Raw genomic sequence first — 283,389 nt, forward strand, 5'->3', positions numbered from 1 at the left:
CCCAAACACTGAGACCAAATGCCTGTTGACTGTGCTTTAAGAGAGACTGGCGCCATGCCTAGTCTCTCTTAAAGCACAGTCAACAGAACCCCCTCAGACTCAGAAACCACAAACGCCCAACCCTTCCTGCTACCTTAATACTTCTGGATGAACAACAAACGGACCCACATACTTAGCAGTGAACTTCTTAGCATTGGATGTAAGACTAGAACTGCTGGGTTTATGCAAATTAACAAGCTGTCCTTGGGCATATGTTGGACTCTTGGACAATCGTTGCGAGATCTTCTCATTCTGGGTTTTCTGCTGGTGTTCCTGCAACTGTAACATGAATTTAGACACACTATCAAATCGGTGTTTCAACTGTTCAATATACTCCTGTTGGGACTTGGTCAATCCCAAAAGTGGCCTGAAATTTAAACCACTAACATCTTTCGGTTCCCTGTAAAATAACAAATAATAGGGGGAATGATTCCCTAACTGGGGCGAACAAAATGTGTTATAAGAGTATTGCGTAACCGAATGATACCGCATCCAATCGTCACCATACTGATCTAAATTCACTTTTATCAAATCAGCGACTGATTTAATCTGTCTTTCTACATGTAGCGAACCGTGATTCATAACAGACACAACTTTCTGGCTGATACCAAGTGCAGTACACACAATCTCCATGACTTTACCTATCAACGACGACTGGGCATCTGTATTAGGACATCTGGGATGCCATAACAGCAAAATACGCACTGGATAAGGGCCTCACTGATAGCTGGAGCATCCAATGTCTTCATTGGAACACACACAGTATATCTCGTTATAGCACAGGTAACAACCATCAGCCAGGAATATCCCGATTTTGACGTCACCATTTTCTTGAAATCTAAAGAAATAGTCTGAAATGGTGAATAATCCAAAGGAATTCGCTCATGGAATGGCCTCAGCATTTCAGCTCTTCCTTTGAATTGCTGGCATTGAGCACAAGACTGGATATAAGATACAATGCGTTGATACATGCCATGAAGATAGAACAATTTCCTCATTGTGAGGTAAGTTCTAACACAACCTTGGTGATTGCTCAACAGAGAATCATGATACTTGGCTATCAACGGATCAATGAACTGGTCAGGGATCACAAGCTGAAAACAAAAATGATCACTATTAGACGGAAAGAATATTCTGAAAAGAATATCATTGCATAATAAATTTTGTTCTGCTCTAAGCATTATCACTCTTGCTGCTTTCTTATCATTGGGTACAATTTGGTAGGCGAGATAATCATAAATAGGTTTAAAGTTTGGAGAAGACTGTTGGGCTGCCTTGAATTGTTGTGCTTCAAAAGGTAAATTGTAATCTCTGATGACTTTCCGTTTTATGATATTCAAAACTCTGTTAAGCTCAGACTGGTTGGGGATATGACGGGCCGTCAAATCCCCGATCTTGGTGATTAGAGGCTCTGGCTTGCGAAGAAACTCCGGAAATTTCTCTATGTTTGAATCCTCTATAGCCGGTTTCTTGACAACTCGTCCACCAGTCTTGGTTCTTCTGGTATTGGCTTTCTGGGTTTCGCAGGTTTTGTCTTTGGCGGTGGGTAGAAGATGTCCCCCGGTATCATTGGTTCGAAGTCTCTCAATTCACCTGGTCGGGGTTGGTTGTCGGCCTGCAGGGGGCGTTGATCATTATTCTCGTTCTGCAAAGGCGGGTCTAAAGACGTCCTCCTGTGGATTGACATCTTGAGCATCTGGAACATCTGGAGCATCTGGAATCGGCTGGTCCTTGTTAGCCTCAACTTCAGGGACCTCAGCATCTTTGGGTACGGGTGGTCTCTCCGGAAAAAGTGGCTTGACAGGAATGTTCATCTGTCTCGCGAACGCTCGCGTCACTGGCCTTTCTACTGGGGCTGCTCTGAAAGGAAAGGCGTGATCATCTGCAGACAATGGGCAGAATTGTACTAGCTGGGCTGGAAGGGCTATTGGCATAATCCTTTCAAGGTCATCGTCGTCTTCCCTTGGTGCTCTGCTCAGGAAATCTGAAATGACCATATCGGACCCTTTACAGTAAGAAATGTCAAAAGAATACTGAGATAGTCGTTCCCATAGCTTCTGCAACCTAAGAGTAGGTGGCTGGTGTTTTGACTTGTACATCTTGACTAGAGAGGAGTGGTCAACATAGCAATGAAATGTCGTAGATTGTAAGTAATATTTCCAAGCTGTAACATTCATGAGAAGACCTGTCAATTCAAGTTCACTGACACTGTACCTTTGTGCGGCGCTGGGCAAGATTTTGCTGTAATAGCCAACAACACGCTGTTGTCCACAAATATCTTGCATTAACACTGAACCGGTGGCACACCTAGAAGTATCGCTGTACAAATGGAAATCACCAGTGCCTTGAGGGGCACATAAGATTGGAGGGGATACAAGAAGTTCTCTGATCTTCTCAAATCTGTCGTCATGTTCCTCAGTCCAAAGAAATCTCTGATTTTTCCTAGAAAGAGAATGAAGGGGTTTTAAGAGAATCTGGAGTTTCGGTAAATACATAGAAAGAAACGTGACGGCTCCAATAAAGCGTCTCAACTCTCGCTGGTTAGAGGGTTTCCTCATGTTTCTAATCGCTGCGCACTTGTCCATCATCGCTCGGACTTGAACAATTCCGTCTGGTTCTGAAATGGAAATTTCATGACCAATATAAGTACAACCTGATCGAAACAAACGGCATTTTTGGGCTGACAGCTTTAATCCATGTTCCTGAAAAACCTGCAGAATACGTTGAAGATGACCCATGTGCTCAGACTCATTACGGCTAAAAATCAAACAATCGTCATGTATAGCAACACAAAAGTCATCTTTATCTGGAATTGTAGCTAATATCTCATTAATCTGTTGTTGCCACTTGGCTGGTGACATGTTCATCCCCATTGGTAACCGTTGGTACATATACATCGGTGCGCCCGGATAGGGGCAAATCCCTGTGTATCTCTGCGATTTTTTTGAAAGGGGTAGAGTATGAAAAGCATATTTTAAATCTATAACAGAAAGAACTCGACACTCTGATTTTCCTAATCTAGAAAGGACATTCTGCAACGAGAGATAATTCTGTTGAGCTGTCACAACTTTCCGGTTGTGAAACCTAAAATCTGAAACAAATCTAAATTGATCTGAATTGGGCTTCTTGATTAACAAACACGGCGAACTGTAGGCGGAACAACCCTTCTTGAGAATCCCTAACTTCACCAACTTCCGTAGTTCTCTATCCATTATGGGTTTCTGTACATCTGGAATTGGATATGGTTTGATATAAAATGGAGTTGTGTCCTTCAATTCAATATCCACTTCAATGTTTGGACAATGTCCTATCTCACCATAAAGACTAAAAGCATCTTTGTGCTTTAAAATCATCTCCCTTACTCTTTGTTTCCTTTCTGTGTCTAAAATACAAGTGTCCGAATCAAGATCAATGGTATCCTTTAAAATCTCTTGAGGTGTCTTCCTGGAAAGGGGATCAGTACATTCAAGGTGGGGATACTTTTTCAGGTTTTTATACTGGACATCTGACTCACAAGAAGCTCTTGTCAAATGCGTCTGTAACATCTCCTGTGGAACTTGCCTGAAAGTATGAGAAAACTCACCCAAGTCAGTAAACGCTACTGGTTTATCAGAACTTAGAGAAATTGATCTTTTCCCCGTATTAGTGACTTAAACAGTACACGTGCCCTTCTTAAGCTTTACAAGTATATGAGATGGACAAAATCTGGTCAAATATTTACCAGAGTGTAGAAGGATCTCAGAATTTTTCAATACTTTTGGCAACTTACCTTTCACCAATACATGTTTTGTTTCTCCGGGTTTGATGATACTACGGTTGACAGGTGTGAACCAAACCTTCTTTTGTCTCACAGTAAAAGTACGGGTTGCAAAATCTAATGAACCATTCAAAGCGGACAACGTAGAGGCTCCTACCAACACATCTGGGCCAGTCAGGTTGTCTACTATGCAGGCATAAATTCTCAACCTACAACCCTGAATAGAAACTTCGAATGATAGTGCTTGATTAGTATGTAGATATTCTCCATTACCAATTTTGAAGCAACGTGGTGCAATATCAAATGCTGGCAAGCTACTAAGAAACTTCGATTTCTGTATACAAGAACCTGAAATAAGACTAGAAGTTGCTCCTGAATCAAACAATAAGAGAATACCCTCTTTACTATCAAGATAGCCTTTGGCATAATTATTAGCTGTTAACTGTATGGCTGTAGTGTCAGTACCTAAAAATTCAGATGGGTCTGCAGCTTTTCTAACAGTTTCTCGGGGTAACTCAGTTGGTCCTTCTGAACCACCCTCTACTGAAAATTCTGATCTCTATTGGGTTGTCTGGGTCGCCATGACTGTCCTGACCTACCTGAGCCTGGGTCTTGCCCGAAAGGAAGACTGGTTCATCATGTGATCGGCTTGCGTCTGGAACATAGGGTGCTGACCTTGTTGGGCTGGAAATGGAGAGGGTTGTCCCTGTTGAGCTTGAAATGGAGAGGACTGTCCCTGTTGACCTTGTAATGGAGAGGACTGTCCCTGTTGACCTTGTGCCATCTTGAGGTAACTCCAACACTTTCTCCATCCATGACCAAACATCCCACAGAAATGACACTGGAACGGACGGTATCCCTTGTTTTGCGGGCGATCAGTTGACCTTCTAGGACTGGGTTCTCGTTGTTGATCCTGGGTGGGAGTACGAGGACGAGAGGGGCTATTAGATCAATGACGATACCCGTGTCCGAACTCATTCCTCATTCTCTGTCTTCTGGGACTCCGACTATTGGGCCTATGATCATCATGACGACGACTTCCTGCTGCATTGCTGGCAAACTGCACCTGTAGGTCTTTGATGCTTGCTTATAGTTCTTGAATGTCACTCTTGATGTCCCTTACATCTTGGGAGGGAGCTGCTACATGCACCTGATCTGTAAAGGATACACTTTTCGGCATGATATCTAAGTACTTTTGGGCTAAATTGGCAAGAACTTGGGCATTGGCTCCAACTGGAGCGGCCATGACAACTGCTCTCTGGCATTCTTCTGGCAGAGAGTGTAAAAACTTTGTTCGGATCTGTTGATCATTGTAGTTTATCCTCTGCCCTGCAATTCTTATCTTCTGCAAGAACTGCTCTGCAGATTCACCTGTTTTGTAAACAATGTTGTCAAAGTATTTGACATTGGCAAACTCGCTATGGTGTTGGCTAAACCGCTGGATGAATGAGTCTCTCATATCATTCAGGTCTGTAAACATGCGACCATGTGCCCACAATCTTGCATTTCCTGCTAGAGACAATCTAAACCTAACCGTTACTGCTGGCATTGCTGCAGCATTGGGGTTATCTAATCCATGGACCTGCAAATAGTATGTAAAGAGATACCAATGACTGATCGCTTTCTCATTAGATACATCTTCACCAGTAAACTTAGGGTCTGGAAGAAAATCTGCTGGTCTAAGTGCTGGTTGAGCTGGAGCTGCACCTGGAGCTGGGGCTGGAGCTGGTGCTGGAGCTGGGGCTGGAGCTGCGGCTGGAGCTGGAGCTGCGGCTGGGGCTGGGGCTGCACCTGGAGCTGGGTCTGCCATCTGTACTTGTTCAGAATTCATTAAGTAATATTTAAATTTCCTTTCCTCCAAATTTCTAGGCCTAGATTCTGTGTCAACCTTGGCCTCTATTGATCTCCTGATTATTAAGTCCGTGGCCACGGTATGAAGTTCTTGATCAATGGGGACTAGGGTTGACACGGTTGTTACATCATTTTCTGGGCCGACTATAAATTCGGCAACGCCTCCCCGCCATGTTAGTTGGCATTTTTGGTCTTTCACTCCGGGTGTTCCCACGTTGCACTGGTGCGGGCAAATTCGGTAGGTAATTTTCGTATCTTTAAATTTGTCATTTATTGCCCAATTTGTCATTTATTGCCGTTTTAACCGTAGGTATTTTATACTCCCTGATGCAAAGCTTATGTATGTTTCTTTGTATATTTTAGTTCACTTGTTGCGTTGTCCTTGTTGACCCCGTCGTCGCGGAATAAACGTTAATGTATCGTAAACTTCCGACTCTCTCAATCCTTAACAACGTGAACGAATCCGCAGAAACCCAGACCGGCTCCACGCAGACCAGAGTTCCCGTGAATGCTGCTCACGTAAACATATTAGTCCTACGCTTCGTAACCTGTGTACCCGTCGTCGCCATGAGTGGACCGAACGGACTAGCTAAATGTACATCACCAAGGTAGGCAGAGTTAGCAAACCTCCGGATAGGTTTACGCCGTCCACAATGCCGCCGAGACGGCCTAAATCGGCTAGCTATCGAGAGAAAGTTGTTGATGAACTTGAAACGGCTGAGCACGAGTTATCTCGCGTCGAAAATGAAATAAAACACTTGGAAAACAGTATTAATCGAAGTAAGGTTAAGGTCCTCGAAGGCGAGCTAGAAAAAACTGTTCAGGAATTAGATAACCTGAAAACTCAATTCGAAACATTAGCGGAACACAAAGGTGTTTCAGGTCCAGTCGAAAATGCAGCTAATCGAACGTGGATTGACAATCTTCCTGAAGACCGTCGTTGTCCGTTGGCTACATCAACTCCATTAACTCCAATTCCAGTCAATGCATACAATGCTGTAGGTTTTTCGCCCATTGGGTTCCAGGGTCTTCCCAAATTTCAAGTGGACATATTTCATGGTGATCCGGCGCAATGGCCGGAATGGTCTTTGAACTACCGAAATCTCATTGAAGAAAATTCATGCTTGTCTCCGTCACAGAAACTTGGGTACCTGAAAACCTTTTTGGGAGATGGACCTAAAAGCCAAATTTATGGCTTATTGTTAGATGGTGCTAATTACGCCAAGGCTATGAAAGAATTACAAACTAGGTATGGTAGCCCTGCATTGGTTGTAGAGTCTTTCCTAAGGAAAATTAGGGAATGGCCGCAAGTTAAACAACTCTCCGAGATTGGTAATTTCGCCACGAAGGTTGCACAGATGGTCCAAATTTTCACAACTATGGGTTATTCAGCTGATTTGCATGCAATGGGTCTGTTATCAGATCTTGTGGCCAAATTGCCGATCTATATGAGAGAATCCTGGGGCGCCTACATTGTAAAAAATGGTGGTAACCCAACGGTTCAATTATTCAATTCCTGGTTGTCCAAGAAAGAGCAAGCCCTGAGATTTGGTGGGTTGAAATTTGACACGGGCTCCCAAAGTAAGCAAAATAATAAATCTAGGCCTTATACACCAGTCAAACAGTCAACTTTGTCAACAACGAGTGCTACCACTCCAAAAGAGTGTTACTTTTGTTCTGGCCCACATTTCTTGTCATCCTGTAGTGTATTCAAAGAAAAAACCCCTGCACAAAGGGTAGAATGGGTAAAATCCCAGGGCAGATGTTTTCTGTGTTGCCGGAAACGTTGTAAGGCCTCTGAATGTAATTGAGGTGTACAGTCAATAACTGTGGCCGTCGTCATTCTTCACTATTACACCCAGAAGTATTAAGGTAGCAGGAAGGGTTGGGCGTTTGTGGTTTCTGAGTCTGAGGGGGTTGGTGTCTGTTGACTGTGCTTTAAGAGAGACTAGGCATGGCGCCAGTCTCTCTTAAAGCACAGTCAACAGGCATTTGGTCTCAGTATTTGGGTTTTGATTGCCATGACTGTACCCCTGTAAAAGTCAGAGGAGGAGAAGTTTGGAATGATGAAAGCATTGAAGAAGAAGAAATGTTATTATTGAGGAAAGCAAAATTTATTATGAGACTAGAAGGCAGTGTCCTGACTTGATTATTTTGAAAATGGCGGTCTGAACACATTAAAAGGTGGAACATGGCATTTTATCGACTTTGAAGTGTTCCGCAGTTAAAGGGAGACTATAGGCAGCAGCTAGGTAGGCAAGATAAAGTCATACAAATTTGCCAATAGGGGTCAGTCATATCTCTAGGCATGGCGCCAGTCTCTCTTAAAGCACAGTCAACAGGCATTTGGTCTTAGTATTTGGGTAAGTACAGAATCAAGGCAGCTCAGAGAGCAATGATTGAACGATGCTGTGGACAAGTCCAAGGATACTGCATCAGTCACGACCAACTTCTCATCAGAAAGCGTCACCACCAGCATATTCAATGTTCAGTTCCAACCTGTACCAGTCCAATGCACGCCTGTCATGGTCAGCAGTGGTCAGCTTAGCGCGATATGGAACATTCTTCCGAAACTCAAGCGAGGGAAGTCTGCTCATTAGCCTATCTCGCGCACTGCTCCTTCTTGTCAAACATCGTAGTGAAATCGTGGTAAAGTGGGGCGTCCTCGAGGATTGCAGCTGGTCGGACAGACGTGAGGTGGAATGTGGGCGGCTGCACTTCTTCGTTGATGTGCGATGGCAGATAGCACAGTTGTTGCGTTGCATGACAGCTGAAAGTGAATGTGATATCATAGAACTGAGGCGTTTGCAATGAGACCATAGGTGAAGTAGAAGCAAGGAGTGAAATGGGCCATCTTCCAGTGACTAATATACAGAGTAAGGGCACTGGGTGTTGTTAGATTCAGCATTGAATGTATTCCTCATACAAGCGTGAATAGTGTGGACATACAGTGAGAGGTGAGAGACCCCTTCTTGTAACTTTATCTTGGATATTATATTAGTATTGAACTTCTAGCCATGGAATATGAAGAAATTGAAGTTGTAGGCATGGAATATGAAAAGTTATTCAACGGTGAAAGACATTATTCCATGAGGCTTTGCCGTGATCGCAAAGGACGCGACGTGATTGGTTCACATGCTAATGAGGTATGATAATGATAATTACCTCTATAATGCTACTTGGATAGCGACTGTGTCGTTGACTGGAACAGTGGTCAATGTCAATGTGTGCCTGTAATGTCAATGAAGTATGATGAGGTGATGACGATAGTGCAATTATTAAATATTGGCAAGAGATCATACTGCAACATAGGTCTTGTTTTTGACAGATGACTGTGCGACATTCCCATTGGGTCTTGTTAGAGTCAGCGCTGCATGTATTCCTTGTACAAGCTTGAATAGTTGTGACGGACTTTGAGGGGTGAGAGACCCCTATCGGCTACTTCGTCTAACTTTATCTTGCCTACCTAGCTGCTAGCAATAGTGCCCCTTTATCAAGACTGAAACCCACTGTGCGGGGCTAAGAAATTACCTTTATAATCCTAGTTGGATAACCACTGTGTAGATGATTTGAAGAGTGCTCTGTGGATGTGTGCCTGTAATGTCAATGAAAGTATGATGAGGTGATGACGATAGTGGAATGACGAAATATTGGAAAGAGATCTATTCCTAGAAGAACATATGTCCTGTTTTGACTAGGTGGCGCATTTTAGAATCAGCAGTGAGCACTGTGTGTAACATGGTGGAGGCAGCGGAGATAATAACTGTGTCGAAAGTATTGTTATATGGCCTTCCCTAGGCCCATGGGGTTAAATTTACAATCCACGATTGAAAAGACGTAGTTTGATCGCATTCAACTATAAATCCATTGAACAGTTGTGTTCCTTTAGTCAACCGATGACCTTTTGTTGGGCCATGATCGGGGATTGTAAACTGTAAATGTATTATGGACTGGGAGACGGGGGGAAACACAAGTGAAACTGAAATAGACCAAAACAAGTGATTTTGGGGCTTTGGTTTAGACGCATGCCCCATGCGCCATGCGGGATTATACGGTTCATGTGAACTTGTTGACATCCATATGATCTGGTGCTGTTATTGGTCATGGACATGGTACATGGTAGGTATAATCATCATGCCTATATGTTTCAGGAAAAGCTCGGAGTAAAATGAACTGCCGATGAATAATGATGTTGTTCATGTTTGTTTACCATGTTTACTAGTACATAGCCATAGGGTATGCACTGGCCAGTGCACTTTCTGCACGTCGTCATGGTCATGTACGTGATACCTTGCATATTTTGTTTTTTGAATGCGCATGCTTTTTGGGCAAAATCACTTGTACCAACACTAATGAATAATGTCTTCTTATCCCTATGACTCCATACACAGTGAGGGCATTGTCCCATTCCCATCAAATGGTAACTTATTGTACCGTATTAGGGTGGAAGTTGGGGAGCAGATACCTACCGTTGCACGCCTGTCATAATCAGTAGTGATGAGCTTAGCGCGATATGGAACATTCTTCAGAAACTCAAGCGAGGGAAGTCTGCTCATTAGCATATCTCGCGCACTGCTCCTTCTTGTCAAACATCGTAGTGAAATCGTAATGGAAAACGTCTGGCTTTGCGCCAGACGTTGAGACTAATAAGTGAAGAACTAATAGGTAAAGAACTTCTACTTGCGCGAGACTGCTCTGATAAAATTATCATTGCCGAGACTACGGTGACGTACACATATATTTTTTACAATCAAAAATGCCCTCAAAAGACGACATGGAATGATTATTTTATTGATATTTCCTACTATATACCTTCCAATTATCACTTTATACAAATAGATCGGCGTTAGGTCGCATGCTTTTCTTTCCTGGTGACACTATAAAGCAAAATAGTTGCAACCCCGTAAATGCGCTATAAGTCCAATAATAAGTGACGGTGACCCGTTATAAATGTTTCGCCAGCTTCGCTTTTTTGCCGCTACGCGGCGCGTTGGGCCCTTGCGTCAAGTTAGCATGTTGTGGGCACAATCTCCAGTTGAATTGGTGAACAATAGAACTATGGTTGAAAGTAGGTTTGAGTCTTTGTGCAAAAAGTTGAATAAAAATCCTGACATGAGAAGTAGATATGAAACTGAAATGAATGGCTACATTGCGAAGGGGCATGCACGTCGTTTGTCACCTGAGGAAGCTGAATTGAAATCTGATCAGACGTATTACCTACCGCACCATGGGGTTGTAAATCCAAGAAAACCCGAAAAACTACGTGTAGTGTTTGATGCTGCCGCTAAGTACAGTGGACATAGTCTGAATTCTAAGTTGATATCGGGGCCAGATTTGACTAACAATTTAGCGGGAGTTTTGATGCGTTTTCGTCAGGGTGTAATAGCCATGGCCGCCGATATCGAAGGCATGTTTCATAATGTGCGTGTGCCTACATCTGATCAGGATTCTCTTCGCTTCCTCTGGAAAGACCATTTAGAATCGTCAGACCCTCCTTCTGAATACCAAATGTGCGTCCATATATTTGGAGCAAAGTGCTCTCCATGTTGTGCTAGTTATGCTCTGAAACGTGTAGCTATTGACAACTTAGAGTACAGTCGTTTAGCTAGGGAAACAATTCTCAGACAATACTACGTTGATGATATGCTTAGAGGGTTTGATGGTACCCCTCTGGAAGCTACATCACTAGCGTTGGAATTGATCGACTTGAATAGCAGGGGTGGCTTCAAACTTACCAAATGGGCCTCCAATTGCCCAGAGTTGTTAGAGGCTGTAGCAAGTGTAGATGGTATCAAAACCCATTTGAAATTAGATTTAGATGGTAGTGTGATTACTCGAACTCTAGGAATCGCCTGTGATTTGACGCATGATATTTTCATATTTGACACTGTGAGCTTACCAACTGTGGAAACCCTGACTAAGCGTATCCTACTGAGTATAGTCAGTACAGTATTTGACCCATTAGGTTTTCTAGCCCCTTTCATTGTGAGAGCAAAGATTCTTTTACAGAGTCTATGGGAGAAGGGTCTCAATTGGGATGATCCCATTCCCCTCGATGAGTATTTGAAGTGGGAAACATGGTTGTCAGAGCTTGAAGATTTGCGTCTTTTCAGTTTGAGGCGATGTTTTTGGCCAAATGGTTTGATACCAATGATATTCAATCTTCATGTGTTCTGTGATGCCTCTGAACAAGCCTTTGGTGCTGTTGCGTATCTGCAGGTTATTTCATCCCAGGGATTGGTTCACTGTACTATTATTATGGCTAAGACACGTGTCGCCCCTGTGCGGAAGAATAGGTTAACTTTACCTCGCCTGGAGTTGCAGGCTGCTGTACTTGCGGTACGCTTGTTTCGTACAATTCGTGAAGAGATAGATGTTCAGCTGACTGCTGTTTATCTCTGGTCCGATTCCAGTATTGTTCTACATTGTATCAGAAATGACTCAAAAAGGTTCAAAACATTTGTGGCAAACCGCATAGCTGAAATCAGACAAGAAACAAATCCATTTCAGTGGCGACACGTGCCTAGTCAATTGAACCCTGCAGATGATTGTTCACGCGGATTGTTGGCCAATGAAATTCGACCTGGTCACCGTTGGCTTGAAGGGCCAGAAGTCTTCCCAGAGTTTAAAATTAAAAATGAAATGACCGTAAGTATAGCATGCCAATGGTTAGGAGTAATGCATGAAGTTCCCTTGCACTACCACGCCTCAAAATGAAAAGCTGACCATGTCGGACAAATGAAAAGTTAACTTGGTAATAAGTAGGCCTATTCCTCCTAGTAAATCAATTTAAGATAGGACTAAGTATAGCTACCGGACAAGGAAAACTGGCAAAGTTGGAAATCAAGAACGTTATAGCGAGCAAAAGGTTGACACAAACATTACAATATTGACACAAACATATGCAATAATGCGACTAAAAGATACCACATATCTGTAACTTGACGCAAGGGCCCAACGCGCCGCGTAGCGGCAAAAAAGCGAAGCTGGCGAAACATTTATAACGGGTCACCGTCACTTATTATTGGACTTATAGCGCATTTACGGGGTTGCAACTATTTTGCTTTATAGTGTCACCAGGAAAAAAAAGCATGCGACCTAACGCCGATCTATTTGTATAAAGTGATAATTGGAAGGTATATAGTAGGAAATATCAATAAAATAATCATTCCATTTCGTCTTTTGAGGGCATTTTTGATTGTAAAAAATATATGTGTACGTCACCGTAGTCTCGGCAATGATAATTTTATCAGAGCAGTCTCGCGCAAGTAGAAGTTCTTTACCTATTAGTTCTTCACTTATTGGTCTCAACGTCTGGCGCAAAGCCAGACGTTTTCCATTACGATTTCACTACGATGTTTGACAAGAAGGAGCAGTGCGCGAGATATGCTAATGAGCAGACTTCCCTCGCTTGAGTTTCTGAAGAATGTTCCATATCGCGCTAAGCTCATCACTACTGATTATGACAGGCGTGCAACGGTAGGTATCTGCTCCCCAACTTCCACCCTAATACGGTACAATAAGTTACCATTTGATGGGAATGGGACAATGCCCTCACTGTGTATGGAGTCATAGGGATAAGAAGACATTATTCATTAGTGTTAATCAACGACACAGTCGCTATCCAAGTAGCATTATAGAGGTAATTATCATTATCATTCATACCTCATTAGCATGTGAACCAATCGCGTCGCGTCATTTGCGATCACGGCAAAGCCTCATGGAATAATGTCTTTCACCGTTGAATAATTTTTCATATTCCATGCCTTCAACTTCAATTTCTTCATATTCCATGGCTAGAAGTTCAATACTTATATAATATCCAAGATAAATTTACAAGAAGTAGTCAATAGGGGTCTCTCACCTCTCACTGTATGTCCACACTATTCACGCTTGTATGAGGAATACATTCAATGCTGAATCTAACAACACCCAGTGCCCTTACTCTGTATATTAGTCACTGGAAGATGGCCCATTTCACTCCTTGCTTCTACTTCACCTATAGTCTCATTGCAAACGCCTCAGTTCTATGATATCACATTCACTTTCAGCTGTCATGCAACGCAACAACTGTGCTATCTGCCATCGCACATCAACGAAGAAGTGCAGCCGCCCACATTCCACCTCACGTCTGTCCGACCAGCTGCAATCCTCGAGGACGCCCCACTGTACCACGATTTCACTACGATGTTTGACAAGAAGGAGCAGTGCGCGAGATAGGCTAATGAGCAGACTTCCCTCGCTTGAGTTTCGGAAGAATGTTCCATATCGCGCTAAGCTGACCACCGCTGACCATGACAGGCGTGCATTGGACTGGTACAGGTTGGAACTGAACTTTGAATATGCTGGTGGTGACGCTTTCTGATGAGAAGTTGGTCGTGACTGATGCAGTATCCTTGGACTTGTCCACAGCATCGTTCAATCATTGCTCTCTGAGCTGCCTTGATTCTTTACTTACCCAAATACTAAGACCAAAGCCTGTTGACTGTGCTTTAAGAGAGACTGGCTCCATGCCTAGAAATATGACTGACCCCTATTGGCAAATTTGTATGACTTTATCTTGCCTACCTAGCTGCTGCCTATAGTCTCCCTTTAACTGCGGAACACTTCAAAGTCGATAAAATGTCATGTTCCACCTTTTAATGTGTTCAGACCGCCATTTTCAAAATAATCAAGTCAGGACACTGCCTTCTAGTCTCATAATAAATTTTGCTTTCCTCAATAATAACATTTCTTCTACTTCAATGCTTTCATCATTCCAAACTTCTCCTCCTCTGACTTTTACAGGGGTACAGTCATGACAATCAAAACCCAAATACTGAGACCAAATGCCTGTTGACTGTGCTTTAAGAGAGACTGGCGCCATGCCTAGTCTCTCTTAAAGCACAGTCAACAGACACCAACCCCCTCAGACTCAGAAACCACAAACGCCCAACCCTTCCTGCTACCTTAATACTTCTGGATACCGATTGTCTATGAAGACGGAATATTATACAAACAACAATAATGATCTAGAAACAGTAGAAGTAAACTAGTCTCTCATACACAAAAACAGTGTGCATTATTCGAAGACATCTAAGGATCACTCCTGAAGATAACTGCATAGCGGGTAACAATGTCCATCACTGTTTGACGAGGGGTTGATCACGTTGAAACCTCCGACAATCCTTGTAGGTAGTACTGCAGTAGATAACCATCACCTGGTTACTGGCTATCACAACACCGTCACTGATGACGTCGACACTCACATACACTGGCAACATGAACTTCGTAAACCGCAGATTGACTATCACGAGACGATAAGACATAGACCAGTACGAGTTTCACTATAGATCGTGCACAGTTCGAGTTGACAAATACCATTCCTGGTGGTTTGAGTCTGGTGAGACCAGATGTAGCGTAGGTATAGACAGTTTGAAGGAGTTTACACTTACTTCCTATCTCATGAAACATATCACTATCAGTGTTCCAACATTGCACTCATCACTCCCTATCAGTAAAGCATCATCAGTATCTGAGTATGTGCTGCAACGTAACGTATAAGGTACACCATGTACACGGATGGTTTCAGTCACCTCTCTCCGATCCGATGAAGAAAATGATAACAAAATTTTATCGTCAACAACCAGGTCACGATTGAGTGCACCAGCCACCACCACGTGCCACATGTACACAACACAGTAGTCAGTACACACTCTACATTTGAGTGTCCCCGATCGAGCACGCCATCGGCAAACTTGAAACGTTCGGATGAAAACGAAAACTACCGTCAAATTAACTCACTATTGCCCGGTGTTCAGCACCATGTTATGTTCTCCTGGTTCCATTTCATTCAATAGAGGCAAGTCCTGGTTTATCGTAGAATATCACTTTATTATTCGAAATGACAATCTCCATCACATGAACAAGCTGAGCGCGTCGCTCCTTCTCGGAAGATCCCCGGATGCACAGGGTCTACACAACCCGTGCCCTAATTAAAGGAGTCTGGGCCTGCTCTAAATATTGTGCTATTGATACATCACACTAGGCATGGCGCCAGTCTCTCTTAAAGCACAGTCAACAGGCATTTGGTCTCGGTATTTGGGTAAGTACAGAATCAAGCCAGCTCAGAGAGCAATGATTGAACGATGCTGTGGACAAGCCCAAGGATACTGCATCAGTCACGACCAACTTCTCATCAGAAAGCGTCACCACCAGCATATTCAAAGTTCAGTTCCAACCTGTACCAGTCCAATGCACGCCTGTCATGGTCAGCAGTGGTCAGCTTAGCGCGATATGGAACATTCTTTCGAAACTCAAGCGAGGGAAGTCTGCTCATGAGCATATCTCGCGCACTGCTCCTTCTGGTCAAACATCGTAGTGAAATCGTAATGGAAAACGTCTGGCTTTACGCCAGACTAATAAGTGAAGAACTAATAGGTAAAGAACTTCTACTTGCGCGAGACTGCTGTGATAAAATGATCATTGCTGAGACTCCGGTGACGTACACATATATTTTTTACAATCAAAAATGCCCTCAAAAGACAACATGGAATGATTATTTTATTGATATTTCCGACTATATACCTTCCAATTATCACTTTATACAAATAGATCGGCGTTAGGTCGCATGCTTTTCTTTCCTGGTGACACTATGAAGCAAAATAGTTGCAACCCCGTAAATGCGCTATAAGTCCAATAATAAGTGACGGTGACCCGTTCTAAATGTTTCGCCAGCTTCGCTTTTTTGCCGCTGCGGGCCCTTGCGTCCAGAATATGGGCATTACCCACCACTAATTCCAAAAAAAGTCCGTCTGAAGTATTCTGCTCAGAAAATACCCAGGAATAACATATTAAAAGTTTTCATGCAGCCAAGGTGTGGAAGACTGCTAATTATGCTAATTATGTTAATTTATGCTAATCACCTCCTGCCATCAGGCGGAACACGATAAACTGATACAAAACTTGCAATTCTCTCAAATATAATCCCTTTATTGCAACTAAATATCCTCAGTTATGTTATTAGAAGTCACAGAAACACATATCTAACCAATGATTATGATATTCATTGATTACGTAATGGTAATTATGCTAATTAGCTGCCGCCATTACCGAAAAACCTTATTTTTGACATAACTGTATGAGTAGTTGACCAAATTTCTCACAACTGGTGGCAAACCATATGTTTTCATGGTCAAGGAATCCAATAAAAGGTCATGGAATTTCTGTTACTCTAAGGTCCTTCAGGAGCCATCAGGAACTTGCACCATCACGACTGCTAATGTATTAGAAGCCAGCAGTTCAATCCGTGTTGGTTTGACTCTGATATGCACACATTGAAATAACTAGCAGGAAACAAACCAGAAAGATATTTCAGTTTCTTCTCAGGCCTACTGCTCTCATTTCCACACCTTGGCTGTGTGAAAACTTTTGATATGTTATTCCTGGGTATTTTCTGAGCAGGATACCGCAAACAGACATTCTTTTGGAATTAGTGGTGGGTCATGGCATTATAATGACTGGCCTATAAAACTTTATTACAGGGACGTGGCTTGCAACGGTCATTTTTATCACAGTAGTCACGCGCAGCCAGACCTTCTTCACTTCTTAATCTGGCGCAAGCCAGGCGTTCTTTGTACTAGACCTTTTCCACCACAGTGTATCTGGGCCGAAGAAACCATGCGCAAGATTACCTCGAGCTGGAGCTAAGAATAGATTATGCTAATGAGCATACTTCCTCATTGAGTTTTCCCAGGAAGGTGCATATTGCGCGAAGCTACTTAGCCTAGCACCATTCGGACCCGCGTGGTGGCACTGGGGCGGCCGCTGTAATCAAGAGAGTGGTTGAGTCACTCTAGAAGCTACTTGGTCATAACAAATGACGGACCTTACCAAGGTTGCTTACATTTTCGAATTGCTACAATGAAAGACCTAATACTGAAATCACATGTCTATTGACTGTGCTTTACAGACACCACTATACCCCCTCACACTCAGAAATCACAAACGCCCACCCCTTCCTGCTACCTTAATACTTCTGTTAAAAATAATCATTCCTTATCGTCTTTTGAGAGCATTTTTAATTGTAAAAAGTATATGCCAACGTCACAAGAGTCTCTGCAGGTCACGCACCTGTAACTAAAGGTCCGGTCGAGGTAGTCCCTTTAAAAAAAGTGATTCCCTTAGTATGAAGTGGATAAGAGTTTTATCAATTTTAAATGTTTTTGAAAATATTATTAGAATTTAGTATGATATTCGGGGCTAAACTTTTTGACATTTTTAGATTACTACGCATTCACAAAGGTTCTCCAAAAAGTAGGTCAACGGTGAAAATGATTGAAAAAAAGCGCCCCCAATGTTCAGACCCCCCCCCCCAAACATTAAATTTATCATGCATAACGTACAACGAAAATTGCATGGTTTGACAGGCTAGGATAGGTCTATTTGCCTGTGAAAGCGTTCCTCCCAGATTGGGTCTGAAAAAAAGATATTGCCTATTTAACTAGAAAACGGCTTAAAACTTAATTACACTTACAGGTACGTGACCTGCAACGATCATTTTTATCACAGTAGTCTCTCGCAGCCAGACCTTCTTCATTTATTAGTCTGGCGCAAGCCAAGCGTTAATCGTACTAGACCTAGACGTTTTCCAACACAATGTATCTGGGCCGAAGAACACTGCGCAAGAGTACTTCGAGCTGGAGCTAAAAATTGATTATGCTAATGAGCATACTTCCACATTGAGTTTTCCCAGAATTTTGCTTACGTGCAAAGCTACTTAGCCTAATACCATTAGGCCCCGCGTAGTGGCGCTGAGGCGGCCGCTGTAAACAAGAGAGTGGTTGAGTCCCTATGTAATGACGGACAACCAAGTCAACAGACACCACAATACCCCTCACACTCAGAAACCACAAACGCCCACCCCTTCCTGCTACCTTGATACTTCTGGATGGATCAGTGTGTGGCCGATAAAACTGTGGCAGAAGGCCTATGTGAGAATTTCAGCGGGTGCATGTAGAATTCGACAGACTCGACGGACCGAAGGCCGGGAGGTTATTCCGAGTGTTAATCGGAATTCCGATAACTGCTGCACGTGCCGATGCCGTTGAGTCCGACGGAACTGGACGGACACCTCGATTATTTATTGCCTGATTGAGTTTGCCGATTATGGTCATACAGCCCATACCCTATTGACCGAATTACTCCTATATTGGTTTGCGGAAGGAAATATTTTGTGGTGGCAGAAACTTCATATTCAGATTCAAACTCAAATCTTTTATTACACTAAAACGCCCGCTAGGGGCTAATGGCAACATACAATAATTAAAAAATATACACTATAGAATTACAAAGCATGTAATACAAGGTGTTGTGAAATATACAATGTTAAAAACTCCCAGTGTAAAATTACAGAGTTAGTTAGATTACAGATAGTTAAAATCAGCACTAGGGCTTACTTGTTTATCAATAATAAAAAAAAAAATAAATCATGATCATATGGAGCTGCGTAGTTAAAAAAAATCATTGATAATTTCAGCAGAGCGTGGTGAAGGTTGTTTAAGAATTTTTGTGGACAGATGCCCCTCCTTTGAGTTTATGTTACCCTGCCCTTCCCACCTTGTCTCCACTGGCTAATGAGACCATAGCTTTAGCTCGACAGCGCTGCGTGAGAATGTAGCCACATATCAACATGGAAGACGATGTGATAAGCCAGCTTGAAGATGATGGTTATTATTGCATATTTTACGCTTTTCTCCTTTTTGAATTTGTTATGTTTTCACCATTTAGAAACATTAACCATGGAACATCAGTAAAACGCTAAATTTGGCGTGAAAAATACTTCCTTTTATTTAAATGCCAGAGGCAGAGGTCTCTGACTCGGCTCGCTCTCTCAGTCTCGGACTCGGTCTCAGTCAGTCTCGGTCTCACTCCACGCCTACAGTCACTGACAGTCTGTGTCAGTGGATTAGTTTAATCTTAGAGTAACCAGACTAAAGGGAGCAAGTTTGCAGCCAATGTCAAATGTTCTTTCATACAATCCGCCACAGCGATGATCTTCCGCTGCACTCGGCCTCTTAAAACCCCTCTTAACTTGAGCGTCTTGTGTTACAACTTGTTACGGAACATTGCCTTATCGGAAGTTATATACCCTTGGTAATTCCTAGGCCTACATTGGGATCTCTCGGTATCACTCAGTACTGCCCGAACACCTGGTATCATGTGTAAGCCTGCTGCGGCAAACATTATTTTTAGTAGGCCTAGGCCTATAACAAAATAATGCCAAGCTATTTTCTTGCGTAGGCCTAGCCTATGTCAAAAAAAATCTGAGAGATGATGAGGAAGATAAAGAAATATGCTTCGCCTCGTTCAAATTAAAGAATTGATGACATCTATACTGTATTACTGGTAGCTCTTTCAGTCTTTGAATGATTGAGATTTTATCCTTCTCGCAATTGACATTTCACTCGTGTTTAGTCAGGCCTAATTATTAAGGTTGGCCTTTTTGGTACCCGCACCAGTATTAATTGGCATAAATCTCAACCCTTTGACATTTAATGGCAGTTTAATAGCGGATGGGGTGTGGGGATATTCACATCGTGGAATTGAAATGAAAAAACTCCCTGTTCATACCCTTCATGACAATGAACTTTTATACCCCTTTTGCTCAGTCTGGACGCAAATCATCTTCATTTGACTAATTCCTCTATATGTCATGCTCCACTCCAAAATATCATTCATCACCCATGAGAAACATAATTCACCGAGGTTCCTGGGGCAAGAAACATGGTAATATTGTCATGCATGTGTATGTGGCCAGTGCAGACGGTTGCATCAACACAAAGAAAGCTTGTTCACTGATTGGCTAATGGCCGCCACCAAATCGGAGCCTGGCTGGTTGCTAGGAAAGTCTCTCCCCACGTGGCTAATATCGGCGCGGCATCAGACGTTATCATATCAAAAGGAACTCTTCACTAATCTTTATTTGATCATGCGGAAGCTGTGAGAAAGTGACTTTGATGATCATTTTCCAAATGCCTCCCGCTGAGCACCAGATGGCCTTGGGGTTTATCGGGGCTTATCAGTGGCAGTAGATTTGAACTCGTCTGGGCTTCTATCTAGTGGGTTATGCAGTGTGATCTATTGGAAATTATGAGCAGATAATCTCGTATTTGCTCCCTTTAGTCTGGTTACTCTAAGGTCTAATATCCTACAATACATTTAGGTGTAACACCTACCTCTAGAGGTAGGTGTTTGGGAGTGAAACCCAACAAAAACGCACAAACTACTTAATTGCTGTTCATAATTATTCTAGATGATTTGTTGTACGTACAGACGAAACAACGAAATTCAGAGAAAAATCCAAACATGGAAGCTGTTCATGTTGAGGATTCCGATCCGGCCGCCTTTTTAAAAGAATTTACGAGTTCACAAAAACACCTCAAACGTCCCAAGCAAGCGATGTCATTCAAAACTGTTCACTTCGTCACAATCCTCGGGTAATGTTTTATCAAGGGAACGAGATAAGAAACAAGGATTTCTGACATAAACTTTACTATGGATGCAGTTTTTCCGACAAACAAGTGCCCTTGCCCAGCGGTTGTTTTTTTGGCTGTTACGCATTCAACTAGGCTGACGTGACTGACAGATTCTGCCTTGACCGCGCCGTGACACAATGGCTGTCTTTACAAAAATACCTTCCACACAACTCGCTCTGCGCTTGAAAATAATCACCAACAAGGGTTTAATTGTGTGTTTTTTGGTTGAAGCGAGAAAACAAGATGGCCTGGACGCAAACACCTATAGTCAACTCCCGGGTTACACTTGTTTTACACCGGTGTTGCACTTTACACCGTGACCTTACACCAGGGCCCGGTTGTTAAAAAGCATGTTAGCTCATAACATCATGCTGACATGTTGTTACATGCATTGATGTACATAAAACAACATGTCAACATGATGTTATAAGCTAACATGGTTTCTGACAACCGAGCCCTGGTGTCACCCTGGTGTTGTCGAAGTGTTACCCCGGTGTCCAACCATAGCTCGCTGTAGGGAGTTGGGGTAGGCCTCCTACACCTTCATCAACACTACACTAACAGTAACACCAACACCTAACACTTCTTCAACCCAAAGACTTTTGTAAATGAATAATTATTATCATTTCAGAGGTATTTGAAAAGTTCCTACAAGATGACTTCGATGCCAAAGCATATGCTACCAAAGCTATCCAGGGTCTGGCCATCACTCGGCAGTTAGCAAAGTTGGCAGAGGGAATTAATCTCTTGGATAAAGACTTACACTCTCAGGTGCGAATAGCTCATTGCTTTGTGAATAAAAGGACCACACCATGCCTGCTCATTCAGTTTTGAACGAAAGATCCAAGCAAGGATGTATTGGGTTATCTTTAACATCACCTTATTCTCCAATTTCAAGCAAATAAGTCAAGAAAAGAATCCTTTGACTCCTTGAATCAGCCAAAACCACATAACTCAACCTGTACAGGGCAGGCATGGTGACTTAAAGGGTAACTCGTGTCAAATTTCACCGTATAATATTTTAGCTGTTTTTGACAAATGTCTACGTCACTTTCTCATAAATCGGTAAGGTTTTTGAATCGAAATGCACATTTTCTAGAAATTGATGGTTTGATCCCGCCCGGACGGCTCGCTTCGATGCCGTTGAAATTGTGCTACGTCGACGACTTTTTCGTTGATGACGTCACAACATGAACATTTTCGCGGTCGCGGTGGTTTACATTCAGCGATTTTATAATAAATTCAAACAAAAATTGAAAATTTGAGCTTTACATTTGTGATGAACAATTAAAAATGGATGTATTTCCGCAAAGTTGTAAATCACATCATTGTATCACTTTAAGGAATGACACCTTGCAGGTGAATGTAGGGCAAAGCCGAGTTGCTTGCCAAGGCAATCCGATGACTTGGCATCCGCCGTCGTCGTCGTCCGTTGCCGCTTGAGGTCTGAACTTGGTACACATGTACCCTTGGGCCCTGGCAATGACTGGGGCGATTCACAGCAAACTTCGTTCCAAAATTATTCTTGGTTCAACGACCAGGGATCGTAATGCACAAGCATGAAACATGTAATTTAGGGCCCGTGATTTTGGTAGGATTTTCATGAAATTCATTTGGTAGGTTTTCCTAGCAAGGATACATAACTTATGATTTGAACTATTTTTCAAGGTCACAGAGAGGTCTTAAGTTCGCTAAATCACCCATAGGTGGCACGTTTCGTTTCTATTTGAGCTAGAAGGTTCTAAACTGGTGTGTATCTAGGGACCCTCTATTCCACCAAAACAATTTGGCCCGCACGGAGTTCAAATATGGCTGCCAGGTGGCCATCTTGAAAATTAAACAACGTCCTATTACTCTGAAACTAATGAACCAAATTTTATGTGATTATATAACCGAATGTGCCTATCATTACGAGTTCTCTATCATTACAAACAGACTTTGAACTGCCAGTCCGTGATGGAAACACCATGTTTTTACTTGAAAATTGCTGTGCATCTGACCTGGATAACACTCAAGCCCTCTGCTGCCGCCCATTACGTAATGTTACGATATTTTGTTCACAGAAAGTAATTTTGTGAACCTCAATTACTTTTACGGCTTCCCGACGATCGGATTGTATCGAATGTATCATTTATGTAACAAGCCTTCTGATTGGTCAATATCAGATATTAACAGATTTTCAGCCAATCAGTGAAATTCGTAATAATAGAGGTCTTGCTAACAAAACATTGTCTTCCAATTTCAAGGCTATGTCGGGCGATAAAAAACACGATATCTAAATAAATTATAAGTGAAAATGTAAAATAATGAAATCGTGATTGCTTAATCATCAGCGTAGACTTACAAAACAAGCTGTGAAAAGTAGTGAAATCTGTCATTGAATCGGCACAATTACACCCTCTTTGTAATGATGTGACCCTTTAATGTACTCTCTACAACATCCCTGATTTTCAGTCAAACCCGATAACCAATGTGGCCATCTTGAAATTAAACTAATTCCTATTATTAGTGTTACTCTGGAACTAATGATCAGATTGCAACCAGATTTCAGGTGATTATGTACCGGGGTATCTATGTTCTCTTTACCATCCCAAATTTCCCAAATTTTCAGTCTGATTTGATGACAAATATATATGACTGCCAGGCCGCCATCTTGAAAATTCAACGATGTCCTATTACTCCTAAACTGTTGAACAGATGTCAACCAATTTCCATGTACACTCTACAATAACCCTGAATCTCATGAACACTATGGTCGCCAGGTGGCCATCTTGAAAAAACAATAAAATCTTATTATGCCTTCGGTCTCATTAGGGACTTTTTTTTGTATTCATGCGCGATGGTCGTTCCAGTCTTTCCTTTTGAGAAAAGCTGTGTTGTCGGTTATCAGGAGACTTGTAGGAGGCTGACGTTTTGTCAATTGTTAAAAAAAGGCTGTCCGGGTAATGTCAACCTTACCTTAAAAGGTCTCATTAGGGACTTTATTTTGTATTCATGCGCGGCCAACCCCTTACCGTAGTTCTAAAATCATTGATTTCTCAGTCCTCACAGTATGTCAGTGTTGATTCAGCAGTTGTTTTGGCAAAGACATGTTTTTTGGAGTTTCTGAATCCTAGAGCGCTACTCAATAGGCGGCTAACAAGAAACTACGCATTTATTGTTGTTGCCGACGTATGTGTACACTGAACTTGGAATGTGCGTCGGCCACGTGTTGAAACGCCGTCCAGTGCCAGTTGGTGCGTTTTTCGCTGATTTGTGCAAAATTCAACATATCTCAAAAGTTCAATGGTTGACCCTCGTTTTTACATCCTGCAGAATCAGGGGAATCGGATTTTTCCAGTGATATACGACAAAAATGGGTTGTCCTCATGCATTCACTTTGGAAACGCATTTTAAAATAGATGTTATGTCCTGTTAATGGGGCACGTCATCATCACGTACATTTGGGAAAAACTCCCTAACGGGACCTTTTAAGACGTAATGACGACATTTTCATGAGCTCAGAAACTATTAATTTCAACTTAACCACGTAGCTATGAATAATTTGAATAATTTCCAACAGAAATCTATATAAAATATGTGTGCGCAGGAGCACAGAGTTGAGCTGATGGCGAACGAGAAGACAAGGGTTTGATCTATATCCTATGAAGGTTTATTCTCAACTAACTCACATGCATGGTAAATGATACAACAGATAGAAAATAAAGCTGATTGGCTAAGTAGCGCGGGAGGCGTGGCTAATGCAATGGTAATTAGGCCAATGGTAACTAGGCTAATGCGGAGGTGCCGCAACACTCCCGGCGGCGGCAGTGATAAAGGGACCGCACAACAGTAATCCAAATCCGGACGTTAGACAATCTACCAGTCAAAACAAACCGATTATAAAGGATTATAGTTAATGTAAGATAATTACTGAACACTAGTATATAGAAATGCACGTTGTACATAATGTATCCGTAATGTAATTATGGCGTCCAGCCTGATTAGAGTTTGTTTACATGACATTTAAACGCCCCTATAAATATAAAAGGGCATGATCATATAGTGGATTATAGAACAAGTTATATTACGTTGTGTTCGTTGCGTTTGAGAGTCACGTGCATTTGATGAGCAAACTTCAACGGCAAATGCATAAGCGATATAATGCTCAGACGCAATACCATTATCATCAATTGTCACTAGTGATCCATTGTTTTATTTTAACATCGGCGCGCTGAGCGGCGAGTCTCTTTGGGCGCTTGATCTGGCTATCCTTGCCATGATCAGGCCTATTCTTGACAGTGGTAATCGTCGGTTGTTTGATTTGACTATCCTTGTCATGATCAGAACAATCAGTGTTCATGTTTGGAGATTCATTACATCCAGTTGATACCTCGATCGGATATAATTTCGCGATTGGTAGATTTTTGTGTCCAGATTTTGTTTTGATGTTGGCAGCACGTGCCAAGCCATCATTGCCATAGATGAGAGATTCGATCACTGCCATATCCCAGTTCACCCGTTTCTTTTGATCAGAATGTACGAGTACAACATCACCAGGTTTGACACGATTATAAATATCGCCAAGTTTTGTCTGCAGTTAATGACGTTCTCTTAATGCAGTGAGGTATTCACTGCTCCATCGATTCCAGAATCGTTCTAGAATGGATGCTAGGTTGTCACGTCGTTTGATGAGATCATCTCTGTTGTATGTCGGATCTGAGTATTCATCTGCATCATAACTGGCATGTGGTAGATGGGTTAACAATCTTCCATATAGTAAATGCCCTGGAGTTAACGGTGTTGGCTCGTTTTCACTGTAGACGTACGTTATGGGACGATTATTGAGCACTGATTCGATTTCGCAAAGCATGGTGGTCACTTCGTCGCGAGTGACGTAAGCGCGCCCAAGCACTTTCTTTAACGGGAGTTTGTTAAGTCCGATAATGCGTTCGTAGAATCCTCCCCACCAAGGGGTGCGCTTGGGAATGAATGTCCAATCGACGTGTTTGTTTGCCATTTCGATTTTGACCTCTTTGGCGGCGGATAGGAAAGTTGTTGCATTGTCACTAATTACGCGTTTTGGGAGAGATCGCCTGGCGGAAAAGCGGCGGAACGCACGTAAGAACGTTTGTGAAGATAAATCTCCGACGAGTTCTAGGTGGACTGCGCGTGTGTTTGCACATGTAAACAAGCATACATAGCATTTATGTTCACCGAAATGAGATTTGACGTAAAGTTCGCCTGTGTAGTCAACTCCTGTTATTGTTAACGGTGGGGCTTGGTGTACGCGGAATTCCGGTAATGGAGCTCTGAGTGGTTTCGCGTAAGGTAATCTAGCTACCTTCTTACAAATGACGCATGACAAAAGGATGGACTTAACCGTTACACGTATTTTTGTAATCCAGTATACCTGACGTAGGAATGTTACAGCGGCTTGAACACCTGAATGTAGGGTTCGTTCATGTGCATCAACGATGCGAAGCTTAGTGAACGGATGCTGCGGTGGTAGGAGTATTGGGAATTTCGCGCCTCAGTGATTGGGGCATTATGTAAGCGGCCTCCACAACGTAGGATCTGCTGGTCGTCCAGGAACAATCGAAGTTGTCTTGAGAGGGCGCGCGTACGGTCTGATGTGCATGATCTCAGGTTGTCAATGTCCTTTTGATAGTGTGCTGCCTGTATGAACTTTATCCAAACATTATTTGCCCGAAACATGTCAGCGGCATCCAAGAGTCCAACATTGCGTAGTTGAGCCAGTTTCTTTAGATTGTCAATGAATCGAAATACCAGGGCAGTGACACGTTTGAGTTTAACGATAGAACTGAATCGATCAATGTCTAGGATCTTTCCGATTCCTAGTGATGGTGTGCTTTCCGCAACGTTGATGTGTTCCTTGGTCACTGCACTGCTCGTCTGACATGAATCCATAACAACTTCATGGTTGTGTTGGGACACTGTCGAGGATGGCCACACAGCATCTATAATCCATTTTGGACCCTTCCACCACAGATCAGAGGTTTTCAGGGTTTCTGTAGGAATACCCCTGGTCAAGAAGTCGGCAGGATTTTCGTTGGTTGGGCAATACCTGTACTCCTTAAATCAAATGATTTGACCTCAGCGACACGGTTGTTGACAAAGGTTGGTAACTGTTTGTTACTTTTAAGCCAAGCCAACACGATTTGACTGTCTGAAAACAGAGTTTTGTCAGTGATGACAATCTGGGCCCGTAACAGTTCGCATTCAACAAATCTAGTCAACCTCGTGCCTAGAACGGCTGCCATAAGTTCAAGTCGTGGTAATGTAAGTTCCTTGACGGGTGCTACTCTTGACTTAGCCATGACAAGGCTAACATCATTGTTGTGCCGTAAGTAAACAGTCGCTCCATTTGCTTTGATGCTACTATCTACAAAACAGATGATCTGAGTTTGTGCGGGAATGGCGGATGTGGATAACATGGTCGAGTACAGTCTTGGTATTTCAATGTTTGTTGAGGCTCTTAGGTCTTGTTCAATTTCAAACCATGTACTGCGATAATCCGGAGGCAAATTGTCATCCAAGCCAATGTTTGCTTTCCACAGTGACTGTACAAATACCTTGGCCTTAACATGAACTGGGGCAAGTAATCCGAGGGGGTCAAACAGGCCGGATACACGCTTGACAACTTCGCGTTTGGTGAGTGTGTCAGATTGATCGTAGGCATAGGGTTTGTATCCAATAACATCAGTCACTGTGTTCCACTTGAGTCCTAAAAAGGATGGGGTGTTATCTGCGTGTAGTACCTCATCCATCTTGGCCATTTCTCTTGAGTCGGGGGCTATTGGTTGACCATGATCGGAGTTTGAATCCACCTGTCTCGACCAATGTGTTGGCTTCTTTGTAGTCGACGATGGCTTCATCTTCATTTTGAGTACCACTGACAACATTATCAACATAGATGTTGTCCTTGAGGTCGACTGAGGTGTCTGAGCTATTGGCATCTAGATGGGTGCGAATGACTGCATTTAGAATAGCAGGACTGGAAATCGATCCAAAAAGAACAGATGAAAATCTATAGACAACAAAGTCACTTTCGGGATCCCTTGGGTCCGTCAACCATAGAAACTTCGTGAAATATCTGGATTGTTCGTGAAGGCCAACACAGAGAAAGGCTTTTTCGATGTCACTGATGAGAGCTATCGGATTCAATCGAAATCTGAGTAAGATGCCTACCATATCATTGAGTAATGGCGGTCCCTTTTCGAGGCGGTCATTCAGGCTTGGCGAATTCTTCATATTAGAGCTGCAGTCGTAGACCACACGAATTGGTGTAGTGGGAGAGTCTTTCTTTACGCAATGATGGGGTAGATAATGTCCCGTGATGATGTCATCATCATTAAAGGTCATATATCAAGGTTTTTTGCCATTTTCTGCTGTAAGACGATTTCAAAAGTGTACCTAACACTCTATACAATACAGAAAACCAAATGCAATTATGTGTTTGACAACTTGATTACCTGATCAGGCTAGCAACTGGCTTGTTAGAGCCAGGCGGCGGGTTCAGCAAAAGTTGTGATGTAGATCAGGTCATCTGTACATGTCATGCAATCATAAAAGCAGGAGGGCCTTAATTAATTATGCACACCTGGAAGTAATGTGTTTCATTCACTATGGTGTATTGTGTGGCTCCGAATTGTGTCAAGGCTAGCACAAAGAACAATCGAATGACGGATGGGACCCATTTTCATGAATTTCCAAAGCCAGTTGAACGAGATAGGAGGAAGCTGTGGATTCGGAAGTGCAAACGTTTGGAGTGTTGGAAGCCTGGGCCTTCGGCCAAACTTTGCAGTGATCACTTTATCGATACGGATTATCACATGAAGCCGGATATCTGCATCCAACTGAATATTAAATGCCACTTGTTAAAAACAGCTGTTCCATCTGTATTCGATTTGACCAACCCCACTTACATGCGACAGCCTCCAAAGGAACGTTCGTTAGCCAAAAAACGTAAACATCAAGAAGTGAGTTGAACACTATTTCATGATTTATACACTGCTGATGCACACAACACTCATACTACCCAAATGGCACATGTCATCCACTGTACAGTGGCTACACAACCATGTCAATTGCATTTAATGCCCGAGGCTGCTGAGGTCGGTTGTTATACATAATGTGTAGGCCCTATTGGGGCCTGTGATACCGCATAGTGTCTTCTTGTGTTCCAGCCATAGCAAGGTGACAGCGAGGTGACAGCGACACAGGTCAGTGTCAGTGACAGCCACTGTCAATGACAGATTATTGTCATCTGACATCTAGGCCTATCTAACGTTGCACGGCATTATATCGTCACGTCAAGATGATTGTGCATAATACCGTCACTTTTCAATAGTAGTTCAGCGTCATGACATAACTGGCGATACAACACAGACGAGGTGAAACAATATTGTGCAACATTAGTCTGTTCAAAAATCATACAATACATGTTATGCATCTGCAACCATCTATCAATGTCTTCTTTGCTATATCGGCAGGTCTGCCATGCAAATTGATTAACCACAAATTCTAATTTATCAATATATCAATATCAATGGCTCGAACATGTATGGCTCAACGTTTAAATATCCTTCTGTATCGACCAAAACATCCTCAAATTCACTGCTCTCACTCTCTGAACTGTATGCGGAAGCCATCTTGCTTTGTTCTGACTGACCTGACCTACGTAATCAAAAAATCCCTAGCGGCCACATGTGGAACTAATCTAAAGTTGTGTGTGGTGGGAAATTCAAATAGGTTCAAATTGAAAATTGAAATAACTAAATAATGACTTTATTATTAGAATTTTTTTAATGTCTGGGATCTTGTTTTTTTAACCCTCAACATATTTCATGAGTATCAAGCATGTTTTCAAACCTTGATATATGACCTTTAACTCTCTCGACAAATCCCCTTGTCTCTTGCTCTTTGATGATTCTGTCATAAACGGATAACAGTTCTGGAGAAAGTTTCCATACCATATTCCTTGTGCGATTGTTAGTTATCCTGTAGTTGGGCGGCAACGGTGAATGTTCATCTTTCCAAGGGATTTTTGCGACATATTGCGACTCTCGTTTCTCAATGTACTTGTTGCTGAATGATTGCAAGTCCTTGCTTACCGATACTTCGTTTTGAACACCATTGCAAGGTTCACGGATTCCGATTGCTTCCAAAACTTGGTCAGGGGGTCGGACTCTGGTATGTCAGTAGTTACTGCCACGTGGAAGGAGGCGAGGAGGATTGGTGGGAAGGAAAGGCCAGGTGGAGCAATGTATGGTGTCTGCTGTTACACTTGCGGCATGTCCCGTTTGATGTGCAATAGCTGGCGCCATGTTTGCTGCTCAAACAATTAAAGCATAATCCGTTGCGTCTAGCAATTTGGTAGCGTTTCTGATGGTCCTTGATAACTGAACATGCATTTGAGCTATGATCTTATCCATTACAGAATGCACAGTTTCTAGTGAATTGCGCGGCGTTGGTATGAAAGGCTTGGGTGGATGCCGTATTTTGCGGGCGAAAATCGGGACCATGCGATAGAAACGAATCGGTACTATAATCAGTAGAAACATCTCCCGCCTCCATTGCATCGATCTCCTTCTGAAGCGCAATTCGTAAATCCTTTAAGAGCCATCGTTCGATCCATGATCCCGGGCGATTATCCTTCGTATGTCACCCGGAATCTTTTCCACGACAATGGGAACGAGAAGAGCACCAAACAATTCATCACTGTTTCCCAGTGCATCCAATCCACGAATATAACTTTCTAGGTTGTCAAAAAACACTTTCAATGACGTTAGTTCGTTAATTGGGCGTGGAAGTTCCCAGAGAGCTTTCATGTAAGCTCCACGAATTTTATGCTCCTGGCCGTCTCGTTTCTTTAGTAGCTCCATGGCATGTTTGTAATTCGCGTTTGTCAGTGATAGTCCTTCTATCGTTTTTGCAGCTTCCCCCGTCAACTGAGCCCTCAGGTACTGAAATTTCTGAATATCATCTAAGGAATCGTCCTTATCGACAGCGGCTTCAAATGAGTCACGAAAGCTCTGCCATTGCAATATGTCCCCATTGAAGTGGGAAAGTTGTAGCTTAGGCAAGTTCACTTTCTTTTGGCGACCTACCGAGCTTGTCGCTGAGATGGATGTATCGAGGCCGGGATCGGGATCTAGGGCCACAGCAGCCATTTTGCGTCTATCCAAAAAGTTCTGGAAAATCGTCAGATTTTTTTTCACGTCGACTGTATAGTCGTCGGCCTCTATGAATGCCGTTCCGTAGGCGGTGTCGTCATCGATTTTATCGAGCAGAATTTCGTCGTACCTTTTAATGAGTTCGAGTCTTGTCCTTATGTCGGCTACGGTAGCCATCAAAATATCCACGTCCTGTTGTGCTAAATCCTCGTTTTTGGCTCACCGTAAGGGGAGTCTATATGATAGCGCTGTGTCCGTCGTCGTCGTAGTCGTCGTCGTCGTCGTCGTCGTATCCTAACAGTGGCACATTTCTTAACTGCTAGGGCTATGAACTTGAAACTTTGTACACAGAATGCCCTAGGTCAGCTGACCTCTGACACTGATTTTCGGTCCGATCTGATTCTCTGTTTGGCCACCAGGGGGCCAAATGTCGATATCTAAAACGTGTGATATCTCGCTTATTAGTGACTTGTTTTCGATAAAACTTTTGTTGTAGGTACTCATAGCAAATATACATTTTATATCATACGGGTTTTTAATTTGACCTTGTTTTCAATGTCACAGAGGTCATATGGCGTAAATTGGCCATTAGAGTGTAAACTATGGCACGTTTCTTAACCACTAAAGCTATGAACTTGAAACTTGGTACTTATAACCCCCTATATCACATAGCCTCTGGTGCTGAATTTTGGTTTGATCTGATTCCTAACTTTGCCACCAAGGGGCCAAAAGTGGAAATCTAAAAAGTGTGATATCTCGCTTATTAGTGATTTGTTTTTGATGAAATTTTTATGGTAGGTTTTCCTAGCAAGGGTATATCACATATCATACGTGTTTTTGATTTGACCTACTTTTCAAGGTCACAGAGGTCAAATGGCGTAAATTTGCCGTTTGAGTGTAACTGGGGCACGTTTCTTAACCAATAAAGCTTTGAACTTGAAATTTGGTGCACCTGATTCCCTACATCATTTAACCTCTGACACCGAATTTCAGTCTAATCTGATTCTCGACCAAAAAATGTAAAAAGTGCAATATCTCGCTTAATAGTGACTTGTTTTCAATTCTATTTCATGGTAGGTACTCAGAGCAAGGATACATCACATATCCTACGGTTTTTGATTTGACCTTATTTTCAAGGTCACAGAGGTCAAATGGTGTGAATTGGCCGTTTGTGTGTAACTATGGCACGTTTCTTAACCACTAAAGCTATGAACTTTAAACCTGGTACACATGACTCCCTAGGTCAGATGACCTGTGACACTGATTTTCGGTCTGGTCTGATTCTTAACTGGGCCACCAGGGGGCCAAAACAAAAAATTTGAATAGTGCCATATCTCGCTTATTACTGATTAGTTTTTGGTAAAAATGTTATGGTAGATACTCTTAGCAAGGATACATCACATATGATGCGGGTTTTTAATTTGACGTTCTTGTCAAGGTCACAGAGGTCAAACGGCTTAAATTGGCCATTTTAGCATAACTGTGGCACGTTTGTTAACCCCTAAGGCTATGAACTTGAGACTTTGTACAAAGAACCCCCTAGGTCAGCTGACCTCTAACCCTGAATTTCAGTCCGGTTTGATTCTCGACTTGGCCACCAGGGGGCCAAAAGTGAAAACCTAGAAAGTGTGATATCTCGCTTATTAGTGATTCGTTTTCAATAACATTTTTATGGTAGGTTCTCTAAGCAGGGATACATCACATATCATATGAGATTGGTCGTTTGAGTGTAACTATGGCACATTTCTTAACCACTATAGCTATGAACTTGAAATTTGGTGCACATGACTCCCTACGTCATGTCACCTTGGACACCCAATTTTGATCTGATCTGGTACTCAACTTGGCCACCAAGAGGCCAAAACTAAAATTGGTAAAAAGTGCAATATCTCGTTTATTAGTGACTTGTTTTTGATGATATTCTTATGGTTACCATAATGGTACTTACTCCAAGCAACGATACATCACATGTCATACCGACTTTGGTTTGACCTATATACTATACATGTACAATGTTTCTTAACCTGGATGAATTCCAAAGCACCAAATATCTATACGGTGAGCACAATGGCCCTGGCCGTTTCATTTATCAAGTCCGATGCTTTCTTGGTTTGTGTTGTCATCTGCCCCTGTTGGGCAGTCCGCTGGCACAGTACCTTATCTCCTGCCATCATGTAGATCCTGGTCACTGGTCACCAAATGTGCGCATGAGCACAGAGTTGGGCGGATGGGGAACGAGAAGACAAGGGTTTGATCTATATCCTATGAAGGTTTATTCTCAACTAACTCACATGCATGGTAAATGATACAACAGATAGACAATAAAGCTGATTGGCTAAGTAGCGCGGGAGGCGTGGCTATGGCAATGGTAATTAGGCCAATGGTAACTAAGCTAATGCGGAGGGGCCGCAACAATATGCAATGTTGGTGAACAGAGCGCCGTTTGTAACAACAGTGTGTCATCGTTTTCTTCAACGCATTTCCAGTAGGCCCGACGTGAAACTCGGCCCTTTTCATCAAATTTGGTATCTCAAGACAACGGAGGTGTCCTCTTAGAGAATCCAGTCAGACTCTTTTTACATATTACAAAGAAATGCCTTGACTACCTGAAAATACAATCTGTTCGGCATTCCCAAGGTCAGTTTGCAGCGCGAATGCAAAATGACCAGTTGAGCTTAAAGGGGTACCTGTTTAAAGTGCAGTTTCCGTCAAATGTGAACACTGCGGTGGCACAAGGCATGAATTGCCTTGACCAAGGACTAAACAAATATGCTTCTATATGATATATGTTGAATATGAATAGCTAGATGCTTTCCGGATCAGAATATGCATGATTTGCAGTATGTGATTGACGCTGAACGTGATTATTTTGCACAATTGAGGCGTTCTATATATTTCGACGTATGGGATGCTAAGTATGACACAATTTGAGCAGATTGTCATAGTACATATGGTATTTTTAGATGGTCGTTCCAGCCTTTCCTTTTGAGGAAGCCTGTGTTGTCAGTTATCAGGAGACTTGTCGGAGGCTGACGTTTTATCAATTGTTAAAAAAAGGCTTTCAGGGTAATGTCAACCTTACCTTAAAAGGTTTCATTAGGGACTTTTTAGCTCAGCTGACAATGTCAGCAAAGCTAGCAATATTACTTAGGGAATGGTGTCCGTCCTTCCTTCCTTCCATCCATCCGTGTCACTTTTGGGCATTTTGTAACATAAGACCTAGGCACTTTGTTGACGCTGCTAAATTAGGAGTAGCCCAAGATGAACTCAGAAACCAAAAATCAGCGCGATCCGACCTACATTCGGCGAATGAGGTCATCGAGAAGTTTAAACTTCTTTCCTTTATACCCTACCTCGGTCCGCAGAGGAAATATTGTTTTCAAATCTGGCCGAATATTTTTTGATAATTTTTCATTTTGACTTGTAATGGAATTAGTTTAGTTTTCACCGCCAGTTGGCGCTACAGGCACATTTGACTGATTTTTTGACGATTCAAATCCCGGGTTATGACGTATAGTTGCGCAGTTGTATTCTGCGCATTGAATTGGCCAAGGAACCAGGCTATATTTCAGCATACCTGCTGTGACCAGTCTAAAGATTGAAGATTGAGTTTGCAACAAGTAACCAATTTTCTGCTAAAAAGTAGTCAAGTAGGCGATATTATCACTAGTTCCTTTCAGTGGGTAGTCATAAGGTCTTCAGGGAATATTTTCAGAAATTAGTTCTTGAAAATTTGGCCACAATTCTGTGAAAACGATATCGGAAGTGCACGCTCTGTTCGCGATGTATTTTGAAGTGGAGAATTCCCACAGTATGTGCAGTGAATCGGCATGATTCTGTTTGTATATTAGTTTTTAGTACTACGATTCTTACACGAGTAAAAAGTAGACATTCCAAGCAACACAATAATGTTACTCCCATAAAAATTGATTCAAAATTGACGGAGGTATGGCATTCTGTTCGGCAATTGGCAGCGCTGATAAAATACATTGCATGCCAAATGGCACACTTTAAAAAGCGCTCATTGGACAACGTAGGGAATCACCAGAAATGACGTCATCGTTGGTCTAAATCTTCTGTATAATAATACTGGAAGGGGGACGAATAAAGTCACACTTAGAGGCGTTGGATCGCCTTGAAATTTTGCATGAATGGTGGTGACACCTTACCCTGATGCTACGTCTTGGTTTTGTTCAAAAATTTACTTCAGCGGAGCAGTAATAAGGGATTTTTAATCGGACACTGTCAATTCTCCGTACCACTCACAGAAGCCAAGCCATTGCTGTTAAGTTATGCAGGGGCTTAATCAATTACCTGCACTCCCTGTGGGGTGAATGACATTACCTTTTGAACAGCTGGCTGTAGGGGGATGATTGGAACAGCCGGTATACCTGCTGACCTGCTGAACCCAGGTTATTGTTATTTTCAATCCACGATTGCAGGTCACCTGATTTTTTGAGATTTCGCGGGAAATGAAATTGTAAACAAACGCATGTGTGCAGTTCAAATGTAAACAAAAATGTATTTTTGGTGACTTGGGTTTTCCCGCAGTTAGGAGCTGGGGTCAAATTGGTGGTCTGTTGTTTATGGGTGCTGTTTTAGTCAGAGCTAGCCCTTGATTATGAAGGGATTTTCAAATTAAGGTGACCATGGTTTTTTTGGCTCACCGTAGGGGAGTCTATGTAATACCGCAGTGTCCGTCGTCTGTCGTCCGTCGTCCGTCGTCGTATCCTATTTCAAAAACAGTGGCACGTTTCTTAACCGCTAGGGCTATGAACTTGAAACTTTGTACACAGCACCCCCTAGGTCAGGTGACCTCTGACACTGAATTTCGGTCCGATCTGATTCTCAACTTGGCCACCAGGGGGCCAAATGTCGATATCTAAAAAGTGTGATATCTCGCTTATTAGTGACTTGTTTTCGATGAAACTTGTGTTGTAGGTACTCATAGCAAATATACATCTTATATCATACGGGTTTTTAATTTGACCTACTTTTCAAGTTCACAGAGGTCATATGGCGTAAATTGGCCGTTAGAGTGTAAACTATGGCACGTTTCTTAACCACTTAAGCTATGAACTTGAAACTTAGTACATATAACCCCCTATATCACAAAGCCTCTGGTGCTGAATTTCAGTTTGATCTGATCCTCAACTTTGCCACCAGGGGGCCAAAAGTGGAAATCTAAATTGTGTGATATCTCGCTTATAAGTGACTTGTTTTCGATAAAATTTTTATGGTAGGTACTCTTAGGAAGAATACATCACATGTCTTAGCAAATATACATCTTATATCATACAGGTTTTTAATTTGACCTACTTTTCAAGGTCACAGAGGTCATATGGCGTAAATTGGCCGTTAGAGTGTAAACTATGGCACGTTTCTTAACCACTAAAGCTATGAACTTGAAACTTGGTACATATAACCCCCTATATCACATAGCCTCTGGTGCTGAATTTCAGTTTGATCTGATTTTCAACTTTGCCACCAGGGGGTCAAAAGTGGATATCTAAAAAGTGTGATATCTCGCTTATAAGTGACTTGTTTTCGATAAAATTTTTATGGTAGGTACTCTTAGGAAGAATACATCACATGTCTTACGGGTTTTCAATTTGACCTACTTTTCAAGGTCACAGAGGTCATATGGCGTAAATTGGCCGTTAGAGTGTAAACTATGGCACGTTTCTTAACCAGTAAAGCTATGAACTTGAAACTTTGTGCATATAACCCCCTACATCAGATAATCTTTGATGCCGAATTTTGGCCTGATCTGATTCTTTATTCGGCCACCAGGGGGCCATAATGGAAAAAGGAAGAAGTGCAATATCTTGCTTATTTGAGTGAATTGTTTTCGATAAAATTTTTATGGCAGGGACTTCTAGCAAGGATACACCACATGTCCTACGATTTTTGGATTTGACCTCCTTTTCTAGGTCACAGAGGTCAAATGGCGTAAATTGGCCATTAGAGTGTAACTATGGCACGTTTCTTAACTGCTGAAGCTATGAACTTGAAAGTTGGTACATGTAACCCCCTACATCAGATAATCTCTGACACCGAATTTTGGCCTGATCTGATTCTTGATTTGGCCACCAGGGGGTCAAAACTGAAAAAAGTAGGACGTGCAATATCTCGCTTATTAATGACTTTTTTTCGATGAATTTTTTATTGCAGGGACTCTTAGCAATCACACGATATTGATCTTGTTGATGTCATAGACAATTATTGGTTGGATCATAAACTTATATATACTGCCCTGTCTTATTACTTGACATCTACACATCTAAAAAAAGTCTTCATGCCTGATTGTGTTCACCATATTCACCTCTAAACTAAGCATGATCCTGCCTACTAAAAGATGTATACGGTGGGCACAATGGCCCCTGGCCGTTTCATTATGTGCTCACCACAGCTTTCAATACTTGATGTATCTGAAGAGGCGTGCTGAACCTGACATGGCCTTATCAGGAGCTGCTCACGATGCTGAACTTCTAGCTTGCCTGTCGACTAAGTGCCTTGCCCGAAACATTGCTACATGTAGGAGAAGCACGTATTTTAAAGTTATAGTAGTGATAGTACAGTGGGTTTGAGCCATTTGGAAGCCGACATGTGAAGGCCTATCTGGGTTCTCCTTCTTCTCCGTATAAAAAGGGGCATATTGCTGACTAAGGAACGAGGCATATTGACATTGCCTCATCATCTCTATCGGACCAATCGATATACTTTTATACATACGCCATTGCAGGGTCTGAGTCTGTGGACAATTGGTTTGATTAATTTGTCTCTTCGATATTGCTCCTTTATTGCATTAGATTTTCATCGTAATTCAATCTATTCAAGATATAGCCAATTTGAACCGTCTGCGCCACGGATAGATTGGTTCCCGATTGACTCACTAGGGATACGCAGTAGAGCACAATGCTAGTAAAAAATAGATTGGTTCCCAATCGACTCACTGGGGATACGCAGTAGAACACAATGTCATGAAAAACGACCCTTTGTATTGTAAATTCCAATCACCTGCAGGACAGGTCAGTTTCTCTCAATAAAATTAATTTTGTTGACTCCTGTAATCTCTACCTTATTAAAAAAAAAGACAGTGGTGTTAGTCCCAAACTGGTCATTTCTATTTATCTTGACCTCTGTTAAATCGGGATACCTCTCAATTACAGACAGCATTTTGTATCCTTGTGCTGTACAACCCAGCCTGGACATACTACAGTTGTCCATGGAGAAGTCACATCCTCTCTGACACTTCTTGTCTGTAAAGCTACCGATACAACATACTGAACTAGGGATATCTTCCGTTGCCTCCTGTAATATTTACATACCATGGATGATTAGTTCAATCATACTTCATCCAGCTGGCAGCTCTGCATTGGAAATTTTAGTGGTATAACGTGTTCTCTTGATCTTCAAACAGTAGTATAAAGCCGACATTTACTACTTTACACCCTCAGTCCTGTGTTATTAGGTCATCCAGCTGAGCGCCAGGCCCTTGGGCCTCTTGTTTTTGTATTCATGCGCAGCCAACCCTTAACCATAATTCCTAAAATCATTGATTTCTCGGTCCTCACAGTATGTCAGTGTTGATTCAGCAGTTGTTTTGGCAAAGATAGGTTTTTTTGGAGTTTCTGAATCCTAGAGCGCTACTCAATAGGCTGCGTACAAGAAACTACGCATTTACTGTTGTTGCCGACGTATGTGTACACTGAACTTGGGATGTGCGTCGGCCCTGTGTTAAAATGCCGTCCAGTGCCAGTTGGTGCGTTTTTCGCTGATTTGTGAAAATTCAACATATCTCAAAAGTTCAATGGTTGACCCTCGATTTTTTTTGGCTACAGGAAAATTCGTCCCCGGATAATTCGTCCCCGGAAAATTCGTCCCCAGATAATTCGTCCCCAAGGTAAATTCGTCCCCGAGGATAATTCGTACCCGGAAAAGTTGTCTCCGAGGATAATTTGTCCCTGGAAAGTTCGTCCCCGAGGATAATTCGTCCCAAGAAAATTTAACACAGTTGAAAGTTTCTGACTTTGCTTTCTAAGACTCAGTCTTATCGAATGGACTGTAGTAGTAACTACTACTTTCGATTTTTCTCATTCAGTGTAACATCTCTCTTGACCACCATACTAGCTTGTTACCTACCCCACTATTTTCATAGTAGGTAGAGGTAGGCAGGCGAAATACTTTATTGAAGAATTTAGAGCTTTTCTTTCATTCTGACCAGTAAAAATACTTATTTGAAAAAAAAAATTATTTTGCCTGTTACCTCTACCTACTATGAAAAGAGTGGAGTAGGTAACTAGCTATAAATAGAGATATAACACTGAATGTGAAAAGTCGAAAGTAGTAAGTAGTAGTTATTACTAGAAAGTAATGTCAGAAACTTTCAACTTCTGTTTAATTTTCCGGGGATGAATTATCCTCGGGGACAAATTTCCCAGGGATGAATTATCCTAGGGGACATATTTTCCGGGGACAAATCCACCGGGGACGAAATTTTCCTCAGGGATAAATTTTCCAGGGACGAATTATCCTCGGGGACGAATTATCCGGGGACGAATTTTCCTAGGGGACGTGTTTTCCGGGGACGGATTTTCCGGGGACAAATTTTCCTAGAGCCGATTTTTTTTGAATTTTTGTGTAGCGTAAGCAACTGTCTTTCATGGGAGAATGGTCACTTTAAGAATTATTCAGGAAGCAATGTATAATATTTGGGGGTTTTCGTGATTGTCCGGCCCAATTGGCAATATTGCCATTTGGGATGGTGAACAGAGCTAGGAGCAAATTCGACGCTTATGATTATTTTAAAAAAAAAAAATGCCCGATTTAACATCCTGCAGAATCAGGGGAATCGGGTGTTTCCAGTGATATACGACACAAATGGGTTGTCCTCATGCATTCACTTTGGAAACGCATTTTAAAATGGATGTTACGTCCTGTTAATGGGGCACGTCATCATCGCGTACATTTGGGAAAAACTCCCTAACGAGACCTTAGAGTGACTCAACCACTCTCTTGATTACATTACAGAGAGTGGCCCGGAACTGGCCAATAGTGGTTACGTTACACACTGGCCACCTGGCGGGAGCGTAGGGACAACGTATATTACAGAAGTTGGTCGTCCATTTTCAAACATGGAATATTTAGTGAATTAAATCTGCTTGTCCATACTGTCAATCAAGTTGTGACTGTAATTTATGACTGGAGCAGACAACCTGTATGAAAAACCAACTGTAAGATATTTTTTTGTGTCGTTAAAACACAAAAACTTAATCCTTGCCAAAGATTCGTATTTTCCAAAATTCTGAATTACAAAGTAAAATCATTTAGAATACGACCCCTGGAAGCAGCCGCCTCAGCACCACCACACGGGGCCTAATGGTATTAGGTTATTTATGCCTAAACTAATGATTGGATGTCAACCAATTTGCATGTGATTAGTCTCTATGATTATACCTGAAATTCAGTCAACTTGAATGCTATACTTATATGGTACCAGTAATTTTTACCCCTCAGCCGATAAAGGCTATTGTCGAGGCGAGCGCCTTCCGTCCTTCCGTTCATGGGTCGTGCCGTCCGCCTGTCTTTAGATGTTGTTTCCGGAGCCTATCTCCGTAACCATAAATGCTAGGCATTTCATCTCTGGGTGATTGGCTCGTAGGGGAGTCTATACAATAACACAGTGTCCGTCATCCGTCGTCGTCGTCGTCTGTATCCTGTTTCAAAAACAGTGGCATGTGCCTTAAAGGGAGGCTATTGGAATGAATCCATGCTACAAAATCAATATTTTTTTTAAACAAATACATACCAAGTTACATGACAAACAAATACTCTACACCAAGGATATTATAAATATTCTTAGCTTGTGCAGAAAATTGCATTTATTTGAGCAGTTTGCGGGGATAGCCATATCTGTTCAAATCTCCCGGGCGAATGACATCATGGATGTAGCTCGCTCCTCGCAAGTGACTAATTCTTCTTCTGTATATCCCAGTTTGAACGCATAACCTCAGCCAAAACCAAGGCCAAAACCTCGAAATGATTTGTCCAAAGAACCATCCACATCGCTTGACATGATTGACGAACTGTCGGTCTCATTATCGTCCGGTATCCCAAGGGAAAAGATTAGTTTTATTTGACTTCTTTTGATTCGATTTGACTGAATTCATTTTGTTTCGTTGTCACATGGCTGCATCCATGACGTCATTGACTCTCCGTTTTGGAGGAGAGACCAGGTTAAATCAAACAAGATGGCGGCATACTTGATTCAAAAATAAGCAGTGACAAGTGGATTAAAATCATCCATTTCACTCATTAATGTTTGTTTATTTATAAAACCAAGAACCACAGTTGTTGTTAAAGAGAGACTTCAGAGCTCAGGACAACTTTGCATTTTTGAATCACTTATTATAGTCAAATTTGAGTGAACATAATTTTTTTTGTGTTTGCCCACTCCTTTCCTTACTTGTAACATTTTTTGTTTCGGTCTCATCACTGTTTTGCGTCGTCTGCTAATAATCACAGTAAAAACACGGTTCGCCTGGCCGCCATTACGATGACGTCACGAAATGGACAGCTCTCTCGGCCTCGCTTTCACCCACAGTGCCTGTGTACACATTCAACATGTCAGACTCGAGCGCAATAAGTGATTTTCAAGTTTCTGATAGTGATAATGCTAGCGTTGTAACATCCTCGAGTAATTTCACGGATAGTGGAGATGAATCAGTGGTAACTGGTGTCATTCTTGGCTACCAGTTCGAGCCCCTTGTTGAAGGCGGTTTTGAGGATATGGAAGAAGGCGAGGATGTTGATGACGAGGAAGAGGAAGATAGATTCTGGCGACTTCGTATGGAGGAGCAAAACTGGTACGTGAATTGCTGGATGCAAAAATGCATTTTTGACAATATTATCAGTTACAAATGGTACAAATCACGTAGATCTCACGGTCTCCTTATCCATGTCCTATTTGTCTGCTCTCGAAGTGCATTAGCAGCGTTTTTCGTTGGATGCTTCGATACACTTGTCCGACAATTGATTTTCGGACTTTCAATTTCGCTCATTGTACAGCTTGAGCTTGGCTTCCTTTTTGCATTATAAGTTCTTGCTTCCATGTTAGTTGACTGGATATTGCTGCAGCAGTGCCTACAAATGCCTAACTTGCTGTTTTCGTTTAGCTAATGTTATGTTATCACTTTGTTTACTAATGAACCATACTAAGCACACACATCATGCATTGGCAGCTAGCTGGACTGCACTGGATGTGGAAGACACCTTTGCCTTGTTTATAAATATAATGTGTGATATTTTCTTTTAGGTGCATATGTGGTGACAAATGTGAGGTGCAAGATGTCCCAATAGAAAATGCCTGTTGCCATGAAAAGGAACCAATTTTGAGGAAAATTGAGGCGTACAACGAGGAACATGGCGGAAACATTCGGTGCATCACCGAACATCCCGGGTTCCAGTCCAATTGCCTTGATGTGTGGGTGCTACAGACTGCCTACTCCCATTACAAGCAGCAATATCGGGCGGCAGTAGATGGAGAAACAAATGAGTACGTGATACTTGTATTTCATTCAATATTGATAATATATTTTCATTCCTAATGTTATTACAAATGATCAGAAAATATTGCACTCATAATACATAATGAAGAGTAGTCAGTCACAACATGACTAACAAAACATACGTCTAGTGATATATTGGTCATGCATATACCTTACTCCTTTACTAATGTTATGCATTATCTTTCAGGAAATATAGATACGTTGCCTATCGTCAACTCGTCAGGTGGTGCTGGGGATTCCTTGGGAAAAAGAATCGAGTGCCCCTACCAGCATGTGCTTTGGAGAAGATCCGGTTAAGATTTTATGTTCTTGGATGACTAGATTTATAGAATGTATCACAAAGCATTCACTAGTGTTTATTCATATCACCCAGTCATGCCAGTGTCATGCAAAACTTGTGCCATTGGATTGTTCATGAACATGAATCTCTATAGATTTACACGGATTCAACGAGTGGATTTTCGTGAAGGCTGGATGTAACATGATTTGGAGTATCGCTTGTGTCTTTCGTTATAGCTGTCAACAGCTTCAGCCTTATTAGGGTGATCATATGAGCTACAGAGTGCTGGTGGTATGTAGATATTGTTGTCCTCAAAGTCAAAGTCGTTCTCTCTGCACCGGCGCTGAACTTCTACCATCAACTTGTCGACATAACCTGAAGTGAAAGGAAAATTTTATCTTGTAAAGCATCTGTCAAGCACGAACCTATATTCACTCTTTGTCATGTCTCGCACTTTTTGAAAACTTATAAAAACTGTCTTTTTGTCACTGTTACCTTACATGTATTCTAGAAACAAAGGGTGATATGAATAAAGACTTGTAAATGCTTTTACTTCAGTTTTGTACAGAAAGGCCTAGTGTACTGTATGGAGTTTTCAGTAAAAGCATTTGCTAGTCTTCACCCATTGACTGGGTGTGTGATTTGTACATTTAATGATCTAAAAATACAATTATTTTATACAACTTTGCAATTTACTTCCTCTTATGTATACATGTATGACATAAGACATTTCTGAAGAATGGATTCTGGGCAGCTTGACTGCTTGATATCTGCCCAGAAAGAGTCACGTCGATTGAAAATAATGTAGTATTTTTTATGCTTACCATGACTAGAATCGTCCTTGATTGGTCTCACTGAGTAACCACCTTTCTTGGATTTGATGAAGGTTACTGACCATCTTAGTCGTTGCCTGCTCCCTGTCACCATTTTCATTATAATGTAGCGCTGACAGGAGAAGCCTAAAAAGTAAAATATAAAAAGTTCTCAGATACTTGTGCATGTATGTCATTCAAGGCTCATTGGCGGGTGAAGTTCTCAACTGATAAATTGACTTGATTGATAGATTTTGGAACATCACTCAGCTGTGCCTGGTTCTGTCTTATTTCAAGTACACGTACACACCTCACTGACAAATTTCTAAAGTTGGTAATTTCATGAAGACTTTGAGTAGATTTCACTACTCCAGGACTTCATGTACATTTGTACTGCGGCCTTCTATCAAACTTGGAATTTACCTGCATAGCATCCCTTTGAAGCTGAATGCAGTCATTTTGGGGGCAAAATGGAGGATGAGACTGTGATATGCCTCAATACTTGACGTCTGTTCGCCAGGAGACATTTTCTTCACAGCCGGTTTGAAGTAGGCATTGTCAATAATGTTGCCAGCTTTCACTGATGCTGCCGATCCTGAAATTTGAAAATGTGAATAGGTCACACAAATAATTTGATGTTCATTTTATCACTAGAAGACAGACCATTCTATCCGAGAGTTTTGTTTTGAAACATCTCTCCAAAAACTTTGTGCATGTCGTGATGCATGTCCACTCAAGTCGATACCCGAAGGTCTTCGATATCAATTCGAGAAATACTCACCTTGTTCAAGCCACTTCGTGCCCTTCTGGCTTCCTGGAATCGACAACCACTTGGCCAGCATCATATTTGGGTCCCCATCTGGAGTTGTTGCAGCGCACCTGTAAAGGTGATTGATTATAGACCTCCGCCACTCCTCTAAAATCCCACAGTTTTTCTCCTTTGAAGCCTTGCCAACCTTCTTCTTTAAACCTGGAAAAAAGGAGAACAGTCCTAATAATTCTAGCAATTATCAATTTGCTATGGACTATGACATTCATTTTTGTAAAGTGTTTCTCTTGACTCGTGCATTCACTTTTCTAACAAATCTCCACACTGGACCAGGCTGAAAAGTTCAATCTAAGAACAGTACTGTACTCTAAATAATTTCATGCCCAATATAATATGTAGACACTACGGACACTTACTCTTGGCCAAATGCCAGACGTCAAAACGATGGTCTGTATCCGGTAGATTTTCTCTGAGCCACTTGTTGATTTGGACATGCCGATCAGTCACTATTTTTGAAATAGTGACATCCTCCGTTTCCAGGTATCTAACACATCGAATCAACCCTTCCTTCTCAATGTTAACACTATGGTTGACGCCCTCTTCATTCGACTGAAAGAGATGAGGTATGGAGATTGATACTTATGTCCTAATGTGCATATCAATTTCATGGAATCAAATTAAAATCTAGTTACATGTACAATCTGGAGGAGTGTTCTACAAAGTACATTACAATAAGAACAAACTCTCCAATAAAATCCATGTTGTTTACATTTTATGTATGATTATCGTCATTTAACGGCAACAGTATGATATCAACAATGTTATCTAATGTGATCTTCTTCATGATAATCTGAAAACAAGGTTTACTGATCCATATTTACATGTACAATTTTCTTTTATATCGCCTGTGTAATTGAAAAGCAATAATTATAATTTTACTTACTTGAACTAATTGCACATCCAAAATGCGGTTGACATTCAACTCCAGGAGAGAGTAGGAGCCGTCTTTTGCACAATGCCCTGGGCTGTCTGATCTACCGTCCCCTCCAACAACAACTGGCTTCCTGGAATCTTTCACTTGCTGCAACACTTCCTGCTGGTTCTCCCGCCACACTGTCATCACTGCCGGCCACAGGTATTGCCTCTGGTGCTGGTAGAAGGTGCCCCGTTTTATCGCTTGGCATCCAAGATAACTGAAGACTTTCAGCGTTTTGGCTGCAGTCGATCCAGCGAAGAGGATGGCACTGGAGAGCAGCAAGTTTCCAGCTGGAATACGGTTGATAAATGGTTGGCTCTCCCAAAATCTGAAATGAAAGCAATGTTCAGCATGACACAAAATGTACCAAGTGAAAAGGACTCTGGAGAAAACACTATTAAACACCTAGCTATTATTTAGTCACACTAATGCTGAAAGATGTATTAATTGATTGATGTACTTGGTTAGCCAAAATTTTGGCAATCGGGGAAAAAAACATGACAACAATTTTCATACAAAAATACAGGATTTCCTTCAATCTTACCTTTCAAAAGAACATAGTTTATTGGAACAACATTGCTTAATGGATAGATATGTCCCTAGGGTCCTGATGTGTCTCTTGGCTGGGGAACAGCATACAGGACATATCTTGAAGAGTTCCATCAATTTCGAGTGGAACACGAGGTACTTCGTCTGACAGTGTGGATCATCTTTCCTACGGAAAAATCGAGAGAAAATTCACAAAGAATACACAAAAGTCAAAAGCACAGGAAAAATTCCAATCTGCATGATCTGTGTTGGTGATGACTATATAAAAGGATCAGTTTTGTGGACTGGTCAATATCACTGGTAAATTTACAAGGCTGTTTTTTAAAAATGATCGCACAAGCTGTTGCCAGTGTTGGGCCCCTTTTTATAGAAATTCCTGGAAATAACATTTAGATGCTATATTGTTTTTTATTATGTTGAGATGGCTTATATCAGATTACATGATTATGTTTTAGACAACCTTCTTCAATGCAAGGACACTGTAGTGTTACATAAATGTAGTAAAATACTCACTCATTATCATTATCAATGAAGTTGAATTCTTCATCAGAGACCTCCTCGCTGCTGATGTCGCTCTCTGCTGGTTCATAGCTCTTGTCAAGGGGATCAACCGTATCTTCAAGAGATTCATCATCAGACGATTCTGACCCAGGTCCATCCTCCATTTCATTTGAAGCTGATTTGGCTTGAGGGCAATTTCCTGTGGCTATGTTTGGAAGGTGGTCAGGGTCAGTTCCAGTTGGTGTTCCTGTAAAATTCAATATACATGTAGCATTAGAACATGCAATATCATATCGATTTTATGTTAAAACTAATCGGATAGATTCTTGACAGTGAGACAACATGCAGATGCTGTGAAAATTTCCCGTGTTCAGTTCCAACATATTATCTCGACATTGACGGAGATCTTTCACAGTTTGTCTTTTTCATTTCTCTGAAAACATCATTTCATAAAAGCTTTACCTGATGAGGAAACATTTGGCTTGACATCAATGCTGGAAATGCTGCACACCTTTTCATCTGTTTGTGTTCCTGAATATAAAAACAAAAAGTTTCTCAAACTTGTCTCAGTTCCCTAATAAATTCTATTGTGTTCAATTTGGCAAAAGCTACTTGTTTATGGAGTCGCCCTGTTTTATGACCAATATTAGTATATTATGCTTTAAAAATACTTACCTATTGAGACTGTCACCTTGGTCTTTGGTTTTTCATAATTCGTCTGCACCCTCATCGAACGATGCTTTGGTCGCCGAATTCGCCTATTCACTTGGGTGAATTGACTTTTGGTCTGACAAGGCTGAAAAGGTGGAGTAAAGAGCTCAAATAAAAACCATTGCCAAAACTTTGTTTCATGAATTCAACTTTTTGCTATGCATAGTCAAGTCTAGTTACATGGCTGCTTGTTGTAAAGTCTGTTCCGAAATATTGAGTAAAAGAGACAAAATGTTTTCTTTTACCTGGAAGGCAATGATGATGGGGGAAATTTTTACTGTTCCATCCAGAGTAATGTCAGCTTGTTAGTTTGATTCTCAACTCACCACAGATTCCTGACCACCATCTTCATCATCACTGACATCAGCTTCGATAGCAGCTTGGAAATCCATGGCTTCCTTCCAAGCACCAGCAGCCTCCACGTCCTATGTAATTGTAAAAAGAATGAAATTATTGCCAGTGATTGTCCCACATGTCAGTCTATACCCCTGATTATCTCGTCTTATATTGTCTAACTGCTCTATGCATCCGTCAGGAAGTAAGGAAATGTATGGGCCTTAAACTGTCATGACTGTTACTGTGTGATGCTTCATACATAGGCCTACAATGAGTACAATGCATAATAAGCATAACAAGAATGTAAACAAAACATGACTTACTCGTTTTCTCTCCCTTATCACGACGGCATTTCGACTTCCAGTCAATTTGGGGGTCGTAAAAATGTCTGATGAAGGACCAGGAACTGGGGTGAGAGGGCTTCGTGTAGCTTTCGGACGTTCTGTGACTGCAGGGGTCCCGTGTTTCGGCTTGCTGGGGAGAAGTGAAACAGACGGGATCGCATCGTCGGCCAGGCTCCAGTTCACTTTGATGTCCTTGGCATCTTTCTGATATGCCTTCGCCAGCATTTCTTTCTGCATTTGCCTGGACACACTGTTGGTCATATCGTCGGGAAAATGTTCACTACATATCACTGCATTTTTGGTCCAAACGAAATCTGAACGGGAGTGGGAAACGACCCTGCACCAAGCTTTAAATCTCCGAGAATCATCAGCTCTATCAGGAAACAAATGCGCTCCGATTTCACTATTTGATGTGGTGTTGCCGCATCCATAAACAACACATCGTTTTCCCCGGTCTTTCCTCAGCTTCTTCAGGGTTTTAGTCCTCTTCTCCGGCGGTTCGGCAGTATCTTCACTTGTACAATCCATCGCAATCTTTCAGTATATGCCGCTGATGAGAACATTTTACCTTTATGTAGCCTGTAGGGGCCTAAGTTCCTAGTTAATCCCATTGTTTAGCCCGATAATCCCTCTAATTAGCATTCAGGAACATGGTTCGTCTGACACCTTTGGCTTATCAGCACCGCTGTCAAAACACGATATGGGTGTCCATCTCGTGACGTCATCCAACATGGCGGCCGTTATTGGAATTTCTTTAGCAGAGACAAGACCACAATTGATTTTTTAAGCCTTTTAGCAGTTAAATTGTCAATGTTTGACCGCGACGCATCAAAGAATGCGTCAAGTAGTGAAACTGAAATTCGGATATGATATACGGGTTAGTCTTGCGAGTAACTGGTGCGATGGAAATTGGTGATTGACCACGGAAATTTTTTTATAATCGACAAATTAGATAGACTTTGATATTTCCACTGTTTTCAGCCAACTGGCAGAAAAAACTCAAAACACGCCCCGTATTACCCAATTAGCAAAATTCGAAATTAATTTTTTCATCAAATAATTTATTTATATCTGTAGACTTGCCACAGCAAATATTTTTTCAATACCTCTCCAAATATGTACTTGAGAGTAAAAAACATGCACTCGTCTAATTGATAGGCCTCGACCCTCCAACCTATGAATATTCATTAGTGGTCTTGTCTCAGCAGGCTCGTAGCAGACGATGGATTTGGAAATTTTAAAACGCTAATTAAAAAATAACTATCCGTAGGAAAATAATTATTTTCATTCAGGATTGATTAAATGACTGCCATTAACCCATTTCTAAAGTTTTATCAGTACATCAAATATCTATGAAGTCTCTCTTTAAGAATACGCAGTTTACATAGATGTTAAGGTTATGTAACTGTTGGTCGACTGGGCAATTATTCCAATAGCTTCCCTTTAACCGCTAGGTCTATGAACTTGAAACTTTGTACACATAACCCCCCCCCCCCCCCAGGTCAGGTGACCTCTGACTCTGACTTTCAGTCCAATTGGATTCTTGACCTGGCCACCAGGGGGCCAAAAGTTGTGACCTAAAAAGTGTGATATCTCGTTTATGATTGACTTATTTTCGCTTAATTTTTTATGGCAGGAACTCCTAGCTAGGATACATCACAGGGTTTTTGATTTTAGCTAATTTTCAAGGTCGCTGAGGTCAGATGGGGTAAATTGGCGGTTTAAGGGTAACTATGGCATGTTTCTTAACCACTGAAGCTATGAACTTGAAATTCGGTACACATTACCCCCTAAATCAGATGACCTCTGACACTAGATTTCGGTCTGATATGATTCTCGACTTGGCCACCAGGGGGCCAAAACTAAAAAGGGTACAAAGTGCAATATCACGCTTATTAGTGACTTGTTTTCAATGATATTTAGTTACTTGGTATCGATGATATTATTATGGTAGGTACTCCAAGAAACGATACATCACATGTCATACCGACTTTGGTTTGACCTACTAAACATGTAGCATGTTTGCCAGGATGAATTCCTTACCACCAAATATCTATACGGTGAGTACAATGGCCCGTGGCCGTTTCATTTAAAGGTGTTATGGTGCCATTGTGCCTTTTGGCACTTTTGATGATTTTCCAACTATGCTCTTGGCCCCAGGGGGCACTTCATGTCAAAAATTACTTTTGGCTATATCCCATGATTTCTGCTAGCTAAAATAAAGAAATTTTTACTTAGGACACTGCTCAAAGGACTTCATCACATAATACCCAGGTTTTTTATTCGACCTACTTTTCATGGTCACAGGGGTCAAATACCCTAAATTGATCATTATTGGTTTCTGGAGCATGTCTCCATAACTATTGAGTTATATGATGGTCTATGGTGCCATTGTGTACTTCGGCACTTTTGCTGGTCAGCCAAAAAGGTCCCTTTTTCTCACAAACTACTTTAGCTATATCTCATGAATGATGCGCGTAGTTGGAGTCCTCAGAGCAAACTTTAAGATCATGTCACCTTCAGCGTGTGTGGGCTGAAGGATTATGCTCGCTTTGTGATGCTATTTTTTTGTGCCATTGAGCTGAGAAGAATAATATTATTCATTGGAATCAAAACTGGTAAAAACAGCCAAGATATTGAAGCTTGGGCCTCGGTTGTTATATTCTTTGGTTTACGGGCACCCTGAAAGTTACCCGAGGTACGGAGGGCGAAATAAATTATGTATAACGTATCTTTTTCTTCAAATTTTACCCGATGAATAACAGGTATATTGGATGTGCAGGGTATATTTTTTCATCGAATTATGGGTCGCTCTATCATTGTTTTGCACCTCAGCTCAGTTTGTAGCTTGATTAAAATAGACTTCATCATGGCTTCCAGTGAATTGCCCAAGAGAGCTGTGGGATCAAAGGAAACTTGCCGTGACCAGACTCTTTATTTTGAAGACTCCGGGTTGCCCAACCATAATCCGCCAAAATATGGCACTATATAAATTTTGCCCGCTACGGAGGGTAACATGCCGAATGTCACCCCGCCGGGATGCAATGTCTCCCGAGACTTTGCGAGGTGGCAATATCTATTATCTTGCACCAAAAGTCATTGTTTATTTTAAGAATAGGCCTACACTTAATAGACTTATTCGGGTAATAGAAACACCAGGTGTGGCGAGCACACTAGTTTCACCATCATCTAGAACATGGCGCGTCAGTTGATATCGGCTATTTACGTGGAGATGCCAACGTCTTAGAAAACACTGGTTGCGGCACATATCAACTTATAATATGCTATCAAAACTCGACAGAAATGCTCGTGAATTCAGTGTGTATTTGGCAGTATCGTATGACTGTCAATTTTTCCACGAGAAACGATTCACTCTTCGCATATTATGTAAATATTGCCCGCCATGGAGTGTAACATGCCGAATGTCGTCACGCCGGGAGACATGGCAAAATGTCGACCGGCTGGAGCGGGCAACATTGTGTATATCACACTGTCACGTGACGTTCACGGAATCTCACTTGAGGTATGAGATATACATTATATACTGTTAACAATATTACATTACAACTTAAAGTCATTTTAGTATTCCTATCATAAACATGTAGGTATGGATAGTTAATCATTATTTAAGATACCAATCAGGTGAATCCAAAGAAATAAAGGTGCCGGCTTAATTCAAGCTGGCTGCAGTCATCTCCAGGCTGACCCTGGAGGCAAAGAAGCATACTAACGTTTTAAAAAATATTGATCTTTTTCCTGATTTAAAACCACTGTTTTAGTAGTCTTAATAATGTTGTTGGTCTTCACAAGCAACAAATTGCGGAGAATTCTTAGATAAAATTGGAGATTGTTTCCTGGGGTCTGAACACACATTTGTACATACTTGAATTATGATTTCTTTTATCAAAATATAAGTATATTTTTCATATTTGCAGGTGGTAGCGCATCATGAGGATCTTCTGTCCCAGGCCACCGGAGTTGAAACTTTGGAAGGGGTCCTGCAGATGATGCAGACAAGAATTCAGTCTCTTTTAGCTGCAGTTGAAAGGTACAAATGCATTACATAATTTGTAAAATTATTATTATTAAATTATTATGTAAGCCTGGTGGATGATCAAGATACACTGGCCATTTTTTTTCATACCATTTTTTTCTACCATTACTTAACTCTGGAGTACTTCAGCTAACACTTTTAATAGCCAGTGCTGCTGAAATTCAACGTTCCTGTCGGTCAACTTTTATATGCTTTGCTTGGGTGACACTAATTTATGAAATTTTCTTGTCTCCAATAGAGGATCCTCTCCCATAATCATCGCTGCCAAATATCTAAAGATAGCAGATAACCAGCATTGCTGACTTTTCCTTTAATGCCTGGATACACTACAGTGCATCTTGTCATCTCTTTTTAGAATCAGAAGTAAAATTACTGAGCCCTTCAACAAAATTTTGACCAGAACGGCGCAGCTGAGAAGGCTACAAGTAAGTTAAAATGATCCAGTTGTGAGTTTGTCTTCAAAAGACCAATTTGAGTTGAATGACAATGAAGAATCTCCTTCTGTGCAACCAGTTCAACAAAGTGAGGTGGGGCATTATGTTTTCAGCTGGTTTCCGCCATCAACATGGCCGCCAGGAAGCCATCTTTCCCATTCTGGACTATACCTCAAGAACAGGTGGCCGATTGATCTCTTATTTTTATGGTGTAATGGAGTGGATGGTGGGAGGTTCCCTATCGATTTTGGTCATGCTCCAGAATTCAATATGGCCACCACAAGGCCATCTTAGATTTCGCATTCTGAACTATAACTCAAGAACAGGTGGCCTGACTGATCTCTAATTTCTATGGTGTAATGGGGTGAATAGGAAAACGGTCCCTATCGATTTTGGATCCGACCCAAAATCCAAGATGGGCACCATCTTTTTTGGTATTCTGCACTATAACTCGAGATTCGAGTGTGTGACAGACCTGAAACTTATGTGGTGAAATGTCCTAGGGTAGAGGAGGTTCCCTATCAATTTTGGACTCGACCCCAAATCCAAGATGGCCGCCACGCCAACAAAGTTAGTTTTTGGCATTCCGCCCGATAACTCAAGAACCAAGTGTGTGACAGACCTGAAACTTCTGTGGTGTGTTGACCTAGTGTAGGGGAGGTTCCCTATCAATTTTGAGCTAACATGGCCGCCATCTTGGTTTTTCGCATTCTGCCCCACAACTCAAGAACCAAGTGAGTGACAGACCTGAAACATCTGTGGTGTGATGACCTAGTGTAGGGAAAGTTCTCTAACGATTTTGGACCCGATCCAAAATCGAACATGGCCACCAGGCCGCCATCTTTGTTTTTCGCATTCTCCCCCATAACTTCAGAACTGAGTGAGTGACACGCCTGAAACTTCTGTGGTGTGGTGGCCTAGTGTAGGGGAGTTTCCTATAGATGTATGACCTGACATGATATCTAATATGGCTGCCAGGCTGCAATCTTTCCTTTACACCCCATAACTTCAAAACCAGTTTAGTGACAGGCCTGTATTTTTGGTGCCCGCGGAGCCGGGGCATACATTGCAATTGCCCTCGATCACGTTATATATATAGTTATCTCCCTGCTTTCCGAAAAATGTGGGGAGATATTGTATTAATTACCGTTCACCGTCAGCCCGTCTCCTAGGCCATTCAACGTACTAACTTGAAACGTTGGTTCATAATTGATACACCTCCACTGAAGTGCACAACACCCTTAAAATTTCAATCCAACTCGGTCTCTTGCCAAGATATGAAAATTTGTGTCTTATCATACATGTTTTTGGCTCACCGTCTAGGTGAGTTTATACAATACCACAGTGTCCATCATCCATCATCGCCGTCGTCGTCTCCTTTTTCAAAAACAGTGGCACGTTTCTTAACCGCTAGGGCTATGAACTTGATACTTTGTACACAAGACCCCTTAGGTCAGGCGACCTCTGACAATGAATTTCAGTCCGATATGATTCTTAACTTGGCCACCAGGGGGCTAGAAGTGGAAACCTAAAAAGTGTGATATCTCTCTTATGAGTGACCCGTTTTTGATAAGATTTGTATGGTAGGTACTCCCAGCAAGGATACATAACATCTCTTACGGGTTTTTGATTTGACATAGTTTTCAAGGTCACAGAGGTCAAATGGTGTAAATTGGTGTAAATTGGACGTTTGAGTGTAACTATGGCACGTTTCTTAACCCCTAAACCTATGAACTGGAAATTTAGTGCACATGACTCCCTTTGTCATATAACCGCAGACACAAAATTTTTATTTGATCTGATTCTTGACTTGGCCACCATGGGGCCAAATCTAAAAAAGGTAAAAGGTCAAATATCTTGCTAATTAGTGACTTGTTTTCGATGAAATTTTTATGGTAGGTACTCCTAGCGAGAATACATCACATATCTAATGGGTTTTTGGATTTGGATGGGTGTGAATTGGCCATTTCAGTGTAACTATGGCACGTTTCTCAACCGCAAAAGCTATGAACTTGAAATTTGGTACACATGACTCTCTACATCATGTAACCTTGGACACCGAATTTCGATCTGAATCTCGACTTGGCCATCAGGGGACCAAGACTAAAAAAAGGGAAAAGTGCAATATCTCACTTATTAGTGACTTGTTTTCGATGATATTTTTATGGTAGTTACTCCAAGCAACGATACATCACATGTCGTACCGACTTTGGTTTGACCTATATAATACTATTCATGTAGCCTGTTTCTTAACCAGGGTGAATTACTAACCACCAAGTATCTACGATGTGCACAATTGCCCTTGGCTATTTCATTGATTTGACCTACTTTTGAAGGTCACAGAGGTCACTTGGCGTAAATTGGCCGTTAGGGTGTAACTATGGCATGTTTCTTTTAACCGCTAAAGCTATGATCTTGAAACTTAGTTCACATGAACCCCAAGATTAGGTAACCTCCGCCGCCGGATTTCGGTCAGATCTGCATTATGTTCATGATCCACTGAATTATGGTTCGTCTGATGGTGTGTGTACACTGGTGGCAGAATCTCCCCTTATGTTACCTTCCCCTAATGCAAGTATCAACGTGTGACTTAAACCCTCCCCCCAGAAGGGGTCGACACCTCTTCACGATCTTAAAGATTCTTAATGTGTAAGCATCCCCGCCTCTTCACGTGCATTTCTCTTCAAAACGTCAAAGCAACGACATACCAGGGCAGAAGATGGCCAACAGGGCATCACCCTGGTGTCTACTTATGTAGTATATCTTTGCTTCAAAACTGTTTGACATGCTATCGCCACATATGATTTGTATTGAATAATAATTATTCAAATGCACACTTATATCAAAACATCCTAAGCCTTTTTGAACAAAGAACTTACCTTCAAAATTGACGTATTTTAGCGTATTTATAGTGCGGAGCCTTCTTCGTCATGCATGTCATGCCTAACATAACCTGTTTACCTCCCACTTGAAAGCCTGCACCTCCACGCTGTGAACAGGTGAAAGAACGCCACATCTGTCGAAAAAAACTCACTGTTTCCTTCATTGATTTATAAAAAACCATTTATAACCTCTGTTTGCTTGAAATAAAGAACCCTTGGTCGCTATAAAATTTGTATTTTAACCTAATAGAAGTGTTATCTAAAGGTCAGAGGTCGACTTGATATTTCACCTGTATCAAGTCCCAAGAATGCACATGCTGCGCGTACTGCAACTCACATCGGCAAGATTTCACTCCTTGAAAATAAGAAAATGACAAGACATCGTGGCAAAGATTTTATTGTAATCGACAGGTTTTCACTGCTAGTTGGAATCGTTTAAGCTTCATCAGGTTGAGGACATCTTCGGCTCAAGAATCGATGCTAATTCGATGTTGATGCTTGTCGACCCTTATGGGGGGAGGGTATAAGATGCACATTGATACTTGCAGAATAAACATGTGCCAGAAACACACTGGAAATCAAACTGGTTGCAGATCAACAACTGCTGGAAAAATGCCAGCTTACTTTTTTGTGAATTACAGTTTTCAGACTTCGACCGTTCAGTAACAGAGGAGATTGCCACTCCCTGGCAAGGTCTTTGGTGGTTGGCCGTGCATTTAGTCAATGTGACTATATATCAGCTGTACCCAGCTGATACATGTAGATAGAGAGCTCCTCACAGTGGAAGAGCTTTTCTGATATCGCATTAAGTAATTTGTTTTCATTTTCCGTTTGGCCAGGAAGCATGTGATCTCTTACGAAGGATCATCAGAATATTGTATTTGAGTCGGAGATTACATAGTCAACTCCAGGGAGGCGCGAGAGAGATCACCAAAGCAGCCCAGAGTTTGAATGAACTTGATTATCTATCTGAAGGGGTGGACCTCGCCGGCATTGAAGTGCTGGAGCAAGACAGGCGGTTCATCAAGCAGGCTAGGAAGGATGTGGAGAGTCAAGCACAGAGAATGCTGGCTCTTGGTATGGAGACAGAGGTAAAGTCATTTCTGGATTTGGTTACTTTAAACCTCCTTTTTGACTCATCGTAGGGGAGTCTATATCCTGTTTCAAGAGCATGGCATCTTAACTTCACTGTTAGTGACACCAATAGTGTGAGCCCCCAGTGCTGGTAAAAAAAAAAGAAAAAACATCCAAAACCTTTTGTGAATAGCAAAGTGACAGTAGTACCTAGTGACGTCATTAGCTGGGTTTATAATAGGAGTGGTTAAAGCAAGAAATTAAAAAAACCGTCTACATTCGCGGTTGGGTATTTTATAAGGGTTAAAACACTGACTCTTGAGGTCAAGGTTGACTAATACAACTATCATTTAATAGCTTGTAACCCTAACCCCCCAAGGGTTTGACACCTCATCACCTTGATATCAATTTAAAGGGTCGAATTCAGCATCCGTTCACCACATTTAACCCTTTCAGGACTGAATATTTTTAGCATCCAAAATCGAAAGTTTTTGAAATCAAACTATCGGCTTTGTAAGAATCGCTATGAAGTTTGCATGAATAGAAAAGGTATTCATTCCCCAGGATGTCGGGAATCCCCTCCGAGCAGTTATAAATGCGGATCGACATTAGAAATGACTGGAAAACCAATGTAGTGAAAAGATTGTCGATCTCGCATTTCTGCGAGACTCGTCCACAATTTTGCGAGACTCGTCCTGAAAGGGTTAACAAAAGAATAATCAAGTTATCATGTCGATGGCAAGGCCATCACCAATCTCCTCACATCTGAAATTTGAAATTGCTGTTGTAGGTTATCGTCCATTAGAAATTCCCTATACCGAACTATCAAATAACTTCAACAAACTGTTCCAATGTCATTTTTTCAGAATCAGACTCAAGTTGCGACATCTTTGCAAGTGTTTCATAATCTTGGTACTCTGCAATTAACCGTTGAGAAAGTGGTCAATGACTGTCATCATAATCTCTACAAAAGTGTTCAAGCTGCTTTAGAGGTCAAAAGCTTCATTGGTTCTGGACAGGGCCAAGGAAAAGGCCCAGGTCGGGCATCCTTACCAGCAACTGGGAACACTGCAGCATTCCGAGCTTCACTCTGGACCAATATGGAGAAGTTGATGGACAACATCTATTCATCATGTGCCCAGGTGCAGCATCTACAGAAGGTGCTCGCCAAGAAGAGGGATCCCGTCACTCACATCTGCTTCATAGATGAACTTTCCAAGGTATCTATTACAATTTTAGCTTAGTTTTATGCTTCCTGATCTGCAAAAATATTTATTAGCAAAACTATCAACTCCAGTAATAACTGGCTTTCTCAATGATTCACTGTACCTCACCTGGTACATTGCTGTGCATTGATCTGTATATGAGACCACTGAGCTACATGTATAAACTTCTAACTTTGTACACATGATCCCTTAAGTCAGATGACCTCTGACACTGAATTTTGGTCCGAATCAATTCTTAATTTGGCCACCAGGGGGCCAAGCATAAAAAGTGTGATATCTCCCTTATTAATGATCCATTTTCGATGAAAAGTTAATAGTAGGTACTTTTAGCAAAGATACATCATGTATCTAACAGGATACGTTTTGACCTCCTCTCGAAGGTCGAATAGTTTGAATAGGCTGTAACTATGACACTTTTAAAGCAAGGCATTTTTTGAAAATAACGTGACCCACTCTGTAATACCATGATTAACTGTAATTGGGGTTGTGACATGCTCGTTGATAAGAGGGTCCAGTCGGTCGTTCATAGTAAGCAGTGAACTGAACAAGAGATTCGATTGTGGTCATAAATTCAATGATCATTCTGACCAGTTTTATCCTCTGAAATTCTTTTATGCCGAGGTATCAATTTCAATGGAGGAGGTGTGATAGTGATAGTTTCTGTAATTTTACGATGTTTATAATCGTACATGATTCCTTACTATTAACACATGTGGTCATGAATGCATCATGAGATAAATATTGTTTGTTTTCGTAGCAACTGTCCCACGTCTTATGGTGACCCTGTGATGGGTTTACTTTATGCAGTTTCCATGTATTCTTCCTTTTTGCAAGTTTTGTCTTCACTTTCAGGACGGCCCAGTTAATGTATTGAAAACCTTTTGGCTGAAAGTGACAGAGATGCTTACTAATGAGTTTTCAGCTGCTGCCAGTGGTAAGATTCTAGTTGTGTTAAAATTTCATGTTAAACAGCAGGAAATGTTTGCTATTAGTGCCAAGTAAAACAACATTTTGGCATTCATGAAAAAACATTTTTTTAATCACATACAAGATATTTACGTGATAATTCGTGCTGTGGCATTCGCACATGATACTATTGTTAAACGGGATTACAAACGTCATTACACAATTACTTGTGTAAATGATGATAAGTGATGCATTATCACGCGATACTAATGTGTAAATTTGCAGATAACTAACCTAGAATTATGCGATAAATATAGAGGTTGCTCACTGTCCTCAAATCAAACTGGGAGTCAAGGCATTGAAAAGCTGGTCGTGCTCATCCGACAAGAACTGACTTGAAAACGTGTTACACTTTTGTCGATGTAACGTCATTTGACTAAAGCACCAGCCAAACAAAGAATTCAAATTGCTGCAACCTCTGATTTAAATTGCGTACGATATTCACTCATTTATGGGGGTCATTGCTTAACATTTTTCGATTATAAGCTATGTTATGTGTGACAAACGGATCTCTCTTTTCGATAATCACTGGGTTTGATCATCATGATCATCGGGGTGCATATGCACTCTGATGTCACCTTGTATCAGTGACTGTCTTTCTTTGTGGAGCATACTATAAACGAAGATCCAGACTAATTGAAAATTCCTAGTTAAGTTTTCAAGAGCATTGTGTTGTAAACAATACAAAAATGTTGTCCAGTTCTATCCTGTATGTACCTATTTTTTTATTCAGATTCTTACATATATGGCAACATTATGTGTATTTTGTTTGTTCTTTCTCTCCTAGGTTCCACATTCTTGAAGCAAGCATTTGAAGGTGAATACCCAAAGCTTCTTCGTCTTTACAATGATCTGTGGAGGAGATTACAGCAGTTCAGTGATTACATGAATGTGACTGTTACTTCCAGTTTACCGGACGTTGACCTCACAGTAGGAATGGATCTTTTGGTGGAATCTGGCGCAGAGAAGGAAATATTTGAGTAAGTTGTCACAAAAAGCTAATTTTGCTGTCATTTGGTGATATGAATAAAGAGTAGTAAATGCTTTTATCTAAAACTCCATGTACATTTACACTTGGCCTTTCTGTACAGAATTGAAGTAAAAGCATTTGCTAGCCTTTATTCATATCACCCAATAGCTCAGCTGACGAAGTCAGCAGAGCTGATAAAATAACTATTCAGAATGGTGTCTATCCCTCCATCCATCAACGTAGGCACACATTTTGCAACCATAAGACCTAGAGATTTCAACATCACTACTATAATGGACGTAGAGCTGAAATAGTTTGTCGCACATCTCCTCCGTCAGTTCAGATCAGATAACCTCGAAACTTTTCCTGAAAGTCGTGGTTGATATGGAGAAGGTCCTCGCCGGGTTAAATGGGTAAACTTTGTAGCGGTCTCGGAGAAATAGCATTTTTTGTTCTTTCTATATATGGGCATACTCATTAGAGATGGGAACAGGAAGACAACAAGAAAATTGAGATCTTTAACTCTATCGCTCCCATGACCACATATTCACAGTCAGTTTACCGATTGCGGCTGAATCCCATGGCCGTATGTATACGGCTCCCCTTAAACTCTTTTTGAAAAAGTGCCAAAGCACCTATGTCATTCGAACACAATCGGCATTGTGTAGGCTGTAATGAAGATATATTCAACTGCAATTTCTGTTACTCTTGCTGTTTTTAGGTGTCCCTTTCATCAGAATCTTATGCACTTCCAATAGATAGCAAAAATGGCATCTGAGAAAGGCTGTTTTAAATGCATTCGTACGTCACAGCGACGTCATACACTTTTCTAAACACACCTACCAGGCCAGCTAACTTTTCAGTCTTGGGGGACAAGAGGCTTTCTCTTGATATTTTATGGCCGTAATCATGGTCAAAAACTAGCTACACCCATGCCTACTTGGATAAGAGGTGCCATATATCTATCTATAAGTAATACATTTATTATACAGGGTGGTCCAGAAAAAAACGCAATCAGATACTTCCACTACCAGGGATTGATATCAGTGGATGGGGAATCTCTCTTGGAGAGGAATGATACCAAAATCGCTCGATTTGGTTCAGTAGTTTTTGTTTTGGAGCCTATTTCGTGACACAGACGGGCTTCATTCGCACATAGGAAAAATCGAACTGTGCCGGTTAATTGAACTTAGTAAGTAGGTGGATTAAATGTTAGGTAATAATGCTGAGGTGAGATAATGTCGACAAGGTTCCCAGTGACCATTTGCAACTGAGTTAAGGTCGTGTTAGCCCTCAGCACACTAGCACACCACCGAGATGTTTGTAACCTACAACAGAAGCATTCCGTTTTTCTACACTGAACCTGGCCAAGGGACTCCAACCATGCTTCACAAGAACGTCTCTACAACAAAATCTACTGAACAGAATCAATCGGCCTTGGTATCATTCTTCTTCTAGATAGATTCCCCATGTACTGGTATCAATGGTTTTTAACCCCCCTGGTAGTGGAAGTATCTGGTTGCATTTTTTCTGGACCACACTTTATAGGCTCCAAAGCCAAAGAGAAATATTGCATGAATGTACATTCTTGAAGTATGCTGCCTGTAATTTGGGAGACTTTTGATACAATTTTCCTGGTGATCCAGATAAAAAAATTTTACCAAAAATCCTTTCGCTGCAATTTATTTGAGGTGTTTAATGGATTGATTGGACTTGGCAAGTCCAAGAATTAAAAAAGACTACGTAATTCTATTCTAAACATTCTCAGGGCCTCCATTGGGCAAGAAATCTCGGACTAAGACTATTCAATGCCATTAAAAAGTATCACTTTAATTTGATTTTAGATTTAATCCATACTTGGTGACACTGTATATTGCGTCGTGCATTTACTTGAATTGCATCGTGATGCATGAGACAGGTGTTTCAGGCTGTTGTGGCCTAATTAATGGTGCATCAAACCGAAATAATGGTCTATTGTATCAAAAATCCTAGTTTTGAGGTTGATTCTCAATGAGCATTCCAGAGGTAATGTTTGAAGTAATTCTATTCTAATGATATTGATGATCTCCTCATTTCAGTCCAGAGAAAGCTCTAAGAGACTCCCTTGGATTATTTGAGACGGCATATCTATCCCGATCTCTCTCCCGTCTGTTTGACCCAATCAACCTCGTTTTCCCTGGTGGGTCCATTAATCCACCGACAACAGAGGAGGTGGAGGGAATTGCCAAAACAATATCAAGGTATATGTACAGCTCATTTAATTATTACTTACTACCAAGAATTGATATTAATTTAAATCCCTTTTTAGTTCTTATGGTGCTTCATCCCTCATGGGACCGTAGGCCACAACATATTTTCTCCACTTTCATCTATCTTATCATTTGACCTATATACTGGCCAAACGTCACTTCATTTTCCCGTCATTGTCGATCACCATGTGGTCCTAGTGGCGGCTACAGTTGCTTCTCCTATGTGGTAGCCATTTGGGGGCAGTCCCGTGGATGCGAAAGGCATGTCCAAGTCCCTGATGCCACGTTTAGTCCTTGGTCACCGTCACGATCCGTCGTCTTTCGACATGAATGGCACATTTCAATGAAGGTACGGAACTCAAACTTGGCACGCATGTACTCCTTGGTGACCGCTTCTCAGACATGGAATTGGAACCGTTTTGCAGCCAGGGTGCAAAACATTGAAAGAGAAAAAATGCAATAACTCCTTTAATGCTGTTCCGAAACATTTTACATTTTTGGCTCACGGTAGGGGAGTCTGCAGTGTCCATCGTTGTCGTCGTCCGTCGTATCCTATTTCTAAAACAGTGGCACGTTTCTAGGGCTATGGACTCAAAACTTTGTTTGCATGACCCCCTGGTCAGATGACCTTTGACACTGAATTTCGGTCCGGTCTGATTCTTGACTTGGCCACTAGGGGGCCAAAACTGAAAACATAAATAGTGTGATATCTCACTTATTACGGATTAGTTGTTGGTAAAAATTTTATGGTAGATACTCTTAGCAAGGATACATCTCATATGGTACGGGTTTTTGATTTGACCTACTTGTCAAGGTCACAGAGGTCAAATGGCGTAAATTGGCCATTTGAGCGTAACTGTGGCACGTTTCTTTACCAATAAAGCTATGAACTTGAAATTTGGTACACATGACTCCCTACATCATATAACCTCTGACAACGAACTTCGGTCTGATCTGATTCTCGACTTGGCCACCAGGGGGCCAAAACTAAAAAAAGTAAAAAGTGCAATATCTCGCGTAATAGTGACGTGTTTTCAATTTTATTTTTATGGTAGGTACTCAGAGTAATGATACATCACATATCCTACGGGTTTTCAATTTGACCTTATTTTCAAGGTCACAGACGTCAAATGGTGTGAATTGGCCGTTTGTGTGTAACTATGGCACGTTTCTTAACCACTAAAGCTATGAACTTTAAACTTGGTACACATGACCCCCTAGGTCAGATGACCTTTGACACTGATTTTCGGTCCGGTCTGATACAAAAATTTGAATAGTGCCATATCTCGCTTATTACTGATTAGTTTTTGGTAAAAATTTTATGGTTGATACTCTAAGCAAGGATACATCACATTTGGTACGGGTTTTTGATTTGACGTACTTGTCAAGGTCACAGAGGTCAAATGGCGTAAATTGGCCATTTGAGCATAACTGTGGCACGTTTGTTAACTCCTAAGGCTATGAACTTGAGACTTTGTACAAAGAACCCCCTAGGTCAGCTGGCCTCTGACCCTGAATTTCAGTTCGGTCTGATTCTCAACTTTGCCACCAGGGGGCCAAAAGTGAAAACCTAGAAAGTGTGATATCTCGCTTATTAGTTATTCGTTTTCAATAACATTTTTATGGTAGGTTCTCCTAGCAAGGATACATCACATATCATATACGTTTTTGATTTGACTTGCTTTTCAAGGTCACAGAAGTCAAATGCGTAAATTGGTCGTTTGAGTGTAAGTATTGCACTTAACCACTAAAGCTATGAACTTGAAATTTGGTACACATGACTCCCTACGTCAATGACTCCCTACATCATGTAACCTCGGACACCGAATTTCGATCTGATCTGGTAATCAACTTGGCCACCAGGAGGCCAAAACTAAAACAGGTAAAAAGTGCAATATCTCGTTTATTAGTGACTTGTTTTTGATGATATTTTTATGGTAGGTACTCCAAGCAACGATACATCACATGTCATACCGACTTTGGTTTGACCTATACACTATACATGTTGCATGTTTCTTAACCAGGATGAATTCCTAGCCACCAAATATTTATACGGTGAGCACAATGGCCCTTGGCCGTTTCATTATGGTAGCTATTACTAGCAAGAATACATCACAGGCAGGTTTTCATTTGACCAAATTTCTGAGGTCACGGAGGTCAAATGGCGTTCATTGGCTGTTTTAGTGCAACTGTGGCATGTTTTTAGCTCACCTCTTAGCAGAGGTGAGCTTATCCCATACCGTGGCGTCCGTCGTCCGTCGTCGTCGTCGTCGTCGTCGTCGTCGTCGTCGTCGTCGTCGTCGTCGTCGTCGTCGTCCGTCGTCGTCCGTCGTCCGTTAGCAGGGCACGTTTCGTAACTGTTAGAGCTATTGAGTTGAAACTTGGTACACATGTACCCTTATGTAATGACACCTTGGAGACCAAGTTTCGGTCCGATTCGTTTCATGGTTTGGCCACCAGGGGGCCAAACGTTAAAAGTGAAAATATGCAATATCTCCCTTAATAGTAGTCGGGAAATTTTGAAAAAAATATGGTAGGTACTTCTAGCAAAGGTGCATCATATATCCTCCGGGTTTTTGATTTGACCTCCTTTTCAAGGTCACAGAGGTCAAATGGTGTAAATTGGCCGTTTGGATGTAACGATGGCACGTTTCTAAACTGCAATGACTATTGATACCAAATTTGGTACACATTTACCCCTTAGTCAGGTGATCTCAGGGACTGAAGTTTGGTCCAATATGATTCACCACTTGACCACCAGGGGGCAAAATCCAAAAACCTTAAAAATGTGATTATTCCTTAACTTCTTGCCCGATTGCCACCAATTTGATATCATGGGTACATCTAACCACCATACAGTATATGTCACACAGGTTTTTAATTTGACCTTCTTGTCAAGGTCACAGAGGTCAAATGGCGTAAATTCGCTGTCAGGCCGTAACTATGGCACGTTTCTTAACTGCAATGACTATTGATCACAAATTAAGTACACATGTACCCCTTGGTCAGGTGATCTCAGGTACCGAAGTTTGGTGCGATCTGATCTGCCGTTTGGCCTCCAGGGAGGGGGCCAAATTCTAAATACTTCAAAATGCCATTATTCCTAGTAATGACTTGCCCGATTGGCACCAATTTTATATCATAGGTACATCTAATTCTAACAACCATTCAATGTGTCACCCGGGTCTTCTTTGATTTGACCTACTTTTCAAGGTCACAGAGGTCGAATGTACTGTAAATTGGCCATTTTGGGGAAATTGTAATTGCTTGGACCTACATCAAACCTAACACTACATGACACAATACAATGCTCTTTATCCATCTTTCCTCCACATGAGGTGAGCACAATGGCCCTGGCCATTTCATTTAACCACTGTGGCTATGAACTGAAAACTTGGTACACATGGTTTTGGTACGTCAATCAATATCGACAGTGAGGTATCAATTTATAATCTAAAATATCTCAAATTAAACAACAAAAAATGTGGTTTTTTTAAGTGCTTTTTGACAGCTTCCACATTTTGCACCAACCCAGGCGGTTATGGTTAACCGCTGTCTTCAAAACGAGGCTTCGTTTGCGCATAGTGCATTTACACTGTAAATCCAGGTATTTTAGAACATTACGTTTCTAATTCTAGAGCACTTGATCCCGATTCGGATTTTATTCTATCTTCCCTCCAGATAACAATGCAGTCTGTGTCACTCTAGGTAGAGGTTAATTACCAGAATATGTACTATGCTATATATATATCATTGTTCAGTGTAGCTAGGACTACTCTAACTGGAAACATGGTTGATTTTTGAAAATAGGGACTTTGATGAACAAAAATTTTACAAAGATTGTACAAGTTATTTTGTTCTTAGGACGCTTTATATTTTGACCAATTTTGTTAGACCTTTGACAAACTGATAATTAGGTCTGTGACAACATGAATATATGAGCAGTTTTTGCAGTGAAATGTCGTATCTTACAAAAAAAGACGATTTGTAAGCTCTCTCTTTGCATTAATCTGCAAAATATAGTGTTTCAATATTGGCCGAAGTCTTGCCTAAATTGTTGAAACTCACTGCCAGATTGATGACTTTGATTGCCTAAACAAGAATATATATATGCTATTTTGCCAAGAGATCATTTATCTTCGAAGAAAAAATTGTTTTTTGAACCCCACTTTCACAAAAACTAGTGAAATGTCAGAAACTTTATTCTGAGGATGCTTTGTATTTGGGCTAATTTTGTTGAAACTTTGACTGACTAATGATTGGGTTTGTGCGAACTTGAATAATTATAGTATTGAAATGTCTCATTTTACAAAAAAAGGAGGATTTGTGAACACTCTCTTTGCATAACCTACAAATGGAGAGCTTGAAAAGTCATGGAGTCCTGACAAAATTTCTCAAACCTATTCTGCAATAAAGCGCAACCAACGGCCATTGTAAATTGGTCTACATAGCAACACATAGTTGACATGTGATTCTCTTTAAAAAATCGATGACATTTAATTTTTGGATTATGGAGCCTTCTTGGTAAATCCACTATTCCAGAGCATTTGGAATTCCATTTAAAGTATTGAACACTGTAAATTTCACAAATGATTTTAATTTCACAGTTCCAAAATATTGTGCACTATATACTGTAGATCGGAAAAACTTTGTGTGCAGAATATTTTCGCGAACTTTGCAAGTTGGTCCGGCTCGCAAAAATACTCTGCCGCAAAAATCTCTTGCTTTTAGCTTGAAATCCATGTCATTGTTGCCATGTTTTCACAAAGGCACGTACTGCATACAGCTTGGCCCAACGAAGGCCTATGTGTATACCCCGCCCAATTAGCACCTGTTATAATTACACCTAACTAAAATAACTTTTGCTTACTAATTGCTCATATTATGGTAAGTAGGGGAAATTTTACACTACAGTCCACATACGCTTAGAGCTAGAGTCAAAATAAACAGTTTAAATTTTCTTGGAAAAAAATTCTTCACTTGCGAAAATATTTTGCCGCGAATAATATGTCCAACGTGAGGCATTCGCGAAAATTACATGCCACGAATATTTTCTGTTCTTCAGTAACAGCTGCGCACCGCAACTGAATGCGTTTGAGTGATCAGTCTGGATGCGCAAAACACTGCATCTTGCCCGAGGAGGTGGTACGCTAACCGATCGGCAAAGCTGCAGCGCTTCATCAAACGATGAGAACAAGACAAAAATGAGAACACGACAAAAATGCCTTACTTTTATAGCTTTAAAATCATTATTCTTCAGTCAATTTTAAAATTTAAAAGAGCTATTTATTTGCTGGTGAACTCTCATTCCCAAAAGCGATGCTGCACTATTTCATCTTTTACATCTTTAGTGGGGAGGAAATATTCCCAAGATACACGAACTGAACAGCTAATCCCTCATAATCCCTAGGCAATATTGATAAAATTGTCCCACCGAAAGGGCTCAAACGGGGGGGGGGAGGGGGGAGTCCTCACGGAAAAATCATCAAGGGCAGGGAAATGTAATGAATATTTCTCACGTCTGTTAAAGAGGTTGAATAGCGCCTCCAGAAGCAAGCAACAGCGTCACCCGTAGCAGAAATAAGAACTGCTTAGTGACGTCATGGTTTCCATATACGGCATCTCATTTGCATATTTTTACAACCTTATTTACTACGAGTTATAAATATGCCAGTAGCACGTGGATCATGCCGGGCGGCGCTGTCAGGTGTTTCCACTATGGGTTACATAATTGGCTACAAAGAGGCCAGTGTTCTAGTAAATGAAGTTAGCAATGATAGCGAAAGAATGTTAGTGTATGTTACGCAGTCAATAGCGATAGTAGTGAGTTTGAGAGAGGAGAAAATGGAAAATGTAGAGAATACTAGGATGGATTTCGAGTCCCAAGAAGAAACTTTGCAAAGTTTTCATCAAACTGATAATCATATTCCTTCCTTCTCTGTCTCCAACAATTAAAAGTTGCTGCAGTCAACCTGATGCGTTTATCCGCGAGCGAATCGACGAGACGAGGCATTTTTCAAGCATCCGAATGGTACCTTACAGATCCGCAAGGGGCGCGTTACCGAAAATGTTGCAAAAATCAATAACGTGATCGTAAATATTGTCATATTTTTCAAGATGAGAGTATGTAAATGATACGCAAACGGTAAACCAATGAAAGGCCAGTATCTATTGAACCTTACAAGTGATTTGGGGGCCTTGAAACTCCTTATATTTATCAATGAAACCTTATTCCCGCCTAAGGTTTTGACCGGGCCGTGCAAAACTCCCCTTTTTTCCCGGGCAGTTCCCTTTAATCTATAATCACAAGTTGCTATGGTAACCACTTCATGTCCATAGTTTGTCTTTAGTGCTTTATGCACCAGCACCCGCATATATTTGTACATACTGAATCTGTCTGATATCTACCGCAATCTTCCCAGCATAATACGCCATAAAAACATGAATTCCCAGCATGAATTGTCAACTTTAGTCTTTAGTCTTTTGTTAAAATGCCCCCCTCCCTCCCTCCCTGTAGTGTAATAAGTATTTTACTTCTTTTCATTTTCAGTGAATTAAATGTAGCTAGCGTGGACACACATCTCAGTATAACTGTGGCAAAGAATGTGGCTAAAACGGTCCAACTCTACGCAGTTAAGTGTGAACAGTTGGTAAGTTTCCTCCAGCCCTTGATGTTTTGGTTCATCTCCCCTCACTTGACCTGCTACTACACTAGATAATGCATTGATGATAGATAATAAGGCCTACAAACTGAAGTGCTCTACTAGTGTACAATATATTTCACTAAAGTTCTGGTAAGTCTCCCCTCACTTGACCTGTCACTGAGTTCAATGAGTTCTGGTAAGTCTCCCCTCACTTGGCCTGTCACTGAGTTCACTGAGTTCTGGTAAGTCTCCCCTTACTTGACCTGTCTCTAATTTCACTGAGAAGTCTTCCCTCGCTTGAAATGTCACCGGTTCATTGAGTTCTTTAGTCTCCCCTCACATGACCTGTCACTGCGTTCACTGAGTTCTGGTAAGTCTCCCCTAACTTGATTTTTGAGTTGACTATGCCGTGTCTGCGTGTTGACTGTTGTGGATTGCACGTACGTGGCTCCCATTTCTGACAGTGAGCGGTATAAGATGAGTTGACTTTGCATTATGGTCCCCAGACAGTCTCTGGAGACCAAATTGATATCACTCAGGTTCTGGTATTTTCTGTTATCTGTTATTTTGTTCCACCGATATATATTTATTGAGGTAGTCTAGCAAAACGACGAAATAAACCAAAAATCAACACCCAAATACCATCAAACTATATTCGTTCCATTCAACATTGCAAAAGGATTTTCAAAGTTCTGATCATTTCGAAGCTTTTGAGGCGTTTTTTTGTTCTGATTTTCACAAGAGTGATCCGAGGCTATGGTGACGTCACGTATTCGAACTGATTGGATTTTATGTCGTTCATACTCTACCCAGGTCAGACTTTTGCATGTGTACTCCATTCGGACACACCCGAGGAAGAAATAATCTATTTATAATAGAAATCTCTTAGCTAGTTCGCTTAGCTACACCTAGGCGGCACCCCTATACAGCCTCTGCCTCGTGAGAGCCGCCATTCACCAGTACTTCTTCCTCGGCACACTGTTGCACACTGTTCCGAGTTTTTCTACGTTGTTTTCGCCAAATTTTGGTCGATCCTACGTTCGAGAAGGACACCCCGGGACACCTTCAGGAAGCTTATTATCTCTAGGAGACGGGTGAGATCGTTCTTTTACCATCCTCCCTCGATTTCTGCTTTTGGAGCGTGCTTTTTCTGCCGTCTCCCAAGAAATTTTTTCCTCCGTTTTCCTGGGCTGTTGGTCACGTGACCGTTCGTTTTTATACTTTTGTGGTTTTTCTGTTAGAAATTTTGGCGTAATGACATCGTTATTGCCGTCCTTTCTTTCTTCTTTGGGTGTTCCACCCTTTGTTTTGGACCTCCTGCCCTTCAGGGCGGGTTTCCGAGGTCCGTTTACGGGTGTATCGGGGATTCATAGTCCCCGGCCCGGTTCTTCCCCGTGTCGGGGTGCGGGTAGTTCCACCCCCATTGGGCCGGACCCTTTCCGCCCCCGGGATGCCTTCCTCTTCTCCCGGCACCGCCGGCAAGAAGATGAAGAAGGTGAGGAGAGGAGCACGGCCCTCAAAGGGAAGGGGGTCTTTGACTCCCTCTCCCTCGCCCTCCTCACGGACCCCCGCTAAGCGGCGAGGTCCACGGGGCTTTGGGGGGGTTTCGACCCCTCCCGACCCCTCCCCCCAGGCCGGGCACCCCTCTTTTGGGGGTGTGCCCCCTGGGGAGGCCTTGGGTTTGAGTGTTGGTGACCCTGATTCAGGGACACTCCCCAGGGTTAGCCCTGCCCCCTTTCCAGGGGGCAGGGCTCCGGATGGGACTCTGGACGTTTTACGTCCCGATCCCCCCGCCGACGCCCCCTCCTGTCATGGGTTGGTGAGCAGCATCGCCCCCGGTGAGCCGCCTGTTATTTCAGGTGTGCTCCCCCGTCCCCCTCCGGGGTTTGCGACGGGGTTGCGGCCGCTGCCCTTGCCGGCGGCAGCTGGCTCTGCCAGCGCCACGGTTGAGTCCACAGCCACTCCGGGGATCCGCCACCCCTTCGCTTTGGGGCGAGCTCGTCCGTCCGACCCTCACTCTGTGAGTCGGTCGTCTCTTCGGACGCCCCCTGGCGGGGCAAGACCGGTTTTCACCTTCCCGTCTTTGCCGCCGTTCACCACACCCGGAGGTGTCCTGCCCGGTGTGGGCAGGGGGTCGGTGATCGACCACTATTCACGGGCGAGGGGCCCTGGTGCCCCCCCCCCCCCGTTATGGGTGCCATCAGACCCACTATTTCCCCGGTCCGACCCCACCCTGCTCTGTCGGGGTTGACGGGTGTGGCTGCCGGTCAGGCATGCCCCCCTCCCCCCTCCCGTGTCTGCTCCACAGGAGTCCGATTTGAGCTCTGAGCCGCTGCCTCTTGCTTCCTCTCTCATGGAGGATCAACGGCAGTTGCTTAGGAGCCTGACGGACCGCATGGAGGCTTCCAACCTCCATGACAGGTCCTCGGCTCGCCCGGCCGAGAGGCTGGTGGCTTTTGATTTGAGTCATCAGCAAATGGACTGTGAGTTTAGCGACTCACAGTCTTTTTCGGCTTCTCAGGCTGACCCCCCCTCTGGGGGTGAGGACTCCGCCATTGTCGCGGGTATGCGGGACTTGCGCGCTCTTGTTCGGCAATTTGTGCCACAAGACACATGTCCTCTCCCGACGGTCAACCCCGCCCTCGGTAAGGTGCCGTTCGACTGGTTCGGCGACGCCTCCGAGCAGGAGTCGGATGCGGTCCCTGACCGGGCTTTCCGGGAATTGCCCGCGTCTCCGGCCCTGATTAGAGCCTCCACATGGTTGGATACGGCTCTCAGGGATACAGCACCTTCTTGCGGGGGTCACCAGCACGGGGGTCACCAACAGCGTATTCTCGCGATGTCCCTCCAGCAGTCCCTGCAGCATGCCAGTGATCTGACTGCTAAGGGATCACGTCCAAATTCCGCACGCGATATTCGCCGGCGAAATTCACCCTACAGTATTTCGCCTGCGAAATCTGTCCGAAAATCGACCGGCGAATGCGAGGCGAAAATATGAAATCGCCGGAATGTCAGATGCGAAATTCGCCCACAATCGCGCCAATTCTTCGATTTCGCCCCAAAAATCGCTCCAGGCGATAATGGAGCGATTTTACGAAATTGGTGGCTCTTGCATGCTTGTCCGATATTCGGAACGATTTTGCAACGACTTTCGTCTTGTTTTATTAGCGGAAAAGTGCAGTCACGTAAACAAATCTGGTCATACTAAACAGCGTCCACCAGGTTTAAACACATACATACATTAAAACCATCAAAGTAAAATCTAATGGTCTTAAACGAAATAAGCATGAAATTTTTAGGAAATGTATTTTTTATGGTGTACGTATTACGTTTTGGCCACAAAATATTATTTTGATGACTTTATACCCGACTTTAAACCTGGTGAACGCTGGTGGGCGCTGGTGGACGCTGTTTAGGATAACCGGATACTACAACGATCTTGATTGGTTGGCTGAGACGCGTATTTACACGTCCCGGTCCATCCAGAGTTTCAGCCCTTCCTTCGTTTTTTCTTCGAAGGAAAGGTTTATCAGTTTCAGGCCCTTCCTTTCGGCCTGGCTTCTGCTCCGCTGATTTTCACAACAGTCGTCAAGGCGTTTGCCGCGCCTTTTCACGCCATGGGCTTAAAGCTCCATTGCTATCTCGACGACTGGCTGCTACGGCACCAGGCTCATCGCCGTCTGGGAAAGCAGGCAAAGTTTCTGCTCGTCACAACCGGACAGGCAGGGTGGTTGTTAAATTGGGACAAATCCGAGCTGGACGCAGCTCAGGATTATGTCTTCGTGGGGGTGCGATTTCGCAAACGAGAGGGCCTGATGTCCCCCCCCTTCGGACCGAATTCACAAGATTCGGTCCTTGGTCGGGATTTTTCGCCGTCAGGACAGCGCCACAGCCCGACAGTTTCTGTCGCTGCTGGGGCTGCTCCATTCGGCAGCGGACCAGGTTCCTTTCGGCCGCCTGTATATGCGCCCACTCCAGCTCCTCCTGCTGTCGAGTTGGCGTCCATTCACGGACTCCCTCGACCAGCGGATATTTATCCCGGGGTCTCTCCTGAGGGAGGTGTGGAGTTTTTTGGGCTCGGAGACGGAGCTCCTCCGCGGAGTGCAGCTCAGCCCTCCGTCGCCCCAGATGTCCCTGTTCACTGACGCCTCCCTTTATGGTTGGGGCGCCCATTTGAACGAAGGGGACCTGACCACCAAGGGCACGTGGTCAGAAGGGGATGCGCGTCTCTCGATCAATATCCTCGAGATGCAGGCTGTCATCCTGGCCGTGAGGGCCTTCACGTCTCATCTGAGGGGTCACAGGGTTTCTCTTTTCTCCGACAATTCGACGGTGGTCGCTAAAATTCGGAGACAGGGGGGGACGAGATCCGACACATTGTGCCGTCTCACTTGGGAGCTCCTGCAGCTTTGTCGCCGCTTGGATATCCAGCTCCTCCCCGTCACATCCCCGGCAAGAGAAATATCTTGGCCGACGCCCTTTCCAGGTCGGACCGTCTGGTCCAGACAGAGTAGACCCTCCATCGTGAGGTGGGGGCCCTGTGGGATGCTCCGGTCGTGGACTTGTTTGCGACTCAGTTGAACAAGAAGTTCCCCCTGTACTATTCACCCCTCCCGGACGAGGAGGCCTTGGGAGTGGACAGCCTGTCGGCCTCCTGGGACGGCCTCAATGCTTATGCATACCCGCCAACCCCTCTGTTGCTACCGGTTCTCAACAAGGTGGCCAGTTCACGGGTCAGACTTTGTCTGATAGCACCGTGCTGGCCGAACAAGGCCTGGTTCCCGGTTCTGCTGGAGCTGCTTACGGATCACCCCCGCCGCCTGCCGGCGTGGGACCGTCTGCTTTATCACCCGATCGGCCGGGTCTATCATCAGGACCCTTCTTTCACAGGCTTCACGCCTGGAGGCTGTCGGGTATTTCCTCCGAGAGAGAGGCTTTTCGGAAGACGTTATCCGTAAAGTCGCCCAACCTCAGAGACAGTCTACCCTTGATTCATACGATAGCAAGTGGGCTGTCTTTCGAGACTGGTGTCGGGAGCACGGAGTTTCTCCGGTCGCTCCCTCTCTTCCCAACTTCCGCGACTTCTTGAATTTTCTATTCTTGGTCCGGAAGTTTTCGGTTCAGGGAGTGAAAGGTTATCGCTCCGCCGTTTCAGTCACCTTAAAGCTGACTGAATCGTGGCAACCGTCTTGGGATGACGCTGTTTCATCGTTGCTTCGCAATATGTCTTTGGAGCGTCCTCGCTCCATTCAGCTCTCCCAAGTGGGACCTCTCGGTGGTCTTAAGGGCTCTCATGAAATTTCCATTTGAACCCATGCATCAGGCAGATTTTAAACATCTGACCTTTAAGACCGTTTTCCTGGTGGCTTTGGCCACGGCACAGCGGCGGTCTGAGCTCCATGCTTTAGCCTTTGATAAATTGGCTTTCACTGAGAGGGGCGCGGTCCTAGAATTCGTCCCAGGCTTTCTGGCTAAAAACCAGGCGCCGCACACCTCCAGGCGCCCGGTTTTTATCCCCTCTTTATCCGCTACGGTCTCTAGAGACCTCCCGGACAGAACTCTCTGCCCTGTTAGGGCATTGAAGTTCTATTCTAATAAGACTAAGGAGCCTGCTGTTCGCCTAGGCAGGAAGCGCCTCTTTTTGTCTTATAGAGAGGGGTTTACTAGGGAGATAGCTGCGGCCAGGGTCTCCAGATGGTTGGTGGCCACCATCCGGATGGTCTATTCTATGAGACTCGTTTCTCCAGAGCTTCGTCGCCTAGGCGCCATTACGGCCCACGAGATTCGGGCCATTTCTACTTCGTGGGCTGAGTATAAGGGAGTGGCGCTGAACGAGGTTTAAGATGCAGCTACGTGGAGTTCTCACTCTACATTCTCCCAGTATTACATGCGCGATTGTTCCAGGTTAACAGACGGTATGCTGTCTCTTGGTCCAATTGTCGCCACTCAGCACGTGGTCTAGGTGTTTCCCTGCCTAGACCACTCGTCGATTTTCTCTCCTGCTGGCTGTCTTGTCCTCCCTCCTTTTTAAGCAGGGGGGGGGTTGTTCTATAGACTTTTGCCGGGCCTGCGCGTTCGCCTCGTCCAGCTGTCCTAGGGTTCAGCCGCCTAGGACTTTTGAGAGTTAATCAGTGAGGCCGCTCCAGGTTATTCTGGGGCGTGCTCTCCTTCTTGTAAAAAAAGAAAAAAAATTTTTTTTTCCACAATTGTGTCTCTTGACGATATGTGCTGAGCTTATACCGTGTTGAGGTGGTTTTGTCCCCGTCTAGGAGGGGATGGGTTTTCCCAGTTATGCTTCCCTTTGTTGTCAAAGGGCCTGTTGACCTCTAGCCCGGGTCTCCCCCAAGCATTCTTTCTCTGGGTCCCCTGGTCTCACCCGTTGGGTTCTGCTGCGCAGCTGGGAGACAGTTCACTTCACTACATGGTAAGTCACCGTTTACCCTCCTTCCTTTGGTTGTTGGTATTCGATGCAAAAGTCTGACCTGGGTAGAGTATGAACGACATAAAATTTCCATTTCCTGTGGAAATGTCATTTTATTAGTTCATACCTACCCAGGTCAGACTACCCGCCCTGCCTGTCCCCACAGCAACGGGACTTACTCGGTGTGCTCGAGTAATAAGTACTAGTGAATGGCGGCTCTCACGAGGCAGAGGCTGTATAGGGGCGCCGCCTAGGTGTAGCTAAGCAAACTAGCTAAGAGATTTCTATTATAAATAGATTATTTCTTCCTCGGGTGTGTCCGAATGGAGTACACATGCAAAAGTCTGACCTGGGTAGGTATGAACTAATAAAATGACATTTCCACAGGAAATGAAAAACCTGGTTGGTCTCACCCGAGTATAGCACACACGTCTTCTTTAAAACTCGGCTGGGTGACATGACGAACGTTCACTTGAGTTAGAGCATGCTCATTTTGAGCCATGTGCATTGTGCTTTGCAAGAGAGACTGGGGTACACATATGTTGAGACTCCACATGATCTGTTATTGATCAGCTGATGGGAAAGCGAAGCTAATGCATTTTTTCTTTTGTTCCAGCTTTCTACTGATGGTGAAGGTAGTCAAGTCATTGGACCACCCACACCAGGACAGACAAGAAATGCTGCTGTGGTCAACACACTGTACCAGTTCCATCAGGTTGTAACAAAGGTAAAAAGTTTATTGAACTGAGAGTTTTTTTTCATTGTGCTCTTAAAAATATACTGGGTTTGCATCATGCATTGAGATCATCAGTTACAATGAAGCAATGAATCTTACATCACCTACATCTTATATTGTCATGCAGACTCATGACACTGCTGTATTGCATGATTCCGAAAGCGGTAGTGTTAACCACCAATTATGTGCCTTTTATTTTTTTAATGCACAAAAATTTCTGAAATGTTCGCAATTTTCATTTTGGCGGCTTATGAGTTCTTTTAGTTTATCCAATCAAAAAGTAATCTTTCACAATTTTTATTTTCGGGAATCAAAGTTATTCGCAATATCTATGAAATAAATTGCCAGTGAAAATTTGAGGGTTTGCTGTGTGCATGTATTGTAACGTTTTTATACATAGTATCGCCACTTCCTGGGACCATAAAATCAACAGATATTCCTATTTCAGAGCAGAATTCTATGCCCTTATCGAATATTCCTCTCCAACAACTATATACCATCATAAAGAACAAAGCTCCTGCTTCAAAAATAAATGCTTCTTTACTCAACTGAAGGCAATGATCTGCATGGAACAGGAACTCAAATGTAATTAAACATGTTTTTTTTTTATATATATATATCTTTATTCAGACAAATAGAAAAATACAAATACATTTTTGGAAAAGGGGACATAAAAAAGCAAAACAATGCTTAAATCCTATGCCCCCTACAACTACAATTTTACAGTTTTGAATGTCGGCACAAAGAACATAGCGTAAAGAGGAAAAATTTCTGTGGAACCTTAAGAACACCTTAAGAAAAATCAAATTCGTGAAAAGCGTTTAGTTTTTACAATAAACTTCTGTACTTTTTTGAATATAAAATTATTGTCAGACAGAGACAGTGTCTCTCTACCAAAGAGGAAATCTTGAAGTGTAAATATGAAGGGGGGTGGGAATCGAAGATGGAGTTCATGAAACAATTCATATCGCTGTTGAATAAAGCGAGTACAGTCGAAGAAATAATGAAAAGAATCTTCAATCCCATTTAGCAGACAAAATTGACAACTTGGATTTTCAATCACATGATTAACATATAAATGATGGTTTAAACCACTGCAGCCGTTCCGTAAACGACTATGGAAAATACTACCCTCTCTCGTACTGCTACAATAAAACCATAAGGGTGGCTTAGTGGTAAACAAAATGTCTTGAAGTAATTTCTTAAAAACACCTACAGATTGAGCATTTCTTACATACAAAGGTAGTTCATTCCATTCTCTTGTAGTTGCAGGGAAAAATGAGTGATAATATGATTCAGTGTGACACAAGTAGGGTACAAAATCATTCTGGTTTCTGAGGTTATACCGATTATTTTCACCAACTCGCTGAGGGAGCAGATCTGACAGATACGTCGGGGTTTCCCCATGAACCATTTTATAAAACATAACATGCCTATGTAGTTTACGTCTAATTGCGAGAGGTGTATACCCTGATTCTAAATACAACTTTTGATTTGAACAGCTAACAGTGAGACCTGTAATAATTCGAAGAGCATCTATCTGAATCTTTTCTAATCTATCAACCTGATAATCAGAAATTCCATCCCAAATTACATCATCATACTCCATAATAGGGCGGATGAATGAATTATAAATAGTTTCTAAATTTTTTCTGGTGATTTTATACTTTAGATTTCTAAAAATTCCAATACGTTTCAATGTTTTTGTCATTGTACCTTCAACATGGGCATGATATGAGCCTGTGCTCGCCATCAGTAATCCTAAATGTTTGTGATTTGGTACAACTGACAAGTTTTACCCATTTAAGTGCAAGTGAATTTGGGAAGGAATATTTTTTCTACTTACAAGCATAAATTCTGTTTTTGTTGCATTATAAGTGACACACCAACGAAGAGACCAAGCAAATAATTGATTTATATCTCTTTGCATCAAATAAGAATGATTCGGGAGATCTTGAGATATTAAAAATTGCAAAGTATCATCAGCGAAAAGTCGCATATTGCCGTCGATGTTTTCAAAAATATCATTGATGAAAATAAGAAAAAGAAGTGGTCCTAAAGCGGAACCCTGAGGAACACCTGCAGAAACTAGACGCCAAGATGATACTGCACCATTCAAAACCACACGTTGCTCCCTGCCATTCAAGTAGTCAGATAGCAGATCAATAAAATTACCAGAAATTCCTAGACATCTTATCTTATACAAAATGCTTTGTGGGATACCCTATCGAATGCTTTTGATATATCGAAAAATGTGCATAAAACTTCATTTCTATCATCAAGACCCTGGATAATTTTATGACTTAATTCCAATAGTTGAGTAACTGTGGAATGTGAGGGAAGAAAACCTGACTGGTGAACAGAAATTTTGGAGCATACATGATTAAAGAGGTGTTTATATATAATCTTTTCAAAAATCTTACTACCAATACATAGTAAAGAAACTGGCCTATAGTTGCCAACCTGTTGTGGATCACCTTTCTTGTATATTGGAATAACATTACCTCTTTTCCATTTATTCGGGAACTTTCCTTTCTGAAGACACAATGTAAAGAATCTGGCAAGCAGTGGAGCAAGTAAATCTGAAGCATTGACCAAGAACAAAGGACTTATACCATCAGGCCCATACGCCTTTTTAACATTTAGTAACTTGATTTGATCCAGTACATCCTTTTCCGTTATTACAAAAGAAGACAAAATATCTACCTCTGGAGGTAAAACGGGTTCAGGCAACAATAAATTATCATCGTTCACCGTGGAAATTGATACAAAAAAGTCATTCATTACATTTGCCTTCTCCTCGTCATCAAAAATTACATCGTCATTCACATTTCTAATTACAGGTATATGTTTGGACTTTTTATGACCATTGGTCATGACAGAACCAACAACCCTCCACCAATCTTTATCACTCGCCTCTTTTTCATTAATACCCTCAATTACAGAATCATTGAAATTACGCTTTGCTGATCGAATCATATTGATTACATGATTTCTGACACGTTTAAAGTCTGATAAATCATACCTTTCTTAGCTTTCCTGAATAACTGGTCACGCACTTTCATATTATATTTTATTTCCGGGGTAATCCATCCCTTATCATGGTTTGACATTTTCACATTCTTTGATGGAATAGAACTTCTAGCAGCCTGCAATATGGTCTCGGATATACGTTCTGTTATGACATCAACCGTTAAAACATCATCAAATAATATTTCAAGACGACTGTTAACAATTTCAGCACGAAAACGTCCCCAATCAGCCCTTTGAAACAGCCAGACATTACCTTTTGACTTAAAAACTCTCATCCGGGTCTGTATAGTGGCAATGACAGGACAATGATCACTACAGAACTGTGACAAAACTTGACAACTTGATACCCGTTGATCTATGTCATTACCACAAATGAAGGGATCAAGTAAAGTTTGAGAAGTTTCTGTGATTCTTCTCGGCTCTGTGACTAATTGGACCAAACCAAAATTGAATATAATATTATTTAATTGCCTTAGATTAGGATTTAAAAGATCCTCATTCAGGTCTCCTACGAGGATTAGGTTACTTGAACCATACATTTCCACAACACTGTTTATATTATCACTTAACCTTTTCCAATACTCCACTAGATTGTCCGGATTTCTATAGATTGTCCCAAGGATACAAAACCAGTCCTTGTAACTTATTTTTACCCATAACACTTCAAGGTCGTTTGATTCAAACTGAACAAGACGCTCGCAGTGTAAAAACTCCTTATAGTACACACATACTCCTCCGCTACCAAATCTAAGATCTTTCCGTTGTGAATTGATACAATAACCCTCGATCTTCAAATCTTCTTCTGAAAACCTATCATCAAGGTGGGTTTCTGTTAATGCTAAAATATCAGGTTGGATTTCTTGAGCTTCCAATAATACAATCTTTGGCTTTAGACTTCTGACATTTACATGGTATAGAGTTAAATTTAGCAGATCATATCCGGGACCTGGGTTGATCTCAATATCACCGCTAAGTTTTAACACAATAAAACAGTAGTACAGGTTAACAATGACACGTGGAGGCATAGCCCCTGGTAAACAGGAGAGAAAGGTAAATACATATGCACATACTGTTGAGATAACAGACAAATACTCCTTTCCCAACCCCTTCAAGACACATCCGAAAATAACACATAGCATAAGAAATCTTGCAATTCTAAAATTGTTACAGACAGAAAAATAATAGTTAACTTTTAAACTCCAAAGCAAACCAAGAAATACATTCTCAGACTGACTCAAATCTGATGCCTTATGTACGCCACCACACCCTCTGTGTGCATCAATTCTACTAGTGCACACAAAAAGTAACAAAAAATAGAGTGAAAAAACTACTCTAAACACTGAAAAATGGTATCCACTACCTCTTGCACATTTAGATTTTATCTTTGCCATTAAAGATAAAAAAGGAAACAAAACATTGACCCTGACCTTGTCATGGACAAGTCATGTTGACAAAATACCTGGACAAATGCAGGACATGAAAAGTTATTGTTCAAGTGAAGTGTCTGGTGAATTGCTAACCATTACTAGTATTCTCTCAGTGAGGTCACAAAGCACAATTACATAGTACACACGTCTACCAGTACCAGTCCATGCACATTCACTTCATGTAAGAGGGCCCTTTTTCCTTGGGGACCATATAACTAGTTCTTCAGTTTGTCAATATCCATGGAACTCTTGATAAGGATCTTTTTGTTATTTTTCCATGCAAATAACCGTCCATCATTTGACCACGCATAAGAAATCACTTTCGCTTTCTTTAGTTCCAGTAGTCTTTTCAACATATCAAACCTCTTTCTAGTCAAGTCCTCGTTGATATAGACTTGTGGTTTCACAGTACGTAACTTTCGTCTGTTGGAGTACTTAGAGTACCTCGCCGTATAATTGGTGAATTTCACAATAAAACCTTTTCCGCCCGGGCCAACTGGATGGGCTCGATCAATTAAACATGTTTAATGTCACTGGTCAACCCACAGGCCAAATTGCTCATCCTAATAATAGGATTTTATGTCGTTCATACTCTACCCAGGTCAGACTTGCATGTGGTGTGGTTTGCTCTCTCCCGACCCCATCCCTCAGGCTGGGAACCCTCCTTTTGGGGGTGTGCCCCCTGAAGACGCCTTGCGGTCTAGCGCAGGTGACCCTGCTTCAGGGGCGCTCCCCAAGGCTACGTCTGCCTCTGTGGGCGGGGTCCGGCTATTTTGGAGTTGAAGCAGGCTCTTATTGACCAGCTCCTCCGACTCCCTGCAGTTGGGGCATTATCATCACCCCTGGTTCCGCTCCTGACCTTTCTATGTCAGTGAGCAGTGCCACCCCCGGCGTTGAGCCGCCACTTTTTGCAGGTGTGCTCTCCCGTCCCCCTCCAAGTCTTGCGACGGGGTTGTGTCTGCTGATGTCCTCAGTTGTTACTGGCACATCCAGCCACACCCCACTTTGTCCGCGGCTGCCCCAGGGGACCACCAGCCGTTTGGCTCATGCCGGGCGGCAAGGCCGCCTGCCTGTTTCGCCGGTGAGCCTTCACCTTGTCCTATCTGGCCGTTCGGGGTTTGCAGACAGGTCTTTCGCTCAAAAGCGTTGACCTCCCTCCCCTCCCTTGCCTGCCAAATGGGAGGCCATTCAGGACCCTCGGCCTCAGCAGTCCTCCTCTAGCCTTACATCTAGTCAGAGGAAGATGCTCCAGTGTCTGATGGACCACCTGGAATGTAAAAATCTCCTGGAACGGTCCGCGGCGCACCAGACTGAGCTGCCGGTGGCTTTAGACCTCGGTCATCAGCCCATGGATTGCTAGTTCTGGGACTCGCATTCCCTTTCCAGCCCGGCTTCTCAGGCTGATTTCCCTGATAATCAATAACAGATAATCATCTGATAACAGAAACAGATAAATGAGTGTCATCTTGTTGCAGAAATTTGGTTCAGTGAGGTTGTTACCTCCGCAATTACTCGACTCGTGGTTGGTTGGAAAATGTTGACAGTCTCACCAGTATAACCTGTTGGAATGATCCGCAAGCGTAAAAATTGTAAACCGGAGAGTCGCAAGCAGTTTTAACTCAGGGGGCAGCGCGTAAATCCTCCTAGTTTCCAATTCGGTCATCCCTCACAAGAATAATGTTTGCCGATCAAACCGATGTCGCTGATATAATTATTAATCGTTTTAGAACTCCTGTGGATGGAAGCGATCACGAAAAACCCTTTCCCTGCAAATTGCACACCTCTGTGCAATTTCATGTTGCCAAGCCAACATCAATAAACTCATCTCCGATGAGCGCCGTGCTAAAATTGAACTGAAAGAACCAGTCCACTTAGAGTTAGGACTGCCCCGGAGGTGTCTCAAATCTAAGATTCGATTTGATTTGGCAACCTGACTTAAGCATATTTATGAATATGACTTATTTTACCCCACCTAAACTTAAGATGCATTTTAGGTGCCCCACTTTGACTTAAGTAGCTTAATGAATACGGGGCCAGGTCTCCTCATCCCTGTCAGCTCCAGACAGCCAATCATTAACCCATACATAATCTGACAATTCCTTCACTGCTACAGAAGGAGGGCAAGTCACCAAATGGTGCTTAATTGTAGCATTCAGCAAGAAGGGGGAACTGCGATTGCCAAATGGTACCCGGAGCAGCTTCATGGTTCGTACAGTTCCAATGCAATCCCAGAGGAACCTGTCTACATTCTGATCTTCAGGACGGACTTCAATCTGTAAGAATGCCTTGCTGAGCAAGATCTCAACAAGATGGGGCATAGGGGAGGGCCCAGTCTGTAGGCAGTCGTTAAGAGACATTTTATTGTAGCCCTTTGCTGAAGCATCAAACACTGGCCTAACCTTTGAACTTATAGCATCCTCCCTCACCACCAGACGATGAGGCAGGTAAAATACAGGATAGACATTAGTCAGCTCCTCCTCAGGCACTTTAGAAATGAAACCAAGTTTTTCATATTCACTGAAAACAGAATTGTACTTATCTTTCAGATTGTTGTCTCTTTCCAGTCTCCGGTTCAAGATGGCCAATCCCTTTCTGGCCAGTTGTTTGTTGTTGAGGAGTACACCAGGGCAGGGCCATTTGGTATCGGCCATTTCCAAACTTCACTGTTTCTTCTAACTTCTGAATCACAGGATGAAGGGTTGGCGTTTCTTCGCTAGCAATACCAATCGACTCAAGTTCCCAGAAGCTGCACGTAATGGTCTCAGAAATGGAGTCTAAGTAGAGAAGTTGATGTACATGCAACGACAGGTTAACTTTAGTCTTACTTGCTTTCAAGGTTACTTGATTTTCAAGAAGTGCCCCCTGTGGGGCCGAAAAATGTATGAAACTAAAAACTCGAGAGATATATCATGTACCTTTGTTAGCCTAGTCTACCATAAAGATTTGGTAAAGATCTGAGAAATATTAAGCGAGTTCTAACACTTTATGTGTTTTTGGTTTTGGACCCCTCCCTGGTGGCCAAATTAAGAATGAAACTCGCGAAAGACGCGACACACCTTTGGCCCACCCTCTATCAGCACACGAAATTTCAGTCCAAAATATTTTGTCGTTCAGAAGTTACAAAGCGAAAGGGAATTTTCAGGAAGCGCCCCCTATGGGGCAGAAAAATGGATGAAACTAAAAACCCGGGTGATATATCGTGTACCTTTGTTGGCTTAGTCTACCATAAAAATTTGGTAAAGATACTTTATGTGTTTTTGGTTTTGGCCCCCTGGTGGCCAAATCAAGAATCAAACTCGGCCAATTTTTCAACGCGACATACCTTTGTTCCGCCCTCTATCAGCACACGAAATTTCAATCCAAAATATTTTGTCGTTCAGAAGTTCAGAGCGGAAGGGAATTTCAGGAAGCGCCCCCTATAGGGCAGAAAAATGGATAAAACTAAAAACCCGGGTGATATATCGTGTACCTTTGTTAGCTTAGTCTACCATAAAAATTTGGCGAAGATCAAACGAATGTTAAGCGAGTTCTAACACTTTATGTGTTTTTTGTTTTGGCCCCCTGGTGGCCAAATTGAGAATCAAACTCGGCCGATTTTTCGACGCGACACACCTTTGGCCCCCCCTCTATCAGCACACCAAATTTCAATCCAAAATATTTTGTCGTTCAGAAGTTATAGAGCGGAAGGGAAACGTGCATCCGGCGAGCGACAAGTGGCGAGCGGCGCAACATTTTGCCCCATACTGGCCAGGCCGGGAATCTGACCGGGATGATTTTTACTCCTTCCACCAAATATCGATTAAATTGCTTGAGTCATTTAAAAGCTGTAGGGTTGAAACAAGCACAAAGTTGGTGCCATGTACTAATACCATGTCCCCCTACACAAGCTCCGGGGGACGATAAGCATGTCAACTGCACCCTCCCCAGAGACAGTCGGGGAGTCAGCAAACTCAACACCTGAGAAGGGATTTAGAATGCCGGTAGGAATCTGTGGATGCTGTAAAGGAGTGCAAAATAACAGGTACTTCAATGGCTGAAATAGATTCAACATTAGGACTAGACAAATTTAGCTCAAAAACCCTATTTACATATTGATGAACATGTTTGGCAAGATGCGAGCCAAGACAACGGTAACAGAGTCTGGCTACAGGAACACGAGTGAGATCCCAGCACTTTTGTCATGTGATGAATTTTCTGACACAACCTACACGTCTGCCCTTTGGGAGTGGATGACACATTAAGAGCACCAATGGTAGGAACTGCTGCAGCGCCATCTACAACGTGCTTGTCCTCGGTTTTATTGAGATCTTTGAACAAATCAGCACTTTCTCTATGACGGATCTCCCCTTTCATGAACGACAGAAGGAAATCAAGGTCATCTTCGTGTCCTTCTTCCTCTCTCGCCCACTCCAATCGAACATCTTTGGGAAGGCAGGAAAGAATAACAGGAGTCAGAAAGACACTATACTTAGCACCAGAAATGTCCAAAGCCTCCAGGCTTCTGCCGTGTGACTGAATTTCATCGTAAAGCTTCAACAACTGAATGACTTAACCCGTAGATCTGTTGCTTATCTTCAGAAGAGCTTGAATTTGAGCGAAAGTTGTTTTCTCCTTTCTACCGTAATGGTCGATCAGCAACTCCCTAGCTGAATCATAGTGTTCTACCATAACTCTAAGTCCTGCAATCGTAGCCTTAGCCTCGCCCTCCAGTAGAGAGTCCAAATACGTAAACTTGCTTATCACCGGAATGTTAGCTGAATTGACAACTTGTCCCAGAAGGACTGCCACATTGTGACATCACCACCGAATTTGGGAAGATCGATCTTGGGAAGTCTGATTTTTTTCTCCAGATTCCCAGAAGTAGATGTAGATGGACCCTTTTCATCTTCACTATCACTGTCCTTTGAAGTTCTGACCTTAGGCTTAGACACCTTCACAGCCGGCTCACGAAGTTTGCCTAAGGCTCGTAACGTCTCAACCCTTTTACCAGCAGCTTCATCTAGATTCGAGCCGAAACTTTGTCGTCTTCATCAAAGTCTTCCTCGGGAAGTAACATCTCTACCTCCATTTGTGCCTAACGGAATGAATTCATCCGCAGGTCATGCTCATCAAGTCCCGACTTGAGTATTGCTTCGTTAGTGCCCTGATCTCCACCTCTCAACTCCCTAAGCAGTTGGTTCAGATTGACCACTGCATGTGTAAGCCAGCCCTTGGCCGAGCTTCTTCTCTTTTTTGCAGCAATCAGTTCACAGTTCTCCGGCATGATGACACCAATACGTTGGAAACAGCGACAATCAATGTCCAGGAGTAAAAGCTAGATATACAGTGGCTTTACGCCAATGCACACTGACATAGTTCAGTTTGAAGTGTCCGACACACAGTCAGTACAGCATGTATATCATACATGTACACAAACACGCAGATAGCAGAACACACGCTGCAGGTCGGCCAGTTTCTTACGATCGCACAAAGTGGTTTTTTACTTGTTTTTAAACAACATTCTAGTTTTAATGGTGTCTAGAGGGAATACACATTCCCGTAACGATTCTCCTGGGTTTTGGCATCAATTATATTGTGGACTGCCAGTATTAGGGTTTTAAACCCTCCAAATAATCGAAAACAGCTCCGATTCCTGGTTCAACTTAGCGCACTACGAAGCATGTGTGTTTATTATAAGGAATTCACAAGAAAATTTATGGTGACCATAACATACAGCGTGTCTCAAAGGAGAAAGAAACTGGTCCGCTACAGTAACGAAGGCGTGAAATCCCTAATTGCTAAACAATGTCAACACAGGCCGTATCACTGTCTGGAAAACTAAAGGTTATATCAACAACCTAACCCGTCTGCTAAAGCCTTAAAAAGGCATCATTGGAAATACAATTGTAAAATAAAATGTAAGAATCCATAATCCTTACACCTGTGAAAACCAAACGTTCCCTGGCACAAATTGCTGCTGTCGTGTTCCCACTGTTGTGGAAGCTTAACTCTTACGCTCTGAAATTTTTTCCACATATTTCTTGTCTTTCCAGGTGATCACTGGATTAACACATTTTCCTCCCAGTGCAATAGATGCCATTAAAAGAGCCTTAGAGGTAGGAAATCTCAATCCTTAGCAACCGTAGTTATTTGCTGTGGTGTCATTACATAGGGGAAGATATGTACCAAGTTTCAAGTTGATAGCTCCAGCAGTTACAAAACCTGCCATGCTAACGGACGCCAATGGATGACAACGGACGCAGCACCATAAGATAAGCTAAAAAACTACATTACCTATGGAATTTGGCTCATTGTGTGGCTGGTGGACTTGGAGGAACCCAAAGGCCTGCTGGCCGCTGTTGGAGGTCACTTCACCACTGCTTCTGTGCAATATTGTTGTTTGTTATTATTATTCAGAGCACAGGGAGGTCGGAGACCAAATTTCGGTCTGGTTCAATTCCTGATTTTGCATAGTGGCGAAAACCGAAAACATAAAAAGTGCTATATCTCACTAAGTGAGGGCTCGATCATCACCGATACATGACATATCACACAGGTTTTTGATTTCACCTACTTTTCAAGGTCACAGAGGTCAAACTCAAAATTTTATAGAAAGTGGCATGTTTTCATGGCTTGTAGGTCACATGGACTCCTGACTGATTTTGCAGTACATGAAAACGAATAGCATTGACAATGGGGTAATAATAAAAATAATACGAGTCTTATATATAGCGCAGTATCCAACCATTAACTGGCCGCTCATGTATTTATATACCACGTGGGATGAGACTTTGTGATGCAAGTGCTTCTCATTGTAGTTATGACCATGTCCTCATATAACCAATTTGGGATGAATGAAAATAACATGTTAACGTCCCAGGAACATTTCCATTTGAGAAATATTTGCATTGGGGTGAGAAATTTAAAATTTTGTGAAGGTCAAAGGGTTAATGCTGTAATTAGCAATTTTTGTGGAAAACAAGGCGGATACCCAATGTCCCTTTCCATCGTCTTTGATCCAATTTAAATGCCATCCCTAAGCGGTGCAAACCAGTTTTAACTTGGTTCAGGCATTTTGCCCATGCTCACTCATGCGTGAAAAGCAGGGTGTGAAATTTTGTACAGATATGCGTTTAACTCCTACCTACCAATATCCAAAAAAATATTTTCTAAAAATATAAAGTGCTGATTTGGGGGTAATTTATCAAACTGTATATTTTTTTTGGATACACCCTGATGTCTCTGTCGCATGGATTTCACCAAAACAATCGAGAGCATCAGCATGCTTGCATCCAGGATGTACATTTCGCTGATGCTTTCACCCAAGTGTATTTGCATGCGAGTGTTGTTGACTGTTATGTTACGCTCCTATTTTAAATAACGCAAGAATGTTGCATGGGTTGAACACTTGAAAATGCACTTGTTCTCACAATTACGGTAGTTTCCAAGGCGCAAAATGGAGCGGATTGTACAGAGTTGACACAAAATTATTTTCACCTGAATTTTCGTTTGAGTGATATACCATTGCAACACATCACTGTGCTATTGATGCTCAGATTATCATCATTGGCTCACCGTAGGGGAGTCTACACAACAGCCCAGTGTCCATCGTCCGTCATCGTAGTCTGTATCCTGTTTCAAAAACAGTGGCACGTTTCTTAACCGCTAAAGCTATGCACTTGAAATTTTGTGCACAGGACCCCCAGGTCAGGTGACCTCTGACAATGAATTTCGGTCTGATCTGATTCTTCATTTGGCCACCAGGGGGCCAGAAGCGGAAATCTAAAAAGTATGATATCTCTCTTATGAGTGACTCGTTTTCAATAAAATTTCTATGAAAGGTTCTCCTAGCAAGGATACATCACACAGGTTTTTCATTTGATCTAGTTTTCAAGGTGACAGAGGTCTAATGGCGTAAATTGTCCGTTATGGCACGTTTCTTAACCGATAAAGCTATGAACTAAAAATTTGGTACACTTGACTCCCTTCATCATAAAATATCCTACGGCTTTTCGATTTGACCAAATTTTCAAGGTCACAGAGCTGGTGTGAATTGGCTGTTTGAGTGTAACTATTGCACGTTTCTTAACCGCTAAAGCTATGAACTTGAAATTTGAAACATAAGACTCCCTATGTCATGTACCTCTGACACTGAATTTCGGTCCGATCTGATTCTTGACTTGGCCACCAGGGGCAGGAAGTGGAAATCTAAAAAGTGTGATATCTCTTTTATGAGTGACTCATTTTCGAAGAAATTTTTATGGTAGGTTCTCCTAGCAAGGATACATCACATGTCATACGGGTTTTTAATTTGACCTACTTTTCAAGGTCACAGAGGTCAAATGGCGTAAATTGGTCGTTTGAGTGTGGCACCACGTTTCTCAACCGATAAAGCTATGAACTTGAAATTTGGTACACATGACTCCCTACATCATGTAACCTCGGACACAGAATTTCGATCTGATCTGATTCTCGACTTGACCACCAGGAGACCAAAACTAAAAAAGGTAAAAAGTGCAATATCTTGCTTATTAGTGACTTCTTTTCAATGATATTGTTATGGTAGGTACTTCAAGCAACGATACATCACATGTCATACCGACTTTGGTTTGACCTATATATTATACATGTAGCATGTTTCTCAACCAGGATGAATTCCTAACCACCAAATATCTATGCGGTGAGCACAATGACCCCTGGGTCCGGTTGTTAGAAAGCATGTTAGCACATAACATCATGCTGATATGTTGTTACATGTGCATTGATGTACATGAAACAAGATGTCAACATCATGTTATAAGCTAACATGCTTTCTAACAACTGGGCCCTGGCCGTTTCATTGAATTTTAGGATTAGTGTCATTTTGTACCAAATTTGGTGCCTTTATACCATTTTGTACGATTTCGGTTTTCTTTGGTCCTTATTGCCTGGACTATTTGGCACTTTCACTTATCAGCCAAATACAATGGAGGTCAGGTTTTCACACAAACCACTTTCAGCTATATCTCATGAATGCTGCGCATTGTCCACTAAGCCCACTTCACTATTATGTCTCCGTCAATGTCCATGGGCTGGGGGTTATGCATGCTTTGCGATGCTGTTATTAAATTTGTATGTGACCTTTTTTTTTTCAGTCTGTTGTCGTGTTAATGGGTAATGCAATCAATCCTCTGCTGAGCTCAATAGCAGACGCCCTTGAAGCCATCATCTTGACTATGCACAGTGAAGATTTTTCAAGGTGAGTTTCACTCTTACATCAACTCACATCAACATTTTTACTATCAAGTTACTAAGGGATCACGTCGGCGATATTCACCCTACAGTATTTCGCCTGCGAAATCTCTTGCATGCTTGTCCAATATTCTGAACGATTTTGCAACGCCATTCGCCTCGTTTTACCGGCGGAAAAGTGCAGTCACGTGATGTAAACAAATCGGGTCATACTAAACAGCGTCCACCAGGTTTAAACACATACTTAAAGCCATCAAAGTAAAATCTAATGGTCATAAACGAAATAAGCAGGACATTTCCTGATTGTTTCGTGACATTTGTGTGCTAGATTAAATAGCGAGTTGTTGTCTAAAATGTACCAGCGTCCACCACTCAGTCGGCAGCCATGTTGGATTTGACTTGGAGGAAATGATAGGGCTTCCCAATACAACAGGAGCCCTGTGATTTTAGACAACATCTCCCTTATCTTACACCAAAAGTCATGAAATTTTCAGGAAGTGTGTTTTTTATGGTGTACTTATTACCTTTATGGCCACTAAATTTTATTTTGATGACTTTATACCCGACTTTAAACCTGGTGAACGCTGGTGGACGCTGTTTAGGATGACTGGCTACTACAACGATCTTGATGGCTGAGACTCGGAAACATAAGCCTAACTATGATTAGCTGTATGATTCGGTACATTCCGCCACAATCCTTCGGAATGCAAACCATAATACTAAGAACCTCAAACCTCTGTGCCAAATTTGTGTAGCTCCTCGTGGATAGATGTGATGTATTTGATTACTGGAGTCAGGTTGACCGGGAATTCCAGTTTGTGTTTTTGTTGGGTCTGCTATCAGCTGATGTCGGAATTCGCATACTACAACACATGTAATATTCGCTTCGTTCCGATGGTTGGTGAGAGCGAATTCGGCGCGATTATTGTTTTCGCCTGCGATTTTCATTCAGTCTGAATTTTCGCCTGATCATAATAGAATCGCCGAAGCAGGGAGCGATTTGGAGGCGAATGAGTGTGGCGATATTCGACCAGGCGAATTTTCGTCCCGATTCCCGCTGCGAATATTCGCGTGCGGATTTCGGACGTGATCCCAAACAAGTTCAGTAGTAAATAAGGTCTGCCCTTATCTGTTCATGCATCGTTGCATCCAAATGTGGGAATTTATGGCAGATGGAAAGTTGGATTGGTTTCATATTGCTGTGGAATTGGGGTGTGCGGTCTGGGTAAGTACATAGCAATTTTCACCCCTATCTGATAATCGGGTGGCCATATTAGATGTGGCATTCCAGATTGTAACTGTTGAACGAGTCATTAGGTTGCCTTGAATTTTCTTTTCCATGATGGGGTGGGTTGGGGTGGGAGCGGTGCCTGATTAATTTTGGGCCCGATCGATATTGCTCATTACTGCCAGGTGGTCAAATCTTGGATTTTGCATTTGAGACTGTAATTGTAGAAAGATTCGCCTGATTGACTTCAATGTTTTGTAGCGTGATGGGCAGGGATGGGAGAGGTTTGGTATTGATATTAGGCCCGATTTGATGACCAGTCAGTTATCTTGCATTTCACGTTGTAGTCTGTAACCTGTAGTCTGTAGTCTGTATAAAAATTTTTTAACAGCTTGCTCAAATTTGAGGCTCGCCGAGGGTAACAGGAGACGCAATTTTGATTTCTTAAGATGTAATGTGAGCTGAATTAGCTGAATTACAATTTCACAACAAAATATATCAACCTTTTTTATGTGTGCTAAGTTTTAGACATGGGCTGGGCCGCAATGCTTATTGATTGTGCCATGCAGCGAATTCAGCTCCCAGCTCCAGTTGCTGTATTTTTTCTCCCCAATTTTCAAAAAGTAGGCTGCCATGAACACCAACTATTCCCATTCTCCCATTTGTTGAATTGTTCGGATGTCCTCAAATTATATAAAAAAACCCTCGGCTTCGCCTTGGATTTTGGTCTGCATTTTCGGTCTACCAAAGTGGTCTTGATTATACAACCAAGGACCTTCAGTTCGGTATCAATTGCTTGAATGTACAGTTAAGACATTGGCCCCTGCCCGTTTCAGTTTTGTTATTATCATTATACAATAATAGCCCCTGGCCATTTCATTGTTATTAGCTCACCTCTTAGCAGAGGTGAGCTTATCCCATACCGTGGCGTCCGTCGTCCGTCGTCGTCGTCGTCGTCGTCGTCGTCGTCGTCGTCGTCGTCGTCGTCGTCGTCGTCGTCGTCGTCGTCGTCGTCGTCGTCGTCCGTCGTCCGTTAGCAGGGCACGTTTCGTAACTGTTAGAGCTATTGAGTTGAAACTTGGTACACATGTACCCTTATGTAATGACACCTGGGAGACCAAGTTTCGGTCCGATTCGTTTCATGGTTTGGCCACCAGGGGGCCAAACGTTAAAAGTGAAAATATGCAATATCTCCCTTAATAGTAGTCGGGAAATTTTGAAAAAAATATGGTAGGTACTTCTAGCAAAGGTGCATCATATATCCTCCGGGTTTTTGATTTGACCTCCTTTTCAAGGTCACAGAGGTCAAATGGTGTAAATTGGCCGTTAGGATGTAATGATGGCACGTTTCTAAACTGCAATGACTATTGATACCAAATTTGGTACACATTTACCCCTTAGTCAGGTGATCTCAGGGACCGAAGTTTGGTCCAATATGATTCACCACTTGACCACCAGGGGGCAAAATCCAAAAACCTTAAAAATGTGATTATTCCTTAACTTCTTGCCCGATTGCCACCAATTTGATATCATGGGTACATCTAACCACCATACAGTATATGTCACACAGGTTTTTAATTTGACCTTCTTGTCAAGGTCACAGAGGTCAAATGGCGTAAATTCGCCGTCGGGCCGTAACTATGGCACGTTTCTTAACTGCAATGACTATTGATCACAAATTAAGTACACATGTACCCCTTGGTCAGGTGATCTCAGGTACCGAAGTTTGGTGCGATCTGATTTGCCGTTTGGCCTCCAGGGAGGGGGCCAAATCCTAAATTCTTCAAAATGCCATTATTCCTAGTAATGACTTGCCCGATTGGCACCAATTTTATATCATAGGTACATCTAATTCTAACAACCATTCAATGTGTCACCCGGGTCTTCTTTGATTTGACCTACTTTTCAAGGTCACAGAGGTCGAATGTACTGTAAATTGGCCATTTTGGGGAAATTGTAATTGCTTGGACCTACATCAAACCTAACACTACATGACACAAGACCATGCTCTTTATCCATCTTTCCTCCACATGAGGTGAGCACAATGGCCCTGGCCATTTCATTTTTATCATTGTACAATATCATATCACTCTCAGATGCCGAATTCTCTGAACATTATTTCAACTTCACCTCATACACATTCTCAATGTCAAACACCTTCACCATCACACACACCATTACAACACATCCATTATAAAATTATCCAGCTCAACGTTCCTACATATCAAAAGAGGGGAGGTTTGCGATGGCTATCGACATTGCTCTAGTTGACTATGTTACTATGTCTCATCTGCAAGTGTTTCCACAGCTCATTTTATTCATGCACAATATTACTCACTGTTATTGGTCGTCGCGAGAGCAGACCCTTATTGTCAGGTTCTGTCATTATGTTTGTGGCAGCATGTGCCTAGCAACCATGCCTAGCAACGGGCATTTTACACTAAAAAATATCTTTAAAATCATTTATTTAAAAATTTGGTTCCGAGGAATTGTTTGCAGTACATTCAGCCTCTTTGTCACCAATTTTGAGACAAATCGGAGTAAAAGTGTAGACGCTGAATCGATTTGTTTCAGGTCCGTTTAGCTAAATGGCGAGATTGACTATGAATGAAGATAGTTTTAGCCCTAGGATGCTCGGCAGTTGTTGAATTGAAATGCAAATTGCGTTGCCAGTATTTGTCCTATTGTAATAAAACTTAAGTTTTCATTAAAGTTCGTTATCTTGTTCATTAAGTCCTTCGTCTCATGTAAAATGCGAATTGAATAAAATTATTAATTGGGAGCTCAAAATTGATGAGCGTGTATACGTAGCATGCAGGAATGTTGTGCTGGCCAACGAGCAGTATGGTGAGTTTCTTCACAAAGCTACGTGTCTTTATCGATGATGTATGAAGAAACTACGAAGACCCAATGTAAGCAGTAATCTAATCTGTAATACTCTCAAATTTCAACGAAATCAATCAAGTATTTGCCGAGAAATTAGAAATTACGCACAACTTTACAGGATCGCGTCAGCCATAATAATGACATTAATGTACATGCAAATGAGGACTGTCACTTGCTCGTCAATACCGAGCAGCTAATCACGTGGGCATAATTATGATAATAAGGTACAGCGGTGGAAAATTCAAATTCAAATTCAAATTCTTTATTACTCTAAAACGCTAAATAGTCTGGTTCTCTGACCTCGATCTCCGGGCTTTTGGTAGGGTTAAGGAACGGGTCAGGTAACAACAACCGTCTACAAATAACACGGCAGAAAAGAGGAGTGTTATTTTTAGATTCAGCCATTGTTGTAATTTCCCGAGCCAATTATCGTTTTACGGTCGAATTGAGCGCTGTATCTGTCCTAGGATTATGCCTATTATTGAGCACATCATTCTACACTGTAGAAATACCGGAATTACTCTTAAAATGCGCGATTACGGTTATTTTATGTTTCAGACAAAGGGGTTTCCCCATATAATGACGTCACTTTTAGCGATATTGTCATTTTCGCAAAAGTACGATTTGGGACGCTAAACCTTGACCGATTGCGTTGGTTTTTGCAGGATAGGTTGTTTATAATATTAAAAAAAATTAGGCATAAGAATTTTTGTGGAAATGGTGGTTTAAGCTATTGTTCTATTTATAGATTTTTGTTATTGCCTGACCTACGACAGCGAGAGTGAGGTCAGGAGCCCAGACTATAAAACGCCCACTAGGGGCCAACGGTTACATAAAATAATTACAAAATATACAATATAAAGTTACAGGGTATACAAAATAAGATCACAAATATTTAAAGACAAAAACATAATAATGGAAATCAGGACAATATAGAGTTACGCAGTTTAAAGAACTCGTTGATAATCGCAGCAGAGGGAGGTGAAGGATTTTTTTAGAAAAATTGTAGTCAGATCCGACAGAGACAGAAAATGGAGATCACTTTATTACAACTGCAATGAGTTTTGCTGTTTTGACGCATATTTAGGGCACACCGCAAGGAAGTGAAAATCATCCTCAACCTCCCCTGACTTGCAAACCTCACACTTTCTTAGACTACAGTGTCTCCCAGTTTTGATTCTTAGACAATGGGCTTCCAGCATTAATTTTGTGATACAAGCCCTGTGTTTCACTGATTTAATATCATTTAAATATGTTTGAAGTTCAAATGAAAACATAAGATTACTATACATCGAGTTTTTTATTTGTTGCGATTTCACCAAAAATTTCATGTTGACAAATATCTCTAATCGTTTACTGGGCATTAGAGTATAATATTTTCCAGTTATCCACATTAATATTCATTTGATCAAGCCATAGGTACCCCAAACCGGAGGAATTAAGAACAACATTTCCAAACTTTGGGGACGTTCTGGCATCGCGTTGATGAAAGGTGTGGTGGATAAGAAGCAGTCACCCCTTCGATCTGCCTGATTAACTACATAAGTAGTAAACACAAGCCTATAGGCGAATATGGGTCGTCGCGTTGACGACCCATATTCGCCTATAGGCTTGTGTTTACTACTTATGTAGTTAATCAGGCAGATCGAAGGGGTGACTGCTTCTTATCCACCACACCTTTCATTTGGCTGATCAACTACAACTGTTTAGCCTATGCTCTGTCGGGGGAGTCCATACATCCTTTGGCTGTTTAGTAACGAGGAATCACAAACAACTTCAGTTCTACTAAATAATCCGTGTATTAAACTTCATCAAGGAACAATATATTTGCAGTCAACGCTGATACATTCACGGAGCACGAGAGGTCAGAACACTTCAGAATTTACTTTTACACTAAACTACTTCTAACTAAGATTTCATCATTTATGCTAAGCGTGGGTGTGAGTAGGAGGGGCTCGGAGAGACCAGGCCCTGTTAGGACCACCAAGAGTTTACAATCGTACAAATATTTCTTAAGATAAAGCAGGTTACTTATTTCTGAGAACGGAAGTCATCCGCCCACGCAAGATGCGGCAATGGGTCAGTCAAAGGCATTCTTTTTGATCTGCCGCCAGGCCTAGCAACACAATAACCTTGGAATAAGCATGTCTTTCATTACTATAACAATATACAGATATCCTCTCCACCCAGGCACAATAAACTTCAGATCCTGGACCCTTCCTTAAACTGTCAGATCTAATTAGGCTCACTTTACTTGAGCGTACTCAATCGTTCTCACGGATCCCCGGAAGTGAAGACTTTCCTGTTCATTTATAAAACATAAACTTTATATACCAATATTAATCAATCTAAATTCAAACTAAATCTAAAAACAATAACATAATCATCATGAAGTCCATTTCGGCAGCCACAGCCTAATTAGTTAGGCCGAGAAATGTTGCATCCAGTTGAAAATCATTTTTGAATTAAGAGTCATCAATGGCGTCAATGTTTTCGTAAAAATTTTGCTGATTCATGAGGAAAAATTCATAATTCCTGCATTGTTTTTGCACACCAACTCTTTGACACACTCAAAAGGTGAAAAAGACAATAGTTACTCTGAGGCACTTTCCCAGTGAATTTTATTTTCACATGGGTTTGGGTTGAGGGCTTTTTCCATAATGCAAGTTTGGGCATGGGAGGAACAATGCCCTTTTGATCCGGCGTCAGCAATGTCGCATATTAGTTCTATGTTTAACAAGTGGATATGGAGGGAGCCAGCATTCCCCAGCCCATGTGAAAACACGTGAAGAGAAGATAGTGAAGAATATGTGGAATGTAGATGGTTTTTTCAATTGATTAGTTCATGGATATTTTCGTGTGTAGGAATGGGGGAGTGTTCGGAGTATTGGGAAAGAGAGAGGAAAGTATTGGGAAGGTGGAATGAGGAAATAAAATGAGTTAAAGAGATGTTGTGCATTATTGGACGCTGTGAACATATGCCTGATTTCCCCAATACCTATTATGTCACGAGAGCAATGGGAACAAGTGATGCCGCTTGTGGTGAGGTAAGAACAATAAGCTAGTGAACAAAGGAACATCAAGCCCACCCCAGTGCAACTTGTAAATGCCCAGGCAACAAAAACAGAGCCCAAAGGGACGGTGTACAAGATATACTGTTCCTGTGTTGCTTCGTACTTTGGAGAAACAAAAAGGCCACTTTAGGTCAGCATAAATGAGCACAAAACATCTGTGGAGAATTGTGACATGAAATCAGCTATATCTGAATACTTGACACACTTAAAACCCTGACCAGAAAAATCCTCTGGAACTCAGTTGAGCTGAAAGGGTGGATGTCGTCTTGGGTGCCGACAAATTGTACCCAGGTTCGAGATCGACTGGACAATAAGCACCCTGGGTGCCATTACACTAGACAAACAGCACCCAGCTTCTTCTTCTACACTTCTCTATAGCTACAACCGAGGTTGGCCCCACGCTCACGGAGGTCACGTGTCACGATAACCATCAGCTTTAGCATACCGACGCAGCCATATCGACTGATTGTCAAGAAAAATACGCAGCAAATCCATTCATTTTGTCATCACACAATTTTTCATTCTCTGAATATTTCCCTCCTACATACCTTTTCTGAATAAATCATCCGAAATGTGCTTTCAAAGACCTATAGGCCTAAACGCGTTTTTTTCTGTTTATCTGTTCTTTTTATTTCGCGCACTGCTAATGCCGCAAGTACCACGGCGCGAGATAAAACGAGATTGCAAGAAACGTCCTCATCCCTAAGATCCGTAAGCCAGGCAAAAAGAAGCTAAGTGCTGTTTGTCTAGTGTAATGGCACCCAGGGTGCTTATTGTCCAGTCGATCTCGAACCTGGGTACCATTTGTCGGCACCCAGGACGACATCCACCCTTTCAGCCTCAGTTGAAAGGATTTGTTAAAGTGTGGAGAACATTAGAGTTAGAAGAATGCATGAAGCAATTCAAATAAGGAAGATTAGACCCAAGCTCAATAGGGATCAAGGTCTGTTTCTGCCTAATGGCATACTACCGGATTATTCAATCAGACAATTAGTTTTCCTGCACATACATATCATACTAATTACACCAGAAAATGCCTTTAAGAACGCAAGACGAAACGTTGTGTGGACTGCAAAAGACACACAGAATTAAATCCATGGAACTTTTGAACTTTATCAGACACACTGAAAATATGGCACTAAAGGACCTCATATCTTCCTGAATTGTCAATGGCACCAATTTACCATACTGAACTTCCAGTGGCATTGCCTCCACTACCCCTGCCCTTACCACTGAAGAAATACGTGTCATTTTTAGCTCACATGGGCGAGCTTATGTCGTCACGTCTTGTCCGTCGTCCGTCGGTATTGTCGAGGGTTCGTCCGTCTGTCCGTCCGTCGTCTGTCAATAATAGGGGCACGTTTGCTCACTATTGAGTGTAGAAAGTTGAAACTTGGTGTGAGGATGCCTCACGACAACGTGACTAGACACAAAAAAAAATTCATTGCCATTTGACCAACTTTCTGTGCTCCAGGCGGCCATCTTCGAAAACCTTATTTTGTATATATCTCATGAACGCTGATAGCTAGAACAATGAAATTTTTACTGTCAATACTTATGATGAGACTTCATGACATAATATAGGGTTTTTTGGTTTGACCTACTTTTGAAGCTCACGGAGGTTAAACTCTTAAATTTCAGCGAAGGTAGCATGTTTCGTCATTGATTGTCCTAGACTCTTCAAATTTGATGTGTAGACACCTATTGGGCATCTGTAAATATTAACAAAAACTCAGGTCAATGTGACCTACTTTTCAGGTGTAAGTAGGTCAAGTTTTAAAACTCAATGTCAGTTATATAAAGAAACCTTCACTTTGTGATCCTCAAAGGTGCATCATTGATCAATATGATCAAAATTGACATGGAGCGTATAACATTTTGGCCTTGACCTAGTTTCCAAGGTCAGAAAGGTCAAACTAGAATTCCGCTGTAGTTGATACATGTTATTGTTACTACTATTTGTCTGAGATTCTTCAAATTTTATATATGGAGGCACCTTTTGGGCACCTGTACAAATTGACCTAATTTCGGTCAATTGTGACCTAGTTTATCAAGTTCACAGAGGTCAGACTCTAAAATTGTCCTTGACAGGGCCACATTTTGTCATATCTAAAAGTCAAGTTAACCTCCATGTGTCATTTCATCGTCAACAAAATGATTCCCATGTGAGCACAATGTCCCCAGGACATTTCATTCTTATGTCATGGACCTCACCCAAATTTGATTCTGCCGTAATGTACACTCCCTGTATACGATATATAAACCAGCATGTAGTGAACCCATTTTTCAATCACACAGACCTCACTTTCCATGGCCACTGCGCTGCTAATAAGAACTGGATATTAAAATAACTTTAAATGGTTGGCCACTGCACAAGCTAGACACTGCACAAGTTTCACCTCAAAGTAAATGTTACACTTGCCAAGATATCAGACCGCTGATTGACCATTAGCGATGGTCAGTGGTATCACGCTAACGTGTTACCACTGTGTGTACAGTGATGCCGTTTATGAGTGAGTTATAGCCGATCAACTTCGTTTGAATTAGATTGTATACAAATGCATGCTGTACTTTTTGTCAAGGGATTGACGCTCGTTGTCAATACATTGACGGTCAAGACACATTTTATGAGCTCATTGTTTTTTGTTTTAGCCAAGCGATTCCGGAAGGTGGCCAGGTTGAAGCCCCATGCTCCCTGTATATGAAGGAACTACAACAGTTCATTGCCAGAGTTCAGCAAACATACTTAGCTCAGTTCCAGTGCGGAGACTTTATAATGGACAGGTAAGCTTGACAGAATGTTTTCAATATCGGACACACACACAACTGCAGTAATACCTTCCGCTGTCTATTACTTGGAACAAACTGCTGCTGCTTCGGCAAGGTGACCAGATTGCAATAGCATTCCGCGAAGATGACGTCACTGCAGCTGCTGCCCTCTATTTCCCCATCGCTGAATTACAGGCAATGTCTGACAAACATGCGGTTTTGTAATGGATTCAGGCTTTCTAACTAGGGCAGTTAGATTCAATCTGGCACATGTCCGAGTGTTGGAAATACCACATAATTGTTCTGAATATTTCTCTCTCTGACTCTATGGTATCATTCATGCTAAAAACAATGCAGGGTCAAAGATAATTGACTTTGACATAAGCTCAAATGCGTAGAGAAGTGTCGGTGTCCGACTGTCACGTGACTAAAACGTCATCAATATCTTATGCAAATGACCTTGTGAGCTATAAATAGTAACTTCGCGGGATGCTATTGTTCTGATTTTGAGGCATTTTTGCCATCTGTGTTTCCCCACCTATCTACCTGTTAGTGTTACTCCTACACATTGCCAATGTGGTATTCAAAGCCATTATTGTACTACTGGAAACACTTATCAAGGATAAATTTCGGCATTTAAGGTGAAGAAAATATATTAACATCACTTTCTTATCCACAGTTTTATCAGTGCCGAATAATGTTTCATGAACTGTTTGCTATTTTCAAAATTTGTTTATATTCCCGACCAATTTTAAAAACAATATTTTCTCAATGAAAGGGAAAAGCTTTCTAGGCGAGAAAAACTTCTGCACCGGTTAAAAAAACCCACCTGGATAATATTGTTTTGCACATTTCCTCAGTTTATATGTGTATTACTGAACAAATATGGATCGATTTACTCTTATCTATCGGTACGTTCTACTGAGGCAATTTCTCACACATGGGTGGTCGGATTGGTTTTATGTTACTGTGGCATTGTGTGTGGGGGCTGCTTAAGTGCTTAACAATTCTTGGCGCGATCGGATGTGATGTTGTTTCCGGTAACAGGGTGGGGCCAAAATGAAGGATTGGCCACAGGATGCCGTGTGCTGGAGGTAACTAGCAGTCCCTGCGAGGTAACAGAAATGTGGTTTCGTCATGAGAGACTCTTCAGATACAAGTGGCGATAGAAAAATATGGATGGATGTACAGAGATTTCCTGAAGAGCAGATCACAAGGAGTACATTTTTCCCCTTGATTAACCTATTTTAGGTCAAGAGCGGTCTGAGCTAGTTGGCTAGTGTGGGTTTCAGTGTTAAAAATTTAAGTAGTGTCATAACCTAAGAGGTTGAAACAGCTGGACAGTCAAAAGAGTATACATGAATTCAGTTATTCTGTTTGGAGAAGCTGGAATCTATTTTTGTATGAAAAACCAACATACAGTACAACCTCTCTATTGCGGACACCCATGGGACTGGGCCCAGGTGTCCGCTATAGAGAGGTTATGCCAAGTCGTCGATAGGTGGATTTGAAGTTCCCGCTTTGCCGGTCTTGGTTTTCTGTGTCGACATCTAGCGTAGAAACTTTAAACCTGTTGGCTGATTGGTATTTGCTTGTGATGTTGCGTTGAATGACGTGAGCTACTTTGGAACTCAGAGAGTGAATAATCTCTCTAGTAAAAGGTGCCCCTTTTATTGCAAAATCTCTATGACATGTCATAATGTGTGAAAAAACACCATAATTTCTGTCCATCAGCCACCTTTGATTAATAATAAATTTTTTCTACTCCGCATATTCGCCGCAACACTGACAAAACCGTGTGGATTTATGAGTGTCCGTTGACACAACAGACCTATGTGATTAGTTAAAAAGATAAGTAAACAAATGCCGCGGCTTAATTAGGATACAAAAACACAATGCAATGGGGTAATTACGTTGATTAATTATGCAAATATCTCACCTGTCAGGCCTACTTGACTCTCCAAGTGCACACGGGAAACCATTGTTTTTGCTACTGTCCGTAATTGGGAGGGAATTGGACCAATAATTGGTCGTCGCCCTGTCCGCAATTCGGAGTAGAGAGGTGTCCGCCGTACAGAGGTTTTTGTTATTGGAAATGACTTAGAAAAAATCGAGACTGGCCGGACGTGTCCGTAATGTAGAGGTGTCGGTCTACTGTATATCATGGCCAGTTGTCCCTTTAAGGTAGAATTTTTAGCTCATCCTGGCATTCGTTCGTTAGCGTTTTGTGACCACTGGGGCTAGATCGCTGAAACTTGGCATGATGGTAGCTTTGGGCAATATGCGGATGTATTTTTAGCTCAACAGAGTCAACTGAGCTAGTCAAATACTTTTCTCCTGGATGGAGAAAAGTAAGTAGGGTAATGTGCCTTGCTCAAGGGCACGAAGACGAAACAGCGGTGACCCTTCCAAGAATTGAACCCATGACCTCCTGACTAAGAGCCTGGTGCTCTAACCACTATGCCACTAATCTTCCCAAATGGCTCAAAATCACCCAGACTCTACTCATTGGGTAAACCTCCACTGAGAATATTTGCTTTAACTTCGTTAAACATGTCATGAGTGCTGAAATCAACCATTTCTGAGATTGTTTTTCTGTGTCTCAAGTCACCGCTGTAGAAATGTACAGTAAACGCATGAAGAGATACACGCACAGTGTAGTAAATGTACACACGAATATAAACAAACCTGCTAAAATATCATCAAAGGTAGTGAATCTATATTTCTTGCAACTTATGCAAATCCCTTGTAATTACGACAAACCTTTTATTTTAAGTAATACAGACATTATTGTCCCCCGATGTGAAGACAGCAAGGGGACTTTGAAATAATTGAAAACCTTTTAGGTCTTTATCAGGGCTACAAAATGGTATTTACAAACTTTTCATGCAAGAACAAATGTTGGGGGTAAAAACGTGTTATTTCATTAGAAAACACAAAATTTTGACAACATTTCCAAAAAATAATTGATTTGTTATTTATTTGAAATAAAATCATGTGGGAATCATTTCAAGTATTTATTTTCATATTTCCCTGCCAAAATATTGGTTTTTGCCCTCAGAATTGCACTAGAAGGGTCTTTTACTCTTTATAGCTGACCCTGAAAATGGGTCAATTCTACAGTAGAACCTCCCTTAGCGGACACCTCTCCCAGGCGGACACCTCTGCATTACGGACACGTTCGGCCAGTCCCGATTTTTTTCTAAGTCATTTCCAATAACAAAAACCTCTGTACGGCGGACACCTCTCTACTCCGAATTGCAGACAGGGCGACGACCAATTATTGGTCCAATTCCCTCCCAATTACGGACAGTAGGCAAAAACAATGGTTTCCCACGTGCACTTGGAGAGTCAAGTAGGCCCGACAGGTGTGATATTTGCGTAATTAATCAACGTAATTACCCCATTGCATTGTGTTTTTGTATCCTGATTACGCCGCGGCATTTGTTTACTCATCTTTTCAACTAATCACATAGGCCTATTGTGTCAACGGACACTCATAAATCCATGCGGTTTTGTCAGTGTTGCGACGAATATGCGTTAGTAGAGAAATTAGAAAACATTAATTATTAATCAAAGGCCAGATGGACAGAAATTATGGTGTTTTTTCACACATTATGACATGTCGAGGAGATTTTGCAATAAAAGGGGCACCTTTTACTAGAGAGATTATTCACTCTCTGAGTTCCAAAGTAGCTCACGTCATTCAACGCAACATCACAAGCAAATACCGATCAGCCAACAGGTTTAAAGTTTCTACGCAAGATGTCGACACAGAGAAAACCAAGACCTGCAAGGCGGGAACTTCAAATCCACCTATCGGACAATTTGGCATAACCTCTTTATTGCGGACACCTCACTATTGCTGACACCTGGGCCCAGTCCCATGGGTGTCCACAATAGAGAGGTTGTACTGTATATCAAAACACTGACTTCGACGTGATTTTCACAGATTCCTATTGAAGCATGCTCTATGAAGGTCATTTTGAAGCGGGAGTTTACCACGATGACGATACATAGGGTTTATACTAAAACGTGGAATAGGTTGTTTTGCTGGAACGAAATTACCGAGGGGTGTCGGCGATGCACTAATGCACGATCATGGGCAATCTCAGCCATTTTTAAAATGCGCAAATCTGTGATCATGGGCAATCTCAGTCAGTCTGATCTGATTCTCCACTTGTCCACCAGGGGGCCAGAACTAAAAAAGGTAATATCTCGCTTAATAGTGACTTGTTTTTGGCTCACCGTAGGGGAGTCTATACAACACCGCAGTGTCCGTCGTGGTCGTCGTCCGTCGTATCCTATTTCTAAAACAGTGGCACGTTTCTTAACCGCTAGAGCTATGGACTCAAAACTTTGTGCAATATCTTGCTTAATAGTGACTTGTTTTCAATTTTATTTTTATGGTAGGTACTCAGAGCAAGGATACATCACATATCCTACGGGTTTTTGATTTGACCTTATTTTCAAGGTCACAGAGGTCAAATGGTGTGAAATGGCCGTTTGTGTGTAACTATGGCACGTTTCTTAACCACTAAAGCTATGAACTTTAAACTTGGTACACATGACCCCCTAGGTCAGATGACCTGTGACACTGATTGTCGGTCCGGTCTGATACTTAACTTGGCCACCAGAGGGCCAAAACAAAACAATTGAATAGTGCCATATCTTGCTTATTACTGATTAGTTTTTGGTAAAAATTTTATGGTAGATACTGTTAGCAAGGTTACATCACATATGATACGGGTTTTTGATTTGACGTACTTGTCAAGGTAACAGAGGTCAAATGGCGTAAATTGGCCATTTGAGCGTAAGTGTGGCACGTTTGTTAACCCCTAAGGCTATGAACTTGAGACTTTGTACAAAGGACCCCCTAGGTCAGCTGGCCTCTGACCCTGAATTTCAGTCCAGTCTGATTCTCAACTTGGCCACCAGGGGGCCAAAAGTGAAAATCTAGAAAGTGTGATATATCTCGCTTATTAGTGATTAGTTTTCAATAACATTTTTATGGTAGGTTCTCCTAGCAAGGATACATCACATATCATATGAGTTTTTGATTTGACCTGCTTTTCAAGGTCACAGAGGTCAAATGGCATAAATTGGTCGTTTGAGTGTAACTATTGCACGTTTCTTAACCACTAAAGCTATGAACTTGAAATTTGGTACACACGACTCCCTACGTCAATGACTCCCTACGTCATGTAACCTCGGACACTGAATTTCGATCTGATCTGGTACTCAACTTGGTCACCAGGAGGCCAAAACTAAAATAGGTAAAAAGTGCAATATCTCGTTTATTAGTGACTTGTTTTTAGCTCAGCTGTCTAAGTCAGCCGAGCTTGTCAAATAAGTTGTTCAGTGGCATCCGTCTGTCCATCCATCCATCCATCCATCCATCCGTCCGTTAAACCCATGGTGCACATTTTGTAACCGTAAGACCTAGAGACTTCAATTTTGCATTTCTGGATACTTCTGGTCAAACTCTACTTTCAAAACAAAATTTGTCGCCATTCGACCTACTTCCTGTGAGCGAGAGTGCATGAAGGAAACTGGCCTATATCGGCCTAGGAGCAGCAGAATTAGTCGAAATATGCTCTAATATTAAGATAAAATTCTTGAAAATCTATTTTATTGAGAAAAAGTTCAAAATTTTAACAGGAGAGGGCGCTACCTGCCTTTTAATTATTTCTGCCGATTCAAATTCCCGCCCGATGACGTCAGCCATCAATGAAGTCTCCTATTTGCCAGTTCTCAAAACATGGCAGCTACACAACAAAAGCAGTAGCTCCAGGAATAAATCACTGTTCACTTCAGCTTCGTAATCGATTGTACCCCCACTTTATTGTGTTTTGTGTGGTGTTCCTATTCAATCAACGATGTAAGGCCTTATTATGTTGGTTTTAATTGAGAAGGTGCATTATAAGCGGCGTACGAAATACCGAAGCGGAGACAAAATGGCGGCATGTTGTTTACGCTATGTGCAATAATCTTGGAGCTCAATGACACTCAAGTACCCAATTTTCTGCTTAAAAAGTAGTCTGGTAGGCGATATTATCACTAGTTCGTTTCAGTGGTAGTCATAAGGTCTTTAGGGACTAAATTCAGAAATTAGTTCTTGAATATTTGGCGACATTTCTGTGAAAACGATATCGGAAGTGCATGCTCTGTTCGCGATGACATTGCCGATGTATTTTGAAGTGGAGAATTCCCACAGTATGTGCAGTGAATCGGCATGATTCTGTTCGCCTATTATGTTTTAGTCCTATGATTCTTTCAAGAGTAAAAAGTAGACATTCTAAGCAATACAATAATGTCACTCCCATAAAAATTGATTGGAAATTGAGGGAGCTACGGCATTCTCTTCGGCAACTGGCAGCGCTGAAAAAATACATTGCATACTGTACAATACCAAATGGCACATTTGACAACGTAGGGAATCACCAGAAATGACGTCATCGCTGGTCTAAATAGAAAACTACGGTGGCGCAGTAGAGCACAAGAAAAGGTTTAGCATTAACTTCGTCATGCAAGCTTCAGCAACAAAACGATTTCTCATGAATGATTTATTTGATCATCATCAGCTTGTTTCCCCTGATAGATAAAAAAAATGATTTACAATTTCCATCAAAGTTTTCTATTTTGTGTATAGTCACGTGTTATTTAACTGGCAAGGAGCCAAGCAGTTTTGAATATTCGCGGGAAAATACTTCGTACTTGTAAACGAGGCTATGACAATGAGTATCCTCATTCATGGCATAAACTTCATGTTTCGGTAAATATTTTCATACGATGATTTCACCCGAATTGTGGTCAGGATTGAGGAATGAACAGTGGCATAATTATGTCAACCAAAAACATTGGTACCGTAGTGAACGCAAAAGGATATCAAATACCATGGAGCATGCCATTTTCATGCATAATGAACTAAACACCGGGAAGATATTAATGATATTAACTCAGCTGAGCGCCAGGCCCTTGGGCCTCTTGTTGATGATATTCTTATGGTACTTACTCCAAGCAACGATACATCACATGTCATACCGACTTTGGTTTGACCTATATACTATACATGTACAATGTTTCTTAAAGGCCAAGACTCCTGGTTTTATGATTGCATGACATGTACAGATCCTCAAAGAGTAGACTTAAAGCAAGTTTGATCAAAATTGAAGCACCCAGTCCAGAGATAAAGCAAGATGAACTGTTTTGTTTACATGTTATGTAACAGCCTTGGTTAGGTTTCTAAGTGAAGTCAGGCGGCAAGTTTACTGACATAGATCAGACTGATGTTTGATTTCTTACTATAATGGTATAAATTTGTCTGTATTACCTTACCTTATTATAAGGTATATCGAATGTCAATGAAAAACAGACTTCATATATCAATTTTAAGAGCATTCATTGATATTTGTCCTCCCAAGTAAGGCAATAGCCTGATCTACATCACAACTTTTGCTGAACCCGCCGCCTGGCTCTAACAAGCCAGTTGCTAGCCTGATTAGGTAATCAAGTTGTCAAACACATAAATGGCTATATCTTCAAAATGGATATTACCTTTTCTGTATTGTATAAAGTGTTAGGTACACTTTTGAAATCGTCTTACAGCAGAAAATGGCAAAATACCTGGAGTTATGGCCTTTAACCTGGATGAATTCCAAAGCACCAAATATCTATACGGTGAGTACAATGGCCCCTGGCCGTTTCATTTCGATGATATTTTTATGGTAGGTACTCCCAGTAAGGATACATCTCATATCCTACGAGTTTTTATTTGACCTAATTTACAAGGTGTGAGTAGGCCATTTGAGTGTAACTATGGCACTTTTCTTAACAGCCTAAGCTATGAACATGAAATAATCTTTACACAGGTCTCCCTATGTCAGGAAACCTCTGACTTTTTTATTTTACCTACTTTTCAAGGTTAAAGAGGTCAAATGGGTAAAATTGGCCGATTGAGAGTAACAATGGTACGTTTCTTAACAACTTGACACTTAGTACACATGACTCTCTAGGTCAAAAAACCTCTGACACCGAATTTCGGTCCAATATAATTCTTGACTTGGCTACCTGGTAGCCGAAACAGGTCCTATTACTCCAAAACTGATGATCAAATTGCAACCCAACTTCCGGTGATTATGTATCTATATACTCTTATCAATATCCCTAATTTTCACTTTAATCCCATGACAAATATGGCTGCCAGGCCACCATCTTGAAAATCCAATGAAATCCTATTACTCCTTATCTTTTGAATAGATGTCAACCAATTTCCATGTGACATGTACACTCTTCAGTAACCCTGAAATTCTGTTAATTTTATAATGCTATTATTCTATACTTAGATGGTACCGGTAATTTTCTTTTGTGCCATTGAGCCGAGAAGAAGAATATTATTCAATGGAATCAGAACTGGTGAAACTAGCCAGAAACTGTTCTCTCCATATCCACTGCAAATGACATCCATTACATTGTCAGAGGTGAGCACATGGTCCCTGGACCATTTCATTAAAGCGTAGCGGCAATGCTTTGTTTATTATATACCGTGTCAGAGATGATAGCCGCAATGGCTAATCAGGGAGAACACAGGAGATGTGATAAAAGATCCAAAATTTAACAATGTTTATTGCTAGAAGTGCATTTTGTTGCACCCCTCATTCTGAAGTTGGGCGGGGGCGCACAAATGCGTGCCTTAAAAGACAAGGCCTGCTTCAACTTGTGATCGCACTCATTATATGAAGTTATATGTACAATCAGATGGACCGAGCAAAGCTCTCAGGCCACTTCGGTTTTTTAAAAATATGGCACACCTCCATCATGGAAATCTTTCTTAGCTCAGTTTTGTGACGGAATATTTATATAAACTGTCCCAGAACAGAAAACTTAGCATCTCTACATTCAGCTGAGCGCCAGGCCCATAGGCCTCTTGTCATTTTATTTCGTTTTATTTTCATATTTGAGCTACTTCTTGGTCTCTAGGTGGCCACGTTATTTGCTATTTCGAAGCTAATGGTTTCAGCAAGAGTGAGAAAAGTTTGATGTTGGGTGTTGGAAATAAGGAAACATGACACATCTCACAGGTTTTTGATTTGACCTACTTTTCAAGATCAAAGAGAAATACAGAATGTAAGCATCAAGATTTCTATGATCTGATTGACTGCTGCAATATGCCATAGTGCTGTTACAAAATAGTTCACGTAAACTTTGCATTTTACGAAAAAAACTGCAATATGCCATAGTGCTGTAACAAAATAGTTCACGTAAACTTTGCATTTTACGAAAAAAATTGGAATCCTGAAATAATTTCAGATTACAATACTTTAAAAAAAATCAAACTAATGCTATTTTTCTGGCTTTTGAGCTGTTTTAAATACCATGACATAAATTTTCGATAGCAGACTAGGACCACCTCACAACACTCGTATCACTGCGCAGGAGTATGGTCTCCATATCTCATGAATCCAACTATACCCAGAGAGCAGTTACCGTGTTAATACAGGCTGTATAATGTATGCTTATTTGCGGCCTATCTGCCGACACAGAATTACTTAGAGTGTACCAAATGCATGGTGTCTCTCCATGTATACAGTGATGATTTGCCAGTAAGGCAAAGAGTTGAGCTCATGGTCCATGGATCATGCTGTGGTTAAGATAGTGGTTAATGCAGATTATGTTATAGATGTTGGTTCATTTAAAGCAACAATTGTTTTTGTCTCCAGTATCCATCCCATTGCGTGCTCTTGTATCGAGTTGTTTGTGAACCATGCCAGCCTGGTACGCCCTCTAGGTGATGGAGGAAAAATGAGACTAGCAGCCGACTTTGCCCAAATGGAGCTTGGGATATCACCACTTTGCCGACGCGTTTCAGATCTTGGAAAACACTACAGACTTCTTAGGGCATTCAGGTATGATGATGTATGGAAGTTAGTTGATTTCTTTGTTGAGTGTGCCCTTAAGGTTACCTGTGCTCTTTCAGATAAGTTTTGCCGACAAATTTAAACTTACAACAGTTTGTGGTAGCTGTTAGTGTATTGGATTATCAGATGTTCGCTGTTTCAGTCAGTTACGTCATATGATGAAGTATTATCTCCTATGTTCACTGATATTCGCCTGGTTTGGAATATAACTATTATGACCATCTTTTATATTTTGGATAACAAGCAGCACTTCTAAGTGATATTATGAAGATTGTATTTTCAAAACTGACTCTGGTCAAGGTAGCACGATGGTGTGTTTTGATAGACTAAATAACTGTTTGTCAGCTTTGACATGTCAGATATGTTCATCGATCGTTTTGTTATGCATGCCTGCACTGACCGCTATTTTGAATGACACATATTGACTGGTATGGGCATAGGGGGCTAATGGCTTGGCAAAATCAGTAGGCTGATCTTACTGACTTAGCCTTCAAACGCAAAGTAGATAGCATTCCAGAATGAGGAGTATGTCAGTCACACTAAAATTGATGAAGAAAAATTTGAAATATCCAGTAAGACTCGATTAAATCCGATTATTCATCCTTTCTTTCTCGCTCAAAGAATAGAACAGTGCTGTTTGACATGAAATACACACTTAGCAGAATATCTCTGGTATTTTGCTTCGGCAACTGTGTCTTGACATAACACCACCCAAATCACATGATATTCAAATCGCATGGTGCTTGCTGATTGGTTGCAGATTGATTGTAGCCTGCTCAACCGTGTCACCTTCCGCGAAATGTGTTGCGCTTTCCAAAATAGTGGAAGCAAACATTATCACAAAATTTGTCTGATATTTTTAATGGAATTTTCTATCGAGAGAAAACGTGATATTTTGGCTGGATTATTACTTTTTAGCTCAACCCTCTGAGAGGTGAGCTTTGGTGTGGCGTCCGTCACCCGTCGTCCGTTAGCAGGGCACGTTTCGTAACTACTGGAGCTATTGACTTGAAACTTGGTACACATGTTTCCACATGGAATAACATCTGGGTGATTAAATTTCAGTCCGGTCTGATTTGGCCACCAGGGGCCAAAACTGAAAACATAAAAAGTGTGATATGTCTCTTATTAATGATCCGTTTTCAATAAAAAATATATGGTAGGTACTCCTAGCAAAGATACGTCACATATCATACGGGTTTTTGATTTGACCTACTTTTCAAGGTCACAGAGGTCAAATTGTGAAAATTGGCCATTGGGATGTAACTATGGCACATTTCTAAACTGCAATGACTATTGATCCCAAATTTGGTACACATGTACCCCTTAGTCAGGTGATCTTAGGGACCTAAGTTCGGTCCAATATGATTCACCACATGACCACCAGGGGTCGAAATCCAAAAACCTTAAAAATGTGATTATTCCTTAACTTCTTGCCCGATTGCCACCAATTTGATATCATGGGTACATCTAACCACCATACAGTATGTGACACACAGGTTTTTTAATTTGACCTACTTTTCAAGGTCACAGTGGTCAAATGGCGTAAATTGGCCGTCAGGCTGTAACTATGGCACGTTTCTTAACCACAATTACTATTGATCACAAATTAAGTACACATGTACCCCTTGGTCAAGTGATTTCAGGTACCGAAGTTTGGTGCGATTTGCCATTTGGCCTCCAGGGAGGGGGCCAAATCCAAAATTCTTCAAAATGCTATTATTCCTTAATTACTTGCCCGATTGGCATCAATTTTGCATGATAGGTACATCTAATTCTAACAACCATTCAATGTGTCACCCGGGTCTTTTTTGATTTGACCTACTTTTCAAGGTCACAGAGGTCAAATGTAAGTTGTATATTGGCCATTTTGGGGAAATTGTAATTGCTTGGACCAACTTCAAACGTAACACTACATGACACAATACCATGCTCTTCATCCATCTTTCCTCCACATGAGGTGAGCACAATGGCCCAGGCCATTTCATTTGTAATGATTAAACCGTTTGGGCCAGAGCAATGAGGAGGCCGCAAACTAATACCGCACCGCGGCGCTGCAAGCGCATGACCCGGAAGCTCAACTATTCTGTCATTTTGTCGTCTGCCATGTTTAAATGCATGCATGGTTCAGCATGTCTGCACAGTATTTTATAATGAGTGTATGATGCCAGCTCTACTTTAAAAACATGTATATATGTCATACAGCAAGTACTTCTAGGAACATTTCTTATCTACATCTACCTGTCTTGTTATCACTAAGATTGGGAACCATATTCTTTTAGCTCACCTTAATATCTCTTTGAACATCTACAGCTTTAGAAACAAATCCTACCCCTATGTTTGTCAACCTGTGCAATCCAATTTCAATGTCCTCTTGTATTTGTATTTATTGTATTTTCCACCAGGGCTGAAGCCAAAGCATTATTGGCCCTTGTAAGTATGGAAAAGTCTAACTCAAGCTGGAAAAGTCTAACTCAAGCTACTGATGTTCCTCACTCAGATGGGGTCTTTTACAATTGCTTTTGCGTAGCTAGACACAATGTGCAAGGCACCACGGATGATTATTCCCATGTGGCCTGGGCTGGATTACAACCTGAGACCTGTCACTTGCTACGTGGACATCACAATCACTAGGCTATCAAGGCACTTACCTGTCTAGTCTGGGCATAAGTATGTGGTGCAAATGTATGTATTCACTGCAGTCAAATATTGTTATGGGAATAAATTTCTTACTGTTATGCACTATCTTGATTGTTTACTTGGTATGAAGCATATCCTTCATGGTTGAATTTGATTGAAGTCTCTGTGTAACACTACTGTGACGACTATCTGCCTTAGTCCTTCTTAAGTCGAGCAGTGTGGCAAATAGTGTGCACATTAGAAAGATATGTCAGAGATCCAGAGGGGAAAGTAAAGAGTGGGAACACTTATATTCGGTATGACCATGGTACGCAGGCTGTTTAATGGTACAACAGGAGTTAAAATTTCTCATAATCAACATCAGCAATAGAAAAACCGGAGCAGCAAAAATCTTAAACTAAGTCGTAACTTATTGTTTCAATTAGGTAGGCAAGAAGATGCCAAAGTTCCTCAACCTGGGTTGCACTGTCTGATGTTTCAGTCATGAGTACTAAGTCATCTAGATATGCAATAATTTCCATGATGTTGTGTACCAGTTGAATTTGTAAAGGATAAAGGTGCTTAGTTGACCAGCCATTCATGTTCAGAATATACAAATTTTAGTCTGGCCCAGAAAGAAATTCCCTTCAAATTGTGCTAAGTTTTGCTATATATTCAATGCACAGATCGCTAAGTTGGCCTTCCTGGCCATTAGCAAGAGGTCTTAGAATTATTCTAAGTCCAAGATTCATTCACTGGAAATATGAGGTGGCTACAGAGGGAAAGTGGCTATGCAGAAACACAGTGAACAGTATGTAGGTGTTGGGTGTGACCATCCAGCCTTACTGCTTGAGAGCTGAGGGTTCTACACTGTGGGTACTGTGGGTGCTGAGGTAAGCCGACTTGTGATCCAGACTGATAGAAACTGGCCAGCTCTGGCATTATATGCACCATAATCCAACCTCACAACCAGGAGTCATGTACAACCTGGTTCCTAGACGCAAGGGCCCAACGCGCCGCGTAGCGGCAAAAAAGCGAAGCTGGCGAAACATTTATAACGGGTCACCGTCACTTATTATTGGACTTATAGCGCATTTACGGGGTTGCAACTATTTTGCTTTATAGTGTCACCAGGAAAGAAAAGCATGCGACCTAACGCCGATCTATTTGTATAAAGTGATAATTTGAAGGTATATAGTAGGAAATATCAATAAAATAATCATTCCATGTCGTCTTTTGAGGGCATTTTTGATTGTAAAAAATATATGTGTTCGTCACCGTAGTCTCTGCAATGATAATTTTATCAGAGCAGTCTCGCGCAAGTAGAAGTTCTTTACCTATTAGTTCTTCACTTATTAGTCTCAACGTCTGGCGCAAAGCCAGACGTTTTCCATTACGATTTCACTACGATGTTTGACAAGAAGGAGCAGTGCGCGAGATATGCTAATGAGCAGACTTCCCTCGCTTGAGTTTCTGAAGAATGTTCCATATCGCGCTAAGCTCATCACTGCTGATTATGACAGGCGTGCAACGGTAGGTATTTGCTCCCCAACTTCCACCCTAATACGGTACAATAAGTTACCATTTGATGGGAATGGGACAATGCCCTCACTGTGTATGGAGTCATAGGGATAAGAAGACATTATTCATTAGTGTTGGTACAAGTGATTTTGCCCAAAAAGCATGTGCATTCAAAAAACAAAATATGCAAGGTATCACGTACATGACCATGACGACGTGCAGAAAGTGCACTGGCCAGTGCATACCCTATGGCTATGTACTAGTAAACATGGTAAACATGAACAACATCATTATTCATCGGCAGTTCATTTTACTCCGAGCTTTTCCTGAAACATATAGCCATGATGATTAGGCCTACCATGTACCATGACATGACCAATAACAGCACTAGATCATGTAGATGTCAACAAGTTCACATGAACCGTATAATCCCGCATGGCGCATGTGGGGCATGCGTCTAAACCAAAGCCCCAAAATCACTTGTTTTGGTCTATTTCACTTGTGTTTCCCCCGTCTCCCAGTCCATAATACATTTACAGTTTACAATCCCCGATCATGGCCCAACAAAAGGTCATCGGTTGACTAAAGGAACACAACTGTTCAATGGATTTATAGTTGAATGCGATCAAACTACGTCTTTTCAATCGTGGATTGTAAATTTAACCCCATGGGCCTAGGGAAGGCCCTATAACAATACTTTCGACACAGTTATTATCTCCGCTGCCTCCACCATGTTACACGCAGTGCTCACTGCTGATTTTAAAAAATGCACCACCTAGTCAAAACAGGACATATGTTCTTCTAGGAATAGATCTCTTTCCAATATTTCGTCATTCCACTATCGTCATCACCTCATGATACTTTCATTGACATTACAGGCACACATCCACAGAGCACTCTTCAAATCATCTACACAGTGGTTATCCAACTAGGATTATAAAGGTAATTTCTAAGCCCCGCACAGTGGGTTTCACTCTTGATAAATGGGCACTATTGCTAGCAGCTAGGTAGGCAAGATAAAGTTAGACGAAGTAGCCGATAGGGGTCTCTCACCCCTCAAAGTCCGTCACAACTATTCAAGCTTGTACAAGGAATACATGCAGCGCTGACTCTCACAAGACCCAATGGGAATGTCGCACAGTCATCTGTCAAAAACAAGACCTATGTTGTAGTATGATCTCTTGCAAATATTTAATAATTGCACTATCGTCATCACCTCATCATACTTCATTGACATTGCAGGCACACATTGACATAGACCACTGTTGCAATGAACGACACAGTTGCTATCCAAGTAGCATTATAGAGGTAATTATCATTATCATACCTCATTAGCATGTGAACCAATCGCGTCGCGTCCTTTGCGATCACGGCAAAGCCTCATGGAATAATGTCTTTCACCGTTGAATAATTTTTCATATTCCATGCCTACAACTTCAATTTCTTCATATTCCATGGCTAGAAGTTCAATACTAATATAATATCCAAGATAAAGTTACAAGAAGTAGTCAATAGGGGTCTCTCACCTCTCACTGTATGTCCACACTATTCACGCTTGTACGAGGAATACATTCAATGCTGAATCTAACAACACCCAGTGCCCTTACTCTGTATATTATAGTCACTGGAAGATGGCCCATTTCACTCCTTGCTTCTACTTCACCTATAGTCTCATTGCATACGCCTCAGTTCTATGATATCACATTCACTTTCAGCTGTCATGCAACGCAACAACTGTGCTATCTGCCATCGCACATCAACGAAGAAGTGCAGCCGCCCACATTCCACCTCACATCTGTCCGACCAGCTGCAATCCTCGAGGACGCCCCACTGTACCACGATTTCACTACGATGTTTGACAAGAAGGAGCAGTGCGCGAGATAGGCTAATGAGCAGACTTCCCTCGCTTGAGTTTCGGAAGAATGTTCCATATCGCGCTAAGCTGACCACTGCTGACCATGACAGGCGTGCATTGGACTGGTACAGGTTGGAACTGAACATTGAATATGCTGGTGGTGACGCTTTCTGATGAGAAGTTGGTCGTGACTGATGCAGTATTGTTGGACTTGTCCACAGCATCGTTCAATCATTGCTCTCTGAGCTGCCTTGATTCTGTACTTACCCAAATACTAAGACCAAATGCCTGTTGACTGTGCTTTAAGAGAGACTGGCGCCATGCCTAGAGATATGACTGACCCCTATTGGCAAATTTGTATGACTTTATCTTGCCTACCTAGCTGCTGCCTATAGTCTCCCTTTAACTGCGGAACACTTCAAAGTCGATAAAATGCCATGTTCCACCTTTTAATGTGTTCAGACCGCCATTTTCAAAATAATCAAGTCAGGACACTGCCTTCTAGTCTCATAATAAATTTTGCTTTCCTCAATAATAACATTTCTTCTTCTTCAATGCTTTCATCATTCCAAACTTCTCCTCCTCTGACTTTTACAGGGGTACAGTCATGGCAATCACAACCCAAATACTGAGACCAAATGCCTGTTGACTGTGCTTTAAGAGAGACTGGCGCCATGCCTAGTCTCTCTTAAAGCACAGTCAACAGACACCAACCCCCTCAGACTCAGAAACCACAAACGCCCAACCCTTCCTGCTACCTTAATACTTCTGGATCTATAATAAACATGAGATGCATAAGGTAGACATGTTAGCAGCTTATCAGAATCATGTAAAGATCATGCAGCCAGGGTCAAGGTGATAAAGTTGTAAGGCTCCAATATTCAAAATAAAGTAGTATAGGCTATCTACACACAGACTGGCCATTAAATTGAAAACTGCTGCTTAAGTAACCATCCTACCCCTATGTTTGTCAACATGTGCAATTCAATTTCAATGTCCTCTTGTATCAAATTGAAAACTGCTGTTTAATAAATAACCATCAAAATATCACCAAAAGGTAAAGCAATAATAAAGGAACTTACTCAAGATCCTTGCTTACACTTAAAACAATAAAACAGTATTATTCGATAAAGGTTGGACTGAAGCAGTCTTTCATCACAGTTGCACCTTTTTACATAAAAAATCGTGACCTGTGAACTATTTCAAAATCTACGCATATGTAGAAACTATACATGGTCGAAAATTACAGAGAGTGAAAATAACTTTAATGATCTGAGTAGATAGGGAAGATTCAACTGGTGACTTGGGTTCAGTTAAGATTTTGAAAGTCTTCCCTAGTCCAATCAGCCTTTCAATGTGCACGCGTTTGCTAGCAATCTTTCTATCTCTAGCCACTGTCTTAGAGGAAAGTCTGTTCTTCTTCTTGAAGAAAGTTGGAATGTTCATTTGGATTTGATAAGGAAGGAAAATGTCATCTACTTTGAACTCTTTATCAGCCATAATTTGATCACCTGGATCACACATCTTCACCATATTAGATCTTTCAATGATTTGGCGGTCACTGGTAGCCCCACCATATGCAGGGGACACATATGTAACTAAGCCCCCTGGACTGCCACCAACCACAGTCTTGACCGTATTTCGATTTTTATAGGTCGAGAAGGTTGCCTGTTGGGAAACAGCTGTGCCTGGCCTCTGTATTCGGCATTCAACGCCATCTAGAATCACACGGGTTTTGGGAAACTTTGCCTTAAAGTCAGATGGAGTGTAAAACTGCACTACTTCCCAGGCATGTTGGTGATCCTATTTTTAGCTCAGCTGACAAAGTCAGCGGAGCTAGTCAAATAGCTATTCGATTGGTGTCCGTCCTTCCTTCCATCCATCCTGCCATCCTTCCATCTAGCCATCTGTAGACAAAGTTGGGCATTTTGTAATCATACAACCGAGGCACTTCAAATCTAGTCTTGCTTATAATCACCGCAGAAAATGTTGCTTACGGAAAACAAATTGGGCGATTCGACTCAAATTCAGCTCCCCAGGGGGCAAAATGAGTAAATGAAAAAAAAATTTTTTGACGCTCTATTCCAGCAGATAAAAGCTTGAAATAAAGTTGAAAAGGTCCCCATGATACAGAAGTTTTGATATAAAATAGATTAGTGTCGATTTATATCACCAGTTGGCGGTAGTGAGCAAAACTATTGTTTGACCCCGGATGATTCCGCTTTAAATTTCCCGCCGCGAACTGACATGAAAACCTCGAACCAGGGAATACCGGACTGCTGGTATTGCCAGTGCATCCACTGTATGAACAGCTCGTCTGGGGTAAATTGACGAGGCGGCTCGACCCTCCACTGGGCGGTCGAGGTTACCTGGAGTACAGTAACTATCATCAAGAAAATGGCGGTGACCTTTTTATTTCCACCGGAGCGATGATTTTGTAAGTGACAAATCTTCTTATTTAAGCCTTTACGGAAATGTATTTTGGTACGAAACTTCACAAGTTTATAGAAAAGATCAACGAGAATGTGTTCAAATGCCCTCATAACGATGAGTTCAACGGAATTTGGTCAAAACAACCTTCGAATGGAGTCAACTTTCTTTGCGAAATTGAAGCGACAACCTCATTATTTATCGTAATTTATGCAGATCTGAGTCCAGCTGATGGGTGATGTTCTGATTTGTGTTCAAACTATTGGAAACTTCGGAAATTAGTTCTATTAGTTCTACTATTCTGCAGGAGTATATTATAGCCATTGATGTTGACAGCTAAAAGCACGAAAACTTTGTTTATTTATCAAACTGTATCGAGTGTTATCGAATCGAATGGATGTGTCGATCGTCGGGGCGGATTGATATGTGGTTGTGCGTCCAAGGCGATTAGGTCATTCAGTTAGTTTGAGAAAGATCATGATGATGAAGATGCGTGTTGTGTTATCATAACCGGAAAATAATTTAGAGTTATTAGTGGTGTTGTCATTGCCATTTTTTGCATGGAATGATAGTTCGAGAGCTCTCATCGACGTATTCAGCATTGACGGAAAGTAGGTCCGGATTTGGCAACACGCCAGCTGTCTCACATGTTCCTCCTGGAGTCACCAAGGTGCTACAGCCAACACTGTACAATCACTTTCCATTTTGACGTCTTGTAATAATCTTTGCCAAATCAGTGATTCCTTTATAATTTACTCCATGATTGCAATCAGCCTTTGTTAAATTCCAATCACCTGCAGGTCAGGTCAATCTTTTACCAATAAAGTTAATTTTCTTAAGCACCTCTTTATCTTACTTCTTCACATACAGGGCATCCCAAACACTTTGCTAAATCCACTAACCCCCCCCCCCCATTTCAGGTTGGTTTTGCACCCGACCCAAGCTCAACGGTACAATGATCATGTAAGTTTCCAAATACCTTTTCAGGACATACTAGTATGAGGACATCAATTTTGATACCAGAAGGAAAACCAATCCTGTCCGTGTGTCACTGTGACATAGATCCTGGCTCTATTGGAAATGTCGCACTCGCACTGCATTACTTCATGTGATGTCATTTACATCTTTCACAGTTGACAAATTGAAGCATCCATGGTTATTGTAACTATATAGTCCTTGCCAAATCTATCTAAAAGTATCAGTAAAACTGCTAAACTATGAATTGTATCTGCTTACTCAGCTGAGTGCCAGGCCCTTGGGCCTCTTGTCATTACTAATTCCTACTTTTTTACAATTTTTCCTAAATTCCTACTTATTCCTTATTTTTGACCAATTTCTGATGAAATTCCTAATAAATCCTTATTTTCTTGTATTTCCGATGAACTGCGCGGGCAATGGTGTCGTCGATGAAGCACTTGACATGGATTCTGCTGCTAGATCACCTCTGTTGCGCAGACTCGCTGGCATAACCATGAACGAAGTCCATCAAAGTGTAGTCTCCTAAAGTTTCAGAAATCTACATTAAGATGGTGGGTGCCTGCGAACCTCGCTCTTTGGTCACTAAATCAAGTTATGCTCAATCCATGTCAAGTTCAAGTTTGACACCCTTCACCGGCCATGTCATGAGCTTTTGATCTGACCTGAGTTAAGTTGAGTAAGTAAAATGTTTGTGAAAAATAAAAAGGTAAGAAAACTCCTAAATTCCATTGCGAGGACATTATTTAAAATACAACCACTTTAATAGAATTTCCTACTTTTCTCCTTATTTTGAAGCTGAAGTTCCTAATAAAATCCTATTTTTGAAAAATTAAATTCCTACTTTTTATCCGACTATGGCCCAGAGAGTGGCCAACATGCCTGACTTCCTTCACAGGCCAAAAATTAAGTTATTCCCATTGGCAATTCATAAAGTTAACCCATGTCACAAAACGTTTGTCACCTGCTTCTCACTAATAGAAAACATAAATGCTAACTCCTGGTGAGTGATGTGCCTCCTAAGTTTCATGAGAGTCATGAACAACTGATCCTCAATGCTCATAGAGGGTTGTACTCCACTGTAATACTGGAGGCAGTATACAGCAGGACCAAGGGAATGTAGTACAAGTTGAAATTTCGCATATGTCTCCATTCCAGTGTAATAATGAAGCATATTCTGCTGACAAGGATTTCTTGCACAGAACTTCTCTTTCATCCCAACTTGCACACCTATGTCTGCTGATTTTCTTTCATCCTGGACATCCTTTTCCTGAACAGCTGAAATATAAAAATGTTTTGATTAAAATAGCTGATGTCATGTATGTACCGTAGCGTCGTGCTTGGAAGGCTTCAAAAACAAAAACTATTGTCTATAGTCATGATAGTATAAGAATAATTATTTGGCGCCTGATATCATCGACAAATCAAATCTTAAAAATCAACTCAAGCCTGAAGCTGAAGTGAAAATTAAACCACGCAGTATACACACTGACAAAACATACCTCCACAGTTTTCACAGGGCATTTCCAAGACAATGTCGGCCTCAAATGCCCCAACATCGATACAAGCAGCCTCTCGTTCCTTTTCTAGCTCAGTCTATTCGTTTTCTTTTGTTCATGCACCTTTCAACCAGTTCAGCTCTGGAGCTATAAGTGGGATCAGTTGTTGTAGTCCAACTGAATATGCTTGGAACTGCATCATCTTTCAATAACATCTTCATTGGTTTATCACCTGAAATGTCAACAACATTTGCTATAATAAATTACTAATCAATAGTTCAAACAAACAGTCTGTGGCATCTCCCATTCACAAGGCCCTAAACAATGCATGCATCTAGTTATTAGCCCTTCACTTTCATATGGTTTGTGTGTTTGTTATTTTGGGAAACAGGACCTGCATTTCATGGTGGTATCTATGCATAGGCCTACAAAAGATTTAACTCTAGGCCTGATTATGATAATGATGATAATGACTTGAATGGAATGACACAGAACAAAATGATTGAGGATGAAACTGAGACATCATTCATGTCATTAATGTTTTGTTGCACTGTGTAGGTGCATAGCTTGTGTTCATTGCACTCTGTTTGTGTGTACATTGATTTGACTTCTCGGCACGTACGTGAGCTCCGAAATTTTTACAGAACCAGAACATGAATTCAAAGAATAACCGGATCAGAATTTCAAAAAGAATGTCATCTTCACATGGAATCAGTAGGCCTAGGCCTACAATCAATCGACTCACCGTAGTAGGTTTCTGTTTTGTAATCTGAAGCAGTGAAATGTTTGCGGCACATGCGAGCAAAGGGCTCCAGCTCCCACAACGTATACGTCCCAGGTTTCTCCCGTTTACCACACTTAATCGCAACAACCTATTTCCGTGATAGCTCTGCATCATTGGGAAACTTATGTCCACCTTCCGTCAGACATCCAGCGACTGAACAATGCGGCATTTCGGCAATTTAAATGAAATTTGGTACACACAGCATGGCTGCACGACATGCACGCTGTGTCGTCTGCCAACATGTAGAACAGCACTTCCGGGTCATGCGCTGCGCGCGCCATCTATTAACCAAGTTTGTTACGCGGCTACCTCATTATGGAAGCATTCTAAACTGTGGAATCAGAATGGTCAATGATAGCTAAGAGATTTCTTTTCCAGGCCATTGATATTCCAAACGAGCGAGCACATCTCAGAGAGTCCAGCCCTTGGTGATGTTATTCCATATAGCTGTGTCATACACTTCTTATTCACACGAGCACCTCCTGAACTCAAGTCTCCACATCAGGTAATTCCATGTCCGAACAAAACGTTCCCTTACCAAAATGCCCTAAGTGGTGTTGGTCATCTCTTTCAAAAATCTTGTAATACTCATGTGTACTGAGGTTTTCTTTAATTACGGATTAGGCTTGCTGTTTCAGCTAAAGATCGAGTTACAGAGTTACAGTTCTTTTTGTGTTCTTAGTTGCAAATTTCCCTTTACTTTCCATCAGTACTTTACAGGTCTTTTGCCAAACTTTCTACCTTTTTAGCTCACCTCTTAGCAGAGGTGAGCTTATCCCATACCGTAGCGTCCGTCGTCCGTCGTCGTCGTCGTCGTCGTCGTCATCCGTCGTCCCTTAGCAGGGCACGTTTCGTAACTGTTAGAGCTATTGAGTTGAAACTTGGTACACATGTACCCTTATGTAATGACACCTTGGAGACTAAGTTTCAATCCGATTCGTTTCATGATTTGGCCACCAGGGGGCCAAACGTTAAAAGTGAAAATATGCAATATCTCCCTTAATAGTAGTCAGGAAATTTAAAAAAAAAAAGATGGTAGGTACTTCTAGCAAAGGTGCATCATATATCCTCCGGGTTTTTGATTTGACCTCCTTTTCAAGGTCACAGAGGTCAAATGGTGTAAATTGGCCGTTAGGATGTAACGATGGCACGTTTCTAAACTGCAATGACTATTGATACCAAATTTGGTACACATTTACCCCTTAGTCAGGTGATCTAAGGGACCAAAGTTTGGTCCAATATGATTCACCACTTGACCACCAGGGGGCAAAATCTAAAAACCTTAAAAATGTGATTATTCCTTAACTTCTTGCCCGATTGCACCAATTTGATATCATGGGTACATCTAACCACCATACAGTATATGTCACACAGGTTTTTAATTTGACCTTCTTGTCAAGGTCACAGAGGTCAAATGGCATAAATTCGCCGTCAGGCCGTAACTATGGCACGTTTCTTAACTGCAATGACTATTGATCACAAATTAAGTACACATGTACCCCTTGGTCTGGTGATCTCAGGTACCGAAGTTTGGTGCGATCTGATTTGCCGTTTGGCCTCCAGGGAGGGGGCCAAATCCTAAATTCTTCAAAATGCCATTATACCTAGTAATGACTTGCCCGATTGGCACCAATTTTATATCATAGGTACATCTAATTCTAACAACTATTCAATGTGTCACCCGGGTCTTCTTTGATTTGACCTACTTTTCAAGGTCACAGAGGTCGAATGTACTGTAAATTGGCCATTTTGGGGAAATTGTAATTGCTTGGACCTACATCAAACCTAACACTACATGACACAATACCATGCTCTTTATCCATCTTTCCTCCACATGAGGTGAGCACAATGGCCCTGGCCATTTCATTTTTCTTTGAATCATGAGAAAGGGGAAAATGCATCTGTTAAAACCAACACTTTTGTAAAAATATATCTGACAAATGTGAAAGATAAAGAAAAAGAAACATTTTGGCAAAAGCAAGCATTATTTTGGATGGTAATTAGTTAGTTGATGGCAAATAGTTAATTGGAGATAATCTAAACTGATGACATTTTGGCAAGTGGATATTCTGACTCATAACCAGTTTTTCATTGGGTAAAATCCTAGCCATTGCTCTGTCTTGTGTTCTGGAGCATCTGAGGGGGGGGACTAAAAATTACTAGGCGTCCATTCACCACTCACAGCAGCCGTCAATTTTGACATTGTGGACACTCTAGACCCTTGGCCGGTGAAAATATTTCGATGAAACTTCAGGTATGTGTGTCAGTAACTTATATACTCTGTTTCCTCACGTATACTGTCTTTGGGTGCCATATTTAAGGGGCCCGAAGGGATGAATACCTCACATACCTAATACACAGGTTAGGCCTAGTGGTTCGGACTGATTGGCTCAGATCGTGGCGCAGACCTATGACCAGAGACACCCACAACTTGCAGTCCACTACCATTGGTCAATGGGATTTTAAATGGATTGAATGGGTTGTATTACCAGACAATCGTGTTTGGTCTTTATTCATGGCGTGACAATGGACAATGCCCATTCATCAACTGGGCAGAGAAAAACCGCCCCGCATGTGGTGAACCCTATTGCGTACCCCACCCAATGTGTCTACGCTGTGATCACTTGTAGTAATATAGGTTTTCCTGTTTGGCGCTCCATGGAATGCCATAGCATAACACGATCACCGGCATGCACGTACACGAAAAAGCGGCATTGAAAATGTTATCATATGAATCTATCTACTACGGCGATGATATTTCTTGTAGTTGGGAAATCCCTAACCACTATCAGTTCGGTAAAGTTCGGTAACACACATTCCAATCACGACACAATTCTATCGTTTAACTGATGTACAACCGGTACAATGTTCATCGCCACCATCGTCTTGCAGGCTGCACAATCGAGTCAGGGAAAATCTGAATTTCGGTCTGATCTGATCCTTGACTTGGCCACCTGGGGGCCAAAACTAAAAAAGGTAAAAAGTGCAATATCTCGCTTAACAGTGACTTTGTTTTCAATTTTATTTTTATGGTAGGTATTCAGAGCAAGGATACTTCAGGGTTTTTGATTTGACCCAATTTTCAAGGTCACAGAGGTCAAATGGTGTGAATTGGCCGTTTGTGTGTAACTATGGTAGTTTCTTAACCACTAAAGCTTTGAACTTTAAACATGGTACACACGACCCCCTAGGTCAGATGACCTGTGACACTGATTTTTGGTCCGGTCTGATTCTTAACTTGGCCACCAGGAGGCCAAAACCAAAAATTTGAATAGTGCCATGTCTCGCTTATTACTGATTGGTTTTTGGTAAAAGTTTTATGGTAGATACTCTCAGCAAGGATACATCACATATGATTTTGATTTGACGTACTTGTCAAGGTCACAGAAGTAAAATGGCGTAAATTGGCCATTTGAGCGAAACTGTGGCACGTTTCTTAACCCCTAAGGCTATGACTTTGAGACTTTGTACAAAAGACCCCCTAGGTCAGGTGACCTCTGAGCCTGAATTTCAGCCCGGTCTGTTTCTCGACTTGGCCATCAGAGGGCCAAAAGTGAAAACCTAGAAAGTGTGATATCTGGTTTATTAGTTATTCGTTTTCATTAAAACCTGTATGGTAGGTTCTCCTAGCAAGGATACATCACATATCACATGAGTTTTTGATTTGACCTGCTTTTCAAGGTCACAGAGGTCAAATGGCGTAAATTGTTCGTTTGAGTGTAACTATGGCACGTTTCTTAACCACTAAAGCTATGAATTTGGTACACATGACTCCCTACGTCATGTAACCTCGGACACTGAATTTCGATCTGATCTGGTACTCAACTTGGCCACCAGGAGGCCTTAACTAAAATAGGTAAAAAGTGCAATATCTCCTTTATTAGTGACTTGTTTTTGATGATATTCTTATGGTACTTACTCCAAGCAATGATACATCACATGTCATAACGTTTTCAGTTTGGCCTATATACTATACATGTACAATGTTTCTTAAAACCAGGATGAATTCCAAAGCACAAAATATCTATACAGTTAGCACAATGGCCCCTGGCCGTTTCATTTTCAATTATATTTTATGGTAGGTACTCCAAGCAAGGATATGTCACATGTCATACCAACTTTGGTTTGACCTTTGTACTATACATGTAGCACGTTTCTTAACCCTTCGAAGCCTGGGTTCTCTAGAGGTACCCACCTCCATACCCTGGGTTCCTGGGGTATTGAGAGGGTATTTGAAAATAATCTAGAATAAAAACTATAAGAGAAAAACCTTCCAAGTAAAGTTTGTGATGTTCCTTTATCTATTAAAAAAGAGTCCTGAATGAAAAAAGATGCCCCCATTTCTTTAAAACGAGGCGAAAATGCGAGTGGTGCCAATTTTTTTACATTTTTACCGAAATCGGCTCTTTCCCAGCCCTGGGCACCCTTATAAAAAGATTGTCAGCTTGACTGGCGTCAGAAACACGCTGAGTGATGGGAGAGACATCCCGTGGTAGGTGGCTGAACTAAATACTAGTTCAATAACTGATAGCAATGGACCTAACTGTTTGGTACCAAACCGGCCGCTCGGGTATTTGTGCCTCTTGTCAGCAGCACAGAAACGAGCCGCTCGGGTTCTAGGGGTTAACCAGGATAAATTCCAGCCCAATGGCTCCTGGTCATTTCGTTCGTCTCTCCCCGTCACCCCTAGACGGTGCTACGAAATTAAGTCACTGGATCATACAGTGTGTTCCTAAAAAACGATGCACAAATTTGGGCACTTTCCCTAAAAAAACTATTGGGAATTTCTTGATGAAACTTCATAGATGTGTTAAGTAGGTGAATATCTCAAATAAGATCTTTGATAGATCTCATGTCATTTCAACGTTGGACGCCAAGGGGCCATTGTTAAAGACTTAAAATATTGCATGACACTCTGCATTGCTTTCATCCTCAACGACTTGTGTGCATCTGGTGTACTTGAATATTGATCTTTTCCCCGAGTTCAATATCAAGACAAATGCAATTGAATTCCACTCTTATAACCAAGATTCAGTTATTTGTATTCAATTATTTGAGTTTGATTCCAGGCAGCTAACTGGTCAATCAGTCGCTACTCGCAATGGTTAGAAGATCACAGCTCAGAAAAGGATAGGCTGACGTTGATAAAGTAAGTTGTCATTTCATGATCAGGGCTGAATTATAGTATTTGAACAATATTTTTTGGACCATACATTTCTTTATATCAGTGAGATGCAGGGCTTGACACTAGCAGAGGCCACACAGGCAATACCTCCATGTTAGCCTCACTACCCCAAAATTTCTGAATTGGCAAAAGTGGCTTATCTGACTTACTGGGTTTCAGTGGTGCCATCTGATGTTACACTGTTAACAAGACAATTCAGATGTCTAAGTCCATTCCTTTTCATCAGTAAACATAGAATTTCACTTTCTCCAAATTCATCGGTAAACTTAGCATGTCACTCTTTTCCAATTCAGCAGTAAAGTTGGCATTTCACACGTTCGAATGTCCAGAATGCATTTCAGACAAACCGATGGCAGCATTTTGTTATGCAAGCTCTTTGCAACAAGGCTCTGTGCCCCATTTTGTGTAGGTTTTGCTGCAACCTCAGATTTCTAAATGTTGAGACCTGCTGTGATAAAGAGATTCATTGCAAAACACTATGCATCCATCCAGTTTTGATATATTGATAATAATATTGTTGAACTTTGAGATTTATTGAAATACGACAGAAGATTATGACTATGTTGGTGACACGATAAACACCATGTAGCTCTGTGATGATTGCCTTTCGCAATTCATGTCTGCATGGCAGCAGAAGTTTACCAGGGTATGGGAAGGGTGAATAAAATCATATAATGCGAGCAAATAACAGGGTTTGCAAACGTTTATCCTTATGCATTTTTGGATGAATGATAATAACCATGGACCACTGAAATGGGAGCCATGTGGCCATCTTGAATTTCGAATTGGGCTGATCTCTCCAACCCATGCCTATCATAATACAGAAAATTCGAACCCATCGGCCAACTCGTTCTGCATCTACTGTCCATAATGCAAAAGCAAAGATGGCCACCTGGCGGCCATACTCAAACTCATTGGATCAAGGCCAAAGTCCAGAGGGCACCTCTCCCAACCCCTCCCATTTTGCCACAGAAAATAGAAGTTCAACTAGAGAGCTACTCACTGTGCTGTCTAGCATACAAAATCCTAGATGGTCACCTGCTAGCAATGCTAGAAATCTGATCAAGCCCTAAATTGAAAGGGCACCTCTCCAACCCCATTCTATCAAGCCATAGACGAGACACCGGTAAAGTGAGCGAAGAACCAGATTTCAAATGTTGATCATGTGGAATTGTTCCAAAGTGACATTGGTTTGCATGTGTGTGAGTATGTGTTTGTGTGAATAGTTTGGTGTGAATTGTGATAGATGGAGGTGAAGTGTTGCGTGGTGTGTGTTTAGTTTGTATGGTTGGTTTGAGTGGCACTAGGGAGGGATCACCTGTTTGAGTGGAAAAGAGAGTACCTGTGAAGAACATGATATGTTTACATGCATATATTTTACAGATAGTTTTTTTTATCAAACATCACCCAACTGATTAGACTGTGTTATTGTGGCTGGTTTCCTCTATTTAGAATAGATGAATGCAAGCAACGTCAACTGAAATAATCCTGTTTGTCAGTTGTTTGTATACAAGATCTTGACAGGTTTTTTGGATGAATGCTAATAAAAATGGACCAGAAGGCAGCCAGGTGGCCATCTTGGATATCTGATCAGGCCCAAAATCAATAGGGTACCACTCGGACCTCTGCTGATCATAACACAGGTTATTCAAGCCTATTGGGACTCATTCTCTAGTTACACATCTTGACCCTCAATGTATTAACATTGCTCAGCTTCCAGACGATGCGTGTCAATACCTTGACGAAAAGTACAGCATGCATTTATATGCAATCTATTTCCAAATGAAGTTGATCGGCTATTACTCCATCGTGAACTGCATCGCTGTACACACAATGGTAACAAGTTAACATATTGCTTCGATCAGCAATACGATATCTCGGCAAGTGTAGCCTTTTTGTGTCTCATTCAAAAACCACAATATGCTTTGCTTTGAAACTTACGTAGTGTTTAGAGAAGATTAAAAGGGCAAAGGTTGTGAAATTGTTTTTAAATCCAGTTCATATAAGCAGTAGTGGTCATGGAAAGTGAGGTCTTTGTGATCGAAAAACGGGCTCACAATATGTGTACATAACATACAGCAGAATCATTTCAAATTTGGTAGAGGTGCACCATTGGGGTCCGATATACAGTGTGCACCGCAAAGGGGCAGCAATATACGTCCGTTGCTCCCCACTCCAAAACTAACCACAAGGTACAGCCAGGTCCACTAGTATGTATCGCATCGTACCGTATTCTAATCGGTTCCTGGTCGGTCTGTAACACTAATTTTTGAGTACGACACGACAACGAACCAACAAATCACAGACCAAAGCGTGGTCAGTGTCCTAATATTCGTCAGCTCATATTTCAGATTTTATCAGTTCTTGTATTGATTGTCTTCAGTCTGTGTATTGCCAGTTCGGTTCGGTTCGGTTCCTAATCAATACTCTTGCCGGATTCTATCGTGTCGTGACTGCGATGACCGGCATTGACCGGGGCCCGGTCCCGTCATCGTGCGACAGAATAACAGATGACGTTCGCAGGAAAACTTCTGGTAAAAAGGACGGTGGCTGATTTTAAAAAGGCCCTTTATCTGCCGGTATCTATCCAAAACACCCCATTCAAAATGATTCGGTATTCCTACCCGGTAGTCCCGGACACGCCGCCCATCCAAACAAAATGGGAGGACACAACACATTACACAAATCAATGCGTGCGTACATTTGTTTCCAGCAAAATTTGAATGATCTTTGCAAAATATTTTCAATGATGCATTCCACGGAACATACAGCAGGTACACTTCACTCCAAAGACAAACTGCCCAAAAAATGTGCAGTGTATACGCACAGAGCAACCAAACTATAGGTTGATTACTCAAAGGTACGCATCTTAATGATAAGATACAGGTGTTTATTTGCATATTGGTTAGTTGCATCGTGAAGACCAACGCAGTCTTTGCGCCTTGCAGTTTTCGCTTCTTTTTTGTCAACAGAATTATTTTATATCAAATCTTTGTTTTGAGAGAGCCCGCAAATAAAATTTGGGTGAAATGTTTACTATGTAACTACTTCTTTAAATAGATATGGGTTGGGTTATTCCTTAAAAAAAGAAGATAAGTTGAATTTTGTACGGCCTGTCGTTAATTATGCCCCCGCTAAAGTGGGGGCATTATGTACTTGGGTGGTTTCCGGCCGCGTCCGCCGCACTGAATTCCAGACTATAACTCAAGAACCCCTTGCTCGGCTGACTTGAAATTTTTAGGGGGTGTAGGCCTAGTGTGTCAAAGGGTCCCTATTGTTTTTTGGCGCGTTCCAAAATCCAATATGGCCGCCAGCCGCCATCTTAGATTTTCGCATTCCGCTCGTTTACTAGAGAACCAGAGGTTCAACAGTCTTCAAACTTTTGTGGTGTGATGGTCTATGGTAGGGGAGGTTCCCTATCGATTTTAGGCCCGACCCGAAATCAAAGATGGCCGCCAGCCAACATCTTAGATTTTCGCATTCCGCTCGTTAACTGGAGAACCGGAGGTCCAACAGTCTTCAAACTTTTGTGGCGTAATGGTCTATGGTAGGGGAGGTTCCCTATCGATTTTGGGCCCGACCCGAAATCAAAGATGGCCGCCAGCCACCATCTTAGATTTTGGCATTCCGCTCGTTAACTGGAGAACCAGAGGTCCAACAGTCTTCAAACTTTTGTGGTGTATTGGTCTATGGTAGGGGAGGTTCCCTATCGATTTTGGGCCAGACCCGAAATCAAAGATGGCCACCAGGTCCCCGACTTGGTGATTTGTATTCCGCCCCATAAATTAAGAACCGAGTGAGTGACAGACCTGAAACTTATGTGGTGTTATTACCTAGTGTAGGGGAGGTTCCCTATCCATTTTGGGCCCGATCTGAAATTCAAGATGGCTGCCAGGCCCGACTTGGTTTTTCGCATTCCGACCTGTAACTCAAGAACCAAGTGAGTGACAGACCTGAAACTTATGTGGTGTGATGAGGTTGTGTAGGGGAGGTTCCCTGTCGATTTTGGGCCTGACCCTCGAGGTGCGCTTATAGCCACAATTTCATATTTATAGGCTAAATAACGTGCGCAATGAACATATTAACACACCGAACACACCAGAGCGGGGGCATGCATTCACAATTTGCCCCAATTGCGTTATATATTTCTAGTTGACAGCTGTCTCCTTACGTCATGATCAGCAGTGAAAGCTGATTGGTCAAAGCAGCAGACTGCTCAGTTTCAGCAGCAAGTGTGAAGATATAAAGCACCGCAATTGAGAAAGTTTTGACACGGATGAATTGCGATAGATGATTTATAGCAGCGAGTCCATTGATGTGTATGCAAAATGTTGAAATTTGATACGACCGACTCCTTTACAATGAAGGCAAAAATATCCCTGTGTTCTGAATAGAATAAATTAATGTTTGCCCCACCCGCCCGGGCCTGTCATCATGTAATTGGTGAGGATTCGGCTCGTCATCTTTTTCCTGGTTCGTGTCGGTTCGTTTCATTGTCGCGTCAGGTCGTGTCGTGTCGTGTCGTGTCGTGTCGGTCAATGATCGTCGGTCAGTACTCTAAATGACCTAGGTCCGTAATGTAATTTATTTTGGTTTGTGTACTGCAAAACCAAGGTCATCTCGGCAATAGATTTGAGGTACGAACCGCGTGATACACACGGGGAGATCAGGGATCTGTTTCTGGCGCCAGTTCCATATCAGTCCGTAACTGCCAAAACCGATACATACTTCTGGACCTGGCTGTATGGCAAATCGACTGGTAATTTATGGTTGCATGGTGTAATTGTAAAGCATTTTTAACACTTGAGAATGTGGCTTGTACATTGTACATTATGACGCTGCATTGATATGACCCATAATTAATAAGGCACCGGAGATCGAGCAATATGTTAACTTGTTACCATTGTGTGTACAGCAATGCAGTTCATGAGGGAGTGATAGCCGATCAAATTCATTTGGAAATAGATTGCATATAAATGCATGCTGTAGGCTAGAATAACCTGTGTTATGAACAGCAGAAGTCCGAGTGGTACCCTATTGATTTTAAGCCTGATCAGAAATCCAAGATGGCCACCTGACTGCCTTTTGGTCCATTTTTGGCTCACCGTAAGGGGAGTCTATATGATAGCGCTGTGTCCGTCGTCGTCGTCGTTGTCGTCGTCGTCGTCGTCGTCGTCGTCGTCGTCGTATCCTAACAGTGGCACGTTTCTTAACTGCTAGGGCTATGAACTTGAAACTTTGTACACAGAATGCCCTAGGTCAGCTGACCTTTGACACTGATTTTCGGTCCGATCTGATTCTCTGTTTGGCCACCAGGGGGCCAAATGTTGATATCTAAAAAGTGTGATATCTCGCTTATTAGTGACTTGTTTTCGATAAAACTTTTGTTGTAGGTATTCATAGCAAATATACATTTTATATTTTACGGGTTTTTAATTTGACCTTGTTTTCAAGGTCACAGAGGTCATATGGCGTAAATTGGCCATTAGAGTGTAAACTATGGCACGTTTCTTAACCACTAAAGCTATGAACTTGAAACTTGGTACATATAACCCCCTATATCACATAGCCTCTGGTGCTGAATTTTGGTTCGATCTGATTCCTAACTTTGCCACCAGGGGGCCAAAAGTGGAAATCTAAAAAGTGTGATATCTCGCTTATTAGTGATTTGTTTTTGATGAAATTTTTATGGTAGGTTTTCCTAGCAAGGGTATATCACATATCGTACGTGTTTTTGATTTGACCTACTTTTCAAGGTCACAGAGGTCAAATGGCGTAAATTTGCCATTTGAGTGTAACTGGGGCACGTTTCTTAACCAATAAAGCTATGAACTTGAAATTTGGTGCACCTGATTCCCTAAATCATTTAACCTCTGACACCGAATTTCAGTCTGATCTGATTCTCGACTTGGCCACCAGGGGGCCAAAACTAAAAAAAGTAAAAAGTGCAATATCTCGCTTAATAGTGACTTGTTTTCAATTCTATTTTTATGGTAGGTACTCAGAGCAAGGATACATCACATATCCTACGGTTTTTGATTTGACCTTATTTTCAAGGTCACAGAGGTCAAATGGTGTGAATTGGCCGTTTGTGTGTAACTATGGCACGTTTCTTAACCACTAAAGCTATGAACTTTAAACCTGGTACACATGACTCCCTAGGTCAGATGACCTGTGACACTGATTTTCGGTCTGGTCTGATTCTTAACTGGGCCACCAGGGGGCCAAAACAAATAATTTGAATAGTGCCATATCTCGCTTATTACTGATTAGTTTTTGGTGAAAATGTTATGGTAGATACTCTTAGCAAGGATACATCACATATGATACGGGTTTTTGATTTGACGTTCTTGTCAAGGTCGCATAGGTCAAACGGCTTAAATTGGCCATTTTAGCGTAACTGTGGCACGTTTTTAACCCCTAAGGCTATGAACTTGAGACTTTGTACAAAGGACCCTCTAGGTCAGCTGACCTCTGACCCTGAATTTCAGCCTGGTTTGATTCTCGACTTGGCCACCAGGGGGCCAAAAGTGAAAACCTAGAAAGTGTGATAACTCGCTTATTAGTGATTCGTTTTCAATAACATTTTTATGGTAGGTTCTCCTAGCAGGGATACATCACATATCATATGAGATTGGTCGTTTGAGTGTAACTATGGCACGTTTCTTAACCACTATAGCTATGAACTTGAAATTTGGTGCACATGACTCCCTACGTCATGTCACCTTGGACACCGAATTTCGATCTGATCTGGTACTCAACTTGGCCACCAAGAGGCCAAAACTAAAATTGGTAAAAAGTGCAATATCTCGTTTATTAGTGACTTGTTTTTGATGATATTCTTATGGTTACCATAATGGTACTTACTCCAAGCAACGATACATCACATGTCATACCGACTTTGGTTTGACCTATATACTATACATGTACAATGTTTCTTAACCTGGATGAATTCCAAAGTACCAAATATCTATACGGTGAGCACAATGGCCCCTGGCCGTTTCATTATTAGCATTCATCCAAAAATCCTGTCAAGATCTTGTATACAAACAACCGACACACAGGGTTATTTCAGTTGACGTTGCTTGGATTTCTCTATTCTAAATCGAGGAACCCAGCCACAATAACACAGTCTAATCAGTTGGGTGATGTTTGATAAAAAAAACTCTCTGTAAAATATATGCATGTAAACATATCATGTTCTTCACAGGAACTTTGCTTATCACAACTGACACTACTTGCTTCCATTGCTCCTTCAACATATTATAGTATTGGGGAAATCAGGCATATGTCAAAAGAGCGCAAGCAGAGCACCTTGAGGGCAACTCTGGTGCAACGGGTGGGGTGGGGTGGGCATTCTCATGATAGCGCCCACCATACCTGGGGTAACATCCGCTTCCTCTTCTTGTATCTGTTCCACCTTATCGTCTAACACCGAATGATCGAGCAATGGTTTCGCTGCGCATGCGTCACTTGTGATGTTTGCTTATCACAACTGACACTACTTGCTTCCATTGCTCCTTCAACATATTATAGTATTGGGGAAATCAGGCATGCCAAAATCCATAAATGCACCTCTCATTGCCCTTTCCCAACACTTTCCTCATTCCCAATACTCCCAATACTTTCCCCAATACTACATATGCTTGACGAAAATATATGAACCCGAAACTAGAAATAACAACACACTCTTTTATTCGACCTGAGTTTACAAGGATATTACACCAATATCGTTTAGAAAAAAGCATTTTTACGATTACAATCGCTGTACTTCGTAAATAGAGCCTCAACATGATCTGACCTCTTCACTGACTCTGCCAAGCGCCCCGCAACTACTGCAGCATCAGTCATTGCGTTTACTCGGGTATAATACCTAGCCGATTCGGCAGTACTCCAACCAACATGTGCCATCATCTGTTCTTCCGATTGAACAGCCTCTGTCATACCCAGGAGAATTGAACAACCAGCGCGCAGGCTGTGAGGTGTTTCACCCTCATATATTCCAAGAGTTACTAAGTATTCCTTAAAACGAAGATACATTGTTTGACAAGTGACATTGTTATCTAACACTCTCCCAGATTCATCCACAATTCTGAAGAGGTATCCGCAAGAAAGATTCACCCCCCACTGTGAACACCATTTGACATATCGTTCTAAACCAAAAATTGGGCAAATATCTAGATCATCACAACGTTTTATCACAAATCGGTTTGCATTGCCTTTTACACCCCTTATGGGTTTAGTAATGGTATGACAAAAACTCATGCCTGAATCGTCTTCCAAACGCTTAGCCTCCTGTGCAGGTACAATGGACAGATCGGATGCCCGATCACCCGCAAAAAACTGGATTTTAAGGAAGGCCTGGTCCTGCATGAGAACAAACCTCTGTCTAGGAAATAAATCAGGCCTAGTGAGTTGATTATCAATGTAGTTAAAGATACTGCGGAGTTTACCGATAAACACGTTTAGCCTGTTTAGGAAGCACGTGATATTTAGCCTGCTCCAAAGCTATCTGCTTACAATAATTCTTTATTGAGAGAGCACATGCTGGGTTCCCACTATTCCGCTTAATATCCTATATGCGCCCCCTCCCTGCCTGCTCAAAAATATCTACCAATTTCTGAACTAAACCACTCACTGTAGCCGCAGCCAAACGCATTGGGCACGAACAATCTATTCTCAACTTATCTCCTAAATACGGGCAAGTAATGTGATGTACTTTAGTCTTTCCAAAAGAATCCTTCCAGACCAAGAATCTACGAAGATCTCCAGGATCACATGATGATATGGACGGTTGGTGGGTCAATTGAGACAGAAACGACTGCAAACTATTGTGAACGCTATCTTGTCGCTTTTTCTTATTCGAATTACTCCACACGCTGTCGAGATATGACATTCTTGATTCGATAGCATCCATGTTCATCCTGGGATCTCGTTGATTCTTGGTCTGCTGGAAATACAAAAATTCCTGTTGTAACATTACACAAACCATAACCTATGGGCAACTAACGGTTGGCTAAGCCCTACTCTATCAGGGACAAAACCCCTCTTTGATGGAAGCATAACAACATCTTGTTGACCACGTGACCCTAAGCAGAGAGAATGTTTTGAATACATTGACAAGGTTGGCTGCCATATCGAAGACGATTCTATCTTTGGTACTACCATAGTGCAACACTTCACTTTACTCTGAACTAGAAAAGTGAGAACCGGTAAAATCATTGAAGATGGGGGAAAAACATAAGGGTTCCCTTCCTTAGTGATATCCTGTGCAAACACATTGATACCAGACGTTTTTGGACTAGGAGCTGGAGTAAAGTGCCTACTCATCATAGTATTGCTATCAAGAGCCATCAAATCTACTGTATGTGGGCCAAATTGCTTCTCAACACTGGACCAAGAGCTCCTTGACAACATTACATCAGACATATTCAACGACCGCGATGGAGCATCCGCTGGATTTCGAGATGATGGAATATGAAACAAGTTGAGTTCAACATTTAATGAAAACACCACAGTGAAGATTGACTTGATGAGATCATTCAATGCGCTACTTTTACCCCCCTGGTTCCCCCAAACATCCACTAGAACCTTACTATCAGTCAGTATATCAACCCTAGTATCCCTGATTTGGGGCGCCATTGACTCCAAAACACGCAAAAGGGCATCGGTCTCCTTTTGATTTATCGATCTGTCATCATTTTTATCCCAAAAATCGGAGAATTGTCTACCACTGTGTTCACCTGACAAGACCACCGCACCATACTTGTACAAAGAGGCATCGGTAGCAAGGATTAGCTGTTTATGACACTCACTCCTCCAAGACATGTGCCCATCCCATTCGTTCAAGAATTCCCAGTGTTGAATCTCGGCAAACAGCTTCGGATACATCTCCACCTTCCCACTATTATTGATACAGAGAGAAATCGCCTTCGCCACTTCCCTCGTATACAATTGCGCCCCTGGTACCGCTAGCGCCATCGAAATACACTTGCCTAGAAATCGTTGGAGGGTTTTCAAATCGATTTCACGTAACTGAAGGATAGATGTTCTCAAACATTTAAACGTTTGCTTCTTATCTACCGGTAAAATATACGCGAGCCTATCAGAGTCCACAATAAAACCAAGGTGTTTGAGGGATGTGATGCCATCAAGGTTACTCTTATGCAGCGCAAAGAAATAGCCTAATCTTGTTAGAAGCTCCAGTAAAGCATAGCCAGTTACCACAATACCACACACAATCTGGCCAGTGATTTGGTTAATATTCTCAACGCCAAATCTATCATCAATATACTGCGTAGTACAAATGCCTTTCTTCCGTAGATACACTGTTGGCACCATTCCAATCGTTTGATATACATAGGGAGATGCCCGCCATCCAAAAGGGAGGGTGTTGTATTGCATTACGTAACCGCCAAATTGGATGCCAAAATAGGCCCTACACTCATTAGACAATTTCACATGGTTGTAACCAGATTTTTCATCAAGTGCTACCATCTTAGCTCCCTTACCCACGATCCTATGTATGTCTCTCAATGTTTCCATTCTGAAGGGGGTGTGTTTAGTCCATAAATTTAAGAACCTTTCATCATGACAGAGTCGTGGCTTCGTTGGCTCAACCGTCAATGGCATTATAACACGGGGCATCGCACATTCCCCTACATTGCCTAGCAAACTTATGGCACCATTTCTTATACCTTCTTCAAGCTTTCCTGCAATAAATGACTCAGAACCAATGCATGTACTAGAATTTGGGAGAAACGTTTCCGGTGGCACAGCAGAATCATACATCTTCCCCTTAAATTTACCTTTGTAGGGTTTAAAGAATTCCCTGGCATCCACCCCATCTCTTAACCAATGCCTTATTCGATCACATGGAAGACCTGAATCCTCTACTTCATTCAAAACACGGTGCCAATCCTCATAATGGTTATGGATTTCACCCGCGACAAACCTATCAGGATCACGTAATGGCAAGGATTTAACATCTAATGGCACATTACCCTCTAACACCTGCTCAAACGGTATCGCAGGGGTTGGTGATTGAAGGCTCTTTCCCGAATTCAATGTAGTCCAGTGCACTCCCTGATTTACACTCGACATTGCCGTCACCGGGTCAAATGGACACTTGAACTCCCAGTGAGGGATATCGAAACCACAAATGCTCCTTCCCTGAAACAGAGCAAATCCGGAATACAGTATTTGGAAAGAACCTTCAATCCCAACCCACGCAAGATAGAATCTCACAAGGGACTTAGTATCCCCGGGTTCGGATTGTCCAAAAACAGATATGCTCATGGCTGCCAATTATAACTTGAGTTTTACCAAACAAAGCTTATCACTTATTCATCAAACATTTACTTTAACCCTATTCCTTGCCCTTTGCCTGCTTCATTTTGTCACAATCAACAATGTAATGGGAGGGTGAGTTACAAAAATAACATCCCTGACCAGACTGGGACGCCCCCCTACCCCTACCACGTCCTCTATAATAAGGCCTTGAATACCCTCGACTATAACCCCGGCCATATCCACTGTATGGCTGATAAGGATATGGTTGAAACACCCTCTGCGGGGGGTACACACTTTCCAAGGGTGATGCACGTCTCTTTCTTGGCGGAGGACTAGAATCGGAGTCATCATCTTCAACTACAGGCTTCTTAGGCTTATATGACTTAAGGGACTTCGACAACGCCTTTCCCACAACATCCTGGTCACCACCAAGAACGCTTAAGACAAATTTTGGCAGATCTATCTTCCCCTGGTTGTAACGGGCCTGGCGCGACACTTCTTGATACATAGGAGCCTCTTTCACACCTTTCAATAACGCTAAAGTTTCAAGCTCCTGCAGAAGCAGCAACATCAACGATTTATTAGGTTCAACCTGTGTTGCTAGTGACCTGACCTTTTGCTTCATCACCTCCACGTCATCGTGCTTGAGCTTATCTGGTAGAGCAGGCCTAACTGTTGCCGCCGCTCCCTCTTCCGACCTACTTTTCTTTACCGGGGGTGCATCGCTCGTTGATGGCTCCTGTAAACAAAATAACTCATGTGATACACATAACCAACTGGCCCCACCGCGATACTTTAAGTAACATTACTAATACTAGACACGAGAAAAAACCGAGTCTACCAAAAATTCTCAAGAGAAAACTTACCACTAACTGCTGACCTCTCGGCTGTCCCTTCTCATTAGCATAAACTATTGCCAGGTGCACGAGCAATCTCCAATTGGACGTGTTCGGTTCCTTCTCCGCCAGTTCAAATATATCCTGGGGTGGGGAGTCTATGAGCCCACTTACAAACTGCTCCATCTCCATCTCCATAGACTCCTCGGTCACAGTGTCCAGATCCGGTCTTGCGAACTGCTTCACCTGCTCTACGTCTACATCCCTGAGCCTCTTTACCAAAGGCAGGAGGTTCACCCCTCTCAGGCTGTGCCTCCTTTTCAGTACAGTTGGGAGAACCATTGCCTGAAATTGTAAAAGGATATAAGTTATTCCATCAATACCAATATCCTAACCTGTTACAATTTACAAAGCCACCAATGCACCAACGAACCCTTAGTATGCCTAAGATCATTAGTGAAGACCACTGCCAATCAATATGCACATGTAGGGCCTACAGAGCAAATTCATTTCCATGAACATGATGAAAACACCCCAATACACACGATATTCAAATAACTTATACCCTTCCTAGGCTATACAAACTATTTCACAGCCAAACCCACATTACACGAAACTAGTACTCCCCATATGTACACTTTAACAAAGGCGCATATTTACTACCAGTTCGCCATTCATCATGTTTATGCCATTGTATGTAAGGCCGCCCTCGACTCGACATATTCCAAGATGGCGTCCTGCATGCCTACATAAGCCTCCGGGCTTTCCTTTTGCCATACTCGGCTTTGCCCCCAGGGCTGTTCTTTCGCCATACTCGGCTGTGCCCCCCGGGCTTTTCTTTCGCCATACTCGGCTTTGCCCCCTGGGCTTTTCTTTCACCATACTCGGCTTTGCCCCCTGGGCTTTTCTTTTGCCATACTCGGCAGCCATTCTCGGCTTTCAAATCGAGAAATTGGAGAATTGACAGAGCTCCTCGACTTACTGATCCGTTCTGGCCAAGCGACTAACACCGAATGATCGAGCAATGGTTTCGCTGCGCATGCGTCACTTGTGATGTCTCTTCTCCACTCAAACAGGTGATCCCTCCCCAGTGCCACTCAAACCAAACATACAAACTAAATACACACCACCCAACACTTCACCTCCATCTATCACAATTCACACCAAACTAGTTGCACAAACACACGTGCAAACCAATGTCACTTTGTGACAAATCCACATGATCAACATTTCTGGTTGATCTGGAAAATCTGGTTCTTCGCTCACTTAACCAGTGTCTCGTCTATGGCTTGATAGAATGGGGTTGGAGGGTTCCCTTTCAATTTAGGGCTTGATCAGATATCTACAGGGAGGCCCAGAATTATTTCCCTTTGCACAGTAGAATTCTATTTTGTATCCATTGTGTGAAGGAAAATAATTCTGGGCCACCCTGTAGCAAGGCCAGTAGGGGACCATCTAGGATTTTGCAGGCTAGCCAGCACAACCAGGTGCCCACTGGGCTTGTATTTTTCTGTCGCAAGATGGGCCGGGTTGGGAGAGGTGCCCTATTGACTTTGGCCCCAATACCATATCCAGTTTGGCCGCCAGGTGGCCGTCTTGGATTTTGCATTATTGACAGTTGCTGCAGAACGAGTTGCCCGATGGTTTTGAATTTTCTGTAGCATAATGGGCAGGAGTTGGAGAGATCAGCCCTATTCAAAATCCAAGATGGCCAAATAGTTGCCATTGCAGTGGTCCATGGTTATTATCATTCATTCAAAAATGCATACGGATCATCGTTTGAAAACGCGGCTCTTTGCTCGCATTATTCCCCCTTTCTATACCCTGGGAAACTGATCAATACTCGCAACCAAACCATAAAGTCTGTGTAAAGGTCATTGGATGCATCTTACTGTACCATTCAATCCAATCCCATTGTGTCCTCTTGTGCCTGACGTAAACGCAAGTTTGAGTAAGGATTTCTCGCTATCAGATCATGAGCGATGCACAGTCTCTTTCAACCTGACATTTATATATCTTGGCCTGTTCTCATGTCGCTTTTCAAAGTCTGATCCTCATTTTCAGGGGTACATTAGAGTCGTATGTGCAGCTAATACGAGTGCGGGAAGGCAAGGAATTCGCCCCTATCTACCCAATCATGGTCGACTTGCTACAAAGAGGAATGAGGAGATCAGGGCATTCTTAATCCTTTTGGAGACACCCACACAGCACCAGTGACCCTTAGGATTTTTAATTTGTACTCGATATTGAGAGGGAATGAGAGCCCTGCCTATTGTTGATGTCAGTGCAGTTATCCTAATGTCCATTTTTGGCTCACCTTGGGGAAATCTGTACAAAACTGCAGTGTTGTCATCTTTCGTCGTCTTTATCCAGTTTAAAAAACAGTGGCATGTTTCCTAGCCGCCATGGCTATGAACTTAAAACTTTGTACACAGGACCCCCAGATGACCTCGGACACTGAATTTGGGTGCGATCTGATTCTGGACTTGACCACCAGGGGGCCAAATCTTAAAAGATAAAAAGTGCAATTATCTCGTTTATTAGTGACCTGTTTTCACTAATAGGTACTCCAGGCAAGGATGCATCATATGTCATACAGGTGTTTTTGATTTGTCATAATTTTCAAGGTCACAGGGGTCAAATGGTGTGAATTGGCCGTCAGAGTGTTACTCATCCTGAGATACAGGTTTTTGATACTCCTACCTTGTATACAAAACCCTGAGAAAAATGTATCAGCCCGGTGTCTTCTAAATAATGCCAATGGAAGGTTGTGTCCTTCTGCCCATGGACAGAATGTGAAAATACGTTAAAGGGAACTGACACCGTCCAGCCAGTTCGTATGACCTCGTTTTCATTTCCCGCGTATCGGGTGATCAGAACGAGGCATGAATGAAACATGGCGCCTAGCTGTCAATCATTGAGTGACGTCACTACTATGAAATTTACTACGAAAACTCATGAATGAAAGATCGCATGACTCACGGCTGTTTGACAGATGTCAAAAGCACGAGGCCTTGGGCAACTTCATCATTTGTCTTCAAATTCAACTCCTTCCGTATTACTTTCCATATCGCCAGCGTCTCACGCGAAATCCATAGCCGCTGATCGGCTTTTGAGACCTTTTTTTCGTCGCCCCATTACGCAAACTTTCGACATGATTCTCAATAATAAAAAATTGAACTGCGCATACTCGGGCACTGGGGGCGGAGCTACAAATCTGAACTCGAACAGGAAGTCGAAAGTTTGACTTCCTCGGGCGGTGAAAGTCGAAAAGTTGGCTAAACTGCTGGGCGATGTCAGTTCCCTTTAATTCCACCTAAAAAATATCAATGGCAGCACTGCATTATCAATATTTTCCATTCTCAAGATCCAAGTTCAGGAACCTCACGTGGAATATCAATGACCATGGTTACCATTTCTTTCTAGCTCCTGTTCAACTAGATCATCTTGCTGTCTTGCGTTTGCTGCATTTTGCTTTTTTATTGTGGCCGCTTCTTCTCTCAGTGCAACAATTTCGGTGAGGAGCATGTCTCTGTTTGTGTGTACTCCTCAGCAAATCTAGAAACTTTAGTGTTTCAGAATTGCTAAGGCTGGATTGGGCATGTTTTCAATTGTATGTTTTTTCGTGCAAAAGATTAAAATAATATAAAACAACGAAGTGAATATTACCATGAAATATTATCAGTACTGAACTAATTGAACAAAAGTTTGGAGTTTGATCACCCAAGACTTGAAATACTATACTGTAGGGACCATGTGCCTCTGGTGCTGTTAAAATCACAACCTCTACAATAGAGCGATGAGAAGATAGATTTTTTGCTCACCTCGGGAGCCTATGGGATGAGGTGACGTCTGTTGTCGGCATATGTTAGTGCGGCACGTAGCGATGTACTCTTTACCGTATCCCAAATTTTCAGTCAAATCCGACAACCAAATATAGCCGCCAGGCGGCCATCTTGAAATTAAACAAAGTCCTATTACTCTGAAACTAAGGATCAGATGGCAACCAAATTTCATGTGATTAATTTTCCATGTACCCTCTAAAACATCCCAAATCTGATGACAATTTTGAAAATTCAACGAAGTCATGTTACTTCTAAACTGTTGAACAGATGTCAACAAATGTACACTCTACAATTACCCTGAATTTCATGAACAAAATGGCGGCCAGGTGGCCATCTTGAAAATTCCATAAAATCTTATTATGCCTGAACTAATAATTGGATGTTAACCAATTTTCATGTGACAGTGTATCTATTATACTCTACAATTATCCCTGAACTTCAGTCAACTTCATAACCAAAATGCAATACTTCGATGGTACCGGTAATTTTTTTTGGTGCCATTAAGCCGAGAAGAATAATATCATTCAATGGAATAAAAACTGCTGAAATAAGCCAAGATATTGAAGCTTAGGCCTTGGTTGTTATATTGTTTGCTTTACGGGCACCCTGAAAGTTACCTGAGGGCGAAATAAAAATTATGTTTCTGGGCAAAAACGACTGTACTTCACTTTTTATGCCCCCGCCAATGCGTAAAGCATTGCGGAGGCATTATGTTTTACCGATGTCCGTCAGGCGTCGGGTGTCAGGCGTTAGACGTCTGTTAACTTTTTGTTTACCCTCATTTTAAGGTGTACGCTTTTAGCAATAACCACAAAGCCTTTCTTGTGGTTTGACATCTCCTAAAGGAAGGTTCCTTTCGAAAACGGGCTCGTTCTGATTCACATTATGGCCTCCAGGGCGGCGTGTATGGCAAGCGGAGTGTCCAGTAATTAAAAAAACCTAGAGTTATTAAAAAAACCTGGTCTTTTACCTAATAAACTAAGTTTATTTGGAAAAAATATAGTTTTTTTTTTAAACAACCTTGTTTTTTTCCTAAAAAACCGAGTTTCTTTAATAAAACCAAGTTTTTTACCTAATAAACCTTGTTTCTATCCACAAATGTCAAGTTTAACAAATAAACTTGGTTTTATTACCTAAAATATAAGTTTTTCATCCAGTGGTAATAAACTTAGTTTTATAGAAAAGAATCTTGGTTTATTAACAATAACTGGACAAATGGCTAATAAACCTACCTTTTAACGTAAAAAACTTGGTTTTATCCAAAACAACTAAGTTTTTTGCAATAAAACCTGGTTTTATTGTAAAAATGTAGTTGTTTTGAATAACTGGACAAACGGCGTGCAAAAACCTACTTTCTATGGAGAAACTTGTATTTTCTACCTCGCCCCATGTACACAAATCTGGCATGTTATGGGGAGGAGGATGGGCAACCTCGGCACCACGTGGTACTACTGCCCTGTAGCCAGTGCGATTCTGAATCATGTAGCATATAATCCGGTATCACTATTGAACCTCGTTCCTAGTCATCATGATCACTGCATTCATACATGGGAAAGCTTTGTAATGCTGCACTGCACTGCACTCTGTAAAATAGTTAGTGAGACCCTAACCTCATCCCAGATAACTCAATGTAGGTAGGATCGTGGTTTAAAAATGTAAGTTTTCTAACCAGGTTTTTTTTTTAAAAACTAGGTTTATTAGTAATAAACTTAGTTTTTAGCTCAGCTGACAAAGTCAGCTGAGCTAGTCAAATAGCTATTCGAGTGGTGTCCGTCCATCCATCCATCCATCCATCCGTCCGTGGACAAAGTTGGGCATTTTGTAATCATACAACCGAGGCACTTCAAATCTAGTCTTGCTTATAAACACTGCAGAAAATGTTGCTTACAGAAAAAAATTTGGGCGATTCGACTCAAATTCAGCTCCCCAGGGGGAAAAATGCGTAAATGAAAAAACAATATTTTGACGCTCTATTCCAGCAGATAAAAGCTTGAAATAAAGTTGAAAAGGTCTTCATGATACAGAAGTTTTGATATAAAATAGATTAGTGTCGATTTATATCACCAGTTGGCGGTAGTGAGCAAAACTGTTGTTTGACCCCGGATGATTCCGCTTTAAATTTCCCGCCGCGAACTGACATGAAAACCTCGAACCAGGGAATACCGGACTGCTGGTATTGCCAGTGCATTCACTGTATGAACGGCTCGTCTGGGGGAAATTGACGAGGCGGCTCGACCCTCCACTGCGCGGTCGAGGTTACCTGGAGTACTATCATCAAGAAAATGGCGGTGACCTTTTTATTTCTACCAGAGCGATGATTTTGTAAGTGACAAATTTTCTTATTTAAGCCTTTACGGAAATGTATTTTGGTACGAAACTTCACAAGTTTATAGAAAAGATCAACGAGAATGTGTTCAAATGCCCTCATAACGATGAGTTCAACGGAATTTGGTCAAAACAACCTTCGAATGGAGTCAACTTTCTTTGCAAAATTGAAGCGACGACCTCATTATTTATCGTAATTTATGCAGATCTGAGTCCAGCTGATGGGTGATGTTCTGATTTGTGTCAAACTATTGGAAACTTCGGAAATTAGTTCTATTAGTTCTACTATTCTGCAGGAGTATATTATAGCCATTGATGTTGACAGCTAAAAGCACGAAAACTTTGCTTATTTATCAAACTGTATCGAGTGTTATCGAATCGAATGGATGTGTCGATCGTCGGGGCGGATTGATATGTGGTTGTGCGTCCAAGGCGATTAGGTCATTCAGTTAGTTTGAGAAAGATCATGATCATGAAGATGCGTGTTGTGTTATCATAACCGGAAAAAAATTTGAAGTTATTAGTGGTGTTGTCATTGCCATTTTTTGCATGGAATGATAGTTCGAGAGCTCTCATCGACGTATTCAGCATTGACGGAAAGTGGGTCCGGATTTGGCAACACGCCAGCTGTCTCAAATGTTCCTCCTGGAGTCACCAGGTGCTACAGCCAACACTGTACAATCACTTTCCATCTTGACATCTTGTAATAATCTTTGCCAAATCAGTGATTCTTATATAATTTACTCCATGATTGCAATCAGCCTTTGTTAAATTCCAATCACCTGCAGGTCAGGTCAATCTTTTAACAATAAAGTTAATTTTCTTAAGCACCTCTTTATCTTACTTCTTCACATACAGGGCATCCCAAACACTTTGCTAAATCCACTAACCCCCCATTTCAAGTTGGTATTGCACCAGACCCAAGCTCAACGGTACAATGATCATGTAAGTGTCCAAATACCTTTTCAGGACATACTAGTATGAGGACATCAATTTTGATACCAGAAGAAAAACCAATCCTGTCCGTGTGTCACTGTGACATAGATCCTGGCTCTATTGGAAATGTCGCACTCGCACTGCATTACTTCATGTGATTTCACTTACATCTTTCACAGTTGACAAATTGAAGCATCCATGGTTATTGTAACTATATATAGTCCTTGTAAAACTGCTAAACTATGAATTGTATCTGCTTACTCAGCTGAGCGCCAGGCCCTTGGGCCTCTTGTTTTAAATAAACTAGGTTGTTTTGGTAATAAACCTTGTTTTATTGAATAAATGGACATTTCTGTACAGAAACTTATATTTTATACGATTATTTGGTAAAAAACAGGTTTTTTAGGGGAAAAAAACAGGTTTTTTAGCATAAAATGTTAGTTTCTGTTAAAAAACCTACTTTATTAGGAAAGAAAGTAAAAAAACTTGGTTTTATTAAAGAAACTCGGTTTATTACGAAATAAACAAGGTTGTTTTAAAAAAAACCTATATTTTTTCCAAATAAACTTAGTTTATTAGGTAAAAAACCAGGTTTTTTGGAATAAATCTAGGTTTTTTTAATTACTGGACACTCCGCTTGCCATAGGCGTGCTTGAAATTGGCTTCCGTCTATTTCGAGGAGAACTGTTTGTCCTATCACATTCATTTTTGGTATGTATGTTGGGGGTGACTGGAGGAAGGTTCCTTTCGAAAACAGGCTTGTCGCGATTGTCAATATGGCCACCAGGGCGGTGTGCTTGAAATCAATTTCCGTCAATTTCGAGGAGAACCGTTCGTCCAATCAAATTTATTTTTGGTATTTGCGTTGGGGTGACTGGAAGAAGGTTCCTTTCGAAACCTGGCTAGTTCCGATTGTAAATATGGCCACCAGGGCGGTGGCTTGAAATCGGTTTCCGTCAATTGCGAGGAGAACCATTTTTCTGATCAGATTCATTTTTATGCCCCCGCCAATTCGTAAGGCATTGCGGAGGCATCATGTTTTACCGATGTCCGTTTGTCCTGTCTGTGCATCCATTAGCCGTCTGTAAACTTTTCGTTTCCGCTCATTTTAACGAGAACGCTTTGAGTAATAACAATGTAACTTTTTATGTGGGTAGAAAAAGATAACGTGTACAGCAGGCATTACAGACCAAAAACTCTTTGACGATGTCAACTAAACCCAGTCAGCTATTACACCAGCTGCCCGGGGTTGTCTGAAAAACACTTCACTTTCCTAATACACAAACTCAGTGTGCTCACGGGGGCATATGCCACGCCTTGCGTTGCTCTTGTTTTTCTTCTGAATGGCCTTAATGGCACATCGGAGGCTTCAGTACAACTTTTAAAATGTTTGTTCCCAATTTTACTTTGTTTTCGGTTTGGCATTTTCCACGTGGCATTAATGCTGACTGTACTTTTTACAAGGAATCGCATGTTTGTTCCTTTTATAGGCGTGCCCTGCATGTTTTGCTGCTTCAAGCTTTTGTTCTGCTGCCATTATATCTAAGCATTGCACTAACCTACAAATTCTGCTCTTACTTGTTAAATTTGTTCATTTGTTGGTTATGCATTGTCTTTCCCTGCCCAGGCTGATATAAACTCTCCATAAAATCTGCTTTACCACACCACTTCCTCTAAGATCACAAAATTGACATCAATGACCAAAACTGTTCTCCCCATTGCCACTACAAATGACATGCATTAGCATTACCCGAGATGAACACATTGTCCCTGTACCATTTCATTACTACCCAAGTTTATTGTTATCACTTCCACTAGCGGTCCCCATTACATACAGTTGAGGTCAGAAGTTTACCTACACCAACCAACCTCGTCCAAGCTTCAACATTTGGAAAGAGGCCTTGACGTTATCATCCAGAAGTGGAAGCCTAAAAAGTGTGATATCTCTCTTATGAGCAACTCGTTTTCCATAATTTTTATGGTAGGTTTTCCTAGCAAGGATACATCACATATCATATGGATTTTGATTTGACCTATTTTTCAAGGTCATATTATGGGGGGAATAAAGAGACTTGACTAGCGGTAGAAATAAGTTGGAGTCCAGAGTTCTATTCACTTCATATAATTGATAAAACTGGCATAGATATAATACATTCACAATCACAGATGGGAAAACCAATGTGTTCTGCTTAGTCTGGAGTCCAAAACCTGAATGACCATATACAATCTTTGATTTACCATGAAAACTATAACAACACAAAATCACCAAGGAGACATGATACAAACTTTGACAAATGAAACATGTTTCTGATTGAAAGACTTATACTAATTACACTTGCCAATCAAGCATCTCCAACTTGTCTGAACATACTTGATTAATAAAACAATGACCTTATAATGAAAGAGTTAAACCCTCATTAACCATTGTTTTCAGAATTAGCTAACTAGTTTTGTGTTTTGACATGTTCGATATGTCAAATATTCACCTTAAGCATTATGAGAAATGATAACTTGTAAATTTATACTTTTGATGAAAAGTGCACCATAAAAGTCACATAGGTCAAGTGACGTAAATTGGCCGTAACCTATCGCTTTTTTCATAACCGCAAAAGCTATTAACTTGAAATTTGGTACACATGACTCCATACATCATATAACCCATGACACTGAATTTCAGTCCGATCTGATTCTTGACTTGGCCACCAGGAGGCCAAAACTAAAAAAGGTAAAAAGTGCAATATCTCGCTTATTAGTGACTTGTTTTCGATGATATTTTTTTGGAAGACACTCCAAGCAGCGATACATTACATGTCTTATCGACTTTGGTTTGACCTATGTACTATACATGTAGCATGTTTCTTAACCAAGATGAATTCCTTGCCACTGAATATCTATATGGTGAACACAATGGCCCTTGGCCGTTTCATTGGTTGACCTAGGGTTGATCTTCACCTTGTGCACCAGTGTCTGTTCATCTCTGGGAGTCAGTATTCTCTTTCTTCCACTCCTTGGCTTTGTTAGGCCAGACATTTTGATGCCTTGTTTCTCGACCAGAACTGATAAAAAAAACTGACTTTTCATCAGTTCCAACGTGGGAGGATTCACTGCATAACCTAACCTAAGGGAAAGGGCAGAAATTTTTCTTTTTCCCTACCAAACTCATTCTAGAACGTATGCATCTTCCCATCCATTTCTTGCTGGAGTCGTTCTCGAACGAAATGGTTAGTTCTCTGTCATAGCACAGATATCATCTCGGTACTGTAGCAGGAAATGGTTGGATGTGTTAGGCTTCCATGCAGACGATCGTCTGCTCATTCTACGCTTGCACTTCATGACTTCATCAAGTGAAACTTGCAGGGAAATACATACAATAGCACATTACTGCAAAACCTGCAGAGTACCCCTCTGCAATTGTGATTGTTTCAATGACTACCATGGAAAAAAGCAGTACATCTGATATGTAGGTGAAAGAGTAAGCTGAGACAAAGAAAATAAAACAGGTTTCAATGATATACGTCTTCTTTTTTTTTAATAAAAATTAATGGAAATCTGGTAAAAATAGTGAAATCTTGGCAAACTGGCGGATATGAATTAAAAATAGCCGTGCCAGGGAAAGAGTTAAATAAAGTTTATTTTTGGCTACATCTCATATTTCTCAAGTTCTTCTTGGGTGAAACAAAAAGTCGGAGGAGAGAAAGAAAAAAAATCATTTTGAAATATGGTATGGTCTTTTTCCTATCAGTTTCATGGCTTATAACACTTGCCGATTGTTCTGCTGGTGATACCTGCAAGAGACATAGATATTGCAAGAAGACACAAGGGGCCAAATTCATAAAGGGTGTCTAGCTTAAAACAGCGTTTAACTACTGAATAGACAGATTCTGGCCCTTCATGTGAATCTTCACAGAATATGAATTGGCCCTGAAACTGATTAGAGAGAAGTTGTACATGTCTAACCCTTAAACGCCCTTTATGAATTTGGGCCAAGGTGTTTTATATGAACTAGGTTTTTATTTTAACATTATCAAAAAATATACACCAGATACCCAGTTAGTTGTAAGGTCATGGAGGTATGACTTGCCCAGAGATATGAGCTCCTCCCACCCTTTTATATATAACAGTCAGGATTACCAACAAATGAGGCATTGATAAAAACTGTACAACTGCCAGTCACCTTTTTCCGCCTCTGTAACAATGACGCAATTCATCTTATTGGGGGTCAACAAGCCATATTTCATTCCACTCTGACTTTACAATGCAAGGCTATGGTCGCCTGACTTTGTCTGTGATTGTGTTCATTTCTGTCTTGAACAATCAAAGGTCGCCAGTGACGTTGCCCATGTGACATGTAGGACTCCACTAGCTGCCTAGGTGTAGATGCCAGATGCGAATTCGCATGCGATGTAGTCAACCTTAACCCTTAGTGGGTTTCATGACTACCGCAATCAATCACACAATGAATCCACTTTGGAAAAAGCAACATTTGTACTGGTCTAGCATGTTGCAGCAACAGTTTGGTATCAGCAGTTTTGGTTACAGGTTGGAAACTAACCCTTTACCTAAACCCCTAAACCATTACCTGTAAGATAACCTGCAACCTGCATTTTTGGCTCACCGTAGGGGAGTCTATACAATACCGCAGTGTCCGGCATGCAACATCGTCGTCGTCGTATCCTATTTCAAAAACAGTAGCACATTTCTTAACCGCAAGCGCTATAAACTTGAAATTTTGTACACAGGACCCCTCAGGTCAGGGGATCAGTCTGATCTGATTCATAACTTTGCCACCAGGGGGCCAGAAGTGGAAACCTAAAAAGTGTGATATCTCTCTTATGAGTGACCTGCTTTCGATAAAGTTTTTATGGTATGTACTCCTAGGAAGAATACATCACATATCAGACGGGTTTTTGATTTGACCAAGTTTTCAAGGTGTCACAAATGGTGTAAATTGGCCGTTTGAGTGTAACTATGGCACGTTTCTTAAGCGTTAAAGCTATTAGTATTAACTTGAAATTTGATGCACATGACTCTCTTTGGCATATAACGGCAGACACTGAATTTCAGTCTGATCTTATCCTTCACTTGGCCACCAGGGGGTCAAAACTAAAAAAAAGGTAAAAAGTGCAATATCTTGCTAATTAGTGACTTGTTTTCGATGAAATTTCTATGGTAGGTACTGCTAGCAAGGGTACATCACATATCCTATGGGTTTTTGATTTGACCTAATTTTCAAGGTCACAGAGGTGAAATGGTGTAAATTCGCCGTTCGAGTGCAAAAGCTATGAACTTGAAATTTGGTTCACATGACTCCCTACGTCATGTAACCTCGGACACCGAATTTCGATCCGATCTGATTCTGATTCTGATTCTCGACTTGGCCACCAGGAGGCCGAAACTAAAAAAGGGAAAAGTGCAATATCTCGCTTATTAGTGACTTTTTTCGATGATATTACAGAACGCACAGTACGCAAAGCTACAGGGAGTCATCTTCAGTCATGAGGCGGGGCAGGGGGCAGGGGGTTCGGTAAGAGGAGGTACACAATCTCAAACATGTCCAACAATCAATAAAGTTTATTGATGTTAAAGAGGTTGAATAGCGCCTCCAGAAGCAAGCAACAGCGCCACCCGTAGCAGAAATAAGAACTGCTTAGTGACGTCATGGTTTCCATATACGGCATCTCATTTGCATATTTTTACAACCTTATTTACTACGAGTTATAAATATGCCAGTAGCACGTGGATCATGCCGGGCGGCGCTGTCAGGTGTTTCCACTATGGGTTACATAATCGGCTACAAAGAGGCCAGTGTTCTAGTAAATGAAGTTAGCAATGATAGCGAAAGAATGTTAGTGTATGTTACGCAGTCAATAGCGAGGATTTCGAGTCCCAAGAAGAAACTTTGCAAAGTTTTCATCAAACTAATAATCATATTCCTTCCTTCTCTGTCTCCAACAATTAAAAGTTGCTGCCGTCAACCTGATGCTTTTATCCGCGAGCGAATCGACGAGACGAAGCATTTTTCAAGCATCCGAATGGTACCTTACAGATCCGCAAGGGGCGCGTTACCGAAAATGTTGCAAAAATCAATAACGTGATCGTAAAGATTGTCATATTTTTCAAAATGAGAGTATGTAAATGATACGCAGACGGTAAACCAATGGAAGGCCAGTATCTATTGAACCTTACAAGTGATTTGGGGGCCTTGAAACTCCTTATATTTATCAATGAAACCTTATTCCCGCCTAAGGTTTTGACCGGGCCGTCCAAAACTCCCCATTTTTTGGCGGGCCATTCCCTTTAACAAAATGTAGGCTACAGGAACCAGATAAAACAATCAACAATCCAATCTATGAGTGTTACCAACTCGTCGAGGCTCCAGGAACCAGATAAAACCGACAACGATGATAATCCAATCTATGAAACAGTTTTACATTATGCCCTCATCAAAACCATGACCAATAATACCAATAGTTCTCAGTCATTTGAGCTTCGCCTTATTAAGAAATCGAACGCACCCTGTATTGCCCAACCTTTGTTACCTAATAGTGGCTATCATGGTCTCACTACCCCAGGTCGAGCAGCAATCCCTCTTTTGGCTTACATAATCGAAATAGCATTGCTGACAAGAATAAAACATGTTAATTGACGTATCATGTACTACATGTATTACCTACTGGAAATTATTGTGTAAGGTGGGAGGAGCTATAATACATTCAATTAATTCATAATCCTATCAACCAATGGTAGTGGACTGCAAGTGTTGTGTGTCTCTGGTCATAGGTCTGTGCCACGATCTGAGCAGTCCAATCCACTAGGCCTAACCTTTGTATTTGGTATGGGAGGTATTCATCCTTTCAGGCCTCTTAAATAAGGCGCCCAAAGACGGTATAGATGAGAAACAGGGTAATACCCCTCCCTACCTCCAAGACCTTACAACTGGGTATCTGGTGTAATCCGGGTCAGCAGAAAACTTCAATGGGACTTAGAAAATACATTTATGAAATTAAGAACTTTCAAGTACTTGCTCCGACAATTTACTATGTACAGTAGAACCTCCCTTAGCGGACACCTCTGCCAGGCGGACACCTCTACATTACGGACACGTCCGACCAGTCCCAATTTTCAATAATAGTCATTTTCAATAATAAAAACCTCTGTACGGCGGACAGGGCGATGGGCAATTTTTGGTCAAATTCCCTCCCAATTACGGACAGTAGGCAAAAACAATGGTTTCCCACGTGCGCTTGGAGAGTCGAGTAAGCCTGACAGGTGAGATACTTGCGTAATTAATCAACGTAATTACCCCATGGCAATGTGTTTTTTTATCCTAATTAAGCGCGGCATTTGTTTACTCAAATAATCACACATTGTGTGTCAACGGACACTCATAAATCCACGGGGTCCCATCAGTGTTGCGGCCAATATGCGTGAGTAGAGAAATTAGAAAAAAATTATTATTAATCAAAGGTGGCCACTCAACAGAAATTATGGGTTTTTTTTCGCACATTATGACAAGGCGTGGAGATTTTGCAATAAAAGGAGCACCTTTTACTAGAGAGATCATTCACTCTCGGAGTTCCAAAGTAGTCACGTCATTCAACGCAACAGCACAAGCAAAGACCGATCAGTTAGCAAGTTCCAAGTTTCTACGCAAGATGTCGACACTGAGCAAAACAAGACCTGCGAGGCGGGAACTTCAACTCCAAGACAAGATAAAGTTGATAAAGGCCAAGGACAGCGAGGGGAAGTCATGTCGTCAACTGGCAGAGATGTTCAACACTGGGAAGACTCAAGTTTCAACAATCTTGAAGAGAAGGGCCAAATATCTCGACGCATATGCAGACAATGCGTCATCAGAGAGAAAGAGACTGAAGAAGCAAGACCTTGATGACCTGACGTGGGAATAGTTCCAGCAAGCAAGATCCCACAGCCTCCCAGTATCCAGACCGATGATCCAAGAGAAAGCTCTGCAGTTCGCCTAGGTTTAGATAAGCAAGATTTCAAGGCACCGAATGGTTGGCTCGAAAAGTTCAATGACCGGCATAACATCAATCAAGCGAGGATTTGCGGCGAAAGTGACAGTGTCGATGAAAACAACGTTGAAGAATGGAAGAAGAAACTGCCTAAACTGGTGGCCGGCTATGATCCAAAAGACATTTTCAACATGAATGAGAGTGGCCTGTTCTACCGCGCATTGCCAACGAAGACGCTAAGAATTAGGGGAGATGAATGCAAGGGAGGCATGAAGTCTAAAGACCGCATCACAGCTTCGTTCTGCGTGAACCTCGAGGGCGACTTCGAACCAATGCTAATCATCGGGAAGTCAGGCAAACCAAGATGCTTCAGAAATCTATCCAAACAACACCTGCCGATCGAATGGGAGCACAACAAGAAAGCGTGGATGATGGGAGACATTTTTGGTCGCTGGGTGGAAACTTTCAATTCCCGAATGAGACTTCAGGGAAGACACGTGCTGTTGTTCATAGACAACGCACCATCACATCCGAAGGAGTTAGGCCTGTCAAACGTGAAAATCATCTTCCTGCCCGCCAACACAACATCAAAGCTCCAGCCCCTCGACCAAGGAATCATCGCTGCCATCAAGAAAAACTACAGACGTCGTCTCCTCCAGGCCGTTCTTCTTCGTATGGAAAAGGGGAGAACATTTCCAAACTAAGCCAGTGCATATCCGTTCTTGATGCATGCGAGTGGGTCAAAGCTGCGGTACAGGAGGTCAAGGTATCAACGGTCAAAGCGTGATTTGCCAGGTCCGCCTTCACCGACGATGTCATCGACGAGGATCCAGAGGATAACATTCCACTAGCTCAGCTCATCCAAGAAGCCCAGGTTCACTTCAGTATCGACGTCATCATGGATGTTGAGGATTACATTGCCTTCGACGAAGATACGGCAGTTACAGATGACGTAGTGGAGGGATACGAACAGCGCCTTCTTGACGAACTCCGTGATACGCAAGCCACTACCGCAGACGCATTTATAAACGATGACCTACGCACCGGCGAGGCTGCAGACGATATTGAAAACGAACCAGTAGGCGAGATCAAGTCACACGAAATGGCCCTACACTACGCTTCGCAACTCAGACTTTTCTGTTTGGATAGAAACTATGGTGATGTGTTAGAGAACATTTTGAAATCCGAGGCCGCGCTTCAAGAACGTGTTTTAGTGTCAAAACCCAATGCTAAGCAGACCGCTTTGGACAATTTCTTCAAACATTAGTGTTTATGACAATTAGAATCAATGTAAACAAAGACATTACAAACGTATGCCTTTAATATTGAATACAATTGCCTTGTTATTTATCTCAATAAAACATTAAATGTAATTAAAATTGTTTATCATTAATTAAATTTCATTTTCTCTATCAACCTCCTCCTCAATAAAGAATGCGGCATACATTGTACCTGCATATAGGATTCATGACCCCTAGTATTACTAGATATACAGGACTCCACCTATTGGAAGATTATGGCATTACCTCCCTAATAAGGACACCTCTCTATTGAGGACACCTGGGCCCAGTCCCATGGGTGTCTGCAATAGAGAGGTAGAAGGAAAAACCCAAAAGAAATATTTTTCACTGAAATCTAATATTTTTACAACAAAATACAAAGAGAAAATGTTTCAAATCAATCAATACTTCATTTGAAAAATGTTAGATTTCAGTAAAAAGAATTACACTTAAATTGACACAAATTAATAAATGAAGCAAGGTCCTTCTGGCTGTGTGTGAATGATCATTTTGAAAACAAGCCAGAAAAGTTTATCATCATTCAATTTAAAAACAAGACATTACTATTATATTATATCAAAACTTTCAAAGCCAAAGCCACTTGACTGAAAACTAAATAAACTTTTTACACTATAAAATTAACTAGAAGTCATCCATCACCACTGCACTCGTTTTGAGCAATTTGGTTATAAAAAATAATGTAATACATGCCATTTTGGCCACGGCAATCACTTGTGAAAAAGTGAGTACACTATAAGTACCCACTTTAAATTGCACACAGATGGCAAGCACTGTCATGATAGGCCTACAGTATTATCTCCTCTAATATAAAGGAATAATAATGCGAATAAGGCCTGAACCCAATGATGCATTTTTACTCCCTGCGCGTCGCGGTAAACCCGTTTTTGTTAACTTATATAGTCCAGTGTGCTGCGTCTGAACAATGGGCAAGGCGTAACGGGGTGTGAAATCTACAGTAAAACATATCAGTGGGTTCAGGCCTTCACACCAGACAATCCATGTATGGTGCACAAGTGATAAATCTCTCACTGCTATATTCGATCCAGTGAAACAGCTTTATACTGTTTGATACATAATCGAGGACGCACACCCATCCCCACAGAGAGGATATTAACAGATTCCAAATGCTAGTAGATTCTGAAAACTGGTTTATTCTCACTGCAGTCCTACTGTTCCTGCTCCTATCCTTTGGGCCGGCCCGTGTTGCTTGTCTCCTTGACTTCCTACTCTTGGTATAAAGTTTACTCCTCCAGAGCATATATATGTTGTCTACTTGACTCAATTACACAAACTGAACTGACTAACTAGCAAAGTCCACCTGTAAAACTACACTAGTCTCACCACCTGGACTCAGGTGGTACTACTAAAAATTAACTGAATATGTTCCAATAACAGATTCAATCAGAAACCTCTTCTTGGAAATCTGCAGCATGTTTGCGCTTCCTGCCTTTCTTTGCAGACCGAGTAACGGGCTTCTTTCCACTCATGTAACACGTTTTGCAGATTGGACGCACAACACCATTCTGTTGCAGTCACTTTGAGCAAGATCTGTGTTCGCACAGTAAATACAGCATGCTTCAAAGACCGCCTGGGTTCCTGAAAAAGATTTTATTGTTTCGTATCAACATCTAGCATTTTCGCTTTTTGGTCACTACTTAAGAATTTATTTAAGACGCAGGAGGACTCGTGAACTTCAACATGATACATGTATGTTTTAGTTCACATATCCTCCCCATATTAATATGTTAATAAAGTTCATAAGTCCTCCATATGGCCAGAGTCCTCTATTAAAACATGTGTACATTACGTGTACATTGTTGTGCATAAGTTTTGGTAAAAAAAGTACTCATTGGAACAATCAATCTGCACAAAATTTTATATGTGTCAAGAAGAACCCTTTGCCAATAGCATAATAAAGTTTAAAAACATTCCAATACCGATTGCCTGAGAAAAAGAGATTTCCGTACACCATATCCATCAAAACGTCACTGGCGCATTGATATGGCCCTGTCAAAGTACAATTCTAAACTGACCAGTGAGACCACATTTTCTTAAATATATTATCAAAAAGCTTTGGCTGAAAATCAGGAATAGAATAAGTTTTAAATACTAGGAATTTGATTTGAATCTCATATGAATCATAGCTTTTATACAAAACTGTCACCTCTCCTGGTAGATGTGCATAACAGTATAGTTTCCAATGCTGTCAGTCTTTTACACTTGTCATCGAAATTAAATCAATCTGCAAAAAAGATAAACTCCATTTATAAAACAGGAAGGAGGCATTTAGGTCAAAATACCATGAAACCTCTGAGGACCTACCTGAAACAAGCATGTCCTTTTGTTTCTTGTCAAGGGCAATACCCCACTGCATCTTTTCCTGCAAGCATGGGCGGTCATCATCATTAGTGTCCAGACCATAGATCATGTCTTGTATACCTTCATTGTCTTGTCGTAGACTGAATCAGGAAGGAAGTGTAGCTGCTTGAAGTCCTCTGTGGGCATCCAGGGTGGGCACATGCTGCAGTACCAACACTGGTCATCTAAAGCACACTTCTTAATCTACAAAGAATTAAGTATAAATGGACTGGCTCTGGATGGGAATAGACTGGACTTGACTCTATTCATGATTTGAATAATCTTTTTATATAAAATACATGTAAGAGGCTCATATCCGATAACTAAGTATCAGGTTCAAGGACTTGATTTTAATGCCAAACCAACTTGTCCACAGGGCAACAACCATAGTGATACATACCTAAGGAATGACAGCATATCATCTTGAGATAAAGATTTTCCATTCTGCAGCCTTTGTACTGAAGTCTCTGAAATCTTGCCTCTAACAAGTGGATGACATCTTGCATGGAATTGTTGAATGTTTCAGCACAGCCAGGTCCACAGCAGCCTCAGTGCGAATACTTTTCATCATCGACTTTGACTTCATTTTGGATTCAAATTCCAAATCCATCTTTTCCCGTGTGAGAGCAACGTTCTGAAGTCCTATATTCAAAGTTGACATAATTTGCTCAGCTGGTTTAGCCCAACTTCCATGGGGAGCAGTGTGTACCACGCAGTACAGGTCAATATCCAAGGCAACAAACACCAATGTTGCAGCTATTTTAACAGAAATATAGTTTGTTCTATGATCTGGGCCCCCATCTGAAAACACCACAAGTATTGGTGACAACAACGACACAGAGTCCTCGCTGCAGTCAGCTCTGAGCAATTTACCTCAATAACGCCATTTTATTTGCCCGACTTACCCGTTCAAAAAAAGACCCCATATTGGCGACATGCTCTTCAAATGAGTCGTTCCCAAGAATCACATCATCCTTAAATGTTATCCAACCCATGGATGACCTTGTTGATTAGTCGCCGGTTGAACTGGCGTTTTTCAAACCAAAAGCCATAACCTTGTACTGATGCAATCCCTTTGGGGTTACAAATGCAGATATCTCTTTGGCTCTCTTAGTCAGTGGTACAGCCCAATAGCCTTTCAGCATATCAAATTTGCTGATAAACTTGGACTCGGCAACTTTCTCAACACGGCCCTCAATTCTTTTATTTGGAAAATTGTCTGATTTTGTCAGCGAATTAACGTGACGAAAATTCTTGCAAGCCCTGTTCGTTCCGTCCTGTTTTGGGACAGGAACGGTGGGTGAACTCCTGGTACTATTACTGGACTCAATGAGATCATTGTTTGACATGTATTCTGTGTCTTCTGATAGGATTAGCACAATATGGCTGCTGTTTCACTGGCTGAGTGTCACCTACATCTATATCATGTTCTATCCAGTTGGTTCCAGTATTAAGATGTGTGAATTTTCGAGCTTTGGACTGGACCGATCATTGATCGTGGGTCCATCTCCCCAGACACTGAGACAACACCTTTTGACTAGAACGGTCGATAGCCACTTGACTCTCAGTTAGAACCAAACAAAGCATCACAAGAGACAAGCTTGTTCCCCTGCTTGGAGTGGAGGAAGCGTTCTTTCTAGTCCATGTCCAACACTCGGAAACTTTTTGCCCAAGCTTGTGACAATATCGACACTCATTGGGATGCAACCCCAACGCCGACACGGACCCTGATGCTAGAGTTGAACCTGAAACTGATGAAGTTTTGTTACCATTACCAGTTTGACCATCATTCTTCTGAAAAGGTTTCCGATCATTGCGCTTCGAATTACCCTACTGATGGTTTGGTTTTCTGAGAAATGATGACTTATGTGTTAATGCCTAGTCATCTGCTAGTACTGCAGCTTCCTTTAGGTCACGAACTTTAAGCTCATCCAAGAAGGTATTGACCACTTGAGGTAAGCAGTGCTGAAATTCTTCAACAAGAATCAAGTTTTTCAAATGATCATAACTCTTAGCTTCAACTGCAGTACACCATTTATGGAATAGGCCCTCCTTATATCTGGGGAACTTAACAAATGTCTTACTGTCAGACTTTCTCAAATTCTGAATTTTTGGCAATAGGCCTCAGGTACCAGCTATAAGCCTTTAGTATGGCCTCCTTGACTACCTTATAGTTGGCCGACTCGAAAAAAGTCAGAGCTGCGTATGCCTCCTGGGCCTTACCCCTTAACACACTTTGTAATAGCAGAGTCCAAACATCAGCGGGCCAACTCAAACTTGTTGCACCTTTTCGAAATGTTGAAAATACTTACCAACATCCTTCTCTTCGAAGGGAGGGGCCAACCTTACATGTCTGCAAGGATCAAACAACGTTCTTGCGGAAGTTATGGAACGAGAAGCTTTGGCAATAGACTCTTGAACATCAAGTTCGCGCATTTTCAGATTGTGATCAAGTTCCATCTGAATTTTTGTTTTAGCCAACTTTTGCTCCTGCAACTGGTGAGCCCATTCCTGTCGCTGTAAGTTCACCTACATTCGGATTTATAAGCGTTTAAGTTTTACAGCTTCAGACTCACCAGTTACTCCTTCTATCTCTCCTTCTAGCTCTCCTTCAGGTGCATGCAAAATCTCTGAGAACAAGCACTGAAGAAATAGTCTCCAAGACATCGGACTTTTTGGACTTGGTGTCAACAGTAGTTACGCCATATTTGTTTGTGAGCTGAAATAAATCTGGCTTAGGCAACCCAGTTAACAAATCTGGGGACATCTGGTGTTGTCAAGAGGAAAAGTACCTAAAAAATTAGGTCGTACATACAATCTTGGCACTGAAAGAGTTAAAATATGCCCCAAAATGCCATAATATTTGACATGCCATTATTCATTGCGTGTTGTCTTCACGAACTCTGTGTTATGCTCGCGAATTCCAAATTTGTGGAAGGGTTTAATAGTTTTGGGGTGGAGAACAGCCAGCCCTTTCAGTTCGAGTCGAATGCCCTCGACGCCCAAAATAGTTGTTTTGCATTTCGAATGTGGAAGTGTGTTTACCTGATTATGTCACACTTTCATACCTCAACATGTGGTAACTGCGAAAAGAAAATCTAAATGAAATAACTGTTACAAGCCCTCATTAAACAAATTAAATGCCAAAGTGTGTAATTTTACTTTAGCGCGCGACAACAATATTGGGCAAACATTTCCAGTTTTATTGTAACTTCACAACTGCAGAGATTAACCCTTTCGCTGTGAAAGTTTCTTTTGGCAGGCGCTGCCATGTGCTGACAGTCGATACCAATAATGAACAGTGAACTTACTTTTAGCAAACAGTTAAAACTATTCAAGATTTTTCGCCATCTGTACTATTAGGTTGAAACTAATCATCCCCAAGTGCGTTGGGAGACAAAGTGCTGGTGAATTGATATTTTGGAAGGACAAGACGTGCTATGCCTGTCACCTGACTTATATAAGACCATGGGAACAAGTGTCATGACATGCTATGCACGTCATCCACGGCAAAAGTAGAATTCAGCCCTCTTTAAAAAATAAACTTGCAACACTGCACCAAAAACAAAAAGAATCTGGAACCGAAACTTAAACTTAACGTCACAGAAAGCACAATACAACATACAGTTTTCTGTTGCACAACTCAAGTTTTAAATAAATGACTTAACTACCGCTCATGACAACAAAACTTAGAAATAATACAGGAAGCGTTACGAATATAAAGCAGTCATTTTTCAAATACATACAATTCATGAAATACACAAGCGCAACACAAAAAATACCGAGTCAGACAGCGCTTTTTTTATCAAACTAGCACCTCGAGCTTCAAAAAAATATAAAGCTCACCTCGACTACTGAATATCATGACATTTTTGGAGGTGAATTCTTTTCACGAGATTTTAGTGATGCTTAGACAAACGCTGACTTGAAGGCGCAAAACTTTCAACTATAATTCGATAATTACAAGCTTACGTTGTTTGTTTTCTTCATTGGTTATTTCCATGAAATCGCCATCTGAGAAAACTGGCCTTATTTAGCAGATTTGTGATGGTTGAAACAATACACATATCTCTTAGTATTCTCATATGACAAACTGAGGACAAACATAATTAACATGCAGCATTTGGGAAAATTGATACACCCACTAATTGCATACAGATTGATGCACATGGCATGCATTAAGACTACCTATTGGTGTCACCTGGTGTTAGAAATAGGAAACAGATGCAGTTGGACAAATAATAAATATATTTGAACAACAGAAACAACGTGATATTTAGTCTTATCACCAAGTGAAATGAGCTAATTTGCCGACTTTTTGAAGCGTTTTACTACACCAAGTGGCCCATGCCTCCTCCCCAATTGCTGCATCTCCCAAATGGCCCATGCTTCCTCCCCAATTGCTGCATCTCCCCAATGGCTGCATCTCCCAAGTGGCCCATGCCTCCTCCCCAATGGCTACGTCTCCCCAATGGCTGCATCTCCCAAGTGGCCCATGCCTCCTCCCCAATGGCTACGTCTCCCCAATGGCTGCATCTCCCAAGTGGCCAATGCCTCCACCCCAATGGCTGCATCTCCCAAGTGGCTCATGCCTCCACCCAAATGACTGCATCTCCCAAATGGTTGCATCTCCCAAGTGGCCCATGCCTCCTCCCAAATGGCTGCATCTCCCCAATGGCTGCATCTCCCAAGTGGCCCATTCCTCCTCCCTAATGGCTGCATCTCCCCAATGGCTGCATCTCCCAAGTGGCCCATGCCTCCTCCCCAATGGCTACGTCTCCCCAATGGCTGCATCTCCCAAGTGGCCAATGCCTCCTCCCCAATGGCTGCATCCTCCCAATCACTGCATCTCCCAAGTGGCCCATGCCTCCTCCCCAATGGCTGCATCCACCCAATCACTGCATCTCCCAAGTGGCCCATGCCTCCACCCCAATGGCTGCATCTCCCAAATTGTTGCATCTCCCAAATGGCTGCATCTCCCAAGTGGCCCATACCTCCACCCAAATGACTGCATCCTCCCAATCACTGCATCTCCCAAGTGGCCCATGCCTCCTCCCCAATGGCTGCATCCACCCAATCGCTGCATCTCCCAAGTGGCCCATGCCTCCACCCCAATGGCTGCATCTCCCAAATTGTTGCATCTCCCAAATGGCTGCATCTTCCAGGCGGCCCATGCCTCCACCCAAATGGCTGCATCTCCCAAATGGCTGCATCTCCCAAGTGGTCCATGCCTCCTCCCCAATGGCTGCATCTCCCAAATGGCTGCATCAGCTCCCAAGGTCATGGTGTGAAATCTCTCAGTTCATTTTTAGCTCAGCTGACAAAGTCAGCTGAGCTAGTCAAATAGCTATTCGAGTGGTGTCCGTCCATCCATCCATCCATCCATCCATCCATCCATCCATCCATCCATCCATCCATCCATCCATCCATCCATCCATCCATCCATCCATCCATCCATCCGTGGACAAAGTTGGGCATTTTGTTATCATACAACCGAGGCACTTCAAATCTAGTCTTGCTTATAAACACCGCAGAAAATGTTGCTTACAGAAAAAAATTTGGGCGATTCGACTCAAATTCAGCTCCCCAGGGGGCAAAATGCGTAAATGAAAAAACAATTTTTTGACGCTCTATTCCAGTAGATAAAAGCTTGAAATAAAGTTGTTTATCGTAATTTATGCAGATCTTGAGTCCAGCTGATGGGCGATGTTTTGATTTGTGTTCAAACTATTGGAAACTTCGGAAATTAGTTCTATTAGTTCTACTATTCTGTAGGAGTATATTATAGCCATTGATGTTGACAGCTAAAAGCACGAAAACTTTGTTCAGGTTTCTCGTCCAATCACGTGACCTCTCCAACACTCGATAATGCACTCTTTTCGTCCACGTTTTAGGCCAATCTTCGGCCTGTACATGAAATCTAATAAGCGCAGTACTTAAATCAGATGTTTCTCTCGCCTTGAAAACATTCCTGGGTAAAATCCATTGAGATTAGCCGAGTTAATCCACTTTTTCCGTGCCTAAAATCTCTGCCGCTGAATTCTATAAATAGAAACTATTAACATCGCGGCAGTGTGGTTCCCATTGTGCGCCCTCCCACTTCACACCATGTCAGGAACTTTTACGGAGAGAGAGGGCGTGCGGTAAGAAGAATGGCCAAAATGACATCACGTTTTCCTGGCAATGTCTCTTGCCAGACCAGTCAAGCATTGGGAAAGCATCTTTAATTCAGACAACGTTAGAACTAGAAAAACGAATATGTTAATTTGAAAAATTAAAAGCACATTTCACCACTAACCAGCCAAATCGGAATACGACGGCGCAAAATGTTCTCGCTTTCCTCCTGCTAAAAGACCTTGTTCCCGCACTCCTATTTTAATTTATCCCAAGGAATATGATATGATCTGTTTTCACTTTTTGGCTCACCGTAGGGGAGTCTATGCAATACTGCAATGTCCGTCGTCCGTCGTCGTCGTCCGTCGTCGTCGTCCGTCGTATCCTAGTTCAAAAACAGTGGCACGTTTTTAACCGCTAGGCCTATGAACTTAAAACTTTGTACACATGACCCCCTAGGTCAGATGACCCGTGACACTAAATTTCTGTCCGATCTGGTTCTCTACTTGGCCACCAGAGGGCCAAATGTGGATATCTAAAAAGTGTGATATCTCGCTTATTAGTGACTTGTTTTCGATAAAACTTTTGTGGTAGGTACTCATAGCAAGGATACATCATATATCTTAGGGGTTTTTAATTTGATCTACTTTTCAAGGTCGCAGAGGTCAAATGGCGTGAATTGGCCGTTTGAGTGTAACTATGGCACGTTTCTCAACCACCAAAGCTATGAGCTTGAAACTTGGTACATATAACCCCCTATATCAGATAACCTCTGGTGCTGAATTTCAGCCTGATCTGATTCTTGACTTTGCCACCAGGGGGCCAAAACAGAAAAAGTAAGAAGTGCAATAGCCTGCTTATTAGCAAATTGTTTTTGATGAAATTTTTATGGCAGGGACCCCTAGCAAGGTTACCTCAGATGTTGCACCATTTTTCGGATTTGACCTACTTTTTAAGGTCGCAGAGGTCAAATGGTGTAAATTTGCCGTTTGAGTGCAACTATAGCACGTTTCTCAACCGCAACAGTTATGAACTTGAAACTTTGAACAAATGACCCCCTAGGTCAGTTGACCTTTTACACTGAATTTTGGTTCGGTCTGATTATTGACTTGGCCACCAGGGGGCCCAAACTCAAACCTCAAAAAGTGTGATTTCTCGCTTATTACTGATTTGTTTTTGATAAAAGTTTCATGGTAGGTACTCCTAGCAAGGATACATCACATATCTTACGGGTTTTTGATTTGACCCACCTTTCAAGTTCACAGAGGTCAAAGTTGAAAACTTTACCGTTCTTGGTACGTTTTGTCGTTGTTCAATGTAAAGAGTTTTAGTTTTGTGTAATGATGCATCTAAGAAGCCACTATTTGTATGCCAAGTTTCAGCCAGATCGGAATTCAAATATGGCCGAAATTGCATGTTTTGTGGGTTTTTCCTCGTATTGTGGCAATCCAAAGGTTGTGAGTTCAAACCCCGGTCAAGGACAGCCAAAAATATTTTTATTTTTCATCTTTTCCTTTTTTCTTTTCTGAGTTCTATCTTACATTTTCTTCATTTTTTGATTTATTTGGTGCCATAGATTTAATTAGGCGGCCATCTTGGAAATCGTTTTTGCCGATTGCTGTAGTGTAACGAGTGATGAAATTGTTATGGTCGGGTGGATGTGTCTACATCACATATCACCCTGGTTTGTTATTTGACCTACCTGTCAGGGTCACTGAGGCCAAAGTTAAAAATATATTCACCATTGTCATGGAGTGGCACGTTTCTCCACTATCATTTTCACCTAGACTCTACAAGCTTGGAACCACAAGTCTCGGATTCACCACTTGGCCAGGGCCGGCTCTGAACTGGTCACAGATGCATGTATAAATTATGAGAGGCCTACATACTGTAGCACTTTCTGTAACTGTCTACTAAAAATACTTATGGTGAGCACAATGGCCCCTGGCCGTTTCATTTGTAATTAAATGGTATTCATATAATGAGATCAATAGTAGTGTCCGTGTCAGATCCCATCATGGAGGTATAAATAATTATTTATACCTCCATGATCCCATCGTTCAACTAGTCTTCTCTCCCCAGGTGCCTCACACGGACCTTCACGTCCTCATACTCAAGACCAACTCTTACAATATCGCCCTCAAAACAACCCTGGAGTCATGAATTCACAGGTGCTCCTGTGAAATCTCAGTTCTAGTTTATTTATCAAACTTTATCGAGGGTTACCCGGTTATCGAATCGAATGGATGTGTCGATCGTCGGGGCGGATTGATATGTGGTTAGGTTGTGCGTCCAAGGCGATTACTAATAGGTCATTCAGTTAGTTTGAGAAAGATCATGATCATGAAGATGCGTGTTGTGTTATCATAACTGGAAAATAAGTTGAAGTTATTATTAGTACTACGATTCTTACATGAGTAAAAAGTAGACGTTTTAAGCAACACAATAATGTTACTCCCATTTTTTCTGTAAAGCTATACTGAACTAGGGATATCTTCCGTTGCCTCCTGTAATATTTACATACCATGGCTGATTAGTTCAATCATATTTCATCCAGCTGGCAGCTCTGCATTGGAAATTTTAGTGGTATAACGTGTTCTCTTGACCTTCAAACAGTAGTATAAAGCCGATATTTACTACTTTATACCCTCAGTCCTATGTTATTAGGTCATCCAGCTGAGCGCCAGGCCCTTGGGCCTCTTGTTACATACAGAGTTTCTCTGACAGTGAATTTAAACCCTTTCTTCTAGTGGCATGAAATTTTCACAGATTAATAAATGATACATAAGTGAAATGATTGGCAAAAAAAATCCTTGCGTCATCGTAAATGAGTGGTCTTGTATTAAAATACATTGTGTTACATGTAGTTCAAGCATTGTACTAGGTCCCAGGTAGTGTACTGGAGACAGAAAAAATGTGACAAAGCCGAAAATCACCAACTGAGTGCTCACAAGATTTGTCCAACTTGTTACTTCACCTAGTGACTCTGCCTCCTCACTGCTTCAATGCCAGTGGCTCCACCGCGCAATTATTAGGACAATACTCAAAACATGCAGCATGTAGCCATCAAAAAATAACCAACGACTTAATCCAGGATTTGGCTGACAGAGCTAGCATCAGGACAAATGCCCCCCCCCCCCCCCTCAAGAATGTGTTTTCTGATATTTGGGGCCATTTGAAGAATGCTTGAGTTCTCTGAACTTCCTTCAACCTTATTGTCCTGGTTTTAAAGGCAGCGATAGAATTTCTAATGCTGTTGCGTCATTCGGATCCAAATCCAGGCGACATGGTGGTTTGCCGAGGTTTGCATTCACATTTCTTGGTGGCTCTTGGTTCAGTTCCTCCTTGTAAAGTCCACCAACAAAGGCTTTCATATGTGCTGCCACCTTGTGAGATTTAGCTGCATTAATGTTAGCCCCTTGTAGTAGGTTAACCTTGGGCATCCAGAATATTGGGATGGATCCGTGTGAGAGATAATACTCCAGCTGAGAGTACAGTATGTAGGCCATCTCGACCAGGGGGCGCTCGTGGTCAAGGAAGTCTTCCATGTTGTGCATAAAGACAGTTTTCAGAAGATAACTTGTGAGGAATTTGTCGACAAAGTGTAACATGCCATCAACTTTCACGACAACTTGACAAACTACCGGATCCCTGAGACATTTTGCCAAGATGTAGGCATTCTTTAGCTCGTCTGGTAAGGCCTTGATGTGCTCGACCTCAAGCTTAGAAAATGTGACACGGTAGAGTCTCTCACATTCAGCTTCTTTGAAAGTCTTCCCGAATGAGCTGTCCTTGTGTGGAGGCTTGATAACCAACTGGTAGTGCCGTTTCTTGAGGCCATCATATCCCATCTTCCAGGTTTTCTTAATGGCATCATCCGGCCAGCCTTTTACTTGAATCACGGGTACAACGTCTATCGACACCACCAGACTGCGCTGTTTATCCTCCTTCCATCTCAATTTGACAACTGTGCTTGCACTGCCACCGCTAGCAACAGCTGAAGGGTTTGAAACGATCATGTCATCACTTGAATCAATTTTAGCCCAAATAAGAGAATGCACCAACTTACTGCTATCAAGAGTATTCCATCCGTCGAACCTTCTGTAACCATGGGAAACATCTGTAATTTTACTTGTGGGAATATCATGCTTGTACTGGACTGTGTAGTCAAATTCATCAGGGAATCCCTCCTTGGTTGATTTGGCTGAACCTCCAGTGAGTGTCACAATCGATGAGGTATTAGCAAGTATCGCCCTAATTTTGGTATCAATGGTTACTTTCAGGTTATTCAGTTTATCCTGATTTAGGCTCTTGACCGAACCCAAACCTGGGAATTCGATCAAACTGGAAGTGGAAATTATTTTCCTCTCTTCTACTTCATACGATGAAAGGGCCATTCTGAAGATATCCCAGTTAATGTCTTCACTAAAAGCAAGGTAGTGGTGGGGATTTTGACCACTCAAATCCACTGCATGTTGGTTAAGTTTTTAAAATCCAGCAATCGAGAGATACTTGTAAATATCAATAGACCCACTTTGAGATAAGTATTGTTCAAGTTGGACATCGTTGATGGAAGACAATGTTGCACCCAATGAGTGGAGCATTTGGACGCATTCAAAATGACTACGTGCGATAGCTGTTGCTAAAGGAGACTGTCCGTTTAGACCTACATAGTCTAAACCTGGTGTTTTGTTCATTTTTTCTAGAAAAATTACAACTTCTTTCTGTCCAAATCTCGCCGCCAGCAGTAACCATTGTTCAATGGTTTTCCTAAGGTTGGCTTTATCACTGATATCTTTCAAAAAGTTTTCAATGACATTAATCTGTCCGTGTACGACACAGTTGTCCCGAGAAGAAAATCCATCCTTATCCTTACTCTCACTGTCTGCGCCATGTTCAAGTAGAATCTGGACAATTTCTGTTTGACCTACCGTTGCCGCTTGGTTTAAAGGAGATTTCCCCTTGTTATCATTACTCTCTATATCAGCTTTCTGTTGGTGCAATGTCTCCATCGAGTTTTCACAATCTATAGTTGTGTGGAGTGGGCTGTGGCTGCTCGGAACACTTGCCTCGGCCATTTCACCTCTTTCTAAAAGAAGTTTCACAACCCTGTCATGTCCACCATGTGATGCAATCCAAAGGGGAGAACGCCCATCATCTGATTTACTCTCTATCAGTGCACCTCTGTCTAGGAGGAATTTCACAACACTCTCATGTCCATTATCTGATGCAGTCCAAAAGGGAGAACGCCCATCAACTGTTTTACTCTCTATCAGTGCGCCTCTGTCTAGGAGAAGTCTCACAACACTCTTATGGCCATTACATGATGCAACCCAAAGGGGAGAACGCCTGCCATCTGATTTACTCTCTATCAGTGCACCTCTGTCTAGGTGGAGTTTCGCAACACTCTCATGTCCATTATCTGATGCAGCCCAAAGGGGAGAACACCCTTTATCTGATTTACTCTCTATCAGTGCACCTCTGTCTAGGAGGAGTTTCATACACTCTCATGTCCATTATATGATGCAGCCAAAAGGGGAGAACACCCTTTATCTGATTTACTCTCTATCAGTGTACCTCTGTCTAGGAGGAGTTTCAAAACACTCTCATGTCCATTATATATGATGCAGCCCATCATCTGATTTACTCTCTATCAATGCACCTCTGTCTAAGAGGAATTTCACAACACTCTCATGTCCATTATCTGATGCAGTCCAAAGGGGAGAAAACCCTTTACCAATTTTAATCTCAATCGGTACACTACATTTTAAGAGAAGTTTTACGAAAATGTGATATCCTTTCTTTGATGCAATATGAAGGATCAGGTACCGTTCCCGGTACAGGAACAGGAACAAGACCAAGACCAAGGCCAAGACCCCGACCACGACCAAGGTTGAGACCACGGTCCAATAATTAAGCCAGAACAATCCAGAAGCATCCATTGCATCAGTCACTTTTTTCTCCTTCACATCTATGACGACATCTCATCGGATGCCCGTAGCCCTCTTATCAAACAGGAATTAATTATCAGTGCCTTCTTTGGCTGGCAAGTTGTGTAATTCGGTGCCATGTAAATGAAATATATATATATCCTTCTGTGGTTAAAGTGGGCTTTACCAGGTCTTTCTTCACAATCTTGAACCTGAGGCCAGCTCAGCTCTGTAAATTAAATAATTACAAAACCAAATGCATTTGTTTATTAATTTTTTCAGGTATAGATTAGAGATTTAATCCATGCTTGCTTTTTTAAAAGATCAAACTGTCTTTTTCAGCATTTTTTCGGTTGCTCGTTCAACAACATTCATTGCAGGTCACTGCTACAATTATATCTTGATTGCAAAACCCTTCATCAAATGGTGTCATGGCCTAGGCCTTTGCCTTAATGCATTCTATCAAGAGATTATCAAATTAAGATAGGAAAAGGCATTGGATAAAAAAATTAAAAAGAAGACAATTTTTGATGCAACAGCAGGCTGTTGTGCAGTGCTATACAGATGTCTTCTTCTGCATTCTGATTGTTTTAGATGCACACCAAACAGTCAGTCTGTTTTTGGCAACATATTCGGCTGTCCTAGGGAGGTCTCCCTCCGAGCCCGAGAGCTTTGTGATCAGGGTTGGTGTCCTTTGGTCAGTATTTTGCTGTATTCAGCTGCCCTTTGTATGTGCTGTGTCGACGCAATTAAGCTGGTTGAGGGGTCCCTGTGCAAAAACCTATTTTAGGCCCATGTTTGACAGATCTGGCTCAACCTAATTGCGTCGACACAGTATATGTGTGTTGAAAAGAGTTTGCAAAAATGCTACAACTAGTTCCAAGCAACATTACCAAGAATGAGGGTTGTGGATTTTATGGTTCACATTATGGGTTAAAGCAAGACCGTAGCACTTGACTCTTACCTTTGTGTTCTTTAAAGCATCTAGGATTTGTTCTTCTTAAGTTTATGCTGGCATCTATGCGAATTCGCAGGGGTAAATCTTGTTGACAATCATTTGCAGCCTCTATCAAGGTCAGCTATGTGTTCCTTTGAGTACGATTGACTCACGTATTCTGCTTTTATTGATGAGTTAGAACTGTTTAAAGAATATAAAATATGGTGGTTAGCATGATGGTTTGTTGATGGATAGGTATTTCTGAGGCCGAGGTTTGTTCTTCTTCTGTTTCCTAAAGTAAACAATTTTTCAGAAGGCCGGGTATATTTTGCAAGCCTCTCTCTGAACAAGCAAATTTTTTGCCATGTTTGGAGAGCCACTTGCCGAACAGCACTGAAAATCAACCCAGTCTGGCAAGCCCAGCTTTAAATATCAATGAGTTCAGCTCTCAATTCAGGACAAAACAGCCGGCCTTGCCTAATAGTCACTTTCTTTTTCTGAAAGTGTTTGACACTTTTCTGATTTTTTTCAGCTCTGAGATAGCAGACGTGTTATTTGTTAGTTTTATCACACAGAACTTCTGGTTGGAAAAACCTGCCAAGCCTGGTGTCATTGTGTAGATTTTTGTTTCCGTCTTTGATGTTGAATTACTAACCAGTAGACGAATGTGATCACTCCATGATTGTTTTATATATATATCTTTATTCTGAAAATCTTTGATATAATAGATACATTTCAGGATAGGGGGATAAAAAGCAAAAAAATTCTTTAATCAAATTTATGTCGGCACGAAGAACAGAGTGGAAACAGGATATACCGTAGACGCATACAGTACCAAGAAGAAATCAAATCTGAGAAAAACATTTGGTGCATACAATAAATATTTGTACTATTTGTACTATTTGTACATTATCACTCCATATTTCAGACTTAATGGACACAACATTAGCATAGCTTTTTCATCATACATCTGCAAAATGCATTCTGTGTCATTAACCAAGAATTCATGAAGACTAAGAAATTTTAACTTCAGAAATTTGCATGCATAGTGGCGCTAAATCGCAAACTCACCCCAGTGCCGAAATCAACAAATTTCAGAAGTTCAGAACTGGAATTGATCAATTGCCGCCATCATGGATGTCAGCATCCTGAGATTCAGGGTTTTGACAATCCTGCATCATAAACTGTGTCGCCAGTTCCGACTGTAAATCTTATTTAGGCCGAATTAGTGCCACTTTCTCTCATAAAACGTTTTATTTTGTTAATAAATAACCAAATATAATCTTTATAGATAGCATTTGACACTTAGTAGTGGATTTTAAGATGATTGTACCGAAAACTACAAATGCAGTGTAGGGCATCGCAGGCTTTGTGGTGATGCGATAGCCTCACAGCAATACGAAAGATTCTTTCCAGATCTACAGTTTCTGGCTAGTTTCACCAGTTTTGATTCCATAGAATAATATTATTCTTCTTGGCTCAATGGCACAAAAGAAAATTACCGGTACCATCTAAGTATAGCATTTTGGTTATAAAGATGACTGAATTTCAGGGTTATTGAAGAGTGCACATGTCACATGGACATCCGTTTAACAGTTTAGGAGGAAAAGGACTTCGTTGGATTTTCAAGATGGCGGCCATATTTGTCATGGGATTTGACTGAAAATTAGGGATATTGATAAGAGTACATAGATACATAATCACATGAAGTTTGGTTGCAATCTGATCATCAGTTTCGTAGAAATAGGCCTTTGTTTAATTTTCAAGATGGCCGCCTAGTGGCCATATTGGTCAACGGATTTGACTGAAAATCAGGGATGTTGTAGAGTGTACTTTGTAGTATATAGATATGTATAAGGTATCCTTGGCAACAGCCAATAGGAACATCCTGTGCCATCCCATGCCAGGCTCTGTTACATAACAGCCAAGAGATACCAAGGGATAGATTTGTAGTGAGGGAGATTAGCCTTGGCTCTCGTGAAGGAGAGATCGATTAATAAACATCATAAAGAGATATACGTGTTGTTCAAGTGTTAGGAGTTGAAGAACCTGGAGCGCGCACCCCCATATACTACATGGCGACCTTCGGCCAGGAACTGTTATACAGGATATAACTCCGAGAACAACAACAAAAGACACGATAAACGCCGAAGTGAACGGAAAGGTTCTATACTTCATGTACATAGATCTGTAGATAACAACGAGCGTTTACTTGCGGTCATCAGGGATGACTTTGTGATAGCTGATGCACGAGAGTAGAATTCCTTGGGTACAGTCAGCAGTTCCAGCTTGGAAGAGTGTTTAGGAGGCTAACATCTCTAGAAACGTTCATAGTTGAACACTTTATTCCTGTTAATCAGACAGGGTTTTCTTCGAAGAGCACAGATCGTGTTCAATGACGGCAACCATAAACGACATCGTCTATAGTCTGCGACCGGTTTGCCAACTTATTTGTGCCAAAAAGTGATGATCTCCGGGAGAAGATACGCACACTGCCATGCTGTGTTTCTGCCGTGCTGGTGCGTGAGGAAGGAAGGACGTCCGATTCCACACAGATCGTGCTGATAACCAGAAAACAAGAACTGCACTTGTGAAATAAGAACTGCACTTGTGAGGTGAAGAGACGATGATGTTATTGTGACCATCCCTCTGTGCCTTCAATAGAAGTCCTTTTGACTGTTATGAACATTGATTTCACGTCTTGAGAACATTTCTTTGTGACCTGTTCGCAAAATCGATTCTGTGCTTTCTGTGGTTAATGGATTCAGTTGATAAACGGATTCTTGGGAAGTGGTAAGTAGAATTGAATTTCATTTTTGCATGACAGTATAAAGCAGACCACTTTGTTCATCTTCATATTCAACTCCTATATTCGTCTCTTGCATATCGATATAATTCCTCATCATGGCTTTGCGTCCGACGGTTTATCTTCCTAGTCGTTTCGAAGGCGAGGCACTGAGCCATGAAAAGTGCACAGCACATTTCTTGTCGTTTGTCGACTACCTAACGGCCCACAATCTTCAGGCCCCGGCCGATGCAGCCGCAGTTCTCGAGGTTTGTCAGCGGTTTAAGCGGACGCTCGCAGGTTCTGCCCGTTTGTGGATGGAAGGGAAGGTCTTTGCGACAGTAGAGGAGTTAAAAGCAGCGTTCCTACAGCGTTTTAGTCTGACCCATTCAGCATTTGCAAACGTTCGTTTGTTCAATGAGCTCGCACACAAACCAGGCGAATCAGCATACCAACTTTTGAGCCGCATTCGGATTGCCGCGAACCGTATAGGCTACGGTGATCAACAGGTTTTAAACAGGTTTCTTGGGGCATTGCCCGTTAAGTGTCAATCAGCAGTCATCATGGCAGCGCCAGATGATGCCAATGCCGACGCCCTGGCAGCCCGTGCACAGAGATATTTTGACATGGGTTCGCAAGTCGACGCCGCGAAGGAAGTGAGTTTCGCCACAATAGCAGATAACACCCCTGAGTCGGATAGTATATGTGAGAAATTGGCAGAACTGTCGTTACGCATAGATGCAATACACCAAGCCCAGACCCAAGAGCAAGTACGAGGACGACCACACTCGCAAACAAGAGACAACGGTAGAGACGGTTCATCACAATCGCATCCGTCCCGCCCAAGATCGAATGATCGGCAGCGACACCCTCCCCGATACGACAACAGGCAGAGATCGCAGTCCGGCGAGAGGAATTATAGACGAAGATTTGCGGGCAAGTGCCATTACTGCCAGGTTCCCGGACACAGGATCGCCAAATGTTGGAAGCGAATGGCCGACCAGCAGCAACAACCCTCGCATCGTCAACAGCAGCCTTACTACATGCAGAGGTCGCCCAACGCGCCATATGATATGTACCAACAGCAGACCGGAACTGGAGCAGCCAACTGCCATTTTCAGAACGAGCCCTACAGACATTAGCTCGACGTCGACGCGGAATATTTAGGCGATCAACCAGCAACGTTGCAACTCAATGAGAGAAATTATATAAAGGGCACATTACCAGATGGTAAATCAATCCTGACTCTTATAGATAGCGGTGCCACAAAAACATTGATAAGCCAGGCATGCATTACAAACATCTTTCAACCTTAAAGCCGGTTAGGATTGACCCCATTCGATTTCGCATAGGTAATGGTCAGTTTCTTGAGGCTAACACTGCAATCAATGTGCATATCACTTTTCAGGGTAGTAAGTTTCGGATTTACGCTATTATTGCCAATAATCTGGTAGGTCCTGATATGCTTATCGGTACATCAACTCTCAGTGAATTGGGTGGTCAGTTAGATTTTTCATCAAACAGGTTTAAAGTGAAACCAAAGAAAATTTGGTTTGGTCCGGTTGAACAAGTTTTCATCAAACCAAATGAGACGAAGTTCGTGCAGATTAGAGGGTCGAAAGTTCCTAGTTTATTGCGTAACTCAGAGGTTATCTTGGAATCTGGACATCACTTGGCTAGAATCTGCCCAGATCGCATGTGTTTCAGATTACGCAAAGGTAAAGCAACAGTCCATGTGAAAAATAACACGCCAGACACCATTCGGCTTCAAAAACATAGGCCCATTGCGTCACTCGACACAACTCACATGGTGATGGCAGCCGAAAGTTTGCAACTCTCGACAGGAGGTAACTCGCATGACTCCCCATCAGGCAGCTTATCCGACATCCAACGTGCCAATCTGCAGCATTATCCTCATCTTACATCTGATGACTCAATATCCAGGCTTACAGAAGAGGAAGTAATCAGACAGTCGATGGATTTAACTGATAGTATTTTATCTCCCACAGAGCGAGAGGAAGTGTATAATCTTGTGAAGGAAAATCGCCAAGCCTTCAGTTTATACGGTGAATTAGGTTCTTGTCCAGATATTGAGGTTGATTTTGAACTCTCTGATCCAACCCCCTTCTATATACGTCCATATCCGGCATCCGAGGGTAACAAGCGCATTATAGATGCTGAGATGTCTAAATTGGTCAAGTTAGGTGTTTTGGAAAAAGGTCACACATCGTATACTTCGCCAGTTTTTCTCATCGCCAAAAAGGGTACAACTGAACGTCGTCTTGTAGCAGATCTCAGGTATTTGAACTCCAGGATCAAGAAAATGAACCATCCATTTCCATTGTTGACAGAGAGTATATCTCGAATAGGTAGATCTGGTTGTAAAGTTCTAAGTGTGCTTGACATCAAAAGTGCATTTTATTCTTTGTCTTTGAGTGAAAAGGCACAGAAATTCGTGGGTATTAATTCATATCATCGTGGTTCTTCATATTTCTATAAAAAGGTCCCAATGGGTTGTACAGTTTCACCGAGCAAGTTTCAAGAGGCCCTCTCACAGATATAAGGTGAAATCCCTAATGCGCATGAGTTCCTTATTAATATACATGATGACATCATTTTGTTTTCACGGTCTTCGGCGGATCACAAGGTTCATCTGCGCCAGGTGCTTTTAAAATTAGTTCAGCATGGGTTACGCATTTGTCCGAGGAAGGTAAAGCTCTTCAGACGCCGTGTGGTCTACCTTGGCCATATAATCCGAGTTGATGATGATGGTTACGTAAGGATTGAAGCAATGAGTGATAAGTGCACAGCGATTCGTAAGATGAGTAAACCAACTTCTTGTCGTCAAGTACGGAGGTTCATAGGTGCAGTAAACTATCTTTCAATGTATCTTCCAAAACTGCAGGAACATCTCAAACCTCTCCATGAACTTACCAAGAAAAGCAGAGTTTTTCATTGGAAAGACGAACATCAACGTGCATTTGACAAAGTCAAGGTCATGCTTACATCGCCAGCTCTCTTGCACGCGCCAAGTCGACACGGGCGATTTGTGATTTATTCAAACACATCTAGAATCGGTACAGGTAGCCATTTGATGCAAATTGTTGATGGCAAGAAACGATTGATTGCCTATCATTCGAAGCATTTGCCCAAAGCAGCACAATCATATTCAGTCAGCGAGCTTGAATTGTTTGGTCTTTTCATTAACGTTAAAGCTTTTGATTATGTTCTTCGCTCTCATGATTTCGACGCATTTGTGGATCATTCTTCATTAGTACAAATTGTTAAGTCCAAGTCAGCACCAAGCACTCCACGGTTACAGAAACTTCTTGAACGTTTGTCAATGTATTCCTTCAAATTAGGTTACCGTAAGGGTAGTGAAATGGAACTGAGTGACTTTCTGTCTAGGAGTCCACGTGATGATGACGAAGTGTTCGATAAAATATTGCCTGTTGCATTGACTACTCAGTTAGTACCAGAGTTTGATATGGCCGACGATAGCTTGTTTCCCGCGCAGAGAAGCGAGCGCATCGTAACACGTGGATACGCCAAGCAGATGGGAATAGTCCCCGCCCCGCTCTTCAAGCCACAAGAAAGGTCAACGCCACCTGTCCAACAGCGAACCCGAACACGTGCGAAGAGCCCAGACAATCAGACCATCAGGCATCCAATCAGAGAGGAACCGGCGACAATAGTTCAGCCAGTGCCAGCAGTTCAGCCAATCAGCCTTCGACTTGCAGCGGCAGCCAACGCCCGCACCACACAGACTCCTCCTACTCAGATCACCCAGCCTGAACCACGCCTTGTTGATAAGGGAGCAATCAGATCAAATCCTGAAGTACCAACCGCGATACAGCCGCAGACGTCAGAGGATGAGCACCAGACACCATCAGCCGACCAGATACGCCCTGCCGCACCTCTTATAACAAACATCGATGCTGTTGTAGCCAAACACATTCCAAAGCAGTATGAAGTTGATCGCATATTAGATATTATCAAGGGGAAAGTAATCAGGGATTATAGCCTCCCAATTGAGGTTAATGCCCTGCGCATGGCTCAACAAGCTTCTCCGGCATTTAAAAGTGTATACGATTACATAGCGCACAATATTTTGCCAAGCGATAAGCGTGCCGCTCGGTCTATTATGCCAAGGTCAGAACAGTTCATACTGGTGAATGATGTGTTGTTTAGGTTGTTTTTCCATACGAATGATGACCATTTCAGTTTTCAGTTAGCTATTCCGGAGCAGTACATTGACACTCTTATAAGCAGATATCACGACGGACTGCTTAGTTCTCACACGGGTACGGTAAAAACCTATCTGACACTGCGTAAGAATTTCTATTTCTGCGACAACATGTTTGAGCATATAGCGAGCTACATCAAAGGTTGTTCACGATGTCAGCAGATAAAGGGTAAAACCGATCACCTGCGACCATTTCACCCACGCATACCAGATCGTTACTGTCCGTTTGAAACAATAAGTCTTGATTTCAAATCAATGCCTACTTCAGTCACTGGTTTCAAGCATGTAATGATAACTAGTTGCGCTGTGACACGTTACATAATTTGTACGCCTCTTAAGTCCTTACAGGCCGAGACAATTTGCGAAGCTTTTCTCCAAAAGGTTGTAACAATGTTCGGTGTCCCGTCTGTAGTTGTCACAGACGCCGCGACTTCGCTCACAGGGAAACTGTTCTCTCTTCTCTGCTCAGCACTCGGTATCGATCAACGTTGCATAAGTGTAGAGAATCACGGTTCAATGATGGTTGAGCGTCATATGCGTACAGTAGGGGACATGATTAAGTCCAACTTAGGTCCATATGGTAATGATTGGGTATGTTACGTCTCAGTAGCACAATTCAGCTACAATTCATTCTTCGCCCCACCTTGGCGGACATTCGCCATATTACTTGTTGTTTCTTCGTGATCCGCCAGATATCAGTGGTATTAGGTTCAAGGTCGATTTAGGTTTGTCGCATTCCTACCAAGAGTACGTAGACAGTCTGAAGGAGAGATTCAAACACATTGCCAAGACCATGCTTGAATTACAGCATCACCAACAGACAGCGCAAAACGCGAAAATCAGCGACAGGTTGGACAAGTGTCCATTGTATGCAGTTGGTCAACTAGTTTACTTACATAAACCTAGCAGTGCAAGTGCACAGGTTGCATCTCGTAAATTCAAGACAGTATGGTGTGGTCCATTCGCAATTCATCAAGTGTTAGACCGTACGCATTATGTGCTTTGCACCCTGGATGGTAAAGTATTGCAGGATGTGTTTGTGTACAATCGTCTAAAACCAGCGTTTATCCAGACAAATTCTGATCGTCTAAACATCACCAACCTGCAAAAACTTCGCCACGCACTCAATAAAGCTGACAGCCAGGATGCGCAAAATTTGTATGAACAGACAGTCCATTACACGGATGAGTGTGGTACGGAGATTTGCGAGACAAGCGAGAACTGGACAATATTCGCATCAAAATGCGACCCCATCGATTTGACCGCGCACGTAGCATCTGCCGCAGAAAACAATGGCTTCGCCGCTCCAACAGTTCTTTCAGAAAAACAGCAAAATGTTCTCCTTCAAGCACTGGAAGATGCGCCAAAACCTGACTCCACTTTAGTGTTACACAAAGGTAGATTCAAAGGAGGTAATCTGCAAGTCTTAGTTTCACTCGATGGTAAGGAGAAGAGTCCGAAGGAACGGTATTGGTGGGCAATTCATTTGTATCCAGACAAATCGAACAAATTTTAACGAAAGGTTTTATGTCATGCAAAGGATCCCCTCGCAATTTCGCGAGTAGGCTTTTCGTTTAATATGTGGCCACGATTCGTGGTCCATCGCGTTTTCAAATTTGTGCTTTAGATTTCAATTGAAACATGGCCAAATTTCAAGTTGGTTTTGTAATAGTCGCACACCAATCCAATGTGTGTCGACGCTTTGTTTGTAAATAGTTAGATGTGTTTAATTGTGTAGTCATTAGCAACCCCAGGCTATGGAGATCAGCTTATATAAGGTTACGTGATTTCGGAATGTGTTCAGACACGCTTCTTGTGAATTCTTATAATCCCTGCTACAGTTCATCATTGATAGATAGTGCGTTCCATATGGGAAATTGCATTCCAGAGCTGCTAATCTGTTTGATTAGGTCTTCACCTCAGTGTGATATCAATACGGCACGAGTTAATACTTACCAGTTTATGGTTTATGTTATGTTAAAACAACACCGTCATTGTACAGTTGTTTTTCTTCACTCAACGATGCTACTCAGCTTTGCTTCATTGATGCGTTCCAAGTCATCCATCCTTAGGTTACTGGTCTTTTCCGAATCGAACTCATGGTTATCTTGTTCTTTGTCGACGGGATCTAATCAGATTCCATGTTATTGTGGTCTCTTCGGTTATCACTGGTTTACTTGGAAGTAGCTATTAGGGAATTTTGGTCTATGGTCTGCTTTTGCTGTTGTGTATGAATGGATTTGATTCTACTTCCATTTCAGCGGTATTTTATATAATACTGTACCTACTCAGTTATACCGACAGTCCATTAAATATTCGTAGATCAGCGGACCGCCTTTTTCACCATGTGACTGTGGTAATGCTACTCACATGATACATATAAGCCCCGGCAACATTTCAATATTCATTTATCGGGGTCAGTTCAAATGCAATGGAAATGTGATCTGACAAAAGTCTGTTTAATAGCCGTGTCGGCGGGTTTCATGCCTCACGGATTGGCTTTACAAGGCGATATTCAGGTTGTTTGAAATACAGGGTGTCCCAACATTAAAGTTGCAATGCTCCTATTCATTTATCGGGGTTGGTCAAGTGCATTGGAAAAGTGATATGAATCGAATTTCTAGGTCTCGTATGGGGAGTCCAAGACCTTCTGTGAATGTTTTGATCTTGGCCGATCGCTGGTGCAACCAGTAGGTCTATAGTGACCCACGCCCATGACTTAATGTGTGCAATCATTACAAAATGGCAGGTTTACTTCGAGCGTCTTATTCTGTAAAACAGAAATTAAAGTACATTGATGCATTCCGAATGCAGGACAGATCCGCGAGCAAATTTGCAGCCGATCAGATGTTAAAGAGGACAACTTTTCTATCCTGGTTGACCAATGAGGAGCGGATTCGGGACAACTTTGCATCAAGTAAAACGAAAGGCCAAGAAAGGAAATTGAAGGATAGTGGAATTGGTACGTTAACCCTTTTAAATACATTAGCATACACCCATGTTGCATGAAGCTGCTAGGACGATATGAAACCATCGTTGAAATTTAACTCGGCCAGTACAGAGCCTCAGCAGACGACATCTTCTGGTAAGTTTTTCTCAAAATTCTGTTTTTGAGAGAAAAACTTATGAAGAAAACTTGTTCATTTGTTGCTAATGAAGAACACTTATGACACGTTTTTTTACTCAAGATGTGTTTAATTTCAAAACACAAATTATGAAAAAAACATGTGTTCTGTTTATAGTTAAACACTCAACTAAACGGCAAGCGTCTTAGTTTGTCTTGCACGTTGCCTCAGTCATCATTTTATGCCCCGGTATACCTAGGTGTATAAGACATGTATTAAGACAGTAAAAATTGATGTCTTTCAATTTTTGAAGCACATTCACTGTGTTGTAAAATAAAACACTAGGCGTTCACCAGGTTTCCTGTATTTTCAGGTGATTGGAACGCCAACTGGATGGATTAGACAGGAAGCTTTGGAGTTCTGGCTCACTGAGATTTTCTGTCCTTTTGTTGATGGAATCAAAAGAGAGGAGGTAGAGGACAATTCGCTATTGATAATGGATCGCTGTCGTGTTCATCTGCAGGAAGAATTTCAACTTCAAGCCGCTGATGTTAATGTCGTTACTCAGTACATCCCCCCTGGGTGTACCTCGATTGTGCAACCATTGGATTGTACAGTTATGCGGGCCTTCAAATCAAGAACGCGCAACGAATGGAAAAGGTGGAAAAAAAACAATACGGATGCAAATGGAAGTTGTCCAAAAATTCAATGGGAAACCGTTTTGAACATTGTTTCAAGGTCATGGGATGCAATAGTGAGGCCATCATGAGGTCGTGGGACGTGGCCGGGCTTATGCATGATGGAGCAGCAGCTGACCATGATTTGCTATTAGACAATCAGGAGATGGACGATTTTGAAGAAGATGGACTTGGATTTGATGACGAGATTGACATTAATTAGTTGATTTGTTGACTTAAGATGTCAATGTGTTGAAATTGTTATGTAAGAATGTTGTTTTTGTTTGAGAACCTGTTTGTTCAGGATTTATCAACTGTTGAATAAAAAATGAATCTTTACATTTTAATTTTAGTCTTTCATGTCTGACAAAATGAATCAAGGAAAATGAAATTGCCACCAATCGTTTTCTATTACCCTTGGCATACCGGTAACAATGCACCCTCTGTTCATAACTAAATGCCCATAAAGCTTATTGATTTTTTTGATAAAAGCAATAATCATCAGCAAGTTGTTGCTTGACCGCCAGCAGGGTTCATTGGAACGTTTATTTTGGAACACCCTGTATTACAAACAGCCTGAATATCGCCTTTTGAAGCCAATCCGTGAGGCATAAAACCCGCCGACACGTGCTATTGAACATACTTTAGTCAGACCACATTTGCAATACAGTGAACTGACCCCGATAAATGAATATTAAAATGTTGCCGGGGCTTATATGTAGCACATGAGTAGCATTACCACAGTCACATGGTGAAAAAGGCGGTCGCTGCTCTACGAATATTAATTGGACTGTCGGTATAACTGAGTAGATACAGTATTTGAATCATGATATAGTTTGTTTGCATTTTAAATAATTATGCTTGCATTTAATAAAAGCGTAGTAAGGTTACCATGAACATATTATAAGGGGATTGGTAAGACGGGTTTGCAAAACAACAACACCACCAACAAAAAGAATTGTTTAAGTGATTGCTTACATTGGGATGATTTAATATATCATCACGAAATGATTGATTAGTAAGTCAAGATTCAAAAACAAAAATATGTAATTCATTTTAAAATTTTGAGAAAATTTTCAATAAATCGGGGGGATGTAGTATATAGATATGTATAAGGTATCCTTGGCAACTGCCAATAGGAACATCCTGTGCCATCCCATGCCAGGCTCTGTTACATAACAGCCAAGAGATACCAAGGGATAGATTTGTAGTGAGGGAGATTAGCCTTGGCTCTCGTGAAGGAGAGATCGATTAATAAACATCATAAAGAGATATACGTGTTGTTCAAGTGTTAGGAATTGAAGAACCTGGAGGGCGCACCCCCATATACAACAATAGATATACAACCACATGAAATTTGGTTTCAATCTGACTTTGTTCAAGATGGCCACCTGGCGGCCATATTTGAAGTCCGAGCGGGTTAAATTTTTTGGGTAGAATAGAGTGTTCCTAGATATATGTCCACGCAAGTTTAGAACCTTCTAGGTCAAATAGAAACGAAACATGCCACCAATTGGTGATTTAGTGAACTTTGACCTCTGTGACCTTGAAAAGTAGGTCAAATGAAAAACCCGGGTGATATGTCATTTAACCTTATTAGATACACCCACCATAAAAATGTTCTCACTCTACGTACAACCATTAGCTTCAAAAAGGCAAAAACCAATTTCCAAGATGGCGCCTGGAGGCCAGAAAGTAGGTGTCCCAAACCAAGTGCTGCAGCGACTCGAACGGAAGGCTTGTTTTAGTCACTAACTGCGTTTATTGCGAAACCTAGAAAACATATATACAAACTTAAGTAAACGTTACATATCACAGAAATATCAACTAAAGGCCTGAATATAAATACGGAAACTGGTCGAAACTTACGGCTGTTCCTGTTATCTTGCATGTCCAACTATATTGGCCACGCCCGGTGGGCGTCCGAGGACAAAGGTACTGTAAGTGTGCTCAACGCAACACGGCCAAACGGGGCGAGGTCAACGAGACCAAGGCCTATACGCCAATGGTCTGAACTATTCACCAAGTAAAAGGGGTGACAGCTTGGGTGGTATGTGACACATCCCCCTCCTAAGTTTGGACTTACAAGATTTCCAAAAATGATAAATGGGCCTAAGCTAACTTAAACAAATTAGAATCTCCAATCAACGAAAACAAACGTAGTCACTCTGTGACTCACTTACTTAACGACGGACTATCACGCATATGACTGAAGTACAAAATGTTAATTAACAAATTATAAATAACTTGCATCTGTAAACCTGCGCAACATCACAACTGTAGGGTCTTTGCTAGACCAGTACTAGTCTATACGACGTATCGGAATAGTCCATGATATATAGGTGTGATATAACAAATGTCCGTAAGCGATAGCGATCCAACACTCGCACGTTAAACGATCATCTGAGATAATCCGCGATCCTATTTTCACTACCTTTAATGAGACGAATCTTAAAGTTGAAACTTTGCAACTACATTGCCCAACGCATAACCCTGGCATTGTCGATCTGTTTCTTATCAATGCATGCCAGTGGTTGATGATCAGTATACAACAAAAACTCACGACCAACTAGGTACTTCTCGAATCGTTTCACTGCAAAGATTAAAGCTAAACTTTCCCTTTCTATACAAGAGTAATTCTTCTCTCTTGGTAACAACTTCCGACTGCAATATGCTACAGGGTGTAATCTGCCATCATGCTCCTGCAACATAGCGCCTGCCACGGCTAAGCCACTCACATCGACTTGAATCACAAATGGTTTTTCGAAATCCGGTAACCTCAACAGTGGTTGTTCCGAAAGCGCGTTTCTCAACCTTTCAAAGCATCGCCTTTCCGTACCTTGCCAAACAAGGTTATTAGAACTACCTTTACGCGTCATGTCTGAAAGCGGTGAGGAGTGCTTAGAAAACTGCGGAATGAAACTACTAAACCAACCGGCCATTCCCAAGAATGACTTAAGCTGTTTCTTTGTCGCGGGCAGCGGTGCCGTTATCACACGCTCAAGTTTACCCTCGTCCATCGCAACCTTCCCATTTCCTACCAAGTGTCCCATTAAATCTACTCCCGGGTATCCTATGAAGCATTTTGACGGGCGGACAGTGAGGTTGTTCTCGCGAACCTTGGTAAAAAACGCCCGCAACATGACTGTATGCTGATTCCAAGGCACTGTGTGACCAATTATGTCATCGACGAAATTTTCAACGTTGTCAATATCAGCAAGCAGTTTGCACATGAGGCAGTTGAAAGTAGCCCCGCTGTTCTTCAATCCAAAGGGGATGCGGCGAAAGCGGAAACAGCCTTGCTCAGGGGTCGAGAATTGTGTGAAATCTCTAAATTGCTCGGGAGTGATCGTCTGCCAGTAGCCCTTGGAAAAGTCAAACTTACTAAAGTACCTGTCACCTCCAAGCTTGGCATAGATGTCATCCGTATCGGCCATGGGTTCGCAGTCAAATTTGGTCTTTAAATTCAAGCGGCGAAAATCGAGACAGAATCTGATCGAAGAATCCTTCTTCTTTATCAAAACAATCGGTGCATTATAGGCTGAGTTGGAAGGTTCAATCACACCAAGACGCAACATTTCGATGACTTCCTTCTTTACCTGGTCTCTCATCGCATATGGGACCGGGTAAGGCTTGACGTGAACAGGATCCTCATCTACCAAGTGAATTTCATGCATCACCAAATCAGTGGCTCCCGGGACATCAGTAAATATATCCTGAAATTCCTCCAGTAAGTCAAGTACCTGCCGTCTTTGCTCAGGGGTCAAGTCAGGACAAATGTGCACGTCTCGATAAGTCTCCTTACCCTGCACTGCACTAGGCCTAACGAAAGACTCAAAATCGCCTTCGTCAGCGTCAGGCTCAAAGTCAATTACCGTGACTCCAGTAGTCACGTGACTGTCACAATCAAGAAACACAGAACCAGCAACACGGTCTCGGCATACATACCTTTTCAACAAGTTGATATGATACACCTTCCTCCTGGATTCGAGATCAACCCTGTAATCATTTGAGCCTATCTTTTCAATGACCTCAAACGGACCTTTCCACTGCATAAGAAGCTTGTTCTTATCAGTGGGTAACAACACTAATGCAAAATCGCCAACCTTCATTGTACGAGGCCTTGCCTTCTTGTCGTAGTAATGTTTGGCGCGTGTCTGAGACTGACGCAAGGAATCATGGGCCAGCTTACATGTTTCTTCCATGCGATTACGTAAATCTAGCACACACTCGTACGTGTTTCTCAAATCGGGATTGGACACTTCTTCTGTCCACAAAGTTTTCAAAATCTTCATGGGTCCTCTAGAGAAGTTCAAATGGAGAAAATCCTAAGCTTTCCTGAGGGACCTCTCTGTAAGCAAACAATACTGCATCCAGATATCGATCCCACTGCCTAGGCTTATCTGTACACAGCTTCTTGAGTATCTGCTTCAATGTAAAATGAAGGTGCTCCAACAAGCCATTGATCATGGGGTGGTACGGGGTAGTCGAAATCGACTTTATGGATAGTAACCTATCAACCTCTTTCATGACGTCGGACATGAACTGCATCCCTTGATCTGTCAAGATCTCAGATGGGAAACCTAGCCTACTAAACATACTAAATAGGCCTTCGGCGACTCGTTCCGTTTCAACACTGGGGAGTGGTTTGTCCCTATTAGAGTTGTTACCTACTCAGGACAGTCCCAGTCCTGACACTGTCTGGGGGAATATGACACAATTTTCTACTATTATTATTATTATAATTGTTATAATGTAAGGCCTAGTTAGATAACACAGAACTGGGCAAGGTTCTGAATTCTGGAATACAATTGAGTCGCATGAGTGAGTTTAGGCCTAAACGGTAAGACCCTGATCTATTAGGCCTACATCAATAGCACATTATTTCCAATGCCAAGAAAGTTAATTGAAAAAAAAACATAACTGGTTGCTGTAATCTCGAGGACAGTCTGGGTTGTGGTACCGCCATTGTATTGGCCCAGACATTCTTGAATCACTGTCAGTTGGACTGTCAGCAGGCACAGTACAGATCAGAATGGCAAGAAGGCAGCGCCCAGATGCAGTAACCGATGAGGAAATCCAAGCATTTCGCGAAGCCCAACATGAATTGGGCAATGACAACGCCAGGATCGGGGCCTTCCTGGCAGGACGGGAGGAGTTGACGCCGCATGCGCACGCCATCTAAAATGGACACCTCAATGGCATCATCAATCGCCTCTGCGTTGTTCGTCGAGCAATAAGAAGACGGGAAATTGTAGATGGCCATCTGCCTGCTGATCCAAACAGGAGGGATGATCGATTTGTATTCAATTTTGATGGATTAAACAATCCAGAAGAGTTAGCTGCAAGTATGCAATGTTCGAGGACCAACCTTGTCTGACGCTTTGAAATGTTTTAGGTAATTCAATACTTTTATACTTTCCAAGAGTTGCTCTTGCAAAATCATCAATCAACCAATCAGTATTCGTGATGTTCTCGGGATATTTGCCCGCATGTGTTCGGCTACTACTGGCGTGAAAGCAGTTATATTATTGATTAGTCTGGTCAGAAAAAACTTGTGTCATACCTCTTAAACTTTATTCATCCAGGCTCAGATGAACCAAGCAGAGGCCAACGAAGCTGCCGACCCAGTGGCAAGAATGAACGATGGTGGTGAACAAGACGGTGGTCAACAAGAGCCAGTCGGACAAGAGGGAGCTGCGAATGAACTTCCAAGGTGATAGTCTTACATAAGCTGATGATACATCAATAACCTATTGCAGATGCTGGCCATGTCTAAACTGAGATACTTATCCGACTACTAGATGAAGGAAAATAGTATGTGTTCCAAACCACTCACCACTGCCCTGTCCTGCCATCTAAATACTTCCCTTGATTTAAAACAGTTTAACCTTTTTGGAACAACTGATGATAACTATTGGAACAACTGATGATAAATTTGAATTTCAGGGGTGGACTCCGACAATTGCAGCCGCAGAATCAGTTGATGATGAGAGACATGTAACACAGGATGGCGGCAAGAGAGGCCGAGGAAGATGAACTTAGGGGATACATGATCCGATTTATGAGACAGAACCTGCATCTTGATGATGAATGATCCAACAGCAAAGGCCATGTATAGATAAGAATAAACTTTATTCGTATCTTTACATTATTTTTCTTTGTTCTCTTCATTTTTCTCATACCGTCTCCGCTGGTCTAAACCAGCAATGCACTATATACAAAGAGAAATACTCTAATCTTTTTTGTAAGAGACCACGTGACTCCACCAATGTTGGGTGCTTTGAATAAGCCTGAACTGAAGTAGTTAATGGACTGAAAAATGACAGGCCACATGATAATGAAGCACCAAACACTGGCCGAGTCAGGTGGTCTCGCCGAAAAAGGAATTGAGTATAGCCTGGTCCCTGCCCATTAAAATAATTTCAGATTCGTTTAACTTTTACTTAAAACGGAGGTAGTCAGAAATTGGTGCCTCATCTATAAAGTGGGACATCTATAAAGCTCTAACCCTAAATGACTTAACCAACGAGGACATTCATTCTTCTGAAGCTGTTTCTGCGCATGTTCCTTAAACCACCTGCCAAACCAAAAATTGCGGGAATTGTTCTTCGGCGATGTCGTGACCGAACACCTGCTGCCCGAAAAATCTTTATGTCATGAAGACAGTGTTTGATTCTCACCCGTCCAGCCCTGAACTCTCTTCCACGGCCATGGGTCACCACGAGTGGGACCTCATCTGGATACCCTTGATCTGCCAGAATGTTCGTCCCGTGTGGTACCAATGGTTCTTCCATTATCCTAAAAAAAATCAGGATTGAGGAATGATCTGTCCAATTTTCACTATAAAACCAAAACCAAATGTTTCGTGTGTTTTAGTTGCCTAGTTCCTACATTCACCATCAGGGGATAGCATCGTTAACTTATGAGATAATGAATTGTTACTTTTAAAATGATCTGGTTGTTGGTAACCAATAAAAGAAATTGCATATCAGGAACTACCTGTAGCAGAGAGCATCAGTGGTTGATCCCTGGAAACCAGGACGGCATCTGATTACGTAATTCTCCGAATCAACCAGCAACTGCGCGTTCATCACGTGGGAGTGGCGGTGACCTGAGTAGAACAGTTGTTGCAGGTTTCCTCGATACGGCCTCCTGATCAGTTGTGGCGAACCATCGATAATCCCAACTCCATTGCCTGGTAATCTCCTCATCATTGCCCACTCCTGAGCATTCGGCCATCTGATATGACGTCGATATGTAGAAAAACCCATGTACGGTATCAATTTGGTCAGCAACTTGGAAATGTACACTTCGTTTACTCCAAAGGTGTGGGAGAGCATAGCATAAGAAGGATACTGACGAGCCCAGATGAGTAACAAAAGTAATTTGTTCATAGGTGTTAGCACATCGGGGCGTGTCCCGGGTACCAAGGCCTCTCTAACATTGTCAAACATATGATGAAAATCCTCAACAGTTACTCCCGTTAGAGTAAAGAAAAGACGTGGGTGCAAGACTAACCCCGTGAAGACATCCTTGCTGAGTCGAGGCCCTTGAAAATAACCAAAAAGCGTGTTGTAAATGTCCCCTATCTTGTCTTCAAAAAGAAAGGCTGCAAGCAGACCACAACGTAATCTCTGTAACTCCCGATGATTCATTTCATACACCAGAGCAAGGAGAGCAGGGTAATCCATGATTCTTGGACACACTGTAGGCCAGGAAACCATAGACCTGTGTTTATCTAAGAATAAACAGGCTTCATGATTGTGACTACATGGTAGGCATTACATCACATAGCTTTAAAGTCTTCTATGATCTGGATATTGGTTCGAAACTGACATAAACACTGGGCCCGCCTATTGAAATCAATTAAGTCATATTCCCCCAGACAGTGTCAGGACTGTGACTGTCCTGAGTAGGTAACAACTCTATTGCGAACCTGTGCTCTGGTCAACACTGCGCATGCATCAGTATCGACATCTGACAGACAACTAGCCAAACTCCCATCGCTAGCACTAATGGTGGGCCAATCCTCAACAGAAGACCTATCACCAACTGTATGCCGAACATCCACAGTTGGCCTACTCTGCAATTGCATCTCAACATTCTTGGATGCACGAAACCCACTGTCAACGATTTGACTAGGGCTCTGCCCCAACCCTAACACTAGGACTATCATTTACTTGGCCTATTTCATCTGTAACTGCCCTATTCGGCTCTTCCGAATCTAGGCCTATACATTCATCAACACCCAGGTCTGGTTCATTGGGATCCCGCGCCCCTGGAACGTTGCCAATAATCAGCTCACAAATCGGACTGTCTATACACATGGCATCACCTACAACACTAGAATAATACGGTGTATTCACAGTAATATTCGCCAGCGCACACTTCCTAACTGTACCATCGGCTTAGAAACACAAGTGAAATTTTCCGGTCAATGACTCTGGACTGACAAGGCTTCTTTTTACCACTACAACAGTACACCCTGTGTCACGCAATGTTTTGACAGTTACGTCACCGAGTTTCCCGTCCAAAACAGGCATGCCGTGACAGAGATCACTGACCGCATGCTTATCACACGCTCCAGTCACTAACTTCAACTCATTGCCGCATGCTAATTTCACAATACCGTCGGCAAAACATTCAACAGGCGGAAGGTCAGTTCCTACAGTTGTCCTACACATTCCAACGGACTGGACTTGCCCCTTTCATTGACACGATGTACACTGAACATTGCCATCACTCAAGCGATTAACACTATCGGGGCCAGACTGACACTCACTAGGCCTACTCGAAGAGTCAGAACTCTTCCGTTCGGCAGCGAAACCTAAAGTTTTCCTACCAGGATTTCCACTCTGATTAGACCTAGGTTGACTCGAGCTAGACTTCGAGGACTCATTCCTTGGATTCAACTTACAATCAGCATACTTGTGGGTAGTGCTATTGCACCCCCAATATCCATGATGCCTAGGATCGGTTTTTACACCTACAAAGCTACTCTTTGTAGTTGAATCGGTATCAGCTTTCCTTACTGAGCTACCATTCTTAAACTTCTGATACTGCCCTAAACTAATCTTATTGAAACCTATACCATTCAAGCTGTTGGCACCATGAGCTTTCATGTATTGCTCTGCCAATCTTGCCATCTCATTCACATCCTTCGGATTCCTCTCTCTAAGGAACAAAGCAAGTGATCTGTGACATGCATTGACAAACTGCTCCCTAAGCAAAAGATCGGTCAAACCTTCGTATGACTGGTCAGAATTATATAGACTAACCCACCTATCTAGGTACCTATCTAGCCTTGCCAAGAATTGGGTGGAGTTCTCACCTTTCTCAGGTCTCGCCTCCCTAAACCTATGCCTATATCCTTCTTCAGTATGTTGGTATCTTTTCAACAGTTCCGTTTTCACCTTATCACAATCGGAGGCATCAACAGTTTTCATTTGACTATAAGCGTCCAACGCCTTACCAGTTAATACAGTACTCAGGCGGAAGACCCACTCGTCTTTAGCCCATTTCTGTTGCGTCGCAAAGCGTTCATACCGCACAATATACGCATCCATGTTATCGCGTTTTTCATCAAACTTTGGAATTTCTGGAGGCCGCATTTTAAAAGCTGGGTCGGCATGGGCTGCGCCACTTGCTGCGGTGGTGGCTTTAGCGCGTTCAATTTCTAACCTACTGGGCTGCATCTCTCTTTCATGCTCACGAGTCAAGCGACATTCTTCACGGGCCTCGACGGCGGCGGCATTGGCGCGTTCGGCTTCTGCTGCGGCATCTTCAGCATATTCTTGCATGTGCTTGTCGACGAACTCGCGCAATGGCTCACCAGACAGACCCAATGAAGTGCCTACTGCTAAAAACTCTTTTAAAAGTTTGGCTGACATAGCGAATCAATGAAAGTCGAGAAACTTAAACGCAACAATCCGACCAGGTCAAACCAGGGTTCCAAATAATCGCGACTCAAGTAACGATGTGCGGCTACTAAACTATGTTGCTGAAGAAGTCATGATGGCAATTTACAAGTAAAATAGACTGATAATAAGGCTAAGGAACAACCGATTCTAAAAAAAGGGTGAAAGAAATCAATACTTCAACAATACGAATCAAACTTCAGGGCCTACAGTATTACCAACTCTAAATATACATTCAATAGCGAACAACGTTGATGGTTACGAATGTCTCTTTGTTTTCTTCCACGAAACCGTCGGCGGGTGGGAACCAGAGCTCATCTAAGAGTTGTTTTTTTTTAACACAAAACAGTTTTCTTACCCTGACCTTGTACTGCCAGGCTGAATTCACTCGCATAAGTTGTAAATACCGGTAATTTCATAGCGCTGCACGGGAATTTCTACTCCTGCGTGGCTTGCTGTTCACGAAGTGGGACGAAGTCCTGCAAATTCTTGGACGCTGAGTGGTGTGACGTGTTGTCGATGTCCTGTACGTAGTCCTGTCGTCGCGGAACACTGGAACTGGAGTCCTGCCAGATGTGGACGGTGTCGACTGTCGGACGATGCTCTATACGGACGGTGTTAGTCCTGCCGGGGTCGCCAGATGTCACAAACCAAGTGCTGCAGCGATTCGAACGGAAGGCTTGTTTTAGTCACTAACTGCGTTTATTGCGAAACCTAGAAAACATATATACAAACTTAAGTAAACGTAACATATCACAGAATATAATATCAACTAAAGGCTTGAATATAATTACGGAAACTGTCTCAAAATCAGCTTGTTCAGGCTAGCCCGGAATCGGGCATGGAAAGATGGGGAAGTACAGGTAGCAACCCTTATCTACAGTATGGGGAAAGAAGCCGACCACATCTTCGATAGTTTTGGCCTGTCAGAAACAGACCAGAAAAAGTATGACGCGGTCCTGGAGAAATTCGATGCACACTTTGTTCCTAAAAGGAACATAATACATGACCGTGCATTATTCAACCAACGTGTTCAAAAGTCCGATGAGACAGTCGAGTCATTCATACGGGCGCTGCACGAACTTGCAGAGTATTGTAATTATGGTGTGCAGAAAGATGATCTCATACGTGATCGGCTGGTAATTGGCATTAAAGATCGTGAAGTCTCCAAGGAACTCCAACTCAAAGCTGATCTGAAGTTGGAGGATGCCGTCACAACTGCTCGTCAAGCCGAAATGGTCAATAATCAGATGAGTGAACTCACGATTGGTTCCAAAACAAATGTAAACGAGGTGAAGAGTCGAGGCAACTCGCGAGGGGGAAAACCGGGACCCCAAGGATTTCGTGGAGGTCGTCGTCATGTGCGTGGTCGTGGCGGTAGGCCCAGACATAATTCGGGCTCTGATCGCTATCAGAGTACTTACGATCCCCACCAAACGTGTGGTCAGTGCGGAAAGCCACGTCATAAATATGGCGAAGGGTGCCCAGCGCGTGATTCAACCTGCAACCGGTGTCACAAAAAGGGACACTTTCAGTACTGTTGTAGATCAAAAATGGTCAAAGAAGTTGTCGTGTATGGTCAGGATGAAGAACCAGACGAATTCTTTATCGGTAGTGTGAACACAGGAACTCAGGATGAAAATCCAGTCGATGAGTGGACTGTCAAACTTAAAGTCCATAGCAAGGACATTCTTTTCAAAATTGATACTGGCGCAGATGTGTCGATTATATCCAAGCAGGTCTATGAAACGCTAAAACCAATGCCACAACTCGAAAAGCCGAAAGTTGTTCTAGACAGTCCTGGCGGTAAACTCAAAACTATTGGTACTTTTCTTGCACCCATAACTCATCGCAATGTCAGGTATAAATTCCAGGTGTACGTAGTCGAAGGAAGTTCTGGTAACTGTTTGCTGAGCAGAACAGTCGCATCAAAACTCGGATTGATTCAGCGTGTTGAGGAGATACGCGAGTGCGTGTTCGGTAGTACAGGCTTACTAAAGTGTGACCCTGTCAAAATAAAACTAAAAGAAGATGCAGAACCATACAGTTTGAACACTGCTCGACGCATACCGATACCCATGTTATCAAAAGTGAAAGATGAAATAGCTCGCATGCAAGCTGCGGACATTATTGAACCGGTGACTGAGCCCACACCTTGGTGTGCGCCGATCGTACCAGTCCCCAAAAAGGACGGTAGTGTTAGACTTTGTGCTGATCTAAAGAAATTGAATTTGGCCGTTGAGCGCGAGCGCTACGTCTTGCCAACATTAGAAGATGTCATTCATAAATTGTCTGGCGCAACGATGTTCACAACTTTGGATGCTTCCAGTGGCTATTGGGCCGTTCCCCTGCACGAGAAGAGCAGACTCCTCACTACATTCATCACACCGGCAGGTCGTTTTTGCTTCAAACGTTTGCCATTTGGCGTTAGCTGTGCGTCTGAAATTTTCCAGCGCATCATGAGTGATTTGCTAAAAGACACCGGAGCAATAGTTTGGCAGGATGATATCCTCATTTTCGGCAAAACTGAAGAGGAACACAACGAGATGCTAGAAAAGGTCATGAAAAGGATTGAGGAATCCGGATTGAAACTCAACAAAGTGAAATGCAAGTTCCGTAAACCGCGACTCCGGTATGTAGGTCATAAGTTCGATAAAGATGGCGTCAGCGCAGACGAGGAGAAAATCCAGGCAATTATGGAGTTGGATGCACCCGAAAACGTATCGGAATTGAGACGAGTGTTGGGCATGATAAGATACCTTGGGCGATATCTTCCCAACCTTGCCACTGTCGTGGAACCAATGAATGAACTCTTGCAAAAGGATCGCGAATTCTCATGGGGACCGCAACAGGATGAGGCTTTCCGTCGAACAAAAGCCCTTGTTTGCGATAGTCCAGTTCTAGGGTACTATGATGTCAACAAACCTACGGTAGTCAGTAGTGACGCGAGCAGCTATGGAATCGGCGGAATGATAATGCAAAGACACGGTGAAGAGTTAAAACCAGTCGCGTTCTGTTCTAGGACACTCAAAACTACAGAACACAATTATGCGCAGATTGAAAAAGAATGTTTGGCAGCCACTTGGACATGTGAGAAATTCCGCAGATATTTACAAGGACTAGAGTCTTTCGAGCTGCTTACAGATCATAAACCCCTGGTCCCGCTCATGAACTCTAGAGACTTAGACCAGGTACCCCTTAGATGTCAGCGGCTGCTAATGCGTCTAATGCCGTTTAATTTACGCGCGAAACATGTCCCTGGGACTACGCTTGTTGTTGCAGACGCGTTATCTAGACAGCCCCTGAGCGGTGAACAATCCAATACTGAATCAGAAGTCAAGATGTTCGTCAATTCAGTGGTTGAGACAAGACCTATGTCAGATGCTAAAATCGAGAAGATTCTCAAAGAGACAAAAGAGGACGAGGAACTTCAGGCGGTAGTCTCACTCACGACGGAGGGATGGCCAGAGCGCCGAAATCAGGTGCCAGTTACAGCATGCGAATTCTTCGATGTTCGTCATAGACTTTCCGTCGCTGGTGGATTACTTTTGTTCGGTGACCGCATCGTGATACCTCAATCGATGAGGGGTGACATTTTGAACCGCATACACGAAGGACACATGGGTGTCAACAAGTGTCGCGACAGGGCTAAAATGTCCGTATTTTGGCCACGTCTCAATGCCGAGATCGCTGAACTCGTAGGGGGATGTGACTTTTGTCAAGAACAAAGGCCGACTCAAAAACACGAGCCGTTAATTGTAACCCCTCACCCAAAGTATCCGTGGGAGAAAATCGCTACGGACTTGTGCACCGTGAAGTCCGAAAAGTATCTAGTACTCATGGACTACTATTCAAAATACATTGAAATAGCGCATATGCATTCTACAACTGCCAGCAGTGTTATCAAGAAAGTAAAGGCAATATTCGCTAGATGGGGTGTGCCCCGTGAAATCGTCTCGGACAATGGCCCGCCTTATGATTCGAAAGAATGGAAAACTTTTGCGTTGGAGTGGGGAATAACACTCACAACCGTTAGCCCCCACAATCCTCAGGCTAATGGTCAGGCAGAAAGTGGCGTAGCCATTGCAGAGAGAATTTTGAGACAACCTGATCCCATAAAAGCTCTCATGAGTTATCGCTCAACCCCAGTCAGGTCAACTGGATACAGCCCAAGTCGTCTAATGATGGGAAGAGAGATTGCGACAACCATACCAACGCTCAGACGTAATCTCCGACCACAATGGCCAGACGCGAAACGTGTATCTGAAAACGTGAAGTCAATGCAGCTGCAGTACAAACAGCAGTACGATAGTCGTCATGGAGTCGCCTCCCTGCCCGTGCTGACAACCGGAGAAAAGGTGCGAGTGAAACTGGACGGTCAGAAGAAATGGAGTGAGCCAGCTACGGTGGTGCAACACCACGCAACACCGAGATCATATATCATCAGATCCAGCGAAGGCAAGGATTATAGGCGCAATCGGCGTCACCTGCTACGAATTCCGTCGAACGTGCATACCGGTGAACCTCCAAGTGTCAGTTCTTCAACAGCCAACGTCGTTCGTCCACAATCGTCCAGGAATCGTACGAGGCCAATGTCGCCTGCCAGGAATCTTGCTGGAACGCCAGCTCCGTCATCATCAGAGCCGCCTGCGTCACCTGCTCAACCGGTAACGCCACCTATGGTTGAATCTAGGACAAGATCTGGGAGAGATATCAAACCCCCAGTGTGGTCGAAAGACTACGTTGCAAAATAGACATTGACATTCTTAGGCCTAATTTGGATGATGCATCAAGACTGTGTTGGGTCCAATAATACAGACCCGTCTTGAGTGCGACAGGGGATTGTCGTCTACCATGACCCTGTGAGTTCAGGCCTTGTTGATTTTTCTTGATTTTTGCTGTTTTGTGTATGTTTTGATAACATAATAGCATGTTTTTGTGGTGTAATTCTTTAAAACAAGCCAGATTGCTTGTGTTTGTTTTGGTTGGCGCATTGGATCGCTCTACAAGACTAGTTTAAATTTTGCCTTGTGTTTAAGAGTATTTTTTTGACTTTCTAGTTATTACAAGGATGGTTAATTCTGTGCGTTGTTTGAATGTTGGAATTGGTGTTTGCAAGACATTTAAAGCTGAACTAAATAGTGCTCATAGAACAATTAAAGCTGAACTGAATAATGTTGGACTTTGACTATCCCTCATATGGACTATTCTCTTAAAGGGGGAGATGTCTCATAATCAGCTTGTTCAGGCTAGCCCGGAATCGGGCATGGAAACAACTACAACAACGTTCAGGGCTTCTAAGATGGCTTCCTGTATTTTATGATTAATATTAAATTGATGTTGCATAAATCCGTGGTTTTAAAGAATATATTACCCCATCCTGAAACAGAAACTGGTCGAAACTTACGGCTGTTTCTGTTATCTTGCATGTCCAAATATATGGGCCACGCCCGGTGGGCGTCCAAGGACAAAGGTACTGTACATTTGCTCAACGCAACACGGCCAAACGGGGCGAGGTCAACAAGACCAAGGCCTATACGCCAATGGTCTAAACCATTCACCAAGTAAAAGGGGTGACAGCTAGGGTGGTATGTGACAGTAGGTCTTATCGCGAAAAAGAAAAATACTTTGGGCATATTGCCCAAAGCTACGATCACATCGAGTTTTAGCCATCTAGCCCTGGCATTGACGAAACGTGCTCCGCTAAGGGACGACGACGACGACGGACGCCACGGTGTCGTATAAGCTCCCCAGAGGTGAGCTAAAAATTAGTCCACATTAGTCCTCATTGTTGTTGGTCGTCTAAGCAGGTACATTTGAATGAGACCACATCGGGTTCCTTTGTACAGAGTCAAAAATCTACACAGTACAAATGCCATAGTTGAAAGGACAGATGGACATCTGATGCAACAACAACTTTACCGAAAAGAGGCTGCGTCCAGACGTTCGCGATGAGAGCATATTGAAATGGCCTTGTGTAAATGTTGAAACGTGTCAAATGAAACAGCCAAAATAAACAAACCATGCAAATGCCCCACTCATTTAAATTTTCCAATTACTTCAGATAGGTGAGCGCCAAAACATTTACAACAGAGGGGCGCACATTGATGCTGTTAGACTTGGCGCTAGGGCGGATACCTGAAAGTTTGCAACAGATGGATGGGCGTTGATGCTGTGCGGATACTTGAACATGAATACTGCAATGATTGTCCCAATGCAAAAATGGTGTCCTCTTTAAAAACCAATTCATATGAATCTTTCCTATTTACGACAGTAGAGCGGGGCGTATCCCTGAATGTGTATACAGCCCATTCATTCTTTTAAAACCCGTTCATTTTAATTTTTCCAATCTATTCTGAAATTCGAGTGCCCATAAATTTCTATCAGATGAGCAGGCGGGGATGCTGTGATGCTTGGGTGGATACCTGAATATGAATACAGTGATAATTGTATCACTGCAAAAACGGTATTCTCTCTGTAAAAAACCCATTCATTTGAATCTTTCCTATTTACGACAGTAGAGCGGGCGTATACCTGAATGCAAATACAGCCCATTCATTCTTTTAAAACTCATTCTTTTTAATTTTTCCAATCTCTTCAGAAATTCAAACGCCCATAAATTTCCATCAGATGAGCAGGTGAGGATGCTGCGATGCTGTGCGGATACTTGAACATGAATACAGCAATGATTGTCCCAATGCAAAAACGGTGTCCTCTTTAAAAACCCATTTAAAACCCATTCATTTGAATCTTTCCAATTTCTTCAGATATGCGAGCGCCAAAAAGTGCACAACAGAAGGTAGGGCCTTGATGTAGTTAGACTTCCAGCAGTTTTTGATGAAGCTTGAGAGGTCGACCGAACTGCGCCCAATCCCAGAACGCGAATATGTTGAAACCTACATCAAGGCCTACTACCTTCCCGAGGACCAGTTAGAGACCTGGGTCAAGGACCACAAGGTAATTATAGTTTGGTTCAGACGCTTTAATCAATTCAAAAATTCATTCCGAGTGCAACTGCTCCAGAAAAATGATGACTTTGTGCAGAATATGAGCCCGTATGCTAATTGCATATGTAAAACATGTCACAGACGCTATGTACTTCTGGAGCTTATGCGACGTCATTATAGGCCCCAGATCCCATCTTGGGACTATATTGATATCACTGGAATTCTCGAAACTGTTATTTTCTTCCACCAACACATTTATTGCGGTAGTCCAGCAAAACGGCTAAATAAACCAGATATCAATCACCCTTACACCACCAAACCCAATTCCATCTATGGACTATCGCAAAAGGATTTTAAAAATCATGAGTATTTCGATACTTTTGAAGCATTTTTTGCTGAGATATCGTCTGATCGTCTTCTTCCAACATGCCGAAGTCGCGATTCAGTCTTACATGCGCTGTGACATGCGCAGAGGCAAGACGCTGATACGTTAGCATAAGCTCCGCCCCGTCATAATGACGTCATTATTCTCAGGAGTTGGTCGAGCGATGGGACGATGGAGGACCTGCGGTTACAGACAGGTCGTCATCATTGTATTTACGCATGCGCGAGTAACCGCATGTAAACAAATTAAGTCACATGCATTTGATTGAAGATATTTATAGCTCTCCCACCTGATTCATACATAGTTAAATGGTAGCAGTACTCTTTTAGTTAGGTTAGTTGTCGGTGGTCAGCAAGTAACTATTGCTAACTTACATGCTCGAGTTAACTATTCTCTTATGGGCAGCGGTAACTACTGTTAGATCGTCCTTATACATGCTCAAGTTAACTATTCTCTTATGGGCAGCGGTAACTGCTGTACTCTCTCTCAGCCCAAATATCGTCAACTAATTCGTGGTGCCCAGCTTTACCCTTAGTTGTTGAGCCGTTAGTTCTTTTTCTTACTGCCAGACGCGCTGCGCCATGTCGGGGTGGCTTATTCAGAACAGTATTGTTTTCGCTATAATATTATGGTATAAATGCCATTGGCCCCGACTGAGGAAGATGGGGAGAGAAATGCAGGCCTGATTCTTTTAACATTTTAATTTTAGTCCGGCTCTACGAGTACGACATGTAGGCTACCGTAGCCTAGACAGGTCATGATTTTGTCTTGGTACGATATTTCTTTGGAATTAACTAGTAGTTTCTGTATGATCAATTTGGCCGCAAAACAATCGGGAACTTTTGATATAACAGTAACACCCTGGCTAGAGTACTCCATGGAGCCTGAGGCCTCCCGACTCTCCGCGGACCGGGCCACCTGCTTCGGCTTAAAATGAACAGTGCACACACGAATCGTATGCATAAAATCGACGGCCAACTCTTTAATATACGTTGCTATTACATATTTTTGTTTTAACAACCCCCGATAGGTGACTTGTGTGTAGCAATACGTGTATTGATTGCTACGAGGCGGCGGGTGGGGTTTACCTGTTTACAGTTTAGCGATCGCAGCTAGATATTTAATCAGCTTTTACACTGTCTATCACTAATTACAAATTTTTGTGGTAAGTTCTTTATGTATAAGCAACATAAATGGCCTGACGTAGGTGGAGCAATGAATAAACTGGATGATTGATAGTTTGTCGCCAAGACTGCTATACAACACTGCAACGTGCATGTGCAATGCATTGGCCATGTGCAATGCATTGGCCATTGCATTGCCATTGGATGCACACATCACATATCAATATGCACTATGCCATAGGCATAGGCTACATGCATGCAAATAGGCCTACATGTCATAGACCTAGCATCATGAGCATGCAGTGCCTGAGGCTTTATTTTGATTGTATAGCCAGCCATGGCCCTGCTGCTTTGTAGCGATTGCAGAATGCACTGTTGTGTTGGTCTTGATGTAGCCTTGCCCTTGGTCTTGGAAAGATGTGGGCTACGTGAAGTGCCACTTCTAGGCCTAGGGCGGGTAGGCTAGGTAGGCTTAGGCCTACCCTTGTTTGCTTCGATTTCTCGAATTCGGTGTAGCTCGCTGCAAGTCGCAAGTCGTGAGAGTTACTGTTTAACCCTGTCCCTGCTGTCCCTGTTAAGAACGCTGGTGTGGTAGGTGATGATGCACTCGTATGTACGTAGTGCTACACAGCTGGCGCTAGTACATGTACCACACGATGTTGCCTGAATTAGATTTTTTGATCATTATGAGAACCCAGGATTGTCTTTCTGGATAACCCGTGTGGCTTTCAAGGAACTAAAATTCCGGGTTACGATGCTGTCGTCATATTGATACAGACACTGAAATTGAATTCTTTTCTCTATTCCAGAAGCATGCCTCGGACACGATTGAAAACCCAGGTCATCAGTCATTCCACATACGGTGGTAAAAGGAGGAAAAAAGTCAACATTCCTGTTTCGATGATCCCCCATGATCATCCCTCCTGCAAACCTTCTATTGATATGTGACCCGTCACAGCAAAACCAGGCGCATGTCGCACAGAAGATGAGCCAAAGTGACACCAGGAGATAATGGAAGAAATTGATGTGCTCATATTTCACAAAAGGCAGACAATAGAGAATTGATCAAACAGTCCGTCTCAAGCTGCCAAGCTCAGAGCGACATGCGCCTGGTTTTGCTGTGACGGGTCACATATCGGTAGTTCATTAGCTTTTGGACAGCAAAATGAATGTTCTAATGATTTCCAGTCCTCTGATCCATCCAACAATACCCGTAAGTAAATAATGATCTTGGGAACGCATTGAGTCATTGTTATTGTAATCCATTCATATAGAAACTGATGACTATCTTGTCAACTGATAATAGACGGCTTCACACTAAGTTTGTTGTGGCTATCTACGTCATCATGTCTTTTGTTCCCCACCCATTGTTTGGGCCTATTCTGAGACCACCATGTGCGCTTGCTAGCCAAAATAAAGCCTTATATGGGCATGTGTACATGTACAACTAAAGGATATTCTTTATCATTCTGCTGTCAGATTGACAATATGTACATGTACATGATCCATCCAATTTCGCAGATTAATGTAGCCTTGTTTTCACTTCAGCCCCTAAAAGAAGTTATGCTTCAACAAAGGTGAAGCAACTGGACAATTGGAAGAAGTTGAGGTCTGTCCTTGTTGATGCCTTTTTGGAATCCCTTGCCCCAAGTTCTTGTTGTTCTGTGTGCAGAGTTGAATTTTCCGGCAGCAAGGTCTTCCATTGTGAGGATTGTCTACCACCAAAATATTTCTGCGAAAGCTGTCTTGATGATACCCACAGACAACAACCTTTTCACAGGCCCGTATTCTTGAACCCTCCTTTAACACTAAGGGAGACTTTAAGTCAACCTTTAGCTAAATTTCATTTCAAGAACCAACCTTTATTTCTGGCTAAAGGACTCCTTTATGTATCTTCCTTAAACAAAGGTTGGGCCATTTCTAGAACCTTCCTTCATTACAGGAAATGCTTTAAATTGCTGTAAGGAGGCCTTTAAACATAAGGTTGGTCTGGAGTATCCTTTAGTCTCCCTTTAGTAGCCGATGTGGAAGGATCTCTTCTGATAACTCAGCGATGGGCGATTATGTCAACCGACTAGTGCGTCTTTATGACGTCAATGTGCGTATGCCACGCATCCGGACACTGCTTCCTCAGTTTCGAGAGGATGATTTCAGTGTCGACGCCTTTTTTGATCGATTTCGGTTCACCAAGGAGGGATTTAACCAGCTGATGCACTTCATTGGCGACGACATCCCGGAACCTGAGAACAATCGTGGACACCCCATATCACCAAGGACCCAAGTGCTAGTTGCACTCCATTACTATGCGACAGGTTCGTTTCAGATCGTTCACGGAGATTTGCAAGGAGTGTCCCAGCCATCGGCTTCAAGAATTGTCAAAAGGGTTTCAGGACTGTCAGCAAGAAAACGGGCCGAAGTAATTCGTTTTCCAATTGGACAGGAAGCTGTTGAAAATAAAAGGAAATTCTATGAACAGTATGGTTTTCCTGATGTGCTAGGTTGCGTTGACGGAGTTCATGTGCCCATCGAAGCCCCAAGCTTGGACGAACGTGAAATTTATAGATGTCGCAAGGGTTTCATGTCGCTGAATGTTCAAGGCATCGCAGATACAGATCTGAAATTCATCAACATTGTTAATCGATGGCCGGGGTCAACTCATGATTCACGTATTTTCGATAACAGCCGGATTTGTTTCCAGCTTGAACAACGCCAATTCGAAGGCCTTCTGCTTGGAGATAAAGGCTACGCTTGCCTACCATTTTTAATGACGCCATTTCGGAACCCAGCTGGCCGTGCACAAAGGCGATACAACAGATCACACAAGAGTACACGATCTGCAGTTGAAAGAATGTTTGGTATATGGAAACGCAAATTTCCGTGTTTGAAACAGGGTATAAGAGTGAAGCTTGACACAGCAATGTCCGTCATCACTGCGACTGCAGTATTGCACAATATTGCCATTGATCTGAAGGAGCCAGATGTTGGTGAAGAGGCTGAGGCTGAGGATGACGATGTCCCTGTAGTCGATAGGGATGATAATGTCATGGGTGCTGCTATCAGACAAACAATTGTTCAACAACATTTTCAATAAGCACAATTTATTGACAATTATTTTGATCTGCTGTTCATGTACAATGTACCAAAGGGATTTAATTGTGCATCAAAAGTAACAAGTTTACCTATTACAACTCTGTATAAACTGGTGAAGATAGTTGGTAGTCATCAACAGCATTGTTGGCTGTGGCGCCTGGACATGTGACTGCTTGGAATCCTCGACTATTCAGCTTCGTCCAAAACGACTGCTGCAACCTGAACACCTCCATCCGTTGTTCGTGCTCGTCTTTTTCAAATTTAATTTTGTTCTCCAGATACTTCATCTGGAATTCGTGCTCTTCCCTCTGCATTGCCAAAGCTGAATCAACTGCGTTCGCGCGGTTGCCTACGGCTGATGGAGATTTACTACGGGGCCTCTCCTCACGTTTCGAGTACAGCGGGCTTCAGTAATGGGTGTGTTTGATTCGTCTAATTCTTCAATGACTTGGGGTTCATCAGATTCAGATGAGTCCTCGTAGTCGTCAGGCTTTCCGGCGCTAGCGGATGGCTTTGTTTTCTTGGCTGAAAAACCGAGGTTTTGAAGAATTCAATTTGCCATTTTGATTCAATAGGGACCTTTTTAAACCTCTTGCTTAAGCCAGAAGTAAAACATTTTTAGTTTTCCGTTTGGTCTAGATAAATGCTGAACAGTTTTGTTTTTGTGGCTTCAATTCCATAAAGCTGGAAAAGGACCCTAATTAATGCTCTTGAATTCAATGCAGTTATCATGTGTGTGATGGATACGTGGTACTTGGAGAACGGAGCCATATATTGGACTGTCAGTTTAATACGAAGAGTGAAAAGAGTTGAAAATTAATTTGAACGAATTAGTGCTACCTTTTTGTGATGAGTGTTATCAGTTATGAGCCACCACAATGTGGCAGATTATTTATTTCGATTAAAACAATGCTGTATAGTATTAAGTCAATAATTTACCTTCTGGTTTATGATACCCTGTATCATCGTCAAAGTCGTTATCCAGTGGGTGGAGTACTTCGCTACAATAGGATGCTACCATGTGGGATACATCATCAGCGACGGAATCTTTCTCCATTGATCCACCTCCTGTCAGTTGGCGACATTTCTTTTCCTGTGCAACGTCTTTCTTTGCCTTCACTTTCAAATTATCGATAACTTTCTTAAGCTGTGTAGTATCGCAAGGTGTGATACATGGCTGCGCATTGAACTTTTTCGTGATTCTGTCCCAGGCTCCATTTTTAGCAGTCAGAACCTTAGTAGTATTTTCCCGCTGGTCTATATGCTTTTCCTTAGTGACCAGTTGCATTAGTAACTGTTTTTCTATTTCACTGAACCGTCTACGCGATTTTTGTGTTTTGCCGTCATCCGGAGAACCGTTGGTTTTTCCTGTTTTCAGCATGTTGGTTGTCCGCAAAATTTGAGTACATTTACTTGTCGCTTCCACAGCCGCACTACCCAATGAACTCTCATGTATTTAGGCCTAGCTGCATAGACTTCACTTCAGATCAAGACCACGGCATAATATAACAATGGTAGTGTAATCACTATAGTTATTACACGAGACTTCAAAACTGACATCGTCCTGTTACCTCAGATCATTATAAGGATAAAGGGAGCCTTATTGAAAGTGTCCCTTATTCAAAGGGACCCTTTAGCAACTTTGAGGTAAAGGTGGACCTTAACATAAGGGAGGTTAAAGTGTGGTTCTTGAATACCATTTCTTATAGGTGCCTTTAACAAAGTAACTCCTTAGTAAAGGTGGCCTTAATAAAGGCCTACTTTAGCCCTATTTAAAGGTGGGTTCAAGAATACGGGCCACAGAGTCTATACTTGGAAGGTAAGAACACTATTACCTTTTGTGAAATCTATATTGTATGTCTTTCTTCGACAAGCTATTGTTCTCCTGATAGTGATATGGTACCAAGAGAGATCTTTGTATTTCATGTGTACCGTTTACCTCTTATTTTGGGTTTGATGGATTCTTAATCAACTTTGCTTGCTAACTTATTTAATTGTCAAAAGAGGTTTTACAAGTGTAAATCAATCTTACAGTTTGACTTGAGCAATGCATCATCATGAAGCACTTGAATCAATCGTAGGCAAGACCCTTGGCCACAATGTTTTATTCTAGCTCCTAGGTTTGGTTCTTTTTAGGTTTAACTAATTCAAACCAATTCCTTTTAGGAAAAAGCTTGGGTTCCATTTTCTGCAACTATATATCTTCGGGATGATGAATGTCATAAGGAATGTTTGGAATCCTATAACAAGCATGTGATTGTTGTCGACTCCAAAGGTGAGCTTTCTCTCATTAAATATGCCTTAATTTGAATTTGATATTCCAGCTTTCTTTGACTACACAACTAGCATAGATAGTACTTATCGCTGATGGTGCTGCATACCAAAGCTTGATAAAATGTGATTATCATTAAAAAATATCATGGACAGTTTATCCAATAAGTTAACCAGTTTGGACCCCATCTCCTGTTGACCCATTATGGAGTGTTGGACGAAATTATTCGGAATTGGAACTATCATGTATTAGTACACCCCGTTCATGTGCACCTGTGCAACTACCATCCTCCGCTAGCAATTGAAATATTTCTGTAGCCAGAGACTAATTTTTCTCCAAATTATTCCAATTTTAGGACGCCACCACACCGTTGTTGTCAAATTCTGCAAATGCGAGGAGGAGCCGACAACACTTATCCGCCTCCGTCTTTGGCCAGCTTCTCCAAAAAATCCAAAGATCTGCTTTGATTTCCATCTGATGGAAATGCTTCGAGTCCTGTATCTTCAAGTTCCAGTCCCTGTGTTTGATTTTTGTGAGTCACTGAAGTATATACATCATCCTTATGTTGAAATAAATGATCCGGTGAGTCAAGCTTGTGCATTTTAAGTGCTTCTTTTTATGCTTTTCCTAGATTAACCCTTTAACCCTGTTGGGCACGACATCAATCTTGTGAAGTGTGATCTTTAGTAATCTTCAAAAGAGCACAGTCCTCTCTCCTCCCAGGTGCACTCTTGCCTTTAATTTCTTTGTGAATTTGAAATAAGCCGAACTCATTAAGAGTGATTACATGTCATAATAACTAAATGATGATCTCAAACAAGATGACGCAAAGCCTTAAATGATTATCTGCTGATATAGTGGTACATGGTTTTTCACACTCTGGCGTAATTGTACAGTGTTAAGGTTTAAATCACTTCTTCTTACAGTTTTTGCAGGATATCTACAAGGTTCTCATTAATGAAACTTTCGAAGAATACCGTTTCTTTATTCATCAGTAAGGTTATGTCGGCTCCTGAGGATATAAAATGTCCTGCGTGTCCAGTGGTAAGCTTTATACTTTTGGCGCAGCCCAACAAGCGCAACATTTTGTTGCTGGGCCTCTTTATCATATTGTTGTTGATATACTCTGATGGAGTGACCACTGAGATTGGGCATGGCTGACTCATCGATTGTTCGATATTGTTGCGGAAACACTACCTCCTACTCAGGTTGCCTCTTGCACCGAGATATGAGACGTCCTCTAGATGAAACCAGGACTGATAAATTACATCCCTCTCTAAAGCACATTGGCCATTCTTTTTTTCAGAAGGATGAATATCAAAGAATTATATCAATGGATGTAAACTTTGGATTGGTGCGAAAGAAGACATCAGGGAGAAGTGTTGAGGAACCAAAGCACAGTGGGGTGTACTTTGTCGACCAGAATGAAGTGGACCAATTTTTGAAAGAGAATTCAAAAACCCAACCTCCAAAGACTCAGGTTAGCTTCAATTTGTACCTGAAATGCTTTGTTTCTCCTCTTTCTTTCATTTATTTATTTTTTGTTACATCTCTTGCTCCAAAAGCATGGATTATTGAAATCCCTAACTAATCTTCATAGGATTTGGCTAAAGATGAACTGACACACTACTTATTGGAAACCTCTTTCCAAAAGATGCAAGTTTTCGAAGAAGTACCAGTACCCCCTTTTTAACTTCTTATTGGTGATTTTTACCATTGTTTTTATTGAAAATGACCCTATGTTCTGAGGAAATTATGGCAGACCTTTGAGTATTTGACTAAGAGACATGTACTAGGACTTTTTTCAGAAAGAGTATTCGTTTTTACAGTGATTGGTAATAAATTTGTCTTTCCTTTTTAGGATTGCAGTGATTTCAAGGCTGGAAGCAACATTCGATCTCGAAAACGACATGAGAAACTGGATGAGACAGCAGTGTTTGGTGCTTCATGCAGGCACGACTTTCCGTTGATTATGTTCAGTCTCAAACATGGTGAAAGGTAACTATTACATCTGGTGAATCAAAGTCAAGAATACCAGTAACTTTTCACATGCCGGTACCTCAGTCACTTTATTTTCAGTGACTACATTTGACTCGTAAGCTGTTTATCTGTCAAATTAAAATTGCAGAAATTGGCCTTTATGGGCATCCTTATGTCAATGCATGTAATTTTTTCATCATTTACAATATTTATGATATAATCAATCATTTGACTTGACTGTGGTTTATGTATACTTTGAGGTTGTGCCACATATTGCATGTCAATTCTCATGCCGATAAAATTAAACTCCCTATTTATCACTTTTTTATCAATTCAGGTTGGCGTATGCAGTGTTTTTACTGAAGCAGCTTTTGGAGACTGTTGGTCCACATCAACTATTTGTCATGTATGATGTAGTTTGCATGTTGGAGACACACATCAAGGTATGAGATTCTCTGCATGGATTTTTTTATTGCTGGTCTCCCTTTCTTGCTTTTAATCAATGGCCATTGGTCATTAAAACAAGATCCTGTCACTAAAAGTTATTTGACAATAACTGAATATGAAGCAACCGATCATTTGGACTGTTTTCTTTTTTTAACAGTCAAACCATTGTAGAGGTGCTGGGGACAGTCTCCACGGCTATCATGACGTGTTGTCTTTGATTTTTAGAACCAGAGGAAACAGTGCGCAGTCTGTGGATCCATGCGGTTCCGCGGCTGGTCCGGTTGCTTTGCCCACTCGGTGATCTGGTGTGATGTGCATGAAGTCCAATAGTCTGCATGAAACTAAAGGCATGATGCACAGGCCAGTAAGCCTTCTCAAGTCTGAAGTCTTATTCTATTTAGTATCCTTGATTTTTTGTCTCTTCAGAAGCATTACCCCCTCCTGCCAATTGAAGAAATAAAACTCGCCATTCCGATCTTCCATTGTTATGGCCATAAATTTGCCTGTCAGGTGAGACTATTGCATTTTGAATTTCTGTCAATGCTGTCAAAGCACAGATGAAGTAGAATCTTATGATTGGCTCCCGACCTTTCAAGCAATTGAGTACTTAGCTCCTTTCTTGTTTTCACTGCAATGATTTTTAATTTTTCTAAACTTCAGTTACTTTTGGCCTGACAACCGTTAGCTATAAATTATAGACCTCCTATCCATCAGAGAGGTATATTTTTTTAATATCATTTTTGAAAAAGATGTCACTTAAACATCAAATGACAATTTTGCTTTTGCCTGTAGGTCAGGTATAGCCCTAGGAGAAACCCTGGATTTGCACTCTCTGATGGTGAAAGCTTGGAACGCCTGTGGTCATACCTTAGGAACTTCTCAAAGATAACGAAAGAGATGACACCGACTCACAGGATCGATACTCTCACGGACGCCCTTCGCCATTACGCACGACGGAATCTATTCAAACTTGGTATGTTTAGTTTATCGGCCTCTCTGATTGTTTCGTACACATTATAAAATCTGACTGTCAGGAGTGGCAGTAGTTGTTAATGTTAGTTTTTTTAGAAGTCCTTGAAGTTGATGTCATAACTCTGTCTGTGGCTACCCTAATAGTTTACTGTAATTATTTTTGTTGTTGATTTGATGTCACAGTTTTCACAACAACAAAAATTGGGGGGGGGGGAGAAAGTTAGAAACCTATGATACCAACATTAACAAATATTTAGGGAGATTAAACTGTATTCAAATTTCAAAACAACTTCAAATAGTTGGCCATGCTAATCTTCTCAGGGCTCTGCCAAATTTGTAGTTTTTGAGTCTTGCTGGCAGAGATAGGCATAAGTGCCGAGTCTGTAGTAGCAATTATGGGCAGCGAGGCTGTATGTTCCATGGAGTTTAGCTTGAAGAAGAACGTGCAGGCCTTCAGCTGTGACAATGATGTACGTGTAGCTTAGCCCTTGTGAGTTGAATCATTTGTGAGTCTTGAGTAGTTTACAATAAGCTTAACATTACTGTTAGAATTCATCAACCTTGCTGTTGTCTTTGTGAAGGTTTGGTGTGCCAAGTCTTATGTGAACCCTTTTTTCTAACAGGATCCTTTCTAAGTTCAAAGATGCAGAAAGCCCAAGATGTATTGAAGACTTCATCTGAAGAATTAGCTGTTCTTCTGGCGAGACTGCAAGGTACGTAGATATGTCGCATAAACCATCGCAGTCATTTGTTCTTCAGAACAATCCTGCTGTGGAAGGTTAAACTGCATTAGTCTTAGTAGAATAAGATTAGAGGAATTAAAGATGCCCCAGTTTAAGTGTCCTAATGTCAGATCAATCTCCTCAGGTTGCTGAGCTACCCCTGGAAAACATTGCTCCATTTGTGGAAATGCGTACAGTTTAGGCAACTGAATCAAAGCCATAGTGAAACAATTAAACAACAGGGGAAACAAATCGGTATGCCAATTGCTAACTCAGTTACGTGTATATTATAGAATGTGTGAGGATTGAGATTTGTGTTTGTTTTCCAGTAGTTATATCATTCACCTCACTGATCCCATGAAATTATACCTTTTTTCTATCATCATTATTGTTGCATTGCCACAGTTACAAGTGAGGAAGTGAAACAAGTGATTTCAGCAGAGATGGACAATGCCCCAAAATCAAAAACCACTGGCTTGGAAAAAGGTAAATTATATATGTACGTTTTGTCACATTCGAAGGGAACTTTGATGATTAGCAATATGCAATGCTACGCAATTGGAAATTTTCAAATTCAGTTACAATACACCACACAGTAATAGGTACTAATCCCACTAGTGCTATTCAATGCATTTACCTTTCAAGACTGACCAAGGTATGACGGTGTAGACAGAAAAGAGGTCGAAGTTACGCATGTTAGATATACTTAGTAGGGATCAGGTCAGACCACAAAATTTTCTTGGTTACTGTAGTCTGCTGCCTGTATTGAATGTATTTAGTGATTTACCATAATATTGCCTTTTTTACAATCTCAGGAATTTCTGGAAAGGAAACCCTAATGCAGGAGCTACAAAGGCATTGTACAGAGCGGAAAGTCCTTATCGAGATGATGAAGAAATATGCCAGTAAGTTAAAATCTGAGGTCTAATCTGAAGACCTGCCTTAAAGGGACAATATAGGCAGCGGCTAGGTAGGCAAGATAAAGTTACTCAATGTCGCCAGTAGGGGTCTCTCACTTCTCACAGTGCGTTGAAATGATTCACGCTTGTACGAAGAATATATTTAGTGCTGAATCGGACATGACCCAGGGCCCTCCCTGTGTATATAAGTCGCCTGAAGATGGCCAGATTAGCGCCTCTGCTCCTGCCTATAGTCCCTCTTAAAATGAGAATCTGGTTCGTTTCATTTTGGTTGTTTTTTATTGATGTTGAAGGCCATGATGGTCCATTCTTGAGAATTTACCACCGCCGAGTAATCATCTGTAATGCATTTTAGCATTACCGACCTACTGACCTAGATCTGTCTGGACCCTGGCCTTTAGAAGTGTTTTGCGAAAAAAGGAGGGCACTGATGTCATCTTACATAATGCTGTTGCCATGCATGAAGATTGCTACTTGGATTCCCAGCAACATAGAGCTTCCATAGAAATCAATAACCTCTAATTTGCTTAATGTTCTCTGTGAATTGGATAACCAATCATCTTGTGGATATCAGTACGTTGCAGGAATCAATCAAGGTTTGCAATGTTACAAGGGGTTCAGCACATCCCATTATTGATGTGTTCATATGTTTATCAGTTTAGTTTATCTTCTAACTTCATTTTCAGCTGGACAGGCCATTGCCGTCAAGCTAAGCAAGAGTATCTCCAAGACAACATCTACTGTGAAGAAACTGCTGGGGACATACAACAACAATGCCGACCTGACCACCCCTTGCTTTTGAAGATGCAGTCCAGTTCCGATTCCCAGGTGCATCAATAGAATCACTAGGACTCTACGTCAGGCTGGAACCTTACTTTCTCTTAAGGAGAGGGCAGAAGAGGAAACTGAGCTCTTACAAAAAGAAATGAAAAATGTTTCCAGATACTATTGTAGCAAACATGCTCAACTTGTCTCTGCATTGCCTATTGGAGACTGTCCTACAAACCTTGAACTCGGAGTATCTTCATTCGTAATGGCTAAGATTGTAGACATCGAGAAGCGTCTTCATGTCTTTAACACGCATTGTAAAAAATATGTCAGCTTGCAAATGCCTGAGGTTTCGTATATGAACAATTTGCAGTTTACAATCAATCTGTATTCTCTGAGGAGGAAATCTGTGAAATCACAGAAAATGTGTGCAGATTTGAGGCAGAACAGGAGATCAGTGACTATATGGAAAATTCGCCATTGCATGATGCTGAAAGTTGGTTAGCCTCTGACGTTGAAGATGGAGATGATAACACAGTTGCAGAATCTGATGATGACAATGCTGACCCAGATGTGATATAACTTTTGACTGACTTTGCTTGCTTTCCGGGTCAGTTTGGTTATTGTAGTGCCTGATTAAGTGTACTTCAAATAGGTGAAATTTTACCGCTGGCCATATTTGTTGATTTACCAAATTGTTAAAGCGGCACTATGGAATACATGTAGGTTTTAATCTCACGTCACCCGACGCCAAATGTACAGTGAAATGTACATAGCATATCCCGAGTACACAGTCTAACGAGTGCTCGCTATTACACTGACCTCGCAAAAGTATCTGTGTTTAACTTGCTCAAAAACCATCTTATCGGTAATTATATTCACTGAAACTTCGTAGACAATCATAGAACATGTATCTACGTACGTCTACTCTGTGCGTTTGAAAACAATCTGAGATCATGGGATTGTTTTATGGTAAGCAGAAGTTGGACAATATAGTAAAACCTACATGTATTTCATAGATTGCCGCTTTAAATATGTGTACGTTGAATCTCTATAGAGGTTCTTGGGATTGTTCGTTCACAGTACTCCCTCTTTTCCTTCTTCCTTTTAGTATTTAACCAGCTCCCCAATTTCATAATAAATACATGTACTCAGAAGCAGTTTGTGTAATAACAGCATAATATAGATACAGAGTATTAAACCAAAGCATTTTAAAGTCATTTTTAACCTTCAATTGAGCTTGTTAAAAATTGTTTTGCTGAATGTTACAACACAGGAACGGGTGTGTCAAGAATTGGGAACAGCTGCCCTTTGCCAATTCTATGATCTGATGGTGGCGCACTGTCAATGCTTCTTGGCATACTAGAGGATGAATTCAAGAGTTTCCGATGGTGGCCTGAACTGCATTGTCCAGGATGGCTTCTTGGCATACCAGAGGATGACTCTTCAAGATGGTGGCCTGAACTGAATGGTCCAGGACGGCTTCTTGGCGAACAAGAGTATAAGTAATCAGGAGTTTCTGATACGGCCAGAACTAGATATTGTACATGTGCAGGACGGCTTCTTAATTTTTCTGTAAAGCTGATGTTAGATGAGTACATACTGTGTGTTTATCTTATTGGAAAGTCAATGTGACTTGTAAACATTACCCATACAATGATAACTGCTGAAGCTGCATTAGCACGGAATACTGGATTTGACTGGTGAACAGGTTGTTCAGTGCCTAATGAGGAACTAAAATTACAGGCGGTGCTGAGGCACAACTCAGTTTTGACGATAGGAGGCGTCATGACATTTACCTCTAGAACAGAGCAAATGGCGACGTCATGCCTCGGCGTAGTGACGCGACGTCACAGTCATTATTTCAACCTGGCTGTGGGTCAGCGCCTCTGTATTGTAGACCAAGTTGTGCATCAGCGCCACGCCGCGGGTTAGTTTCCACGCCGGTTCCTCATTACTACATGCAAGTATGTAAATCTACTGGATGTGACCAATGGACATGACCAGTAATGATATCAGTTAAGTTGTGCAATATGCAATGCCTTATATATAAGCTGGATGTGACTAGTACACTCGTCCTATACAATCATATCATTGAAGCTGTGCAATGTTTTAAGTGAATATACCACTGGACCGGATGTGACTAGAGGATGCAGAAGTACATGTCTGCAGAAATAGTGACATAAGTTAAGTTGTCCTATGTCTTAGGTGAATCTGCAGGATGTGACTATATAAGACATGTCATATACAGTGACATTAGTTAAGTTGTTGTCTTATGTGAATCTGCTGGATGTATATAAGACATGTTCTATACAGACATCAATTAAGTTGTTCTATGTCTTATGTATTCTGCTGGATGTGACTACATAAGATGTCCTATACAGTGATCTCAGCCTTTGTTCACATGACTCAATTGCCTGCAATGGCTTTGGTAGTAGAGGTAGCAACCATTTAAATTGATGAATTACGGTTTCTAGTATGAGGGAAATGGTCTTTTTCGCTGTCGGGATTCAGGATAGACACTCATATTTTAGCGGGATTTGTGAAAATCAGGAGGGGCAGAAAAAGGACGTCCAATACAGATGTGACAATACCTTGGACTATGCCAACTATACCAAGAACAACCGATGCGAGTGGCAAATAACAGTACAATCATATACATGTACCAGTTTTGATATCAACGACCTCTGGGATTTCAAAGAAAGGAACAAGTCACCAAAATAATCCAAAATAATGTTATTCTATCCTGATTATTCAGGCAGCATATAATGTACAAGCAAAAGGCTTCATGTGAAGCACTATGAACAAGTCATACTAGGTTTTTATTTGCACAATTCAAAACAACCTAGTGCATTGAACAACATGCAATTTGTTACGAAAATAATCCTCCTAGGTGGCGCTATTTATTATATACAATGTACACGTCTGCTAAAAAGGAACTACTGGAAAGTAATATGATATGTTTCACAAGTGCAATGTACTCCAATGAAATAAGACACTTAATTCTTGTATTAAATGGCAACCCCACAAAAATGTAGCACCATGATATCAGTCGTAAATGTAAGGTAAGGGTGGTACAATAATTATAAGGACTGTGTGCATTTGCATATAGTGCCAGCTGTTTCAACACCACTAGGGCTTGAGTATCAGTTATCATGTACCTTCAAATATACAATTACGCCAAGTCCACTAACACTCATTGCAATGATACATGATAACAACGATTCAAAAGTGTGGTTACACTAACAACCTGACATCAAAATTTAAAAATAAGAACTTTTAACTTCATTTAAAACTTGATGACAAACCCTTTCTCACAAAAATATCACTGATACTTAAAGGGGGACTATAGGCAGGAGCAGGGGTGCTAATCTGACCATCTTGAGGTGACTTATATACACAGCGAGGACACTTGGTCATGTCCGATTCAGCACTAAATAATACTGTGCACAAGCGTGAACCATTTCGATGTACCGTGAGATGCGAGAGACCTATTAGCTACTTTGTGTAACTTCATCTTGCCTGCCTAGCTGCTGCCTATATTGTCCCTTTAACATGGTAGTTTTTGTTCGGTAAGCAGCTGATAACATAACATTTCACTTATCAATTAGTGATTGTGTGTTTCCTTGTCCAGTACTCCGAAATGAAATGTCCGGGTATTGCATCTGCTGCCTGCATCAAGTTGTAAGATGAAGAATACCCCAACCACTCAATTTCGTACTGGTCTTTTTCAGCATCATATGAGTGCAAACTTTTGATAACATATTCCTTGTTGTCTGAAAAAGAAATTAACACCTATTTAATGGTGGAAAAACAGTTTTTAACCTACAATGTAATATAGTTTTAATTTCAGCCTCTTCTTGCAGTTTAAAACCCTTTAAAACCCATTTTTAGCTCAGCTGACAAAGTCAGCGGAGCTAGTCAAATAGCTATTCGATTGGTGTCCGTCCTTCCATCCATCCAGCCATCTGTAGACAAAGTTGGGCATTTTGTAATCATACAACCGAGGCACTTCAAATCTAGTCTTGCTTATAAACACCGCAGAAAATGTTGCTTACGGAAAAAAATTTGGGCGATTCGACTCAAATTCAGCTCCCCAGGGGGCAAAATGCGTAAATGAAAAAACAATTTTTTGACGCTCTATTCCAGCAGATAAAAGCTTGAAATAAAGTTGAAAAGGTCTTCATGATACAGAAGTTTTGATATAAAATAGATTAGTGTCGATTTATATCACCAGTTGGCGGTAGTCAGCAAAACTGTTGTTTGACCCCGGATGACCCCGCTTTAAATTTCCCGCCGGTTACCTGGAGTACTATCATCAAGAAAATGGCGGTGACCTTTTTATTTCTACCGGAGCGATGATTTTGTAAGTGACAAATTTTCTTTTTTAAGCCTTTACGGAAACGTATTTTGGTACGAAACTTCACACGTTTATAGAAAAGGTCAACGAGAATGTGTTCAAATGCCCTCATAACGATGAGTTCAACAGAATTTGGTCAAAACAACCTTCGAATGGAGTCAACTTTCTTTGCGAAATTGAAGCGACGACCTCATTATTTATCGTAATTTATGCAGATCTGAGTGCAGCTGATGGGTGATGTTCTGATTTGTGTTCAAACTATTGGAAACTTCAGAAATTAGTTCTATTAATTCTACTATTCTGCAGGAGTATATTATAGCCATTGATGTTGACAGCTAGTAAAAGCACGAAAACTTTGTTCAGGTTTCTCGTCCAATCACGTGACCTCTCCAACACTCGATAATGCACTCTTTTCGTCCACGTTTTAGGCCAATCTTCGGCCTGAACATGAAATCTAATAAGCGCAGTACTTAAATCAGATGTTTCTCTCGCCTTGAAAACATTCCTGGGTAAAATCCATTGAGATTAGCCGAGTTAATCCACTTTTTCCGTGCCTAAAATCTCTGCCGCTGAATTCTATAAATAGAAACTATTAACATCGCGGCAGTGTTGTTCCCATTGTGCGCCCTCCCACTTCACACCATGTCAGGAACTTTTACGGAGAGAGAGGGCGTGCGGTAAGAAGAATGGCCAAAATGACGTCACGTTTTCCTGGCAATGTCGCCATTGGGAAAGCATCTTTAATTCAGACAACGTTCGTTCGTTCGTTCGTTAGTGAATTCCTCCCGCTAGAATCGAGAAACCCTTATAAAAGGTCGTTGTATTTACAGTCTCTGGCGATATATAGTCTGTGGCATATTAAGTTGCATAGCGAGTTGGCCCTGTCAGTGTTTGATTTTAATGAAATTATAGGAGTATTTCGAATACTTGACTTGCCAAACTCAGCTCGATGCCGAACTGCAGCGCCACTCGCGGACAAAGATAGAACAACTCGACATTTTTTTCACCGGTTTTCTCGCTGCGCATGCGTACCAGCGGAAATCAACAAAAGATGACGCTGGTACGCATGCGCAGCGAGAAAACCGGTGAAAAAAATGTCGAGTTGTTCTATCTTTGTCCGCGAGTGGCGCTGCAGTTCGGCGTCGCGCTGAGTTTGGCAAGTCAAGTATTGAGGTTGTGTTAATATTTTTGGTGTTGCCATTCAGTGGGTGAGGTCAAGTCTTGAGTAAAACCGGATTGAGTTAACTTTGAGTTTACATTGAGTTAACCTGAGCTCTTTACCCCAGATACAGGTAAACTCTGAGTAAACTCTTAGTATACCTTAGGGTAACTCTAAAGTAACTATAAGATAACTCCTTAGTAACCCTTGGGAATTCCCCATTTCTACACACAGATTCCTTGAATCTTTACTCTGATAAGCACATGCTTCATGTGCATGCTCTATGTCATAAGCAGTGCTACTTGTATTATTCCGAAGTACAGACACACAGAAAGAAGTATGACTGCCTCCAGTATGGACCAAGGGAAGAAAAGATTTCGTTGGAATGAACAGAAAATGATCGAGGCTCTAAGTTACCTCACTGATAATCATGAACGGTTCAAGCAGGCCAAAAGAAATCAAACAGTTAGTGAGTTTTTCAATGAGGTAGGAGATCTTTTTTCTGTGGCAGGAACTGTTGTTGAAAACATGGTCAAAAATCTGGCTAAAGAGTTCCGTACGGTCATCAAGGAGAACATGAAGTCGGGGACTGGCACTGATGAACTACGGCCAAGTCTGAAATTGAGGGACTCGGAGGAACTTTTTGATTGCTTTCAGACTTACTATGACTTGTACTTTCCAAAAGGGGGAGCAGCACGTCCAGATGTCGTCATTACACCAACATCTGGTGTAGTCAAACCAGTCCAACTTTTCAAGGCGGGAAAGAAACGGTCCATCAGCCCATGCCCATCATCAGTAGATTTGGGAGACGAAGATTTGGAGATTGACGAGGGGCCTGTTGCATGTAGTAGCCGCAGTTCTACCCCCACTGCCTCTGGATCTGCACGTGTGACAACTCAAGGTCGTGAAAAAGCTACAACAAGTTCAGGATCAAAGAAAGCAAAGCCTGATCTCCTGGATTCAGCTGTTAATGCGCAAGAGAAATACCTGGAGATACTGCAGAAACAAAATGCAATCCTTCAATCCCTTGTTGGGGAAGTTCGCTTGATCAGGGAAGCATTTGCTCACTCCACTGGAATCCAGTTTGAAACGTTGTCTTGGATAACGTTTCGGATATGGATTAAAACATTTCGATTGATCGAGAGAAACTTCTTTGAAAGAACAAGTTATTTTCTCGTTTATGATACATAACTGTGCTGAATACAGGATACTTACAGGACATTCCTACATTCCGATAAAGACGCGTCTCATTCATAAAACTGGTAAAAACACAAACTGATGGTGTGTAACATTTAGCAAGAGTATTTGCGATTGGACATTTTTCTGTTTACTGGCGTATCCATGAGTAATTATCAATATCATGATTAATTAAGAATGATTCTTGATTCTATCCACTGACTAGCACTTGCCTTAATCATATTTTGTACCGGCATATTTTAGTTGTTTCTCGTGTAGAGGTAAGAAATGAAAGCAAAAATATTTTTTGATGGAAGATAATCACCGTCTTTAGAGTACAGGTTGTGCATTTTGCTTAGAGTTTTTATTGAACAAAGTTCAGAGTTAATACAAACTATTATCTTTGTTTTCTATAACTTAGTAATTAGGTTTATCTTGGGGTTGTGACCACAGATGTTACCCCAAGAAATTGGTGTATCGATTATGTAACACACAAGTTGCAATGGTACATTTGGCAGCAAATAAGGGGCCATACTTGGCAGGATACCTATTCTCCTTCATTTGATTCATGCGCCATTTGAGTTCAGATGCCCCAATGGTACGTTCAACAATTTGACGAATTCTGGTACAGCGATTGTTGAAAGCGAACTGGTCTGGTTGAAGGTTATTTCCTATAAATGGGACCAAAACAGCAGGATGCAAATTCCGGTAAGCAGCATCACCAAGCACAACATCATCGTCCGGAAGTTGATCCAAGTATCTCATGAAGTCATCACCCCATTCTGTAGCAGTCTTGTCATGTGTTGCTCCTGGAAGCCCTGTGATGAGATGACGTACTCTGCCAAACTTGTCAACAATATACTGGGTGTTTATAGAGTCACAGCTTTTACCAGGCCGGCCACAGTAGTAAGCGTCTCCAGCATGATCTGGACGCTGAATTTTTATGATTACACCATCCAAATACATGACAACATGTTTTTCAACACCATCTATATCCCGAAGGCTAGTGCTTAACTGGTCAAGTTCTTCCCTCCGTGGAAATGCAATGTGCTCGCCAGCTATATCCATAAAGAAGTCTGAAACTTCCCTACTGTGTAATATGGCTGTTGATTTGGCTATACCCTGTGTGTATCCAATTTGTCGGTGGTAGCCACCAGAGGCCAAATACAGCAAAAATGTCTCCATTCTCTTCACAGAGAATAAATACCTCCTGTTTCCTCCTCCTTGTTGTTGTCTCCAATTATGGTATTCCGCACATATTTCATCGAATTGTCCATCTGTTAGCCGTAAATGTCTGTGCACCGGTTCTTCACTATAAGCTGACCTCCTAAAATAATTCTCATGCCTTTGTTGGGCAAGAGCATGAACATAGACTGGCATAAAAAACATGTCTGACAGGTTCTTTCTTGCCTCCAAATGGTTACCCCAAACTTGACTTCTTTCCGAGTAAACTATGAGTTAACACCCATAGTGTAAAGATTACCCTAATGCATTTTTCCTTCTACTTTTAACAAAGATGGCTGCTTTGCTCAGGTAGACTTTACCCTGGGGTATAATTTGAGTAAAACTTACCAACTTACCAGCGTTTACTCCGGGTTAACTCAAGGTAAACTTTACCCTCGGAGAGAAGTCAAGTTTTGAGTTTATTAGGGGTTACCTTTACCCTAGGGTAAAAATCTCAGGGTTATCTTTACTTTACTTAAAACTTGACCTCACCCAGTGTCGTGTGTGTAGTGTAATAGGTCAGTACCCTCACCGAAAAGCAGTGTGATATCAGTCAGGATTCAGTCAGGTTGCAGTGTTACCTCACATTTTTATGGCAGTGTTGAAATCAGTGGAAAGCAGTCATAGGGAGTGTTTTTCAGTCACGCAATACCAAAGCATACAGTTATACAGCAATCAAAAATAGAGGTTAGGGAGTCAGACATAAGCAGTGGTAAGACAGTCAAAATCAGTGGTAAGGCAGTCAAAAGTAGTGCTCATTAGACCATATCCACAACTCCGTGGATATGGTCTATTGTTTTTACTGAGCCGATCGCCAGGACCCGAGGGATGTGGTTTTCGACACGTATCTCCGAAACTGCCGCACGGAACGAACTGAAATTTAGTTAGGTTACGTTTCATAACCTGCTAACGAACAACGTGTACTTTATTTTTGCAGCCATTGCTTACTTTTTTAGTTTTCGGGTGATTTTTGATGAAAATCGCCGGTTCTGAACCGTTCCGGTAATAGCACTGCCTCCCGCGTTTTTACCGATTAGGCAAGTTGCTCAACGTTGATCTGTCCCCGACCTGAACAGGTGGGAGGATACCCGCTACATGGAAGAGCCAACAGACATTTCGTCTATGCATTCTAGACTGGGTGAGTGTGATTTTTTCGTGATTGTAATCGCCCTCAAATTTGTGTTGAAACACTGCATCAGAGAAAATTAACTCATCAGAGGTCAAGAAAAGGATCTTAAGAATATATATTCGCTGTTAGTTTGGGTGATTATTGGGAGCACGTCCATCTTTTGAGGCAAACTTGTCCACCAAACAAAATGTGAATGCAGTCCGGCAAAGAGGAACAACCAACCATTCACTTCGACTTTTAAAGGCTACATGGTTCCAAGAAAATACATTTATACTACCAAGTAAAAGGTTCATCCTACATTTTCGTTCATATGTAGTCTAGCATTTACTTGTTTTGGTAGCAAATACTGATTTCTAAAAATCCTTTGCTTTCACAAGAACTAAACTATTCCAATTTTTGAAGCATACTAAATACTTCAAAATCTGGAGTAAAAGCTTATGCTAGTTTTTATTCATATGGCCCATCAACAGGTGCATACCATAAACCATGAGAATGTTCCAACAGTGGCATAATTATGTCAACCAAAAACATTGGTACCGTAGTGAACGCAAAAGGATATCAAATACCATGGAGCATGCCATTTTCATGCATAATGAACTAAACACCGGGAAGATATTAATGATATTAACTCAGCTGAGCGCCAGGCCCTTGGGCCTCTTGTTCGTGATTGTAATCGCCCTCAAATTTGTGTTGAAACACTGCATCAGACAAAATTAACTCATCAGAGGTCAAGAAAAGGATCTTAAGAATATATATTCGCTGTTAGTTTGGGTGATTATAGGGAGCACGTCCATCTTTTGAGGCAAACTTGTCATCCGAAAGTTTCCAGATCCCCGCAATGGCGGATATACATTCATCAAAAAAATTACGAATTCGGGCAAGTTTCATCAAACTGTGCGCCTTAAACACCTAAATTGTCTCAAAATCACCCAGACTCTACACATGAGATATACCTTCACTGAAAATAATTGCTAAAACCTCGCTTAACGTGTCGCGAGTGCTGAAAGCAACAGTTTTGGAGATCGTTTTTCTGTACATCCTGCTCACTCCTGTAGAAATGTACAGTAAAGCACGTATACACGTGCAGTGTAAATGGACACACGAATGTACACACCTTCTGAAAATATTGTCAGCAAAGGTGATAAGTGTTTGTTCTGAATTATGACAATGAAATTCATAGACTATTAGCAGGTAGTCAGTGTCTGTTGGTCTGAATAATGAATGATAAAACTTCTGGTGAAGTTAAAATATTTCCTCGCTCTGTTTTACAGCCTGACGCAGTGACGGGGATGACCAGCATCTGTTCTGTTCTGCGACCGCATCAGTCACGGATATAGGAGCCTTGACCACGAGGAGCTGATGAGGCAAAGTCGTATAACCGTCTTAACCTTGACATCGGTGCAGTGCTGAATTTGCCGTCCGAAGACAAACCAGTATAATATTCCAGCCGTATTTCGTTCTTTTCACTGTAATACTTTTACTTCAAAAAGACTGAATAAATAAACCTACTGTGGCAGTTAGTTTAAAAAGATATTATTGCATTTTACGTTTTTACTCTTAGTGCTGATCGGTCATACCCCTTGGGCCTGGCCGTAACCTTGCATACTGGTTGTCTCGATGCCGTATGCTTTGACCATGTATATATCTACTGGACTGGTTTGTTGCACCATGTCGAAGGAATTTTATGTAGAGATCAAGACACTTCCCTCACATCACAATCTACACCTCAAAAGAATGGTTGTAAAAATCCTTGCCATGATTCCCGGTTGCCCCTATGTTGTGACCATGCATGCATCAATGGCCTGGGATGTTGCAACCTACACTTCAAAGGAATGCGAAGTCTAAATCACATTTATTTTTTGTCCCCAGGTTGTGACTTTCCTAACAGCAATTGCAGACCATATCCCTGGTGATAGTGTTTTGTCATCTTAAAAATGAGCACCAGGACAAAGCACCAAAAACCTGCCACTAAAAGGTCATATATCAAGGTTTTTTGCCATTTTCTGCTGTAAGACGATTTCAAAAGTGTACCTAACACTTTATACAATACAGAAAACCAAATGCAATTAGCTCCATCCATTTTGAAGATATAGCCAATTATGTGTTTGACAACTTGATTACCTGATCAGGCTAGCAACTGGCTTGTTAGAGCCAGGCGGCGGGTTCAGCAAAAGTTGTGATGTAGATCAGGTCATCTGTACATGTCATGCAATCATAAAAGCAGGAGGGCCTTAATTAATTATGCACACCTGGAAGTAATGTGTTTCATTCACTATGGTGTATTGTGTGGCTCCGAATTGTGTCAACTCAAGGCTAGCACAAAGAACAATCGAATGACGGATGGGACCCATTTTCATGAATTTCCAAAGCCAGTTGAACGAGAGAGGAGGAAGCTGTGGATTCGGAAGTGCAAACGTTTGGAGTGTTGGAAGCCTGGGCCTTCGGCCAAACTTTGCAGTGATCACTTTATCGATACGGATTATCACATGAAGCCGGATATCTGCATCCAACTGAATATTAAATGCCACTTGTTAAAAACAGCTGTTCCATCTGTATTCGATTTGACCAACCCCACCTCATCACTTTCGTCCGAATGATCACTCTCATTATGATCTAGTGATATCAATGGCTCGAACATGTATGGCTCAACGTTTAAATATCCTTCTGTATCGACCAAAACATCCTCAAATTCACTGCTCTCACTCTCTGAACTGTATGCGGAAGCCATCTTGCTTTGTTCTGACTGACCTGACCTACGTCATCAAAAAATCCCTAGCGGCCACATGTGGAACTAATCTAAAGTTGTGTGTGGTGGGAAATTCAAATAGTTTCAAATTGAAAATTGAAATAACTAAATAATGACTTTATTATTAGAATTTTTTTAATGTCTGGGATCTTGTTTTTTTAACCCTCAACATATTTCATGAGTATCAAGCATGTTTTCAAACCTTGATATATGACCTTTAAGATCAGATCAGAAGTTACCTACGTGGTGCCAGTACCCACAAGTGCATGATTGACACCTAGATCATTTGAAGAAAAAATTGGCAGCAGAACCATGTGTGCATGGAGGGAGGTATTATAATATAAATACTGTGGAGACGCAATGTATTATTGGTCGTCCCAACATTGGGAGCTTTCATCCCCACCAGCCATATCAGATGGCCAACTGGTTTCCCTCACTCGACCAGAAAACTCATCAAAAGATACGAAAGATGTTGAGATTCAGATTACATTTGCTTGTTGTCTGCTGGATTCTGACCATCCATATGCTGAGTTGTTGCAGTCCCAGAACCATCGCTAATTCTAGTATTTATGATGCACCTACTGTCACAACCCAATTCAGCTGGTTATTCAGGGTTATTTGCCTCTGATTTATCTGGTTATATCCTGGTGCAAACCTAATTTCTCAACATGACAAAATACTTTCACCAGGGATATGGTCTGCAATTTGCTGTTAGGCGAATTGCCCAATACTAGTTTTGACTGCCATTTCCAAAACCTCTTGGAGGGAGCAGTCATTTTCAGTGTTAATATGAATAATTTATTTAATGGCATGCAGGCACGGATGCCGAGAAAGGGATTGGGGGACGTGACCCCCCTGTGCTGATGACAACCAAAGAAATTGTTCGAAAAAGCAAAAACTTCTAGCGAACTGTTACTTTTGCTGTCCTATTTTAGACGATGTGTTTGCGTCCAATATGGCAGTGATGACGTCATCTGCACAAATAGAGGACATCGCCATTGTATGATGACGTGACACAGTAAAAAGATGACAAATTCACGTCCTTGACCTACGTCATTGCAAACTTTGTCATAATGACAGTGGTCAGATGGGGTTACTAGACAATTGAAACGACACATGGCACATAGCTACTGTCAGTGATGTCAGGGATTGAAGCTAGATCAAATTGACGTCCAAATAAAGTAACTGCACGCAGCCTGTAGAATAATGATCTACTGATTGATGTGTATTGAGCTCCCATGCAGATAATTTGCAGTGTATGCATACATTACAATTAACACCTATAGGGCCTACAGTAGATGCATGAAGATACATGCAGATATCTTGCAGTGTATGCATGCATTACAACACCTATAGGGCCTATACAGCCTTCTTGATTTGCTGAAAATACAACTTCAGTGTCTGTCGAGATTACCCTTTTTGCATTCATTTGGCTCCTTATGTGTTCCGATTCAAACTGACTAAAACTCCCCTCTTCTCATATTGAAATTCGGGTAAATATCGAGAAATATGAAGAGGTACCATGATTTCTTGAATGTTTGACTATCAAATTCAAACTTACTAGCTTCCTGTCTCAGGTTGCATTATGGGTGATATTTAACACTGAATTTGACTGCAATTACCACTGCTTTACACTGCCATCAAGTCTTAATCTCACCAGTCATAAGCAGTGGTTTTCAGTCATGTTGAAAATGCCACGGGTTTCGATCAGAGTTGGAGAAGTGGAAATCAGTGGTCTTTCAGTCATAGGCAGTGTTTTTGAAATACGTCGTTCATAATGATATGCAAGTGGCAGTGCTTTGCAGTGGTCTTTCAGTCAAAATCAGTGGTTTTAAAACATTAAGAAAAAATGATATGCCTAAGACAGTCATATGCAGTGGGGGTTTCAGTCAAAAGCAGTGTGATGCAGTCATTTTCAGTGCACTGCCTTTTGGTGAGGGTACATCCATCCTGTATCCCCAGCCGTTCAAAATCGCATCGCACAACTCTGTCTTCGTCTGAGGAGGGGGTAGTCCGTCTCCTTGGTATAGACTGCATAGTGCCGAGATCAGATTCCCTCGATCCTTCTCAAGAGATGGGCATGTGACTAGAAAGTGTGGGGCATCTTCCTCTTCCAAGCGACATAATGGGCATTGGGGATCAACCTCTTGCTTGTTGAAGCGTACTCTGTCCTGTCGTAGGCCAAATCTACCAACCAGGAGTCTCGCTCTTGTAGTTGCCTCTGTAACTAGATACTGCTTTCCTTTACAAGCTTGCCACAGAGGGTGGGGGCGACCTATCCATACCTGGTCGAGGATCATCCATTGGAGGGTCTTTCTGGCTTGAGCTTCAGAAACTAAGGCGTTGGTCCACGAGTCCTTAATCAACATGATGGTGTTATCCTTCCAGTGGCATTTCTTCCAGGGGTGTTGAAGTGCCTGGTGGATGTTGATGCCATACTTTTCGGCTCTTTTACATATCTTGTTAAACCAGCACTTCGAGGTATCTGATTTAAGAGACAGTTGTCTTTGCGCGACTTGCCATAGGGGATTATTTCTGTCGAGTCTTGTGATGGCTCCAAACAGGGAGAGTTGACGTGCGTGAATTGTTGCCTCGATTGGTATTGTTCCAAGCAGCAGGTAGATGGCCGACTTAGCTGTGCTTTCCGGTAGACTCTGGATTAGTCTTAGTGCCTTTCGGTGAAAGAGATCGAGTTGGGACACTTGAGCTGCCGACAAGATGGTGGCTTCCAGACCATGCAGAAGTCTTGGGATGACGAAGGTGTCATAGATTTTCATTGATGCGGAAGGGTCTAGACCATTATAGCTGTGAAAACCCACACCCATCAGGGCATATGCTGTCCGTCTTGCCAGGGTAATCCTCGGTGAAATATCAGGGGACGTCTTTCCCTTTTGCCAGTTTAGCCCAAGATGTACAAAATCCCCCGCTATAGTAGCTGGTTTGCCCCCCAGGTGCCATTCCTGAGCTTTACTTGAGCTTGCTTGCGACTGGTGGTGTGGACATACTACTGATTTCACTGGATGTAGTTCATAAAGATTGGTGTTTGAGTGGTCGTTGCTGACTGACATCATTGCTTGAAGTTCCATGGGACTTGATGTGAGAAGGAGTAGGTCATCGGCGCAGCCAGGGGATCCGATGTATGTAGGGCCTATATGCAGTCCCAGCCCTGCTTTAGTGAGGGATGATGCCAAATCGTTGGCATACAACTTGTAAAGTGTCGGAGACATGACTGCACCTTGCTTCACTCCTTGTCGGACTGCATATTCCCTGCTGTCTTCACCGCACCATCTCACAACCTCTGTACTGGAGTCATACAGATCGTCAATCAGACACCACAGAGATTTCTTCATTGGTGTACCAAACATCTTGAGTTTGAGGCGAGAGTGGGACACAACATCAAAGGCTTTGCGAGCATCAAGTGAGCAGATCAGCAGGTCCTGTTTCTTTTCCTTGGTTTCGGCGATGGCTTCAGTCACAAGAAGAGAGGCCATTGATGGTGATCTTCCGGCTGAAAAGCCATACTGAAGTCCGCTCTGCCCATCTGTTAGAACTAGAAAAACGAATATGTTAATTTGCAAAATTAAAAGCAGATTCACCACTAACCAGCCAAATCGGAATACGACGGCGCAAAATGTTCTCGCTTTCCTCCTGCTAAAAAACCTTGTTCCCGCACTCCTATTTTAATTTATGCCAAGGAATATGATATGATCTGTTTTCACTTTTTTGTAATTAAATGGTATTCATATAATGAGATCAATAGTAGTGTCCGTGTCAGATCCCATCATGGAGGTATAAACAACTAGTCTTCTCTCCCCAGGTGCCTCACCAGACCTTCACGTCCCCATACTCAAGACCAACTCTTACAATATCGCCCTCAAAACAACCCTGGAGTCATGAATTCACAGGTGCTCCTGTGAAATCTCAGTTCTAGTTTATTTATCAAACTTTATCGAGGGTTATCGAATCGAATGGATGTGTCAATCGTCGGGGCGGATTGATATGTGGTTACTAGGTTGTGCGTCCAAGGCGATTAGGTCATTCAGTTAGTTTGAGAAAGATCATGATCATGAAGATGCGTGTTGTGTTATCATAACTGGAAAATAAGTTGAAAGTTATTATTAGTACTACGATTCTTACACGAGTAAAAAGTAGACGTTTTAAGCAACACAATAATGTTACTCCCATAAAAAAACTGTCAGTTCTCCTTACCACTCACAGAAGCCAAGCCATTGCTGTTAAGTTATGCAGGGGCTTAATCAATTACTTGCACTCCCTGTGGGGTGAATAACATTACCTTTTGAACAGCTGGCTGTAGGGGGATGATTGGAACAGCCGGTATACCTGCTGACCTGCTGAACCGAGGATAATGTTATTTTCAATCCACGATTGCAGGTCACCTGATTTTCGAGATTTCGCGGGAAATGAAATTGTAAACAAACGCATGTGTGCAGCTCAAATGTAAACAAAAATGTATTTTTGGTACTTTTGGTTGCTGGACTTGGGTTTTCCCGCAGTTAGGAGCTGGATCAAATTGGTGGTCTATTGTGCTGTTTTAGTCAGAGGTAGCACTTGATTTTGAAGGGATTTTCAAATTAAGGTGACCATGGTCTTTTATGTGCTCAGCTCACCACAGCTTTTAATACTTGATGTATCTGAAGAGGTGCGCGGAACCTGACATGGCCTTACCAAGGAGCTGCTCACTTTGCCTTTTTGGCTGAGACATTGCTACATGTAGGACTAGGAGGAGCACGCATTTTAAAGTTATAGTAGTGATAGTACAGTTGGTTCAAGCCATTTGGAAGCCGACATGTGAAGGCCTATCTGGGTTCTCCTTCTTCTCCGTATAAAAAGGGGCATGTTGCTGACTAAGGAACAAGGCATATTGACATTGCCTCATCATCTCTATGGGACCAATTGATATACTTTTATATGCACGCATACATCGTGCCATTTCAGGGTCCGAGTCTGTGGACAATTGGTTTGATTAATTTGTCTCTTCGATATTGCTCCTTTATTGCATTAGATTTTCATCGCAATTCGATCTATTCAAGATATAGCCAATTTGAACCTGTCTGCGCCAAGGATAGATTGGTTCCAGATCGACTCACTATGACTAGGAATACGCAGTAGAGCACAATGTCATGAAAAACGACCCTTTGTATTGTAAATTCCAATCACCTGCAGAACAGGTCAATTTCTCTCAATAAAATTAATTTTGTTGACTCCTGTAATCTCTACCTTATTAAAAAAAAAAGAAAGTGGTGCTAGTCCCAAACTGGTAATTTCTATTTATTTTGACCTCTGTTAAATCAGGATACCTCTCAATTACACTTACAGACAGCATTTTGTATCCTTGTGCTGTACAACCCAGCCTGGACATACCACAGTTGTCCATGGAGAAGTCTCATCCTCTCTGACACTTTTTTTCTGTAAAGCTACTGATACAACATACTGAACTAGGGATATCTTCCGTTGCCTCCTGTAATATTTACATACCATGGCTGATTAGTTCAATCATATTTCATCCAGCTGGCAGCTCTGCATTGGAAATTTTAGTGGTATAACGTGTTCTCTTGACCTTCAAACAGTAGTACAAAGCCGATATTTACTACTTTATAGTATACCCTCAGTCCTATGTTATTAGGTCATCCAGCTGAGCGCCAGGCCCTTGGGCCTCTTGTTTACTTCAGCTCCTTGTCTCCAAATGATAGCTGCCCTTAATCCTACCAGTTACACTAGGATTATCACAACTTGGAGACGTCTAACTTGTCTGCTTCAAAGTCGAGGGGGCACCACAAATTAATCACAGTGCCTTCATTCAGATCTCACTGTTGAAAGTTAATGACTGATGGTTGCAATAAATCTTAAGAGGATGTCACTTTAGGCCCTACAGGCCAAAAAGAGGTAATTACTGAACACTAATTGAAACCTCGATAGCACATTATGGGTAAATCTGAAAGTGTTGGCCAGGTTCTTTCAAAAAGTAAATACTAGACAGAGTGAATGCATATTTACTTACCTGTTTTCTTCTTCTTTTCTCCACGGTTCCCTGCCTTGGCCTTTCCAGCAGAGGCTAGAAAATGTGTTAAGAATAATTTTACCAAGGAGCATGAAACACTTTCATCATTCAAAACGTTGCACCATTAGTAACACTACTACATGTAATAGTACTGACATACATGTAGTGTTTCGGTGGTGAGACATGAAGGAAATCAATTCAAATGCCTTCCGGTACATGTTGCCAAGAAAGATCTTTCCAAGACTGACTGTACAACATCCTTTCATACATTTGTATGCTTACAAGTTACAGGCAGCCAAGGAAAAGGGTATTTATTTTCAAAGCCTGTGCGGCGTCAACATCAGGGTGTGCAATGTTTGGTTTCCATTGAAAACGTTTGACTTTTGAGTGCTATTTCTACATACCAACTTTCCTTCTTTTCTTGCCTTTTCCCAACTTGGTCGTCTCATCTGTTTCAGCTACTTGTTGTTCGCTCATCCCATGGCTAGAACCAGACGCTGGAAAAATTTTTGCAGAACTTTTATGTACACACAACACAAAAGTTTAAAAGCTAGAACTCTGTCCAGTTATGGAATCAACTCTACATAATGCACATTAAAACTGCCTCTTGCCATCCAAATTTTACTACATGTACTGCAATTCACCGTACATGGATTTCAAATTGAAACTTAACAATAATGGCAAAGATTAAAACACTGCTGCAATATTCACTGATGATGAAATCTTGTGTCAAAGCCTTAGTACATGTTAAAGTATTACCTTTTAAGCAATGCCAGGCCTTTGGGCCACAATAAAAATCTATGAAGTGTCTGACAATCATTGAATTGATTTGTGCACTCACCAGCATTCCTTCTGACGCCTCTCTTCGGACAACTTTTTGCACTGGCTTTGGACTTCTCTATTCCGCTAAGTTCAAGTAGCCTCCACTCGACAGATCAGCCAAAGCAGATACATGTTGAAGAGGTGGTGAATCTGAAAAATAAGTCAAAAAACATTTTTTACTCCAAAGACAGCAAAAACCTCTTCTTCCGTGTTAAACAACCAGACCAGGGCTGGGTTGTTCAAAACCACGTTAGCTTTAACGGTGTCGTTAAGTCATTACGTGAAAATTTTAATGCGATTAACTGAAAGAGATAACGTCTTTTGGGATACTTTTAAGTTAAAACGTAACCATTAGGGATACATGTAAAGTGAATTTTGTACTTTTGAACAACCGGGCCCAGTACTCCTACTTGTTGTTGGCAGGACAGTTGAAGACCTTTCAACCGCCATTTTGAAGCATTTCATATGAGTCTTCTTCGGAAATGCCATGTCGAATGACTAGTTAAGTAAGGACTTAACAACTAGGTCCTGGGGCCAATCATGAAGATGAAAATAAATAATGAACACTAATCTTGCTAACCGTTATTATCTTGAATGGTAGCATCAGACGTGATATCCTCCCCTGTTTCCTCAAGTATGGAGCCCAAATCACCCGCTAACAAATCACTGAGGATTTCTGAAAAATTGGTAAGAGAACTTATACATTTCCTTGCAAAGATGGATTTTTTTAGTCGAAAAAGCTTTTATCCACAACTGTTACTCGAATGTCTGTCATAAACAATGAAATTGTATTTCATAATGCCAATGGTCAATATGATAATCACAGTTACTGACCAAACAGATATGGTTGAATACAGCAGCATGGATGTTAGAAATACTTGCATTATTTGGGGCACTATAATACAAAGTTGCCCAATATCCTTTCACAATGCACACTATGCCACTGAAAAGCAAAATGCATTTTATCATGCTCATAATGACTACTTACCAGAGCTGTCTTTCGCAGTTTCAAGGTAACTGGAAATAACCAAGCCATCTTGTTGAACATTGCCTGAAATATGATAGTTGAGAATTATTTTGAGGCCCAGGCTTCAGGAGGACACACAGCTAGAATAGCTAATGTGATATTTCGATACCACCAATTCCAAATGATTAGGACAGATTAAAAACAAACCAACACTAACATCTGAACAGTGGCCAAAAATAAATTGGCTTGTCATTGTAAGATGGGATATTTCTTCATGAGCATGATAACTTTCTTTCGACTTAAATGCTGTAATTTGGCATAGTTTTTTTTTATACAGATAACTGATTAATCTGACAGCAGAGAATTTCAATCAAAACAAAAATACTGATGGTTTGTACAGATTTTACAAAAACTTCTGTTCATTGATGTTCAACATGTAACAAATAGCGCCAATGAAACAAAACAGAATATTTACCTGTAGGAATATTGGCATTTACATCCACAACATCTTGCGTCCCAACTGACTAACTGCAAAAATAATTTTTAAATAAGAATCAAAAATAGCATCGCAAAGCAAGCAGAACAACCCTTCAGCCGACACACCCTACAGGTGAAATGCCAAAGTGAAGTGGGCCATCATTTACGAAATAAAGCTGAAAGTAGTTTGTGTGGAAACGAGATTTATCTTCAGCAAGCAGCATTCATTAGATACCATCAAAATTTGTTTTACTTTACATAGCAATGTAACATGTCATGTTTTCAGGCTGAATTAAGTTGACAAATATATTTCTGAAAAGCGACCACGTGAGCAGTGGCAATTGAAAATGTGATCCTTTAGTATCCCAGCCTCAGGAGTAGAAACTGGAAGAAGTTGCATTGTCAAGAAGCAGTACAAACCTTGGTACATAGAACTCCACCTGGTCGATCAAAGATTCCAGACGAAGCAGGTCATGTGTACCAGCACTCTGGACACCAGTCACCAACTTTGCCTCCAAGTCGGATGGCAGACCTCGCACCAGCAGAGTTCCTTGGGACAGCCTCTTTCTTGGGAGTTGGGCTTTTGGATTCCCACAGAAGGCACCTTGAGTAAGGGAAAAAGGAAGCTTTTATAAGCAAATAATTGATTCATAAGAAACAGTTGGTCAGACAAATGTCTCTTTAAAAATCATTCACTAAAGAAGAATGGTACTTTTGTTTGTTTGTCTTTTACATGACATATCGGCTTTTGAACACGCCACTCTTGCAGCGGGGCCATTTGTCGTTGGAAGCAAGGGCAGCTCAGCATTTTTCATTAGTTTAGCCAAATGGGTAATTTACCAGGATTTTTTCCTACTTTGATGTGTGTCTCAACAGTAAATGCATTTCAAAAATTTGAGCCAAGTTGCATAAGTTTTTAGCCAATCAGGTTTGAGTTTAGTTTTGGCGACAATGGCGAGTGGCAGCGCTAGCCTTGGAAAGGGCAGCCACAGTAGTTGTTGTGAAAATGAATGTTCTGTTTTCAAGCCCAGCCAGTGGGCAGGGATCATTTATTTGACTAATCTTATAAAGTTCCGTTGATTATCTGACGTTCATACCAACACATTGTCATTGAAAGAGACAATGAAAAGGAAACAGATGTACTAAGACAAGAATCTTCAACAAATCTTACGGTATTTATCTGTAATCGCTGCACTTATTTTCTTTTGGCGATCTGCATTCTTTGACTTTTCCTTTTTCTTTTCATCCAGGACTTCCTGACCAGTCACTAAATATGAAACAGAATAGAAATAATGTCATCACATCAATTTCAAATACTGAATAATGAACTAAATTTAATTATCAGTTAATTCAGTTAGACAACTTTTATGAAATACATGTATGTAACTTATACAGGCACCAGTTGGTCAAAGGCTACATACAAACAGATACACGCAGTCTAGATTAGTAGATATACGTACCACCTCTTAGTCGAAGCAAAACTCGGAAGTTATCAAGCTCCCTCTTGTGAGCTTCGGTGTGGGAGAATGCGTCTCCTGTTATGTTTTCCTGGTTCCATTTCATTCAATAGAGGCAAGTCCTGGTTTATCGTAGAATATCACTTTATTATTCGAAATGACAATCTCCACCACATGAACAAGCTGAGCGCGTCGCTCCTTCTCGGAAGATCCCCGGATGCACAGGGTCTACACAACCCGTGCCCTAATTAAAGGAGTCTGGGCCTGCTCTAAATATTGTGCTATTTATACATCACATCCCCCTTATTTACTAAGATTTTTGATTTTTAACTAAACAACCTACTTTACTTCTTAACCTATCCTGTTTATGAAGTTACATTGAAGTCTAACTAAGATTACATGTACCTAGATTCAAAGTACCTGGATTCAAAAATAGCTTATAACATGTATCAAAGTTACATACCAATGCAACCAGTTACATGTACTTCTGTTTTACAACAATATAGCTAGAAACTTACATAATTACTATACAATATTACTAATATTGTATTATTAGACAAGACATCACTTCTAACTGTACTTGTTCCTTCCTGCTTGAAATGTGAACTTGGCCTAATTCACCTCTCTGGATAAAGTCAACTACCAGACAGATACCTGTATTTCACACAAGATATTGCTGCATCACATAACGTCACATTAACACTTTAAAATGACTGTCGAGTTAAATTCTATACGAAACTCAATTGATGCAACTGGAACTTAGAAAACAACTTACTCATTTACTCAAAATGATCACCTTAACACCATGAGGCATCGAGCATTTGGGTACAACCACAAGATAAAAACATTACCACAAAATCATCAACAACACTCTACACTCACAAAACCTACATTATCCTTATGAAGAATGGAAAACTCAATACACAAACACAATGTGCACACAAGACTGAGACACAGTTGCCATTTCAAACCACATAGAATGTTTAGGACCAATATAAACATATACATGGTTTAGCAATTGAACTACTATACTAGTGAAATGGCTTCAATCCTACCTCTAGGAGCTGAAAACCTGGAATGTAAAATAGTAATACTATTATCCCTGTGCAATATGTACTTAATGTAGCAAAACACTGCTCTGAACACAGACAGTAGTATATTTTGTCACACAGAGAAAGGATGTTTACCAGAATTGGGTCTTTTCCATCCCCCTTGGGAAGGAAAGTTGTACTACAATCAAAATAGTCTGTAAAAGACATACCGTACAATACAAACAACAACGTCATAAGACTGAAAATTACAGAATGAACGATTAGTAACTATAAAACAAATTCTACACATATGAACTTAGATGCACTTTCTGTTAGGCTAAATGCACAGTTATCAAGTAGAATGGCTATGGTCGAACCATTCCATAAAGATGTCTGGCAAACCTTTCGGGTGAACCCGAACATCTCACTTTACTATCTTGTCCAAGGATCTTGCTAACAACCTCGGCACAGTTTCGTACACTGTGAGGATCCCACCAGAACCTGAAAATACCAGACTGCAATGGAGGAGACAACAAAATTCGCAATTGTCCTGCTCGAAACTTGGCTCTGACAACAGTATAGTCTGTGTAAGACGGAGGCGCCATCTGCAATTTCTGCACCAAGCGCACCTGTTGCTCCCTTGACATAGGAACCGGGGCGGCAAACCCATTATTCTCCTCTAGATTCTCCTTGTGCACCGACAGATCGATGGGCTGGCCCTGTGCTGAAAAGACGAAATCAGACTCATTACAAGAACAAACATTACTTATTTCTTTACCTGTCTCATCAACAAAATGATACTTAGGTGTGTCCTCGCTGTTGAGATGACACTTGTCCTCTTCAACATCAATCTTTGGTTCGTTCATAGCCAAAGCTTCTCTCAACTTTTGCAAGTTAGAGATATTACTACACTCAGTGGCCCTCATAAATGCCGGCTTAATTCGGTTTACATGAAACACATCTCTCAATATTCTACCCTTGATATCTGCAAGCAATACATGGCTAGGATCCAACACTTGATGAACAACAAACGGACCCACATACTTAGCAGTGAACTTCTTAGCATTGGATGTAAGACTAGAACTGCTGGGTTTATGCAAATAAACAAGCTGTCCTTGGGCATATGTTGGACTCTTGGACAATCGTTGCGAGATCTTCTCATTCTGGGTTTTCTGCTGGTGTTCCTGCAACTGTAACATGAATTTAGACACACTATCAAATCGGTGTTTCAACTGTTCAATATACTCCTGTTGGGACTTGGTCAATCCCAAAAGTGGCCTGAAATTTAAACCACTAACATCTTTCGGTTCCCTGTAAAATAACAAGTAATAGGGGGAATGATTCCCTAACTGGGGCGAACAAAATGTGTTATAAGAGTATTGCGCAACCGAATGATACCGTATCCAATCGTCACCATACTGATCTAATCTTCTGATCTTCTCAAATCTGTCGTCATGTTCCTCAGTCCAAAGAAATCTCTGATTTTTCCTAGAAAGAGAATGAAGGGGTTTGAAGAGAATCTGGAGTTTCGGTAAATACATAGAAAGAAACGTGACGGCTCCAATAAAGCGTCTCAACTCTCGCTGGTTAGAGGGTTTCCTCATGTTTCTAATCGCTGCGCACTTGTCCATCATCGCTCGGACTTGAACAATTCCGTCTGGTTCTGAAATGGAAATTTCATGACCAATATAAGTACAACTTGATCGAAACAAACGGCATTTTTGGGCTGACAGCTTTAATCCATGTTCCTGAAAAACCTGCAGAATACATTGAAGATGACCCATGTGCTCGGACTCATTACGGCTAAAAATCAAACAATCGTCATGTATAGCAACACAAAAGTCATCTTTACCTGGAATTGTAGCTAATATCTCATTAATCTGTTGTTGCCACTTGGCTGGTGACATGTTCATTCCCATTGGTAACCGTTGGTACATATACATCGGTGCGCCCGGATAGGGGCAAATCCCTGTGTATCTCTGCGATTTTTTAGAAAGGGGTAGAGTATGAAAAGCAGATTTTAAATCTAGAACAAAAAGAACTCGACACTCTGATTTTCTAATCTAGAAAGAACATTCTGCAACGAGAGATAATTCTGTTGAGCTGTCACAACTTTCCGGTTGAGAAACCTAAAATCTGAAACAAATCTAAATTGATCTGAATTGGGCTTCTTGATTAACAAACACGGCGAACTGTAGGCGGAACAACCCTTCTTGAGAATCCCTAACTTCACCAACTTCCGTAGTTCTCTATCCATTATGGGTTTCTGTACATTTGGAATTGGATATGGTTTGATATAAAATGGAGTTGTGTCCTTCAATTCAATATCCACTTCAATGTTTGGACAATGTCCTATCTCACCATAAAGACTAAAAGCATCTTTGTGCTTTAAAATCATCTCCCTTACTCTTTGTTTCCCTTCTGTGTCTAAAATACAAGTGTCCGAATCAAGATCAATGGTATCCTTTAAAATCTCTTGAGGTGTCTTCCTGGAAAGGGGATCAGTACATTCAAGGTGGGGATACTTTTTCAGGTTTTTATACTGGACATCTGACTCACAAGAAGCTCTTGTCAAATGCGTCTGTAACATCTCCTGTGGAACTTGCCTGAAAGTATGAGAAAACTCACCCAAGTCAGTAAACACTACTGGTTTATCAGAACTTAGAGAAATTGATCTTTTCCCGTATTAGTGACTTGAACAGTACACGTGCCCTTCTTAAGCTTTAAAAGTATATGAGATGGTCAAAATCTGGTCAAATATTTACCAGAGTGCAGGAGGATCTCAGAATTTTTCAATACTTTTGGCAACTTACCTTTCACCAATACATGTTTTGTTTCTCCGGGTTTGATGATACTGTCGACAGGTGTGAACCAAACCTTCTTTGGTCTCACAGTAAAAGTACGGGTTGCAAAATCTAATGAACCATTCAAAGCGGACAACGTAGAGGCTCCTACCAACACATCTGGGCCAGTCAGGTTGTCTACTATGCAGGCATAAATTCTCAACCTACAACCCTGAATAGAAACTTCGAATGACAGTGCTTGATTAGTCTGTAGATATTCTCCATTACCAATTTTGAAGCAACGTGGTGCAATATCAAATGCTGGCAAGCTACTAAGAAACTTCGATTTCTGTATACAAGAACCTGAAATAAGACTAGAAGTTGCTCCTGAATCAAACAATAAGAGAATACCCTCTTTACTATCAAGATAGCCTTTGGCATAATTATTAGCTGTTAACTGTATGGCTGTAGTGTCAGTACCTAAAAATTCAGATGGGTCTTCAGCTTTTCTAACAGTTTCTCGGGGTAACTCAGTTGGTCCTTCTGAACCACCCCCTACTGAAAATTCTGATCTCTATTGGGTTGTGTGGGTCGCCATGACTGTCCTGACCTACCTGAGTCTGGGTCTTGCTGAAAGGAAGACTGGTTCATCATGTGATCGGCTTGCGTCTGGAACATAGGGTGCTGACCTTGTTGGGCTGGAAATGGAGAGGGTTGTCCCTGTTGAGCTTGAAATGGACAGGAATGTCCCTGTTGACCTTGTGCCATCTTGAGGTAACTCCAACACTTTCTCCATCCATGACCAAACTTCCCACAGAAATGACACTGGAACGGACGGTATCCCTTGTTTTGCGTGCGATCAGTTGACCTTCTAGGACTGGGTTCTCGTTGTTGATCCTGGGTGGGAGTACGAGGACGAGAGGGGCTATTAGATCGATGACGATACCCGTGTCCGAACTCATTCCTCATTCTCTGTCTTCTGGGACTCTGACTATTGGGCCTATGATCATCATGACGACGACTTCCTGCTGCATTGCTGGCAAACTGCACCTGTAGGTCTTTAATGCTTGCTTCTAGTTCTTGAATGTCACTCTTGATGTCCCTTACATCTTGGGAGGGAGCTGCTACATGCACCTGATCTGTAAAGGATACACTTTTCGGCATTATATCTAAGTACTTTTGGGCTAGATTGGCAAGAACTTGGGCATTGGCTCCAACTGGAGCGGCCATGACAACTGCTCTCTGGCATTCTTCTGGCAGAGAGTGTAAAAACTTTGTTCGGATCTGTTGATCATTGTAGTTTATCATCTGCCATGCAATTCTTATCTTCTGCAAGAACTGCTCTGCAGATTCACCTGTTTTGTAAACAATGTTGTCAAAGTATTTGACATTGGCAAACTCGCTATGGTGTTGGCTAAACCGCTGGATGAATGAGTCTCTCATATCATTCAGGTCTGTAAACATGCGACCATGTGCCCACAATCTCGCATTTCCTGCTAGGGACAATCTAAACCTAACTGTTACTGCTGGCATTGCTGCAGCATTGGGGTTGTCTAATCCATGGACCTGCAAATAGTCTGTAAAGAGATACCAATGACTGATTGCTTTCTCATTAGATACATCTTCACCAGTAAACTTAGGGTCTGGAAGAAAATCTGCTGGTCTAAGTGCTGGTTGAGCTGGGGCTGCACCTGGAGCTGGAGCTGGAGCTGGGTCTGCCATCTGTAGTGCTATATAACTGAAAAACTAAGAGTTGACAAGTAGAAATCCTAGTATTTGAAATGGCAACGCATCACAAACTATAACTACACGCAGTGTCAACACATTAAGTCTTCCCAGAGTTTAAAATTAGAAATGAAATGACCGTGAGTATAGCATGCGAATGGTTAGGAGTAATGCATGAAGTTCTCTTGCACTACCAGGCCTCAAAATGAAAAGCTGACCATGTCGGACAAATGAAAAGTTAACTTGGTATTAAGTAGGCCTATTCCTCCTAGTAAATCAATTTAAGATAGGACTAAGTATAGCTACCGGACAAGGAAAACTGACAAAGCTGGAAATCAAGAACATTATAGCGAGCAAAAAGTTGACACAAACATTACAATGTTGACACAAACATATGCAATAATGCGACTAAAAGATACCACATATCTGTAACTTGATACCGATTGTCTATGAAGACGGAATATTATACAAACAACAATAATGATCTAGAAACAGTAGAAGTAAACTAGTCTCTCATACACAAAAACAGTGTGCATTATTCGAAGACATCTAAGGATCACTCCTGAAGATAACTGCATAGCGGGTAACAATGTCCATCACTGTTTGACGAGGGGTTGATCACGTTGAAACCTCCGACAATCCTTGTAGGTAGTACTGCAGTAGATAACCATCACCTGGTTACTGGCTATCAAAACACCGTCACTGATGACGTCGACACTCACATACACTGGCAACATGAACTTCGTAAACCGCAGATTGACGATCACGAGACGATAAGACATAGACCAGTACGAGTTTCACTATAGATCATGCACAGTTCGAGTTGATAAATACCATTCCTGGTGGTTGGAGTCTGGTGAGACTAGATCTAGCGTAGGTATAGACAGTTTGGAGGAGTTTACACTTACTTCCTATCTCATGAAACATATCACTATCAGCGGTCATGCTAATTCCCGACCTACCCCGACTTTTCCCGACTTGCGGAAAATGCTGCCAAAATATAGTGTATTAATCATCAGAATATTTATATTTGTACTGTTTACATACATATACAGCACGTCTGTTAATTTCAAGACTTTTGAACGATGCTAAGTTGCCCCCCCCCCCCCCGTTCTTCTTCGGCGATCTATCCCACTGCCCCCCCCCCCCTGGACAAAAAAGTTAAATACGGCCCTGGATGATGGTCGACTTCAAAAAAATTGACAGTCCAGAACCAATCTTTTAATTTACAAATGCATTAACTGACCAAGAACATAACAAAACAGAAGGAACAGGCTCGTAGTAAAGAAAATAAACCCAGCAATTCCAGTTAATCATTGCATTTTGGCATATAGGCAGTGAATATCTCAAAAAAGGGTAACTGGAGAAAAGTTTTATAGTACACTACAGTAACACCCGGGACCTAAATTTAACCTTGCAGCAAGCTAGTTTACTGCAACGTGCTGACCAGAATACATCAAGTTGCATTTGATTTACAATTTGCACTCCTTTAATTCAAAAATTAATTCATAACAAAAGTGTCACTCAAAATTAAGAAGGTTGACCTAACGTCGACGCAGCACATCACATACCTTTTACATTTTTGTCTCCCTCTTTGAGGAATAAGGTGTACCCATTGTATCCCCACTTTGGAACCTTCGAATCCTTCTGGCTTGATTGCATCCTTACTCTAGAATGGTTTTGGATATAAACCTGACGATGGAATAAAATGATTTTACAAATAAGCCAAACAAACTCATTCACCTGACCTCCATGTACATGTATGTTAAAAGCTCACGCAACCCTTTACCAGGAAATGAAATGTACACTGCCCTTGAATAAAACATACTAAATAACTAGAGCGGAAATAGATACACCAGTGTGTAAATCACTAAAATAAAATGGCACCAAGGGGAAAAGCTGATCAAAACTCAAGTGCATCTGCAACAAAACTGAATGCTGATAAGTGTCAACAAGCAAACTGAGAACTTAACCAACAAGTATCATAGGGAAGTTCAATATCAGTAGCGAGTTCCTGAATCTGTTCCTTGCAGTCTGCCCTGGCACGCACACCATCATCAATGGCTTGATTTAAACGGGTCTTATGGTTCTCCGTAAAAACCGACCGATCCCTCCTCTTTGTTGAACCATGGTGCTGAAATAGTATAAAAGAAAAATGACAATTAGGCTACCAATCAATCAATCATTTACTGGCGCCGTAACCTCTATTGAGGTTTTTTGCCAGAGGTATGGAGTCCACTACAGGCTACTGTCCACCTGTGGTATCTTTAAGGGGGACTACAGGCAGGAACTGGGGGGTTAAATTAGCCATCTCTGGGATGCCAATAACCATCTCTGGGATGCCAATATGCAAGTGATGGCACTGGGTTTTGTTTGATTCAGCACTAAATCTATTCCTCGTGCAAGAGTGAGTGATGATTTTGACATACTGTGAGAATGGAGAGACCCCTACTGGCAACTTTTTGTAACCTTATCTTGCCTACCTAGCCGCTGCCTATATATTCTCCCTTAACTTGCCCTGGCATAAAGACACTCATCAGGTAGGCCTACAAGGGACCACGGCTTTTAGTGTCATTCGACAGACTCTTGATTTTGTGTCCTTTATCATAGAGATCTTGAACCTGAAGAGCCAGGATTTTTTTAAGTTCCTTGAAAACCTCACCGGTTTAAAAATCCGGTTACCAGCTAGTTGAAAACGTCCTTGGGTTAAAACGTTCCTGGGTTGGACAAAACGTCCTCAGTGCTCATTGTAGCAAGGAAAACATCGCAAAGTTGATTTGAAAAATTGTAAATGAAATTGGAGGGTAACCCACACCTCATTTTTATCATAATTTATGCAATTGCAATTTGATGTTTCATAATCAGGGTGAACATTATATTGCTGGACAACATTCCCACCACTGGCACCAGTCCAGGACAACAAGCACCACACACACAAGACCCCCAGACTACGCCTCGGCCCAGAAGGAAATACTAAGTTTAACTAAGAAAGAAGGGCAACCAGCCATGCGCACTCCGCGCCCCATGACCCTAATGAATCAAGACGGGAACATTAGAACTAGGTTAACCTGCTGGGAACGTTTTGAAGCAAGGTCCAAGGACGTTTACGTGGTAACATTTTAACAAAATACCGTTCAGGTTGAACGAGGCCCTCCAGACATACGATCCTGCATGAGTTCTCCCCGCAACCAACAATTGCGTGGTAGACCGCAGTGTTAGGCTATATAAGCCCCTTTTACCGACTTCGAAGGCTACAATGTACAGCAGGCCAATTCAAAATCCATGCATGCATGCATGGTGTTCCGCGCAAGAGGCAATCAAACAGACCCCATACGCCGTTGTATTCGGACAGTAGCCACAGTCATCGTTCATCCCAGGAGCGAACGTGAAGATAGTGGACGAAGAAGACATCGATGAATACGTGGTGGAGAGCAAGTCCGACGAAAGAGACGAAGAAGAGCCAGTATCGCCAGAGTCCGTGCCCAAGCCGACACCAGTAGTGACCATGTCCGTGCCAGCTCCAAGAAAACATGCTGCTAGTTCCAAGCCAATTCCTACTCCGAGAAAGATCATTCCGTGCCAGCAAACTACGATTCCAACCAGTGACGACAGTGACCTTATGCCAGTGCCACGCCCAAGAAGCGAACTAGTCGACGACATACATACAAGCATCCGCGCCGAAGCAATTAAGAACTACCAAGACAACGCCGAGAAGATGAAGGAGAAGTTTCAGAAGAGGAGAAGGATTCGGGTTGCAGAATTCGAGGTCGGAGATCACGTCACCGTCGAAGTCCCCAAGTTAGACAGAGCCAGCAGCAATCCACGCCGCCTACCCGCCGTCATCACCAAGATTAAGGGAGAGTCCGATAAGCGTCATCACCTCTGCACGGAGTGCGGCAAACCGTAGCAAAATTCGTAAAATCAGATCAAGAAAAAATGTCGTTCGACCTCGCCAACGTTCAGCAGCAAGAAAACGGCAAGGACTGTAGGCCATTTGCCATCGCGTACGCAGTTTCGATCGCCTATGGGGAGGACCCAGTATCGCTAACGTATGAAGATGTCAGAAAAGATACCGCCGACGGCATAAAGAGAGGCTTCTTCAATCGATTCGTTTCGGAATGCAGTTTCCGAACGGCCACTCTCCGAACGCACGAGGAGCCGCTTCACTGCAAGTGTCGCGGTATTGACGACGGGTCAAAAATGATCGAATGCGAAAGGTGCCTAACGTGGTCGCATTACGTTTGTTACGGACTGAAGGGGAAATCGAAAACGGAAAATTGGAAGTGTGTTTGTAAAGGAGTGTGGTGAATTATGAACTTAGTCCAATGAACTACGACTGAATCCCCTACTCATCATCATCATCATCATCACTATGTTCATAATAAAATGAACTTTTAGAATCAGGTTTAAGCTCCCAACCACTGCGCATTTTAAATTTGAATCGCATAAGGCACCTGAAAATGTTATTTTCAAAAACGGTGAAATACCGGGTTCTGAGAGCCCCTAAGTTCCATGAAAATATTGTGCGACTGTAAGTGTAAATATCATATACATTGTATTGTGTAATCATATACATTTATATCAATATATAATAAGCGCGCAGCAGAAAAGCAGAAGGCTTTTCTGCGAAGCGCTACTATGGTTAACGTGCATACGACGTATCCAATGTAAACAATGTTTCTCAAGTCCATCGATTCGTTTCAAATGGCTTACATTTGACTTAAAATGGCCGCCAGAAGAGATAAACGCGCGAATGAAGCAACTCGACTATTCTGAGCTCCGAGAGAGAACCACATGAATATTCACACTGTTTGGGGGGGGGTTGGGGGCTCTCCATGTCGACAGTTGCGTGAGTTCAATAGAGCTTGCTCTTTACATTAGAATCTGCCAGAGTGCCAGACTATCTAGTCCGGACACCTTTCGGGGGGGGGGGGGACATTTTCCATTTCTTTGCCGGCTATTAATGATGATGGAGTTGAGTTACTGCTAAAGAGACGGAGAAAACTGTCTATCAAAACAAAAAAATTGGCGGAAGGAACTATAGCAGGTTCCCAACCAGGGGGTTTGGGGGGTTTCCCCCAACCTAAAGGCACTGCACGCAATCGGCAAAAAGCGCACGCTCACCCTTGCGCGATCTCGAGATTGCCGCGCAATTAAACGATCCTAAGAATGCGCAGCGCAATCTTAAGATGGCGCTAATCGGTAATTAGCGCAGAACACATGCATGCATGGGCAGCCTCAGCGCTCAGCGCCTAGGCCTAGGGCCTACGTCATGTCTGTATGTACATCATGTACATTTTGTAGGCATATTAGGTTTCAAAGATGCTTTTCTGCACTCTGTGGCAAAAGTATGCAGTCAGCACAACTATAGTACTTGAAATCTCACCTTATTTGTAGTTTTGTCAGTAATACTAACGACGGAAGGTGATCACTGGTGGTGGAATCATGACTTGAAGTTAGAAAAGTTTGCTAGAAAGTTGGATGACGACAATGCTCAAAAAGTTTCGCGGGCAGTTTACGCAACGGCACGAGGCCAGCCTCGGACCTATGTATGAAGAGATCAATTTGCAGCCGCGCGCGACTGATATAGTTCCCTTTCTTATCTCCGATGAGATATCATACGGTGGTTATCGTTTGGTCAGTGATTCCAAATTTGGTTCTAAGAGGTCAAAGTAGTTTTTTGTGTCATGTCCTAATCATAATCTTACTATATTTACAAACTTTTTAATGAGGCCTGGTTCCCGTAGCCCATCCTCGATGTGCTCCGCTCTGTACATCGAGCCTATGTGTTACACTCCCCCCCCCCCCCCCCCGCAGTGGTTATCCCGCCCCTTTTCGTATGCCGAGGATGAGGATGACGGACGCCACAATCCGAACCCGGAATCCGAAGAGACTGTGTTCAGAGTCTACTATGTGAGGGCTCCAAGAGTGAGGGAATTCCCGCACCACGCATTTTACGCTTTCTGCTATTGGAAAACCCCTCTGGTCCAAAAATAGTTTAAGACCGTCACAGACCTAGCTGACCAATCGGGTAGTTCTTTCGCAACCAATCGGTTTCGCTTATAAGTAGCTCGCAGTTCGTCCCTTTTGCTATGCTAGGGACGAATCGATTGGTCTAATGGTTCCCGTGCCCGAAATTACAACTATAGCGCAGAGAATCAGTCTGAATGAAATGAAATGGCCAGGGCCATTGTGCTCACCTCATGTGGAGGAAAGATGGATAAAGAGCATGGTCTTGTGTCATGAAGTGTTAGGTTTGATGTAGGTCCAAGCAATTACAATTTCCCAAAAATGGCCAATTTACAGTACATTCGACCTCTGTGACCTTGAAAAGTAGGTCAAATCAAAGAAGACCCGGGTGACACATTGAATGGTTGTTAGAATTAGATGAACCTATGATATAAAATTGGTGCCAATCGGGCAAGTCATTACTAGGAATAATGGCATTTTGAAGAATTTAGGATTTGGCCCCCTCCCTGGAGGCCAAACGGCAAATCAGATCGCACCAAACTTCGGTACCTGAGATCACCTGACCAAGGGGTACATGTGTACTTAATTTGTGATGCAGTTAAGAAACATGCCATAGTTACGGCCTGACGGCGAATTTACGCCATTTGACCTCTGTGACCTTGACAAGAAGGTCAAATTAAAAATCTGTGTGAAATATACTGTATGGTGGTTAGATGTACCCATGATATCAAATTGGTGGCAATCGGGCAAGAAGTTAAGGAATAATCACATTTTTAAGGTTTTTGGATTTTGCCCCCTGGTGGTCAAGTGGTGAATCATATTGGACCAAACTTTGGTCCTTGAGATCACCTGACTAAGGGGTAAATGTGTACCAAATTTGGTATCAATAGTCATTGCAGTTTAGAAACGTGCCATCGTTACATCCTAACGGCTAATTTACACCATTTGACCTCTGTGACCTTGAAAAGGAGGTCAAATCAAAAACCCGGAGGATATATGATGCACCTTTGCTAGAAGTACCTACCATATTTTTTTCAAAATTTCCCGACTACTATTAAGGGAGATATTGCATATTTTCACTTTTAACGTTTGGCCCCCTGGTGGCCAAACCATGAAACAAATCTGACCGAAACTTGGTCTCCCAAGTGTCATTACATAAGGGTACATGTGTACCAAGTTTCAACTCAATAGCTCTAACAGTTACGAAACGTGCCCTGCTAACGGACGACGGACGACGACGACGACGACGACGACGACGACGGACGACGGACGCCACGGTATGGGATAAGCTCACCTCTGCTAAGAGGTGAGCTAAAAACGGGCGAGTGTCTTTGTGTAGGGAACCTTCCTACCTTGCCGCCCAGAGCACCTCCACTCTTCTGGGTATGGAGCGGGGGGGGGGGGCGCTTTTGGCCCTTTTCCAACAAGAAGTGGCGATCTGTTAAGCATCACCCTCCTATTCGCCTTATACCACCAGGACCAAAAAGTGCACCACGGATTGCTGATTTAGGCCATGCCCCCCCCCACAAACGCACGCACCACCACCACCACCACCACCACCACCACCACCAAACACCCACGACCACACATGATTATATTGGGTCAAGACCTTCGCCCCACACCTTCTCCTTTGCCAGTAACCAGTGGTTTTCAATCGAAAACTAGGTTGACATCGATTTATATGTCACCAAGCCGGGTAGGGAGGGGCCACAGGCAGCCTCCCTAAACGGTGAAACGGTACCCGTGAAACCCGAACGTGATTATGTGGAGAGTTAATTTATTTAGTATTGGTGGTGACCAGGATAATAGTTATGATCGACTAGTTACCGCTGCGCCCATAACAGAATAGTTAACTTGAGCATGTATAAGGACGATCTAACAGTAGTTACCGCTGCCCATAAGAGAATAGTTAACTCGTGCATGTAAGTTAGCAATAGTTACTTGCTGACCACCGATAACTAACCAAACTAAAAGAGTACTGCTACCATTTAACTATGTATGAATCAGGTGCCTCTCCACGTGCTTTTATTTACAGAATGGGTATTCCATGAAATAACTGTATTTCTCCTGGCTTGTCATCATGCAATCTACAGTTATTTTATAGTTGAGCCACACTTTTTAAAATAATTTGGATTTTCCTTCCCCTATTAATTAGTAGAAAATAAAAATAAAAACAACTCCCCCATTTTATGAGCATTTATGCCTGAATTATTTTATTTCAACCTTAGAGTAAAAGGACTTTATTACTCCAAATGCTACATTCATAAAACACGTGGATTTGTTTACATCCGGTTACTCGCGCATGCGTAAATACAATGATAACGACCTGTCTGTAACCGCAAGTCGATGGAGGTATTATAAAGTAATTTATTGCGGTAGTCCAGCAAAACAGTATTAGAAACCAATTTCGATTCATGGACTATCGCAAACGATTTTTCAAAACTCAGAATATTTCGATGCTTTAGATGCGTTTTTGTGCTGCGATTTTGACGAGAGTATCGGGTCAAGGTCAAATACTACACTCGGGCTGTTAATTCGAACACGTTGGACTCGAATATTTGCACACGTTTTTCTTCGTAGTTTGACTACAGTCGAGTTTGTTACTCGGTTTCTACTCGGTTGACATGACGACTACCTGGGGACTATCAAATTTGCTACCAGCAAATTTCGGAATTCTAGTTTGTCATGACATTTCTTCAATGACACAAAAGCCCTGTTCAAAAAAGGTGTCGTAAAATATCCTATGCTGTTGTATCGGGTCTTTTTCTCGCACGGTTGTGGTCGGAATGAACTTTTGAATGTATCAAATAGCTTGGACTTGATGTAACAATCAATTTGAGGAAGGTTTAATGAATTTCGAGAGCAATTGTGAAAATGAGAGCGATTTTCAAGATTTCTGAACATCTTGAACTAATCTAAAGTCTATTCCTATCTCCCTGTTGACTCTTTCTTGTTATAAAACTGAAAGATCGACATATAGATTCATATTTCAATCTTGGAATCATGGATGACCCATGCTAGACTCTATGGTATTTCTCACAAATATAAGAATAACTCCATATAAAAAACAAACTTGGAATCATGGATGATCCATAGTAGACTCTTACAACTGTATTACTCACAAATATAAGAAAAACTATAAAAAAACAAACTTTGAAGTCACATAGTTTTGGCCCAGTCGCCCAAAACGAGCTTATGAAAGTGACTACAGGGAAATATAATGGAACCTCCCTTAATAGCGGACCCATCTCTATAAGGACAGCATTTCTAGTAAGGACACTATTCAATTCACTTTCATTCAATCAATTTCACCCCTCTAATCCGGACACCTCTCTATTCAGGACAACACTTGTCAGTTCCGAGGGGTGTCCTTAATAGAGAGGTTTTACTGTACATGTAAAGTCATTTCCTCTTTTCTCTGTTTCCAGGCATCCACCAGAAAGCAGATCATATCGCTCGCCAATTGTCTTCCGCACATCAACAAGAGAGCGCGACAACACATCAGCGGGGTCATCGAGGAATCACGCCGATAACATGTTTACATAAACAATATCTTGGCCCTAAATGTATTGATATTTCTCAGCTTTCAGACAACGTGCGCATCAATACCTTGACGGAGAATAGGCTACAGCATGCAATCCATTTCAAACTAAAATTGATCGGGGAATTTCAAAATGTTGTCATACCATTCGTGTACGTTAGAATCTTCCTCAATAGCGGCCACCTCTGTTACAAGGACACCTCTCTTATAAGGACACTGATTTTCGGTCCCAAATTTGAAATGGACAATGAGAGTGCTAGTTGGCTTTTGATGTCGAAATGTTGCCATACCATTCGTGTACAGTGGAATCTTCCTCAATAGTAGACACCCCTGTAATCAGGACACCTCTCTTTAAGGGGACAGCATTACTTAAACGGAGAATACGGGTGTCCTTAAACGGAGAATACGGGCAGGAGCCAGGAAGGACAGATAAAGATACACAAAATTGCTGATAGGTGATGCTCTGATCTCAAAGTACATCAAAACTATTTGCGCTTGTATCAGCAATATAGTGATGTTGTTGAATCGAACACAACCTGGACCCTAGATGGGAAAAAAATTCACACAGAGACGGATAGTTTTATCCCCTATCTCCTGCCTATACTCCCCCTTTAAACTGTGATTATTGTAAAGACAGAAAATTTTATCTTTAAAAATCATATTTGAACATTGGACAGTTAGTGTCTTAAAATTTATCTGTAGAAATCATCTGTTTTTAACTGCATAATATCTGTTGTACTATATTTGCAGCTGTCTATGCACACCCTGTACCCCCTTCCCTGCTAGGCGATATCATGATTTGGCAGGACTGCAGAGAGCTCTGTACTGTGTGCATGGGTTTAAGCCAGCCATGAGCTGTCTTTACCATATATACCTTTGTGAAGGGCCCTTTGTTGGCTTAAACCAGTGTACACAGTTAATAGAGGTCGGCCAGAGTATGGGACTGCTGAGAGCTCTATACTGTGTGCTAGGTTTAAGCCAGCCATGAGTTGTCTGAATGATGTAAAGACCTATGTGTAGGGGCATTTTGTTGGCTTAACCAGTGCACACTGTCGATAGAAGTCAGCCAAAGTATGGGACTGCCGAGAGCTCTATACTGTGTGCATGGGTTTAAGCCAACCATGGGCCGACTTAATTACCATATAGACCTATGTGTTTGGGGCCTTTTGTTGGCTTAAACTGGTACACGCAGTTGATAAGAAGTGAAAGCACTGGGTTTGTAAATACATGTAATTGTGCATGTGACCCATCAGATTAAATCATGTTGAAGTTTGCCTGGCCTAGTATCGGGTGATCACTGAGTATTGATACAGGATATGACATGATATGCTTCATAAACACCAAATCTAGTTAACAGTTAATTTTGCAATTATATAAAGCATTAACCCTTTATATACCAGTGTATAAATACCCCTTGCCTACACTCGGTATAGACCAGTAAAGTACCCAATTTGTGATTGTCATGTACCAGGCCTTTTTCCTGTCCCAAGATACGATACCAGAGAATAGCAGTGCTCAAATATGTACAATGTATTACAATACCCAAATTCAAATTTTGAAAGATCGACATATAGATTCATATTTCAATCTTGGAATCATGGATGACCCATGCTAGACTCTATGGTATTTCTCACAAATATAAGAATAACTCCATATAAAAAACAAACTTGGAATCATGGATGATCCATAGTAGACTCTTACAACTGTATTACTCACAAATATAAGAAAAACTATAAAAAAACAAACTTTGAAGTCACATAGTTTTGGCCCAGTCGCCCAAAACGAGCTTATGAAAGTGACTACAGGGAAATATAATGGAACCTCCCTTAATAGCGGACCCATCTCTATAAGGACAGCATTTCTAGTAAGGACACTATTCAATTCACTTTCATTCAATCAATTTCACCCCTCTAATCCGGACACCTCTCTATTCAGGACAACACTTGTCAGTTCCGAGGGGTGTCCTTAATAGAGAGGTTTTACTGTACATGTAAAGTCATTTCCTCTTCTCTGTTTCCAGGCATCCACCAGAAAGCAGATCATATCGCTCGCCAATTGTCTTCCGCACATCAACAAGAGAGCGCGACAACACATCAGCGGGGTCATCGAGGAATCACGCCGATAACATGTTTACATAAACAATATCTTGGCCCTAAATGTATTGATATTTCTCAGCTTTCAGACAACGTGCGCATCAATACCTTGACGGAGAATAGGCTACAGCATGCAATCCATTTCAAACTAAAATTGATCGGGGAATTTCAAAATGTTGTCATACCATTCGTGTACGTTAGAATCTTCCTCAATAGCGGCCACCTCTGTTACAAGGACACCTCTCTTATAAGGACACTGATTTTCGGTCCCAAATTTGAAATGGACAATGAGAGTGCTAGTTGGCTTTTGATGTCGAAATGTTGCCATACCATTCGTGTACAGTGGAATCTTCCTCAATAGTAGACACCCCTGTAATCAGGACACCTCTCTTTAAGGGGACAGCATTACTTAGTCCCAAGGGTGTCCTTAAACGGAGAATACGGGCAGGAGCCAGGAAGGACAGATAAAGATACACAAAATTGCTGATAGGTGATGCTCTGATCTCAAAGTACATCAAAACTATTTGCGCTTGTATCAGCAATATAGTGATGTTGTTGAATCGAACACAACCTGGACCCTAGATGGGAAAAAAATTCACACAGAGACGGATAGTTTTATCCCCTATCTCCTGCCTATACTCCCCCTTTAAACTGTGATTATTGTAAAGACAGAAAATTTTATCTTTAAAAATCATATTTGAACATTGGACAGTTAGTGTCTTAAAATTTATCTGTAGAAATCATCTGTTTTTAACTGCATAATATCTGTTGTACTATATTTGCAGCTGTCTATGCACACCCTGTACCCCCTTCCCTGCTAGGCGATATCATGATTTGGCAGGACTGCAGAGAGCTCTGTACTGTGTGCATGGGTTTAAGCCAGCCATGAGCTGTCTTTACCATATATACCTTTGTGAAGGGCCCTTTGTTGGCTTAAACCAGTGTACACAGTTAATAGAGGTCGGCCAGAGTATGGGACTGCTGAGAGCTCTATACTGTGTGCTAGGTTTAAGCCAGCCATGAGTTGTCTGAATGATGTAAAGACCTATGTGTAGGGGCATTTTGTTGGCTTAAACCAGTGCACACTGTCGATAGAAGTCAGCCAAAGTATGGGACTGCCGAGAGCTCTATACTGTGTGCATGGGTTTAAGCCAACCATGGGCCGACTTAATTACCATATAGACCTATGTGTTTGGGGCCTTTTGTTGGCTTAAACTGGTACACGCAGTTGATAAGAAGTGAAAGCACTGGGTTTGTAAATACATGTAATTGTGCATGTGACCCATCAGATTAAATCATGTTGAAGTTTGCCTGGCCTAGTATCGGGTGATCACTGAGTATTGATACAGGATATGACATGATATGCTTCATAAACACCAAATCTAGTTAACAGTTAATTTTGCAATTATATAAAGCATTAACCCTTTATATACCAGTGTATAAATACCCCTTGCCTACACTCGGTATAGACCAGTAAAGTACCCAATTTGTGATTGTCATGTACCAGGCCTTTTTCCTGTCCCAAGATACGATACCAGAGAATAGCAGTGCTCAAATATGTACAATGTATTACAATACCCAAATTCAAATTCAAATTCAAATTGATTAAAAGCCAAACATATTACAGAGCGACATGTATGCGGCCAGATAAGGACTGCATATTAGGTACAAACACAGGAAGTGAAATAAACTACAAAATATTTAATGAAAACTACTAAGATGGGGTCTTCTCCTTTCTCAAATTAAACATATTACATGTATTCACCAAGTTAAGAACATGAATCAAAACCACGTTATCGTGACTTCCAAGTATTTTATTAAAAAAACATCAACAGATGTACAAGGGTGATGTACAGGAAGAGCACACATTACCACTCATTTATGAAAACGGATTTTTTTGGTTTATGTGTCTGTAATTTCATGTCTTTATCGCCAGAAGAAAGGGTTAAGACTGAGGAGATGTTCTGTATGTATAAATATACCATGGAACTACATGTATTCACAGAGACTGTGTCATGCGATGTGGAAAACTGGGATACATGGCCGACCGTAGGCCAACTGGAGATCAGAGACAAGACCACTAATGAATATTCATAGGTTGGAGCGTCCAGGCCTATCAATTAGACGAGTGCATGTTTTTTACTCTCAAGTACATATTTGAAAAGGTATCGAAAAAATATTTGTTGTGGCAAGTCTACAGATATAAAGAAATTATTTGATGAAAAAATTAATTTCGAATTTTGCTAATTGGGTTTTTTGCTAATTGAGTTTTTTCTGCCAGTTGGCTGAAAAGAGTGGAAATATCTGTCTAATTTGTCGATTATCAAAAAATTTCCGTGGTCAATCGCCATTTTATTTTTCACCATTTACTTGCCCGACTGTCCGGAATAACATAATCTAAATTTCAGATTCACAACACCACGCGTTCTTTGATGCGTCGCGGTCAAACATTGACAATTTAACTGCTAAAAGGCTTAAAAAATCAATTGTGGTCTTGTCTCATCATGGGTTTTCCAAAGAATTTGACTTCCTCTTACTTGTAAGATTGTATATTGTATATTGACCTTGTATCATGTCAAAAAGTGATATATGTCATACATTGTAATTATGTACTTGTAAATATTAAGAATTACTGGTAAAGAAGTAATAAATATTGTAAAAGAAAAGTAACTTGTTTCTCAAATCAATGCAATTATTTGAATATTTGAAAAAATCCCCTGCAGTGACATGGAGATTAGAAAGAAGCCTCGGTCTTGATTTTCGGAGATCACTCATGGGACCTCGGCTATAAGGTCTAGTTTGAGGGATCCCAGGTGTGAGGTTGAGATAGGAAAAACATATAAATCTTGATATGAGGTTTTCTTAGAGTTCCTTCAGGGACCTCAGCTGTGAGGCCTAGTTAGACTTGGGTGTCCTAGGAGTGAGATTGAGATCGGAAAACACATCGCAGAAGTGATTTTGGAGTTCACTCGGGGACCTGAGCTGTGTGGTCCTGAGTGACTGAGGGATCCAAGGTGTGAGGTTGAGATAGGAAAAACATATAAATCTTGATATAGGGTTTTCTTGGAGTTCATCCAGGGACCTGACTTGGGGGTACACGAGGGACTGTGTCACTCAATACAGCATTTATTGACGGACAGTATAGAAGAGACCACCAGCCCAGATGGGGTTAATATCGCTATAAAAGTAAGATACTCTCCCAAATGATGACAATTCCAACAAAAAAAATATCCCCACGGTCAAAGCCAAACGGGCTGCAAGGTTTAATAAACAACCTTGTACCCAGGATCAAAAAATGAAAATTGCAGGTGAACTGTTTCAAGAAATTTTAAACTTCTTCCTAGGAACCAGGTTTCCATTAACCCTCTCATCCCGTTTGGCTCTGATATATTTTATTTTGCAAAACTTCTGCCTTATGAAATGAATACACCTTTCTTTTCTCTAAATCAACCCCCTGTGCGTGGAATCATTGCTTATCAATGTAAAAAGTCTGAATCTTGATGTAAGGTTTTCTTGGAGTTCATTCAGGGACCTCAGCTGTGAGGCCTAGTTTGACTTGGGTGTCCTGGGAGTGAGATTGAGATAGGAAAACACATCGCAGTTGTGATTTTTGAGTTCACCTTGGGACCTGAGCTGTGAGGTCCTGATTGACTGAGGGATCCCAGGTGTGAGGTTGAGATAGGAAAAACATATACATCTTGATATAGGGTTTTCTTGGAGTTATCATCAAGGACCTGACTTGGGTGTACCACGAGGGACTGTGTCACTCAATACAGCATTCATTGACAGACAGTATAGAAGAGACCACCAGCCCAGATGGGGTTAATATCGCCATAAAAGTCAGATACTCTCCCAAATGATGAAAATTCCTCCCAAAAAATTATCCCCACGATCAAAGCCAAACGGGCTGCAACGGTTAATGAACAACCTTGTACACAGGATCAAAACATGAAAATTGCAGGTGAACTGTTTCAAGAAATTTTTAACTTCTTCCTAGGAACCAGGTTTCCATTAACCCTCTCATCCCGTCTGGCTCTGACCGTGGGAATATTTTATTTTTGCAAAACTTCTGCCTTATGAAATCAATATTCCTTTTTTTCCTCAAAATTAACCCCCTTTGTGTGGAATCATTGCCTATCAATGTAAAAAGTCTAAATCTTGATATAAGGTTCTCTTGGAGTTCATTCAAGGACCTCAGCTGTGAGGCCTTATTTGACTTGGGTGTCCTAGGAGTGAGATTGAGATAGGAAAACACATCGCAGTAGTGATTTTGAGTTCACTCGGGGACCTGAGCTGTGAGGTCCTGATTGACTGAGGGATCCCAGGTGTGAGGTTGAGATAGGAAAAACATATACATCTTGATATAGGGTTTTCTTGGAGTTCATTCAAGGACCTGACTTGGGGGTACCACGACTCGAGGGACTGTGTCACTCAATACAGCATTTCTTGGCTGACAGTATAGAAGAGACCACCAGCCCAGATGGGGTTAATATCGCCATAAAAGTTAAATACTCTCCCAAACGATGACAATTCCAAAAAAAATATTCCCACGGTCTGAACCAAAGGAGCTGCAAGGGTTAGTAAACAACCTTGTACCCAGGATCAAAAATGAAAATTGCAGGTTAACTGTTCAAGAAATGTTTAACTTCTTCCTAGGGACTGTAGTGTAATCTGAATAAATGGGTCATAGAGTTTGAGGTGCTGCCACCTCGTGATAGATTAGGGTACTGTTCAAAATGGCTGTCATGTTCTAGAAATATACTTCAAGTGTTCAGAGTTTAAATCCGTCGTTATCTTCTTTCGGAACGCCCATCGGCAACTGAACATGGTGTCAGAAGTTAAAGAAGACTCTCATGAATTGGGAGAGACTGTTATTTTGTTGAGAGATGTCGATGTTGATGAGCTTTGAGCCAAGATTCGTGAATCTTTCCCCAGTCAGAGGAAATGTTTCTGATGACTGCATGTACATCTCGTGTGCATCATGTGTATAAAGGTGCTGTGCAGTGACTTTTCATGTGCTGAACAGTGAGTTGCGCCCATGAATGATGAATCTGAAGATAATCTAAGGAACTTTCGTGACATTTTGCCCTTCCCTGTTACTGTTATTACAACAATGGCACAATTCCAAATGCAGCCACCTGAGTCTTTTGACTTTGGTAAGCCTGAAGGGTGGAATAAGTGGATCCGGCGATTTGACAGATTTCGACAGGTGTCTGGCCTAGCTGCCAAGTCGGGAGAGGAGCAGGTCAACACGCTGGTGTACTCCATGGGAGATGAGGCAGAGGACATTCTGACCTCGTTGAGACTCACTAATGACGAGAAGAAAGATTACGAAGTAATCAAAACCAAATTACAAGGTTATTTTGAACCTAAGAGAAATGTGATCTTTGAACGGGCGAAATTTAACCAACGTTTCCAGCGAGAAGGTGAAAGTGTCGATACTTTCATAACTGACTTGCATACACTCGCGGAGAAATGTGACTTTGGAACTTTGCACGATGAATTAATTCGCGATCGAATTGTCGTTGGGTTACGGGACAGTAAACTTTCAGAACGGTTGCAACTTGACGCTGACCTCTCGTTAAAGACGGCCATGGATAAAACTCGCCAGAGTGAATCAATCAAGAAGCAACAAGGTGTTCTTCGTGCAGCAACTTCTCCGGCTGTTGTGGCCAAAGTTGGGTTCCAAAAAGGAAAAAAGTCAGGCAGTCATAAAGCAAAACAGCAGGACAAACCAAGCAGGCCAGCTGAAGGTAAACCTCAGGCCAAGCCTAAAGGAAAGGGTAAATCGTGTCAGAACTGCGGTCTCAACCATGATAAAAGGCCGTGCCCAGCTAAGGACGCGGAATGTCATTTTTGTGCAAAAGTAGGTCACTACAAGAAGTGTTGTAGAACGCGCAAACGGGTCAACGAAATCCAGATTTCGGAAGATCAGCAAACCGCATTTCTAGGATCGGTAAACGTGGAATCTGAGGACGACGACTTTAACTTATGGTCGAGTCGTGTAAAAATTTCTGGTCATGAGCTTGATTGGAAAATCGATACAGGCGCTGAAGTAACATGCCTGCCACTACGCGATCATCGTGAGAGTTTCGGAAAACTTCACAAGTCCAATAAAGTCTTAGTTGGAGCTGGCAGTAACAAGCTTGATGTTCTTGGAATGTTTCATGCTAAGCTTGCTAAAGGGCAGCACGCCACATTGGCAGAGGTGTATGTTGTGCGCGGCCTAGCAAAACCGTTGCTAGGAGATAAAGCGATTCGTAAGCTAAATCTTGTGTCAGTAGTCCGCGCCGTTTGTAAAAGTCAACTCACCAAATGGAAAAAACAGTTCCCAGAACTTTTCGCAAATCTTGGGAAAATGACTGGTGAGTACGAGATCAAGTTGGAAGACAGTGCGAATCCGTACGCAATTTCATCACCACGTAGAGTTCCCATACCGCTCTATAATAAAGTGAAAGCCGAACTGTTACGTATGGAAAAATTAGGGGTGATCTCAAGAATAACTGAGCCTACCAATTGGTGCGCGGGAATAGTCGTTGTTCCAAAATCCAATGGAACTGTTAGGATCTGTGTGGACCTAACCAAGTTAAATGAGAGTGTAAAACGTGAGAATTTCATTCTGCCATCAGTTGACTCTACACTAGCGCGGCTCAGTGGAGCCAAAGTTTTCTCTAAGCTAGATGCAAATTCTGGCTTTCGGCAAATTCCTCTTAGCAAGGAGTCGTCCCGTCTTTGCTGTTTCATAACGCCATTCGGGAGATTTGTTTTCAACCGCCTTCCTTTCGGGATTTCATCAGCTCCTGAAATCTTCCAGCGCAGGATGCAGGAGATGTTAGATGGTCTGGAAGGGGTAGTGTGCCACATGGACGATATTCTAGTGTTTGGGGCTGATCAGGCAGAACATGATGAGAGACTCAAAGCTGTTCTTCAGAGACTTAGAGATGCTGGTGTCACACTTAATGAGGCCAAGTGTGAGTTTTCAGTTGACAGGGTTAAGTATCTTGGGTACTTGATCACAGCCGAGGGAATATTTCCAGATAGTGACAAGATAAACGCTATCCAGAAAATGGCAAAACCGCAAAATGTGTCAGACATTAGGCGTTTCCTTGGCATGGTAAATCAGTTGGGAAAGTTTATTCCTAACTTAGCGGACAAAACCGAGCCGCTTAGGTCTCTTCTCAGCAAGAAGAATCAATGGTGTTGGGGGTCATCTCAGGACCATGCTTTCCAGGATTTGAAAGCATGTTTGTCTTCTACAACGGTACTCGGAATGTACGACCCAAGCCGGGACACTGTTGTTTCTGCGGATTCATCCTCTTTCGGGTTAGGTGCCGTGATAAAACAGAAGCAGGAGGACGATATGTGGAAGCCTATTGCATATGCGTCGCGATCATTATCGGACACTGAGAAAAGGTATGCGCAGGTGGAAAAGGAAGCATTGGCGTCAGCCTGGGCCTGCGACCGATTCCAAGTGTATCTTCTGGGTAAGCGCTTTACCCTAGAAACGGACCATAAACCGCTTGTTGCGCTACTAGGTTCGAAGAGTGTCGATGAACTGCCTGCGAGAGTTCAACGGTTTAAACTGCGTATGATGCGTTTCTCATATGACATCGTACATGTTCCGGGGAAAGAACTTTATACTGCAGATACGTTGTCCAGGGCACCTATATCTTCGCCATTGTCTACTGTCGAGGAGGGATTTGCGCAGGATGTAAAAGCGTATGTTGACATGGTTGTTGAACACCTACCTGCGACGGAGAAAAGGCTCGAGGAAATCCGTCAAAAACAGGAAGAAGACGAAGTTTGCCGTCAGGTTGTCAAGTATTGTCAAGATGGATGGCCGGACAGACCATTTGTTAAAGGGGCAATACTGCCATATTACCAGGTTGCCGGTGAACTGACTGTTATGGATGGACTATTGATGAAGGGAACCAGAATAGTCATTCCTACATGTATGCGCTTAGAACTGTTGGACAAAATCCATGAGGGCCACCAAGGTATCACTAAGTGCAGAAGGCGAGCCCAAGAATCAATTTGGTGGCCAGGACTCAGTTCACAAATAGAGTCACTAGTCCAGAACTGTAACATTTGTGCTCGAGAGCAGGGAAGTTAGGCATGAACCAAATATTACCACCGAATTCCCTAAGAGACCATGGCAGGTTGTTGGCACTGACTTGTTCGAGTTTAAAAAGCGCCATTATCAGTAGTGGTGGACTATTTTTCTCGCTATATCGAAATTGCTAAGCTGACCGAGCTCTCGTCGGGGGCTACTATCAATCATCTTAAATCGATCTTTGCTAGACATGGTGTGCCAGAACGGGTACGTTCTGACAATGGCCCTCAGTATTCAGCGCAGGACTTCGCAGACTTTGCCGATGTGTACACATTTCAACATGTTACAAGTTCCCCGCTTTACCCGCAAGGGAATGCAGAAGTTGAACGCGCTGTAAAAACTGTTAAAGAACTAGTGAAGAAAGGCAAGGATCCATATTTAGCTTTGCTGACTTACAGAGCTACACCACTGTACCATGGGTACAGTCCCTCCGAACTTTTGTTTGGGAGACGTCTTCGTACGAACTTACCGCAACATCCAAATATGCTGGCCCCAGCATGGCCAGATCTAAACAATCTTGTACAAACAGAACAGGATTATCGCATGAAAATGGCGAAAAACGCAGACAGGCGTCATGGTGTACAGGTGTTGTCAGATCTTTGCGAAGGAGAGAAAGTTTGGGTGTGCGATAAAAACATTCCCGCCATAATCACGGGAAATGCTGAAACACCGCGGTCGTATACTCTGGAGACTGAAACAGGATCATCTTTGAGACGAAATCGCAGGAGTCTTCGTCGGCTTGCTCCGAGACTGAATCTCAAGGACAATCCAGCTGATGAATCAGTGCAGGAGAACATTTTGCCTCCCCCAGAGACACAGAGTATTGTGTTGCCAAATGCTGGACAATCTTCTGAGAATGGCCAGAATAATGTTCAATCAGATCAAAGTGTCTCTAGCACGACTGTGAATAATTCTCCAGGACGTTCTGCTAGTTGTTCTGATCAATATGTAACCAGGTCAGGCAGGGTTTCAAAATCTGTCATCAAACTAGATCTTTAGGGTGTGAGAGTGACCGAGGGTTAATCTGAAATTTCAGTGACATTTCATAGAGAAATCTAAGTAATGATTTTCAAATAGTGCTTTTGTGGTATTCTCTCTATACTTGAGGATGTGATTTCATATTCGGATTAGTTGGAAGTTATCGAGTTAAAATGTTTATGTTTAGAGTTTCAATATCTTTCACATAAGTAGTGTTTACTCTCCAACGTATTTTGGACTTTCGTTTGTCTTAAGTATAGACAGGAGTCAGTAGTAGCCGAGTAGGATTTGAGATATATTTCCACAGCATTTTAGTTTTGACTTAGTTAAGCTAATTTTCTACGTGTTTGTATGTTTGTACACATAGTTTGCCTAGACCAGACTTTAGGTTGTGATGCATCCTGGGTTATTGGAAATTGGACTTTTCCTAGGGACTGTAGTGTAATCTGAATAAATGGGTCATAGAGTTTGAGGTGCTGCCACCTCGTGATAGATTAGGGTACTGTTCAAAATGGCTGTCATGTTCTAGAAATATACTTCAAGTGTTCAGAGTTTAAATCCGTCGTTATCTTCTTTCGGAACGCCCATCGGCAACTGAACAGGGACCAGGTTTGCATTAAGCCTCTCATCCCGTTTGGCTCTGATATTTTATTTTGCAAAACTTCTCCCATATGAAATGAATACACCTTTTTTTCTCTAAATCAACCCCCTGTGCGTGGAATCATTGCTTATCAATGTAAAAAGTCTGAATCTTGATATAAGGTTTTCTTGGAGTTCATTCAAGGACCTCAGCTGTGAGGCCTAGTTTGACTTGTGTGTCCTAGGAGTGAGATTGAGATAGGAAAACACATCGCACTAGTAATTTTGGAGTTCACTAGGGGACCTGAGCGGTGAGGTCCGGATTGACTGAGGGATCCCAGGTGTGAGGTTGAGATAGGAAAAACATATACATCTTGATATAGGGTTTTCTTGGAGTTCATTCAAGGACCTGACTTGGGGGGTACAACGAGGGACTGTGTCACTCAATACAGCATTTATTGATAGACAGTATAGAAGAGACCACCAGCCCAGATGGGGTTAATATCGCCATAAAAGTTAGATACTCTCCCAAATGATGACAATTCCTCCCAAAAAATATCCACACGATCAAAGCAAAACGGGCTGCAACGGTTAATGAACAACCTTGTACACAGGATCAAAACATGAAAATTGCAGGTGAACTGTTTCAAGAAATTTTAAACTTTTTCCAAGGAACCAGGTTTCCATTAACCCTCTTACCCCGTTTGGCTCTGACCGTGGGAATATTTTATTTTGCAAAACTTCTGCCCTATGAAATCAATATTCCTTTTTTTCCTCAAAATTAACCCCCTCTGTGTGGAATCATTGCCTATCAATGTAAAAAGTCTAAATCTTGATTATAAGGTTTTCTTGGAGTTCATTCAAGGACCTCAGCTGTGAGGCCTAATTTGACTTGGGTGTCCTAGGAGTGAGATTGAGATAGGAAAACACATCGCAGTAGTGATTTTGAGTTCACTCGGGGACCTGAGCTGTGAGGTCCTGATTGACTGAGGGATCCCAGGTGTGAGGTTGAGATAGGAAAAACATATACATCTTGATATAGGGTTTTCTTGGAGTTCATTCAAGGACCTTACTTGGGGGTACAACGAGGGACTGTGTCACTCAATACAGCATTTATTGATAGACAGTATAGAAGAGACCACCAGCCCAGATGGGGTTAATATCGCCATAAAAGTTAGATACTCTCCCAAATGATGACAATTCCTCCCAAAAAATATCCACACGATCAAAGCCAAACGGGCTGCAACGGTTAATGAACAACCTTGTACACAGGATCAAAACATGAAAATTGCAGGTGAACTGTTTCAAGAAATTTTTAACTTTTTCCTAGGAACCAGGTTTCCATTAACCCTCTTACCCCGTTTGGCTCTAACCGTGGGAATATTTTATTTTGCAAAACTTCTGCCCTGTGAAATCAATATTCCTTTTTTTCTCAAAATTAACCCCCTCTGTGTGGAATCATTGCCTATCAATGTAAAAAGTCTAAATCTTGATATAAGGCTTTCTTGGAGTTCATTCAAGGACCTCAGCTGTGAGGCCTAATTTGACTTGGGTGTCCTAGGAGTGAGATTGAGATAGGAAAACACATCGCAGTTGTGATTTTGAGTTCACTCGGGGACCTGAGCTGTGAGGTCCTGATTGACTGAGGGATCCCAGGTGTGAGGTTGAGATAGGAAAAACATATACATCTTGATATAGGGTTTTCTTGGAGTTCATTCAAGGACCTGACTTGGGGGTACCGCGAGGGACTGTGTCACTCAATACAGCATTTCTTGGCTGACAGTATAGAAGAGACCACCAGCCCAGATGGGGTTAATATCGCTATAAAAGTAAGATACTCTCCCAAATGATGACAATTCCAACAAAAAAAATATCCCCACGGTCAAAGCCAAACGGGCTGCAAGGTTTAATAAACAACCTTGTACCCAGGATCAAAAAATGAAAATTGCAGGTGAACTGTTTCAAGAAATTTTAAACTTCTTCCTAGGAACCAGGTTTCCATTAACCCTCTCATCCCGTTTGGCTCTGATATATTTTATTTTGCAAAACTTCTGCCTTATGAAATGAATACACCTTTCTTTTCTCTAAATCAACCCCCTGTGCGTGGAATCATTGCTTATCAATGTAAAAAGTCTGAATCTTGATGTAAGGTTTTCTTGGAGTTCATTCAGGGACCTCAGCTGTGAGGCCTAGTTTGACTTGGGTGTCCTGGGAGTTAGATTGAGATAGGAAAACACATCGCAGTTGTGATTTTGGAGTTCACCTTGGGACCTGAGCTGTGAGGTCCTGATTGACTGAGGGATCCCAGGTGTGAGGTTGAGATAGGAAAAACATATACATCTTGATATAGGGTTTTCTTGGAGTTATCATCAAGGACCTGACTTGGGTGTACCACGAGGGACTGTGTCACTCAATACAGCATTCATTGACAGACAGTATAGAAGAGACCACCAGCCCAGATGGGGTTAATATCGCCATAAAAGTCAGATACTCTCCCAAATGATGAAAATTCCTCCCAAAAAAATATCCCCACGATCAAAGCCAAACGGGCTGCAACGGTTAATGAACAACCTTGTACACAGGATCAAAACATGAAAATTGCAGGTGAACTGTTTCAAGAAATTTTTAACTTCTTCCTAGGAACCAGGTTTCCATTAACCCTCTCATCCCGTCTGGCTCTGACCGTGGGAATATTTTATTTTTGCAAAACTTCTGCCTTATGAAATCAATATTCCTTTTTTTCCTCAAAATTAACCCCCTTTGTGTGGAATCAATGCCTATCAATGTAAAAAGTCTAAATCTTGATATAAGGTTCTCTTGGAGTTCATTCAAGGACCTCAGCTGTGAGGCCTTATTTGACTTGGGTGTCCTAGGAGTGAGATTGAGATAGGAAAACACATCGCAGTAGTGATTTTGAGTTCACTCGGGGACCTGAGCTGTGAGGTCCTGATTGACTGAGGGATCCCAGGTGTGAGGTTGAGATAGGAAAAACATATACATCTTGATATAGGGTTTTCTTGGAGTTCATTCAAGGACCTGACTTGGGGGTACCACGACTCGAGGGACTGTGTCACTCAATACAGCATTTCTTGGCTGACAGTATAGAAGAGACCACCAGCCCAGATGGGGTTAATATCGCCAAAAAAGTTAAATACTCTCCCAAACGATGACAATTCCAAAAAAAATATTCCCACGGTCTGAACCAAAGGAGCTGCAAGGGTTAGTAAACAACCTTGTACCCAGGATCAAAAAATGAAAATTGCAGGTTAACTGTTCAAGAAATGTTTAACTTCTTCCTAGGGACTGTAGTGTAATCTGAATAAATGGGTCATAGAGTTTGAGGTGCTGCCACCTCGTGATAGATTAGGGTACTGTTCAAAATGGCTGTCATGTTCTAGAAATATACTTCAAGTGTTCAGAGTTTAAATCCGTCGTTATCTTCTTTCGGAACGCCCATCGGCAACTGAACATGGTGTCAGAAGTTAAAGAAGACTCTCATGAATTGGGAGAGACTGTTATTTTGTTGAGAGATGTCGATGTTGATGAGCTTTGAGCCAAGATTCGTGAATCTTTCCCCAGTCAGAGGAAATGTTTCTGATGACTGCATGTACATCTCGTGTGCATCATGTGTATAAAGGTGCTGTGCAGTGACTTTTCATGTGCTGAACAGTGAGTTGCGCCCATGAATGATGAATCTGAAGATAATCTAAGGAACTTTCGTGACATTTTGCCCTTCCCTGTTACTGTTATTACAACAATGGCACAATTCCAAGTGCAGCCACCTGAGTCTTTTGACTTTGGTAAGCCTGAAGGGTGGAATAAGTGGATCCGGCGATTTGACAGATTTCGACAGGTGTCTGGCCTAGCTGTCAAGTCGGGAGAGGAGCAGGTCAACACGCTGGTGTACTCCATGGGAGATGAGGCAGAGGACATTCTGACCTCGTTGAGACTCACTAATGACGAGAAGAAAGATTACGAAGTAATCAAAACCAAATTACAAGGTTATTTTGAACCTAAGAGAAATGTGATCTTTGAACGGGCGAAATTTAACCAACGTTTCCAGCGAGAAGGTGAAAGTGTCGATACTTTCATAACTGACTTGCATACACTCGCGGAGAAATGTGACTTTGGAACTTTGCACGATGAATTAATTCGCGATCGAATTGTCGTTGGGTTACGGGACAGTAAACTTTCAGAACGGTTGCAACTTGACGCTGACCTCTCGTTAAAGACGGCCATGGATAAAACTCGCCAGAGTGAATCAATCAAGAAGCAACAAGGTGTTCTTCGTGCAGCAACTTCTCCGGCTGTTGTGGCCAAAGTTGGGTTCCAAAAAGGAAAAAAGTCAGGCAGTCATAAAGCAAAACAGCAGGACAAACCAAGCAGGCCAGCTGAAGGTAAACCTCAGGCCAAGCCTAAAGGAAAGGGTAAATCGTGTCAGAACTGCGGTCTCAACCATGATAAAAGGCCGTGCCCAGCTAAGGACGCGGAATGTCATTTTTGTGCAAAAGTAGGTCACTACAAGAAGTGTTGTAGAACGCGCAAACGGGTCAACGAAATCCAGATTTCGGAAGATCAGCAAACCGCATTTCTAGGATCGGTAAACGTGGAATCTGAGGACGACGATTTTAACTTATGGTCGAGTCGTGTAAAAATTTCTGGTCATGAGCTTGATTGGAAAATCGATACAGGCGCTGAAGTAACATGCCTGCCACTACGCGATCATCGTGAGAGTTTCGGAAAACCTCACAAGTCCAATAAAGTCTTAGTTGGAGCTGGCAGTAACAAGCTTGATGTTCTTGGAATGTTTCATGCTAAGCTTGCTAAAGGGCAGCACGCCACATTGGCAGAGGTGTATGTTGTGCGCGGCCTAGCAAAACCGTTGCTAGGAGATAAAGCGATTCGTAAGCTAAATCTTGTGTCAGTAGTCCGCGCCGTTTGTAAAAGTCAACTCACCAAATGGAAAAAACAGTTCCCAGAACTTTTCGCAAATCTTGGGAAAATGACTGGTGAGTACGAGATCAAGTTGGAAGACAGTGCGAATCCGTACGCAATTTCATCACCACGTAGAGTTCCCATACCGCTCTATAATAAAGTGAAAGCCGAACTGTTACGTATGGAAAAATTAGGGGTGATCTCAAGAATAACTGAGCCTACCAATTGGTGCGCGGGAATAGTCGTTGTTCCAAAATCCAATGGAACTGTTAGGATCTGTGTGGACCTAACCAAGTTAAATGAGAGTGTAAAACGTGAGAATTTCATTCTGCCATCAGTTGACTCTACACTAGCGCGGCTCAGTGGAGCCAAAGTTTTCTCTAAGCTAGATGCAAATTCTGGCTTTCGGCAAATTCCTCTTAGCAAGGAGTCGTCCCGTCTTTGCTGTTTCATAACGCCATTCGGGAGATTTGTTTTCAACCGCCTTCCTTTCGGGATTTCATCAGCTCCTGAAATCTTCCAGCGCAGGATGCAGGAGATGTTAGATGGTCTGGAAGGGGTAGTGTGCCACATGGACGATATTCTAGTGTTTGGGGCTGATCAGGCAGAACATGATGAGAGACTCAAAGCTGTTCTTCAGAGACTTAGAGATGCTGGTGTCACACTTAATGAGGCCAAGTGTGAGTTTTCAGTTGACAGGGTTAAGTATCTTGGGTACTTGATCACAGCCGAGGGAATATTTCCAGATAGTGACAAGATAAACGCTATCCAGAAAATGGCAAAACCGCAAAATGTGTCAGACATTAGGCGTTTCCTTGGCATGGTAAATCAGTTGGGAAAGTTTATTCCTAACTTAGCGGACAAAACCGAGCCGCTTAGGTCTCTTCTCAGCAAGAAGAATCAATGGTGTTGGGGGTCATCTCAGGACCATGCTTTCCAGGATTTGAAAGCATGTTTGTCTTCTACAACGGTACTCGGAATGTACGACCCAAGCCGGGACACTGTTGTTTCTGCGGATTCATCCTCTTTCGGGTTAGGTGCCGTGATAAAACAGAAGCAGGAGGACGATATGTGGAAGCCTATTGCATATGCGTCGCGATCATTATCGGACACTGAGAAAAGGTATGCGCAGGTGGAAAAGGAAGCATTGGCGTCAGCCTGGGCCTGCGACCGATTCCAAGTGTATCTTCTGGGTAAGCGCTTTACCCTAGAAACGGACCATAAACCGCTTGTTGCGCTACTAGGTTCGAAGAGTGTCGATGAACTGCCTGCGAGAGTTCAACGGTTTAAACTGCGTATGATGCGTTTCTCATATGACATCGTACATGTTCCGGGGAAAGAACTTTATACTGCAGATACGTTGTCCAGGGCACCTATATCTTCGCCATTGTCTACTGTCGAGGAGGGATTTGCGCAGGATGTAAAAGCGTATGTTGACATGGTTGTTGAACACCTACCTGCGACGGAGAAAAGGCTCGAGGAAATCCGTCGAAAACAGGAAGAAGACGAAGTTTGCCGTCAGGTTGTCAAGTATTGTCAAGATGGATGGCCGGACAGACCATTTGTTAAAGGGGCAATACTGCCATATTACCAGGTTGCCGGTGAACTGACTGTTATGGATGGACTATTGATGAAGGGAACCAGAATAGTCATTCCTACATGTATGGGCTTAGAACTGTTGGACAAAATCCATGAGGGCCACCAAGGTATCACTAAGTGCAGAAGGCGAGCCCAAGAATCAATTTGGTGGCCAGGACTCAGTTCACAAATAGAGTCACTAGTCCAGAACTGTAACATTTGTGCTCGAGAGCGGGTAGTTAGGCATGAACCAAATATTACCACCGAATTCCCTAAGAGACCATGGTAGGTTGTTGGCACTGACTTGTTCGAGTTTAAAAAGCGCCATTATCTAGTAGTGGTGGACTATTTTTCTCGCTATATCGAAATTGCTAAGCTGACCGAGCTCTCGTCGGGGGCTACTATCAATCATCTTAAATCGATCTTTGCTAGACATGGTGTGCCAGAACGGGTACGTTCTGACAATGGCCCTCAGTATTCAGCGCAGGACTTCGCAGACTTTGCCGATGTGTACACATTTCAACATGTTACAAGTTCCCCGCTTTACCCGCAAGGGAATGCAGAAGTTGAACGCGCTGTAAAAACTGTTAAAGAACTAGTGAAGAAAGGCAAGGATCCATATTTAGCTTTGCTGACTTACAGAGCTACACCACTGTACCATGGGTACAGTCCCGCCGAACTTTTGTTTGGGAGACGTCTTCGTACGAACTTACCGCAACATCCAAATATGCTGGCCCCAGCATGGCCAGATCTAAACAATCTTGTACAAACAGAACAGGATTATCGCATGAAAATGGCGAAAAACGCAGACAGGCGTCATGGTGTACAGGTGTTGTCAGATCTTTGCGAAGGAGAGAAAGTTTGGGTGTGCGATAAAAACATTCCCGCCATAATCACGGGAAATGCTGAAACACCGCGGTCGTATACTCTGGAGACTGAAACAGGATCATCTTTGAGACGAAATCGCAGGAGTCTTCGTCGGCTTGCTCCGAGACTGAATCTCAAGGACAATCCAGCTGATGAATCAGTGCAGGAGAACATTTTGCCTCCCCCAGAGACACAGAGTATTGTGTTGCCAAATGCTGGACAATCTTCTGAGAATGGCCAGAATAATGTTCAATCAGATCAAAGTGTCTCTAGCACGACTGTGAATAATTCTCCAGGACGTTCTGCTAGTTGTTCTGATCAATATGTAACCAGGTCAGGCAGGGTTTCAAAATCTGTCATTAAACTAGATCTTTAGGGTGTGAGAGTGACCGAGGGTTAATCTGAAATTTCAGTGACATTTCATAGAGAAATCTAAGTAATGATTTTCAAATAGTGCTTTTGTGGTATTCTCTCTATACTTGAGGATGTGATTTCATATTCGGATTAGTTGGAAGTTATCGAGTTAAAATGTTTATGTTTAGAGTTTCAATATCTTTCACATAAGTAGTGTTTACTCTCCAACGTATTTTGGACTTTCGTTTGTCTTAAGTATAGACAGGAGTCAGTAGTAGCCGAGTAGGATTTGAGATATATTTCCACAGCATTTTAGTTTTGACTTAGTTAAGCTAATTTTCTACGTGTTTGTATGTTTGTACACATAGTTTGCCTAGACCAGACTTTAGGTTGTGATGCATCCTGGGTTATTGGAAATTGGACTTTCAAAGGACTGAAAGGGGGATGTAGTGTAATCTGAATAAATGGGTCATAGAGTTTGAGGTGCTGCCACCTCGTGATAGATTAGGGTACTGTTCAAAATGGCTGTCATGTTCTAGAAATATACTTCAAGTGTTCAGAGTTTAAATCCGTCGTTATCTTCTTTCGGAACGCCCATCGGCAACTGAACAGGGACCAGGTTTGCATTAAGCCTCTCATCCCGTTTGGCTCTGATATTTTATTTTGCAAAACTTCTCCCATATGAAATGAATACACCTTTTTTTCTCTAAATCAACCCCCTGTGCGTGGAATCATTGCTTATCAATGTAAAAAGTCTGAATCTTGATATAAGGTTTTCTTGGAGTTCATTCAAGGACCTCAGCTGTGAGGCCTAGTTTGACTTGTGTGTCCTAGGAGTGAGATTGAGATAGGAAAACACATCGCACTAGTAATTTTGGAGTTCACTAGGGGACCTGAGCGGTGAGGTCCGGATTGACTGAGGGATCCCAGGTGTGAGGTTGAGATAGGAAAAACATATACATCTTGATATAGGGTTTTCTTGGAGTTCATTCAAGGACCTGACTTGGGGGGTACAACGAGGGACTGTGTCACTCAATACAGCATTTATTGATAGACAGTATAGAAGAGACCACCAGCCCAGATGGGGTTAATATCGCCATAAAAGTTAGATACTCTCCCAAATGATGACAATTCCTCCCAAAAAATATCCACACGATCAAAGCAAAACGGGCTGCAACGGTTAATGAACAACCTTGTACACAGGATCAAAACATGAAAATTGCAGGTGAACTGTTTCAAGAAATTTTAAACTTTTTCCAAGGAACCAGGTTTCCATTAACCCTCTTACCCCGTTTGGCTCTGACCGTGGGAATATTTTATTTTGCAAAACTTCTGCCCTATGAAATCAATATTCCTTTTTTTCCTCAAAATTAACCCCCTCTGTGTGGAATCATTGCCTATCAATGTAAAAAGTCTAAATCTTGATTATAAGGTTTTCTTGGAGTTCATTCAAGGACCTCAGCTGTGAGGCCTAATTTGACTTGGGTGTCCTAGGAGTGAGATTGAGATAGGAAAACACATCGCAGTAGTGATTTTGAGTTCACTCGGGGACCTGAGCTGTGAGGTCCTGATTGACTGAGGGATCCCAGGTGTGAGGTTGAGATAGGAAAAACATATACATCTTGATATAGGGTTTTCTTGGAGTTCATTCAAGGACCTTACTTGGGGGTACAACGAGGGACTGTGTCACTCAATACAGCATTTATTGATAGACAGTATAGAAGAGACCACCAGCCCAGATGGGGTTAATATCGCCATAAAAGTTAGATACTCTCCCAAATGATGACAATTCCTCCCAAAAAATATCCACACGATCAAAGCCAAACGGGCTGCAACGGTTAATGAAAAACCTTGTACACAGGATCAAAACATGAAAATTGCAGGTGAACTGTTTCAAGAAATTTTAAACTTTTTCCTAGGAACCAGGTTTCCATTAACCCTCTTACCCCGTTTGGCTCTAACCGTGGGAATATTTTATTTTGCAAAACTTCTGCCCTGTGAAATCAATATTCCTTTTTTTCTCAAAATTAACCCCCTCTGTGTGGAATCATTGCCTATCAATGTAAAAAGTCTAAATCTTGATATAAGGCTTTCTTGGAGTTCATTCAAGGACCTCAGCTGTGAGGCCTAATTTGACTTGGGTGTCCTAGGAGTGAGATTGAGAAAGGAAAACACATCGCAGTTGTGATTTTGAGTTCACTCGGGGACCTGAGCTGTGAGGTCCTGATTGACTGAGGGATCCCAGGTGTGAGGTTGAGATAGGAAAAACATATACATCTTGATATAGGGTTTTCTTGGAGTTCATTCAAGGACCTGACTTGGGGGTACCGCGAGGGACTGTGTCACTCAATACAGCATTTCTTGGCTGACAGTATAGAAGAGACCACCAGCCCAGATGGGGTTAATATCGCCATAAAAGTTAAATACTCTCCCAAACGATGACAAGTCCAAAAAAAAAATATTCCCACGGTCTGAACCAAAGGAGCTGCAAGGGTTAGTAAACAACCTTGTACCCAGGATCAAAAAATGAAAATTGCAGGTTAACTGTTCAAGAAATGTTTAACTTCTTCCTAGGGACCAGGTTTGCATTAAGCCTCTCATCCCGTTTGGCTCTGATATTTTATTTTGCAAAACTTCTCCCATATGAAATGAATACACCTTTTTTTCTCTAAATCAACCCCCTGTGCGTGGAATCATTGCTTATCAACGTAAAAAGTCTGAATCTTGATATAAGGTTTTCTTGGAGTTCATTCAAGGACCTCAGCTGTGAGGCCTAGTTTGACTTGGGTGTCCTAGGAGTGAGATTGAGATAGGAAAACACATCGCAGTAGTAATTTTGGAGTTCACTAGGGGACCTGAGCGGTGAGGTCCTGATTGACTGAGGGATCCCAGGTGTGAGGTTGAGATAGGAAAAACATATACATCTTGATATAGGGTTTTCTTGGAGTTCATTCAAGGACCTGACTTGGGGGTACCACGAGGGACTGTGTCACTCAATACAGCATTTATTGATAGACAGTATAGAAGAGACCACCAGCCCAGATGGGGTTAATATCGCCATAAAAGTTAGATACTCTCCCAAATGATGACAATTCCTCCCAAAAAATATCCACACGATCAAAGCCAAACGGGCTGCAACGGTTAATGAACAACCTTGTACACAGGATCAAAACATGAAAATTGCAGTTGAACTGTTTCAAGAAATTTTAAACTTTTTCCTAGGAACCAGGTTTCCATTAACCCTCTTACCCCGTTTGGCTATGACCGTGGGAATATTTTATTTTTGCAAAACTTCTGCCCTCTGAAATCAATATTCCTTTTTTTCCTCAAAATAAACCTCATCTATGTGGAATCATTGCCTATCGATGTAAAAAGTCTGAATCTTGATATAAGGTTTTCTTGGAGTTCATTCAAGGACCTCAGCTGGGAGGCCTAATTTGACTTGGGTGTCCTAGGAGTGAGATTGAGATAGGAAAACACTTCGCAGTAGTGATTTTGGAGTTCACTCGGGGACCTGAGCTGTGAGGTCCTGATTGACTGAGGGATCCCAGGTGTGAGGTTGAGATAGGAAAAATGTATAGATCTTGATATAGGGTTTTCTTGGAGTTCATTCAGGGACCTCAGCTGTGAGGTCTGGTTTGACCAAGAGGTCCCACCGATCGCACTTGAAATACCAGGTATACTCGCGTTATCGAGTTGTTATTAAAGAACACCTGCGATGCTAATCGTGCACTCGACTGATCGAGTTTGGAAAACCTTGCGAATTCGAGTATTTTATCCCACTATGCTTTGCAAGAGATAGTTACTTCCGCTCGATTCTCTTAGCAGACGACAAGCTCCCATTAATTGGCGTGCCAACACGAACAGTGACTGGGGCCTGATGAGACGTTTTTAAGTTTCCGTTTCGAGTGTTTTTAATGCCTCAAATGTCTCAGGATTTTTTTTTTTTTCAATCAAAGACAACTATTGAACAACAATGTGTAACTTAATCTATTCATTTACTTGTATCATATATCTATACAGGATAAGTTATATTGTTAACCTGCTCCTCACCGGACTTCATCTCATTCAGTATCAACCAGTCTTTACCGACTGCCCATTGTCTCGGCACCTGAAAGAAATAAACAACTGACTGAGACTCGAACCCGAAAATGCCTGAACATTCATTTATTTCTGTACCGGTATGACACCATTTGTTTTCTGATGATTGCATGTGAAACACAGACTTAATTTTCAGCCTGCAAGTAATTCTATGTGACATATTGGAAACGTACTTTACTTCATGTTCTTGATGGATAAATTATACGTTTTACACAAGTTGACATCGTGATTCGAGAATCATTAAAGGAATAGTCAATTATGGTGCCGACAAAATGCACAGGGAATGCACGTCAGTGCATAATGCATTATCACATGTCCTTTGATGTGCGGTCTAGCTGACTAGAATTGAGATGTCGTTGACGGACCAGTTGGTTTCTGGCAGTTTCCAGCTCGAGAGGAGTTAAATTTCCCGACTGTGAAGCACTTAAACACCATTGTTCATGTAAAGCATTGTGACAAAACTGTTTAAAATGTCCACTCTGACTTCTTTTCATCATAATCACATGACAAATACTTCAAGAATCATCAAAGGAATAGTCAATTATGGTGCCGACAAAGTGCACAGGGAATGCACGTCAGTGCATAATGCATTATCACATGTCCTTTGATGTCCGAACACGGTGCAAAAACAAACCACGTATCAAAATCTTCAACAAAGCCCACTCAAAACACTTTGTCCTTCTACTTTATACACACACAAAGATTTGTATGCTAATAGACAACTTATTTGATATACTTTGTAGCCGTAAAAACTCCTAAATATGGCGAAAAAACACGTTCTTCAAAGCAAAATATCTCGAGATTCCCACCGTCAATCCGAAATTCCCACAATCAAAATTTCGCGTTCTGCATCTTCTTTGCGCAGGTGGAAGTACGTCATCGGGGAATAAACCAATGGAAAGGGGGCTCACAAAGAAGATTCGGCGGCAAAAACTTGCAAACCCAAGTGCAAATAATGAAACTGCGCATGCGTGAACTCGGAAAGTCCAGTTTAGATGGCGCCACCGCACAAAACCTGGGTTCTCGAGTTCGACCCGACCTGTTGAGTCGGGTACTTGATATCTGGATGGCTTCATATGACTCACTGACTTGACTCTGACTCTCTAATCACTGCTGCATTCATTCTATAGTCTTGTAACATGTATATTCAACACTAAATTCACAAAAAAAAATTCGAGCAGATTTTTTTCGGTACTTGTCTTTACCCTAGGATTTATTTTGCATACGTCATTTTACCCATTTTACCCTCTGGTGGAATCCCTGACTGATCTCTGGACACTCTCACTCGATATGCACCCTACGTTGTCTGCAGAGAGGGATGCCTCGCTTTCGATTCCTGCACTGGGGGTAATGGGTATATTCAGGAAAAGATCAATGTTGGTGCCGATTAGCGGCAAAGTTAAGAAATATTCACTTTAGTTTGTTACCACCCCAGTTGGTAACCGCGCTGGTCAGTTTCGATAGCAACTCAACCTAATTAGCATATTGCGTGGGTTTACCCCGGCAACTAGGTCATCACCTACGTCATCTGAGAGTTTGGTATGCGAGGAATGTTGTATGACGTCAATTCAATTATTGTTTATGCATTCTTGGCGTTGGTCTGGGGGTATAACTACGTATCCTAAGTGAACACCCATGAGCGCTCCCTTCATGCTTCATTCAGTTTGGGGCGGAATATTCTTCCGACATGACTGGAGCATTCACAGGTGTCACCTGTTCCCGAGGGTGGGCGGGTGGGAGTGTTGAAAAATGGATTATCATTCTTTGGTGTTTTGCCATACGGGGAGAGATTCCCTTACCCAAGAATGGTGCAGTCTTCAGTTTCAACCTAACCAAGTTTTGGCCTCCTGCTTCCTCACGAAAGAATGACTGGACTACGAGAATTACGCAGGTAGCGCCGTCTGGTGTTAACTTAGGATAACTACGTATCCTAAGTGAACACCCATGAGCGCTCCCTTCATGCTTCATTCAGTTTGGGGCGGAATATTCTATCCTTCCTTCCACAAGTAGCTAGATGTTGGTCCCTTTGTATTAGCATTGAGAGTAAGTTTCCGTCTACCCCGAACTAAGTATCCCATCCTGAGGAAAATTTCTCTCAATTCTAAGACGAAAGAAAAGACAGCGAGATGATTTTTTCATAGTGGTTTTTATTTCAAATTGACTGAATGAATTAATATAATGGTGCGTAATACGATACAACTGATTTCAAGCTTACCGGTACACAGAATATTCAAACTAAACTAACACAGATCAAATTTAGACCATCATGCTGCGAGGCCTTTACTCCAACTTATACATGTATATGGTTGTTGAACGTCCTGGTGATTAGTTTTATTTTTATTTTTATCTTTTATTTTTTATTTTCTTTGCTTCTTTGCACGAGTGCTAGTTAGTGAAGACTTTTAGAATTGGGGTGCTAGTTCTACAACCCTAGTGTTGCTGCGACATGCCCAGTCCCCGAGGACGTTTGAGGACCTAACTCTCGAGATCTTTATATTTTTGGATTATTCTATACTTTTCAGCCAGTTGTGAAATATGACGGCAAAGGTGTGTAGGCCTGAAGATGAACATTGGAAGATGAATAGCTTTTTCCTAAGTTTCACTCAAACAGATGCCATGAAATTTATTGTCTAGCTATCCAGTCTGAATGCTGACTGAAGACAGTTAAAGTCCACAAATTCATTATTTTGGCCTTGGTTAATGCTGGACATGGCCTTGGCAAGGTCGTTTGCCTGGTCGACCTGTTTGCTGCGCGTGTAGTGGTTTATCGAAGAGTCTGAGAACCATCCAACGTGACGTTTTATTTGTTGGTTTGCTGAGGGGTCTGGTCTAGCTAATGCCCTCAAGGAGATGGCACAGCCTGCCCTAATGCTGTGTGGTGTTTCGCCTTCGTCCAAGTTCAGAGTAGACAGGTAGTGTTTTAACCTGTCGTATATCGCCTCATTTGATAGGGGTTTGTCTTCAACTTCTCCTAATTGGTTTATTGGTCTGAAGAGGTAACCGTAGGAGAGGTTTATGTTCAGAGATTGAGTCAGTTCAAAATACTTTTCCAATGCTGCCACCGGGCATATCATTTCATCTTTGCAGCGAAAGAGGGAGAAGACGTTTGTTTTGTCTAGACGGAATGTTTTTCCCCAGGTGTGTTTTATCATATAGCCCGATTTAGAAGGGAGGGACTTTACCTCTTGCGAGAGCATAATGCCAGCATCATGGGCCCGATCTCCGCCAAAAAACATCATTTTAAATATCGCTTGGTCTCGTGCCAAGATATATTTTGAAGTCGGTTTTTGTTGAGTATCTGACAGACGTCTGTCGATATACATGGAGATCAGAGCCATCTTTTTTATAAAGAGCGGCACCGCCTGTTTTGGGCAGGAGTGTGCGATGCTCTGTTCGTTCTTTATTTGTTTCAGGAAATCAGCGACCTCCTGTGAGTTTGCTGGGTTACCGTTTTTTTCAAAAGTATCCCAAGGTTTCTCACGACCCAATTCCTTTTGGAAAATTCGTTTTAGTTGGGAAATTTTCCCCGCTACTGTCCCGAATGCTAATCTCCTGGGACATTTACAGCTAGGATTTTTTGCCGTGATTTCCGGGCAAGAAGTGCTATGCACTATGGTTTTCCCGTTGTTGTCTTTCCACGCGAGATAAAGGCATATATCATATGGGGTGCAGCTTTTTATATCCTTGCCAATTTGTTTAACGAAGTAGTCCAAGTCTTGAAAAAGCTTACATTTGTTTCTCTGATATGTTGTGGCCTGAAAACTGCGTTTTATCGATTGTACCCTTTCGTGCAGCCTTGACAGATTAATTTCAGCACTGGCTTTCTGGAACTGAATTTTGAGAAAGAAGTTTACATTTCACTTTTTATTTCGCTTTAAGTAAGTTGAAACCTTGCCAAATAAAGGTTGTGTGTTATAGTGCTGGAAATGAAACCGTTTTGGGATGGGGCAAGGATACATTCTTCACCTTTGTGAGCCAGTACGGATAATTCTGCATTTCTTTCAAGGTTAGGCCACCATGGCGGTAGGGGTGAGATATGTGGTATGACCAGAGAGAGTCTGATTGGCCTTTGGCATTCTTCTAGAATGAACTTTATTAGTGGGCCGGCCATTGCGTGTGGGGGAAAACAGTAGTAGTTTTCTTTTGGATCCAGAATTTGGGCAAAACAGTTCACTCCCGCGCTGCCTGGTAGAGGAAACGGAGTGTAATGTGGCAGGGCTTCGCCCTTGTTGTCTAATTGTACATTTGAATCGAGGGACATTAGGTCAAAGGTGTGTGGTCCGTATCTGTTTTGTACTATTTTCCATTGATGTGGAGACAACATGGAATCGAGTTTGGACAGCTTGCGTGAGGGAGTGTCGGCCGGGTTTTTGTTTGATTGTACGAAAAGAAGTTTTAGGTCGCAGTTTGCTGATACCGTGATTTCAAATATTTTCTTTAGTAACCTGTTTAGGTTTATGTCTTTTGCACCTTCGTGCTCCCATGCTTTCAGGAGCGCCATGTTGTCCACGTATGCATCTACCCTTTTGTCTTTTAATTGATTTGAAACTGAGATCAACGTATTGAGAAGGGCTTCAGCTTCTTTGAGGTGAATGGGTCTGCTGTCTTCTTTGGGAAAGAAGTCGCCAATTTTCATCTCGCCAATGACGCCACCCCATGCGAATTTTGAAGCGTCTGAGGCAAGAGTGATTGAAAAGTGTCGCTCTTTTCTCCAGGGAAGCAGACGAACATTTTCCTCAAATATAAACTTCCACGCTTCGATCTCTTCTCTCAGTTTGCCCGATATCGGGATTGGTCTTGAAGATTTGCCTGCCACAGAGATGGCGACAGCCATTTCTCTGATGAATAGTTTTGCGCCTGGAATGCATAGCTGGAAAGATATGCATTTCCCCATAAACCTTTGTATGATCTTAATGTGGACCGTGGACTGAGCGAGCAATGTGTTCATGAGGTTTTTGAAGGATTCTAATTTCGCGGTCGGAATTGAGAAATGCATTTCCACCGAATGAAGCAGAAAGCCAAGATGTTTTAGCACTTGAGTAGGAACCCAGATTATTTTATAAAAGGCGAAAGTATATCCTAGCAACGAGAGGGTGGCGGTGGATGTGTATAAGGATATACCCGTGCTATTGAATTGGGATGGGGATTTTGTTACTTGCGAAGGGCCAAGGAATCTGTCGTCTAAGTACTGAAACGTAGTTATGCCCCTAGTCCTTAAATATTCTGTAGCCTGCATGCCTGTGGTTTGGTAGATATATGGACTCAGTTTGAATCCAAAAGGAAGGGTTGTGTGAATGAAATACCAGCCACCCCATTCTATTCCGAAATAGGTTTGGGAGTTTTCTGATAATGAAATGCCGTCGTAGGCGGATTTTTCGTCTGTACTTGCCATGAAATCTCCCTTGGAGATTTGTTTCTGAATAATGGGAAGTGTTTCTAAGTTGAAGCTAATTGGGGTTATGAATAAGTTAAGAAATCTCTCATCGTGACACAGCCTGTTTTTGTTGGTTTGTGGAACCATAATCAAGGGCATTACTAAATGTGGTGGATTTACTTCTCCAACTTTCCCCAACAGTCTTAACGACCCATTCTTCAATTTTTCAGTAATTTGTTGAGTGATTTCGGCCTTGAATGATTCACAGGATTTGTGATTGTTGAAGATTTCTGGAGGAGGAGTGTCATTATTATAAGACTTCCCTTTGAAGTTTCCTTTGAAGTGTTTAAAGTATTTCGTTATGTCTACACCGTTGTTTATCCAATCCATCACGAGTTTGGACGAGTCATTATCAACCGAGTCAGTAACAAATTTCCAATTTTCTTTTTGAGAGTGCAACATGCCAGCAACAAAACTATTTGGATCTCTGAGAGGAAAAGCTTGTAGCAGTGTTTCCCAGTTGCTTTCTGTGAGGTCTTCGTTTTCAATTGGTAGTTTTTTCTCGGGTGGAGTGGGGAGGGGGTGTCCCCTGCAATTTTTCCATGTCACTTCGTTTTTCTGTGCTGATGCTTTTATGGGGTCGAAATCGGGGTTGGTTTCCGATTCGGGGATTACCTAAAAAAAAACAACCAAAAAAGAAAAAATTGTTATTATTATTATCATTATTATTATTATTATTATTTTATTTTATTTTATTTTATTTTTTTCTTTTTGCAGGGGACACCCCTTACCCCACTCCCGCGAAGCGTGTGCTTCTGGAGCTTAGGAGCTCCTGGAAGTGAGATTCGGAGAGTCCTTGATTATTTTGGGAAGGACCTTTGAACTATTTTTATTTATCTATTTTTTTTTTTTTTTTTTTTTTTTTTTTTTTTTTCTCTAGTGTCTCAGAGGGAAGGTTCTAATTTCCCCATTAGTTTCTTGTTTAAGAATTTTATCTTTCTTTCAATTTTTCATGATCGGTTATTTTTCCTCAGAATTTGCCGATAAAGCCGCGATTTTTGGGCATTTATCCAGGAAGTGTTCCGTGGATTTACAGACATAGCATTGCCTTGGCCTTGGGTTTCCTCGACTAATACTTCCCCTATAGAAATTGTTCCTACCCCTGTTTTGGAAGCCTCTCCCCCACGTTGGACCATTAAAATTGTTGCCATAGTGTGGTGGAGGGGCCCACCATCTTTGAGGTTGCCAGTAGTTGTTCGGGCTTGAAGGGTTAGAATTATTAGTGAATTCATTATTTGAATCTTGAGTTGAGACTACATTTGTTGAGGGCGAGGACACTTTTTTGCTGATTTTCAACCAACTGTCAACGCTGGCATTTATTTTCTTAGCTACATCCGTACCAATCAATTTTATGACTAGCCCATGCAACGGGACTTTCATGTTGTCTTTAGCTCTGACGGCCTTGAGGGCCATTTTAAAGTGTTCTTTCTCGGCATGATTGTGAATCACCGCAGTGTCGTATAGCACTTCCAATGCTGCTATAAGGGCCGAGTTAGTGGTGGTGATCCTGTCGGCTAATGCTCTCACCTGTGCTAGAGCCGTGTCCACTGTAACCTTTCCGGAGGTTTCCTTCCACGTTTTCATTTGTTGCTCTAAAACAGCAAGTCGTTTTATGCTTGTGGCATCCGCACTTTCCTCTGTTTCAGCCTGAAATTAATATGAGCAAGTGAATCCACATGCCTAGGACGATTTTACCTAACGTTTAGTGGTTTAACATTCTGATTGTTACTTTGAGTATGATGGTGTAGAGTTGTTGGCCGAAATTTGTTTCATGGGAGTAGAATTGACCCGGCTTATGTTCTTTCAGCTTCCATTTATAAATGCCGACAAGAATTCAGTCTAAAGCTTGAATGGGCTGTCCCTGATCTGCAAGCGTTGTACCATTCCTATTAACCACCATCATCCCATTGAGCATTTATGGACTTGCAAGTCTGTTTTAACTGAGCCCGCTTAACGCAGTTTTTTTTTTTTTTTTTTTTTTTTTTTTTTTTACTCACCCTTTTTTCCCCTTTATGAGCTTCCTCGTCAGGCTTGGCCTTTTCGTTTTGGTCCTTCTTCCCTTGGGGCTGTTTTTGCTTATGTGCTTGCGTTGGCGTAGGCATAGAAATTTTTTCGGTGGTGGTTCCGACGGGCATTCCCGGCAGGGTGGCCTCTTCGTTTGCAAATATGATTGCCGCATGACACACTAGTCTCCTGTTGTTCATGTTGTCTTCTAGCCCTATAGCTTGCAGAGTGGCCTGTGGCGATTAAATTTTTTGTTAGAGTAAGAGTATAGCTTGGCCTATCCCGCTGAATTTTTAACGGATCTCATTTGCTCCTAAAAACCGTGAAGGTGCCTGCCGATCCATAAAATCAATTATGCGGCTTTAGTTCAGACTTTACATGAGGTAAAGACTCGATATTTAGTTACCAATCTTTTTTCATAAGGCTGTTTTCTTTTTCTTTTTCTAGGTTGCCATTTATTGATACCGAGATTTTTTAAAGAAATTTGTTTGCTTACCTCTAGGTCAAAGGCTGTTAATTTTTTGAATTCTTGAAATAGTTCGGCCGGACTGTAGCTGTGGAGAAGGTGTTTTTCTTTAAACGAAGCTAGGAGCTCAGGTGCACGGAGTGATGCTTCGATTGCTGTCTCGTCATACGCCCGGACTTTCCCTATCAGTTGTAGCAAGTCCTTCCCGTGAAGGTTAGCGTTCGCGTTCAGCCACAGGCGTGGCTTCAAGCTGCTTGCCTGCTGCTGATCATCGTGGCACGCCATGTTGACTGTTCTCCAATACGAGTAGAAGTGAGGTCGTCTGTGTTGGCTGTCGACATTTGAGGGGAAAGATTACGTCAATCTTTTCATTCCCTTGAAAGGGTTGACTTGAACCCTCCTGCCTGATGCAATGGTGTGGAACCTATCCATTCAGCGCTTGCCTAGGACGGAGTGCGGTTACGCCTACCGTTTGTGCCAGGAGTGATGTAACCATTTAATAAATTTGAGGCTCTTTTGCGTGCTTTATGTCTATTGGGCGTTGGTTGTTTTATTAGGTTCCAATCAATCTTGTCCGCCCTATCCGCGTGAATTTTCACTGGGACTTAGAAGTCCTGGATAAGAGGGACAGACCAATTAGAACCGAGGCTTTGCCTATAATTTATATTATATTACAAGTTATTCTCCAAGTCTGACCGCCCGGCAGACTATTCTTGGCCCTTCTGAAGATAAGATTAATAAGTAAACTCTGTGGAAAAAAGGAACAAATTCTGTGGGCCCTCCAACATATCAGAATTAAAACATTGAGTTGAGAGGTGAGCTATTTAAACAATAGTTAGCTCTTTAAACAATAAGAATCGAGTTCATACCGATAGTCACCCAGACATTTCGAGATCGAGAATTGCCCATTTACGGTACTCTCCTTTTCATTATAGTTCTGTCTGAGCACCAAGCAGACTTATAGATTATGTTTATTTTTGGTTCGAACACCCAGCGAACCTGATTATATTCTCTAATGTCTGATCCACCCAGCAGACTAGACTATTTTATCTTCAGTGCGATCCAGCGGATCTCTGATTATTTCCTCTAATGTCTGACCACCCAGCAGACTAGTTTATTTCATATCTTTGGTCCGATTACCAAGCGAACCACTTATTATTTTAAATACTTTTTGTTACAAGTGAGGTCCTAGATAAGGTCTGCGCTGTTCGCTTCCTCACGAAAGAATGACTGGACTACGAGAATTACGCAGGTAGCGCCGTCTGGTGTTAACTTAGGATATAACGTGGGTCCTCTGAGCATGTGGCAGAACCAACCAAGGGAGCTTTCCTGATTGCTGAAGGAAGCAACAAAGTTAAATAGCAAGCCAGCTAGTATGGGCGGTTATCACCGCAAATAAAGACAAACCAAAGCAAAGACACTTGTGTAGCATATCAAGGACACGTAGATTGATACTCCTGGGCGGTTATTACCGCAAATAAAGACAAACCAAAGCAAAGACACTTGTGTAGCATATCAAGGACACGTAGATTGATACTCCTATGTGTGCCACATCAAAGACATCTGGACCATATACCACGTCAAAGATAACGATGCGAAGTCAACAGGCGGCGCCACTGTAGATTGCTGGCGGCCGTACGCTGCCTGTTGACTTTGTTGTTATTTGCCACCTCTCTCCTATGGCAAGCCGTTTGCTTCAAAAAGTCGAAATGATTTTTTTCTAGTCGAAATGATTTTTTTCTAGTCAAAATATTTATTTTTCTTCTCATTTAACTTATTGAAGTTGAATCAATTAATAAAAATTTCACTGCAAGAAAATGAAATGGCCAGGGCCATTGTGCTCACCTCATGTGGTGGAAAGATGGATAAAGAGCATGGTATTGTGTCATGTAGTGTTAGGTTTGATGTAGGTCCAAGCAATTACAATTTCCCCAAAATGGCCAATTTACAGTACATTCGACCTCTGTGACCTTGAAAAGTAGGTCAAATCAAAGAAGACCCGGGTGACACATCGAATGGTTGTTAGAATTAGATGTACCTATGATATAAAATTGGTGCCAATCGGGCAAGTCATTACTAGGAATAATGGCATTTTGAAGAATTTAGGATTTGGCCCCCTCCCTGGAGGCCAAACGGCAAATCAGATCGCATCAAACTTCGGTACCTGAGATCACCTGACCAAGGGGTACATGTGTACTTAATTTGTGATCAATAGTCATTGCAGTTAAGAAACGTGCCATAGTTACGGCCTGACGGCGAATTTACGCCATTTGACCTCTGTGACCTTGACAAGAAGGTCAAATTAAAAACCTGTGTGACATATACTGTATGGTGGTTAGATGTACCCATGATATCAAATTGGTGGCAATCGGGCAAGAAGTTAAGGAATAATCACATTTTTAAGGTTTTTGGATTTTGCCCCCTGGTGGTCAAGTGGTGAATCATACTGGACCAAACTTCGGTCCCTGAGATCACCTGACTAAGGGGTAAATGTGTACCAAATTTGGTATCAATAGTCATTGCAGTTTAGAAACGTGCCATCGTTACATCCTAACGGCCAATTTACACCATTTGACCTCTGTGACCTTGAAAAGGAGGTCAAATCAAAAACCCGGAGGATATATGATGCACCTTTGCTAGAAGTACCTACCATATTTTTTTCAAAATTTCCCGACTACTATTAAAGGAGACATTGCATATTTTCACTTTTAACGTTTGGCCCCCTGGTGGCCAAACCATGAAACGAATCGGACCGAAACTTGGTCTCCAAGGTGTCATTACATAAGGGTACATGTGTACCAAGTTTCAACTCAATAGCTCTAACAGTTACGAAACGTGCCTTGCTAACGGACGACGGACGACGACGACGACGACGACGACGACGACGACGACGGACGACGGACGCCACGGTATGGGATAAGCTCACCTCTGCTAAGAGGTGAGCTAAAAACGAATATGTTAATTTGCAAAAGTAAAAGCAGATTTCACCACTAACAAGTCACATTGGAATACGACGGCGCAAAATGTTCTCGCTTTCCTCCTGCTAAAAAAAACGTGTTCCCGTACTCAAGACTAACTCTAACGAAATCGCCCTCAAAACAACCCTGGAGTCATGAATTCACAGATGCTGCCTGTGAAATCTCAGTTCTAGTGTTCCACTTCCTTTTCATATTTCCTAGATATCCCCCTGAATCAAGTTGATGCTTCATGTAAAATTGACATCATTCTATAACTTCAATAGATTCTTCTTATCATTTCAGCATCTTCAAAGACATCACCTTCTCAGAAACCAGACCCTAGCAGCAGTCTCAACACCTATACAGGATATGTTCACAATGTCTTGCGTCAGTCATCTCATTTCTGCTTCAATTAGATAAATACAAGTATAGGCGTGTCATCACGTTTCAACCCGACAGATTTAACAACATATTGATAGATTACTGCCAACAACAAACACTTGTTCAAATCAACAAACTGTCATTCATTCCCTCCAGATACTCAAATGAACCAGATTTGAAATTGACCAATACAAGTGTCATTGCTGTCTCTGGCGATAAGCCTCATTTTGCCTGCAAACCACCTGCAGAACTCATCACAGCCATTAAAGATGTTGAATCATTGGCACCGAACAGCAAAATTAACATAATAGCAGTTGTAGTGGAGGAGGAAGATGGGATGCAAACCAAACTGACTGCATATGGGTCCCTCAAGTTGCAACATAAATATGTTGCTGACGCAAGTGGCCTAATTGAATTGTCAGCCTGGGAAAACCATATTTTGACATTAAAGAAGGGCAACACATACAAGATGACAAATGTTGTTGTTAAGTATTACATGTATGAGAACAAGTTCTATCTCTCAACAAGTCCACAAAGTGGCATAACTCCAATTGCACCTCTGCAAAATTATGTGGAAATGCAAACCAACACAATTGAAGCAGAGCTGGTCGGAATTGATGTCATCAGACATTTCCGATGTACCTCTTGCAATGCTCTCAACCAGTACACTCCAGAATTGGAAATAAAATGTGTACACTGTCATATGAGCAAGAAATCAGTGAAAACCGAGAAGATTTATACAGGAGAAGCTAACTTCAATGAAGTTGTAAACCACCGCCCCCACAAACTAACATTCAGTCGTAACTGCCTAGCTGAAGTAGTTAATGCTATCAAAGAAGCCAACCAAGAACAGCACAATGACCTATATCCATCCAACAAGGATATTGTATCCTTTTCTTCTCAATTATCAATCCAACTTTAAAATAGTATACCAGGAACTAACAAAGACCATCATTGACCTCACACCGGTAGAGTAACTACATGATCTCCTTCACACCATTAGAGTAACTACAAAACCAGACCCAAAAATGTGTCTTGTTTTTTGTAACCCACATAAATGCTATTAAAAACCTTTTATGACTCATGAGCCTTTAATTCCAAAAAAAATTTTTTCATAAAATAGAACAATCAAATTACAGCAAATAGTCCATGGGCTGAGTAGGCCCACCTTACAACCCCCCCTAAAACTGATGAAAATGCATGCAAGTTGTAGTATTTGATCTATATTTTCATATTTTTTATGTTGCCATGGAAAATATAGGGACTCAATACCACTCTTGGGGTGTTTTTGTGGGCGTGGCTCCTTTTTAGCTCACCTCTTAGCAGAGGTGAGCTTATCCCATACCGTGGCGTCCGTCGTCCGTCGTCGTCGTCGTCGTCGTCGTCGTCGTCGTCGTCGTCGTCGTCGTCGTCGTCGTCGTCGTCCGTCGTCCGTTAGCAGGGCACGTTTCGTAACTGTTAGAGCTATTGAGTTGAAACTTGGTACACATGTACCCTTATGTAATGACACCTGGGAGACCAAGTTTCGGTCCGATTCGTT

At 41.8% G+C, this 283,389-nt stretch overlaps 9 protein-coding genes and 2 long non-coding RNA genes across 12 annotated transcripts; 6 read left to right on the forward strand and 5 right to left on the reverse strand.

The window, feature by feature from the left end:
• Positions 1-4,883: 4,883 nt before the first annotated feature.
• LOC135491026 (uncharacterized) lies at positions 4,884-5,606 on the reverse strand. The gene has a single exon (XM_064776650.1). It carries the CDS (start codon positions 5,604-5,606, stop codon positions 4,884-4,886), a length of 723 nt encoding a protein of 240 aa, XP_064632720.1.
• A 1,937-nt stretch (positions 5,607-7,543) lies between these two features.
• On the reverse strand, positions 7,544-9,243 carry LOC135491689 (uncharacterized). The gene is made up of 3 exons (XR_010447863.1): positions 9,179-9,243; positions 8,813-8,878; positions 7,544-8,417 (listed from the first exon to the last, which is right to left on the reverse strand). It is a non-coding gene; the product is annotated as an uncharacterized LOC135491689 (long non-coding RNA).
• A 10,018-nt stretch (positions 9,244-19,261) lies between these two features.
• On the forward strand, positions 19,262-143,207 carry LOC135491736 (conserved oligomeric Golgi complex subunit 5-like). Its single transcript, XM_064777838.1, has 18 exons — positions 19,262-19,353; positions 21,794-21,933; positions 52,124-52,236; positions 52,598-52,667; positions 56,398-56,649; positions 57,499-57,852; positions 58,711-58,792; positions 59,612-59,804; positions 61,873-62,034; positions 68,594-68,693; positions 75,725-75,835; positions 86,337-86,399; positions 89,418-89,521; positions 99,355-99,486; positions 109,191-109,376; positions 121,450-121,576; positions 126,141-126,220; positions 140,449-143,207. The coding sequence occupies exons 1-18, from the start codon at positions 19,317-19,319 to the stop codon at positions 140,567-140,569; spliced, it is 2,427 nt and encodes an 808-aa protein (XP_064633908.1). The 5' UTR covers positions 19,262-19,316; the 3' UTR covers positions 140,570-143,207.
• Positions 41,967-43,557, forward strand: LOC135490869 (uncharacterized). Its single transcript, XM_064776430.1, has 3 exons — positions 41,967-42,208; positions 42,658-42,897; positions 43,098-43,557. Exons 1-3 carry the CDS (start codon positions 41,967-41,969, stop codon positions 43,225-43,227), a joined length of 612 nt encoding a protein of 203 aa, XP_064632500.1. The 3' UTR covers positions 43,228-43,557.
• LOC135490875 (uncharacterized) lies at positions 43,357-45,531 on the reverse strand. The gene is made up of 6 exons (XM_064776439.1): positions 45,502-45,531; positions 45,188-45,380; positions 44,784-44,972; positions 44,426-44,597; positions 44,046-44,149; positions 43,357-43,565 (listed from the first exon to the last, which is right to left on the reverse strand). The coding sequence occupies exons 1-6, from the start codon at positions 45,529-45,531 to the stop codon at positions 43,357-43,359; spliced, it is 897 nt and encodes a 298-aa protein (XP_064632509.1).
• On the reverse strand, positions 47,518-48,263 carry LOC135491011 (uncharacterized). Its single transcript, XR_010447770.1, has 3 exons — positions 48,168-48,263; positions 47,835-47,933; positions 47,518-47,593 (listed from the first exon to the last, which is right to left on the reverse strand). It is a non-coding gene; the product is annotated as an uncharacterized LOC135491011 (long non-coding RNA).
• Positions 143,208-153,654: 10,447 nt separating the features above from the next.
• On the forward strand, positions 153,655-154,167 carry LOC135491032 (tigger transposable element-derived protein 6-like). Its single transcript, XM_064776665.1, has one exon. The coding sequence runs from the start codon at positions 153,655-153,657 to the stop codon at positions 154,165-154,167; it is 513 nt and encodes a 170-aa protein (XP_064632735.1).
• A 7,409-nt stretch (positions 154,168-161,576) lies between these two features.
• LOC135491034 (uncharacterized) lies at positions 161,577-162,413 on the forward strand. Its single transcript, XM_064776670.1, has one exon. The coding sequence runs from the start codon at positions 161,577-161,579 to the stop codon at positions 162,411-162,413; it is 837 nt and encodes a 278-aa protein (XP_064632740.1).
• A 35,204-nt stretch (positions 162,414-197,617) lies between these two features.
• On the forward strand, positions 197,618-212,032 carry LOC135491738 (uncharacterized). Of its 2 annotated transcripts, none has more exons than XM_064777839.1 (15): positions 197,618-197,753; positions 200,062-200,465; positions 200,801-204,161; positions 204,509-204,617; positions 204,970-205,196; positions 205,541-205,658; positions 205,921-206,094; positions 206,476-206,612; positions 206,932-207,037; positions 207,468-207,551; positions 207,834-208,014; positions 208,637-208,726; positions 209,141-209,221; positions 209,551-209,640; positions 210,342-212,032. In XM_064777839.1, exons 5-15 carry the CDS (start codon positions 205,189-205,191, stop codon positions 210,455-210,457), a joined length of 1,185 nt encoding a protein of 394 aa, XP_064633909.1. In that variant the 5' UTR covers positions 197,618-197,753; positions 200,062-200,465; positions 200,801-204,161; positions 204,509-204,617; positions 204,970-205,188; the 3' UTR covers positions 210,458-212,032. The 2 variants fall into 2 exon arrangements, with proteins under 2 accessions (XP_064633909.1, XP_064633910.1); XM_064777840.1 differs by lacking the exon at positions 197,618-197,753 and adding an exon at positions 199,208-199,293.
• LOC135491039 (putative nuclease HARBI1) lies at positions 201,306-202,343 on the forward strand. Its single transcript, XM_064776674.1, has one exon. It carries the CDS (start codon positions 201,306-201,308, stop codon positions 202,341-202,343), a length of 1,038 nt encoding a protein of 345 aa, XP_064632744.1.
• Positions 212,033-217,569: 5,537 nt separating the features above from the next.
• On the reverse strand, positions 217,570-218,430 carry LOC135491547 (uncharacterized). Its single transcript, XM_064777521.1, has one exon. It carries the CDS (start codon positions 218,301-218,303, stop codon positions 217,575-217,577), a length of 729 nt encoding a protein of 242 aa, XP_064633591.1. The 5' UTR covers positions 218,304-218,430; the 3' UTR covers positions 217,570-217,574.
• Positions 218,431-283,389: the final 64,959 nt, after the last annotated feature.

The sequence above is a fragment of the Lineus longissimus genome, chromosome 7 (genome assembly GCF_910592395.1).
Source record: "Lineus longissimus chromosome 7, tnLinLong1.2, whole genome shotgun sequence".
Lineage (NCBI taxonomy): Eukaryota > Metazoa > Nemertea > Pilidiophora > Heteronemertea > Lineidae > Lineus > Lineus longissimus.

Bases quoted from the DNA above. Each gene is read 5' to 3' on its own strand.
- LOC135491026 (XM_064776650.1), bottom strand. From the start codon at position 5,606: ATGGCAGACCCAGCTCCAGGTGCAGCCCCAGCCCCAGCCGCAGCTCCA.
- LOC135491736 (XM_064777838.1), top strand. From the start codon at position 19,317: ATGGAAGACGATGTGATAAGCCAGCTTGAAGATGATG. The intron at 19,354-21,793 runs GTTATTATTGCA...TTATCATTTCAG, and splicing joins AAGCCAGCTTGAAGATGATG to AGGTATTTGAAAAGTTCCTA. The intron at 68,694-75,724 runs GTAAGTTTCCTC...CTTTTGTTCCAG, and splicing joins CAGTTAAGTGTGAACAGTTG to CTTTCTACTGATGGTGAAGG.
- LOC135490869 (XM_064776430.1), top strand. From the start codon at position 41,967: ATGTCAGACTCGAGCGCAATAAGTGATTTTCAAGTTTCTGATAGTGAT. The intron at 42,209-42,657 runs GTACGTGAATTG...ATTTTCTTTTAG, and splicing joins CGTATGGAGGAGCAAAACTG to GTGCATATGTGGTGACAAAT. The intron at 42,898-43,097 runs GTACGTGATACT...ATTATCTTTCAG, and splicing joins GTAGATGGAGAAACAAATGA to GAAATATAGATACGTTGCCT.
- LOC135490875 (XM_064776439.1), bottom strand. From the start codon at position 45,531: ATGGATTTTATTGGAGAGTTTGTTCTTATT. The intron at 44,150-44,425 runs GTAAATTCCAAG...TTTACTTTTTAG, and splicing joins TTCAAAGGGATGCTATGCAG to GCTTCTCCTGTCAGCGCTAC. The intron at 43,566-44,045 runs GTGAGACCAATC...CTTTCACTTCAG, and splicing joins CCAAGAAAGGTGGTTACTCA to GTTATGTCGACAAGTTGATG.
- LOC135491032 (XM_064776665.1), top strand. From the start codon at position 153,655: ATGAATGAGAGTGGCCTGTTCTACCGCGCATTGCCAACGAAGACGCTA.
- LOC135491034 (XM_064776670.1), top strand. From the start codon at position 161,577: ATGGCTACGTCTCCCCAATGGCTGCATCTCCCAAGTGGCCCATGCCTC.
- LOC135491039 (XM_064776674.1), top strand. From the start codon at position 201,306: ATGGGCGATTATGTCAACCGACTAGTGCGTCTTTATGACGTCAATGTG.
- LOC135491738 (XM_064777839.1), top strand. The intron at 208,015-208,636 runs GTATGTTTAGTT...TTTTTCTAACAG, and splicing joins ACGGAATCTATTCAAACTTG to GATCCTTTCTAAGTTCAAAG. The intron at 208,727-209,140 runs GTACGTAGATAT...GCATTGCCACAG, and splicing joins TCTTCTGGCGAGACTGCAAG to TTACAAGTGAGGAAGTGAAA.
- LOC135491547 (XM_064777521.1), bottom strand. From the start codon at position 218,303: ATGGAGACATTTTTGCTGTATTTGGCCTCTGGTGGCTACCACCGACAA.